This window comes from Balaenoptera musculus, chromosome 6, assembly GCF_009873245.2.
Source record: "Balaenoptera musculus isolate JJ_BM4_2016_0621 chromosome 6, mBalMus1.pri.v3, whole genome shotgun sequence".
Classification (NCBI taxonomy): Eukaryota; Metazoa; Chordata; class Mammalia; order Artiodactyla; family Balaenopteridae; genus Balaenoptera; species Balaenoptera musculus.
In genome coordinates, this window is record NC_045790.1 from 65236773 (window position 1) to 65525130 (window position 288358).

General features: G+C 41.0%; 2 protein-coding genes across 2 annotated transcripts; one reads left to right on the top strand and one right to left on the bottom strand.

Moving 5' to 3' along the window:
- Positions 1-10776: 10776 nt before the first annotated feature.
- On the top strand, positions 10777-199141 carry PGM5 (phosphoglucomutase 5). Its single transcript, XM_036855685.1, has 11 exons — positions 10777-11563; positions 35743-35905; positions 42850-42996; positions 46397-46522; positions 50559-50749; positions 51351-51505; positions 126427-126542; positions 143537-143672; positions 147295-147478; positions 163509-163643; positions 197637-199141. The coding sequence occupies exons 1-11, from the start codon at positions 11303-11305 to the stop codon at positions 197724-197726; spliced, it is 1704 nt and encodes a 567-aa protein (XP_036711580.1). The 5' UTR covers positions 10777-11302; the 3' UTR covers positions 197727-199141.
- Positions 199142-204138: 4997 nt separating this feature from the next.
- Positions 204139-210159, bottom strand: TMEM252 (transmembrane protein 252). Its single transcript, XM_036854082.1, has 2 exons — positions 209807-210159; positions 204139-206631 (listed from the first exon to the last, which is right to left on the bottom strand). Exons 1-2 carry the CDS (start codon positions 210082-210084, stop codon positions 206394-206396), a joined length of 516 nt encoding a protein of 171 aa, XP_036709977.1. The 5' UTR covers positions 210085-210159; the 3' UTR covers positions 204139-206393.
- Positions 210160-288358: the final 78199 nt, after the last annotated feature.

A 288358-nucleotide genomic window follows, 5' to 3' on the forward strand; every position in this document is an offset into this window, starting at 1 on the left:
CATTCTGTGAGGCCACCATCACCCTGATACCAAAACCAGACAAAGATACTACAAAAAAAGAAAATTACAGACCAATATCACTGATGAACATAGATGCAAAAATCCTCAACAGAATACAAGCAAACAGAATCCAACAACACATGAAAAGGATCATACACCACGATCAAGTGGGATTTATCCCAGGGATACAAGGATTCTTCAATATATGCAAATCAATCAATGTGATACACCATATTAACAAATTAAAGAATAAAAACCATATGATCATCTCAATAGATGCAGAAAAAGCTTTTGACAAAATTCAACACCCATTTATGATAACTCTCCAGAAAGTGGGCATAGAGGGAAACTGCCTCAACATATAAAGGCCATATATGACAAACCCACAGCAAACATCATTCTCAATGGTGAAAAACTGAAAGCATTTCCTCTAAGATCAGGAACAAGACAAAGATGTCCACTCTAGCCACTCTTATTCAACATAGTTTTGGAAGTCCTAGCCATGGCAATCAGAGAAGAAAAAGAAATAAAAGGAATCCAAATTGGAAAAGAGTAAGTAAAACTGTCACTGTTCACAGATGACATCATACCATATATAGATAATCCTGAAGATGCCACTAGAAAACTACTAGAGCCAATCAGTGAATTTGGTAAAGTTGCAGGGTACAAAATTAATGCACAGAAATCTCTTGCATTCCTATACACTAACAACGAAAGATCAGAAAGAGAAATTAAGGAAACAATCCCATTCACCACTGCAACAAAAAGAATAAAATACCTAGGAATAAACCTACCTAAGGAAGTAAAAGACCTGTACACAGAAAACTATAAGACACTGATGAAAGAAATCAAAGATGACACAAACAGATGGAGAGATATACCATGTTCTTGGATTGGAAGAATCAGTATTATGAAAATGACTATACTACCCAAAGCAATCTACAGATTTAATGCAATCCCTATCAAATTACCAATGGCATTTTTTACAGAACTAGAACAAAAAAATCTTAAAATTTGTATGGAGACACAAAAGACCCCGAATAGCCAAAGCAATCTTGAGGGAAAAAAATGGAGCTGGAGGAATCAGACTCCCTGTCTTCAGACTATACTACAAAGCTACAGTAATCAAGACAGTATGGTACTGGCACAAAAACAGAAATATAGATCAATGGAACAGGATAGAAAGCCCAGAGATAAACCCACGCACATATGGTCACTTTATCTTTGATAAAGGAGGCAAGAATACACAGTGGAGAAAAGACAGCCTCTTCAATAAGTGGTGCTGGGAAAACTGGACAGCTACATGTAAAAGAATGAAATTAAAACACTCACTAACACCATACACAAAAATAAACTCCAAATGGATTAAAGACCCAAATGTAAGGCAAGACACTATAAAACTCTTAGAGGAAAACATAGGCAGAATACTCTATGACATAAATCACAGCAAGATCCTTTTTGACCCACCTCCTAGAGTAATGGAAATAAAAACAAAAATAAACAAATGGGACCTAATGAATCTTAAAAGCTTCTGCATAGCAAAGGAAACTATAAACAAGACGAAAGACAGCCCTCAGAATGGGAGAAAATATTTGCAAACGGATCAACGGACAAAGGATTAATCTCCAAAATATATAAACAGCTCATGCAGCTCAGTGTAAAAAAACAGACAACCCAGTCCAAAAATGGGCAGAAGACCTAAATAGACATCTCTCCAAAGAAGACATACAGATGGGCAAGAGGCATATGAAAAGCTGCTTAACATCACTAATTATTAGAGAAAAGCAAATCAAAACTACAATGAGGTATCACCTCACACCAGTTAGAATGGGCATCATCAGAAAATCTACAAACAACAAATGCTGGAGAAGGCGTGGAGAAAAGGGAACCCTCTTGTACTGTTGGTGGGAATGTAAATATGGGGAACAGTATGGAGATTCCTCGAAAAACTTCAAATAGAATTACAACATGACCCAGCAATCCCACTACTGGGCATATACCCAGAGAAAACCATAATTCAAAAAGACACATGCACCACAATGTTCACTGCAGCACTGTTTACAATAGCCAGGTCATGGAAGCAACCTAAATGTCCATCGACAGATGAATGGATAAAGAAGATGTGGTACATATATACAATGGAATATTACTCAACCATAAAAAGGAACGAAATTGGGTCATTTGTAGAGATGTGGATGGACCTAGAGACTTTCATGCAGAATGAAGTAAGTCAGAAAGAGAAAAACAGAAAAAAAGAAAAAGAAAGAAAAACAGATATCGTTTATTAATGCATATATGTGGAACCTAGAAAAATGGTACAGATGAACCGCTTTGCAAGGCAGAAATAGAGACGCAGATGTAGAGAACAAACATATGGACACCAAGGGGGGAAAGTGGGGGGGCGGGTGGTGGTGTGATGAATTGGGAGAATGGGATTGACATATATACACTGATTTGTATAAAATAGATAACTAATAAAACTAATTTAAAAGAAAAAAAATAAAATGTCCCTAAATAACTTACCAGGAGTTTGTTTAGAATAAAGGAATGTCACCTTAACGGCGACTGTCTCTTAGTGCAGGTCACTGATGAGTGCTTCATAGAGCTGGTCTCATTGAATCCTCACAAGTGTTGTATGGGGAAGGTGCTCTAGAGGGATTCATGGCTGGGATATCAAAGCAGGGGCTTTGGCAGCTACATTCTGTATGTGTAATAAGTTTGAATTATTTTTGTTATAAAATACTTAAACCATGCAGGAAAATATGCAGAAGTATTTTTCTGTAATTATTTGAAGTGTTCTTAAAGCATGGTCAGAGCTTAGTAGCCAAACTGGGATACTCTTGAGAAAGAAGGGCCTGCTGTTGATAATTATGCTGGGTTAACAAATGTGGATTCAACAGCCTCAGGCTAACTGGGTCGTATGGGCACCTGGAAATCAAGTATTATTGTGACTGTTGAAGTCTCCCCTTGTGCCTCTTCCTGGCCCATGTTCTCCCCCATCCCCCAAGCAACCATGATCTTGATATAGATGTGCACGCTGTTGATGATTTATGTCCATACTACATATGAGTGCATCATAAACTGTACAAAGTATTCCTTTGTGTGTTTCCAAATGTTAGATAAATGGTATCTTATGTTGTCACTTTTTACTTCTTTTCCTGAAAAATTTAAGGAACTAGGGCCAAGGAATAATGATGTATTTGCTTTTGATTGAAAGCAACAGAAACTAATTCTGGCTAGCTTAAACCAGGGAGGGATTTCATAAAGATTATTGGGGCATCTTAAGTACCCCATGACTGGGAAAGAGGAGTTCAGGACAGCTCCTGGGATCTGAGCAACAGGCAGGTACAGGTTCAACCCCTCCCACAGCTGTCATCAATATCAATATCAATATGGCCACAGTGGCCCCCAGTCTTGGTATGTCTGGGTTCCAATATTTGAATTCCAGAGACAGTAAGAGAATCCAGTTGGGCCAGGTGTCCTCCCTAGGTCAACTTCTGGTATATGGTCAAGAATGCAGGGTAATGCAGAAAGGACATAACCACCGAGAACCTGTCCCATGGTATTGGGGCTATTTCCAGAGGAGGGGAAACTGTGAGTAGGGCATCTAAAGAAGTGACAACGATAGTGAGCAGAGAAAATTTGGTGATGAGAGGGAAATCTCTGTGTTTATAGTTCCTTCTGCAAAGGAATATAGAGGAAAACACTTGTCCATTTGGGAATTCCTTTCTGGCATTTCTGGGGAAATTTATATGGACTCCCAAATTCTAGATTCTGGGAAAAATCAGTTGAGAAATCCAGAAAACTGGAAGAAGTGTTATAATTCTCCTGTGAGAATTAAAGCTTAATAGTCCGTAGAGAGACCTTACTGGTGTGAAGAAATTCACTGACTTCAAGTTGAAAGCAAGAGCAGGAAATATTGATGCACGGAGACAAAGGTCAAGGTCAGCATTTTTGGGAACCGGGACATGAGCAGTGGAAGGGAAGCATCAGTGAGACTCTCTTGTGTCTGTTGCTCTAAGTGCTTCATTGCTCTGTCCACAGCTGACAGTGAATAATTCTTGCAGATAAATATTAGTAAGTTTATAGGCCTTAGGATACTTTTTACAAATCCTGTTAGTGGTGTTCTAAGAAATACCAGGTTTTGGAAGCAAAATATGTCCTTAAATTGGCTATTCTGACAATTACTTCTCTGTAGTGCTCTTCACCTTGCCAGGAGATCCAAATATTGCATTATTTGAATTCTATTAGAACAATTGATGCTTTGTGGGGTTAAAAATTTCATTTAAAGAATGAGAATCTTTAAATATTTGTGGAATTATCTTCCAGTTTAAAAATTATTTAGCATTTATTTTGTGTTAACGTTCATTTCTTTTTAATGTTTTCTATTATCCTATGTCTCTATCAGGTAGAGATCATTTTTACAGGTTATTGGATTCAACAATCTTGTCACAGTTTGTTGGTTAATTATAATAATAAACCATACATTTGGTATTATATCTTGTTAAACAAAAGACCATGAAAACTTTTCATATAATCCTATCACAGAAAAACGATTCTCTACTTATTATTATGGTCACTTGTTATTTTTCAAAAACATCTAAGTACAAGTGTTATGAAAATTACAGAATACTAACATGAATTCTGGAATTGCTGAGAATTCTCAAAAAGTCCATTTCCTCATTCTTGAATCCCAGTGATTAATATCTATCAGAAGTTTGGACACAGTAAAAGGGAATAACACCCTATGTTGGACACCTGGCAGGGTCAATGTTAAAACGTTACTATTGAGCTCTGAGCTGCTGTCATGAACGATGTCCCTGAGTCAGTCACACTTGTTGGGGGATCTCAGACGCACAAACAGAACTGTTGTTGGATACAAACCTCCAGGTTGATTTTGGCTCCTACCGAAAGTTGGAAAAAATCAATTCCATGCTGAATGAAAAGTGACTACTTTCTGGCTTCCAAGGAAACACTAGAAACAGGGGGAAGAAAAATGCCAAAACAGTGAAGGTACCCATGGGCATGGCTGTGAAGTTGGGAGCCATAGTTTAGTCTATGAAACTCCAACCACTGGCATCATTTTTGGGTTAAAACAGCATGTCCAGAAAATCCTAGGTTAAAATGCAGTGGTTGTGTGCATTGTTTCTCTATTTGCTTGAGTTACTTTTCAAATGTGTGTGTCCTCTGTAGATGTACTCTGAGGGAATGGGGGAAAGGTTGGAAGAATCTCCCGGAGAAAATTGGCCCAGCAGGGTGCATAGAATTGTTGGGGAGAGTAGTTCCTGGTTAAGTGTGTGAGTAAAACCTGAGCTGGACCTGGGCTGGGCTAGAGAGACTTGAGGATTGCATCAAACTGGCTGGGTCTGATAACACAGTATTTCACTACCAGTCATGCAAATTCACCCAGACTTCATGGTTGAAAAAAACCCATTCATAAGGCAGGAATACAGGCTTGTACGGCAAGCCATGTTATTTAGCTCCATGACATAGATGGATATAAAACAGCTTTTTAAAAAATGACTTTACATAGGAATGTTAAAATATTTATTCAGAGATTAGCCATATGTTGGGGGTCCCTTCCTAAAACCCAAACATAAAAACCACCAAAGGAAAATTCCATATAGACTATGATTGTAAATGGCTAATGCAATATAATTTAAGTAAAACATGGAAAATACATTTCCTTTTTAATAAAGATCTAAATTGTGTTCCTTTTTGAAGCCTTTAAAAACAAAATTCAGCTGTTAAAAAGTATTGAGATTCCTTTAGAAAAGTAAACTTTATTTGCCTTTTATAGAATAAAGAACTTTGATAAGACTCTAAAGTTTTAAATAATCTGTTACTGTATATCATTGATATTTCTAGATACTGTGGGGGACACATGGAAATCAAATCTTCATTCTTAGCAGATCAGAGGCCTATTATGTTTAGGTAAAACTGAATTAAAATGAAACCTTTTGCTTTCCAAAAACCACAGTTTTTACAAGTTAGTTAACATCAAGTGCTTTTCAAAGTTGACGCCAGTGCATGCAGCAGTCAGGAGACCACATCTGCATTGGTTGTGCCCATCACCTTGTGCTGGTCTCAGGAGATTTATAAACAGCATTTCAGTGTTTCTAGGCATCCTGTAATTACCTCCAAAAACAAACTCCAGAGGAACTGGAGTTTCCATGTGTGAGATGGATGGCTCTTTTTGCCCAGTTACTTATGAAGTCTTTAAGGGTCAATAAAAATAATTTTTTTCATCCTTAACACTAGTTCCCTAATTTGCATGTGATCTTATGCTAGATATTGTGCTGGAAGTTAATCAGACATAGTCCATTGATGCCTCAAAGACAATACTATTTGATACAAAGATTAAGAATTATTATAGTAATAATAATTATAGTAAGAATTATTATAGTAATGATTATAATAACAATAATAGCTATTTTAGTGATAGTAATACTAATAATCATAATAATTACAGCAAGCACTTATTAAGCTCTTAATATGTTCCAGGCCCTGTGCTAAGCAATGTTCACATATTAGATCTCTGAATATGATCATCAACCCTAGGAGGTAGGTAGCATTATGCCCATTTTACAGATGCAGAAAGTGAGCTTTAGAGAGGGTAAGCGACTTGTCCAAGGCCAACTGGGTAGTCACTGATGAAGGTGGGAAACAAAGTTTTGAAGCCTAGATGTGAGAACACAGAGACAAGTTCACAACCATTTATAAGATACACATGTGACATGCACATTTCCATCACTTGAACATTCACTTTAGTGGCCTTACACTGAAGGAAGTAGAGAAACAGAAAGTTCTGTTGGAATTGCTATATGTTATTTCATTTGTTGGAGAACAGAAGACTTAGTGGAAGGTGGCGTTTTAGGAGAAATATATAACTGACTTTCCGTACCACCAGAAGGTGTTTGGGCAGATTAGAAAGGGAACTAGCGCTTCCTTAGAGGACTGCTCCATGACATTTTCCACCTGCTTTTCTGCCTCTTGTCCTGTACTTTTGGCATTTCTTCTGCTCTTAGAGTCAGTGAGTCAACAGCATGTTTTTAGCATGCCCTGTGTGCACAGAAGTGGACTCAGAATCAGCAGGAATATAAAACTACCATGGGCCAGACCTGTGCCAGCCTTTTCTGCCAGCCAGGGGATCGGGGGCAGGGCAGTGTGGAAGAACAGAGTATAGAGAATACAATTATAGGTAAATGTATATGTGTGTGTGTGTGTGTGTGTGTGTGTATAAAATTCATTTTAAGTCTCATAATCACTCAAGGGTATTTTTTTTTAACTGGGCAATTTTACCAGTGCTTCTGCTTGCACATTCTGATAAGTTCCTAAATGGAAGCCTGATAGAAATTAATCTTTTAATGCCTCATAAGTAAAAAAAGCAAATGATAGAATGATATGGCTTGAAGGGACCCCAGAGATCTAAAAAGTGTTTCATGGAATATTAATGTCCTTGATCTCTCAATAGGTGTTTTGGAAATGGGCCCCATGGTCAAATAAAATTTGGGAATGCTGGGTTAAAGTTAAATAGGTATTTTTCCTGCGGAACTTCACGGAGTCTTTCATATGCTAATGTGCTTTGTGAATCTCCAAGAGGGTGGATAAAGTCTGAAGTGTTTCAAGACTTAGTTTACCCCAAATTCTCTTTTTGAGAAATGCTGGTCTAGGTGAGCCAGCTAGTGTAGTCTCTACACGATGATAGCAGCTGACACCTTTTTAAGAGAAAGGAAATCCCAAGGGGAAGGAAGGATATATCGGTTGCCCCTGTTTCATGCCAAGAATTCTCAGTGAGAGGCCTTTCCCTGGAGGCTCAGAGAAGGCTGGAAGGCATCTATAGGCGAACAGGGCCCACTTCTTTGTGACCCACGCTGTAGAGAAGCTCTGAACCCAGCACAGAAGGATGACCAGCCCCTTAGAATCAGGAAAATGTATTTATCCCTGACCTAGCCCACTGAGGACACATGAAGTGGGGAGGGGACTGTCCTAGCTGTAGTTCCAAAGCTAGTCTGAGTCCCTTTCCCTAAGCAAACTAGTTGTGTGAATTTAGGTTGGGAAGCACTGGTTCAAGAAGACATTAAACTGATGCCCTTTCAGAGGTGTCAGTGTGAAAATGCGCATCATGAAACTCCAAGAATGGGATAGAGCGTGCAGGATTTTAAAAAGTTACTTGACTATGAAACGCTTACGCAGCATTTGGGAGGCACTTGTGTTACAAGGAAAACCCTTTGGGAAACACTGATCTAATCCGACCTTCTCATTTTACCAGTGAGCAACTCTGGGCAGGCATTTCTTACCTGTGGGGCCCTCTCAGGTTCCTTTTCTCCATCACTGTGACACATTTGTTGGAATTAACTTGATCAAAATTGGGGGCAGCTTTGAAGAGATTTCTTTAGTTTGTAAGCCCTTTTTGTATGTTTCAAGGGCAAATTACTCTGTATACCTTGAGTTTCCATTGTCAAAAACCACAGATCAATTCAACCAAACTTTATATAATATTACCTTTGCCCAAAGATGTTTACATACAGTGGTGGTCTACAAAGATATAAAATGTAGTTCTTACTATATAAGACATTGATAATAATGACAAATACTATATAGATGGTAATAATATGAATATCTAACATTTATTGAATGCCTTTCTGTTTGTCAGGCACTGTACTAATATTTTCATCCTCCCAACAATTTAGGGGAGGTCGGGATTATAATAATCCCCATTTCACAGTGATGATACTGAGGTGAGGAGAAGGTAAGGAACTATTCCAAGGCCACATACAGCTAGAGGAGAGAAGACATATAGAAAGGTGTAGCAGCACATGAAACATTCCTCATGAGTGGTATAAAGCGCTACGTGAATTCAGAGAACAGAAAAATAATTTTCAGAAGACTTGATCAGTCAAAGTGTCAGTTATGTGGTGGACAGTTATGGTTTGTTTGCCCATCTCTCCTGCCTTTGGGGACCAGCACCCCCTGACTTTGGAGGAACTTTCTCCCTTTCACTGTGGGGTTCCTGCTTTGTGGTTGGTTGCATTGCGTCAAACCGGACCAGAGTCTTTGGGACTTTGGGGATTAGAACCAAGGGAAAAGACTTTCCTTTTGGCTGGTAAAGCTGTAAAATCTTATCTGAGATGTGCCTGACTTGTCCTCAGTCCTGGGGAAGGAGCTGGGCTGTGGTAGGAGAGAATGATGGTGATGTCAAGAGAGAGGCAGGTCTTAGAAGTGCAGAGATGGAGTCCTGGAGACCTTCTGGTTATCTCTGAGGCTTGGAGGCTGCATCCTTTTCTTCTTTTCTGGGACAGAGGACTTACCACCCTCTCTCCTTCTGGGAATGATACTGTCCTTCCTTGCAAAATGAAATGTTATTAGAAAGTGGTTTAAAAAAATCCCCCACCATAGAGATGTGCACAGGTCCTTAGAAGTGTTGACATTCTATTTGGTGCTAAGACAAGGCTCCCTCAACCATAAAGTCAGGAACTTTACAGGGGAATGGAGAGAGTAGAGGCAAAACAACAACAACAACAACACACACACACACACACACACACACACACACACACACTTCGCTGTTGAAGAGAAAAGCTGAAGAGTCTCAATAGGATTCAGCTGATGACTTCACACTTTAATGATATTAATAAAAAGGGGAAGGGCCACATAAGAATTTGTACTGAATGTAGGTGCCATCTTGGCCACTTCCTTCAACCTCACAGAAAGCCTCCTTTTTCTCATCTGTAAAACGGGAATGATATGAATGCCATTACTACTTCTTTTAGTTGTTTTGAGCCTCCAAAGAGAAAACAGATGCAAAGCCTTTTGTCAACTGCAAAACAACATATAAGTGTGAGCTGTTATTCACAGTCATCTTACTATGATCAAACACTTTATAATCCTGCAGCAAATCCAGCTTAGTCCCAGGAAGTGGACAATATTTGGAGGAGGAGAAGAAGCAGGAGATTTCAGTGACTTTAGTGGGTGCAAAAATGCTTTGAGGGTGAAAGGAGATAGAAGCAAAAATGAGAATTGTTTCTTCCCTTTTGGGGCTTTATCCTTTTTGCCTGTTGATTTTCTATGGGGAATTTCTTGATTTGGGATTTTTGGTGGGCTTTATGGAGAGAAGGCAGAACATCTCTGACCCCCCCCACCCCCAAATGCCAGAAAGCTTGTGAAAGGAGCAAGCCCAGTTCCTGGTACCCTGTCCTTCTTTAATTTGGGTTTGTTCATTCATTCCTGGTAGGACCTTACAAAGGGCTTTACCTTCCTCCTAGTGAAAGCCTTGAATCCTGGTAAGAGCTCCGCAGTGTGGACACGTACAGTGTGGGGCAACCTGTTTCTAAGCAGGAGCTGGGCCAGGGTGGGTGAAAGGGCAGGAAGAATAAGGAAGTACGCGTCCACGCATCTGTGTTGCTGCTGTTGCGACCACCACAAAAAAAAAAAAAAAAAAAAAAAAAGTTTTCTTCCTGAGAAGTGTGCTGCCTTCAGAGAGCCTGGGGAAAAGTGTGGATGGCTGGGTGGATCCTGCTGGATTGAAGGGCCTGACAGTATGTGATTCCCTGCAACAAATGGTAGTGGTGGGGTGTGTGTACACACGCAGACACACTCGCAGCGCCCAGCCTCCAATTTCAGCGCTGGCAGAAGATAACAATTCTCAGCTCGCTCTTCCAGGGTTATTTTTGGCTGGGGCTGTTCTCTGATGGCAAAAGGTTTCAGCCCCCTCCCAACTCCACCCCTGTCCTTGTTCAAAAGAGAAACTGGTGCTTGTAAACCGCTCACTCCCTGGGAGGCCGGGAGGCAGGGCTGCCGGTTGGAGGGGAGAGGGGCCGCGGGTACGGGGAGAGGACGCCCAATCCTGGTCAAGTTCTCACCACCCACTCCCCGGCTGTTTTCTAGCGGAGGGTGTGCCGGGGAAGACGCGATCACCGGGGAAGGCTCGGGCTAGGCTCGCGAGGAGGCGTCCTCGGGATCGGGGTAGCTGGCGCTGGGAAGGGGCTTTTGGGACACCCCGAAAGTGGTTCCAGCTGGGAGAAGAAGCTGCGGGCACTTCGGGCGCTCCGGCCGGAGAGGAAGTTGGGCGGGTGCGAACTTTTCTTGGAAGGTAGAGGCCAAACTCTGCCGGGGCAGCTAGGGGCCGCGCGCAGAGGGAGGAGCGGCCGGCGCGGCAGGAGGGCGCGGGGCGCGGGCCGGCCGCAGAGGGGGCCGCGGCGCGAGGCGGAGCCCGGGCGCGCCGCCAAGCTGGTGGGGGCCCCGTCGGGCTGCAGATTCCCTCCGGCTCCCGGAGCCGCGGCAGGACCGGCCAGGAGGCGCCATGGAGGGGAGCCCCATCCCGGTGCTGACGGTGCCGACGGCGCCCTACGAGGACCAGCGGCCGGCTGGCGGCGGGGGGCTGCGACGGCCCACCGGGCTCTTCGAGGGTCAGCGCAACTACCTGCCCAACTTCATCCAGAGCGTGCTGTCGTCCATCGACCTGCGCGACCGCCAGGGCTGCACCATGGTGGTGGGCAGCGACGGCAGGTACTTCAGCAGGACGGCCACGGAGATCGTGGTGCAGATGGCCGCGGCCAACGGGGTGAGTGACATGCCGCCCCTCGCGTCCGCAGTCCGCCTCCTCACCCTGCCCCCTCCGCCGGCCCGCCCCAGGCCCGGCCCAGACCCCCACCCTGCGCCCAGGCTCGGCCGCTCCCCCAGGTCCCCTCCGCCCGCGTCCCGCCACCGCAGCTCCCCGCAGCCTCCCCGGCGCACCGGGGACGCCCGGGCTGTGTCGCGCCCGCCGCTCCGAAAGGCCTTAAGTGTTCCTCGCCCTTCTTTGAGCCCAGCCGGCATCCCGACCAACCTGCCACATCGCCCTGAACTCTCTCTGGACTCTGACCATGTCCTGCACCTGCTCGCTGTTCTTGACTTTCTCTTTCCCAGCCCTTTAAAAATATTTGCTCTGACCTTTTTCACTACCCTCCCGCTACCAGTATATTGATAGTTGTCCCCCCCCCCCCCACTCCTGTATCCTATTTGCAGTCTTCTACTCCACATCTTGGCTCTGCCAAATTTAACAGTAGTGTTGGCTCCGAAGACACACACATACACACACACACACACACACACACACACACACACACACCAGTGTTGGTTACTGACATATTTAGCAAGCGTGGACCCTGAAGGTTTTTAATATCATTGGTTCGTGGAGTTATATTTCATAATTGATTTGATTAGGGAAAGGATGGGACGGGGATCAATTTGAAGCTATACAGACTGGACTCTCCGTTCCGGGGAGGCAAATCTCTAAATGGTCAGAAATGAGATTTGCAATGCTTTTCTTAAAGCAATTCCCAGCTTCTCTCCAAGATGCCCTTTGGCAGTTGACAACATTTCATGCCTCTTCTCCCCTGCAGTTTTCATCCTCATTTCCTCCCCCTTCTCGCATGACTTAAGTAGTCTTCTTTTGCAATGTGAATTCTCAGACCTTGAGTTTTTCTCTTTCTCCTTCCTTTCTCCCTATCCTACAACTAGACGCACCTTTTGAAGTATCCCCATACCCTGATTTCCTCCTTTCCAAAGCCAGCAGCGTCTCAAGAGGGATACTGACTTCAAGGGTCCCTGAATTTTCTGTGGGAAACATTGTCTAAAAGAGGAACTTAAGCCTTGTTAATGCAGTCAGATCCACACACATAGAACTTTCCTTTAAGTGAAACCTCTGCAGATGTATAAATGAGTGTGAACATTTAAAAAAGTGAAACTAAACAATTATCTGGCTTTTGAATTCCCTCCTTCCCTTCTTTCCAAACCTATCCTTTTTAATTTTCTCGTTTCTTGCTTAAAAAAACAGCTTTGAGGTTGTCCATGCTTCACATTTGTCTACTATAACTCCCCCTTCTCAGTGTCTCAGGAATAGAGAAAGAGGATTTTTTTTTACTAACCAAAAAGCAGTTGGGTGAAACAGGGCCTGGCTGGGGAGTGGGGTGGGGTGGTAGGGGTGAGGGTGAGCTGGGTGGTGGAACTGTGATCTCCAACCCCAGCAGATGATGCTGCTGGAGATATAAGACTTGTATTTCTCTCTGGCTCCTCACTTGGGATTGATGAAAGTTGGCTTGAATCAGGGATTTGGAGAGAGGTTAACAAATGGTCTTTTACTCTTGTCTGACAAAGCCGTTCCCGTGGAATGATGGAGAATAATGAGCCTTGGGAGAGCTGTGGCAGCTTTCATACTCCTTCCTGGGCCAGGTTTTCCAAGAAGTGAGAAAAACATAGCCTGTCCAGTATTTACTGTGGGTCAGGATAGTTTTGAAGTTACAGTTGTTGATTTGCATGGACACATTATTATTATGCTTTATTATTTCTTGGCATACTTTACCCTAAGGACTCTTCAATCTCTTAACTTCAGTGGGTCTGCTCTGTAAACACATTTTATTGACTTTAAGAGTGGAGTTTCTTTTAGGAGATAGTTAGCATACGTTAATATATACCTAAAATAGAGTCAAATTTAATCTACCAGTTGTTATGAAGGACAGAATGACAAACTAAAGTCCACACAGAAGCACCGTCTTTTAAATAATCTGAAAGTATTAATTCTAAGATGGACGGGCATGGGGGAAAGGGATGGTTGACTCTTATAAAGATTTCAAACAGCCAGTTTTCACCAGTCTTTTCCTCATTTTGTTCACCTTCGTGGGAGCTTTTGCTAAAGCAAAGTGAATAATCAGAAGGCTGACTTCAGGAGAGAGGCGGTTTAAAAGGGACCACCGTAAGCAAAATTGGTCTTGCATGATTGCAAATTGTTGGGGATGCACTTGCCGCCTGACTTGGCCTGCTGATTATACTCAGGAATGGGGAACTTCGATTCCAAATGCTTTGGCCTTTTTTGATTTCCCATTGGATATTCATAGTAAAAAAAAAAAAAGAAGAAAATAGTAGACGATAGAATTTATTCTCTTTGAACTGACTTGAATCTAACCAGGTGGGCTGCATTCTCTCCCTCTGAAAAACCTTGGTTTTGATTGAAAAAGTTAATTTTACAAAGCAGTTTTTCTATAAAAAATGATAGTTGCTCTTCAATTATGTAATTGCTGGAGGAAAACAGAAGTTTGGAATTTCTAAAACAGTAAACTACACTATTAATATTTTAATATCTCATAATGTTTGAAATAGATTCCTACACAAACACCTGTACAGTTTGAGATTTTAAAAAACTTTCTCATAAAGTTATGAAACTTTCAAGCTTTCAGAAAAGTACAGAGAATAGATTAACGACATCCATATGCCCTTGTCCTAGATTGTTGACATTTTTCTATGTTTGATTCATCTTTTCGAGGGGCTAAAGTATATTAAAGTATATTAAAGAACATGACATTTTACCCTAAGTTCTTCAGTATGGATCTCTAAAAAAGAAGAACATTTTCCTTGATAGTGACAGTATCATTAACATCCCAAACAACATAAAAAATTATTTCTTTACATTATTTATGACCCAGTCCACATTCAGATTTCTTCAATTATTCTGAAATATCTTTTATACCTAATTTGTTCAAACTTGTTTCTTCTAATCAAGGAACACACACTACATTTGTCTTAAGTCTCTTTTAACCTAGAAAGTACCTCCCTTTTTATTTTTATTTTGTTAACAAAATTGACTTGTTGCTGAGACTAGGTCGGTTGGTTTTTCTATAGAATGTCTCCTCCACCTCCTTTCTGGAATTTTCTGATTACTTCTTTATGGTGTCATTTAACTTTTCACTCTATTCCCTGTGTGTGTATGTGAACTAGAAATCAGTCTAAAGGCTTAATTAGAGTCAGGTTTGATATTTTTTTATAAGATTATTTCATAGGTGATGGTGTGTATTCAGTTGCATAATACAAGGAAACATAATCTCTGGTTGTTCCATCATCCGTGATGCTGAGATAATTATAGAGCTATGGTGGTATGGTCCATTATTTTCCCCTTTGGGACTAGCAGTAGGCTATGGGGTGACCTTTGTACCATGTGAATATTCAGTTCCTTATCAATTTTTACCCAATTGTTTTAGCATCCATTAATGATACTGGCTTGAGTTGATTATTTCATTAGGGGTTTCAAAATGATGATTTTCAAATTCTCTAATTCCATCTACATGTTTTAGCTGGCATTTTTCTATAAACTGGGTATTTTCCTCACTACTAGGCTATTTGATTATTCTGTAATATAGTTCCTTCTGGAAAGACAGAATATGTGTTTATTTCTCTCTCTTTTTTAATCATCAATTTTCAGAGTAAGAATTTGGTGAAATAGCCACCTCCATTGATGACACATGAATTTTGTTTTGTTTTGCTTTCACTTTTTCGAATATCCCTATGGACTCCTGGATTTTTATATAATCAATTTGAATAGATTATTGAAGAATGAAAAGAAACTACCTTTTTTTTTTAATAGTTTTTATGGGGCTATGTGAATTTATCTAAAAAACCCCAGAAGTATTTTAATCCCCCTTTAAAGATACAAACTATGTCATGCTATATAGAGCAACAAACAAACAACAAAAAACTAAGTATATGAAGTAAATAGTGTCATTTAAATGAATTGAGATCAGACTTAGTTTGAAACTAATTGATTTTTTTATCCTATTTCTATTTCCATCTGCTTTAGATCCTCCTCAGGGGTTTAGATCCTCTATGTATCAATTTATTCTAATGTCTTAAAGAATTGAAAAGCTAAATGCATCATAATGGCTACAGGAATGCCTTTGCCCTTCTCTGGGGAGATCCATTTGAGGCTAAGGGCATCTGTCTTTCTTTCTCCTCTTTGTTAAAATCTTCTTTTTTAGTCCTAAACTACCTTTAATATTGGACAGGTGACAGAACTGTGTCTGCCTGAAGATGTTTCTGACTTTTTCTAAAGTCTCCTTTTTCTGAGATGACGTTGCATATTGGCACTGTCTAACAGAACTTACTGTGATGATGGGAATGTTCTGTAATCTGCACTGTCCTAGCCAACTAGGACACTTGACTGTTGAATACTTGACATGTAGCTGATGCTGCTGAAGAACTGAATTTTACATTTCATTTAATTTTAATTAATTAAGATCGAAACTTAGGTAGCCACAAGTGGTTAGTAGGTACCATACTGGACAGCACACTTCTATAATTTAGCATTTAAAATGTGTGTGTGTGTGTGTGTGTGTGTGTGTGTGTGTGTTTAATGGAGCCAGACTGTTACAATCAAAAGCAACTATTGGTTAAATAAAAGGAGGTTGACAAATACTACAAATACATAATTGGCAAGCCCAAACCAGATTTCTTCATACGATAACCACGCTCTCTTTTGACTTTAGCCCAGGAGGCAATGAGGTATGGTAGAAAAAGCACTGTATCAGCAGCTGGAGGGCTTGCCTTATTTTCCTAGCTCTGACATACCAGTTGCAGTGCAAATGCTTTAACCTCTTGACATACCTAGAAACCACTTGTTTTCTCATCTATAAATTGGGTATGATAGCATCTCTGAATTATCCTGAGAATCAAATGAAGCACTGCATATGAAAGCATTTTGTAACATCCACAGCACTAAGAAATACAAGGGAGTATTATTATGGTCAGCTGAATACATCTCAGATAATAATGATTTGACTGCATGTATGGACTAACCTAGAGCTCTGTAACAAGTTTTAGCCAAGGGAAAATCCATTTGTCAATTAGCCATGCACTGTACTGGCCATATGATGATCAGCATTAATGATAATAATATTGGCATACAGTGCAGCTTACAGAATTCAAGAGCTCCTCAATGGCTTGTGAAATCTTTTAGAGGTAGAAAATGAAGTGAAATGATATGAGGAATGCTAGCTCAGTGAGGGGCTTGGGCGTGCCCTCTGGATAGATGCTGACACAGGTTGTATTTGATTCCAACAGGTCATAAAGAGGTGTCTGTTTCCAAAGAATGAGAATACACTTGCCTTGGCATTTATGAGAACTATCTGGGCAACAAATTTTGGTTTGGTCCCAAAGACAAGGAACATATATTTGGAAGAGAAGCAGAGTGGGATATGGTGGTGGGTGGCCAGCAGTGATGAAAGAAGAAGGAAGCAAGAGAGGGAAACATGTACTGTAACACTAAGGCTTCTTTCCTGGAATGGATGTGGAAATCTGGGCGTGGCTAGCTCCAGGTCCTATCTCTAGAAGGGAAAAGAACTGGGTGGTGATTGCTCTGTATTTTCTATGGGTGTTCACAACAGAATAGGTGAATGGAATGGGCTACTATGGCCCAGATGTTAGGAAGGGCTGGCTTGTAATACATTAGAAAACCCTAAAGAGCCTCCCATAACTTTATCGTGCTTCCCTTCCCAAATCCTCATCCCCTGAATTGTGGAAATGGAAAATCTATTATATGAGCAATAGCAAATTTTAGGGAGCCCTTGGTTCCACCCTTATCCTTGTTTGGGTCTGTTCATTCTTGACTCTTTTAGCCTCAAGTCCTCATTCATTTTTTTATGAGGAAGTAAAAGGAGTGGGAGAGGTTTTGAGAACAGCTGGGCCCTCCCAGTTGCTAGGGTGGGTTATTTTAAGCTTTGTTTAATGTGTCCAGAGACCCAGATGGCATTTTTAACTAAGCTGCTTTATTAAATCTTGTGATAAAGTGTAATGATGTTTATTGAAAAGACAGATACCCATCAGCAACATTATGTCTGAAACTTGCCCTAAGAATTTTTTATAAAACATCTGTTCCCTTTGTGAACTCTGGAAGTTTGCTAGTTTCTGTACAGCCTTGAGGAATAGCAGTTGGAACCTATTTTGGGGGAATCTAAGGAGAGGTATTGGCTTTACCAACCTTACCCTTCATCTTTTGGGCTCTGGCCACTCTTCTGTTAGACAACAGTGACATGAATGAACACTGTAATAGGATTATTTGGGAATAATAGGCAGCAGAAAAAAAAAAGTCTAAATTTCCCAGGGATTTTTAAATTGAAGGTAAAAAGCTAGGGCTGCAATGTCCTTTGTTAGCCTACAGCCTTGACAGCTAATTGCAAACACTCAAGATTTGGCCAGTATGCCTTTACTGTTTATACTTGCATAGCCAAAGGGAAAGTTTTCGGTTCTTTCATCTGACTTGACTCTCATTACTTATGAATAAGAGGATATCTGGGATATACACAAGACTTGTTAAAATCCACATTTTCTGAGTCTTTCAATACCTTTCATCTCCTGCATTGTTAGTGACGTCAAATTTTGGAGTAATGCCTGTATTTGTCTGAAGAAAAAAGATTTTTAGGAACATTGAATCCCCAAAGAAATTCTTTTTCTTGGCATAAAGTCATAGACAATTTTCTTTCCAAGTCTCTACTAATAGGTGCTTTGTACAAATAGAATAATTACTGCCTTTCTATTGTTTTCCTCTAATAAGAGTCCAGTTTGGTAGCTAGGGATATGTAGTTTTATATTTAGACATTTATAATAAAAAAGAGAAAAGAATTTGAAATCATAGGACCAGAGTTTATCCTGATTGACAAAAGACCTCACAAAATACTAGGAGGAGAGTTTTACAGGAGATGGTTAATATCTACAATATATGAAAAGCTTTCCCAAATCAATAAGAAAATTCAAACAGTTTAAAAGAAATATTGTCAACAACCACCACAAATGCATGAAAAGGTGATCAGCCTCGTTAGTAACCAAAGAAATAAAAATAAAAACAATCCATTAATTTGAAAAAAACGGAAAATACGCAGAGCTGGCATAGGTGTTGGAAAATTGTCATGTTTGTATACTGTTGTTGGAAGTTAAATTGATACAACTTTTTGGTCAGGCAATTTGGCAGTATGTATCTAAATTAATAGAGTACTTGTCCAATAATCTAAGAATCCCTTACTCTAAGAATATATCCTGTAAATTTTCTAATACAAATGTGGAAACATTTATGTACAAGAATACTCACTGCAGCATTTTGCTAAAGAAAAACTTGGAGGGACTTCCCTGGTGGTCCAGTGGTTAAGACTCCACGCTTCCAATGCAGGGGGTGTGGGTTTGATCCCTGGTCTGGGGAACTAAGATCCCACATGCTGCTCGGCTCGGGCCCCCCCCCCGCCCCCCCCCAAAAAACTTAAAAAAACAAAACAGCTTTATTAAAAAAAAAACTTGGAAACAATTTATATGTTCAGCAGTAGAGAACAGGTACATAATTTATGACACAACCACACCAGGACTGCATTAATATCCATAAATGAAGGACATGGATCTATATGTGACATGAGAAAGATGTGGATGATAGTTTGTTAAAGTGAAACAAAGCAATTAGTAGAGGGTCATGTGTAGCATGATCCCACTTTTGTGTATATAATTAGGCATAGAAAATGGGGTTGGAGGAACATAGTCCAGACAGTTAACAGTGAATATATCTGGGGTATGTGGGTGTGTTTGGTGGGGGAGGGGAATCCTTTCCCTTTCTACTCATATACTTCTCTTTATTAAGTAATTACACACGTATATATGCCTTGCTTTCATAATTAAACACATCACTAGAGAGTAGTTAAGAAAAAAGGAGAAACTCTGAATTTGAATCATTATACTATCATTTGCAACGTGTAGGACTGTGGGGAAGTCACCTAGTTTTCTGGGGTTTGTTTCCTCATTTATAAAAATAGGCACGGTCGTAATACTTGCCTTCCACATCTTCCAGGGGTTTTGGGAGGATTGAATGAGGTAATGGATTATTGTCAATTATTTTATTGATTCACATAGCACAATTATTACCAAACTATTTTTCTCTGATTAAAATAAAAGGACATGTGCATATATGCTTTTTATTCTCAGTAGCCTTACTGACAGAAGGCGCCCGTCGATGTGGTGATCACAGTTGCTTTCATAAGACTTTCGGCATTTCTGCAGGCTGCTGGCTAAGGCTTGGGTGGCGACTGCTGAACTCATGATCCTCTCCCCTCTCCCAGCGTGAACGCTCACACACACACACACACACACACACTCACTCATGCACACACAGACACACATGTACGCACACCCTGTCACGGTACTTGAGGTGGCAGCAGCTGCTCTGGCGTAGACTTTAACTCAACATAAAGGACTTCTTTTTGCATGGTCTGTGCATTATTTCCTATTATGAATCAGCTGAGTCAATGCCATGCTTTTCAATCTTAAACCTTTCTGAGGCTCAGGCTACGTTAAGAGCAGACCCACCCTTCTATACCTGCTCCACTGCCCCCACCTGAGGCCAGATCTTAATCTGCTCATTTCATGCGGATTTTCAAGCCTAATGGACTGGGCCATGTGAGGGATTACTGAGAGGAACAGACCAAGCAGAGGCTAAGAGACTCCACACTCATCTGCTGAGTAGTCTGAAAATGCACAGCTGCAAGCTCTAGCGATGCTTTAAAGCATTTTGTCAGGATGTTTGTCAGGGTGCCTGTTCCTGCAGCCCTGCTGAATGTTTGGTTAGGAGGCATAATCTTTTTTTGGACAGCATCTCCCAAATGTAAAGTGACAGATGCTAACGCGGAATATAATACAGAAGACCTAGCTTTGCTGTCATAAATAACAGTAAATTGTTTAATCTTGCTGAGTTGTAAATCTGTGATCGCCAGAGGTCTTTAGTTCACTGGAACATAGTACAACGGTTGGTGGCACTTAGCAAATGGACAGTAATTATTTCCCAACCAGACAGATATTGGTCTGATGGAATTTACTCAAAGATCCACATATATGTATTTTAATTGACTGTGACTGCTACTCAGGGAAAAACACATAGCTATAAAGAGAGACTGAGATTTTTCTGGGAAAAAATACACACATATATAGAGGAATATGTATATGAATCTATATATATATATTCTATCTATAAAAGAGCCAAAGATAGTTTTTTCTTTTGGGATTTTATATATGTGTGTGTGTGTGTGTGTGTGTGTGTGTGTGTGTATACTGTCTACTTATAAAGGTTCCAGATGGAAAGTGTTCTTAAGCATTTAGATAGTTTATCAAATAGCATATGTGTGTGCACATGTGCCCAGGACACCCCCTCCCCAAAGATACATCTTCTTCCCTGGATATATTCAAAAAGAGAGTAGAGCAGAGACCCAGATGTCAGAAATATCCGAAGACAGCATAGAGTTGAAGGAGGTGACTAAATGTTCCCAAATGACCTATGTTTCTATGATAATAAATAGAACTTGTGCTGGAGTTGGATGGACCAATAGTAAGAAATATAAGTAGTATAAATCCTGCATTCCAGGCAGGATCTTGTACGGACAGCTTTCTGCTGTGAGCTCAGTAACGTGGGTAAGTTAGCAGTCTGGCATGGGACATACCAGTGGACGGTGCAAGTCAGAGGCATAGATGGGGCAGTGAAAATAGGAAGATCCGGGCCAAGGCGAGGATACAGACATGAGGTCCTGTCACTAATCACCATGGACTTTAGCAGTTTCTTAATGAGCAGATCTGGTGGTTAAAGAAGAAAGAAGACATTGCACTTACGTAGGTGTGTTACAACTAATTTTCTATTTAATTGGTGGCAAGCTACTTTGAGTTAAATTTATTCCATAGGATGGGTTTAGTCCTCAAACATTTTTAGTTTCACATATAAAAACTTAGGTAAAAGAACGCTTTTATATTGGTCAGTAAACCATGGTACATTTAAATAATGGAAGACTATACAGCCACTAAAATCATGTTGTGGAAAAATAGTCAGTGACGGAGAAAGACTCCACAGAAGGGGTAGATATGTTAAGTGAAAGATGTAGACTACACGACAATCCCTTTTGTAAAAATATAAATATGTGAATGAGAGAGAGAGAGATATCCCAAGACACATAGACAAAGGTTAGACACTGAAATGTTTACTGTGGTCACTTTTAGGTTTACAGATGAGTTTTACTTTCTTCTTGCTTATGAGTACTTTCTAAATGTCATATATGTACTATATATACATATATTTGTCATATATATAAATGTCGTATATATATTTGTAATTAGAAAACCATTGCAGGTTAGTGAAACAACAAATGCATTCAATTACTATGAATTAGAAATTCATAATTAAGCATTAAGAAATGACACCAGCAAGGAAGGCAAGGGAAATATATCAAAGATTTACTGGGTGTCAGATGCTGAACTGGAGCTTGGCTGTGTCACTTTCTTTCACCCTCCATCTTTTAGGTAACAAAACTGAAATACAGAGGATTCAGGATCTTGTCCAAAGTCATACACAGCCGACAGGTGGCAAGTCCATTTTTGCATCATTTCCCGTTGAATGCCAAAATCTCAGCTTATCTCAGGGCACTCAGCCCTGCTTTCTTGACCCAGATGGATCCAATAGTTCTTATCCTGGTATCTGGTTGGGTTGATCACCTCATAAAATGGCAGCAGATAGAGCCCTTTCTTCTTTCACTGAGCCGAGTTCTATATCTTAAGGTAAAGATTTCAGTATCTTCCAAGCACTGAATTACCAGTAGGAACATAAGTCTCAATTTCATTGCCCCCATTTTGCACCCAAGGAAAGCTAGAGTGCCTGATCTTCTCAGTGAGACCTTGAGACTTGGTGGGCTGGTTGAGGAATAGAACTTTGGCCAAACTTCCAGATGCCCGTGACTTTTCTGCACCTGTTCAGATGTTGGGAATCAAACGTGAAATACAGCTTGGTTTGGTTCTAATGAACTCTCGTCTCACCCTCCAGCCCCTGGGTATGTGTGTCAAGGCTTCCAGGGGAACAGGCATCTGAGGATGAGCTCGGTTGCTCCCATCTGGTCTCCGTGTAACAAAGCGTATAACTGCACAATTATCCATGTGCAAATGGAGAAGTCCCTTGATGTTTGGATAACTACATCCATGTCTTGAGTTTGTTATTTCTCAAAATTCCACTTAGCCATCTCCTGCTTACTCATATGCAGCAGTGGTCAGGGGCTGGTACTCCTCTCTGACAGCAGGGACGAGAGACTGAAGCCTGGCCATCCACAGCAGCGTGGCTCTGGGTTTCCTTCATGGCTTTTGTTTTTTGTTTAACCAAGAAGATGAGAAACAGGCATCTTTGTGTTTATGGCTTTCCATGCACTTTGTAGGTGGACATGGTGGTGGCTGTGTGGTCCTGTACAGCACTCTGTCTGCAAACCATCAAGGAAGTTTCTGTTTAGTGCCCTCTTTACTCTCTCTGATTCACTTTGGGAATTACAGGGATGTGACACAGTGACCAGAGGTTATTGAAGAATGTCATGCTTACTTTTTCTTTTCTCTCTGTGGGACTTTTTTTATGACTTATTTAAAGTTAAAAGGAAACCATAAAGTGGAAATCTTATTTAAGGGATTTCACACATGAAAACAGTCCTGCTTTCTTTAGTGTTATGTTACTGGGGAAAAATCATTTGGTATCAAAATTCCACGTCTACCCTGAGATTCTAGCCTGAGGGTTTAAGTTGTATATTGCTGCTCTCCGGGACTTTAATCTGAGCTAATTAGAAACTGAACTCATACTAAATCTAGGTTAGAAGAGTAGTTATTAGTGTTCTGAAAAGAGGGAGCCATCAGAAATAAAATCATTAAAAAAATTCGTTGTATATGGCACACGTTGTAAAGTATGGATGTGCTGGGAGAAAACTCCATGAAATAAAATTTTCTCTATTTCAGGACACTGGTCTGTGGTATGTGGAAGGGCATATCGATTCCTGAGGCACTTGCTGTGCCCATTCATGGGTGGAGTAAATGGTGATGCAATCTAGGTGAGGCGTGAGAGTTGGTGGAAGACGCTGGCATCTAGTTAGAAGCATAGACTCAGAGGGATTATAAGTAACTGCCCTGAGGGAAATGATTGATGGTAATTGCACATGGCTACCTGCTACATCCTCCCTTTCCCTAGCATTTAGCAGTCATGACTGGATAAGAACAAGTTCATGCTGGGTCTGTGTATCTGGGAAAGTGTGTGCCTCACGTATGTGTCTGCAGGCGCAGGTGTGACAGTGTTCTCATGGCTACCTGTGGATCCTGGTATCTGTCTGTATCTGTGTGCCTTCTGTGTGTGTGTGTGTAAGCAACACTGGACTGGGGTCTACTTTGCCCCCCATTCCTAGTGGGAACTGAAGAACATGTTTCTCAGTAGCAGTAAAGCCCACCCAGGTTGGTGCACCGTCTGCAGGGCTGGGAGAGGTTTCCTTTCCTCCAGTCAAAGACAGACTGTATGGTATGGGTGTGGCAGTTCCTCCAGTGCCCCTTTGGGAGGGTCAGCGAGGGAGCAGCAAAGTGCCATGGCTCAGACCACCCCAGGCTGTGGTCTGGGTTTCACTCAGGAATAGAAGTCAGATGTTGCCTGCTTCAATGCTGTAAACAAAACCAAAGCCAATGATGTAAGTAGACCATCTTTTTCTTGCAAGGTAGCAGTCTGCAACATTGGCAGAGGATAGTACTTCTAAGACTTTTTCAGAAAGGGAAATGGTAGTTTAAGGGTTAATTTAAGGTCTAAAATTGAATTTTAAATGTTGGAGGAGGGGAGGGGGCTTGGGGAAGGCAATAGCATGATTTGGGTCATGTTGAATTTCATGAAGAGTTTATATAATCTCATCTTATGTGAATTTTCATGACCCTGAACCCTCTCAGCTTTGCAGATGAGCACAAGGTGCCTCAGACAAGTGATGCAATTTGCCTTAGGTCAGGGGTGGAGCAAAGACTCATATACAGATCTTTTAACTTGAAGTTGCGTTGCTTTCTCTTTATACAGCAGGGCTTCCAAAGGTTATATTTCTTTGATCAATTACTAGATCTTGAAAGTCATAGCTTTTCTGATGACATTTGCCTTGGGCTAATTAGGAGAGGGAGAATTTACAGAAGAGGAGAAAACAGGCACACAGAGAGGCTAATGTGAACACAGGGGTGGAGATTGGACGGAGGGCTGGTCTCTCCTGGGGACACATAGGGCCCTCAGCGGTGGCTGCAGCCAGGTCGGCCTTGGTGAGTGGAGGTCCATGTGCTGAGCCCACGCTTGCCCGCCCTCCCTGCAGCCGTCGGCCATCCTGTTCACGAGCCCATTGGGCAATGACAGGAGTGGCTGGGGAAAGAGGCAAACTGGTTTGACAGAGCTGGTCCTTCTAGCCACTTGATTATTTAAATCCTCCTCTGCTGAAGTCACTTTTTGGTGAGCATTCCCACGGGACACAAATATCGTCACGATTTTCCATGTCTTATCTTAGAAGCCTCATCACCCGTTCTCCTGCATCCCCTCCAGCACTTGTCTCCTCTCAGAAGTCCCTCAACTAGAGTTATATACAGTGCCCAGCATTACCTCATTTTTTTTGGTATTGGTGGGTTAATGAGCAGATCCACACAGCTAAAACTTCCAGATAACTAGAATTTAATCTCCTATTAATACTCCACTGACAACTAAAATGTTTCAGGTTGAAATTTTATTCAAGTGTATTTTCCCACTTTAATGTTAAACAGAGAAGATATTACCTTTTAAAAAAATTCAAATTTAATAAGATAAAAATGTATCTATGATCTCTCCTATTTAACAAATAAACCGTACATATTTATTTCTGTATTTTTCTAAGTGCTAGCCCCAAAGTGTACATAATTGTACATTGTTGTAATAGCTTAAAAGTTATTTCGATTTCTGCATTTTTTTTTTTTAAATTTTATTTATTTATTTATTTATTTATGGCTGTGTTGGGTCTTCGTTTCTGTGCAAGGGCTTTCTCTAGTTGCGGCGAGCGGGGGCCACTCTTCATCGCGGTGCGCGGGCCTCTCACTATCGCGGCCTCTCGTTGCGGGAGCACAGGCTCCAGATGCGCAGGCTCAGTAGTTGTGGCTCACGGGCCTAGCCGCTCTGCGGCATGTGGGATCTTCCCAGACCAGGGCTCGAACCCGTGTCCCCTGCATTAGCAGGCAGATTCTCAACCACTGCGCCACCAGGGAAGCCCTCGATTTCTGCATTTTGACTTAGCATTAAAGCATTGTCTATGTTCCTTCTCTACTACTTAAGAAAGTGTAAGTTGTTATAGCAAATAAACTTGAATGTTTAAATGTTTTAACAAAACTTAAATGTTTTGTTATAGCAAAAAAACTTGATGTTTTCTTAACATCTTTATTGGAGTATAATTGCTTTACAATGGTGTATTAGTTTCTGTTTTATATGAAAGTGAATCAGCTATACACTTACGTATATCCCCATATCTCCTCCCTCCCTCCCATCCTCCTTATCCCACCCCTCTAGGTGGTCTCAGAGCCCTGAGCTGATCTCCCTGTGTTATGCGGCTGCTTCCAACTAGCTATCTGTTTTACATTTGGTAGTGTATATATGTCCATGCCACTCTCTCACTTCATCCCAACTTACATTCCCCCTCCCCGTGTCCTCAAGTCCATTCTCTACGTCTTCTTCTTTATTCCTGTCCTGCCCCTAGGTTCTTCAGAACAATTTTTTTTGTTTGTTTTTTTTTGGTTCCATATATATGTGTTAGCATACAGTATTTGTTTTTCTCTTTCTGACTTACTTCACTCTGTATGACAGACTCTAGGTCCATCCACCTCACTACAAATAACTCAATTTCATTTCTTTTTATGGCTGAGTAATATTCCATTGTATATATGTGCCACATCTTCTTTATCCATTCATCTGTCGATGGACACTTAGGTTGCTTCCATGTCCTGGCTATTGTAAATAGTGCTGCAATGAACATTGTGGTACATGACTCTTTTTGAATTATGCTTTTCTCATGGTATATGCCCAGTAGTGGGATTGCTGGGTCGTATGGTAGTTCTGTTTTTAGTTTCTTAAGGAACCTCCATACTGTTCTCCATAGTGGCTGTATCAATTTACATTCCCACCAACAGTGCAAGAGGGTTCCCTTTTCTCCACACCCTCTCCAGCATTTATTTGTAGATTTTTTGATGATGGTGATTCTGACAGTGTGAGGTGATACCTCATTGTAATTTTGATTTGCATTTCTCTAATGATTAGCGATGTTGAGCGTCTTTTCATGTGTTTGTTGGCAATCTGTATATCTTCTTTGGAGAAATGTCTATTTAGGTCTTCTGCCCATTTTTGGATTGGGTTGTTTGTTTTTTTGATATTGGGCTGCATGAGCTGGTTATATATTTTGGAGATTAATCCTTTGTCAGTTGCTTCATTTGCAAATATTTTCTCCCATTCTGAGGGTTGTTTTTTCGTCTTGTTTATGGTTTCCTTTGCTGTGCAAAAGCTTTTAAGTTTCATTAGGTCCCATTTGTTTATTTTTGTTTTTATTTCCATTCCTCTAGGAGTTGGGTCAAAAAGGACCTTGCTGTGATTTATGTCATAGAGGGTTCTTCCTATGTTTTCCTCTAAGAGTTTCATAGTGTCTGGCCTTACATTTAGGTCTTTAATCCATTTTGAGTTTATTTTTGTGTATGGTGTTAGGGAGTGTTCTAATTTCATTCTTTTACATGTAGCTGTCCAGTTTTCCCAGCAACACTGATTGAAGAGGCTGTGTCTTCTCCACTGTATATCCTTGCCTCCTTTGTCATAGATTAGTTGACCATAGGTGCATGGGTTTATCTCTGGTCTTTCTATTCTGTTCCATTGATCTATATGTCTGTTTTTGTGCCACTACCATACTATCTTGATTACTGTAGCTTTGTAGTATAGTCTGAAGTCCGGGAGCCTGATTCCTCCAGCTCCGTTTTTCTTTCTCAAGATTGGTTTGGCTATTCGGGGTCTTTTGTGTTTCCATACAAACTGTGAAATTTTTTGTTCTAGTTCTGTGAAAAATGCCAGTGGTAGTTTGATAGGGATTGCATTGAATCTGTAGATTGCTTTGGGTAGTAGAGTCATTTTCACAATGTTGATTCCTCCAATCCAAGAACATGGTATATCTCTCCATCTGTTTGTTACATGTTTAATTTCTTTCATCAATGTCTTATAGTTTTCTGCATACAGGTCTTTTGTCTCCTTAGGTAGGTTTATTCCTAGATACTTTATTCTTTTTGTTGCAATGGTAAATGGGAGTGCTTCCTTAATTTCTCTTTCAGATTTTTCATCATTAGTGTGTAGGAATGCAAGAGATTTCTGTGCATTAATTTTGTATCCTGCTACTTTACCAAACTCATTGATTACTTCTAGTAGCACTTTTCTGGTAGCATCTTTAGGATTCTCTATGTATAGTATCATGTCATCTGCAAACAGTGACAGCTTTACTTCTTCTTTTCTGATTTGGATTCCTTTTATTTCTTTTTCTTCTCTGACTGCTGTGGCTAAAACTTCCAAAACTATGTTGAATAATAGTGGTGAGAGTGGACAACCTTGTCTTGTTCCTGATCTTAGTGGAAATAGTTTCAGTTTTTCACCATTGAGAATGATGTTGGCTGTGGGTTTGTCATATATGGCCTTTATTATGTTGAGGTAAGTTCCCTCTATTCCTACTTTCTGGAGGGTTTTTATCATAAATCGGTGTTGAATTTTGTTGAAAGCTTTTTCTGCATCTATTGAGATGATCATATGGTTTTTCTCCTTCAATTTGTTAATATGGTGTATCACATTGATTGATTTGCGTTTATTGAAAAATCCTTGCATTCCTGAGATAAACCCTACTTGATCATGGTGTATGATCCTTTTAATGTGCTGTTGGATTCAGTTTGCTAGTATTTTGTTGAGGATTTTTGCATCTATGTTCATCAGTGATATTGGCCTGTAGTTTTCTTTCCTTGTTACATCTTTGTCTGGTTTTGGTATCAGGATGATGGTGGCATCGTTGAATGATTTTGGGAGTGTTCCTCCCTCTGCTATATTTTGGAAGAGTTTGAGAAGGATAGGTGTTAGCACTTGTCTAAATGTTTGATAGAATTCGCCTGTGAAGCCATCTGGTCCTGGACTTTTGTTTGTTGGAAGATTTTTAATCACAGTTTCAATTTCAGTGCTTGTGATTGGTCTGTTTATATTTTCTATTTCTTCCTGGTTCAGTCTCGGAAGGTTGTGCTTTTCTAAGAATTTGTCCATTTCTTCCCGGTTGTCCATTTTATTGGCATAGAGTTGCTTGTAGTAATCTCTCATGATCCTTTGTATTTCTGCAGTGTCAGTTGTTAATTCTCCTTTTTCATTTCTAATTCTATTGATTTGAGTCTTCTCCCCTTTTTTCTTGATGAGTCTGGCTAATGGTTTATCAATTTTGTTTATCTTCTCAAAGAACCAGCTTTTAGTTTTACTGATCTTTGCTATTGTTTCCTTTATTTCTTTTTCATTTATTTCTGATCTGATTTTTATGATTTCTTTCCTTCTGCTAACTTCGGGGTTTTTTTTGTTCTTCTCTGTCTAATTGCTTTAGGTGTAAGGTTAGGTTGTTTGAGATGTTTCTTGTTTCTTTAGGTAGGATTGTATTGCTATAAACTTCCCTCTTAGAACTGCTTTTGCTGCATCCCATAGGTTTTGGGTCATCGTGATTTCATTGTCATTTGTTTCTAGGTATTTTTTGATTTCCTCTTTCATTTCTTCAGTGATCTCTTGGTTATTATGTAGTGTATTGTTTAGCCTCCATGTGTTTGTATTTTTTACAGTTTTTTCCTGTAATTGATATCTAGTCTCATAGCGTTGTGGTAGGAAAAGATACTTGAAATGATTTCAGTTTTCTTAAATTTATCAAGGCTTGATTTGTTATCCAGATATGATCTATCCTGGAGAATGTTCCATGAGCACTTGAGAAGAAAATGTATTCTGTTTTTTTGGATGGAATGTCCTATAAATATCAATTAAGTCCACCTTGTTTAATGTATCATTTAAAGCTTGTGTTTCCTTATTTATTTTTATTTTGGAAGGTCTGTCTGTTGGTGAAAGTGGGGTGTTAAAGTCCCCTGCTATGATTGTGTTACTGTCGATTTCCCCTTTTATGGCTGTTAGCATTTGCCTTATGTATTGAGGTGCTCCTATGTTGGGTACATAAATAATTACACTTGTTATATCTTCTTCTTAGATTGATCCCTTGATCATTATGTAGTGTCCTTCTTTGTCTCTTGTAATAGTCTTTATTTTAAAGTCTATTTTGTCTGATATGAGAATTGCTACTCTAGCTTTATTTTGATTTCCATTTGCATGGAATATCTTTTTCCAGCCCCTAATTTTCAGTCCGTATGTGTCCCTAGGTCTGAAGTGGGTCTCTTGTAGACAGCATATATACGGGTCTTGTTTTTGTATCCATTCAGCCAGTCTAGGTCTTTTGGTTGGAGCATTCAATCCATTTACATTTAAGGTAGTTATTGATATGTATGTTCCTATTACCATTTTCTTAATTGTTTTGGGTTTGTTTTTGTAGGTCTTTTCCTTCTCTTGTGTTTCCTGCCTAGAGAAGTTCCTTTAGCATTTGTTGTACAGCTGGTTTGGCGGTGCTGAATTCTCTTAGCTTTTGCTTGTGTGTAAAGGTTTTAATTTCTCCATCAAATGTGAATGAGATCCCTGCTGGGTAGAGTAATCTTGGTTGTAGGTTTTTCCCTTTTATCTCTTTAAATATGTCCTGCCACTCCCTTCTGGCTTGCAGAGTTTCTGTTGAAAGATCAGCTGCTAACCTTATGAGGATTCCCTTGTATGTTATTTGTTGTTTTTCTCTTGCTGCTTTTGATATTTTTCCTTTGTATTTAATTTTTCATAGTTTGATTAATATGTGTCTTGGTGTGTTTCTCCTTGGATTTAGCCTGTATGGGACTCTCTGCACTTCCTGGACTTGATTGACTATTTCCTTTCCCATATTAGGGAAGTTTTGAACTATAATCTCTTCAAATATTTTCTCAGTCCCTTTCTTTTTCTCTACTTCTTCTGGAACCCCTATAATTCGAATGTTGGTGCATTTAATGTTGTCCCAGAAGTCTCTGAGACTGTCCTCAATTCTTTTCATTATTTTTTCTTTATTCTGCTCTGCAGTAGTTATTTCCACTATTTTATCTTCCAGGTCACTTATCCGTTCTTCTGCCTCAGTTATTCTACTATTGATTCCTTCTAGAGAATTTTTAATTTCATTTATTGTGTTGTTCTTCATTGCTTGTTTGCTGTTTAGTTCTTCTAGGTCCTTGTTAAATGTTTCTTGTATTTTCTCCATTCTATTTCCAAGATTTTGGATCATGTTTACTATCATTACTCTGAATTCTTTTTCAGGTAGGCTGCCTATTTCCTCTTCATTTGTCTGGTCTGGTGGATTTTTACTTTGCTCCTTCATCTGCTGGGTATTTCTCTGTCTTCTCATTTTGCTTAACTTACTGTGCTTGGGGTCTCCTTTTGCAGGCTCCAGGTTCGTAGTTCCCATTGTTTTTGGTGTCTGCCCCCAGTGGCTAAGGTTGATTCAGTGGGTTGTGTAGGTTTCCTAGTCGAGGGGACTGGTGCCTGTTTTCCGGTGGATGAGGCTGGATCTTGTGTTTCAGGTGGGCAGGACCATGTCCGGTGGTCTGTTCTGGGGTGTCTGTGACCTTATTATGATTTTAGGCAGCCTCTCTGCTAATCAGTGTGGTTGTGTTCCTGTCTTGCTAATTGTTTGACTTAGGGTGTCCAGCACTGTAGCTTGCTGGTCATTGAGTGGAGCTGGGTCTTAGCGTTGAGATGGTGATCTCTGGGAGAGCTTTTGCCATTTGATATTTGTGGAGCTGGGAGGTCTCTGGTGGACCAATGTCCTGACCTCGGCTCTCCCTCCTCAGAGGCACAGGCCTGACACCCAGCTGGAGCACCAAGACCTTGTCAGCCGCACGGCTTTTGGGAAGTCAGGTCTTCTGCTAGCGTTCAGTAGGTGTTCTGTAGGAGTTGTTCCACATGTAGATGTATTTCTGATGTATTTGTGGGGAGGAAGGGGACCTCCCTGTCTTACTTCTCTGCCAGGAGACTTGAAGGTCTCCTCGGCAATTTTTATTCCCTTAAAAACAATAGAAAATTATTTCTCACTCACATAATAGTCCAATGGGGATTTTGCTGATGAACAAAGACTCTTGTCCATCCTGTGAGTTAGGGACCCAGGTTCTTTCCATTTTCTTCCTCTGGCATCTCCTAGAGCTGTGTGGTCACCTGTGTTGAGTTTGTGGAAGGGGAAATATGCAATGAGGAGAAGACGTATCTACTCCTTAACATCCTTAGCCCAGAAGGGACACACATTACTTCTGTTCTCATTCTCATAGTTTATCACTCATTGCGAGAACTGGTCATGTGGCCACACCTAGATGCAAGGGTGGTCTGGAAAATGTAGCCCCTGGCTGGGCAGCTGCTGTGCAGCAACAGTTCTGCCCTGTGAAAGGGAAGCATAACTTTTTGTGGACTGCTCACCAAGTCTGCCACAGGTGCTCGGTCTTCATAATAATCCTTTTAGATGGCTGGAGAATATTCCATAAGTTGATACATCACACTTTATTTTATAGGTTCTTCATTATTAGACATTTATAATGATTTTTAAAAAATTTTCACCTCTAATGAATACCACTGTAGGAAATGTCTACACATACATACCTTTTTCCCCTTTAAAGATTATTTCTTTAAGAATAATTCTGAAAAATGGGAGAGAGACAAAATTATGAACAAAAGTTACAAATATTTTTCAGATTCTTGAATCTGCAGGTTTACTCCTTGAGGGTAGTGATTAATTTGTATTCATTACTGTACCTGCAGGGTCTTCTACATTGCCTGTTTCATGGTAATACTCAATAAAATAAGTTGAATGACTAAATAAATTTTAACAAAAGCATGTGGAACATGATTTATCTTGGCTCTGGCTAAAATATGAGTATAATTTTTATCCTTTGTCTTTCCCATCTTAATCAATGGCACCACCATCCATCAAGTTATTAAAGGTAGAAGCTGTGAGTTGGCTCCTTTCCTCACTGCCCCTGTTTTAGTTATTTATTTCTGTGTAAGAAATTATGACAGAACTTAGTGGCTTAAAATAAACAAATATTTACTGTTACTCATAGTTTCTGTGGGACAGGAGGTAGGTTGTTCTGACTCGGTCACAGTTGCATATTGGTGGGGGCTTTGTCATATGAAGGCTTGAAGGGCTGGAGGATCTAGTGCAAGGTGGCTCACCTGCACGGCTGGCAAGTGGGTGCTGGCTGTTGGTGGGAGGCTTCAGGTCCTCTCCATTCAGGTGACTACACAGGGCTCCTTGAGTGTCCTGGTGACGTGGTGGCTGCTTCCCCCAGAGTGAACAACCCAAGAGAGCAAGGCAGAAGCAGCAACGCCATTTATTGGAAGTTACACACCATCACTTCTGCAATGTTCTACTAATCACTCAGATCTGCCTTATTCGCTGTGGGAGGGGACCGCACCGAGGCATGAATGCCAGAACGCACAGATCATTGGGGGCCATCTTAGAGGCTGGCTACTCTAGCGCCTCTCTTCCATATTTCATTCCACGCACATGTTCTGTTCATTCTCCTTCCAAAAATACATTCAAATGTAATCACTTCTCTTCATTTCTGCTGCCTCTGGTCTAGTCCAAGACGCTATCCACACTCAGCTCTGCCGTGAGAGCCTTCCATCTGATCTTTCTCCTTTTGCTCTTGTCACTCTCTAATGCATTTTTCATATTGCAGCTGCTCACTCATCATTCATTCATTTTTTCCAATTAATTAATTCAACATATATTTATTGTGTACTTAGTATATGCTGAGTTTGTTCTAGATACTCAGAGTATAGCAGTGAAAAAACCAAAGTCCTTAGAACTTATATATAGTGGGAAAATAAACAGATAAAATGGAAAATATTAAGGGGTAATATGTGTAATACAGAAGACTAAACAGGATAAAGAAAATAGAGGACAGTAGAGAAATTAGGGACTTATGGGTGCTGTACTGTATAGGGCTGTCAAGGGTGCTATCTTTGATTAGTTGACGTTGAAACAGTAACCCAAAGGATGGGGTGGGGCAGGCTTATGAATACCTGGATAAGAGTGCTCTAAGGAGAGGAAAGAGCAAATGGGAAGACGCTGAGCACACTTGATGTGTGTGAGGAGCAGCAAACCAGCCAGTGTGGCCGGAGCAGAGGGAGGGAGGGAAGTGGAGAATGGCAGGTGATGGCGGTCAGATCATGTAGGGCCTGGTAGACTATGAAGAGTTTGACTTTACCTGGGGTTGGTGGGAGACAAGGACAGTCATTGGAATGCTTTGCTGATGTGAATGACTTGCTTTTTAATATGATCTTTTGGATTGCTCAGCCCATGATCTTTAAAAAATGTAACTGATATCAGGTCACTTCCACTGCTTAAAACCTTTCTATGGATTCCCCTTGTACTTAGAATAAAATCCAAGCTCCCTTAGCTATTATTGCTATAATTGTTACTGTTATTATTAAAATTAACACCCCATTATTCTCTATCACAGAAACCTGCTGATTTTTCCCAATATGTATCCAGCTAGTAATTACTACTACCACTACTACTATTAGGCTTATTTGTTTATAATCTGCCTCATCCACTTGAAAATATGTACTCTGGGGATGTTGTGGAGTGTGGGTCTTTCTATACTAAATTATCGCAAGACTGCTTTGTTTTTGGAGCTCTTGTGTTTGCCCTTTAAAAAATTTTTTTTTCTGTATATTTTTTCATTGTCATATCTGGTCAGTGACCTACTTCCACCGATGCTATTGTTGGTGCCAGGGTAACTTTGCTGTTGAGCTGGACACAGGAGCTGGTTTTGGTTGCTGGGCTATGTTGGTACTTCTCAAACTTTAATAGACAAATGAATTATGTGGAGAAGGGGTGGGGATCTTGCTAAATACTGATTCTTATTCAGTAGGTATGGGGTAGGGCTTGAGGTTTTACATTTCTCCCAGGCTCGCAGGTAATGCCCATGCCGCTGGCCCTTTGAGTAGCGAGGGGGTTTGATCACCAAACTTGGCTGAATGCTGGAAACAACTGTGGAGCTCAGAATCCCACCCCGAGATTCCAATATAATTGGTCTGGAATGCAGTCTTAGTACCGGACTAGACTACTAGACTACTTAGTACTAGAATTCTCTAGGCTTCACTAATGATTCTGATTTGTAGCAACATTTGAGAACCACTGGATTGGATGAGGTTGGGCCCTATTTTAAAACAAAACACATGGAGTAATGCTCTGCAGGGCTATGCTGTTTTCTTTCTTTGAAAAAAAATCAGTTTTGTAGCTATAGAGAGTCTGGCCACACTGATGGATGACCTCTAGATCTCTGCCTAGCATGGCTGGATTTCTCCAATGTCCCTAGCACATTCTGCCAAAATAGGACTTCTGCCTTCAGGAGACTGGGCCTTCCAAGTGCAGTTAAAACACACTTGCAGATGATGAGGATGTAGCAAATCAGGTCCCTACTGTGTGAGCTTGTGCTGAGGCAGGGAAAGAAGGTGAAGCAGAGAAGTGCTCTGTTTTTTTTTCTTGTAATTTCCAGCATGTACACGTGCGGTTTCTAAGCCAGTAACAAACTAAGAACTTCTCGTGTGATTCAAGCTAACCCTTTGGTCATCAGAAGTGGGTGTTTTTTTTAATATATTAAAAAAATTTTTATTTCATATTGGAGTATAGGTGATTAACAACGTCATTAGTTTCAGGTGTACAGCAAAAGCACGTGTTTTAAACTACTGAAAATCGATGAGGCAGATCCCATTTACAGGTTAATAACTGACTGTGAGATGTGGGTGTCCCAAATGGTCTTGAAGACATGGGGAAGGAAAGACAACGCCTGAGCTACCCTTCCTCCCACCCCCCTACACATGCCCCCGACCTTAACCCCACTCAGTTCTTTTTGCCAAGTGATTAGTGTGTGCTAACAGAGCCTGGGACACTTTCTCATTGAAATGCACTTCAATCCCATGTAACTGGCTTGATTTTTTTTCCTTGGCTAATCTAGATTGGTCGACTGATTATTGGACAGAATGGCATCTTGTCGACACCTGCTGTTTCCTGCATTATCAGAAAGATCAAGGCAGCTGGTGGAATCATCCTGACAGCCAGCCACTGCCCTGGAGGACCGGGGGGAGAGTTTGGAGTGAAATTTAATGTTGCCAATGGAGGTATGTGGTTCAGAATATGCCTTAATTGTCATGATTTCTTTCTCCTTATATTGTCATAGTCTTACAGTGACCCACTGATGGTAGATAAGTAAGGCGGAGAGAAAATGGCTCAGAAAAATCTAGTGAGGTGCCTGTATTAGTCAGGGTTTTCCAGAGAAGCAGAACCAATAGGACACATAGATGGACTCCAACCTACGATGGTTTGATTTAGAGATTTTTTGACTTTACAATGGTGTAAAAGCAATATGCATTCAATAGAAACTACTTCATTTGAATTTTGATCTTTTCCTGGGCTAGCAATGTGTGCATGGTATGATTCTCTCTCGTGATCCTGGGCAGGGGCAGCGAATGCAGCTCCCACCCAATCACAAGGGTAAACAGCCAATACACTTACAACCGTTCTGTACTCATTCAATCATTTCTGTTTTTTAGTTTCAGTAAGTATTCAATAAATTATATGAGATATTCAACACTTTACTATAAAATAGGCTTTGTGATAGATGATTTTGTAAAAGTGTTGACTAACGTCGGTGTCCTGAGCACTCTTAAGGTAGGCTAGGCTAAGCCATGATGTTAGGTGTATTAAATGCATTTTCGACTTACAATATTTTCAATTTACAATGGGTTGATCGGACTATAACTCCACTGTAAGTTGAGGAAGATCTGTATAGAGATTTATTATAAGGAATTGGCTCATGTGATTATGGAGGCAGCGAAGTCCCAAGATCTTTGGTCAGCAAGCTGGAGGCCCAGGAGAGCCAATGGATGGTATGGTTCTGATCTGAGTCCGAAGGCCTGAGAAGCAGCAGAGTGTAAGGTCCAGTCTGAGTCCATTTCTGAAGGCAGGAGGGGCCAGTGTGTCAGCTGGAAACAGTCAGGCGGAGAGTGAATTCTCCCTTTCTCAGTTTTTTGTTCTGTCCAGTCCTTCAGTGGGTTGGATGAGGCCCAGCCACGCTGGGGAGGGCCATCTGCTTTACTCAGTCTACTGATTCAAATGTTAATCTTATCCAGAAACACCCTCACAGACATACCCAGAATAACGTTTAAATGAACATCTGGGCTGTCTGTGGCCAAAGCAAGTTGACACATAAAATTTAGCATCATGTCGCCCAGGGTGACATGACGAGGAAATGGCATAACGGGGTCTCAAACCCATTTTGGTCCTCTGTACTCCTCAGCACAGTGAAACGGTTGAATGTTGATGCTTATCTGACATGGAAGGACTCTGGATTTTAAAGTTGGCACAGACCCTCAAAATCATTTAGATCATTCCTGTCATTTTATAGGTGAACAAATCAAAGCCCTGAGAGGCTGTTTGCTCAAGATCACATGGTCAGACAGATGACTCCTTAGCATAAGTCCTACATTCTCTCTTTCCTATAGTGTTGACTTTCTCTCACTGACATGCCTAGAGTTATTTCACTTTTTCTTATATTTATAGAAATTTATAGTTTAGAAGTCCTAGTAAGGTGGGATATGTGTTTAGGGGTGAACTAAAAAATTTTTTGAACATATATAAAGGTAGGAAGGATAATAAATGGATACCATGTATCCATTACTTTGTTTTTCCATTTTGCTTATTTTTTTCCTCTGAAGAATTTTAAGGTAAATTACAGCATGAAGATATTTTGCACCTAAATATTTCTGACATCTCTTTAAAATAAAGACGTATTCCTATATAACTACATGATCACACCTAACAAAAATAATACTAATTCTCTAATATCATCTAAAACCTAATCTGTATTCAGAATTTTCCAAGTATCCCCCAGATGTTATTTACATCTGTTTTGTTCAAACCAAGATTTATCCCAGAACCATGCATTGCATTTGTTTTTTTAAATTTTAATTTTATTTATTTATTTTTTAAATTAATTTTTATTGGAGTATAGTTGCTTTACAATGTTGTGTTACTTTCTGCTGTACAGCAAGGTGAATTAGTTATACGTATACATATATCCCCTCTTTTTAAGATTTTCTTCCCATTTAGGTCACCACAGAGCACTGAGTAGAGTTACCTGTGCTATGTAGTAGGTTCTCATTAGTTACCTATTTTATACATAGTAGTGTAAATATGTCAATCTCAATCTCCCAATTCATCCCACCCCCCTGCATTTGGTTTTTAAGTCTCTTAAATCTCTTTTAATCTAGAATACTGAGTCTTCGTGTATATGTGGGTGGGAGCTGAATTTTAACCAACAACTGTTGCCATTATGAAGCATTCCTGGCCCAGGCAAAATAGCACGTCCTGAAGGAGAAGTACATGATTGCCCCCTCCTTGCAGCCATTTTGGACATTATCCAAAGAAAGAACATTACTCACATCAAGTGTTAAAAAAAACACCTTATGAAGAGCCTCATTCTTGAAAGTGTAATTCAAGAAACCCTGCTTCACTAAGAAGCACACCTAGGGCCAACATCTAGTCTTGCGGCAGCTACTAAATATTTCAGGAAAAAATATGCAATGCGTAGCTGTTCTGCACACTGATAACACAGGACATTTCATGAGCTCAGAAAATGGCAATTTATAGAGCAATGTAATATATAAGTTGCCAAACTAAATAACGTATTTAAGCATTTAAATTAATGTCTGACTTCGTATCTTGCAAGAGAATCTCAGTCATCTCTATGATAACTTGTGAGGCATAAAAGGGGAAGATATTATTTAAATAACCATTTCGTAGACCGAATTACAGGAGGTTATGAGACCTGTTCAGTCATATCCTGAATAGGGGGATGGGGTTGAACTTATCGTTTAGCCTTTAACTCTGTTGAAAGTCCTTCCTCTTACATTTAATTCTTCATGTTTACATGTCTTGGCATCATTAATGAGACTAACATTCCTGATGGCATAGAGAGATTCATTTGGCTTCTTCCCACTTAGAGTGAGTTTTACCATGTTATCCTTCATCTGAAGTTGCAGACATTCATCTCTTCTATTGGGTGTCATACAAATACATCTTATGGTGTAAGTTAAAAGCAAAGTGTCTATAGAATTAGTAGGCACATCCAGGGAAATAGGACACATCTAAAGCTATGTTGCTTTTAAATTATTTAGAGGACAGGACCTTTCTGAGCATGTTGTTAAATAGGGGAGAAAGTGCTAGAGGACAAAAGGAATCAGTAATAAAAATACTGATTTTTTTGAATAATTACAGTGTGCCAAGCTTCATTGTCAGAACTTTACATACATGTTCTCATTTAATCCTCATGGTTTAAAAAACTTGTCCAATGTCACAGAACTCATAAGCTGTGGAGCTCATTTGGAACCTAGATTCCAAGAAGTAGGTAGAACTTCTGAGTAAGAAGGCAGAGATGGGGGAAAAAAGCACTTTGAGGGTACAGAGTGGAAGTTTTGGGAAATAGTTGCCTATATCTGTTGAAAAAAAAGAAGAGGAAATGTTACTTGCTAAGATAATGGGGAAAGGATAGAGAAGGGGATAAATGGAGATGTCTTCTAAAAGGTCCTCTGGGAAATTTGTTGAGGATTCCTGAGGGGTTGTGAGGACCGAGGTGAAGTTAAGCAGTCTCATTCTTTGGGGGAGCCAGTTGGTGTAATTTCATGACTGCCTTCAGCAATGCATGGGGGGAGTATGGGAATAGCAGCAATGGAGCAGATGATGGTGATGTCCCGGGATTGGGGAATGGCAGTGTGGGCATGGCAGAGCATAAGGTGGGCTGGTAGTTGTTAAGAGTGTCTGAGCTGACATCAGACTATTAGGAGTCAAACCCAGCCTCTGTCACACGAGTGATGTGACCTTTGTTAAGGTCACCTCTTCCAATTTCAGTTTCCTTATTTGGAAAATGAGGATACTAATAATTCTTACTTCATCTGCTTTTTGTGAATGCTGAATTCCACATATGATGTGAAATGTGGTATGTGTAAGTTTCAACAAATGTTGGCTTGTCTTATTATACTAACAAAGGCAAGGCTCAAATGCTAGACCATAGGGTCCTTCTGGGATAAGAGACCAGTGAAATGAAATGGACCGATGGCCTGGGAGTAATCAAGTGATGTTGGGCATCAGTATAGGAATGAGGAACAGGTTCACAGGGGTACAAAGTAGGGTAGAAGAAAGATTAGGAATTTGTGGGATTAAGATACTCAAATTTGATATTTTTGCAAGAAGCATATCAAAAGACAATAATACTTATGGTATGACTGTACTAGGAATTGACTAAAATGAAGAGGGAAGTCACTGGAGTGGAAGATGTCAAGAACTGGGAAGATGTGAAGGGATGCAGAGGATGTTGATGAACTCAGAGGTTATCAGTGTTGCTTTTGGAAATCAGTGTGCTTTGGCAAACAAACTCAGATGGAGACTTTTAAAATGTGATGGAAACATCCCAAGAACATAGTGTGGTGCCTGGGAGGCAGAGGGATAGACATGTATCATCTGGCAAGCATAAAAAAATGCAAAAACTAAATAACACTATTTACTTTTTAAGTTTTGCAGAAGAATAAAAAATGGTAAGGAGTGAAGTTGAGAAGGGCTATGTTTACTTCTTTGTGGTCTTCACTTTTCCTATACGAGAAAATGTGGGTAAAATCTACTAGGCTCTTTTCCATCCACTGAAATGGTGCTATTGCTATTCCTTTCCCCCCCCCCCTTTATTGAGATGTAATTGATATATAAAAAACTGGCACATATTTAATGTATGCAACTTGATGAGTTTGGTCATTATTCCTTTTTATGTGTTCAGTGAACCTTTTTTGGGAGACGGTAACAGTGCTATGCTCTAAGGCAGCACTGTCCAATAGAAATATATTGTGAAGCAGCTCATGCAGCTCAACATCAAAAAAACAAACAACCCAATCCAAAAATGGGCAGAAGACCTAAATAGACATTTCTCCAAAGAAGATATACAGATTGCCAACAAACACATGAAAAGATGCTCAACATCACTAATCATTAGAGAAATGCAAATTAAAGCTACAATGAGGTATCACCTCACACTGGTCAGAATGGCCCTCATCAAAAAATCTACAAACAATAAATGCTGGAGAGGGTGTGGAGAAAAGGGAACCCTCTTGCACTGTTGGTGGGAATGTAAATTGATACAGCCACTATGGAGAACAGTATGGAGGTTCCTTAAAAATCTAAAAATAGAACTACCATAGAACCCAGCAATCCCACTACTGGGCATATACCCTGAGAAAACCATAGTTCAAAAAGAGTCATGTACCACAATGTTCATTGCAGCTCTATTTACAATAGCCAGCACATGGAAGCAACCTAAGTGTCCATCGACAGATGAATGGATAAAGAAGATGTGGCACATATATACAATGGAATATTACTCAGCCATAAAAAGAAACGAAATTGAGTTATTTGTAGTGAGGTGGATGGGCCTAGAGTCTGTCATACAGAGTGAAGTAAGTCAGAAAGAGAAAAAGAAATACCATATGCTAACACATATATACAGAATCTAAAAAAAAAAAAAAAATAAGGTTCTGAAGAACCTAGGGGCAGGACAGGAATAAAGACTCAGACATAGAGAATGGACTTGAGGACACAGGGAGGTGGAAGGGTAAGCTGGGACGAAGAGAGTGGCATGGACATATATACACTATCAAATGTAAAATAGATAGCTAGTGGGAAGCGGCCGCATAGCTCAGGGGGATCAGCTCGGTGCTTTGTGACCACATAGAGGGGTGGGATAGGGAGGGTGGGAGGGAGATGCAAGAGGGAGGAGATATGGGGATATATGTATATGTATAGTTGATTCACTTTGTTATAAAGCAGAAACTAACACACCATTGTAAAGCAATTATACTCCAATAAAGATGTTAAAAAAAAGAAAGAAATATATTGTGAGCCACATTTGTAATTAAAAATTTTCTAGTAGCTACCTAAAAAAGTAAAAAGAAGCAGGTGAAATGAATAATATATTTTATTTAACTTAATATATCCAAAATATTATCACTTCAACATGTTACTATAAAAATTATTAGTGTAATGTATTCTATTTTTCTATTAACTCTTCAAAATTTGATGTGTATTTTATAATTGCAGCAATGTCAATTTGATTAGTCACATTTCAGGTGTTCAAGAGCCACATGTGGCTAGCAGCTATTGAATTGGACAGTGTAGCTCTAAGCGCTGGGATATAAAAGAAATCAAGAAATAATTTCTGTTCAGTAGAAAGTTATAATATAGCTGGTGAGTGAGGTCAATACACAAAGTTATCAATTATTTACATTTTAGATCTTTCAATCTACTTATTTATTTGATTCCCAAACTCGTTGTAAAAAACCTGAAGTTGCTTGCATGAAGATATAAAAATTAAAAAGAAAAGAAAAATTAAAGGAGGACAACCATTGATTTCATGTTCAGTTCATTTAAAGCCTATCACTTGACCTTAACTGTCAGCTTGACCTTGTGAGGAAGTGCATCAGATATTTTAAACCTCACTTTAAAAACTTGGGAGACACTACAGAGTGTGAGTTGGGGAAAATAATGTACCCTGGTCAGCTTATGCATCAAATAGGCAGCAGATCTGGGAGTAGAAATCGTATTTTCTTTCTCTAGGTGCACTTGGGAAGCTGCAGTTAAAATCTGGAATCCCTCAGTTCTGTCAAATGCGTATCCTGTTTGTGTCTCATATCCTGAATAAAGCTGATGACATAACCAGGTCTCCCTGGCAGGTGTGCAACTATTTTTAGGGAAGACATATCATTGTTTAGAATGTCCACATTGTTTAATGTGGATTAAAACAAACAAACATGTGGGTTAGTGGCCTACATGGAACAGGTGAGGCTGGCCACGTTTCCTCCAGAGTGGAAAGATAAGAAATATCGAGGCACATCAAACTGTGAACTGTTGACTGTTGTCTAGAGCACAAATGAATCTTTCTCCTGCTTGGTGGAGGAGGAGCTAACATTCCTCTGATTGAATTTTTAAGCAGATTTATTTTTGGTGGTGCATTATTTTCGAATTTTAGGTCCTGCGCCGGATGTCGTCTCAGACAAAATCTATCAGATCAGCAAAACAATCGAGGAATACACCATATGCCCTGATTTACGAATCGACCTGTCTCGACTAGGAAGACAAGAGTTTGACCTGGAGAACAAATTCAAACCATTTAGAGGTAACAGAGAAACTGTATTTTGAAGAAATCAGAATAACTCCGTGGATGGGGGTGACTCTGGTTTTTTCTTCAGGGAAAAGCACACACGAAAGTGATGGAATTATCAATCTCGGGAGTGGCACTTGATAAGTAGATGTAATCTGAGTGTGGTGCAGAGGGAAATGAGAGCAGCCAAGATACTTAGAACTGGCAAACTTTCAAAAACGACCTTCCAAACTCTCTATCATTTTTGACATAGGGAACATTTCATGGCTGACTCTTTTACAGTGTTCCAGGAATAGGCTGTGAAGCCAAAACGTGTCTTTGCTTTTCTAAGCAATTAAGGTGAACATACCGAAATGCTTTAGATAATTAAGAAGAGACCTTAAAAGGTAGTGGGGTTATTAAAATTTCCCATGGAAGGTAGGCATTTCTTTTCCAAGCCAGAACCACGCAGTTCATGTTGATTCAATGCACAATTGTTGATCACCTGCTCTATATCACACTCCGTGTTAGGAGATTTTACAAAGGAATTTACAAAGTACCAAATGGATTTAGGAAAATGGTTCAAGAATTAAAAAACTGGGATGAAGTTGTCAAAAAATATTATCCTGTATTGTAGAATGAATAAAGCTTCTTAGTCTTCCATTATAACCTTTCAATTTGTAGATTAATATTGAACCATATAACAACATTAATGCCATGTATATGCATATCATTTTTTCACACTCTATATTATCCTATTGCTTTTTCCTAGAAGGCATATAAGTAGCAATAAAACTAACAATTTTTTACTCCTTCAATGCCCCTATAAGCTTAAATCCAGTTTGTGTTAAGATGATATCCTTATTCTACAATTAATTTAATTTAGTTGAAAAGGTGAAATACCTGGCTCATGGCCACATGGTATTTTAGGGACAGAAAAGAGCTTGAAATGGACTGTTTGGAGTCACGGTGTTGGGCCAACTCTACCACATTTGTCTTGGAAGATTTTGAGTCAATTGCTTGCTTAGCTAGTGAGCAGAAATTAATTGAAAACCATGTGATATTTATTGGAAGCAACAGTTCCTGATTTTATTAATCTAGTTGGGAGTGTGCACACATACACACACACACACGCTTGCACAATCGCTTGACAACTAAAAGCAAGGGATATTTTATTTATTTATTTATTTTCAAATTTTATGTATGTATGTATGTATGTATGTATGTATGTCTGCGTTGAGTCTTCGTTGCTGCATGCAGGCTTTCTCTAGTTGCGGCGAGCGGGGGCTACTCTTCGTTGTGGTGTGCAGGCTTCTCATTGTGGTGGCTTCTCTTGTTGCAGAGCACGGGCTCTAGGTGTGCGGGCTTCAGTAGTTGTGGCACACGGGCTCATTAGTTGTGGCTCACGGGTTCTAGAGTGCAGGCTCAGTAGTTGTGGTGCGCGGGCTTAGTTGCTCTGCGGCATGTGGGATCTTCCCGCACCAGGGCTCAAACCAGTGTCCCCTGCATTTCATTGACAGGCAGATTCTTAACCACTGCACCACCAGGGAAGTCCGAAAGGGATATTTTATGTTAAACAAATGACTTAAATGTACTTGATTACATATGTTTAGAAGGACTGGCAAATAAGATGACTAAGAAAAAGCAGGTATTACCATCAGGAAGAAATTTTATTTATTTATTTATGGTATCTTCACAATTGTATTTGTTGTCCAAGAGACCCAGATCTTTGGTGAGCTCAGATTCAGGCCCACTGCTCCAGCCACATTGCTAGCTTGATGAGTTTTCTACAATGCTACAGATACCACGAGGTAGATAAGAGACATTCCCTGGCTCCCAAGAAGAATTTGGAGATAATTATTTGAGATAATTTATGTACTGTGTTCTTGATGTTTTAAATGTTGAGCAAGGCTTGAGTTAATTGGAAACAAGTCGGTCTTTGACATTTCACCTTAAAGGATGAAGAGCATGAACTATGTGATGTGAACTTTCAGTTTTCATGGAATTCTACTTGCTTCCTTGTTTTTTACATTTCTGTTTGGTACTATGTGTTATCTGCTATAAATACCAAATGTATTTAGACAAGTGGTTCAGGAATTTCTGAAAAGAACCAGAATGAAATAATTGCCAAAAATATTATCCTAAATTGTAGAGTGAGTAAAACTTCAAACATATTCAGGCCATAACCTTTTATTTTATAGATTAATTTTTTATTGTGGTAAAATATATGTAACGTAAAGTACATCATGTTAATCATTTTTAGATGTACAGTTCATATATATTAACTTTTAATTTATTTTATAGATTAATATCCTCCAAATATCAAAAGATGATTAAAAACTATCTGTGTTCTGTAAACGGTAATTACATTATATTTGAATGGACACACATACTGCCTTGATTTAAGTGCAAGAAAAAATATTTTTAGGCATGTATTTGACTAGACGAAGGGACAGTTTCGTATTACATATAAAGTCTCATCCATCAAATATTGCACCTGGATTTACTAAAAATTATTAAAGGTGGATTGGTAATATCTTTAGTGCAGGTTTAAGTATTTCAGGATTCTAAAGTAGTATGTTTTTGAAAAATTTGAGAAACAGCATACATAAGTTTCAAAATTTAACCACGAATTTAAAAAGCAGGGCTCGTGGACAAATTTTAGTGCTTAAAATAAAATATTTATTACTTCTAGGAAAAGTACTTTCTGAGTATTAATTATGTACTGATTGCCAAGGTTGAAAAATGTGATGTATTCTGGGCTTTACGAATCTGTGAAATAAGCGAGAAAAGACTTGTTTTGGATTGCCTGGTCATTGGGTGGTGCAGGACACTGGAGAACATTTGTGTTTAATGAGGATTTCTAAATATCTGGCACTCACCCTGAAACTGGTACTAGATTGGGCATGCAGGAGACTTCACACAAACTCAGAAAAATATCCTCCATCGCCAATTCAGAACCTGGATCTGGCTGGCACCATGGCATTTGGAAAGTAGGGGTCATTGCGGAGGTCACTTCTTGATTTGTTTCAGGCCAGTTGAGTCATTCTTTGGCCATTCCCCACAGGAGAGGCAACCGGGTGTGCCAAGATGCCTCTTGGCATTGAGGTGTTGCAGTTTGGGGGAGGGAAAGAAGGTGGGAGTAGCGACAATAGGCATAGTTTTATCTTAACTACTTTATTCTTGTGGTTGATTTTTTCACTTGCAAAGAAGAGTTTGTAACTTGAGATTTTTGACACCTTTTGATCACCTGCAAACTTTGCAGCATCTTGATTGTGCTTTAATTTGTGATTTTGTCTGCAAATGGATACTTCGCGTCCCATGTAAATGTGTGGGGTTATGATGTGATTGTGATCCTAATTTCATGCTTTTTTTATGCTTCCAAGTATCCTTCATGGGTAGTCACTGGTGTCTCCTTTTGCTTCCCTATCCTTAGTGGAGATAGTGGACCCAGTGGATATCTATCTCAACCTCCTTCGGACCATCTTTGACTTTAATGCCATCAAGAGTTTGCTGACTGGGCCCAGCCAACTGAAGATCCGAATTGATGCCATGCACGGAGGTAAATGCGTGTTCTCCTACCAAGTGGTGGGCAAGAAATGGTAAAGGAGACCTCAATGTGTGTTGGGTTTCTGGGATTAAGAGGAAGGCTGGATTTATAGATATTCATACAGTGTGTGTGTGTTCAGGTATTTGGGATGCTCTGGAAAGGTTCAGGGCTCTAATTTCTCTCTTTTGATGCAAATGAAAACAAAGCTTGAACAAAAGGTTTTGAGGCTATGCCTGTTAGAGTGGAGATAGCAAAACTGTAGTTATTAAAATTGTTTTTGATACATACACAGTTTAAAAGGTCAAATAGTTCAAAGTTTATTATGAAAAAATCCATTCCCAACTCCTTCCCCCAATTTCCTACTTTTCAGAGGCTACCTTTTTTTTAAAACTCTTTCAGTGTTTTGTTTTTTTTTTTTTTTTTTTAAAGTATTGATCTTCCTGTTACTGAATACTATGAATATAATGCTCCTTGTTGATTTTTCAGTTTGCGGCATTACTGACTTCATACCATGGAAGATGAGGTTGTAGCTCTTTTTCACCCTCTCCAGTCACTAAATCCAAGCACACTTCCTTAAACTAATTATATCATCATTTTGGGAAGATCAGTATCTACTGTCTACATTATCCTAACACTGCTGAGCCAAGCAAAATACTGTAATTATATTTTCCTTACAGAACAACTTCTTCTGTGGAATTAGTAATTGTCCTGTTTTCTCACTCTTTAGGTTTTGTGAAGTGTATTTACCACTCTTAACCCTCATATTCTCCCAGTGTCTATATCTTCTCTCACTTCATTTTCCTGGAGACCTGGGATCTCCTCTGCTCTGCACTGGTTGCTCTGTGAGCTGCTGTTGTCCTTGAATCTCCACTTAACATCATCCTGTAATTTCCTTTACCCCTTTCTTATGCTGACTCTCCTATTTCTGGATCCTTTGTCTTCCACTTTCTTGATTTACTCCTACATTTTGGAACAAGTTCCAAAACTTGTTCCTGGAACAAGTTCTCCAGGAACTCTGTGAGAGAAAGCTCATGGGAGGTGAATGTTTTGAGTCATTGCATATCTGAAAATGCCTTTTTTCTGTGCTCACTCTGAATTGCTATTTATCTGGATATAGAAATCTAGGTTGGATATTATTTTTCTTCAGAAGTTTGAGGGCATTGCTCCATCGTCTTCTAGCTATTCCTACTGAACTGGAGAAATCTGATGCTGTTCTGATTTTTAATCTATGGTATGAAATCTTTCTTTGTTCTTTTCTGGAGGCTTTTAGGGCCTTTGACATATCTTCAGTGTTCCTTCTTTTCACAATGATGAGTCTTAGTGTGAGACTGTTTTCCTCTATTGTGCTGAGAACTTGGAGGATCCTCTTAATCTAGATACTTGTGTCCTTTAATTCTGGGAAATATTTTTGCATTACTTCTTGGATGATTTCCTCCATTATTTTCTCTTTCCTTTCTTTCCAGAATGGCTGTTGTTTAGATATTGGCCCTGCTTGACTGATCCTTTCATTATCCTATTCTTTCCCCCACCACCCATTTTCCTTCTCTTTGTTTTTTGCTACTTTCTGGGAGATTTCCTCAGCTTTATCTCCAAGTCCTTCCATTAAGTTTTTCATTCCACTATCATATTTTTAATTTCCCAAAACTTTTTTTTTTTGTTTTCCAAATAATCTCTTTTTAAAAATAGCTTCCTATTCATCTTTCATGAATGCCATATCTTTTTTTAATAAGTCAGGTTTACTGAGGTATATAATTTATATGTAGTAAAATTGATACCTTGTTGGTATACAGTTTCATGAGGATTGACAAACATATATAGTCATGTAACCACTCTGACAATCAAGATATACAATATTTCTCTCACTTCCACAAGTTCTTTTGCGGCCCTTTATAGTCTTACCCCTCCTCCTTCCCCTAGTCCCTGGCAATCACTCATCTGCTTTTTGTCCACCACGCCCCCCCAACTGCCCCAGTTTTGCCTTTTCCAGAAAGCCATATAAATGGAAGCATACAATATGTAGCCTTTTTCTTCAGGCTTCTTTCACTCACCATAATGTTTTAGAGATGCCTTCATGGTGTTGTATATATCAGTAGTTATTTCTTGTTACTATTAAGTAGTATTCCATAGTAAGGATGTACTACATATTGTTTATCCATTCACCAGTTGATACAATTAGGGTTATTTTTACATTTTGGCTACTATAAAACAAAGCTGCTATAAAGCTTTATGAACAAGTTCTTTATGGGGATATATGATTTCCTTTGTCTTGGATGGATAAATACTTAGGAGTGGGAATGCTGGGTCATATGATGTATATGTTTAGGTTAATAAGAAACTGCCAAACTATTTTCCAAAGTGTACCGTTTGCAATACCAGCAGAGTATGAAGGCTTCAGTTTCTCCATGTCCTCACCACTACTTGGTATTGTCAGTCTCTTCAATTTTAGCCATTCTGTCACATCTTGTTGATCTCTATTAGGATATGACTGAAATATACTTTAAAATATTTTTTCTCTCTGTGTAGTTTCTGCTTTCTCCAGGTTGCTCTTTACTCTCTCTGTTTGGGTCTCATGTTAAATGCATTCTTCAAAAGTTTGGTGGTTCTTGGCTGCCTGGCATGTTTAAGAGTGAGGCACTAAAAATTTTGTTGGGAGCTCTGAGCCCATGTGTGGAACTTATCTTCCAAGGGCTTCACTCTGAGGTCTTCTGGCTGGGCTGTTTTGCTTTTTTCCTATTGGGCTGGTTCTTTTCCCCAGAAAAGGCTCTTTCAGTTTCTTAGCTTAGCTTTACCTGGCCTAGAGGGAAGACAGCTTCTCTTTCCAAATAGTTTGAGCAATGTTTTGGATTTGAGCCTCATTGCCTAGCTTGTACTGTGTGTTCATCTCTGAATCAGTCACTCTGGTTGAGGGATGGAGGATACTGACTGGCAGACCTAGGTCACCTCCCCAGCCTCAGGGTAAGTAGGATTTAGCCACATCCTGATCACATGAACTGAGGTGGGGAAAGGATTGGTTCTGCAAAGGAAACCCAAGATGCTGCTACCGGAGGAAGGGGAAATGGGTGCTGGGCAGGAAAAATCAAAAGATGTTCACTATTTGAGGTTTGAATTGTATTAGTGGAAAATAAATGGAAAGCAGTACTTTGATATATTTCAGCCAACAGGATTATGTGCTGATCCCCAGATGTGCTTGCTGTATGTTCTACCCCAGGCTCCGTTCCCTTGCTCATAGTGTTCTTTCCATTTGGATGGCGTCCTCACTCCTGTCAAATTTATATTCTTCCAAGTCCTCCCAGAAATGCTGCCTCCTTCTTGAAGCCTTGCCTGTGGTCATTTCTTCTTTCAAGCTATTGGATCATATTATTTCATAAATATACATTGAATAGAACTAGACTTAGCATTGCAGTCACTCACCTGTAGATTTGACTCATCCCGCTGCTAGATTGAGAGCCCAGTAATGTCGGAATTGGGTGCTTTGCGTCCCTTGATGCCCTCCATTCTTCACATAGGAGTTCCGTGTTAGGCACTCCACGAATGTGTGTTGAACTGGAAAACACAACTCCTTAACATTTATTTTGTAAAATGTGCTTAGTTTTATATGCTTCAGTGTTTTACAGTGTTTAATTATACACTTGGCAGAATTAAAACAACTGTAGAGACAAAGAATGTTGCTAGAGCCTATTAGTGCTTTTGCATATATTCAGCTAAAGCTTTTCATACATAAAAAGTAACAGTCAATAAATCATTAGGTAGTTGATTTATTTCTGGCAATATTTTAGATAAGTTTTGGAGAGAAATTTCATGGAACTGGATTATTGAATACAACTTCTATATGCCTAACACAGTCACTGGCACATAGCAGATGCTCAATGAGCAGTAGTTGAAGTAAATATTATTCTGTGTTGTGTCTTGAGAAAACTTGTAGAATTTATCTTTTTTTTTCTTGTGCTATTAAGTAACCTTCTTGTTCTAAGCAGAGCAAAACACCCTTGGTTTGGGGGGTGGGCAGAGGTTCTGCAAAGATCTCATATTGCTGTGTATTTTTTTTCAGTTATGGGACCCTATGTGAGAAAAGTCCTGTGTGATGAGCTGGGGGCCCCAGCCAATTCTGCAATCAACTGTGTTCCCCTGGAAGATTTTGGAGGGCAGCATCCTGACCCCAACCTGACATATGCAACGACCCTTCTGGAAGCTATGAAAGGAGGGGAATATGGGTTTGGAGCTGCATTTGATGCTGATGGGGTAAGTAGGAAAGTTTTCTGCCTGCTGATCCTTTTGCTATGTAATGAGCCAAGCACTGGAAACCAGAGAACTATTGGATACCTCTGGGGCTGACATGTATGGGGCATATGAACCCTAACTGGCTCTGCATCTGCCCTTCTATCTAATGGCCAAGTATTGCGCTTAAATAGCCATTACTTTTCTTTTTTCAAGTAAGCTTATGTTATAAAGAGGTTATTTCTTTTTAAAAAAAATTCATGCAGTACATCTTTATTATGGCTGATTTTGTTGAAATCACCATGTTAAGAAGCGAGCTATTTTAGCAATAATCTCTGTTCTCCATTATGTTTGGGGGAAAGTGTGAATTAAGAATATAGAGGCTACTGAAGCCTGAGGAAGTCATCCACATTTCGACAGGTGGGATATATTCCTAGTCGTGTCAAGATCGTGGGCCCTATAATATTCAGAGATCTTGGTTTCCCATGCCCTCTTTGGCCTCATTCAAGTTGTTTTATGTTGTTTAAATGTGGAATGGCAGTAAAGTGGCTTGTAATGATGATGGGAATGGGCTGCTGGTGGCAGATGCCTTTGCCTGAACATTTTCACACATTCTTTCCCACAGGACCGTTATATGATCCTAGGCCAAAATGGCTTCTTCGTGAGCCCTTCAGACTCCCTGGCCATCATTGCTGCCAACCTCTCTTGCATTCCGTATTTCCGTCAGATGGGGGTCCGAGGGTTTGGGAGGAGTATGCCCACCAGCACAGCCCTGGACAGGTAAGCAAGGATGTCACCATGAAAGCCTTCATGGCAGGCCTCTGACATCAGTGTTCGCTTTGCTGGTAGCTGTCACTCATACTCCCCTACTCCACTGGGAGCTTGTTGAAAGCATGGGAACTTAGAGACATACTGTAGTATACTGGGTAGGCGTGTGAAGAATCAGGTGGCCTGAACTTGATTCTTGGTTCTGCTACTTTTTAGCTGTTGGGAACTTGGGGGACTTATTTGATTTCTGTGCCTCTGTTTTCTTATCTTTAAAACGAGGATTATAATAGTATCATCCTTACATGGATTGTTATGAGGTAGGAATGAGGTGATTCTTGTAAAACATGTAACAGAATGCCTGGTTCATAGTAAATACTTCACAAATGTTTAGTAAGAAAACTTACTAAATATGTAAGTGAGGTGGAAAGAACATGAGTCTTGAGGTCAGGTAATATTATGTTAAAATGCTCGTTTGTATCATCATTAGTTATGTAAAAACAGGGAAGATATATCATAGGTTTGTTGTGAGAATGAAATGAGATACGCATGGAAAATGCCCAATAGGAGACTCACTTAGTAGATAGAACAGTCTGAGGTTTCTTTCTCCTGGCCCTATCCATCCATCTTTTACCTTGTCTTATAAAACAGTGAATTTCAGAGACTAATATTTTCAAGCAACATATATTATTGTGGAAGCAGTATTTGTTTATGGTGGAAAGTTAGAAAACACAGAAAAATAAGAAAATGAAAACATCATATCTCTCTGCCTGACTTACTTATGTTAACTGATAAATGTATATTCCCTATTGGATCTCTTTATATACATATATAATATACATACATAGTTCTAAATCATATATAATATACACAATATAATATATAATATATAATATATATTTGCCTTTTTGTAAAAACCAAAAGGAGATCTGAAAGTACATACTGCCTTGTAACTTGTTTTTTTTCTATCAACAATCTCCCACTTTGTATTAATACATTTTTATGTCATCTAAAGCCAAGATCATATTAAAATTTCCTCCGAGTGTCCCCAGAATGTCTTTAATAGAGGGTTTGCCCGAAGCAGCATCCTGTCTAACACCATACATTGCATCTGGTTGTTACATCTCTTAAGTCTTTTATAATCTACCACAACCCCTTTATCTTTTACTTAATGACAGTAATTTTTGAAGAGACCTGACCAGTTGTCCTGCAGAATCCCACCTTCTGGATTTGTGTGGTTATCTCCGCATGGTGTTACCATTCATTCAATCATTCATTAGGTAAATTTTATATGCAGTGAAATGAATAATCTTAAGGCTACAATTCAGTGAGTTTTGAAAAATGTATACATCTGGGTAACAACCATCCAGAATAAGGTATAGAACATTCCCGTCACCCCCTATAGTTCCCCCATCCTCCTTGCAATGCCCCTTAGGCAACCATTGTTATAATTTCTTCTGCCGTATTTAGGTTTTGCCTGTTCTTGAACTTCACATAAATAGAGTCATATACTATGTACTCGTTTGTTACTGGTTTTTTCATTTAATATATATTTTTTGATTCATCCACATCCATTGCATCTGTTACTAGTTCATCCTCCTTTGTTGCAGTGTAGTATGCCAATGTGTGAATATATCACAGTTTACTTTTCCAGTCTCCTGTTGATGAACATTTGGGTTGTTTCCACTTATTAGCTACTATGAATCATGCCATTATAAGCATTCTTACACATGTCTTTTTGTGGACACATCTACATTTCTCTAGTTAATTTCTAGGAGTAGAATCCTGATTGTAGGGTAGATGCATGTTTAATTTTACAAGAAACTGCCAAACTATTTTCCATCGTGTACTCCTATTTGCAATGTGTGAGAGTTCTAGTTGCTTCATATCCTCAACAACATTTGGTGTCATCAGTCTTTTTTATTTTAACCATTCTAGTGAGTGCAAAATATGATCTTATTTTGGTTTAGATTTACATCGTTCTAGTGACGTTGAGCTCATTTTCATATGCTTATTGTCCATTTGTGAGCTCTTTTGTTATGTACCTGTTCAAAATGTATTTGCTCAATTAAAAATGCACTGTTTGTCTTTTTGTTATTGATTTATAGAAGTTCTTTATATATTCTGGATAATACGTCTTTTTTTTTTTTTTTTGGCCACACTGCCAGCTTGTGGGATCTTAGTTCCCTGACCAGGGACTGAAAGCAGGCCCTTGGCAGTGAGAGTGCAGAGTCCTAACCACTGGACCACCAGGGATTTCCCTGGATAATAAGTCTTTTGTCAAATGTATGTATTACAAACATTTTCTCCCTGTCACTTTCCTTTTCAAATTTTTTATTTTTTTTAACATCTTTATTGGAGTATAATTGCTTTACAATAGTGTGTTAGTTTCTGCTTTATAACAAAGTGAATCAGCTATACGTATACATATATCCCCATACCTCCTCCCTCTTGCGTCTCCCTCCCACCCTCCCTATCCCACCCCTCTAGGTGGTCACAAAGCACTGAGCTGATCTCCCTGTGCTATGCGGCTGCTTCCCACTAGCTATCTATTTTACATTTGGTAGTATATATAAGTCCATGCCACTCTCTCACTTCGTCCCAGCTTACCCTTCCCCCTCCCCGTGTCCTCAAGTCCATGCTCTATGTCTGTGTCTTTATTCCTGTCCTGCCCCTAGGTTCTTCAGAACCATTTTTTTTTTCTTAATGGTGTCTTTTGATGAGCATAAGTTTTAAATTTTGATGATGGCCAATTTTTTTTCTTACATAGTTATTAGTATATACTTTTTTTATCCTCTATAGGAAATCTTTGCTTACCCAAAGGTCAAAAAGATGTTTTTCCTATGTTTTCGTCTAGAATCATTGTAGTTTTAATTTTTACATTTAAGTCTATGATGATTTTGAATTAAGTTTTGAAAATTGATTAATTAATTTTTGAAAATTAATTAATTAATTTTTGGCTGCATTGGGTCTTCATTGCTGCGTGCGGGCTTTCTCTCTAGTTGTGGTGAGCAGGGGCTACTCTTTGTTGTGGTGTGCGGGCTTCTCATTGTGGTGGCTTCTCTTTGCTGTGGAGCACAGGCTCTAGGTGCACGGGCTTCAGTAGCTGTGGCACATGGGCTCAGTAGTTGTGGCTAGCGGGCTCTAGAGCACAGGCCCAGTAGTTGTGGCACACGGGCTTAGCTGCTCCGCAGCATGTTGGGTATTCCTGGACCAGGGCTTGAACCCGTGTCCCCTGCATTGGCAGGCGGATTCTTAACCACTGCACCACCAGGGAAGTCCCGATTTTGAATTAATTTTTGTGTGAGGTTCACTTTTTCCCCATATCCAGTTGTTATTGAAAACAGTTTACTTTTCCGTTGATGCATTTGTTAAAAATCAGTTGATCATATATATGTGGGTCTATTTCAAGATTCTCCCTTCTGTCCCATTAATCTGTTGTCTCTCCCTATGCCAATATTACATTGTCTTGATTATTGAAGTTTTAAAGTAGATATTTAAATCAGGTGACTCCTCCAACTCTATTTTCTTTTTCTCCATATAGACAAAGTTATGTATCTTAGGTCCTTTGCATTTCTATATACATTTTAGAATCAACTTGTCATTTTTTACCAGAGCCTGTTGAGATTTTGATTGAGATTGTGTTGAATCCATAGAGCAATTTAGGAAGAATTGCATTTTAATAATATTGAGATGTCTAGTCCGTGAATGTGATATATCTCTCAATTTATTTAGTTTTCTTTAATTTCTTTTGCATACTTTGTAGGTTAATTTCTCTTACGTACGTTTTGTAGTTTAGTGTGGAAGTCTTACACAATTTTTGTTAAATTGATTCATGAGTATTTTATGTATTTTCATGCTATTGTAAATGGAATAGTTTTATAAATTTAATTTTCCAGTTGTTTGCTGCTAGTAATTAGAAATATAACTGATTCCTGTAAATTGATGTTTTATTCTTCCATCAGTGGGGAGATGAATCACACGCCTTTTGGATGCTCCCTATTTTACTTCTATCCCTCAGGTGATATTGATATCAAGTCATGGTAATGAACCAAGCCTCAGCCTAAAATTCTTGCCTAGCAGCACCAGAAAGTAGGACGAATGATTCCATTTTTTCCCCTTTGCCTTTGTTTATATCTTTCTTTAAAAAAAAAAGAAAAGATTCAGTAAAACTGTAGAGAGCAAAGGAAAAACCAGACCATCTCTAGAAATGGAGAACCCAGAGTCATAGAGGCTTCTGAGTCCTATGTGGGGTGTTTAATATTGTGCGAGCATATTTAATAACACCTTCCACTTATACAGAATCTTATAATTTAGAAAGAACTTTCAGAAATTTGAACTCACTTGATTTTTGCAATAATTTAGTAAGGTAATTGGGTAGGCATTAACTCTCAACATATTAAAGATGTTGAACCAATTATCAGAGAGGTTAAGTGACTTGTACAAGGTTACACAGCTAATAAGACAGTGACCCAGGATTTGAAACTATTGCATCTGCCCCATAGCTACAACTTAATCAGGATGGTCCCTGAGAAACCAGTTGAAAATATTGCTCAACTCTCCTGTGGGGTAGTCAGCAGCTTTCCGAACCCTGGCCAGGAGAGGCTGGTTTTATTCTGACAACAAAAACCATTTGTCCTCTTTTCTCGTGGAAATTTCCCAGTAGTTCTCGATTTCACTTCACATCCCCCCTTCCCAATAAATCTCTGTTTCAGTCAGAAACCAGAGGCCTTGCTTAGAAATTTCACAAAGGACCTGTTCTGATATGTAAGTGACCATTTAAAAGGATTATTCATGCTTGCTGGTTGGGATTCAGAATTCTGTGGGGGCTCTGACGTGGTGATTTTGTTTTGGGTATGTGATCTCTTGTGGAGTCCCAGGTGGATTCTCATGATGGACGCTTTATAAGCTTCTTTCTTCTTAGTAAAATAAATGCACCCTCAAAATTTTATCTTGACAGTGGTTTCCCGTATAGGTTATTTTTTAAATTAATAAAATCATAGGAATGTACCCATAAATTCCAGTCCCCCGCAGAATGGCAACGGAGTGGCTGAGACACATTCAATGATGCACTTGCCCAAACTCCTGGAATTCCCGAATAAGGGGGGGCCTGCATCGTTGAAGCTGATGAATTATTCAGACAAACTTTCATTGTTCACAGATAACTGTTGTTCCCCGAGGGAAGACTTTCAGTATCTTTAATTTCTGCTCTTACAGTATCACTGAAACAAGGATTCCATTTACCCCAGAATAATACAGTTTCAGTCTTGAAAATGGCATTCTTTTGGGGCTTTGTCATTCTGAATGTGTCTGATTTGTGGTTGCCGATGAATCTGTGTTGTTGAAATCATTTTGCTTCAAATTATTTGAGAAGTAAAGCACATTCAAACTATATTTGTGGCCCAAGGTCTGTCTCCACCCCATGAGGAGGTATTAAATAATCCTCAGTGTCATCGTTTTTCCGTAATATTTATGAAGTGCCCATCTGTGTTTGGGGCTGTGCTGAATGCTGTTTTAAGCAAGGCAAACACACTCAGACTTGAAGTCTCCTCATTAGAGATATTTAGAGTCTCAAATACAGCGAGCATCCTTGTATACACTACAAGGGAGCGAGATCTGAAAAGTATGTTTTGACTACAAAGTCTGCCATATAAGGTCCACCACCCATAAACGTGATGGTGCAGGGAATTAGTGCTCTTCTACTCTCTTTTTGTATTTTGTGTCACTCCTGTTGTTCACCATTTATTCACTCAAGAAACATTCATTAAGGACCTTCTATGTCCTAGAAAACTGTCCCTTGCCCTGATGGAACTTACAGTCTAATGGAGAATTTGAGTAATAACAAGTAAAGAAGAAAATATAAGCACAAATTGTAATGCATGTTCAGGGGAAATGAACTTGGTGTAGTAATAATGGGCGGGTGTGGAACATCCTACTAAGATAAGGTAGCCAGGGAAGGACTTGCTGAGGAGGTTATGGGTAGGACCAAAGATTGGAAACGTGCAGATGGACCTGGCTTTGATGCTGAGATTAGAAATGGCCCATAACACATGTGAAAATACTTACTTTTTCAGAATGTAGTCTACAGCTATTTGTTGCCAATCCCCAATCTGAAATATGTATGCTTTATCTTAAACATATTCAGCTGGTCGTTGGAATCCAAACAGTGTTAATCCCGCAAGTATGCAAGTATCTACTGATCTACGATGACCTTGGTCCTTGCTACATCCTTTAGATCTGTGCTATTTTGTCTCCAAGATCAGTCAGGATGCACGGCAGTAAGGGGAGAGATAGTGTTGTGAGCTAATATGTAATTACTCAGTCTCCCATACATCCCTTGTGCTATAGAGTGATAGGAATTATGAGAGAAAAAACCCTTTATTGGAGTACTTATTGCCCTAAAACTCTCCATAGCTATTTAGGTCAGGGTCAAGGGAGAAAAGAGATGGCACCCTCAAAAGGGTTTGCTAAAAAGAATTTAGTAATAGTAACTTAATGACCTGGTCCACAGAGGTATGGGTGAAGATAATGAAGGAAACCAAAAAAATCAAGAAGTGATGGAGAGGTATCCCAGGACTCACAATATCAAAAAGCTATTAATTCTCCCAGGACTAAAGGGTCAAGGGAGGGATCAGGGTAACCATAGCCTGGTGAGGTTTGGAGTTGTCAGGGACTGAGCTTGTCAGGGAGGTATAAATACCCCAACTTCTCTCTTTTCTCACCCTCTGATTTCCTGCTGATACATCCTCTTGACCAAACCCAACTGGTAGACAGAGGGTAACCTGTGGAGCTCAGCCTCCTAGGGAAGTGAATAGGGCAGAGATGGACATAGAATGTAATGGGGACTCTTAAGGTGGGAGGGGGCAAACAAAGAATAAGCAGCATACCCAGCACAATGGCCAGTCTTTCTGGTAATTTCTACCTGCTTGTCTCCCAGTCTTATCCTTGTCCTAGTTTTTTGGAACTTGGGTGTAGTGAGTTGAGTTAATCATGCTCATCATTGAATACTCCTTTTGTAATTTGTCCAATGGGAGACATTTCTTATTATTAAAAAATTAATGTATTTCTCTTTTCTTTGACTACCTTTCCCCCCAGAGACAACCACAAATGTGTGTTTATTGGGTGTCCTTTTGTTTGTGTATGTTGTTTTATTTGCATGTATTTTAAATGATTGTGACTAGTACTGTATAATAAATTGTATTAGGTTTCTTTTTTCCACTAAAGACCTGTGTGCCATAGAGGAAGAGCCTTCCTCTATGGCTTCCTCTTCCTCTATGGCTCTCTTCCTCAGTGGCTCTGTGTGCGTCTAGTGTGTTGCTTCTAACTGCTGCATAGCAGTCCATCGTGTGTATCCACAGGTCACCCCTGTTCCCTCAGCTCTGAACACTCAGGATGCCTCTTACCTCCCATTACAATGAATAGCCCCTAGGGATTTATGTGAGAATTTCTTTGACATGTGTATCCAAGAGCAGAATTTTTGGGTCAGAGGCAGTGTGTATACTTAATTTGACCAAATCCTGTGTTAGATTGTACTCTAGAATGGCTTCACTAGCCTGCTTTGCCCACCAGTTCCTGCATCTTCAAGACCATGCCAATATCTTTATTGTCTAGCTTTCTAATTTTCCCCCAGTAGAATAGATAGAGAGTAATATACCATTGCTGTATTAAATTTTCATTTCTCATATTACTAATGAGCATCTGTTCAGATGCTTGAGATACTTGGGGATTTCCTTTCTATCAATTGTCTCTTCTTGTCCTTTGCCCATTTTTCTATTTAGGGTTTTCTCCCCTTTTTGATGGATTTGCATGAGTTCATTGTATATTCTGGATATTAGGCCCTTGTTAATTTTAGGCACTTCTAATTTTCATCTTTTTTCTTCAGACAGAAATGAACCCCTGTGTTCTATATCCAAATTGCTGTCAATAGACAGCTCTGCTATATACAACTCAAATTTATTATGTGTAAATGGCAATTTTTAAAAATTTTTCCCTAAAATTGTTCTTTTTTATGTTTATTATCTGAGTGACTTACCTATCATAATCCTAGATTTCTACTTCTTCCTCATTCCCAACACACCATTAGCCACTGGGTTCTGTTAGAAAAATCCCTTAAATAGTTCCTGAATCATTCTTTCCTCTCCATCCCTATTTTTTCCTTTCCTAGTTCAGGTTCTCATAATCTTTTGCTTAGACTATCGCAATAGTCAGGGAACTGGTCTCCTTGGCCCCAGACCTCCTCTTCTTTAGTCCATATTCTAGAACACCTCAAGAGCGATTGTTCTAAGGCAGAGAGCCATGCACCTCCCTCCCTTGCTTAAAACGCCTTGGTGGCTTCAAAAGCCTGCAGCATGAGATCCTATCTCCTGATTCTAAAACATGCATAATCTCTGGGTTACTTGCATCTCACTCTTGCCTACCTTTTCTATCCTGCCCTCTAGACGTGTTATGCTGCTTACAGTTTCCCAAATTTGATGGCCTCTCACACTGAGGTGCCTTTGCACATCCTGCTGTCTTTCCTTGAAATGTGTTCCCTTTGCCCCATCCCACCCCACTTTGTTCTTCCTGATCTTTCAAGACTTGAATCAGCATCACCTTCTTAGTAAGTACTCCTTTGATGTCATGTTTCTCTACCCCAAAGCAATACATGGAACTTGCTCTTTAGAGATCCTTTTATCACAATTGTCACAGACATTGAAAACATGTACTTGCCTGTTTCCTAATGTCCTGTAAACCCCCCAAAGGTGAAGGTTTTAGCCAGTGCTTGGCATAGAATAGCTTCTCAGTATGCACTTATTAAATGAATGAATGAGATTTTTTTTTCCGTTTTGGATACTTTTTATTTGGGAGAAAAAGTAACTAGAATGCCACAACTCTACGAACAAACATGCTTCTTTGGACATTTTTACAAATTAAATTTGTCGATGCTATCACCTGGTTGCACAGGAAAGTAAGTATACTGAATGATAAGAAGAAAATGAATGATGTATAATTGCACAGTCTTTTTTTGGGTCTAATAAAACTGTGCCTGACTTATGGTTTTAATTTACATTTAGGTAAGTTTGTAGTGAGTTGGATTTTAGTAATGATATGTGGGTGTTGATTATAACAATAAAAATGAGATAAAAGGAAGCAACGACACAGCAGTTATTTCCTAGTCAATAACTAAAAACCACAGCCTGAACTTAAGCTCAGGTTTCTTTATTCCTTGCCCTGCTAAGTAGGGTGAGGAGTGAGGAGCTAAGTAGGACAGTTTGAGGATGCCTAGCATTGCCTTCCTCTATGCTTTTTGTGTTCACCTATTGGAGAGGATGCTGGCAGTGATTCAGGCCTGCTTGTCAGTATTTCTGAGAGCTGGTGTCAGATGAGAAAGCAATTTCATGCCTATGTTTAGTAGAGGGCACTTATAAATTAATTAGCTAAGGTGAGAGGAATAAATTGGTAACATTTAAGACTAGAGGCTGCAAAAGCTTTGGAGATGTTGGATAAACCATCTTTTGTCAGTTGTTCAGAGCTGTCTTGGGTTTTTGCTCTCCGTGCTGGTCAGAAAAACAATTTTGGATGAGCATTAAGTGACTTGAGTTCCAAAATATATAATCATCATCACCCTTCCATGTGAACGCAGACAAACCATTTTTAGAAATCAGCTTTCTCTGGCCTGCTCTATTTGCAAGGACTCTTTGCCACTCTTTGGTTTTGTTTCTAGAAAGGCATGGTCATTGTTAATGGTGTCCAGCATCCTTTTCTCAGCCCTTCCACTGACTTGGCACTTGTTGGCATTTGACACGTAATTTTGACCATTGGTGGGTTCTGCCAGTACTGAAAGAAGTTCCTTTACACCACTCTGGGTGATTGGGGATTAAAGATCATTTTAAGCAGGGGTTTCAATGCCATTCGGTCTAGAGCTAAGTGGAATGCAGTTGGTCCCCAACGGGAATGTTGACTTCATGACCTGCTTTTATTTATTATCTCAATTTTGGTTTTTGGCGGGTGCACTTCGTTAATATCCTCCTTTCTTTTTTGTGACTTAAAATATTTATACACTTTAAAAATCAATCCCATTCGTTATTGCAAAGGGGCATGAGGTAATTTTTTGGGCTGATAAGAATGTTCTATATCATAATTATGGTGATAGTAATACAACTCTATCTATCTACCTATCTGTCAAGACTCATGGAACTATATACTCTTAACATTGGCGAATTTTATTTTATATCAATTATACCTTGATAAAAGTGATAAAAATAATCAAACCCTATTTATTTGAAAGCAAAACAAAGAACTTGTTTTGGGTCTTCCTTTATGATTGGAGTCATGGATCATGACTCTATTTGAATGACCCCAGATCCCAGCATCAAGGCTTGCTTTTACCAGACCGTCAGTAAACACTGGCTGGTTCAGGTGAGTCCAGTGGTCTTTGGAATCGCTGTACACTGTCTCCTTCTCTGTGGTGAGCCAGAACATCAGTGTACTACCTGCAGGCTTGTCTTGCAAAAGAATTCCATTTAGAGTTGAAAGTTCTAAGATTTCAAGGTCATTAGTCAAATTTCTTAGTGATGTAAATATGTAAGGAAGACAGGATAGCCCAACGTAACTCTTGCTTAGTCAGCGTAACTGTATGCTTTGTCAAGCAGCCAGAGAAGCTTGGCACTTGACAGTGCTTTTAAATGATGGAAGATAATGATAAATCATCTCAGACCTGAAGATCCTCCTGGAGTGAAAGAGCTTTTTGTACAAAAAAAATGGACGTTTTGTATTCGCTTTATATTTTGAAATGAATTTTGTAACTCTCACCAAAAGATGTTTTCTAATGGATTTTAAACCTCAACCTGTTAGGGTAGTGTTAAGCTGAACCTGTTGGAACACTGCTTAAATTGCTAAGTATCATCAATTTCACTTACCCAGCAGGCTGAGGGAAGAATAGTATCGAAAAAACATGCACAGGGGAATCAAGAAACTGCCCCAAAGTTTTGCCTGCTCAGCACAAAGAGGGAATGCATTTTTATTTACAGTGGATTCCATTACAGTATCTTGTTTGATATTCACACAAACCCTCAGAAGTATTTGTATCAAGTGCTATTATCAACATTTTATTTATAGAAAAAATATAATATTTGGAGATTAAGTAACGTGCCTACAGTTGCCCATCAAGAAGGAAGCAGTCAAGACTGGTGCCAGATTGTCTAATTCCAAGTCCCATAATTTCTTTGCTGTTCCTTATTGTTGAGAGCAGGAGAACGTTCTGATTATATCAGAATGTCATTTGTGTCTATTGGTGTGTGTGTGTCTGTGTTGGGGGACCTATGTGTGTGGTGGATGACATCAGACAAGCATAATTAATTTCAACCCCAAGATGTCTTGTAATTTGACCTTGAACATCACTACTGTTTAGTAAAGCTCTGGAAGAAGCAGTTCTTGGCTTTAATTTAAGACTTCCAGGAAAATGTTGACTGGAGTTCAAGGTAGCATTTGAATTTTATACCCTTACCTCAGGATTTGCTTGCAGTGGTAAGATCAGCAGTGGCTCTACGAAAAAACCTTTATCAGGTTTCGGCAGCCTTTCTCCATAACATTCTGTGTAAAGTGGGTGAAGCTGATATGATTCCTTCTAAGAGTTTTTAATCTTAGACAAACAACACTGATGAGCAGAAACATAAAAGATACCAATTAAGTACAATGGGATCTTTTAGTAAATAATGTGCTGGCAGTTGTATATAAGATATCGATGCTTAGAAAAGGAAAAGAAAAAGAAATGGTGTCAGCTCCTGTCTGTATGCCCTATGCAGGTGAGGATAGAATTCAGACCTGGGAGTCCACTCATCTCATCTCTGATCAGGTTTCTGCCTGAGGTTTAAGTTTGTCATTTGGAATTCCAAGTTCTTTTAGAGTCCCCGATTGCATCAGTGGTTTATATCCTAGCATGGAGGAAAATTGTTTGGTAAGTTGGTGCCTGTATTTAGGAATGCAAGTTCTCTATCCAGGACTCACCGAGAGATTGTATCAGTCAGGATCTTTGTGCTGCAAATGAGAGAAAACTAGCTGAAATGGGACCTAAACAATAAAGGGAATGTGTTGGTCCACATTAACTGAAGTAGTTTTGGCCTCAGGTGAACCTTGATCCAGCAGCTTAGTGATACCTGAATATTCCCTCCTCTCTGCTTTGCCTTAGGAGGTATTACTTTCATCCTCAGGTGTTCCCTGCCTTTGGCTCTCCAGGCTCTCCCTTTGGTGGAGCAAATGTCTGCAGGATTTCTAGGCCTCATGCTCTTACACTACCTTGTCTAAGAGGAGTTTTTAAAATTTTTTTAATTTTTAATTTTTTTTAACATCTTTATTGGAGTATAATTGCTTTACAATGGTGTGTTAGTTTCTGCTGTATAACAAAGTGAATCAGCTATCCATATACATACATCCCCATATCTCCTCCCTCTTGCGTCTCCCTCCCACCCTCCCTATCCCACCCCTCTAGGTGGTCACAAAACACCGAGCTGATCTCCCTGTGCTATGCAGCTGCTTCCCACTAGCTATCTATTTTACATTTGGTAGTATATATAAGTCCATGCCACTCTCTCACTTCGTCCTAGCTTACCCTTCCCCCTCCCCGTGTCCTCAAGTCCATGCTCTATGTCTGCGTCTTTATTCCTGTCCTGCCCTTAGGTTCTTCAGAACCATTTTTTTGTTTGGATTCCGTATATATGTGTTAGCATATGGTATTTGTTTTTCTTTCTGACTTACTTCACTCTGTATGACAGTTTCTAGGTCCATCCACCTCACTATAAGAGGAGTTATTTTAAATTGAAGTATAGTTGATTTACAATGTTGTGTTAGTTTCAGCTGTACAGCACAGTGATTCAGATATATATATATATATATATATTTATTTCAGATTCTTTTCCCTTATAGGTTATTATAAAATATTGAGTATAGTTCCCTGTGTTATACAGTAGGTCCTGTCCTTGTTGGTTATCTATTTTATGTATAGTATTGTGTATATGTTAATCCCAAACTAGGAGGATAAAACTGTGTGTGTGTGTGTGTGTGTGTGTGTGTGAGACAAAGCTTTTCTAGAAAGAAGTAACTGAGAACATGTCCTTGAGTCTTCACTTTGGTTGGGGTTTGTCTCATCTCTGATCCATTGGCTCACTGAGGCCATGAAGGGTGGGAGAGGCTGAAAGTTTTAAGCCTTTTCCCCTTATTAAGTGGAGCTGGGAGGACAGTCATTCCTTCCCATACCAAGTGACAGAGAATGGATGCAGTTTTCCTCCAAAGCAAGATCTTTTCTTTCTCTTTCCAGAAGGAGTAGTGGTAGCAATTTGGGACCCAATAGATGGCAAGGGGATGTGAGCTGGGTGAGTGCATTGGGGTGCAGTTCTGGAGGGAGAATTCAGGACCGAGTTAAGAACTCAAGAGGCCCTTCTTCTTGTTACCTCCTCATACCCCAGCCGATCCTCTGCTACTTACATAACTGACAACAGTGTTAGAATTCGAGTGGTGGTGCTTGCCCTGATCCTAGCATATGCTCAAGGATTCATCTGTCCTTCTTTCCCATCCTCTTCTCTCTACGCTTCCTTCCTTTCTGCCTCCCTTCCTCCATCTCTCTTGCTCTTTCCCTCTTTCCTTCCTTGCTTCCTTCTTTTCTCTCTCCTTTATTCCCTCCCTCTCTCCTTACCTACTTTCCACTTTGTCATTCTTCAAAAACCATTTTTAACACCTGCTGTGTGCCAGGCACACTGCTAGGTGCTGGATACACTGCTGAAATTCATCTACTCTTCCACATCCTTTCTTCCTTTGTCAAACATCACCATCAACAAAATTTATTAATATTCTCCATGGAAGGTATTCTGCTAGATTCACAAAGGCTCATGACTTCAATCTGAATGTTAATGATAGACTTAGAGAGTGTTTCCAAATCATGACGTTGTATCCTGCAGATTGCCTTACACAGATTCTCTTACACAGATTCTACTAAATTTAGGAGTGGGAGAGAAAAGAGAATATGTGTGCTAGAAAAAGAGGACATAGGTTAAGGATTGCAAACATTTCTGCCTGCCAGTGTACCCAAATGTGTTCATGCATGGAGTGGGACGTGGTACTCTTTGACCTTCATTGGCCTCTGCATTCAGACTACCTGGGTTTGAATCTTCTGCTCTCTGGCTCTGTGACTTTGGGCTGGTTCCCTAATCAGGGTCTTCCCTGCTAAATGAGATAATAACAGCGTCATTCTCATTGGGATTAAATGAGGTAATGTATGGGCAGTGCTTAGAGAAGTGCCATTCACAGTAAGAGCTCCAGGAAGGTTAGCTGTTATTATCATGATGATGGAATTTTAAAGATAACAAACTCAAGAATGGGCAGTGGATTCTAGTAACTAGTCTGCAGTTCTTCCACACTAAGGAACTGGGACTAAACTTAGAGCCCATATCCCCCATGTAGATAACAGTTGTTGAGTGGTGTTCCTTCTATGGGTCCCTCACATTTCACAGTACAACAAGCTTTTAGAAGACTGCTGTGTGACCCTCAAATATCTGCCTTTGGTAGTTTTTCAGATTACTTTGTAGGTAATGATTGTTAATTTTCTTTAGCTCTTCCCTGTGTGTAAATGGAACCTTTCAACTAGGGATCCAGGATTACACCCATTGCCATTTGATCTTTTGCCTTTTTATTAATATCCTTTAAGGTTGTTACAGATGAAAAGTTCTTTGCTCATAGAAGCACCTGGACCCTGGACTGTTGGACCCTGGAAATCCCATCTCTTTAGAAAAACTGTCTTTGTGGGAAAACATAGGGTTTCTTTTTTTCTTTTAAAACACACCTGTGTCTGTCTGTATTTTGGCCAGAACCATTAAACCCCCATACAGAGTTCAAAGTTTTTTTCCTACTGCTAATTCTGATGCTAGGATTTTGGTGTTGTGTTATGTATACATCCCATTAAAATATATAATGTGGTTTGTGTGCGTAATATAAGCACTTGCCCATTTCACAATCTGTTCAGTATTCAGCCAAAAGCTAAAAAGGTAAAATAAGAGAAACATTATGACCAAATGAATTGCTCTGTGATATACCCGTGTGTGGGGAGGAGAGGACAGAGGAGAGATTTGTGAAAGTGGCTTTCTTTGTTATTAATATACCACTAGCTACTTCCTTTCTTAACAGTTAGCATCTCAATCCCAATTTATTGTTGTAATGGTTGTTTCCTGCTTTTATAATGACTTTTAAAAAGTTTATAAGCTCCTCTGTAGTCCATTTATTTGCAGACTCATTAGCCAAGTCCTCTGGTGCACTAGAGAGAGGCTTGGGGGGTGGAAGGGTAAATATTCCTCCCCAAATGAGGTATATACGTGAATATTATCAAAGCAGGTGGGTGCCAGGAGCATGAGAAATTTGAGAATGAGAGTTGATTTGGACAAGGCTGTTTGGATTTTTGGTGGAAATTTCCATCTGAGGACCAACTCCTGAAGTAGGTCAGAGATCAGGGGCTGTGTGTGGCTCTGGGTGGGCATGACATCGAGCCAGGGTGGGGTCACTAGAGGGAACTCTCACGGAGATACGGTAGAATCAAACAGAAAAGGAGATATGTGTGTGAGCACGTTGGTACTTCTGACTTTACTACTGATTCTTATCATTTCTCAAAGCCTGGCTCTCCCTTTCTAGAAGGGAAGTAGTCAGGGCTGGTATAGTGACCCTTCTCCGCAGAGCTCCCAGGGACTCACACTCCTTTTAGCTCATTGCTCTGCCTCGTGTGGGTGTAGCTTGTGCCCTCATGTTTCAAGATTGCAGGAGCTCCCACTACCATGTCTGCATTTTATGCAGCTACCGGAGTACAGGATAAAGAAGAGCAAAAGGAAGAGCAAAGATAGATACACAATCTTTTTAAAGAGGTTCACAGCGTAGATATTTGATGCTTTTGCTTATCTCCTACTTGCCAGAACTTAATGATGTGGCAACACCTAGCTGCAAGGGAAGCTGGGACATGGAGTCTTCACTCTGAATGGCCATGTGCACAGCTCAAAATCAAAGGTTTTCTATCAAGAAGGAAGGGGAGAATAGTTATAGTGGGACAACTAGCAGTCTCTGCCATGGGTTTAATTTAGGTGATGTTCTAAACATTCTGTATAGAATTTTGTAATCTATGCAGTTATAAAATATTATTTTCTCTAATCTTTGACATGGTGAAAATCTTTTATTCTTTCTTTACTAAAGAAGTTAGGATGATGACATAAATGATGATGATATGAATGATGATGAGGAGGAAGAGGGTATGATATTCCTTATCTACCAAAGAAAAGATAAACCGAAAGGACAACTGAATGAGAAAAGTCTTATTTCCCTCATTTTATAAATAAGTAAATTGATGCTCAGAATGGAACAGACCCACTAACACTGATCCTTACCTGTGGAGTTATGATATAACAACAAAGATTGGGAAGCAAGGTTTTGGGGAAGGAAACAAGGTGAGTTTTAGTTGTAAGTAACAGACACCTGAACTCTAAATGACATAAACAGTAAGGGAAAGGTGTAGCTCACATATTAAAATGTCTAGAAGGAACTAGCTCCAAGGGGGAGGGGGCTAACTCATTGCCTTGGTCTCATCATTAAGGAGCTAGGTTCTGTCATCGTCAGGGTGTGGTCTTTGTCCTTGGTGAGCTTTCCTCATGGATCGGCTCCAGCAAGTCTAGATATTTCCCCTACATATGGTGTGGTCTTATGGAAGAAAAGAGACTGCCTTTTATTTATGTGTCTTTTGAAAGTCAAGGAAACTTTTCCGGAAACCATCCAGTGCCATATTTTTTCTTTTTTATAGTACATTCACTTTTGCTGAGGGTAAATAATAAAGTCATTGTTCTGTTAATGAGGAAATCAGTGTGAATGACTTTGGGTGGGCAACTGTCAGTAGCTGCTAATTCATTTAAAGTGTTTCCCCAGTGTCAAAAGACATTGTAGAATTATGCATGTTTCCTGAAAATGCCATTGCCTTTGATGTCACTTGCTTATTACAGTTTGTTCACTTACTTATCGATAACATTTATTGAATACCTTCTCCGGGTGAGATGGTGTTAGAAGTGAATACAATTCGTGCTTACCCTCAAAAAATTGATGACTTAGTGAGAGAGACAGATATCCTGAGTAACACTTACAATGCAACGTGAGGAATGCCGTACTAGGAGCCATGAAAGTGCTGAGAGGAAACCATGTACGCTGGCCTGGACCAGGATCAAGACTTGTGGCTGTAATGGAACTTTCTTCTCTTAGGTTATGAATGTCTCTCGTGGGAAGCCCTTGAATGAGCTCCTTGAGAACAGGGACCACATTTTATTCTTTACATTTCTTTTTAAATCTGAGTATAATGCTTTGACCATAGTAGTTGCTCATGGTGGTAAGCAGGGATGAGTCAGATCTGGAAAACAGAAAATATTCTGGAGCAAACCATCCACTGTGAGCAAAAAAGGTGTTACAGTGTGGCTATAAAGAGTAAGAGCTTTAGTTTCACAGAGACCTGAATTCAAGTGTGAGAGATCTACCGTGACTTAGCTGTGTAAATGTAGGGAAGTTACCTAACCTCTCTGTGCTTGTTTTCTCATCTGTTAAATGAAAATTAGAGTACTGGGACTTCCCTGGCGGTCCAGGGGTTAAGACTCCGCACTTCCACTGCAAGGTGCGCCGGTTCAATCCCTGGTCAGGGAACTGAAAAAAAAAAAAGAAAACGAAAAGTAGAGTACTTAACCTTGTTAGGTTGTTGTGCAACTCAGATGGCATAATACCTGTAAAGTGATCAGCAGAGAATAAGCACTCAGTGGATATTGCTGTTATTATTACTTAGTAACATAGTCTACCTTATTTCTACCTTATTTTTCCTCCCTCATCTAAATCTTCAGTTTTACTGATTTGTTTGTTGAAGAAAATTCTTTCCCTCAATCAGAATGTTTCTGGCAACTGAAAGTGAGCCTTACGCACATTATGCTTCCTGATACTTTAGTTGAGAGTCATAGAGGTAACAGACATTTATAGTGTGATTCTGACAAATATCACATGCTAGTATTTCCTACGTTCTGTTTATTCAGTGTTCTCTATTTCCTAAAATAGGAAAGGGTGCACTGCTGAAGAGTTGACAAATTTTCTCCACAAGTGGCTGGGTTTTCCTTAATCGATGAAATCACACATTGTTGATTGGACCCATTTCCACAGGAATTTCTAGATCTCAGGGCTCATGCTCTGGGTGCCCCCTCCATCCCCTAAAGGTGTTAGGTATTTTTAAGCCAAGCGTGTCAACTAGTCACGGCAGCTGCATGTCAAAGACTATATTTCCTCTAATTGGCTCTGGGGGCCATTCTGTTAATAGTTTCTCCCTTTTATAAAACTTGGTGCCGTGTTCCATTATGAGAAGAACACAGAATTCCAGAGCATGTTGTTTAGGGATAACTGATCTAGCAAATGGAACAGTGAGGTTAAGGAGAAATCCAGTTGCATGGGGGCCCCTGGTCTTATGTGTGGCTTGAAGAGATGGAAGACACTGATGTGTTCTTTGGGGAGAGATGCACAGTTTGACAGGAAACATCTGCCTTCATCTGCTCCAACATCAACATGAGTGATGTGGTAGGAAACCTGTCGTGACTGTGTGGCTTCCATTTCTCAAGCCAAGGCTGGGCCTGAGATCAGGACTGTTTGGTCAGGCAACACAACGTGGCTCCATTTGTCAAAATATGGACGTAACAAACAACATTATTTGAGAGAATGCTGGGGCTATTTCTTATTTAAAGCAAACCATTTCTAACCTGTCTGGCTCTCTCTTCATGTCGCTCTCTTTTTTTTTTTTATGTTTTCTCTCCCTAATCACATTTCTATTCTGGGTTTCAGTGATGAGTGTACACTTTTCAACCTTCATTCTACACCACATTCTCTCTCAGGAGTAAGAATGGCTCCCTGTGGAGGAGGATTCTCCCCAAACGTATCAAAATATCTCAGAAACAAGAATGCAAACACACAGACTCACATCCACTCACACTCACAAAATTTTAGAGATTGTCATCTACCCCTTAAGATATATCTGCCTCCACTCCCCACCTTCAGGATTACTACCTAGAATTAATTAAAGATGCTGTTACTGTAGCATTCGAATTGGTTTGCAGAGAAAACTGCCTCATTTTTCAATATCCAAAAGAGTAAAGTTGGTATCTGACACTGTTCAAAAATAACTGACATTATTCAAAAGAGTAGAGTTGGTGTTTGTCTCTGGAGAGTTCAAAGAGAGTGGAATTGCCATCAGGTCTGAAATAAATTGTGCATGCTTCTGGGAAGATGTAAGATCTGAGGAATTCCTTCTACAAATGCTCTGCCTATCTGATTATTGGTTAGCCAATGACTTTGCGCCATCTTCCAAAAACACCACACTGAAATAGTAAGAAAAAATTAAATATTAGGTGAAGTACTTTGAGTCCAAGGGAGTCCACACAAGGAGTTATGGATGGCTCTGTTGGGATTGCTGCACGAGTGCCCGAAGAGAGTTGGTGTATAAATACCCCAGCTCCCCTGCCCCTCAGCAGGATCCTGAGGCATGTGTTTTCACAGGTTCCTAGAGCATCTTTGCAGGATTAAGTTTCAGTCACCTACTGTGATCACTGGCTTGAGAACCCAACCTTTATTAGCTTTCTTCCCTCCTGTGTCTTACTTCCCTTCTCCCGACCTGTGCTCTCTCCACTTCCCTCCTTCCCCCACAGATCAATGTGTGCACTTGAATCCTTGCTTCAGGATTCGAGCCTGCTCCTGGGGAACCCAAACTAGGACATCAGGAATATTTATTCTCTTTCTTCTCATTTGGTATTGATATATTTTAAAGCCCTAAATTTTCCCCGAATATGCAGATCCAATTATTTGTGCCTGGCTTATGAAAAGCAGGTAATGAAAAAATTAAGGCACACAGAGAAACCTTACACAGTTACGGTGAGATAACTCAGAAATGTGCCCAGCTCTAGAACTTTATCTCAGGCCCCTCTAAGCAGGAAATCTCAAAGGGGGGTGCTTCTAGCTTTCATGATTATGTGTGATTTTGTTATTTTATGAAATCTACTGCTGTGCGACTCTGTTGAGGAAGGACACTAGATAAAGCTAGAAAAATATACATCTGCCACAAAGGGAATTTTATCTCAAAAATGCTATTTCCTCCTCAGCTCTGAATGTTGACAGATTCTTTCTTTCCTCACGGGGTTCAACAGGTTGGCTGGAAAGCCAGGATCAAATACCAACGGGAGGTGTGAAGACTGGGCAAGCTCGGTTCCCATGAGTAGCCATCCTCTTGCTAGGTCCTCCATCCTGATAAGATAACCACCCTCTTGATGGGATACAGGCCTGCTGGTGTCTTTATAGTGTCTGCTGCAAAGATGGATAAAGTAGATACAACTTTTAAATTAGGTTTAGCAGAAGGTTCCCGTGAAATAGGATTTCCTTGTCAAAAAACGGTGAGACATAGTGACAGACTATATTTGGAGTCCCTTCTTTGACAGTGGGTTATGGCTTTAGCTTTCAGGCTACTTCTGCTGAGAAGCACATGTGATAGCTCTTCACTCACTCCAAGATTTCTGCCAAACCTGGGGGACCTCTGGGAAGAAGCAGTGAGAGTCAAAGAACGAGGGAGTGTACTCTCCTGGGCCCTGGTGGGAGAGTGAAATGCTTTTGCTGCATCTCCATTTGTGGAGGACTTTGATCAAGTACCTGGATGACTTTTTTCATGGACCGTTGGGTCACACATCCTGTCATTTCCATCATTCAGGGCAATATCCAAAATAGAGGATAGGCATTTTTAACCACAAAGGTGTATTGAGAAATGAAATGAATGCTGGCAAAGGTACATTATTTGCCTAATCAGTCAAGAAGAGGCCGAAAGCATATAGATGCTGCTAAATTCAGGGTCAAAACCTGTCTTCAAAACCTGTTGACTTCAGCTGTAGCCACTGAGGCCTGCCTTCTTTTCCTGGCCATCAAGAAAGATTTTTCTTCAGTGTTGACATCCACATTTCCCGGGATCTGATGGTGTCTGCCAGACTTTGGAGGAAGCCAGGGGAAGCCTCTTAGCTCTGCCTCAGTTGAACCATGTCTCTCCACTGCCCCTGGCTTCTCAGGGACTTGAATTTCGCTTTCTGTGTTATGGAACCTCCAGCAGTAACTGCTCCCTGCCTGTTTTACACTTCATTTTTTAAAACTTAATTTTCATTGGAGTCTGGTTTCTTGACAATGTTGCGTTAGCCTCCACTGCACAACAAAATGAATCAGCCCTACACATACAGATATCCCCTCCCTTTTGGACTTCCCTCCCATTTAGGTTAAGTAGAGTTCCCTGTGCTATACAGTATGTTCCCACCGGTTGTCTATTTTATACATAGTATCAATAATGTATATGTGTCAATCCCAGTCTCCGAATTCCTCCCACCCCACCCCCTTCCCCCTTGGTATCCATGCATTTGTTCTTTACGTCTCTGTCTCTATTTCTGCTTTGCAAACAGGTTCCTCTGTACCATTTTTCTAGATTCCACACATATGCGTTATTATGTGATATTTGCTTTTCTCTTTCTGACTTACTTCACTCTGTATGACACTCTCTAGGTCCATCCACGTCTCTACAGATGACCCAATTTCATTCCTTTTTATGGCTGAGTAATATTCCACTGTATATATGTACCACATCTTGTTTATCCATTCGTCTGTCGATGGGCATTCAGGTTGCTTCCATGACCTGGCTATTGTAAATAGTGCTGCAGTGAATTATGGTTTTCTCTGGGTATATGCCCAGTAGTGGGATTTTACACTTCATTTGAGACAGTTACCAAAGCCCTCTCTGACACCACTGGAGAGAGGGAATTAATTCTCCCGTCTTTGATCTCTCCTTTTTTGCTCTGTTTCTGTCCTGACAAGAGCCAGAGCTGTTTTTCTTAGGGTCACGGAGGGCCCCTCTCTCTGCTTTGTTCTTCTCTCTGTCATGTTCCTGGATTATGGTCTTCTCACATTCACCTGCTTGCAGGGTCCCACGTTTTGTTTGCTGAGTTTGACCAAAGGCATCTCAGGCTTGTATGAACTCCAGAGGTCAGATCTGCCTGCCAAACCCCAGTGCCCCATTCCACTGGGCAAACCTACTGGAAGGCTTTTATATTTACCTCTGTGAGCTCAGAGGAAGGAGTCCCCTGAGAATTTGCCCCATGAGGTTTCTGCCGCCTCCCACTCTGCCTCAGCTTAGACAAAGGCCTCCTAGGCTCTGAACCCACTCGGCCCTGTGCTCGACTTGACAGACAAGTGGTCTTATTTTTAGCTCACAGACCTTTTAGTTGGCGTCCTGTCGCATCGAGGGTGTGAGAGAGAAGCGCTTTGGAAATCAGACCCTGTCACTGATAGCTTGTCCTGAACTGAAAGGGCGATGAAAGAAAGGACACCTTGTGTTCAGGAAGGAAGAGAACTGGGCCCTGCGTGGTCACTACAGGCTGCTTCTGTTTCTCTCGCCTTTTGCCGCCGCTCTGTGTCCAGGTGACTCCCTGCTCCTGACGCGCCTGCCCTGCGAGGTGCCGTGCCTTGGACGGCATCGCACCTGATCCCGTCTGAGCCCAGGGGAGTCGGTTTTATCAATTGGCTGGTGGGAGTGGGGCATGGCTGGCACCCCTGTCAGGGTCCTCTTCTCTTTGCCTTCAGGACCCGTCCCTCCAGGTCATGTGCCTGGACCCCTCCTGCCAGCCCACAGCCTCTTGATTTGGGTGTCAGAGTCCGAGGGAGGAAGGAGGTGTGGGGAGATGGAAGTTCAGAAGGGAGGTTGATACAGCCCGAGGAACCGGGCTTATGTGACCTTAGAGTCTTGATTTGGGTGTCAGAGTCCGAGGGAGGAAGGAGGTGTGGGGAGATGGAAGTTCAGAAGGGAGGTTGATACAGCCCGAGGAACCGGGCTTATGTGACCTTAGAGTCTTGATTTGGGTGTCAGAGTCCGAGGGAGGAAGGAGGTGTGGGGAGATGGACGTTCAGAAGGGAGGTTGATACAGCCCGAGGAACCGGGCTTATGTGACCCTAGAGTCGACTGAAAAAAGAAAATGTGGTAAGGATTTGGTGACCTGTTTTAAAATGGCTGTAACTTTTACTTAATACTTTACCAGGTGCCTCCCCCCCCCACCTCCCACGGTGTATGTAGAAATAAACCTCTGCTTTGGGATTTTGACAGAAAAGAATCAGATTAAAGAAGTCTTATGAAATTAATATGATTTAATATCACACGCAATTGATCTCAGTTCCATAGCATATTATAATTTCTTTAATTAGGAGGGAGATACAGGCACTGTGACGTGTACTTTCAATTGAGAGAGAAGAAGATGAACAGAAGATAATGTCTTGAGGGCTTTTGTTAAAGTTTTAAAGCTTTGTGGCTGCTCATAGTTTTCCGTAAATATGTGGAGCACCCATCACTGGACATTTTATGGGCAAAACAGCAAAATACACATAGATTTTTTTTTTTTTACTTAATTAGTATATTTTAATTTTTAAATTAGATTTATCTTTAAATTTTATTTTATTTTTTATTGAAGTATAGTTGATTTATAATGTTGTGTTAGTTTCGGGGGTACAGCAAAGTGATTCACATACATATACATATATCTATGCTTTTTCAGATTCTTTTCCCTTATAGGTTATTACAGAATATTGAGTAGAGTTCCCTGTACTCTACAGTAGGTCCCTGTTGCTTATCTATTTTATATACAGTAGTGTGTAGAGTTCCCTGTGCTCTACAGTAGCTCCCTGTTGCTTATCTGTTTTATATACAGTAGTGTGTATAGTTCCCTGTGCTCTACAGTAGGTCCCTGTTGCTTATCTATTTTATATACAGTAGTGTGTAGAGTTCCCTGTGCTCTACAGTAGCTCCCTGTTGCTTATCTGTTTTATATACAGTAGTGTGTATAGTTCCCTGTGCTCTACAGTAGGTCCCTGTTGCTTATCTATTTTATATACAGTAGTGTGTAGAGTTCCCTGTGCTCTACAGTAGCTCCCTGTTGCTTATCTGTTTTATATACAGTAGTGTGTATAGTTCCCTGTGCTCTACAGCAGGTCCCTGTTGCTTATCTGTTTTCTATACAGTAGTGCGTAGAGTTCCCTGTGCTATACAGTAGGTCCTTGTTGGTTATCTATTTTATATACAGCAGTGTGTGTATGTTAATCCCGAACTCCTAATTTACCCCTCGCCTCCACCCACCTTTGGTAACCGTAAGTTTGTTTTCTGTGTCTGAGAACACACGTAGATTTAATGATCAGCTCTCAGACCTCAGCTCTGTTCCTCCTCCTCCATTTCTGCCACCAGCCAGGCGTCCAGACAGAGGAGGGCACCCTGCTTGGGAAGAGTGGTTGTAGGTGGAGCCCTGCCTGGGGTGATTTGGCCTCCGCCAGGGCCAGAGTGGGTATTGCTTCTGACCCAGCTGGGCATTGTGAAGCTGAGGTGGACGAAGCTATACTTGAGAGGATCTGGGAGAGGACGCAGGACCTGGGAGGCTCCCACAGCTCCTCCGCAAATCATCTTCTCCTCCAACGCTTAGCTTTATTTAGAAGCATTTCTTGGGAACCAGTACCCACTGCTCTTTTTACATAGCATTTAAATGCTCCCAGTCTGGAAATGTCAGTCACCCATAGGGAACCATACCCTCTGCATATTCTCAGAGCCCAAACAGAACACTTTCATGGTAGAAATGAGAGAATTTTTGGTGTCACAACTAGGGTAGGCTTTGTGTCTTTTTTGAGATGGCCCTTTCCCCTCTTGGGAGAATTCTGTCAGGGTCTGACATTGTCTGGAAATCCTTGTTCTGCTGAGTGCTAGCCATGCTGTTACAATCAGATTCCAATCAGGTTGCGATGCTCGGTACTGAACGGTGCGGCTGCTTTTCATCTGTAGTCCCGGCTAAGGATAGTTGCCAAATGCATGGAAAGTGCCTTGATTCCAGTATTTGGAGCTGTCAGTCCTTGCAGACTCGATCAAGTTACCATCCAGCACTTTGTGCAAAGGTACACCAGGAGGAATCCCAGCTATCTAATGGGATTGGCCATTCCTGCCTGACTGGTGGCAGGCAGAGCCCAGCCCTCACTCCGGGACTCTGAAGACCCTGAGACTCTGTTACTCCCAGAAGCAAACCTCTGAGGTGTGGTGTGTTCCAAACAGAGACAGAGCTGCTTTGTTGTCTGTGATTTTGTGGGTCAGGGAAATAGTTAGACATAGGTCACATCTGAAGAAAAGTCCTCTAACTGTGATTTTGAGCACAAATGAAGGAAATGGATCCCTTTGAATTCATGCAATAGGTCACAAGATTCATATTATCTATGAGGAAAAAAAAACAACCTCACTGACCTTGAGCTTATTCACTTACAATGCCTGCAGATTAGATATGGGTTAGGTACCATGATGCATTTCAGGAATATTATTATATCACATGGGGAAATGGGGAGCACTTTGTAAGCAGTCATGCACTATACAAATTATTGCCATGATGAATTTTTCTTAAAATGGGTAACTTGAAGCATAAAGTTGATTAAGAGAGGCTATTGCCTGTGATTAACTTAATATAGCCTCGTTTATTAGTGTGTGGCCAGATGTGGTGACTTAAAGCCTAGAGATTTTACTTTGCTCACCTGTGACCTTCAGGCACTCATCAGTAGGCAGAAGATAAAGAACCTGGTCTTGGTGCCTGGAGAATCCAGGACCTAGATCTAACTCTGCAGTGTACTAGTTAGATACCTTAATCTCTCTAAATTTCCTCATTTGTAAAATGAGGCTGTTAATACATGAATTGCCTCATGTGGTGGTTGTGAAAACTAAAATAAAAATGCATGGATGGTTTTGAATGTGCTATGAAACAGTGGAGTGTTATAGAAGTGTAAGGTATTATTATGATCATAGAAGCTTTGAAAGAAGTTATATTAACTTGGGATTCATGCTTTGGTCATGGATGGTTTCTTATCTGGAAGGCAAAGCTGAGGAAAGATAGATGAATGAATAATGTGGGGTGTGTGTGTGTGTGTGCATACATGTACACATGTGGGTGCCTGTGTCCTGGTCATCTTCACTTTTGCATTAAGATCCATTCACTGCTTTTCCCCTCCTTGGCCCTACACCTCAGGCAGCTACGTTTCCCTAGGTCTCTGACTACTGCCAGCTTCCTCCCTCACCTCAGAGGTGAGGAGCTAGTTCCTTTTGAATGGCTGCAGCATCTGGGCTCCTCTTGTTGCCCCTGTAGCCCTGAAGGTTGTGACCATTTCCTGATATTGCAAATCTCTGGTGGTCTCACTCTCTTCTGTTTGGCTGCTTACTCCTCCATCTCCTGGGTAGCTGATTCTCCATATTAAATTCCTACTGCTTGAAATACCTAGAGTTGATTCTGCTTTCCTGATTGGACCCTGGCTGATACAAGATATTTGCTTCATAGGTGGATATTAGATTAAGACATGGGTACCAGCAATTTGTAGTGAAGAAAGATTATATAGAATTTTAAATGAATATTTAGCAAACTTATAGGTCTGTAAATTTGGTTACCCTATTTTAAAACAGGGTACTGTGTTGAGTGTACCCTGAATCTGCTTGAAGACTTGTTTAAAATAAGCAGTTTAGCAAAGTTTGGTATCTAATATTCTGGAGCAGATTTTTTGAAAGTTTGGTTAACAAAAGTTTTTTCCCTTAAAATCCTTTTTTAAAACTTAGAGTAATCAACCAGATATTTTATGGTGCCTGAGTTTGCCAGATCTCAGCTTGGGTCTATAAGATGGGATAAGAGCTATATCATCATGTAATAAACATGAATGAAATAAAAACTCAAGCTTGGTTTTACAGAAACCATGCTGAGAGAGGTTATAATCTAAATCTGGGTTCATCAATATTGCATTTACATACGATTAATTCTGAGTTCCGCTTATATGTTATCTTATATATTTGAGTCATTGTGTCTGTATAAAATTAAGGATAGGATATAATTTCCCAAGTTCTTAGTCATGGAGGGATTGGGGATGATTTTAAATGACTGTGTTGTACTATGTGATTAATGGGCTCTCCAATTTCAAAAGGCAGTTGAAGCAGCATGTAAAGAATTCTTTGAATATTAGAAAGTTAGACAGTTCTACATTTGTTTTTTTGTCCCTCAGATCTTAACATTTCAGTTACATCTGGGAAAAGACTTAAACATCTGTATTGAGGTTCAGAACAAGTATGAGAGTCAAGTGATGAGTTACATTATCCATACTAAGAATGAAAATGAGCAATTAAAGGCTGTTGATTAAATGATCAAAACACCAAACTTTTAAAGTATAAGTGTGTAAAAGAAATTACTCCTAACCTTATTTTAAAACATTGCACACTGATTATAATTTTTTTGAAGTTTAAAACAGGTTGTCCAGTACCTTCATACTCTAAGTACTCAACAAATATGTGTTGAGTGAATAAACCACAAATAGAATTAAGAATGGGATATACTCCTGCCAAATCACTGAAGAAAATATAAAGCAGTAAAATTGAGTCACTATAGCAGTGGACAGAATTAGCAAACCAGTATAAAGTACAGAAAGTACAGAGCAAGATGACAGAAGGAAGTCCCTAATTTGTGTCCATGTATGGATTATAAATGTAAATGAATTAATATATCTTTTAAAAGGACAAAGACTCTCAGAATGGAGTTTAAATGGTTAAAAGTAAATTATTAGGCAAAGATATATAAAAAATTAGGAGAAAAAAAGAAAGAAAAGCAAAAAGCAAGGTAAGAAAACGTTCAAGTAATGAAGATCATTTTTATTGTTTTAAAATAGCTTTCATAAATATTTATGTATTAAATATCAGCATCAAAATATATAAATATTCTTAAATATGCAATAATTTTTTAAGAAACGCTATAGAAGTGAGAAAACTTACTGTAATTCTTCTAAGTTTTGACAGAACAAGTAAGAGGAAAAATCCCCAACAACAATAAAATAATGATTTGATGACTTGACAAGGTATTTAATAACATCAATTGGTTCCAATATGTCTGTATAGGAGGGTTTTAGTCATCATAATCTTTTCGGAAGGGGTCTAGAGGAATTGTCTTGAAACTCCATTTGCACAACAAGGACTCAGTTTTTGTTCATGTTTAGTTAAATTATTGGGAGGGATTGAAGGAGATAATGAGGGTGGGGCAAAATCCCCCCACCCCCTCTCTTGGTAGCACACTGATCCTCAAGATTCTCTGTATGCCCTGTTGCTCCCTCTTCCCCATTTAGGAGAGTAGAGAAGGTAAACATGTAGATGCGATAATTAAAGGAAATAAAATAAATTAGCATACTAATAGGACAATCAATAATAGGATAAAAGCATTCTGCAAAGGTAAAAATATTTCAAAAACATGCACAATAATTTGAATTTAAGAGTAGCAAAGCTCTTAGGGTGGCAAAGCTCCTTTGAAGGGAGAAGGCTCTAAGGAGCAGGACTGCAAAGCTTTGCACAGTCACGATTTGAATCAGGAATAATATGGGAATTGTAACAGTTTCAGGCAGGCCATTTCTCTCACTCTCCCTTTTCTTCGGGGGCTGAGGTCCTTGGAGATCCGTTAGCATTCCATGAATAATTATTAATTCTACACTACACTTGGAGCGGGCAAAGTATGGTGTGCAGATACATAATCCTACCTCCTTCTTCTCTTTCTTCTCTCCTTGCCATGGGAGGAGCAGAAAGTGGATAGGGAAACAAGACAGCACTGGGGAGACAGAATTAGCCCAGATGGGGAAGATGGGGCTGAATTAGAGGAGGCTGAGTTTTATTTTCAAACTCGTCCAGATATCACTGCCGCCATGTCCCTTGACAAAATTAGAAGGAGATGCAGTTTGTGGCCATTTCTCTCCTAACATCATTTCAGAACTCCTCACTCCTCCCTCCCCAGATCTGCCCTTCAGGCACCGCTGACCTCATGGTGAACAAGGAGGGTGAAGTGTCTGAAATTTTTCCCGTGTGGAGCTCTTGACAAAACTGGAGATGTTTAGCAAAGACAAGACTCAGCTTTGTAATTCCCACAGTGTTTCTCAACAACACTGCTCGTGAGAAGTGTTAATGGGTGTTCCAAAACAAGGCAGAGGTGTTCCATAGACAAAATAAGTTTGAAAAGGGAGGAAATAAAGATAGAGTTTTTTGTTTGTTTTTAAAAAAACTTTTCACAGCCTTTAACAGGTTGCTGTGATTCTCCGGTAGAGGGGTAGAGAATGCAGTCTTTCTCAAACTTATTTGAGAAAAGAACCCCCAACCCAGGTGTACCTATTAACATCTCTTAGGAACTAGAGTTCCTTGGGAACCACTTGGGAGAAATGTTAACCTAAGCCACTAAGTGGAAAAGCAATGGGTTTGTTCTGTATTTAATCAGAGGGGAGATGCTGGTAGAAGTTTTAGGGAGAGACAAAATTTAACTCAATATAAGAGAAACTTTAATTATTAATTCTGCTCTGCAAAGGAATTAAATGGACATGCTTGAAATGGAAGCTCTGAAACCCACAGAAGCTAGTCAGCTCCATTGTCATAGATTTTACAGGAGGGAGGTTGAAATATTTGATTTTAAAGATCCCTTCCAAAATCTGACACTCTGATTTCAAGTTGCCCTCCCTACTCAGACACGTCTTCTGATGTCCTTCTTCCCACTTTATCTGAAATTGACCTTCTTCCCTCTTTATCTGAAATTAATGTTATTATGTGATTAAACATATTTCTAGCAAGGCAAATTTGATATAAATCTCATTTCATTTGCTGTTCATTAAAAAAATGAAGCTTCTTATTCCAAATAAATAATTAAATTTTAATGAGAGATCTGTTTTTGAGGATTTTTCTGTATGCTGATTGTAGTCAAGGTCACCTCATCCTGTTTTCTGCCCTTGGCAGGCAAAGGGACAAGCTTAGGAACAATCCAGAGTATCAGAACTTCTACAGCAGTGAGGGAAAAAAAAGAGCAAGAGGAAGGCAAGAGAGGCAACTCCCTTGATGACATGGTAGAAACATCCAAATAGCTACACTGTTTTCAAAAGATGACAGGCAAGGCTCATGGTGACAGTGTCCTATATGGTTAATGATGTCATAACAATCCAATCCACCATGAAAGGGGGAGAGGTGAAGTGTAGAGTAATGCAGGTTCCAAGGTACTTTGCTGGTAACAGGAGTTGTGGAAGCTTTCAATTGTGTGTGTATCTTAGAGGGAAGTGGGCTTGGAATTTTGCAAATGTGTATTTGATATTACACTCCTTAATATACATAATGGAGAGAGAAAATCAAGAGCATACTCTCAGAGAATGTTGGGGTTGAATCAAATCCTATCCTAAGCATTGTCCTACTTTGCAGTTAAGATACCTAAATTCCAGAAATATTTTTAATAGAGTTCAGCTCAGTGCTGGACATTCAGGTTAAAAGATTGTCTGCTTGGCATGTGGGAGGGAAACCATCTTGAAGCAATTGTATTCCTTGGTCAAACAGTAAGATAACACCTTAGCAACTTTTATTGACGTATAAATTAAAGCAAAGTTTTAACTTTCACTGCAGTAAAACCAGGACACAAAAAATGACAAGGGATGCCCAAAGTGGCTTTCTACAACTGGGATCAAGATGAACTGTATTGAAAGAAGACTAGGATTCTCATTTTCCTGATTTTCAGTTTTAGATAAAAAAAGAAACACCTCCTGGTTCTCAGCAAAGTTGTTTATTGCTGTTATTTGGTGTGTGAGACCCCGCTATGCTACTCTAGATATATTTTAAAAATTAAATTTACTACTGAAAGCACTTTAAATTATTTAAAGATGTATATTGGTAATTAAAAACTAGCACATATTTCATCTATACTAGCCCAACAATGATTTGCATTTTCCAGAAACAGAGTAATATAATGGAAAGAAGGACTTTGAGAGCGGATGTCTTTCTAGTGTTTAAGTTTTCTATTCTGACCTTGGACAAGTCACTTATCCTCCGGATCTCCATTCCTTAGGCATTAAAAAAAAGTGGCTTCATAATCATACTACTTATTTCCCAGGGTTGTTGGGAGTATCCAGTAAGAGAATATGTAAAAGCAGCTTGCAATTTTCAGGTTCCTTACACATCTGTGTAATCACTTTTAGTTCCTTTCTGGTCTTTGTTTATGTGTAAATGGTTCCAATCACAGTACCTTATACAAATTTGTGTTCTACTTTTTACATCTAACATTATGTTGTGCTGTAATTTACTAGCTTTTCTTCTAGTGATGGACATTTAAATGGTTTACAGTTGTTCCCTATTATAATAATACGGTGAAAAACATCTTTGTACATTTAAGCTTTTTTTTTGACCAATTGCTCTGGGACTAGTTCCAGAGGAGGGATTATGGAGTCAAAGTGAATGAACGTTTTTTTATCTATCCTGTCTTTTGAGCTTTTCCCTTCATCCAAATACCCCTCCCTTTGGTAACTTTCCTAGAATGTCAGAATGCTTAAATGCCCTCTTGAAAGCAGCCAGCAGGATTCAGAATCTGCATTTGGTGGCCGTATTTCCATATTTAAACTCTATCAAAACGATTCAACTATAAGACCTCCCCCTAGACTACTTGGTCCTCCGGGGCAGGACTGTGCCTTAATCATCTTTGCATCCTGGCGTGGCCTGGCCTGTCATAAGGTCTCAATGAGTGATTGTTCAGTGGAAATAAACTGAGCAGATGGCTAATGCAAGATAGGCTCCTTACAGTCACCTGACTTGCCAAAACATTCATTCATCAAAGAGTTGTTAAAAATGCCAGACACTGGTGCTAGAAACTGGAGCTAGAGAGGCAAATGTAGCACAGGTGGCCTTATTGCCCTAAGGGCAGAATTCCCAGCGGGAGTGGAAGACTTTGGTCTTCAGTCTGTGAATTCCCCAAGAAGGGGTTAAAGAGTGGAGCTGGCCTGACCCATGTAACATGATTTCAGGGAAGGCTCTTGCTCTGGTCAAATATTTTAATCATCTCCCCCTAATATCGCTCATTCTGTAAGCAAGATCTTGTTACAGAGGTTGAGATGACAGAAGGGGCCTCTGCTGTGTTGCTTGATAACCATATCTTGTGTCCGAGAACTCCAGACTGTGCTGTAAGGGCCAGGATGTGAAAACAGAGTTCCTTGACACAGCAGGGCTAGGGAGGGTTTCCAAATCCCCTCTGGAGCAGAAAATCCCTGTTTGATCCTACTGAGCATCATACGGCCACCTGCTGTGGGCATGGATGCTGGGGGTCTCTGGCCAATTCAGGGAAGATCAGAGTGTGGAGCTTTTGACTTGTATATGAATAAGTCCATGTCTAAATATCATGTGTATGCCACTTGCCTATTGCTGGAGAACTTTGATAAGGGGAGTAGAAATTGATAAACAGTTCGGAAAAGTTTGCCTTGGCCTCAGACTCTGGGTTGTTTTGCAACTGATTCCTCCGGAGTCTCTGTAATGTATTGAAGGCTGGCTGAAAGCCAATCTTGGGCCTACTCTGAAGCCCCTTGTAGTGTTGGCTCAGCTTGAATTCTGAGGGCAGAGATTGTCAAAGACAGCAGCTCTGCTCCAGAATTCTAATTACTGTTGTTTTCTGTGGAAACCCTCAGGGAACTCTGATATGGTTTTCAGACCCCAGATTGTTTCATGTTGGACATCGCACTATTGAGCAATGACTTGGAGTTCTCTTTATGAGATAGAACATTGGGGCTTTCCTTTTACAATATTCTGTTAAAGAGCTCCCCAAATTTGGCTAAAAATTATACACTTTATTATGCTTTGTAGTACAGTCATCTGTAGAGTTTAGTAAAAATAAATGCACTGGACCTCACATACAGATGAAACTCAATTTGACAATATTTATTAATGTTCTGATTTGACCAGGAAGATGTTATTTGCCCAAGATTGTCACTTACCCAATTGGGACTAAACAGTTTTTCTATGTTTCAGACAGAGTATTAACGATCTGCAAGTTTTAAATGTCAAAAGCGAGATGGATCTAGCACAGTTGTCTTGAGTGGGGTATGGGTAGCAATTTCATACACGCAGATGTAGTTAGACGTTTGGTAGGTGTTTGATTTACTTTTGACCACCCATAGATGATTTCTTTATCCCAAATTTATATTAATGAGCAAATGCTTTCAAACTTTTTGATTTCAGCTCCTATTTCAAAAGTACCTGTGCGTATTCTTTGCTTTGCCTCTGTTGACTGGCTTTCAGGCAGGCGTGCTAATTCCTGTTTCCCCTGAGCCAGGATCACATCTTGTGTTTCGGCTGCAAGCTAACAACCTGTCAGGAGTATGGAAATATAGATCTGGAGTTTGTGATTCTGCGTGGATTTCCAGGAGTGTCTGTTAGAGGAAACTCTGCTCTGTGCTTCTCATTTCTTAATGCTGGCTCTTAATGTTAATTCAAAGCAGCTGCCAGAGACCCAGTTTCTCTTGGAGGTTGCTGCTGTCTCTGTCTTTCACATTCTGCAACCTTACATGCACAGAAATCCGATGCAACTGGTGGAATTTCTCTGAGTATTTGTGTTTTGGAGAATGATCCCCACAATTCAGATTTCCTGCATAGACTCATTGTCACATAACTGGGGAGGTGGAATCCATGGTGCAGGGCTGGGTTCAAATGCCAACTCCATTGCTTACCAGGTGGGTAGTCTTGGACAAATCTTCTAACCGTTCTGTCCTTTGCTTTCCTCATCTGCAAAATGAAGATGAACATTGTCTTGGTTTAGGTTTTTCCAGTGGTTCAAGGTATATGGATAAAACGCTCTAGGGTCTGCTTCAGTAATTGTTCTGTTGTAAAGATTATACCAGTCTTGCTGCAAGTATTATATGAAATGATAATCTAAAACACTTAGTGTCAGAAGAGCCAGGTACGAGGCCTCTGCACATAGCCCCCTATGAGCAAGAGAAACCCGACTAAGCACAAAGGAAAAAAGAAAGCCATCTCAGATCGGTGACTATTTTCAAGGCTACTGTTTTTCTCTGTGGAACCCTGCCTTTGTGGCAAAACAAGGAAGAAGCAGGTGATTCTAATGTGCAGCGCAGAAGGACAGCCACTGCAGGGCAGCTTCTCCAACTCTGAAGGCACTCCAGCCGTGTGGCTGACAGGGTCTTGGTGCACCGGCCGGGTGTCAGGCCTGAGCCTCTTAGGTGGGAGAGCCGAATTCAAGACATTGGACCACCTGGCCCCACATAATATCAATCGGCGAGAGTTCTCCCAGAGATCTCCATCTCAATGCTAAGACCCAGCTCCACTCAATGATCAGCAAGCTCCAGTGCTGGACACCGCATGCCAAACGACTAGCAAGACAGGAACACAACCCCACGCATTAGCAGAGAGGCTGCCTAAAATCATAATAAGGTCACAGACACCCCAAAACACACCAACAGGCGTGGTCCTGTCCACCAGAGAGACAAGATCCAGCTTCATCCACCACAACACAGGCACCAGTCCCCTCCACCAGGAAACCTACACAACCCACTGAACCAACCTTAGCCACTGGGGGCAGACACCAAAAACAATGGGAACTACGAACCTGCAGCCTGCAAAAAGGAGACCCCAAACACAGTAAGTTAAGCAAAATGAGAAGACAGAGAAATATGCAGCAGATGAAGGAGAAAGGTAAAAACCCACCAGACCAAACAAATGAAGAGGAAATAGGCAGTCTACCTGAAAAAGAATTCAGAGTAATGATAGTAAAGATGATCCAAAATCTTGGAAATAGAATGGAGAAAATACAAGAAACGTTTAACAAGGACCGAGAAGAACTAAAGAGCAAACAAACAATGATGAACAACACAATAAATGAAATTAAAAATTCTCTAGAAGGAATCAATAGCAGAATAACAGAGGCAGAAAAACGAATAAGGGACCTGGAAGATAAAACAGTAGAAATAACTACCACAGAGGAGAATAAAGAAATAAGAATGAAAACAATTGAGGATGGTCTCAGAGACCTCTGGGACAACACTAAACGTACCAACATTCGAATTATAGGGGTCCCAGAAGAAGAAGAGAAAAAGAAAGGGACTGAGAAAATATTTGAAGAGATTATAGTTGAAAACTTCCCTAATATGGGAAAGGAAATAGTTAATCAAGTCCAGGAAGCACAGAGAGTCCCATACAGGATAAATCCAAGGAGAAACATGCCAAGACATATATTAATCAAAATATCAAAAATTAAATACAAAGAAAAAATATTAAAACCAGCAAGGGAAAAGCAACAAATAACATACAAGGGAATCCCCCTAAGGTTAACAGCTGATGTTTCAACAGAAACTCTGCAAGCCAGAAGGGAGTGGCAGGACATATTTAAAGTGATGAAAGGGAAAAACCTACAACCAAGATTACTCTACCCAGCAGGGATCTCACTCAGATTCGATGGAGAAATTAAAACCTTTACAGACAAGCAAAAGCTAAGAGAATTCAGCACCACCAAACCAGCTTTACCACAAATGCTAAAGGAACTTCTCTAGGCAGGAAACACAGGAGAAGGAAAAGCCCTATAATAACAAACCCAAAACAATTAAGAAAATGGTAATAGGAACATACATATCAGTAACTACCTTAAATGTAAATGGATTAAATGCTCCAACCAAAAGACCTAGACTGGATGAATGGATACAAAAACAAGACCCGTATATATGCTGTCTACAAGAGACCCACTTCAGACCTAGGGACACATACGGACTGAAAATGAGAGGATGGAGAAAGATATTCCATGCAAATTGAAATCAGAAGAAAGCTAGGCCCGCGCACCACGATGAAGAGCGGTCCCCGCACCGCGATGAAGAGTGGCCCCCACTTGCCACAACTGGAGAAAGCCCTCGCACAAACCGAAGACCCAACACAGTCAAAAAAAAAAAAAAAAAAAAAAGAAAGCTAGAGTAACAATTCTCATATCAGACAAAATAGACTTTAAAATAAAGACTATTACAAGAGACAAAGAAGGACACTACATAAGGATCAAGGGATCAATCCAAGAAGAAGATATAACAATTGTAAATATTTATGCACCCAACATAGGAGCTCCTCAATACATAAGGCAAATGCTAACAGCCATAAAAGGGGAAACCGACAGTAACACAATCATAGTAGGGGACTTTAACACCCCACTTTCATCAATGGACAGATCATCCAAAATGAAAATAAATAAGGAAACACAAGCTTTAAATGACACATAAACAAGATGGACTTAATTGATAGTTATAGGACATTCTATCCAAAAACAACAGAATACACTTTCTTCTCAAGTGCTCAAGGAAGATTCTCCAGGATAGATCATATCTTGGGTCACAAATCAAGCCTTGGTAAAATTTAAGAAAATTGAAATCGTATCAAGTATCTTTTCCGACCACAATGCTATGAGACTAGATATCAATTGCAGGAAAAAAAAACTGTAAAAAATACAAACACATGGAGGCTAAACAACACGCTACTAAATAACCAAGAGATCACTGAAGAAATCAAGAAGAAATCAAGAAGAAATCAAAAAATACCTAGAAACAAATGACAATGAAAGCACAACGACCTGAAACCTATGGGATGCAGCATAAGCAGTTCTAAGAGGGAAGTTCATAGCAATACAGTCCTACCTCAAGAAACAAGAAAAATCTCAAATAAACTACCTAAAGCAATTAGAGAAAGAAGAACAAAAAACCCCCAAAGTTAGCAGAAAAAAGAAATCATAAAGATCAGATCAGAAATAAATGTAAAAGAAATGTAGGAAACGAGAGCAAAGATCAGTAAAACTAACAGCCGGTTCTTTGAGAAGATAAACAAAATTGACAGTGTTTATCTTATTAGCCAGACTCATCAAGAAAAAAAGGGAGAAGACTCAAATCAATAGAATTAGAAATGAAAAAGGAGAAGTAACAACTGACACTGCAGGTATACAAAGGATCATGAAAGATTACTACAAGCAACTATACGCCAATTAAATGGACAACCTGGAAGAAATGGACAATTTCTTAGAAAAGCACAAACTTCCAAGACTGACCAGGAAGAAATAGAAAATATAAACAGTCCAATCACAAGCACTGAAATTGAAACTGTGATTAAAAATCTTCCAACAAACAAAAACCCAGGACCAGGTAGCTTCACAGGCAACTTTTTTAAAACATTTAGAGAAGAGCTAACACATATCCTTCTCAAACTCTTCCAAAGTATAGCAGAAGGAGGAACACTCCCAAACTCATTCTACGAGGCCACCATTACCCTGATACCAAAACCAGACAAAGATGTTACAAAAAAAAGAAAACTACAGGCCAATATCACTGATAAACATAGATGCAAAAATCCTCAACAAAATACTACCAAACAGAATCCAGCAGCACATTAGAAGGATCATACACCATGATCAAGTGGGGTTTATCCCAGGAATGCAAGGGTTCTTCAGTATACGCAAATCAATCAATGTGATACACCATATTAAGAAACTGAAGGAGAAAAACCATATGATCATCTCAGTAGATGCAGAAAAAGCTTTTGACAAAATTCAACACCCATTTATGATAAAAACTCTCCAGAGAGTAGGCATAGAGGGAACTTACCTCAACATAATAAAGGCCATATATGACAAACCCACAGCCAACATCGTTCTCAATGGTGAAAAACTGAAACCATTTCCACTAAGATCAGGAACAAGACAAGGTTGCCCACTCTCACCACTATTATTCAATATAGTTTTGGAAGTTTTAGCCACAACAATCAGAGATGAAAAAGAAATAAAAGGAATCCAAATTGGAAAAGAAGTAACACTGTCATTGTTTACAGATGATATGATACTATACATAGAGAGTCCTAAAGATGCTACCAGAAAACTACTAGAACTAATCAATGAATTTGGTAAAGTAGCGGGATACAAAATTAATGCACAGAAATCTCTTGCATTCCTATACACTAATGACGAAAAATCTGCAAGAGAAATTAAGGAAGCACTCCCATTTACCATTGCAACAAAAAGAATAAAATACCTAGGGATAAACCTACCTAAGGAGAAAAAAGATCTATATGCAGAAAACTATAAGACACTGATGAAAGAAATTAAAGATAATACAAACAGATGGAGAGATATACTATGTTCTTGGATTGGAAGAATCAACACTGTGAAAATGACTGTAGTACCCAAAGAAATCTATATATTCAATGCAATCCCTATCAAACTACCAGTGGCATTTTTCTCAGAACTAAAACAAAAAATTTCGCAATTTGTATGGAAACACAAAAGACCCCGAATAGCCAAAGCAATCTTGAGAACGAAAAATGGAGCTGGAGGAATCAGGCTCCCAGACTTCTGACTATACTACAAAGCTACAGTAATCAAGAGAGTATGGTACTGGCACAAAAACAGAAATATAGATCAATGGAACAGGATAGAAAGCCCAGAGATAAACCCACGCACATATGGTCACCTTATCTTTGATAAAGGAGGCAAGCATATACAGTGGAGAAAAGACGGCCTCTTCAGTAAGCGGTGCTAGGAAAACTGAATAGCTACATGTAAAGGAATGAAATTAGAAGACTCTCTAACACCATACACAAAAATGAGCTCAAAATGGGTTAAAGACCTAACTGTAAGGCCAGACACTATGAAACTCTTAGAGGAAAACGTAGGCAGACACTCTATGACATAAAGCACAGCAGGATCTTTTTTGACCCACCTCCTAGAGAAATGGAAATAAAAACAAAAATAAACAAATGGGACCTAATGAAACTTAAAAGCTTTTGCACAGCCAAGGAAACTATAAGCAAGATGAAAAGACAACCCTCAGAATGGGAGAAAATGTTTGCAAATGAAGCAACTGACAAAGGATTAATCTCCAAAATATACCAGCAGGTCATGCAGCTCAATATCAAAAAAAACAAACAACCCAATCCAAAAATGGACAGAAGACCTAAATAGACATTTCTCCAAGGAAGATATACAGAGTGCCAACGAACACATGAAAGGATGCTCAACATCACTAATCGTTAGAGAAATGCAAATCAGAACTACAATGAGGTATCACCTCACACCAGTCAGGATGGCCATCATCAAAAAATCTGCAAACAATAAACGCTGGAGAGGGTGTGGAGAAAAGGGAACCCTCTTGCACTGTTGGTGGGAATGTAAATTGATACAGCCACTGTGGAGAACAGTATGGAGGTTCCTTAAGAAACTAAAAATGGAACTACTATATGACCCAGCAATCCCACTACTGGGCATATACCCTGCGAAAACCATAATTCAAAAAGAGTCATGTACCACAATGTTCATTGCAACACTATTTACAATAGCCAGGACATGGAAGCAACCTAAGTGTCCATCAACAGATGAATGGATAAAGAAGATGTGGCACATATATACAATGGAATATTACTCAGCCATAAAAAGAAATGAAATTGAGTTATTTGTAGTGAGGTGGATGGGCCTAGACTCTGTCATACAGCGTGAAGTAAGTCAGAAAGAAGAAAACAAATACCCTATGCTAACACATATATATGGAATCAAAAAAAAAAAAAAAAAAGGTTCTGGAGAACCTAGCGGCAGAACAGGAATAAAGACACAGACATAGAGAATGCACTTGAGGACACGGGGAGGGGGAAGGGTAGGCTGAGACAAAGTGAGAGAGTGGCCTTGACATATATAAACTACCAAATGTAAAATAGATAGCTAGTGGGAAGCAGCTGCTTCGCATGGGGAGATCAGCTCGGTGCTTTGTGACCACCTAGAGGGGTGGGAGAGGGAGGGTGGGAGGGAGACGCAAGAGGGAGGGGATATGGGGATATATGTATACATACAGCTGATTCACTTTGTTATATAGCAGAAACTAACACAACATTGTAAAGCATTATACTCCAATAACGATGTTTAAAAAAAATCATTTAGAATAGTTCCTAGCACATGATCGGCTTTTAGTATGCATTAGTTTCTATTGTCACCTTAAGGGTCTCAAGAAAACATAATGCTCTGCCTCTGAAATGAGACAGAACTCTAATTAAACTAAATGCATGCCTGCTGTGGGGAGTTTACATTTTCTTAATTTCTGCAAGAGTAAATACAATCAATTGTTAAAAATAATCAACCAACCATCTAACTAGCTAACAAACCAACCGACAAAACCAATCAATCAACCAATAAAACCAATCAATTCAGATTTTAAAGCAGTAGAGTGACACTTAACTGCACTTCCTGCTAAGTTTCTTAAAACACAATCTTACCTCAAAGAGTTAATCCAAATTGCCAGTTAATACTCTGCCTTCAAGAAGTATTTGTTGCTCTTATATCCCACAAAAGACAAAGCTCACTGCCTGACAGTGTTCATTGTCAGTGTTTTTGGAAGTTAAATGAAGCAAGTATATTTTGGAATGAAATAGTATAAAATATATTTGGAATGAAGTGTGGTGAAAAAATTCCCCCAAATACAACTTTTCATTGCTTCCTAGGAATTACACAGTCTTGGATTAAAGAGCACTCATCCTATTTGTCCCAGCGTCTGGAGAGGAACAGGCCACAGTTTTACTCAGGCCTCCATCCCAGAGTTTAATGGCTATCACAGTTCTGAATTCTTTCTGAGAGATAATCTATGTTGTTGCAATTGAAGACAGTTTCTTTTTATCCTCTCTTCCACACTCATCCTTTGAACAACAGCCAGGGATGGACTTGAACGTCATGATCCTGTTACACAGGGAAGAATGCCAGTGATCTAGAATAGGACTCAGTGTTGTTATTGCTGGGAGGAGGAGCAGTATCTGGGTACCTGAGGTTGGTTATTATTTGCTTTATTCTCTTAACACCCTTCGGCTTTATTTGAAAGGCAAAACCCAATTGAAAAACTTCTGTTGTTATCTTGAGATATATCATTTGAAATGTAGAAATACTCTGCAAAATAAGCATATATTATTGAAATAGCTCTCAAAAATTAATACTTTTGGAAATATACAGTTTCCTTTTGTCTTCTCTACAGTTTTGAAATTTAACCTTGAGATATTTGTCATTGTTCTACAGGTTGAATTTTCCAGCCCAGGTTAGAGTGGCTGTTACAGTTTTGTTTCATATTCCAGTTCTTGTGCTTGCCGTGGATGTGCATGAGCAATAGCCCTGAGCTGGGCCTGCACTGCTGCATGTCTCATGGATAATCAAATTAATACATTTCATGCTTTTCCTTTCCAAAATGTTTACTCTATTAAAATAAATTCTACTTACAGATATTTTCATTGTTTTTAATCTCTTCTAGCATATCATTAACATAAGAGGCAAATAATTTAGAGCAAAATTAGGAGAGCATTTATATACTTTCCTCAGTGACCTTCACATATTCTTATTTCCTTATTTAGTCCTGATTTTCTCAAGACCCAATGACGTTAAATTCATCCATCAACTTCTCAGGAATCAAATTTCCTTGGATGTTATTTCTAATTTGAGGACTTTTTAGCCCTTGTTTCCAGGTATAAAAATGGCTTCAACTTTCTCATTTTAAGGGAAATCTCAGATTTCCTTTCCCATACCTGTATGTGTATATACTTGAGTTCTCCATATCTTGTCTCTTTTATGGTCAGAAATAAAGACAGCCAGAAAGTTTGAAAACTTCTAGGTGATTGTTCTTTTCTAATTAGAATATTATTTTCTCACTTAATTCTTTCCTTGAATTCAAGTCCTTTGTCTTTTGAAATTAGGATAATCAATCATAATATGCACATAAGCATCAGATATTTAAATTTTCTCAGTAAATAGTTTTTGCAATGAATTTTACTCCATGGCTCTTTTTTTTCCCCCTCCAGCTTTATAGAGATATAATTGACATATAACATTGTGTAAGTTTAAGGTGCACAATGTGATGATTTGATAGACAGATATATTGAGAAATAATTACCAAAATAAGGTTAGTTAACACATCCATCACCACATGTAGTTACCTTTTTTTTATGCTGAGAACTTGTAAGATCTATTCTCTTAGCAACTTATAAGTCTACAACACAGTATTGTTAACTATAGTCACCATGCTGTACGTTACATCCTTGGAACTTATTTATCTTATAACTGGATGTTTGTACCCTTTGATTATCTTCACCCATTTCCCTCAACCCTCTACGCACCCCTGGCAACCACCAATCTACTCTCTCTTTCGATGATTTCTTTTTTTAAGATTTGACAAATAAGGATGTTTTTTCTTTTTGATGCTATTGTAAATAGGATTGTTTTCTTTATTTTTTTTCAGATAATTTATTGTTAGTGTTTAGAAACACAATTGATTTTTGTTTGTTGATTTTGTATCCTGCAACTTTATTGAATTCATTGATTAGTTCATACAGTTTTTTGGTGGAATCTTTAGATTTCCTATATTTAAGATAATGTCATCTGCAAACAGAGACAATTTTACTTCTTCCTTTCTAATTTGGATGCCTTTTATTTCTTTTTTTTTGTCCAACTGCTCTGGTTAAGACTTCAACTACTCTGCTGAATTAGAGTGGTGAGAATGGACACCCTTGTCTTGTTCCTCAGCTTAGAGGAAAAGCTTTCAACCTTTCACTGTTGAGTATGATGTTAATTGTGGGCTTTGCATATGTGACCTTTATTACGTTGAGGTGCGTTTCTTCTGTACCCAATTTGTTAAGAGTTTTTGTTATGAATGGATGCTGAATTTTGTCAAATGCTTTTTCTGCATCTATCTGAGATGTTGTATTATTTTTGTCTTTCATTGTATTAATGGATGTATCACGTTGATTTGCATATGTTGAACTATCCTTGTGTCCCAGGGATGAATCCCACTTGATCAAGTGCATGATCCTTTTAATGTGCTGTTGAATTTGATTTGCTACTATTTTGTTGAGAATTTTTGCATCTGTATTCATCAGGGATATTGGCTTGTGGTTTTCTTTTCTTGTAGTGTCCTTATCTGACTTTGATGTCAGAGTAATGCTGGTCTCAAAAAATGAGTTTGGAAGTGTTCCCTTCTCTTCAACTTTTTGAAAGAATGTGAAAAGGATTGACATTAATTCTTTAAATGTTTGGTGGAATTCACCAGTGAAACCATCTGGTCCTGGGCTTTTCTTTGTTGGGAGGTTTTCGATTACTGATTTAATCTCCTTACTCATTGGTCTGTTCAGGTTTTCAGTTTCTTCATGATTTAGTCTCAGTAGTTTGTATGCTTCTAGGAATTTATCGATTTCTTCTAATTTGTCCAATTTGCTGGCAAATAATTGTTTCTAGTAGTCTCTTATGATCCTTTGTATTTCTGTGGTATCAGCTGATAATGTCTCCTCTTTCATTTATAATTTTATTTATTTGATTCCTCTCTCTTTTTTCTTGGTGAGTCTAGCTAAAGGTTTATCAATTTTGTTGATCTTTTCAAAGAATCAACTCTTAGTTTTGTTAATCTTTTCTATTGTTTTCCTTTTCTCTATTTCATTTATTTCTGCTCTAATCTTTATCATTTCCCTCCTTCTGCTACCTTTGGGCTGCTTTTTTTTTTTTTCTAATTCCTTGGAGTATAGTGTTAGGTTGTTTATTTGAGAACTTTCTTTTTTCTTAGTGTATGCATTTATAAACTTTCCTCTTAAAAATGCTTTTTCTGCTTCCATTTTCATTGTCTCAAGATAATTTTTTATTTCCCTTTTCATTTCTTCTTGGATTTAGTGTTTGTCAGAAGTGTATTGTTTAATTTCCATGGATTTGTGAATTTTTCAGCTTTCCTCCTGTTATTGATTTCTAATTTCATACCATTGTGGTCAGAAAAGATACTTGATGTAATGTCTGTCTTCTTAAATTTGTTTAGGCTTGTTTTGTGGCCTAACATATGACCTCTCCTGGAAAATGTTCCATGTGCACTTGGGTAGAACGTGTATTCTGCTGATGTTGGATGGAATGTTCTATATATGTCTGTTAAGTGCATTTGCTCTATAGTATTGTTTCAATCCACTATTTCCTTATTGGTTCTCGCCATGGTTCTTTTAAATACAGTTCTATGAATATCATACCTACCTGTTCCCCTGGAATGTATTATATCCTGAATAAATTCTGGCCTTATGTGACTAAGTCTCAGAGCAGTGTGACATTCAAAGAAACAACCGAAAGCAAATGAACGGTGGTTCTAAATTTTGCTTGCAGTTCTCAGAACATGGTAAAGGGGATCCAATGTACAGATCTTGCCTAAGATTCTCATAACCCTGTTCTTCCATTTCCTTATTGTTGGAGACCCCCTGGAGCCTTCTTCTCCACTTTCTCTTTTCTATGACTCCCCAGTGCTCTCCACTCTTTTTTTTTAACCTCTTGGATTCTGTCTTTCTAGTCCTACCTCTTTCTTCCCATTCTTCTTATTCTGTGTCATAGGAACCCAGCAATTAAGTTGGCAAGATAAGAAAAAAATCTCTTTAGAGGCTAGGCAAAGAGGAGACACTAAGCAGGCAGAGACAATATTATCTTTACTGGGGAGCAGAGGCCTCCAGGGTTCAGAGTGAGGCTAGGCATACTCACATAATAATAAATTTCGTCTCTGTCTCAAAAGCATTTTAAAAAAGGTCACAGGGATTTAATATAGCTATTAAAGCTCTTGCTTTACTTAGCTTAGGTTAAGCTTTCCATAACAGGCAACTTGTCCACAGTTCTGAAGCCCGTGGCAATGGAATGTGTGCTCAGAGAAACCCTTGATAATGCATTTACAGTCTTCTTCTAGAACAGTAACAGGTACGGGGGCAAAATGCACTATTAAGAGTCTGAGTCTATTCCATCTCATAAGGAGGGTGGATTTTCTAGGACTCTATGCTGTGGTTTTCCAGAATTTCCCTCTAGGAATAGGTAAAGGAGGCAGCTGGTTGGAAGGCGAGTGCTGGGGAGAATGAAACTTAGTTTTGAAAAGCACCTTATACAAGATGGAGAGAACGTCATTTTTCACATCAAAGAATGCAGGGGTGGTGGTGGCTACTGAAGATCAATGCAGTGCCAGAGCTGCGCCCCCCCACGTCCCACCGCCTGCCATCCAGTCCACCCCTAGGAGTTCCCACTGCTCATGTGTGAGCTGTTTGCAGCCCAGGAGTCTTTCCTGAATGCAGTATGCCTCAGGTTACTAACATATTCTCAGATTATTCTGTTATTCTTGTTGGATCCTTTGTGTTGTGTTGCTTTTTGTTTTTTAAAATTCCTCTCTCTCTATATAACCACTTTAAACTGTGGTGTGTGGCTTTCCAGACATTGTACACACACGCGCGCACACACACACACACACACACACACACAAACGCACATATGCACATACAGTTTTAATTTGTTTTATAAACAAACAAAAAAATGAGGTCATACTTGCTCTTTGATCTGAAAATTGCCTTTTCACTTTACAGTTTTTCACGAATATCCATGGCAGAACATTTAAATATACTGTACAGTTTTTAATAGCTGTTTTATTCCATTGCATTATAATGGAATCTTATACTCAATAATTCACCCATTGTTGGACATGTAGGTTGTTTTCAGTTTTTCATTCTACAAACAATGGTGCAGTGGATATCCTGGTATATATATATTGCACATTTTACTAGTATTTCTATACTATTGGCTCCTAAAAGTGTCATTTCTAGGTCAAAGAGAGTATGCTTTCAAAATTGTACTTGCTGCTGCAGAATTAACACCCCTCTCCAAAGAAAAAACTTACCCCAAAGGCATGGGTTCTAATCTGAATTCTGCTGTTCCCTAGTCGTGCACTTTGAGCAAGTTGCTTCTTCCCTCCTCTGTGTTGGCTTCCTCTCAGTGAAATGAGGGAAGAGGAGCAGATGACGATCTCTGCGTTCCAGTAGCCCATGAACCTTTACATTTGTAAATTGATGTTCCCCAATTTCAGAGGGTTATTTAGGACAGTCCCAAACCAATATGAAAACCTCCTCTTTAAAAGATTGCCGAGAGCAAAGGTAATTTAAGTTCCTTCTGATTTAGCTTTGATTAGCAAACAAATCCATTAACCCGCTGGAGGATTCTTTTGAGACATTCAAGCTGTGAATTTTTCTTTCAGGGCTTTTTGAAAGCTGAGAGACAGTACTGAAAAAACTCCCATTTAGGCCAGATTTTGTTTATTTTGTCCAATTCAAATCAGTTTGATGGCTGTGTGTTTATGTGTGCTCTTAAACATTCCCCAGTACTTGGACCGGGCACATTTGACCTGTTGGTCGATGAACAGATTTGGTTTTAATCAAGTTCCAAGTCAGATATAGCACTCATGTGATGGTAATCTCTCGTTTAAAGGCCATGTTTTGCTCGCTGAACCTTGTAAAAATCAAATACATAAATAAAATGAAGAGGTTGGGAAAAATGTTATTTTGGTTTCTTTTAACATTCTGCTTTTTGAGGGCTCAGAGCCAAAAGAAGGGGAAAGGTAGAACGATGGGGATTTTACTCTTTATTTACTTAACTGAACAAGCCTGCAGATGTTTGGAACCATCTTTTGTAGAATATATTACTCACCAGTTCTTAGGAGTCCCTCAAGGAAACAGTCCTGGTTTAATACCGCAGATATCAAAGTGGATTTGAAATCTGTTCAAACCAACACAGGTATGGGTTAGAATTTGCATTGGTGGGATACATTTATACCTACTCTGCGAGAGAGTGTTTGTAGTAATCTGTGTGCTAGTTAGCCAAAGGTCTGAAACCTAGTGTTAGAATTTTTGATTTCTCTGTGATGTTGGAACCTAACCAGGGTGAGTGAGCATCACAAATTTTGCCAAAGAGCGGTATGCCTTTGATTTTTAAATGAATTTGAGCCATAACAGATTAGGCCAAGGATGGCTGATCAGCTCAAATGTGGCCTGTTCACAGATTGGTCAGTGTCCTTTGAAATAGAGAAAAAGGTCTTCATAAACAGGAAATTAAAACACGATCAGATTCTTTTTTTTAGTAATCTGGAATTTAGTCGTGTGAATGTGACTAAACCAGGTAGGAATCCTCCTTAAGCAGGAGCAGAAGCTTTTAGGTCATAAGGTAGAGGAATCTGGTGGGGCTATGACAGTCATGAGTGAGTGGAAGTTAGAGGTAAGCCAGACCCAGAGTAATGAGAAAACAGAACCTAGAAGATAAAGTAAAACAAAAAACATATAGAATGGAAGATGATGCTGCCAGTGAGAAGGAATAGCTGGGCCAGGGTGGTGACAAGCCAAATGACAAGCCATATCTCCTCCTTGGCTTTTGAACAATGTATGTTTGTGAAGCCTGGTTTTTCAGTGTTTCCTGGATTTCTTTTAAAGCTTGGTCTCATGGTCAAAATATCTGTGTTCTCATTCTGCAATGTATATAAACTACTTCATCTCATAGAATCCTACCCCATTATTTGAGGTTAACTTGAATTGAGACTTTGTTCCTTGAAACCAGAAAAGCGAGTTAAAAACTTTCATTATTAACTGCATTTTGCAGATGAAGAAACCAAGGCTCAAGGTCATATTCTAGTAGGTTAAGGGGCTGGAATTTAGATTCTGTTTTATTTGACTCCAAGGCCCAATCTTTTTACTCCACACTGTGTACTCAGATATATTTCCTGACATTCAGGTGTTTAACTTCAGTTTGGATAGCAATATGCTTTCACCAGTTAAGTGAACCAGCTTGGAACTAAGTGTAAAGTCATCTTTATTAATGAATTTCTTCACTAAAATTAAATATGGTATCATATTTATGCATAACTAACTCCTGATTTTCTAGTAGTGACAATAACTGAGAACTGGTTTGTATACAAAAATGTTTGTAGCATACATTTCACTTCATTATCTCTGTCAGGTCACATCACTTTGAAATTAAAATCAATTGAGACATGTCACATACTCTTCAGTAACTTGCAAATTAAAAATTCTTGGCAACATAAATTCAATAATTTTTGAGATTTTTCTCTTTTACTAATTTCCTCCCCTTGCTTCATTTCCTCCAGGTTCTTGTTGAAAGAAGAGGCTTTGCTAAAAAATATTCTTAATGGGGGAAAAGGAAGCTTGGCAAGTTCCATTAAATGATATGCCTTAAAGAAAAAGGAATTCTTAGTAATACCCCAGAGAGCCCAGTTCATGGGCAACAGTCTATAAATTGGTAAATATCTCTTTCCAAAGGGTGTTATACTTTACACATGTTGCTGCACCACAAAGTTTCCAAACAATGAATAGCTTGGCTACATGTAGGGGATCTCCAGGTATTCAAGGACAAAGATCAAATTTTTCAAAGGAATACACACACACACACACACACACACACGCACACACGCATATACTATATAATGCACAACTAAGTTACTTTATAGAAATGCTACCAGTTTCTCTCTAGACCAAAAAGAGCAAATTGATGCCCTGAAGTTACGTTTTTGAATTATTTTGCTATCATTTAAAAATTGGTAGATTTTGTATAAAAATCCAGATTGTTATTATTTTATTGAATAATTGCAGTTCTGGTGCTACTGGGCCTGCATTCCCCCATAAGAGTAGTTGTTTGGAGCTTACTGGAGGCTACCCCTAGCAGACATGGACTTTCTAGTTCACCACGGTCCCCATAATTGTCTGGTGTCATAGGTCCAACTGGTTGCTTAACCTGTGTGGCCTGTGGAGGCATTTGAGTTTGCAATCTTTGATTAAAGACCCAGAGTTCTTAAACTTTAGCCATTATCAGAGTGATCTTGAGTAGAATCTGAGCAGCTGCAGGTTATCTGTAGCTGGTTGACCGTATTCTGAGAAATGGCTCTCCACAGCAGTTGTGCATCAACATCTCCTGTGGAGGTTTCTAAAAATCTACATTTTGTCCCCCACTTCCCAGTTCCCCTTTAAGAGCCTGTAGGTCTGGTGTGAAGCCAGGGAATCTGAAGGTTTAAAAAGCTTTCCTCTTGTTTCTGATTTTAAGTAAGATGGAGTAAGCACATTTTATACACACTGTCTTCCTCGGAAAGCAGCTTATAAAATCTGGACAGGAGTATGGAATGGCTGTTTGAGGACTCGGAAAAGTAAATAGTAGCAGACAGACTGGGGAAGACCAGAACTTAAAGTACCACCAAACTGGTAATGAGTTTACTTTTTGTGTGTATCTAGTATCCTCCAGCTTGAACTCATTGCAGTCTAAAACCTGGAAGTGAACATCAGCACAGACAGAACTCCAGGATAAGTCCTCTTCTTCTGGCTCAAGGAGCCTAACACGCAGAGAGTTTGTGTGAGGAATTTCCCCATTTTTCTTTTTTTCCTCTCTTTTTTCCATTCTCTCATGCCATAGCTCCCAAGAAGTTCAGGGGTAGCAGTAGCAATAGTAGTAAGGTGGCCAGCAGGAGCCTAGAACTTAGGGGGAAGGAAACATTCCTCTCACTAGGAGAAGTAGTTCCAAGAGAGTAGAGAGAAACACCATTGCTTTATTTTTCTTCTCTGTCTTCCCACTGCTTGACTCTCCCTACCCCCAGAAACAGGGGCAGACGTGGGAAGTGTGTAGCAGAATGGAGTAAATAAAGTGCCAACTTTCTGGTCAGAATACCAAAAAGAGCTCCAGGAAAGCTGGAAAGTATCAGGGAGATCAAAAAGAGGGTGGAGTCAGGAAAAATGACCCTCAAGTTATGTGTATGAACTACTGGGTTCACTTCTGAGCTGAGCATGCATGGATCTGACCCTAAACCGTACACATTGGCTTTGAGAACTCAACAGTACTGCAGAGTCTTTGAAAACTGAAATTATGTTAGACCAATTTACTAAAAAGACATAATAATCCTAAGTGTATATACTCCTGTAACAGAACTTCAAAATATGTGAAGCAAAAATGGACAGAACAAGAAGGGGAAATAGAGAAATTCAAAATTCTAGTTGGAGAAATCAACAATTTTCTCCCAGAAACTGATAGGACAGACAAAACCAGATAGATTAGACAGAAAATCCGCAAGGGTATGGAAATACTGTACAATGCTATCCATCAACCATGTGCTATTGACATTTATAGAACACTCTTACCGTCAGCAGAATATGTATTCTTCTCAAGTGCATGGAACATTCACCAAGGTAGACCATATCCTGGGCCATTAAAACAAACAAAAATAACAAAATGTAAAAGAATTGTGTGTTCCCTGACCGTCAAGGAATTAGACTAAAAATTGGTAACAGAATGGTAAAAGGAAAATCTGTAAATATTTGGAATTTAAACAATATGCTTCTAAATAATCTGTGGATCAAAGAGAAAGTTTCAAGGAAAATTTAAAGCATTGTGAACTAAATGAAAATAAACACAACACAGAAAATTTTGTGGGATGCAGATAAAGCATTACAGAAGGGGGATATTATAACATTGAATGGTTATATTAAAAAATAAGACAGTTTTCAAATCAATAATCTATGCTTTCACCTTAAGAATCTGGGAAAAAAGGGAGCAAAATAAATACAAATCAAATAAAAGACAGGAAATCATATAGGTAAGAGCTGAAATCAATGATATTGAAAACAGTAAAACAATTTAAAAAATCAACATCCAAAAGCTGGTTCTTTGAAAAGATGAATAAAATTGATAATCTTCAATCTAGTAAATTTCTTCAATCTAATAAAGGGCATCTACAATATAACCTACAGCTAAAACTATAGTTAATGGTGAAAAACTGAATGCTTCCCCCCTCAAGATCAGGAACAAGACACAGTTGTCCATCCTCACTACTACTAATCAACATTGTACTGGAAGTCCTAGACAATGTGATAAGACATGAAAAGGAATTAAAAGGCATATAGAGAGTGGAAATGAAGAAATAAGGCTATTCCTATTCACAGGTGACATGATTGTCTACATAGAAAATCCCAAGGAAGCCACAAAAAAGTCCCAGAACTAATAAAGGAAGATTGTAGGATGCAAAGTCAATGCTCAAAAATCAGTTGTATTTCCTTATACTATCAATGTTCAGTTGGAAACTGAAATGAAAAAAAGCAGTACTATTTACAATGCTCAGAACATAAAATACCTAGCTACAAACTTAATAAAGCACATAAGGATCTATATGCCAAAAACTACAACACATTGGTGAAAAAATACCTAAATTGGAGGGACATACCATGTCCATGGATTGGAAAACTCAACACAGCAAAGGTGTTGTTTATTTTCAAATTAATATCTAGATTTAATGCAATTCCAATAAATGTTCCCATAGGATTTTGGTAGATATAGACAGATCAATTCTAAAATTTATATTGAAAGGCAAAGTAACTAAAATAAGCAAAACAATTTTGAAAAAGAAGAATGAAGCTGGAGGAATCACATTTTCTAATTAGCATAAAGCAACATGGCATTGGCAAAGGGACAGACATATAGATCAATGAGACATGATAGAGAGTCCAGAAAGAGACCCTAATAAATATGGCCAGTTGATTTTTGACCAAAGTGCTAAAGCAATTCATAGAAGAAAGTATAATTTTTAAAACACATTGGAAGGATTAAAATGTCAGTCCAATTAAAAATGGGCAAAAAATTTGATCCACAGAGAATGTATAGATGCCAAATAAGCACATTAAAAGATATTCAACATCATTAGCCTTTAGGAGATACAAATTAAAACCAGGGTGAGATACCACTACATAATGATTAAAAAGGCTAAAATAAAAAGTCCTGCTAATACTAAGTGCTGATGAGGATGCACATCTGGAGCTCTCATACAGTGTTGGTAGGAATGCAAAATGGGACATACAGCTACTCTGGAAAACAGTTTGTCAGTTGCTTATAAAGTTAAACAGATGATTATCGTATGACTGTAATCTTACTGCTGTGTATTTATTCTAGGGAATTGAAACTTTAGGTTCACACAAAAACCTGGACACAAATATTTATAGCAGCTCTATTCATAATATTCTCCAAGTGGAAATAACCCAAAGTCCTTCAACAGGTGAATGGATAAATAAATTGTGATATATCCATACAGTGGAATACCACTTGGCAATAAAATGGAACTACTGGTACACACAACTTGGATGACTGTCAGGTGATTATGCTGAGTAAAAGGAGCCTGATTCAAAATGTCATATACTGTGTGAATCCATTTATATGGTACTCAAAAAGACAAAACGAAACAGATGAACCCAGAGCAGTGGTTACCAGGGGCCAGGGTGGGTGATAGGTGTGGCTGTATGAGGGTGTTTCTTGAAGGTGATGGAAATGTTTTGTCTCCTGATTGTGGTGCCAGTTACATGAATCTATACACATGTCAAAAGTCAAAACACACCAAAAAGTCCGTTTTATTGTGGGTTAATTAAAAAAATTAAAATACATTAAAAAATCTTTCCTCCTAATGCTAAGTTGCTGTCTGGGTTGAACAGTACTACTCTGGAGCAACTACCCAATGATGGGCCTCTTAAACAACAGTTTTGGAACTCTCCTTCAAAACTTAGAACTCATTTTAGAGAATCCCAGTAAATAGTAAATAACCTGCAAAAGGAGACAAGAAGACATTTCAACGCAAGAGCAGTAAAGAATCTGAAAGTTTGCCTTGCTGCCAAGTCAAAAGGAAAACACAAATATTTGTATAGCTTTGTAACCAAAGAGCCATATGGATTTTGGCAGAAAGACCTCTAAATGGCACTTACAGCTTTAAAATAACAAGCCTTGCTCCTATTATGTGGAAATTGCACGCAGATGTACTGCATGTCAGGGACCATAGTGCTGCCCTGGGGAGAGGACATTAAAGATAAAACCCAGACTGACAAGGAGGAGAATCTGTCTACTTGTGTAGATGCGGTGAGCCCAATAACTTCTTGGCACTGGATCTTGAGATTGAGTGCACTACTTAGCAGGGTCATTTGGATCACTTTGCAGTTGTGGGTTCATGACTATTTCTATTTTCAGCTGTACAGATAGTATCTTAAGCCCTTTAGTTTAGATGGAGTGTTTGGGGATCAAAGGCAAAAGACTAGGCTTTTTTGAAAGAGTAGAGTGGTGGGTATTGATGGAGACAGGGGTTTTCAGTATTGCATCCCCACTCATCTAACTGCAAAGTCTCATCCTTTCTGTTTCCAACAAAGAGATATTTAACGCCAACTTTCCTTTCCATAGAATTGAATCAAATGCTTGCCCATTTATGGTTTTGGGTTAAGGAAGCAAGGGTCAAGTAGGGTTCTTGGAATATTAGTGACAGACCAACTTAAAAGGAATGCAATGGAAGAATAAGGGGTAACTCTCAGAATCAAAGGAAAAGCTTGTCTCAAAAATAATAGGAACCTGAGGTCAGAATGGCCATCATTACAAAGTCTACAAATAATAAATGCTGGAGAGAGTATGGAGAAAAGGGAACCCTTTGGTGGGAATGTAAATTGGTGTAGCCACTATGGAAAACAGTATGAAGTTTCCTTAAAAAAACTAGGAATAAAGTTGCCGTATGATCCAGCAGTCCCACACCTGGGCATATATCTGGAAAGACAAAAGCTCTAATTTGAAAAGATACATGCACCCCAATGTTCATAGCAGCACTGTTTACAATAGCCAAGATGTGGAAGCAACCTAAGTGTCCATCAAGAGATGAAAGGATAGAGAAGTTGTGGTACATATATACAATGGAATACTACTCAGTTATAAAACAGAATGAAATAATGCCATTTGCAGCAACATGAATGGACCTAGAGATTATCATACTAAATGAAGTCAGACAGAGAGACAAATATCATATGATATCACTTATATGTGGAATCTAAAAAACAATACAAATGAACTTATTTGCAAAACAGAAACAGACTCACAGACATAGAAAACAAATTTATAGTTACCGAAGGGGAAGGGGGAAGGGATAAATTGGGAGTATGGGATTAACAGGTGCACACTACCATATATAAAATAAACAACAAGGATTTACTGTATAGCATAGGGAATTATATTCAATATCTTATAATAAACTATGATGGAAAAGAAAAAATCTACAGATTAAAGAACAACAACAACAGCAAAAAATAATAGGAACCTGGGTGCCAGGAATTATATATGGACAATCTTGTTAGAGAATTGCCTTCCAGATCAAGGAAGAAACTTTATACATTTTCCCCATTTCACTTCACTCAGAGCTCAGTCTAGGTTGAGTCACATGCTTGCTCTTTGGCCAGGGAAGAGGGGGTCACCTTGAGTGACATGCAGTGGGGAAGGGGGTAGGTCTACCAAAGGTGTTTCCTTGAGAAGGAGTTGGATATTGGACAGACAGAAACAACAGTTTCCAGATCACCATGGTGGGGTATTCTACATTTTTAAAAATTAATTTTTATTGGAGTACGGGCATTCTACATTTTAAACTAAACAGCTCTGGAGAGTGTGTGACTGAGTGTGGGTATGGTGCAGGTAGGAGTGGGGAAGGTGTTGGGTGTTCCGGCAGAACAAGCAGCAGTCTAGGAACTGGACCAGGACCAGAACTCCCAAAGGACTCTGCCGTAAGGTGGCAATAAGACGCCATGGCAAGTTAGTTACTCTTCCTGGACCTCTGCTTTCCTTATTTAAAGAATGAAGAGGTTGGATTTGCTGTTCCCTAAGATCTCTTTTTGCTACAAATATTAAGAGAGGTATATTTTGGGACCAGGGCCATGACTGTATTCCTTAGCTGGGTATAAGACTGTGTTAAATTCAACAGGATTTTTTGAGTGCTTATAGCAGTGGTTCTTAAATGTTAGCATGCATAAGAATCTTTGTGGAGGTTGGGTGGGTGGAGATGTCCTTATTCAGACGCATATTCCAAAGCCCTGTCCCCAGAGATTTGGATTCAGCCATGCTGAGTGGAGGCCAGGCATCTACATTTTAAACGAAATGGTCAGGTAGCTCTGATGCAGGTGATCAAGCCTGCAGACTTGCATACCTACTGGTTGGTTTTCAATGAAACAAAAGGGAATCTTCTCAGTTGGAGCTGCAGGTATTACAAAATATTCAAAGTAGGGCAACGGGCATGGCCATGAAAGCTCCCTCGTTAGGCCCCCTAGATAGTGTGAAGGTGCTGGGAAGACAGTGGACATCAGGGTAGCCAGGGACTCTATTGTTTTTGCATTGGGGCACAAGAGTCGCAACCACCCAGGGCTCCTGCATTTTGTCCTCAGGCCTCTCACTCCAGTGTAGCCATGTAATAAAGCTGTGGGGTAGAGAGTTGGCCATGAGTACCTTGAGAGTTTTCCTTATTGTACCAATCTTACGAGGCTCTTAAATAGACCTTTCTAGGTGAGGACATGTGTTTGGGGTCAGCAGAGTCTGATTTCTAAATTTCTGTTTTCAGAAGTTGAACCTCCAGGCTACACTTTCACGTTAAACACATCTCATGTGGGGAGTTATGTTGAAGGATGCACAGTCCATTGTTTTCTTGAGTCTTATAATTTGAACTGCACCCTCTGTCTGGGGATCTTCAAGTGCTTTTTAAGAGTATTTCACTCAAGGTGCTCCATGCATACATGTCTTTGTAAATGGTGAAGGAATATGCTTTATGTGTATAAAATGCCTGAATCCTTCTCTACTAGCTTGTACAGTGTGCCATTAAATCCTATAGTGGACATCCAAGGGTTTCTTGGCTTTTTGAGGCAGAAGAATTTGGTCATGTGGACCAGACTGTACTCCAAATAGATTCAGAGTCCTGGCCAAATGAAAGTGAAGTATAGCCAAGGTGAAAGTAGTTTAAGTTGTGATATAAGTTATACTTGGCTATATCCAGGAAACCTACTTGTGTATTATATAATACACAAAATAATAGTGATTTAAAAATAACAATGCTATGAGGACATTAACACAGTATTTAACTGTGGATATCATATGATTTATGATGTACAAAGCACTTTCCCATACATTCCCACTTGATACACCCTCTTGTCTTCATTGTTTCCTATCTTAGGACAGAGATTGGACGGGAAAACTTGGTCTGTAACTTCTAACAAAATGGCTAAGGCCCTTTATAGATAAGAACTCTCTGTATTTGCAGCTGACTGTTCCTAAATAGGACTGTGTCCCATTTCTGTGTTATGTTTCAAATGAAATTGTTCTTTCTTTTCAGATACTTGATTGGTTGTGTATATGCTGTGTGTGTGTGTGTGTGTGTGTATGTTTGTGTGTGTGTGTGTGTTGCATGGAGAAACAGAGGCTAGGGCTGGAGGGGGTATATGCATGAAGGATACACTCTACAAGTTTTAATTCTTGCTTTATTTTTCTCTTTATCTGATTCTGAGGGGAGTTCAGCATATTCTTTGGCTTCAAGAAATGATATTTGAAAGAGGAATGAAAGTGTTTATTCTTCAGAGCTAAAAAAAAAAAAAAAAACCTCAGCAAGTATGCATTCTGTTCCACTTGGTCTTGGAAGTCCTTTGCCAGCGAGATGAGCTTTATATCTTCTCTCTGGTGAAACTTCCCCACGTCTCCTGATCGACATTCCTCCACTTGTGCGCTTCATAAATTAGGAGGGAGGGTGCTATTGTCATACTTGACCATATAAGGGAAAGAGAGGCCCCATGTTATTTGGTTCTGCCCTCATGTCAGAACTGTATATACACTCAAGGCCTTTTAAGGGAACATGGTGCGTGCAGGGAAAACATCCCCAGGCAGTCCATCCATTTTCCTCGCTACTGCAGGGCTGGTGCCTGCAAGCTCTGTGTCACTTGGAAGCATAAATCACAGGGGGCTGCTGGCGCTGAGCTCAGGGGAGGAAAACCTCGGAGGACTACGCTTGCTGCCTAGTGCTGCTGGCCTCTTCATTTTTACTAAAAGCCTGTCTCACTACTTGGCCTTCTGACTTGTAGTGAGAACTTCACAACTTATACGTCCTGATGTGCATTTGGACACCCCTCACCCTGCTCCCTGTTACGAATTATTATGATGGCTGCAGTGACGTGACCACGGCTTCCTTAAGATTTCAGATGAGTCTTGTCTGCACTGTAGCATTTGTCTCCGTGTAGCATGAGGTCTCGACTTCAGAGAGGCTGGCCTTGAGCCACAGAGCTTCCTCTTCCTAGCTCTGAGAACTCGGACATGTTACATAACCTCTCTGATGCCCAACGTCCTTATCTAAAAATGGGGAAGATAAAGGCGGTAAAATCCATTTTAAAGTGTTTAGCGCAGTGCCTGGTGCATAGTAAGTAAACGCTTGATACCTGTTAGCCGTTACTATTATTACTGTTGCTGCCAGAAGAGAGCTATGGTTCTGCTCTTGGCAGCAAGAATTTCCTATAGCTCTCACTGCTCGGATCCAGCACTCTTTTTACCAACATTTTCTTTGAATTCAAAACACATCCAGAAGTCTTCTTAGCAGCCCTGAAGAATGTCTTGGCACAATTCACTGTACAGAGAATAGGCTCTGGAATCAGGCAGGCCAGGGCCTGAATCCCTGCCCAGCCACTTATCTGTTACAGCATTGGACAAACGACTTAATCTCTTGGTACCTCAGTTTTGTGGTCTGTAGTCTGGTGGTAATGGTTGTTTAAATCCAGGTATTTTGGTTGCCACGGGCAGAAATGAATCAAGTATAGAACCAGGACAAAGAGGGTTGATAGCAATCCTATAGAGATTTCACGGAAATAAATTGCAGTTCGGAGGGCTCTTCAGTGCTGATAGTAAGCAAGGTGGACGGACTTCCCTGGCGGTCCAGTGGTTAAGGTGCTGTGTTTCCAATGCAGGGGGCACGGGTTCGAGCCCTGGTCAGAGAACTAAGATCCCACATGCCGCACGGCCAAAAAAAAAAAAGAGCCAACAGTGAGCGAGGTGGAGACCCTTCTGCTCCGTCAGGTCTCGTCTGGCTCTGTCCACCTGGTGGACACCCGGTTCAGCCTTGGTCCCATCATCTCAGATCACCCCGGCCGCAGGGCCTCTGGGCTGGGGCACTTTCTCTGGAAGAGGCAGCAAGTAATAAAGCACAAGGAGGAGGATAATAATGCCTCGTGGGATTGCTGGGAGGAGTCAGTGCATTACCGTAGGGAAGCACCCAGCATGGTGCCTGGTACTAGTCAGTGCTCGCTAAGTGTTCGCTCTGTCCCACCGCATCCCTAACTCCCTTCCCCAAGAGTAGACACTCCACTCCTAGAGCCATAGTACCAAAGATGGGGAGAGGAAAGAGAGCACTGATGTCACTTCTGGGTTAGAATTCAAAGGGAAAGAGATAGCTAAGTTTGGGGAAGAGAAAGAGAGGCCTTGAGAGGAGGGGAAGCTTCCACTTGGAGGTACATAGATTGTCTCCTCCGGTGCAGCTAATCACACTCACTTCCTTCTTTGAATTCCACCCGCTTGAGCTACATTTCACAGAAAACAGAGTCCTGCAGGATAGGTCAAAAGGACAGTAACACGACTGTGGGTCTCCTTCAAACTCCTGCCCCTCTGTTCAGGCAGGTCCAGCATCAGCCACGCTGCCAGGGCAACCAGGTAGCTACATCATCCAGGCCAGGGGGATGTTGGGGAGAAGACTTAAGGAAGCGTGCACGGGACGTCCCTTGATGCCCCCGAACCTTCAAGGCAGAGCCCTGGTCCCATCCAGAGGCTTCTATCCAGTACCCCAGGGGTCCCTGCTAATTTCATTAACAAACCTCCCTTCTCTTCTCGGGTTAGGTCAGAGGTTCTCACACTGCTTTTCTGTTCACAGGCGTAACCCGCTCCCATCAGGAGCACCTGTTGCTCCCTGTAGCGATTCTCAAGCAGGTGGAGCTCTGCCTAGTAGAATCTCCCCACCTCTGAGTTTCTGATAATCCCTCCTGACCCTGTTAGAATGTAGCTCAGAGGTTGTTTTTCCATCAGTAAACATCCCTCAAGCACCTGTTCAGTACCTGGCCCTGTGCTAGGAGTTGGTCTTCAGAGAAGGACACAGCCCTTGTCCTCCTGAAGCTGCTGGAGGAGATGGACCAGCACGATGATGTTTTGCACGAGGCTGTGGGAGAGCAGAAGAGACACCTGTGATGGGGTGATCTTGCTGCCTTCAGGGAACCTCTGCGGCTCTGGAGGTTCTTCCCAGAAACTGAGACTTAAAGGACATTTAAGAGTTAGCTAGCTGAAGTGAGGGAAGCTGTATTCCTGAGTCCTGAGGGACAGAAAGCATGGCTTATCTGGAAATTGCAAGCTTTTGGAGTCCCTGGAAGGTAAAACTGGAGAGTATTTCTTCAAGGGAGGACAGACTCTTTCCCTTGATGCCAAGCTTGGCTGTGAGTGCCCTGGGGCCCCCAAGGTCATAGCCCTTTTAGTTCCCATGCAGCACCTTCCCAGGAAACACTCTGTGCCAGTCCACAGTGGAGGGAAGTGGGGTGGTGGCAGGTCCCGATCCCACACAGCCATCTCTCAGGTTCAAACCCCTCTGGCAACCCCTGTTTCCTTGCAGGCTATCGCCAATGGATGGGTCACTTTTCTTTGAAACCTTCAAAAGACCCACTTACCCCAAGGAGGGTGAGGATTTCTGCCTGTTAAATTGTGCTGCTTTTCTGGTATGTTTAGTGTGTCACGACCACCCCCATCTCTTCCTTTGAGGACACTGAGACTCACAGAAATGCAGCGACTTACCAACAAAAGTTAGTGAAAGATGGAATCAGGATTTTAACCCAGGTTGGTCCGCCCAAGAAGCCCAAGCTTGTTCCACTCTGCTGCCCAGTCTCCCTAGAGCAGGGGTCCCCAACCTCCGGGGTCTAATGCCTGATGATCTGAGGCATTTCTGTAATAATAGAAATAAAGTGCACAACAAACATAATGAGCTTGAATCACCCCAAGACCATCACCCCACCCCTGGTCCATGGAAAAATTGTCTTCCAAAAAACCGGTCCCTGGTGCCAAAAAGGTTGGGGACCGCTGCTAGAGCACTACTGGAGAAGTGAGTGGGGAAGTAAACCCACCCCTCTCAGTAGCAGGTATTGTTATTATTCCAGTTTCTTGGATGTGAACCGCAAATAAAAGAGGATAAGTGGCCTATGAGGGTCACAGGATGAAAAGTATAAGAGCTGCACTTTGAACCCAGGCTCGTTAGATTTCAAAGACAGTGCGGTACTTACAGGCTAGGGGGCTGGTTGTCCTGCTCACGTTTGCGGAAAGTGCCATGGTGCGGCGAGAGCTGAACCTCAGCCTGCCAGCGTTTGATTGCCATCTTCCGTATTCTCTTGAGGCAGACTCACATCTAGGCTAACCCTGATGTTCAATGCCAATCTGAGTCTGGACTCCCAATCAAATAATATCCTCTGAGGACTTCTTAAACATTGTGCAATATGTACATCAAAATTTGGTTATTAGCATTTTGAATACACACACATATATATATGTATATATATCATATATATATTTGTCATATTTAATCCAAATTCTTTACTCTGTATATATCTTTAAAGTAATAGAATGTTTGTAAATAAAGGTTTTTATCTTGCCCAAAGTCTATATATATATACATATATATATATATATGTATATATATATATATATGGTTGCATTGCTTAATTGATCACCATCATTTGCATATAGTTTGTCTTCACTCACAGCTTTTTATAAACCCTCCTAGAATAAGAATCTTCTAGAAATAAAAAACACTACTTGTTGTAAGTATAGACACCAAGACCTACTAATTCAAGATATTCTTGTGGAGGGGTCTAGCAATCTGTATCTTTAATAAGCACCCCAGGTGATTGTTATTATCAAGAAAGTGTGGGAAGCACTGGCTTCTTCTGTGAAACTGAGTGATTAAAGCACCACCAGCTAGACAAAAGAAGAGGGAAACTCATCCAAGCCGTGTGCCAGGTGAGGCCTTTAAAAACACTATCTGGGTACCCCATAGATGTCATCTTACTCTAAGTTTATAAAAGTTTACATCACAGGAAGTCATTTTGCTACTTTTATTTGAGTTGAATATGCACATTTGGTTTCACGAGGGGAAAAAAACCCCAACTGTCATATTTCATCCAGCTAGAAAGTCTGTTACAAGTGAATGACCATATTTTTTTTCTGACCTTTGGAGCATTGCCTTGAGATTTTTTCCAAGAAACTCCGTCAGTAGCCTAGTGCCAAGTTAGTGTGCTGGGGTTGCATGCATCCAGATGGGCATTATTAACTGCATTGGATATTGGCAGAGAAAGTGGGAGCTGGCTGAGAGAATTCTGGGATGGAATGTTCAGAAATAAATTTGTAGGACCTGCTGAAAATAAATATAGTATATGCAGAATGTGGTGGGGATAAAGTGAAGGAGAAGATGAAGCATTCTCCCTGAAACCTTATTGTGCAAGAAACTACCTAAGATTCTGACAAGAGTTACACCACTTTCCCTTGCCCCCAACACACACACACACACACACACACACACACACACACACACACTCTCATACACACAATACACATGCATACACATGCCCACCCCCACCCCCACATGTCCACACACACACAAGCATACACATACACTCACATGCCCACATGCACTTGGGTCATTTTATCCCTCATTGGCATCCTCAGCTTCTTGCCTAGGGCCTTTGATATTCATAGCCTTAAAAGTAGAGACCTGAAAACAATTACAGTTGATCCTTGAGCAACACAGGTTTCAACTAAACGGGTCCACTTATATACAGATTTCTTTCACTAAATACCTACTACAGTAATACATGATCTGACATGGTTTGAATCTGCAGGTGCAGAACCATGGATACAGAGGCCCAACTGTAAAGTTATATGCGGATTTTCAGCTGCACAGGTGGTAGGTGGCCCTGACCCCTGTATTGTCCAAGGGTCAACTGTATTAACTCCAAAATGAAGAAAGCTGCAACATCGACATGAGTAACTGCTTAGTTTAATGTAAAAATGTAACATTCTGTCACTTTATTATTAAATTCAGTATCCAAGTAGTCAACACTTGAAAATAATTTGTAGTATGTATTTTCTCATTTTGAAAGGATTCCCAAGTGTGCATGATAGATGAGAAATCTTGTCAATAGTTAAGTGAGTGACTTGTAGCCTCATTTCAAAACCAAAATTATAAAAATCCTTTCAAGTTTCTTTTAAAGCAAGAAGTCAGTTTTTATGTGAGATGTAGATGTATTTTAATATGGTTGGTATGATATGGGTTGAGGCCTCACCCACACACGCACACTCACAGAGTTCACCACTTCTGAATGCTATTGGGTAGGGCATACGGTTGGAGAAAAAGAAAATGTGCTGTTTAAAGCTGTGTCTTCAACAGTCCAAAGACTGCAAAAGGCTTTAGGGTCCACCCATAGTCATAGGACCATTGGGGAGGGTGTGATCCACCCCTTGCTACACCAGGAATGTGTTTAAGGGACTTGAGAGCCATAGCTTCTGCTCTGGCTACATGCAGGTGAAACTGATGGAGAGCTTCTGCATCCAGTTGCACAGGTTGTGCATTGCGTAAGGGCCCCGCATTCCAAGGGGGCAATGTTCACACTGAGGACACTTACATTTAAATATTTATTATGACAGTGTTTTCACAGGTGGCATTAAAGTGCTCTCTTCTGAGAAAAGCAGTGTGCTACCACACTTTTTTGAAAGCTGGAAATTATTGGGTCTCAAAGATGATGTTAGTACCTTTAGCACCAGGGCACTGCTTGGGCTGCAGCCTGGGCCGATGGAAAAGGCAGTGCTCCTACCTCGCCGCTCATCTGTATCATCCCTTCCCTGTAGGAAGTGGTGTCTTGACCTGAAGAGAATTGTTCCTCTCACAGGAGACTGTGCCCCTGCAGTGGTTCTCAATGCCCAGAAGCCATCGTGTCCTCTGCTGACCCTGTCCCTCCTCTGTGTGTCCCCAATTAGGCCCAGCAATCGGCTGAAAACATGGAATGGATCCACACAGAGAAACATTTCTGTGCCTCAGTCTCTGTAAAGGGGGAAAGAACAGTTGAGAGGCATTCTGATTCCCCACGGAGACTCTTACTTCTTCAATTAATTTCAGGAACTGTGTGTTCTCACCAACCTATTTTGGTCCCCGTCCTCCAGAGACCACTAGGCCCTCTGAGAGAGAGTCTATCCCACTGCATGGGTCACCCTGAATGCAAACAGCTGCTTTCCCCATCTCCTTCCTCTTCCCCTGCTGCCTCCCTAGGGACTGAACCCCAGGACCAGATTTAGATAGCGAAGAGCCCTGCTGTCAATCACCCTCACTGGCCCTGCCCCCGGGCTGCCTCTCTCTGTTGAGCCCAGAGCTTCCTGCAGTCCAGGACCTGGAGGAGGGTATCCGCTTCCCGGAGATGCCCTTCCAGTTAACTCGTCTCTCAAGCCTCTTTGGAAAGGCATCCTCCTGAGAATCCTTGATGTGACTCCAGACTATTTGACATGTTCCTTCTCCCTTGCTCTTCAAAAGTGTTCCGTGGGAGTAAAGTCCTTTGAAGCGCACCCCTGCTATAGTCATATAAGGGATATATTTCTTGGTTTATCTTAACCAGTGTTTTCCAGCATGTGCTGCATGAAACGTCAGCCCCACGAGGTGCTACTTATAAACATGAGAAATATGCTCCCTCCCCTCTCTTTAAAGTTTTACAGTGAAATGAGCATTTAGTTCTGAGAAATCCTGCAAAGGTAAAGAGAGACCAGTTTTACCATAATCTCCTACCTTTTCACGATAAACTTACAGCAGTGGACTTCGTAAACTAACATACACTTATTTAGAAGTAAGGTTATCAATCTTTTCAGCCAACTCTTTGTACGTAATTCCACGTGGAAGTTCGTCCACCGTAACTTAATTTTATCCTGAGCTTTCAATGGTCTCATGTACTTGCTCCCTCTGGTATTTGAAGGACTTAGTTCTGGAATCTAAGTGACGTTGGTACCCATGTAGGAGAAGTCTGTGTTCCGATAGTCTGTGTTCCACAATGTTTGCATGGAATTAACAAATGTCATTAAGTACTTGCTCTGTGCCAGTCAGAGCCCTTGCCCTCCGGGGGCTCACAGATTAGAGGCAGTCAGCTGCCCCAACATCTAATGCAATAACCTGTGCTGAGTGTGTAATTGGTAGGGTTTCCTGTGGCAGCACAAAGAAGGGACTGGACACATTGACCTGGATAGTTGAAATAGCCTGAGTGTAGGGGGCTGGATGACGAGAGTGCTGGATATCTTCCATTTGCCCCCGGATGCCTCTCCTCTCTCTCCCTACACTCTGTCCCGCAGGCTGACCTCTGTGGACTGTATCAACGGCTCATCTTCCCTCCTGATTTCAGTTGGGTTTGGACAATTGGGAGCACTACAGATATCAGACAGCTGGAGGAGAATGGGGTCAGGAGTTGGTTTCTCTCCTTGATGGGTTTCTGTGGGCTGGCAACATGTCTCCTCTGAAGGTCGTGGCTCCTGCCAGGCAGCCCTCTCCACCCAGCGCTGTCTCTGGTTCCAGGAATGAGTCTGGGGGTGGGGTAATGCTCGGCCTGATGTCACTTGCCCTGGGGTACTGTACTGTCCATTGTGCTCCCCTTCTCCACTGCCCACACCTGCCTAAATAGCACCTGTGTTTTGTTGTTTTGGTTTTTAAATTTTATTTATTTATTTATTTATGGCTGTGTTGGGTCTTCGTTGCTGTGCGCGGGCTTTCTCTAGTTGCGGCGAGCGGGGGCTACTCTTGGTTGCGGTGTGCGGGCTTCTAATTGAGGTGGCTTCTCTTGTTGTGGAGCATGGGCTCTAGGTGCACGGGTTTCAGTAGTTGTGGATCGCGGGCTCTAGAGCGCAGGGTCAGTAGTTGTGGCGCACGGGCTTAGTGGCTCCGCAGCATGTGGGATCTTCCTGAACCAGGGATCGAACCTGTGTCCCCTGTATTGGCATATGGACTCTTAACCACTGTGCCACCGGGAAAGCCCAGCACCTGTGTTAAACGCTCCTCAAATTACTCAGTTTGAGTGTGTCATCTATTCCTGTTGGGACCCTAACTGATATGAAGAGTATCCCCATCTATGTGAACTATGTGTGCCAGGATCTGAAGCTGCATGGTGCTTTAAGGAGGCTCTACCAAAATAGCAGTGTGCTCTGGCAGGAGGAGAGAGGGAAATGCAGGAAGCAGCAGCTGGAGAGGTAACAATGCTAACAGCTATTGCTGCTGTCTGTGCACTTCTCTGAATGTTTGGGGCTTCCCAAGGATCACCCCATTTAGTCCTCCCTGAATAAGGAGATTCACTGTTATTACATTTCACAGGTGAAAGAGCTGGGCTTATTGAGTTTAAGTAACTTGGCCAAGGTCACTCAGCCAAGAATGGGTGGAGCTGGGTGGGGACTCAGGCAGTCAGAATTCAGAGTCCATCCTCTTGTCCACGTAAAGGTGTTTGGACTTGATTCCACGGCAGTGCACATCTGCCTGCCTTTCCTGTCCACTCAGCTTTACCTTGTGCTGTAAACATCATTTCCCACAAAAGGACATCAACTTCTCCAATAAGTTCTTCTCTTTCCACATAACTATGTCTTATTAAATCAAAACTTTTTAAAAAGATAAATTAATGTGACATGAGCTTTCTTTATACTTATCAGCAAAATTAAACCCAATCCTGAGTAAGGATGGACATCCTGGAAGGGTAAGTGCGGCCTTGAATATGTGATGCTTTTCAGTTGGGGTGGGTGCTTCTGTGTCCCGTGATAAATACTCATTTTCTCAGAGCCCATTTAGGGATGGCTGCCTGATGACTTGACCTGACATCTCAGGAAACAGCGAACTGGGTCATACATTAAGCCACAGATCTCTGAGAAAACTGATAATGACATGATATTTTAATGTTTACCTCTGCTCATGGTATACCCATAGAATGGTGATGCAGCATTACACAAATACTTCTTTTCTCTGGGTTTTGTTTTTCCTTTAAAACAAGTATCATTTTACAGCCGCTGTATATTTATTTAATGTTCCATGCCCAGATGTCCCATTTCTCCTGTTTTATGACATAGGAGCAATAAGATTTTTTAATACCATCCAGGAAAAGATGCTGATTGAATCCAGAAGAGGAAACACAGAAGGTTTTAAGAAAGAGAAGCTTTGTTTAGTGAGATGTTTTATCTCCTGGGTTAGAGCTGTCACATCAGTTAGTATTTACTACTTTTTGTCTATAGTTGTAAAAGAATTGATTCTAAATCTTCCAAGGGTATTATATAGGCTTTTTAAAAAGCTTCAGTAAGGTGTCAACATACTTTAAAATTCAAAGCAAAACAAAAAGACAAGAAGATGCTTCACTTTTTGCTCTTCAGGGAGCAATCTCACGGGAATCTGAAGGACAGCTGACAGTCAGTCTTCTCTTTATCTCTCAGCTTAACTGGAACACTCAGGGCTTAATATTTGCCAGCCCTAGCCCCTCAACAGTTTTTCTTCTTTGAAAATAATTAGAACCAGGAACAATTTACATCAAAGTTCTCAAGCATCAAGATGGTAAACATAGACACTTGTTGATTCCCAGACATAGGGTTCCCGATTATTTGCTAGCTTAAGAGAGTGAACCTGTGATTCTTTCAATTTTACGTATTTTTCTCTTGGATCTTTGGTCCAAGTCCAAAGCCAAATTTTTTCTTTTAAGTGAACATCCTCAGAAATATGCCTGCCTTATGTTTCCTAACAAAACTTAAAATCTAATTGGGAAGGATCCTATTTTCCTCTGTAACACTTACCTAAAATGAAAGTACAGAAGCTTTTAGATAAAGCAGCAAAAGCCCCTGGGTTTGGGGTCCACCTTTGTTTTACCATTGCCTCAAATCTAGAATTTTTTAGGGAGCATGAAACATACAGTTATATTTTGCTTTTTTTTTTTAAATAAATATTCTTTAAATATGTCCATTTCCCTTTGGATTAAGTGAAAGTTCCAATACGCAGAACAGTAATAGTGTTGTAATACTGTAGGACATTTCACAGTTGTTAGAGCACTTTCTTTTCTTTCTATACCATTTCATTTGATCCTTATGACTTCCCTGATAAGACAGGCAAGGGAGGTGTTATTTAGTATGTGAGTTTTGAGGTTTAGACCAGGCTGAGATACTACAGGCCCCAGGAACAAGCAGCTCGCTGCTAAAGTTGACATATATTAATATTTATATATATGGTTGAAAAACTTTTGTGGTCATCTTATTGTGACAGCCTCATGTTTTATATTTATTTTACCTGAAAGTGTGAGTTGCTCCATTCAAAGGATGAGGAAAGAGTGAACTTTGAGATTGGTATTAGAAAACAAGGCCTAGTTGAACTCTGCTTAATTCTTATTGGTGAGCTGAGTAGGCTGCCTTAGAAATGCTTTTAAAGTGCAAACTCACATAAGCCTTTTACCTCAGAGCAGCTCCAGCCAGCAGTGCCAGATATCAAAGAAGGGATCTGGGAGTGAACTCATCCATGTGAAAATACTAGGGGACAAACTTGCAGGCAGTTTTGTTCCATGTCTACCAGACATTAACCAGCATGTCCAGAATGCTATTAAACTCCATCTTCAGTAGTTTATTTCTTGGAATGATGTAAATAAGGCTAATTTAAACATGTACTCAGTCATAAATACTACAGGGGGTTTTTCTTTTAAATAAAACAGCTTATGGAGCTCGATATCAAAAAAAGAAACAATCCAGTTAAAAAATGGGCGGAAGACCTAAATAGACATTTCACCAAGGAAGACATAGATGGCCAAGAGGCACATGAAAAGATGCTCAACATCACTAATTATTAGAGAAATACAAATCAAAACTACAATGAAGTATCATCTCATGCTGGTCAGAATGGCCATTATCAAAAAATCTAGAAACAATAAATGCTGGAAAGGGTGTGGTGAAAAGGGAACCCTCCTGCACTGTTGGTGGGAATGTAAATTTATACAACCACTATGGAAAACAGTATGGAGGTTCCTTAAAAAACTAAAAATAGAACTACCATATGACCCAGCAATCCCACTACTGGGCATATACCCTGAGAAAACCATAATTCAAAAAGAGTCATGTACCACAATGTTCATTGCAGAACTATTGACAATAGCCAGGACATAGAACCAACCTAAATGTCCATTGACAGATGAATGGATAAAGAAGATGTGGCACATATATACAATGGAATATTATTCAGCCATAAAAAGAAACAAAATTGAGTTATTTGTAGTGAGGTGGATGGACCTAGAGTCTGTCCTACAGAGTGAAGTAAGTCAGAAAGAGAAAAACAAATACCGTATGCTAATGAATATATATGGAAAAAAAAAAAAAAAAAAAATGGTACTGATGAACCTAGTTGCAGGACAGGAATAAAGAGGTAGATATAGAGAATGGACTTGAGGACATGGGGTGGGAGGGCGAAGCTGGGGCGAAGTGAGAGTAGTAACGTCGACATATATACTCTACCGAATGTAAAATAGATCGCTGGTGGGAAGCAGCCGCATAGCACAGGGAGATCGGCTCGGTGCTTTGCAATGACCTAGAGGGGTGGGATAGGGAGGATGGGAGGGAGGCTCAAGAGGGAGGAGATATGTGGACATGTGTATGCATGTGGCTGATTCGCTTTGTTGTGCAACAGAAACTAACACAGTATTGTGAAGCAATTATACTCCAATAAAGGTCTATTTAAAAATAAATAAATGTTAAATGAAGCATAATGTATATTTAACAAGGCACATCTCATGCGTAGCTCAAGGACTTTTTACAAAGTGCACACACCCATGTAACTACCATTGTAGATCAAGAAACAGAACAGCCCACCCTCCCGGGAGGGAGATGCAAGAGGGAAGAGATATGGGAACATATGTATATGTATAACTGATTCACTTTGTTATAAAGCAGAAACTAACACACCATTGTAAAGCAATTATACTCCAATAAAGATGTTAAAAAAAAAAAAAGAAACAGAACAGCATTCCTGAAGCTCCCTGGATCCCCATTCCAATCACTACCTCCCCCTCCTCCCCAGAGATAACCTCTATCCTGACTTCTGTCACCAATGACTAGCTTTTTTGGTTATTTTTTTTCCAGTTTTATTGAGATATAATTGACAGATAAAACTATAATATATTTAAAATATACAACGTGATGATTTAATACTGATAGACATTGTGAAATGATTATCACAATCAAGTTAATTAACTTGTTCATCACCTCACATAGTTTTTTTAGTGCGAATTCTGCTTTCAGCAAATTTCAAGTACACAGTACATGTTAATAACTATAGTCACTGTGCTGTACATTAGACTTTCAGAACTTATTTATCTTTTAATTTTTTATTGAAGAATAGTTGATTTACAATGCTGTGCCAATCTCTGCTGTACAGCAAAGTGACTCAGTTATACACATACAGACATCTTTAGAACTTGTTTTTCTTATAAATGGAAATTTGTACCCTTTGACCACCATCTCCCCATTCTACCTCCCCACCCCAGTCCCTGGCAACCACCAATCTACTCTTCATTTCTATGAGTTCAGCTTTATTTTTTTTTTAGACTCCACATTTAAGTGATACCTTACAGTATTTGGTTTTCTCTGTCTGGCTTATTTCACTTAGCAGAATGCCCTCCAGTTTCATTCATGTTGTTGCAAATAGCAGAATTTCCTTCTTTTTTTTATGGCTGAGTAATATTCATTGTATGTATATACCACATCTTCTTTATCCATTTATCTGTCATTGGACACGTAAGTTGTTTCTGTATCTTGGCTATTGTGTATAATGATGCAATGAACATAGGAGTACAGATATCCTTTCGAGATCCTGTTTTCATTTCCTTTGGATAAATATCTAGAAGTGTGATTACTGGATCATATGATAGTTCTTTTTTAATTTTTTGAGGAGAGGACCTCCATGTTATTTTCCATAGTGACTGTACCAGTGTACATTCCCACCAACAGTGCACAAGTGTTCCCTTTTCTCCACATCCACACTGGCTCTCTTATCTCTTATCTTTTGGATAATAGCCGTTCTGTCAGGTTGGCTAAAAACCCAATAATAGGTGTGAGGTGATATCTCATTGTGGTTTTGATTTGCACTTCTCTGATGATTGGTGATGTTGAGCATCTTTTCATGTATCTCTTGGTCATTTGTGTGTCTTCTTCAGAAAAATTTATTTTCCTATTTAGACCCTTTGCCCATTTAAAAAAAATTAGATTGTTTGTTTTCTTGCTATTGAGTTGTAATCATTCCTTATATATTTTGGATATTAACCCCTTATTGGATATAGGGTTTGCAAATATTTTTTCCCATTCCATAGGTTGTCTTTTCATTTTGTGGGTTGTGAATATCCTCTTTCGTAAAGTGCCTAATCAAGATTTTTGCCCATGTTTTATGCCCTTTTTTATTGATTTGTAGGAGTTTTTACATATAAGCTACGCATAAGTCTTTTGTTGGATATATGTGATGCAGATATCTCCTAATCAATGTAGATGGAGGCTTTTTAAAAAGGGACTGAGAGTTCCGTATGTAGAAAATAGAACCAAGAAGTGTGCTCAGCTCTTAGGAAAGTGGATGTTTGAAGATAAATTGAAGGAAGAGGGACCTGGATCTTGTCCTTTTAAAATCTATTGGAACTTTCTTAAAGTAGAATTACAAGAGTAGCCGATGCTGCCTCATGTACTCGATATAATTAGTCATTTTTTATTTGGCTGTTCTCTCGCAAGGTAAAAGAGAGTCATTAGTAACCGTTGGTATTCCAGTAGAATATTGTCACATACAATGATGTAGTACTGTATAATTAAGTTAATAGATATTTTAATACCTACTGTGGGCATGCACGGCACTGGATGCGGGGGGTGCAAAGGTGGGTGTGCTAGCACCTCTACATGTAGTGAGCTTTTAGGGATCTTTCAGGATGCTTTTGTATCTGTCATCTTGTTTGAGCACATGAGGGTAAGGCGACCACCAGACTGGTAAAATAGAAATAATGTGTCCTTCTGCTTCTCAGACTTTTGACTCTCATATATTCCTGCCCTAATTCTATAAAATCTTTATTTTCAAGAAATGCCTTTGTCTTATCCTGATAGCCCCACCAATTAATACCTGGAGAAATTCTCTTTGCTCAAAATGACTAATTTAAATAAAACATGCAGAAATTACTTAATTATTTCTTAATATAATATAAGGAACCTACAATGAGAAAAGACCATAAAATAGAGATACTTTTCCCCTTGCTATTCAACAATACTCCTTAAATAATAGATATTAATCAACTGAAATCATACAGAATTTATTGAGGGCAAGTCTGACAAGGTATTATGTTATCCTAGACATTGAAGAGCTATAAAGGTATATAAGATGCAGCCCCTGCCCTCAAAGAACTAACACACTGGTGGTTGTAGTGGTAGTATCTGTGTGTGGAGGGAGAGTGTTAAGAAGGTAACAACATGTACAATGACAATGTGAACATAAAAACCCCCTACCAAGAGAGGAAGCCTAGGACAGGAAGAGTTACTTTGGATTGATAACGGCAATGAAAAAAGAATTGTATTTGTTACGATAATGGAGCTGGTGCTACAGAACTAATCCCAAAGTGTACAATGGCTCAAACATGGCAAGAGGTTATTTCTCAGTCATTAGAAGTTAAAAACAAGTGTTCCTGATTGGTGACTAATTCTGCTCCAAATGGTGATTCAGAGATCCAGATCCTTCCAACTTGTAGGTCCACCATCTTCAACATGTGGCTTCTAGGATTGCTGGGCTTGTCCACATTAGACTGGCAGAAGGAGAAAGAACATGGAGGATGGGAAATTTTAATAACCAGATTTGAAAAGAGTGTGCATTGTCTCCACTGGAGTTCCGTTGGCTAGAACTCAGCATGTGGCCACAGTGAACCTCATGGGAGGTTGGGAAGTGTAGTCCAGCTGTGTGTCCAGGAAAAGATACTTTTGTTGACCACTAGCAGCCTTTGCCACAGGATTCATGATGGCAGGGCATTTAAGAGAGGTTTTGAAGCAAAGTGAAGTATTTTGAGAGAGATTGGAAAGGAGGATTAATCCAGGTAATATGAAAAGCATAAAGAAGGACTCAAAAAAACAACAACAAAAATGCAAGAGCATATTTAGAAAATAAGAGATGGTTCAGTTTTTAGGCGCATATGGGGAGTATCATGGGAGAAAGTATTGGCAAAATAGGTTGAGGCTATTTCCAACCTGAAGCCACATTTTTAGAGGTTTTAAAATCCACACTAAGAGGCTTATATCCACCATGGTTTGTTTTGTTTTGTTTTGTTTTGGCTACCAAGGCTCACTCCCATTTGCAGGAAAATTGTGGCCCAGATTCATTTTCTTTCTTTCCCTTCATATGCTGGTCTTCCCTAGAAAGTGAGTTTTGTTTGTCTCTGACACATGGTGGTGGTAGTCAGGGAGAGGGGAGCAGACCCTCAGCATGAGCAGCTTCATTTTTAGCTTTTGTACCAGAGACTCCACTGGGACCTCCTGCCAAAAAGCAGTCTAGAGCCTGGTATCTGCTGAATGCTATGGTTGGGATGGATCCCAAGTTCAGTAGAAGGAGAAGGGAGGGGCATTCCTTTCTGACTCTAGGACACATCAACTCATGTTCCGGATCCTGGAATTTAATTACCCATATTGTTATCTTAGCTTGTACAGCTGCAAATGTGGCTCATAGTTATAGAAGTATCCGGTCCTTTAAAATCCAGCCTCAGCCTTCAGCCCAATGACCTCCTGACAGTGATCAGCTGAGAAGGGTGGAGCTGGGGAAATCCTCTCCACTCCTTTCAGTTCTGCCAACTTGGCTTTGAACCAACAAGAATGTTTTGGCCAGAGAATATATATCCCCACACCCTCTAGCCTCTCTCTTACCCTCACCTCTGCCCCATGTTGCATATTCTATTTCGTAATCTTATGCATTCATTTTAGCTAAATTAATTTTGACCCAGGCTTTATTATGCGCTGCCCTAGAAAGCTTCTATGTGAATGATTTCTCCTTCCTTGAGCTTCTGACCATAAATTAATGGCTGTGAAAGCTTACCTTTGCTCTCCAGCTTGGAGAGGATTTGTTTCATTATTCCTACCAGGACGTAAACATGATTGTATATCTTTCTTAGACTACTGAGGAAAAGAGAACCTTTGACGTAACACCCAAGCATCCAAAAGGTGCTTGTTTTCAAAGCAAACTTTTTTTTTTAACACTTTTTTTTTTTTTAAGTTGAACCTTTATTTATTTATTTATTTATTGGCTGCGTTGTGTCTTCATTGCTGCGCGTGGGCTTTCTCTAGTTGCGGCGAGCAGGGGCTACTCTTTGTTGCGGTGCACGGGCTTCTCATTGCAGTGGCTTCTCTTGTTGTGGGCTCTGTGGGCTCTAGGTGTGCGGGCTTCAGTAGCTGCAGCTCGCGGGCTCAGTAGTTGTGGCTCACGGGCTCTAGAGCGCAGGCTCAGTAGTTGTGGCATATGGGCTTAGTTGCTCCACGGCATGTGGGATCTTCCCGGACCAGGGATGGAACCCGTGTCCCCTGCATTGGCAGGCGGATTCTTAACCACTGCACCACAAGGGAAGTCCCTCAAAGCAAACTTGAAAGAGACTTGGCACACAGTTTTTTCAAGATTGTGAGCACATTAATTACATTTGGGTTCAATGGAAAGAGAAGTGTTATGTTCCTCTGGCAAGAGTTCTAGATATTTTTTCCTCTAGGTGGCCACAAAACAAACCTAAAGAAATCACTGTTACGTCGTGTCCTTTGTCCTATGTGTATTTTTCTTCCTCTTCTTCACCGAAATACCCTCACTGGTTCCTCTCCATGGTCACCTTCTGCATGTACAGTCATCAAAGGACTAAACCTTGCTGGTGGCAGGCATTTGGTGTTTTTCTCTTTGGGTTGCTTCCATGTGGGGCCGATGAAACTCTTCAGGCCAGTGTCTGTGGCAGCAGCTCATTCCCCAGCCAACTTTGAGGTTTGTATATGTCTTGAAGCACTAAAGCACTTGGGGAGACAGCATGGTGTAGTGGAATGGAACATGGACAGAAATTAAGCAGACTTGGGTCCAGAATCTAGCTTTGCCTCTTATCTCTGTGAGATCTTGAACAAAATACTTGAACTTCTGGGTCCTCTGAGCATGAATTTTGACAGTAGAGCTTAGTTTTAGCTGTTTTTAAATTTTATCTAAATGGAACTGTATAGTGTATATTCCTTTGATACTGGTTTCTTTCACGTGATATTATGTTTGTGAGGTTCATTCAAGTTGTTGCATGTAGCACTAGTTTGTTCAACGAAATTTATGTTATTGCATTATATATTGTAAATCATTTGTCCCTTCTACTTTGATGGACTTTTGTTTCAGTTATTACCAATTGTGATTCTATGATCATTTTTAAAAAAATCTTGTGTACATACTCTGTTGAGTAATGTCACTTGCTGGGTTCCCCAGGAAGCAGCTCTGAGAGAGATTCGCTTGCAGGAACTTTATTCCTTTCTGCCATCAAGATCAAAGTTTCCTTCAAGAGCAATACCTATGGGGGAGTGAGGAAGGAGGATCAGATGGAGAAGTTGGAGCTGAAATGGCCCTACAGAGTTGTGCCAAATAGGGGCAAGAAGCCTAGATCTTTATACATCTCTCATTTGCCAGGCATTGGATGTGGATTGACCCAAGGAAGGGAGCATGATTTTGAGTGAGACATCTCTCTTTAGCAGAGAGTGGGGGCCACATCTGTGAGCTGTCACCATTCCTAGAAGCCATAAACATTCCTAGAAGCTGGTAGAGTGAGTGTTCCAGTCCTAAAAGTCCTAAAATGTGTGTGTGTGTGTGTTTGCGTGTTGGGGGTGAAGCTGAGCAGTGCACCACAGTGTCTACTACATCGTTAGTATTAATTTCTAGGAGTTGAATTGCTGGTTCATAGGATATGTGTATTTCATCTTTAGTAGATACTGTCAAACAATATTCCAAAGTGTTTGCACTCAAATACCACGTTAATTTAGATTCCAAGATTCCCCAACTGGGATCTTACCACCAAGATAAAGGAATATATATAGAAGTGAAACGTAAATGTGAGAATATGCTATACATTAACTGAACATCTTCTATATTATGGGGAAAGCAAAATTGAGTACCATTGGAATAAGCTATTTATCATCCTCTACCTATGGCTTGACATCTTGAAAACTGTCCACGTTGTTCAGGATGTTCTAAAATCTAGTTATGGCATTAACAGATCTTAAAGACTTCCTTATGTTCTGAGGAAAAAAAAAAAAGGAAAGGAAAAATATGAATTAACTGTTGCCTCGAATTTCATTTTTCAGAGTGGCCAAATCAATGAAGGTCCCTGTGTATGAGACCCCAGCTGGATGGAGATTCTTCTCAAATTTGATGGACTCAGGCCGGTGCTCTCTGTGTGGAGAAGAGAGCTTTGGCACTGGTAAGCTTTTTTGGGTTGGTGTTACTGGAGAGGGTAGCTGCAGAACTCTGTGACCCCAGTTTGGGGACCTGTGAGTCCACTGTGAATCAAAGGCTGGCAAAAGAGTTAGAGGAAAAAAAAAAAAAAAAAAAATCAGAGAAACCTAGTGGGATATGTGCTATGACACCTTCACGTCTTCTGCCCATTTCTTCTTCTTTTTAGAGAGAGAGAGACAGGAAATATATCAAATTCCCATGTGTTCATCATGTAATTTCAACCATCATCAACTCCTGGTCAATCTTACTTTATCTCTACCCTCATCCACAAGAGGAGCCCTCCCCTCTGATTACTGTGAAGCAATCCTTAGTGTGAATCTTTAAGTATAAGGGGTACTGAGGGAAAAAATATATATATATATATATTATATATATATATAATATATATATATAACCATAGTACCATTATCACATCAAAAATGTTAAAAAATAATTTCTTCTTTCACTATTTTAAAGATGTCACACCATTGTCTTCTGGCTTGCATAGTTTCCAAGAAGTCGGCTCTAATTCTTACCACCATTGCTCTGTATTTAAATTTCGCCTACTTCCCACCTCTGGCTGGCTTCAACATTTTCTTTTTATCTTTTGTTTTTAACAGTTCAATTATAATATGTATAGGTACATGTATTTTTTTTTTTTAACCCTGCTTAGGGTTCTTTGGGATTCTTGGATCTGTTGTTTGTTGTTTTTTTATTAATTTTAGAAAGTTCTCTGCCATTATTTCTTTGAATATCTCTCTTTCCCTATTCTCTCCTCTCCTCTGAGACTCTAATTACATAATGTTAGATAATTTGTGACCATGTGTTGTCTCAGAGCTCTTACGTGTACTATTTGGTTTTGTTTACTCTTTATTCTTTTTGTGTTTCAGTCAAGATAATCTCTATTGGCATATCATGAATTCTTTCCTGAGCTGTGTCCAGTCTTTTGCTGAGCACAGTGAAGGATTTCTTCATCTCTGATATTGTAGTTTTTATTTCTAGTATTTCTCTTTGACTCTTTTAAAATAATTTTCATCTCTTTGATGAAATTCCTGATCTGTTTATGTCTGTTGTTTATCTTTTCCATTAGATCATTTAACATATTAAACATAGTTATTGTAAACTTTCTGTCTGATAGTTCCAATAACTGGTTATTTTCTAACTCTAGTTCTGTTGATTGCTTTGTCTCTTGATAAAGCAATGGTTTACTCTTTCTTGATTTTTGCATGTCATAATTTTTCATTGAATGCTGGACTGTATGTATATAAGAACAGTAGAGACTCAGGTAAATAATATTTATACACAGAAATGGGCATACCTCTTCTTCTCTCAGGGCATTAGTGTGCAAGGTTACATTAAATATAGTCAGGAGTTGAGCTGGGTTTGGATTTTATTGTTTCTGTTATAATCTTTAGTATATCAATGTATCACAGGCTTCAAATTCTTCCAGTAGTGGCATATTTTTACTATGTACTGAAAGTAAGGATGGGGAGATGGAGGAGATTTTTCAGTGTTTCTGTTGCATTCACAGGTTTCAGCAGTTACTGCATGTCTGTGAGACAAAATAGACCTCTATTATTAGGTACTTGACCCTTTTCTAGTGGCAGCAGGTGTCTGTTAATATTGGTGTAGGATTCTGGGCCCAAGGTTTCCTACTCTTTGTCCAGGAACAGAGAGTTTTTACTTCAACCCCTATTTCAGAAGCAGTGGACCTCTGCCTGGATCCAAGGGATGAGAAGGTTTGCAGCTCATTCATCCAGGAGCTTAAGGCTTTTGTTTCCTATGAAAGAAATGTTTGGGGAACCAAAAGAGTTTCAGGCTTATCTCTTGGCAGGAGTTGATCATTTCCTGCATGTCAGCACCACCAAGTCTCTCTCTCTCTTTTTCCAGTCTTTCTTGTGAGTGCCCAGTGGAGCCTATGGGAAATAACTTGGAATGTGCCCTTCATATCTGGGACTCCAAGCAATTTAAAACTATCATAATAGGCTATACTTGGCCTTTAAGAATGTTTAAAACTCTTATGACTTCTTATTATTCACTTGTATGGAAGCATCCTCTTTCTCCTGTGCTCTGCTAAAGGTGAGGTGGTTTGTGTCCTGTCTTGCCTTGAGACTCTTTGGAATTCACTTTATCTCCTGTGACCTCAGATTTTTTTTTTTTTAAGTTATTTTGTAGTTTTCTGGCCTTTTCTTATTACTGGGATGGGAGTGACATTCTCTTATAGATTTCCACATCCTAAACAGAAGTGCAGAAGTGGAACTCCAAAAGTAATTTCTTAATAATTTCTCCTATTCTCAACATTCCCCTCCTTGATAAATTTTTACAGTTAGGATCCAAAAGATCTTATATCATAACTTGTTGTGAGTTATAAGTCTCTTTTAATCTGCATTTCTCTCCTCTACATTTTCTCTTTCTAATTTATTCATTGAAGAAACTGGGTCATATGTCCTATAGAGCTTTTAACAGCTTTGATTTTAATGTTAATATCTTCATTTTCCTTTCTAATTTGTTTACATAACATATAAACATATAACAGATAAAGAAAAGCTATTGATTAATATGCCTTTTCTCTGGTTCACAACCACCTTAACAGATTCTATCATTAATTATGACATTTTCTTTTCTAAAAAGTCTACATTTTTAGGTATACAGTCATATAATTTATGACTAAAGATTTTTTGTGTTTTCTAATATTTAGATCTTTTATTTCATATTCTTATGGCACTAGCTGCAATCTTCAAAATAATATTAAATAACAATTGTGATAGTTCATGATTTTAATGAAAATCAATTCAGTATTTTACCATCTATTTTGATGATTGCTTTTTAATATTGGTAAAATTCCTATCATGCTTATGTAGTTTTTTTTCCTATTCTAATATTTCTTAGAATCATATTATAAATGGCTGATGGAAGGTGCCCTTTCAGAATCAAGTGATATATTAATGTTTTTTCTCCTTTATTATGTTAATGTAATAAAATATGATTGATTTGCTGATACCAAACCATCCTTGAATTCCTAAGAATAAGTCTTATTTGGTCATGCCTAAACAGATTGCAGTAAAACCACTCTAACTAGTGATAATGACAGCATTTCAGGCTATGTCAGGGTTCCTGAAGGAATTTTCTCCTGGGAAATTTTCTCCTTTTACCAAAATCAGCTAGACTCTAATAGCATTGATGGTACAGAAGGGTTGGCAGGCACCTTTTTCTCCTTGGAAAAAGAGAGATCATATCAAGCTCTCTCAATTACTACTGTTTGATCTCAGAACTTATGGATGGCAGGTCTGCTTGGGATAGTTGAAACTGTTATACTTTTTCTCTGCTGAGGCCCTAAAAATAGGTGTTCTGTGTATCCTTTTTGGTGTTCTGTGTGTCTAAACCAGTGACTGTGACTCAAAAAATCAGGGATTGTATATTGTATATAATAATTCTGCCTGCTGGTTATTAAAATAACACAAATCTAGCAACTGGAATGGAAACTGATAAGTCCAGGTTATCTCTCTCTCTCTCTCTCTCTCTCTGTCTTTATAAACATTTGTTGAGTGCTTACAATAGACCATAAATTTATAGTCTTTAAAATTAAAGGATAAAATATTATATGTATAAACCATATTATACCATTAATAACAAATGTTTGCTGACTTCAATTTAATAAACATTTATTCAGTACTTACAGAGTACAAGGCACTGTATTGGATGGTATGTAGAATACAAAAAAGACCATACCCTTAAGAAATTCAAGATCTTTAGGGTACATAGTTAGAAAGATGCACAGGTGAGTTTTCTACAAAGCAGAAACTTTAAAGTTCCACAATAGAGGAACAGAAAAAGTGCTGTGGGAGATGAGAAAAGGAGAAAGTGGTTTGGAACTGGAGGCTCAAAGCAGACTTCCTGGAAGAGATGGAATTTGGGTAGTTCTTAAAGAATGGGAAGGATTTGCACACGTAAAGATGAAAGGACAGAGTCTTGCCAGATGGGGACAGCAATGTCAAGAAAGGAATAGAAGTGGGAGAGTAGGGGCCATGTGTCGTAAGCAGCCAGCTGTTCAGTTTGTCTAGAGAAGTATTTTCCAAATATGAATCAAGACTAATTTGGGGTCATGAGGTTGGTATAGTCGTGAACAGCTTTTTAAGAAAATATAATAGACTAGAAACTATCAGAATGCATTGTATTTAGGAAAGGTAAATGTTATTTTGAGAAATATTTATATATAAATATGTGCACAGGTACCTACGTATTTGCTAGATCTCACAGTAAAATGTTTTTATTGTGGGTCATGGCCAAAAGACTGAAAAAGGCTGGTGTATATCAGGGGTTGGCAAACTTCTTCTGTAAAGGGCCAGATAGTAAATATTTTAGGCTTTGTGAACTGAGAGGCTATGTACGGTCTCTTCCACAATTACTCAACTCAGTAATTGTAACGCAAAAGCAGCCATAGACAATACATAAATGAGTATGGCTGTGTGCCAATAAAAGTTTACTTACAAAAATAGGCCTAAGTCCAAATTTGGCCATGGGCTGTAGTTCACTAACCTCTGACGCATAGCGTAGGGTGGAGAAGGGAGTATCAAGAAACAGTCTTGGAAATACCAGTGGGGCGGGGCTCATTTCTGAAGCCCTTTGCCTGCCTAGCTTAGACATTGAGACTTGACTCAGCTGGAAATAGGAAACCATGGTCTTCACAGGGGGGAGGTCTGCTTGCAACCACTTTCCAGCAAGCTTTGCTTTCAGACTGTTATGCTGATTGCAACATGTAGGCTGGACTAGAAGGAACTTTTAAAAGCCTCTCACTGTTATATTTGCTTGCCATTTTCCTTTCAAGGAGCACAAGAGATTTTTCAATGTGTGGATCTCTAAAGGTATTGCCCACCCCCGCCATTCTTCAAGTTCTGGTGACATTGGCCTGATTTGCCAGATGAAGCTCCTGAACCCAAGAAGTAGTTAAGTGACTCACCCAGGGCCCCAGAGCCTGGAAAAGGCCTCCACTTGAATTAAATTACAGTTGAACTAAAAGACAGGTCTCCTGCCCTACGGTGTATGCTGCTTTCCACTGTGCTGATCAGTCTTTCCAATGAAAGCAATGGCTAATTCCATCTCTCCAGCACCTGACAGTAAATGACTGTTAGAAGGCCTGGGGAACTGGACCACTCAGTCTTGGAAGGAAAAAGTGGATTCATGCTGTTCCTTATTAATGCCGGTTCTTGGAGAGGCACTGAGCTGAATGTGTAAGAATCACCTGGGAAGCTTGCTGAAAATATAGATTTTTCTATCCTACCCTTGCTCGGAATCCCTGGCAAGGTGGAGCCTGAGAGTCTGCATTTTAAATAAGTATCCTCATGTAATCCTGATGTGCAGTCAGGAGTAGGAAACATTGCTCTAGTGAAAACCAGTATTTGTTTTTCATCAGGAGTGGTAGAAAGAGTGTGTCTGAGATGCCACACCAAGTTCGGTTCAGGAAGTCGAGAGGCCTGGAATGTGAGGTTGATGGTTACGTTCAAGACCCTCACCTGCCACCTACAGACAAGCCACATGGTCTCTCTGACCCCTTATAATTCCAGCCTGTAAAAAGCTGATCACAGGAGCTCCCCATCTACCTTGGGATATAGTCCTCAAAATCAGGTGAGCTAATTAAGGAAGGAGAAAGCAGAGAGATGGAAAGATTTTAGACCTGAGACTAGGGAGACACTTCTAAAACTTATCAAAGCTTTCTCTAGTGGAGGCCTTTTTCAGTGCCCCTGGGGCATGGAGCTGTGTACCAACTAGGAAAGCATAGTTTAGTGCCAAGAAACCTTGAAAATATGGATCTGCCTCAGGCTCAGGAATGCCAGGCTTTTTACCCAAGAGAAGAAGGATATACCCTGAGTGGAAATTTCTCTTGCAAGCATCTTGAGCTCCCAGAACTTTCCAAGGTAACAAGCTGGTGATAGGATCAGAGTTCAGGCTTCTCTCCTGTGGAAAGGTGCAGGTCCTGGACAATAGGAAGCCTATGTTTATTGCTCTGTCAAAGAACCAAGGTCATTTCAGAAGCCAAATCATCTTTTGTGCTAGAACCAGATATTCATCCACTTCCTGGGAAGGGCTTTGGAAAACTCTTTTCCGAGAGAAAGGAGAACATTTTACAAATCCTTAGATTTAAACAGAAGAAAACTGTTCATCTAAATGGCATTCTGGCTAATTTTCTCAAGTTCCAAATTGGAAGGAATCTGGACTTGTTCCCATACACAAAAGGGGATGTACTAAAATACTAAAACTAAGACCTAAAAAACCAAAAACTTTGAGGTTTGGGGGCAATTTGTTGACGATGCTCTATTGGTTGCCATCGTTGTCATCAGTTTTGTAAGAAGTCATACCATCTGGGGAGTGTATGAATTATCACGCCAAAGCTTGTCCCTTTACAGGTAACATAAAGAATTGCTCTGTTTGTGAATGCCTGGAAGACCTCCAAGCTGACCACCATCTTGAGTATTACTATTACTTTTGTTATGTATTTTTAAAAAGTTAATGTCAATAGCCATACAAATTTGCCAAGTAAAATCAGGCAATACAACGTTTACTCTTTCCAAGAAAGTGCTCTCTGTTGAGTTCTTCACAATAATAACAATTATGTTTTTTAAATGAGCACTTAGTATGTGCTGGGGGCATTGCTGAGCCTTTTGTATACATCCATATCTTTCTGGAAATTTGGAATTGAATCCAGGTCTCCTGGCACCAGCATGGCTTGTCCCTCATTGTCACACCAACTTCTTTCACTGTGAACTCTGGAGTACAGTCTGGTGCTCTTGACATTGGCTATTTTTGTATCTCTCCAGTCTCTAGCACAAAAGGAAGAGGCCCAGAGTATGTATGTGTTTCATTCACAGGAAATCTCGAGTATCTTTCCAGTCTTTTGAGATTTTTCCGGATCCCTCTGCTTTCCATGCAACCATAAATGCCCTGCGGACAGGGGCCATGTCTCTCTTGCTCAGCTCTATTTCTTTTATATATGATAGGCTTTGAGTGATTGTGGGATGGATGGAAGGAAAGAAGGAAGGAAGGAAGGAAGGAAGGGAGGGAGGGAGGGAGGAAGGGAGGAAGGCTGGAAAGATGGATGGAAGGTAGATGGATGGAAGGAAAGAAGGGAGGAAGAAACAAAGATTTTCCATTTTGGTATTTCTTCTTTGCATTGTTAGTAGTTATATTTTTATCATTCTTGAGTGGTTGTATTTCTGGAAATCTGGGCATTAGGGTATCCCAAGATTTGGGAGGATTCATAAAAACAAAACCACATAAATATAGACCAGTTGGGAGGCGGTGAGGAAGGATTTTATGAATGATATTAAAATTGGAATTATGTAAAATTTTGAAATAAAGTTTTGGTACTTTCAATTATCACATCATTATTAGCACAAATTAATAGCTAACAAAGTGCTTCTAGGAAAACTCATTCCCAAGACCTGTGTTAATGAACAGATTTAAAAATTTAAATCCTGTTAAGTATTTATAATTCATTTTATTAACGTATTTATTTCCTGGGGTGGGGGGAGTAGGGGCTGCTGACAATTACCTGTAAATAGCCGTGTTCAATAGCAGCTAGGTTCTAGCTTTAGTGATCTTTTGTATATAAAGATCTTCTTACAGCCTTTAGCAGAGACATTCTCTGCTCTATTGTCTTATGGTTTATATTACTGACTTACTCTCCGGTTGCTCTGTGAATGGACATTTTATTTTCCCTAACAGTTAAACAGTATATAACGCTTTGAAGTTCCACACCTGCTTCTTCATCTGTATTTCACACATGAACTATGTACATCCTAACTCAAGACTGGGTTCACAGGAGTGCTGTTGAACAAATATTGAATAGGTTTAACTGTCTCTTATTTATACAGTTATTTTTATTTAATACCAGATTTTTTAAGGTACAATAAAGGAAAGCTTTAGTTCATTCCCTATTTAGATAATCATTAACTCTACGTTTGGCAGTTTTCACATCTGTCCAGTCTCTAGGCCAGAGAAGGAGGCCCATATATCTGTGAATTTCAGATTATTGCGGTTCTACCACATTTCTTTCTCTTATTTCTGGGCAATTTGTGTAAATTTGGCTGGGTAGCAGATGTGACGTGAGGAAGCTGTGATGACAGCATTAGCAGCACTAGGAGAGCAATTCCTCTGCTGGGCAAGTTGAAACAGGCTGTGTGCACATGTGCAATTCAATCTAGGCTGGGCCAGAGCACAGAGGTGCTGTGATTGACACTCCCCAAGAGCCTCCTTGTAAACTCTGAAAACTGAAACTCTCTTCTGGACCCTCTACAAACTCTCAACCCCTGTGCTGGGAAAGAGAGCTTCCACCTGGAGTGGAAAGAATGTCTCCATCAAAAACAAAACAAAACAAAACCTTTCCTTGGGGTCGCCACAGTTCCAGTTCCACTGACCCTTTCAATGATGAAAAGTGGCAAGAGGGGGTGTTGTGTGACACCAAAGTGTGGAGCAGAAAGAAAGGAATGGGGCCTCCCTCTGAGGCTGTGTCCACACTTACCAGTGCATCCTGGGACTGGGAATCCTGGGAAATCATTCTTCAATCTTCACGGGTTGAAGAATTCCAAACAGACCAAGGGTTTCCTTTCACAGTGTCTACTAGGGGACTTTCAACAAGGGGGCCCATCCCTTGGTATTTAAGATGCAGTCCCTAAAGTTGTGCTTTGAGGCTCCCCCTGCTGCTCTCTCCCAGGGCCCAGGTAGCCCCACTGAGAACAAAGTCCAATGCCTAAAGAGTGACAGGTCCTCAACCCTGTGGTGCAGGCTTTAAACCTGCTGGAGAGATTTCTGGTTCAGCTTATGACCAAGCAAGGAACAATTCTTAGAGAGTTGTGTTGTTCCCATCAGCACTGGAGACAAAGAAATGGGATGGGACATACGAGTCAGGAGGTCCCACTGTCCCGTACCTTGGCTTGCTCGTGTGAGGGACGAGCGTCAGCTGGCCAGCCCTGACGTAGTTAACGCTTTCTCCTCCTCTGGGGCAGATGGGATAGATGGCCTGGCTGCTGTAGGGCCTGTGTTAATGAAACAGTGCTAATACTTGTTATTTATTGAGCATCTCTTGAGTGATAAGTACATTCTTAGGGCCTCCTATATGTCATTTCACTGAGACTTCTTGACTCTAAAATGAACTAGGGACCATAATGACCACAGATAAGGTAATTGAGGCTTAGAGAGGAAAGTCGAGCCGCTGGCCAAGTTCACATGGCAGAGCCAGGATTCAAACCCAGTCTTACTGTGCTGCTGCTGTTTAAGGACATGCCAAAGGTGTCCTTTTCTCCCATCTGGTTAATTCTTTTAGATGGGGATGGGATGCATGCCGGGGACGTGGAAGAATGGTGTCATGTAAGCAGCACAGCACCAGGAGATGACAGTCCCAGTGAGACCCAGTTAGACCTTGACTCCCCCTCTCTGTCATTGAACTTCCTTACACAGATCACTTCTCTGGGCCTCAGTTTCCTCATTTATAAGCTGAATCTGTTCAACGGGATGATCTATAAAGTTTTTTCCCCTATATCTTTTCAGGTTGCTTCTAGCTTTTAGTGAGGGGTGAATCTGATGAATCACACTACGTACTAGAGTTTCACCTAATCATGCATTTCCTCATTCAATGCAGGTTTACTGTGCACCTTCTATGAGCCAGGGCCAGGATAGAATGATGAGTCATTTCAGATACGGGTCCTTCCCTCATGGAGTTTACAGGGTGTTGCAATGGTCAGGATATTAGCCAAGAGCCCTGCTGCATTATTGTGTCAAACGCTATTATTATTATTATTATCATCATCATCATCAAATTTATTGTTACATAGCATTGGGAGCCAGGATGCCCACATCACAGCGTGAGCTACACTGTCGGTTACTGCCATCCTACCTTTCTGAGCTGACAGCTGGCTCTGACCCGCTTACATGCAGGACAGCTTTGTTTTCCAATTGTAAACATTTTAGAGCATTAATTTTTTAAGAAGCATTTCTTTTTAAGCATGGAAAAGTGACAATTTTTCCATGAGCCCTGCTTTTTGGCCAGATTTAAAGAGCTGAACATGAGCGGTTTGAGACACGGAAAAAAAAACAACAAAAACAACAACCTGTCACAGTTCAATAGCATGTTCTCAAATCTCAGATTCCCTGCAAGGGGTGCCTCCCAGTGTTCCCTCATAACTTCACAATTTTGAAAAGACAAATCCTTGAATGGATAAAAAGAGGATGGGAAGAATTTCACTGCAAATTAATGAAAACTTCATTTGTAAATGAAAAGGGTAAATCGATAGGAGAGGAGAAGTAAAGGGAAATTTGGCAACTTTTCCTGAATGTCTAGTGTGAGGAGGAAAAAATACCAATCCATCACCCAGATCTTCAGAAGGGTTGCCTCAGGTCTAACCACCTGGGGCATTTTATCTGCCTCATTGCAGCTCCTGAGGACCACTGGTATTACCGGGCATTTCCAGCAGTGATTATGTCCACAGGCGTTGGAGCCAAACTGCCCAGGTGTGAATCTTCTTTTCACCCCTTAGTGGCCATGTGACTTCATACAAATGACCTAACCTCAATCTCTTACCTGTAAAGTTAAGCTATCAAATTGTCAAAATTAGATAATAGACGTATAAAGTACTGAGTGAAGTGCCTGGTGCCTTGCTGTTATTCTTCCAAAAATGGAATTGTCTTGCTGTGTAATTCTGCATCAAGAGCAAGTATATAGATATATTTCCTATCGTTTCTGGCTCTAGGAAATACGTGTGCTTAGGTATGTGCTGTGTATGCACACATCCTGAAAACCGTCAGGAACCTCTTTGAGCAAGTGGCCTTCCTTATCAGCTGGCCAACCACCTTGGTATGCATGGGATGGAGAGGTTTCCTGGGAGATTGTTCATTTCCTGCTAAAATGGGGAAAGTCCCAGGCACACCAGGATGAGTTGGTTACTCCAAATTTGGCAAGGCCCTCACAAGATTTCCAGACAAAAGGGGTGGGGGAAAACCATGATACTGAAGCTGGCTCCAGTGAGAGGGCCCCCCCGACTAGGGCCAGGGGCATCCATCGAACTAGAGACCAATGACCACTTTCCTTTAGTGCCAAATTTGAGCAAGTAGAGGAAGAGGCCTAATTGACTACCCCTAGGTAATCTGCCCCCGATATGGGACTGTTTTGAGTAGGCTTCTCTTAAAACAGTGGTTCTCAACTCTGACTGCTCATAAAAATTACCCAAGGAATTAAAAATATATATATTCTGGTGCCTGGGTCCCATTGCCAAAAATTCTGATTTTATTGGTCCGGGGTGGGGCCTGAGCATTGGTATTTACAATAAGTTCTTTAGGAGATTCTAATGGGCAGCCCAGGTTGAGAACCACTAACTTATTTCTAGCTTGGAGTTGGCAACAGGTGCATAATGATTTATATTTTCCCAAATGACAAATTCAGACTTTCCTGATCTGAGTTTCAGCTGAGATGACTTGATCTTTTAGTAACATGTGTGGTGTTTCATTGAGTTGATTTGCCCGTGCTGGCATTTCCATTTGAGGAAAATTCCTTTGAGATTGAGTACTCTCTTTTTTTCCCCCATTTCTTTTATGTCAGTATACTTACTGGTGTACTGCCTAGCTCAAAGTAATATGGTTTTAAAGCTTGAGAAAATTCAAAGTCTAGTTTTGGGGAATAGAAGAGTAGGGATGTTTCTGATAACAAAAAAATAGACTTGTTTTTGGTGTCAGTTTTTCCTGGAGTTGTGGCAGGGAGAGCTGAGCCCCTTCCTTCTGGTATCTGGGTGGGGATGACTGCTTTTCCAGGCTGGTCAAAGCAAGTCTGAGTGGGCTTCGGGCTGGGCTAGCCTGGATAGAGGAAGGACAGTTGAGTGGTACTTACAGGCTTTGGAAATATGGGTTAAAGCTTCTCGCAATGTTCTGAACCAGGTGGCAAGCTCTGGCTGCACCACCAGCCAGAAATCCAGAGGAAGCAAACTTCAAAAATTGTACTGTATTATTCAGTGCTAAGGAGAAATGAGCTATTAAGACATGAAAAGACATGGAGGAACCTTAAATGCATATTACTAAGTGAAAGAAGCCAAACTAAAAAGTCCAATTATATGATAATCTGGAAAAGGCAAAACAATAAAGATAATAAAAGGATTAGTGGTTGCCAGGGGCTACGAGGGAGGGAAGGATGAATAGTCAGAACACAGAGGAGTTTTAGGGCAGTGAAACTGTTCTGTATGATACTATAATGGTGGGTATATGTTTGTCAAAACCCATAGAATGTACAACACCATCAGTGAACCCTAACGTGAACTATGGACTTTGGGTGATGATGTGTCAGTGTAGGTTCATCATTTGTAACAAACATCCCACTCTGGTGCAGGATATTGATGGTGGGGAGATTGTGTTTGTGTGAAGACAGGGACTCTTATGGGAACTCTCCGTTCTTTTCATTCAATTTTGCTATGAAGCTAAAACTGCTCTAAAAAATAAAATCTATTAAAAATTGTACAGGCAACAGCATGCATGTATAAATATTAGTGTCGAAGAATTTTTTTCTGGAATCTCATGTTCTAAAGATGGAGCAGCTGGGAATATATGAAATGAGGAAGTAAAAGAGCTCTTTTATTTGTTTTTTCCCAAACAACTGTTTAACTGTTCACAGAGTGTAGAGATTTTGCCTGGGAAGATAGGGGGTGAAACACAGGCTGAGTGAGCCCCTCTTCGTGCCCGGTCAGCACTAGTAGAAATGCCCTAGGGGCTATTGGGATGAATCTGAAGCTTTGTCCTTGCTAGTGGAGTCTCCCTGTGAGGTGAACGAAACACATCCCCTAAGCCCAGCTTCCCCCAAGGCTAATGTTGACAGTTCAGCAGTGCACTGCCTTCCCTGTTCTCATTTTCTGTCAAGTCCTAAAGCCTTACAGGACATCCTGATCCTAATCCCAAAACCTGTGAGCCTCACGAGGGAGTCATATTCAGTCTCTATGCTCTAAATAGCTATTACTCAATCTAAGAAATGGAATGAGCAATAGGTTCAAAATTCATCACTTGTTCATCAGCAGTGTTGATCCCTTTAATATCCCAGTTAACCCTTGGTAGACGGGATTTCATGTTTTCAAATGTGAATTTGTACACACCGTTGACAACTTTAAAATTTTTATTTTTTTCTTATAATGAAAATAATATACATTTATTGTGGAAATACTGCAAAGGAAAAAGAAGCAAAACATCTGCAGTTCTCCTGCTTCAGAGATAACACTGTTAACGGCTGGGTGTGTATCCTGTTGATAACCTGTGCACACACATAAATACATATCTAAATGTGTTTTTCTACAAAAAAAATACTGAATACTCTTTTTTGGTAACCTGATTTTTTAACATTTATTAAAATTGGATGAACATCATTCCATGTGTTACCAAAGATTCTTATTCAATATTTTATCTACACAAGTTTTTGTATGGATTTTCCACAATTTCCTATTCTTTAACAATTAGTATTCATTTTTCAACTTTCCCTCTTCTTTTAAAAACAATTTTTTTCCCTTTTTATTATTTCTTCAACTTTCCCTCTTCTTTAAGCTGCTTTAGTGAATGTCCTTTTGACTAAAATTTAAGAAATAGAATAGCTGGGTCCAAAGCTGTTTGCTATTTTAAGGCTGTTGATTATTATTGCCAAATTATTCCACCAAACTGTACACATTTACACTGGTACTTTGCTAGTACTAGGTGTTCCCCTGCCCCTAATGAACGCTTGCTAATTTGAAAGTCCCCAAATGGGATTCCATTTTATGGACGTTTCTTTGACTGAGGTGAGATTGAACATTTTTTCAAATGTTTTTGACTGTTAATATTTTTCTCTTGAAAATTGCTCATTTGTGCCTATCCACCCAGTTATCTATTGGGGTTCCTCTTTTTCTGATTAACTTATAAAAACATTTTTTATATAAAGTCTATTAGTCCTGTCATGTATGGTGTCAGCATTTCTCGCATCCATTTTCACTCTGTTTATAGTGGGGTTTTAGGAAACCATTTGATGGCTTTGTATTTTCTGCATTTCCTGTTGAATTTATCTGTCACGGATATGACATTATAGTTCACTTGCCTTAAAGTTATTAAAAGGAGAGTTGTTTCCCCAAAGCCCCCTCTAAAGCGCATTATGAGAGTTCAGTGGAATCATGTGTGTGTAATTGCAAGTCATCAGTGTCTCCATCCCCACCTCAAACAGCTGTAAAGAGCACAGTTAATTTTACTTGATCATTGGCCCCTTATGAATCTGGGCAATGTTTAACTTGTAGGTGAGAATATCCAAGCCAGTTCACAATTTACTATGTGGTGTGGCGACAAGCGGTTGAGGTGGGTTTGTGTGGGTTTTTTTTTTTTTTTTTGATTCTGCTAAAATAACTTTATGTCTCTCTCCCCTAAATTATGACATCTTATCAGATGTCAGACTTAGCATCTAATGGGTCTATCTCTAGGTAATGTAATCCAGCTGGAGATTCAAGGTATGCGAAGCCCATGTTTTAAAACAAAAAGGTATTTCTCTCTAGCCAGTAAATAAAAGTGATTTTTTTCAGCTGTAAAAGGACAAAGGATTTTGAAATTATCCCACGGGGCAGGGCTTCCTAGACTTGTTTTCTTGCACTAGGCCGTGGAGCTAACCCAGCATCTTCCAAATTTCTTCCATTTTTATAGCAGTGTGCAGAGTTCCTTGGATGGGACTAGAGTCACTCCATGCTGTGATGATTAAAAGCCCAGGGTCTTCTCAGACTAGAGACAGCCACAACCAGACATCTAAATGTGTCATCAGCAGACCATTGATCAGTGTATGGAGGAGCCAAAGAGTTGATCATTTCTCCTTTTAAGTATCTTCACTGCCCTCTCAAGGTTGTGTGTTTTCCTTTTTGAGCAAAAGCATTTAACATTTAACACTGCAAATGTACCAAGAAGTATAAATGGTCCATAGCTTTGGTGAGAAGTTCTCAAAGTTGCCTAACTTAACTAAGGTATTGTTTCAGTCCATTTTCAAAGTTTAAACAGCTCTGTGTCATTGGGTCTTCCTTTCTGAGTTTCTATGTTTCGTAGCCCTGAAACCCAAGTACTGTTGTCCATTCTTATTGCTCTATTGCAAGAAGAAATGATCCAACTCCTGGTCCCAGTCTCCTGGTCTTAAGACATTGCTGTAGCTAGAGTCAGAGGATAAAATTAAATGAATGACTGAGAACAATTTGCCTCAAAGTACGTATTGAGGAATCAGCACCAGGTTGGTACTTTATGTGAATTACCAATAAGATCAACAACAAGACAACCACTTGTGACATCCCAGTCATTGATCTAAACACCTGGGCATATTTAGTTACTTCATCATGATAGTAACCCATGAGGTAGGGGCTATTATTTCCCTATGTTACAGATGAGGACAACAAGTCACACTAAGGTCAGTGGCTGAGCCAGAATTTGAATGTGAACAGTCTGACTCCAGAGCCTACCCACTGAGTGTGATTAAATTCATGTGACAACCCAGCAAGATGGGTGATGGTGTCCCCATTTTACAGATGAGAAGCTGAGACTCAGAAAGGTTAACAACTTTGCGATAACTTCTCACATTCCGGGGAAGTAGAAGAGTTTAGTTTTAAACCCTAATTCCAAAGCCTTCCCCATGCTTTTTCCATTATATCACCTTTCTTACACTACAACACATTCCTTTGTATTCAGGACAGAGCTTACAATTGGCCAATAGACAGATGCTTAAATGAGCCTCCAACATATTCCTCTGGGTTCTTTTTGCACAGGAAGCTACCTGTTTAGCCTGCACACTTTACTGTGTGAATACCACAATATGAGCTGCCTCTCTTTCTATGTAAATAGCTAGAGGAATAAGCTTCCCAGTTCCTTCCTGCCTCAGGGACTTTGTGCTTTGTCCCCAGATCTCTGCATGGCTGACTCCTTCTTCTCAGGTATCAGCTCACATATCATCACTTCAGTGGGGCTGACTCTGACTACCTGTATTCGTTTCCTAATGCTGCCATAACAAATTACCAAGAACTGGGTGGCTTAAAACAACAGAAATTAATTTTCTTCTAGTTGTGGAGGCCAGAAGTCTAAAATCAAGGTGTTGACAGAGCCATGCTTCCTCTGAAGTCTTTAGGGGAGAATCTTTCCTTGCCTCTTTCAATTTCTGGTGTCTCCCTGCCTTCCTTGGCTTGTGGCAGCTTAATTCTGATCTCCACTTCTGTCTTCACATAACTTGCTCCTTTGGATTTCTCCTCTCTGTGTCTTCTCTTCTCAGAATACTTGTCATTGGATTTTGGGCCCACCTGGATAATCCAGGCTGATCTCATCCCAACATCCTTAACTTAATTATATCTGCAGGACTATTTCCCCAGATAAGGTCACATTCACAGGTTCTGGGTGGCCATATCTTCGGCAGGTGGAGTGGGGTTGGGGAGTACCATTCAACCCCACTGTAGGTAAGCTGCGCTGCTCTAGTAAAGAAGTCTTTGCTGATATCGTGCTCTGTGACATTATCACCCAGTTTAATTTTTTTCATAGCTCTTGTCCTTGTTTGACGCATGTTGTTCTTTCATCTACTTTTCTGTTGCCTGTCCCCGCCTACTTGAATTCAAACTTGATGAATAAAGAGCTATCTTGTTCACTGCCGTATCTCTAGTACCTAGACCAATGCTTGGTGTACCGTAAGGATCACCAAATACTTACTGAATGAATGATACCATTAGTCACATGTGATGTCACCTTGGCTCTTGGATCCTTTCAACAACTTCCAGGATTTTATTTTACTTTTTGATACTGTTTTATGTTATTTGAATTTCGGCTGCATATTTTTAGAAATGCAAGTTTATTATGGGACATGTTTTTAACACAATAGATAAATATATTCTGCCATTTCAATGTAACACTCAAGTGCTAACTGGTCTTCATAGTTCATTTAGCTTTAACTTTTCCCCCGTGAACAAATCTTCAGCAGACTATTCCTTTCTCCCATAGGCTCTGATCACCTCCGGGAGAAAGATGGCCTCTGGGCTGTCTTGGTCTGGCTCTCCATTATCGCTGCCCGGAAGCAGAGTGTGGAGGAAATTGTCCGAGATCACTGGGCCAAATTTGGCCGCCACTACTACTGCAGGTGAGAAGGGCAAGGGTCTCCATATGGACCCTAGGGAACTGCTCTTAGAGAAGGTTTTTTAAAAAAAAGTGGGCTAGAACCTTAGGAGGCAGGCATCTTTCAGGAAGATCTGAGGAGCACAGACGCTAGAGCCAGATAACCCTGAGAGGTGGTAGGAGTGGTGTCAAGGAGTACCCCTCCCCTGGTGACACCCCTCTGTCATCTTTTCATCCTGCTTGTGCGGTGGGCAGCCATCCCCAGAGGGAATCTGAACTGCAGAACCTTGAAAGGTCCTTTGGTGGCCATGAAAGTTGTACAGTCAGACCGGGGGCTTTCCTTGTTGGCTTTCCACCCATAATTATCAAGGAAAGGGAGGCAAAGACAGAAGCTCCCCCTGATGGTCCAAACCGTGACCAAGATGCCTGAGCTGGCATCCTCTGAAGGGACCACATGGCTCAGGAGCCCCAGATTTTGCTCAAGTTTTGTCCCCATGAAATGAGTTACAGAAAAAAGAAATATTACCGTGGGAAGGAGGGAGGGGAAAGGTCAGTGGCAAAGAGCTTAGGGTTGGGGGTATCTACCACTTTCCTGTTGTTGAAGCAAGCGATGGGGGCAGAGTCTTCTGGCTGTGTTGCTGCCTGCTAGGTATGCTAGTACCACGCCATGGTTTAGGGGGAGCCGTGGTCGGAAAGGATGTTAACTGTGGAGAACGTGGGATTAGGGCAGGGAATCCTTGGGTAGTCTCAGCGGCTCTCTGTGTATTAAAAACAGAGACGGTGCCTCCTTTGCTTTGCTTATGAATAGTTAACTACTTTGGATGTTTGGTTGCGTTTCAAGAGCTTAAGGGACAGAAAGAAAGCTTTAGACTTCCCTTATAAGGTGATTGCTTCTTCTCTTAAGCGGTCATTTACTTAGATAAATATCAGAGAATAAGGAAGCCTATGATAGTTTTCAGTAAAATCAAAGAGACTGCAGTGCTCTGGGAAATGTAGACAGCGCCATCATATTCTTGGTTCCTGTTTAGTTAAGAAGGCCGAGGATGTGACAGCCGGGAAATCACCTCAAATTATTCGTTGTGTTATAAAATAAGGACTCTCAAAGCAGGCGGGAACTTGTTTTATTCATTAGTATTTCTAACAAGTGCCAAAAATCCTGATTCTTGTGGGCTTTTTTGGCATACCAAAGGGACCAATTGGCACAGCAAATCCTTTTATTGCCTGAAGCTGCTCCAAAAAATCCAACCTGATAAAATATATTATGACTGCCAATCTCTGGCTTAGTGAGATCGCTTTGAGTCAGGGATGTGTTCCTCATAATTTGTGGAATGATTATCTAGCTTTCTGCCAGCATTTTGAAGACATGGTATTATGATAAGTGTATTTATAATATAGTTCATTTTTTTGTGGCCAAGAGGTTACATGACAATTACTTTTGTCATAACAAATACCATATTAGAGAATATAATGCAGTGGAGATATAAATTCTTGTAGGACTCTGAATTATGTTTCAGATTTCTGTACAAGGAGATCACAGAGATAAAGAAAAAGGGAGGAGGGAATAGGTAGAACAAAAGTAAACATTTCTTTCAGCCTCTGGGAAAGGTAGGTTGAAAGTGCTTGTGAAAGAAAATGATTTCTAGCCTGACTGTTTTCTTGGTGGGGAGGAGATAATTAAACAATTTTGGTTTAACTGATACTGAGCCTGAAGTTGTATCTGAGAACCCAGATGATTTTCCTTGTATGAGTGGACCCCAGAAGGAATTCTCCATTTTGAAATTTCTTTCCTCGAAAGTGTGTTGGTGGTGGTGATGGTCAGAGGGGGTTTTTTGAGGTAGTGAGGGGAAAGTAGTGCTAGAACCTGCATGTGTGTGAAGATGAGCATTTGGGCAGCTGGTCTGATGACCTCAGCCATAGACTGGATGTGACCTGTCACATTAGTGTGTTTTCTCAACTTCTAAATCTCTTTCAGTGCCTCTCTGTCTCCTACTACACCCTCTTATCCCAACCTCCTGCCCCTTTCTGCTTGGCTGGGTTTTACCTTCCCAAAAAGTTATCTTTAAAGAGAATCTAGGATTAGAACACATACACTACTGAGAAGGAATGTTCTGAGAGAGTTCCCTGTTGTTTTGTTTCTGAGGCTGGGAGGACACACCTTGTGTAAGAGAGAGAGAACAGAAAAGAGGGGGGATGAAGGTGCAGGGGACCCATTGTTAGCCATGGTATCATTCCTTTTGGCTAATACCCTGTTGTCTGCTGAAGTCACAAAAGATCTTGAGTGGAAAAAAGTAGTAACAACTATTCAGATCTTCCTTCTTTAGTTCACTCTGAGAACTCACCTTCTTTCCTGTTTACAGAGAGCCCAATGTGAGATCCCACCACAGCTGCTTGAGCACAGCTGCCCCACCTAGGGCTTCCTTCTTAAACAGAGCCCCCTGGGTGTGCCATAAGGACTTGGTCAAAACCATCTGACATCGGGAAAGACCCTACAGTTTCCTTATGGTAGTGACTAAGAATAAAAGTAATTAATAGTTTTAAGCACTGGTGTCGGGCATTGTGCCAACTACTTGGTATGCATTATCATATTTAAACTCCACAACGACAAATGAGATAAGGGTTATTTTTAGTCTTTTTTTTTTCCCTAATCACCTCCCAGCCCCATTGTTATATTTGATGTTCTTGGCTAGGGGGACCTTCTTTTTAATGGAACAATTGTGATATTTCTTCCAAGTTTCCAAGAGAGTTTTATGGTACATTGAATTCCCTTCTTCCTTCTCTTTTCCCCTGCCTTGATTCCTCTCTCTCCTTCCTTTCTTCCTTCACTTCCTCCCATCTTTCATTCCATTACTTACAAAAAACACTACTTGTCAGAAGCAACAGAGAACAAAACAGGTAAGATCTCTGCCCTCCTGGAGCGTACAGTACTCAGGGGCAAAGACAAGAAATAAGGAAACAAATATATAAACAAAATAAATACAGATTGGGATAACTACCAAAAGAAGAAATAAAGGATGATAAGAGGCGGGGAGAGATAGAGGGAAGCTACCTTAGATGACTGGTCAGAGAAGGTCACTTTCTAGAGGTAACACTAAATGAAAAATGAAAGCTGAAGGAAGGGAATGTGTCAGCTATTTGAGTAGCCTGGGGAAGATTGTACCAGGGAAGGAAACAGATAGCAAGAGCAAAGGCCCAACGAAGGGAAAGAGCAAAGTGTCTCCCAGGACTGGAGAGGGGGCCCATGTGGCTGGGGCATAGTGAACAAGAGCGAGAGTGGGACAAAGTCAAATCAAGGACGTGGGCAGGTCAGATCCCACAGTGCCTTATAGGCTGTGGTTAGGGTTTTGACTCTTGCTCTCAACATGACAGGCATTTTTGGAGGGATTTAAAGGAAAGGATTGGCACGATTTGATGTTTACAAGATGATGCTGGCTGCTGTGTGGGGAATGAATGGAGGGCTGGGAGGGGGAAGAGGAGAGACCAGCTGCAGATGCTTCTCTGTGCTGTTCTTCCATGTTTCTTCCGTGTTCTTCCATGTGCTGTTCTTCTTTAAACAAAACCAATGATTAAATGACCTTGAGAGGCCCACCCAGCTGCTGGTTCTCTGATTAGATGTGTGTTTATCCTGTGTCCTGCTCCTCCCTCACCAGGTTTGATTATGAGGGGTTAGAGCCCAAGACGACCTATTACATCATGAGGGACCTGGAGGCCTTGGTCACAGACAAGTCCTTCATCGGCCAGCAGTTTGCTGTGGGGAGCCACGTCTACAGTGTGGCGAAGACAGACAGCTTTGAATACGTGGACCCCGTGGATGGCACTGTGACCAAGAAACAGGTACTTGCTATGAAATCGCAAGAACAGGTTATCAAGCAGAGGAGGGGTGGTGTGCGGTGGGGATGCAAAAATATCCTACAACTGCAGAGATCTTCAGCGATGATCTACTCTGAGCCCTTCATTTTACAGATGAGAGCCCTGTGGCCAGGAGAGAGGAAAGCCCTCGGTGAAGGTTACCTACTTACTTAATGGCAGAGAGTGGAATAGAATACAGGGCCCTGGCTCTCTGTCCAGTATTCTTTCCACTTGGTAACTGATGGGCCAACACCACAAATAGATTTAGACCCAACATTTCTTTCTGAAATGTTTGCAGCCTGCAGTCCCTCTATATAGTGGCCATGACTGGTGACAGATTCAGAAAAGTTTCCAAGAGCAAGGGATCCCTTTCCTTGGGACCCCCAGGTACAGGGATGTTTCACCTTTTATTACCTTATGTCATTACCTTATGTCAATGATAGGAGCTTAGCCAGATGGGTTTGTTACTCCTGGTAGGGGAAGAAACAATTGGAAATTTTGCCCCACAAACCCAAAAGCAAGATTTATGGTTGAGAATTATATTAAATGAAAGATAAGTGGCAAAATCAACCACAACTTTTATTATGATCTCATCTCTGTCAATTGTATAAGAGATGTTGAAAGCTATTACCATTAGTTTTCTTCTCGATTTTGTTTATTTATTGGCTATGGCAATGCTGGCCACTCTGGGAGCACATTTTAACATTTATAGTCTAAATAAGACACTCTGAGTAATGTTAAGAGAAGTTCCATTCTAAAATCCCCAAATTCTTATCTTCTTATCTTCTTATACGTGCTTCACCAAGTACAGACAACAAAATAAATCAGAAGCTGTAGGCTTTAGGGGACTAGATGTAATGGTAGATATTGCTATTTTTATTTTGACTAGTGTTTCATACATAGTCCTTGCCCTAGGGTCCCCTGACTTGCCGATGTTCCAAAGCCCAGTACCCTCCTGTTACTCTTGCAATATTCTCCCTCTGGTCTGCTTAGTTTGGTAGTGATCTTTCATCTCTATCAAAATGTCAGTCTTTCATTCTAGAAGGCCTTCCATGGCTGGACAAATTCATTACAGTCTTACTTTGGAAAGGTGTAGGGTAGTGGAGAAAATAGTGGTTAAGAAGTTTGAAGACACAGAATTGAATCCTATCCCTGCCACTTATTAGTTGGGAAGGTTGTTGGATTTCTTTGAGCCACAGTTTCTTCCTCATCTGTGAAACATCTATCTCACAGAGTTGTTTTAGAAATAGAACGAAATAGCATATATAAAAACTCCTAGTCTTTACGCAAGGCTTTGTAGTTGTGATTTGTTTTGCACAAGGATGCTTTCTTGTAGACTGGATTGAATCCTCCCCAAAATAATACCAGTGAATCCCTGGAGATGTGAAGCCAGCACACAGCACATGTGCATCTTTGAGCCTCCATGTCTCAGATAATCTATTCCAGTTTGGTACCATATTTTCACTTCTGTTTCACACAGGGTCCTCAGAACAAACTTCCCTAATCCAAGACTTATTTTGTTGTTGTTACTGTAGAATTTAAGAGTCGTAAAATACATGCTTTCTAAAGTATCCCTGAGAGGTTTTTTGTTCCCTGAGAGGAAGGCTTGAAAACTATTCCTTGAAGGTAATGTCTAGTCATTGGTAGGTTCTGGACCATATCAACTCATGCAGAGCTTGTTTGTTGAGCTCATTTGTTTTGCTGTTAAATCTACTAATACTCTACCTTGTTTCTTCTTCAATGCACTCAGCATTTGGGTGCTTTTTTTTCTTGGCTTTTCTTTAATCATTCACACCAGGCTAATTCCTCAACTGGATCTCAAGTTTGGACTTTGATTTATTCTGTGTTCCTCCCCTTCAACCCTGAATATTGGTTTCTATTTTTACTCTGGAATTTATTGATATTTTCCCCATACTCTTTTATCTGTCCTCAAAGGTGACCATAAATAGATAAGTGCTACCAGGACCTGCTCTTGGGAGTTTCTCAAGTAACAAAGGAAGGGTAGTTGTTCATCTTCCTGGATTCCAGGACCCAAGTGATACCTTCATTAGCTGGTGGCCCCGAGTCACACTAGAGATTCTTGCTGGTCTGGGTTTGGCTCAGTGAGGGTTTTGGGAGATCAGTTAACACTCAGCGGCATCCCTATTGTCAGCAAGCCACAGATGGTTCTTTCACCACAGTTGGTCCTGTTGGAACAGAGGGGAAATTCCTCCACAGGTGTGGCCATTGCTAAACTTTCACCACTGAGGACCACGTTTCAGCACTCGTGGGATGTCAGTATTATCAGCATTCACCTCCGGGGCCAGTTGAGTCTGGGGCATAGTTTATGCAACGTTGTTGCAAAATAAACTATCCATTCCTAAAAGACATATTTGAATTTAAATAAACTAGTATTATTTTTAAATAGTCATAAAGTGCTTTGGTGCATTCATTCAATAGGTATTTCTTGAGAGCCTATCAAATGCATAATATTGGTTTTTTTCATGGTGCAGTTTTTTAATATAAATATATAACTGCTCTATTGAGATATAATTCACATAACATACCGTTCACCTATTTAAAGTGTACCATTCAATGGTTTGTAGTACATAGAGAAGGTTGTGCAATTGTTACCACAATCAATTTTAGCACATTTTTATCAACCTTCCCCAAAATAAACCATCTACTCTTTAGCTATCATCTCCCTTCTAACCCCTGGAAACCAATGATCTACTTTCTGTCTCTATAGGTCTTCCTATTCTGGACATTTCACATAAGTGGAATCATATAATATGTGGTCCTTTGTGACTGGCTGCTTTCACCTAGCACAATGTCTTCAGGGTATATCCGTGCTATACCATATATCACTACTTCATTCATTTTTATTGCCGAATAATAATTCCACTGTGTAGATAAACTACATTTTGTTTATCCACTCAGTTGATGGACATGTGAGATGTTTCTACTTTTTTACTATTATGAATAATGCTGCTGTGAATATTCATGTAAGTTTTTGTGTAGATGTAGGTTTTCAATTCTCTTGGGTACATACCTAGGAGTGGAATTACTGGATCAAATGGTTAACGCTATGTTTAACCTTTAAAGAAGCTGCCAGATAGTCTCCAAACACAATTGTACTATTTTACACTCCTACTGGCAGTGTATGAGGGTTCCAATTTCTGCACACTTTCACCAACCCTTGTTATTATGTTTTTTCAATGATAGAATACTGTAACTTAAAAATAGTCTACTATATTATGGGTTATTTCAAAATTAAGATACAAGGAGACTTAACCTCCACAAGGAGAAACAGGAGTATGCTTCACCTAGCAAAGCCGAAAGGAAACATAATAATGTAACATCTCTGTTTGCTGTCAGAGGCCAATTGCTATGGTTTCTCCAGTGTTCTGTCATGTTGGAGTCAGACAGACATAGGTTTGAAGGCTGGCTTTGTCGCTGCCTAGATTTGTGACTTTGGCCATGTTACTTAACTTCTTTGAACCTCTACACAGTGAAGGGGAGGGGGAGGGCATGCTGATAATTACCATATAGGGTTATGGAGAAGGTTTTAGGAGAAAGACTTATAAAGCCCCCAGGCGCAGTAGCTAGTACTCATTTGATGCTCAAGAAATGTCAGTTCCTTCCCCCTTATCAGAATCCTTAACTTGACTGCATATCAGTCTGAGGAAAGGGCATGAGTGGCATTTAAGTGTATAGTCTTAAAGTCAGATTGTCTTGGATTTGAGCTTCGGCTCCGCCACCTCCTGGCTGGGTGATCTTAGGCAAGTTACTCAACCTCCCTATGCCTTTCTCTCCTGGCTGTGGAAATAGGAATAGTAATTGTGGCTAACTCATATGGCCATTGGGAGAATTCAATCAGATAATATATATAAAGTCCTAGTACCTAATAAACATTAATAACTGGTTAACTAAAATAAGTTATGTTAAAAGAGCATCCTTGGGAAAGAAAGATTTTGGCATTTAATGAACCATAAATGATAAGCAAAGCAGTGGGGAAGAGCATACAACAACAACTTTGCAGGGTGTCACGCGAAGATACGGGAAGGCCCCGTCAGTTTCTGAGCTATCTGTGAATTGATTCAAACTCACATTTCTCTGCCTCCCCCCACGGTCCCCCACCCTCCATCACACATACATTTTGCTTCAGAAAGAAAAAGGTTTTTTTAAGGCAGCTCTGTCCCCTTTTTGTCCTTGATTTGAGGTCAGAGTCAGGAAACAGACCGTGGGAAGAAAAAAAGCTGTTTTACATGTATCTCTAGAGATAAAGAAGAAATGCTTCTCCATCCAAAATGAAATGAAAATCCTGTTCTGGTGATAAGCCATCCCTCCCCCCCCCCCCCCCCCACCCCACCATCCACTCCACTCCTGTGGAAATGTTCAGCAAAATCTATCCTGCCTGTGAGATCCTGTGGAGGTCATTCAAAGAGCAAGAAGGAACCCCCTGAAGTACTCATCCCCTGATGTGAATTCCCAGGGACCTCACTGGCCTCACTGTGGCCTGTCGGGTCTCATGGAACTTACTATGGCTGCCTCCAAGTGTCTGATATTTTTGTGACCTTGGATGCCAGGAGAAAAGTTGATGTGTGCCTTCCATTAAACAGAACCCAAGAGAGGCTCTGATTTAGAAATAGCAATTGAGAGGCGTGGCTCAACAATTGCAGCTCGTCCTTCTGTGGTCCCATGAGGATATGTCACTTGTTATTTTCTGGTCAAATCTAGTCACATGAATGAATGATGATGGTTTCTTCAAATACGAGTGGGAAAAATAGCCAGTAGCTACTGCGAGAGTAGGGGAGCAGTTGGATCAAGCTGCTGACTAATTTAAGAGGTTCTTGATTTATGCCTTATAAAGAGATGGGAGAGATGAGGAAAGGTTAGACGGCTCCTTAAGGCATGAAGGGTGGCCCAGTCTTTCCTCAAGGATGGATTCACTGTGCAAATATCAAGATTTTCCATGGTGCTTGGCGCGCTCTCTCTTCCCTCAACTGTCACTTTCCCAGGGAACATTATCGATACCCAGGTTATCTCTTAGTGTTGTCCTCCCCATCTCATCCTTCTAGCCCTGACTATGAGACTCTCCCGGCTTTGGGAGAAGGGATGCTCCAGTACCGGTGCTGTGAAAGAAAGACAGCTTCACAAATGGTACCAGCACTGAGTGATGGCGTATTGCCACCAGGGTGGGTATCAGTCCAGAACTATGACCTGTATTTTGAAAATTAGCTTTGAAATGAGAAACCTTGATACTTCAGGAGCAATATTTAACCAAACAAGTCTCTCTTTATGTCTCATCCAACTCCTTTATTTCTATTTAACAAGATCAAAAATCATTAAATTCTATGAGTGCTGAAGTCATTTGCAAGTAAAAGTTCAGCTGATATTAAAAAAAAAAAACTGATGTAAATAAATGCATACCAGTTAGCTGATGTGGAAAACCAAATCCAATTTGATTATGTCAGACTGACTTTGAGCTTATTAATACCTCTTCAAGTTATGCAGGCTGTGTGGAAACATTTTGATGTTGTCCTTAACCTGGAAAAGAGAACCATTTGAAATTAGTTCAGAGAAAAAGCACACTTTGAAGACTGATTCTGAAGTCAGTTTGCTTTTAGTGTTGTTATTTTAATATACAAGAAGGTGTTTGTACCTCTTAATTTTGGTATTTAGAAATAATAAAGAAAGTGAATTGGCAATCTTGAAATCACATTTCAGTCTGACATGTGGTGTTTCAATATATACTGTGGTGTTGCCAACTCCTGGTCAACAGATATAGAGAAGTTTACTGAGGCCTCGTCTCTGGTGGCCTCACGTGAAGGCAACTGAACAGTCTTAGCTGGAAAATCTGGGGCCCCAGAGGGGCTCTCTACTCAGAGTTAACTGGCCATCCTTTAACTTCAAGCTTCAACTTTTATTACATACCAATCAATGAACCAACTGAGAGACTGTCATATTAACAATCCTTGTCCTATAATATGCCATTTGCTAGAGTGTGCTTTGGGCATCTAGAAGTAGAATTTAAGAAATCACTTCAGTCAGACTGGTTATCCCACCTACGGAATTTAGCTAAATCTGAATGTTAGTACCTATTAACAGTCCTCCTGTGTTGAGTAACAGAAATGTTTAGGGAGTGAGGTGTAATCGTTAAATGTATACTGTGATCAAACCTGGGTTAAAAAATCCTTTTTACGTTGCAAGTTGTGATGTCTAAAAAAATTTCCCTTAATAAATACACCTTCCTTTCCCACCTTAGTACAACATGGTGAAGGTAGTAGAAATTTGATTCATTCATGTCTGCATCCATTTAGTGACTATTTTCCAAACACCTACCACATGCAGTCAGCTTCCTGGGCATTGAGGATAAAACAGCACACCGGACAGGCTAGCAGGGAAGGCAGACTGACATTAAACTTGTAATGACTACAGAGTTTGTTTAACAATATTACAGAGAAATCACTTATTTGGAAGTGCGTAGCAGAAGGAACAAACCTAGACTAGGGCTCTGGAAAGCTCTCCATGGGGAGATGATACGTAAGCTGGGTCCTGAAGAGTGGTTGGAAGCTGGCTTCGGCGAAACTGTCTTATCAGACTACATGCTTTTCTTCCATCATATGTACTTATACAGTTGTTTAGCTTTCCAGAGAAAGAGCTGGGTTTCCTATGGGCAATCACGTTCCCCATGGGATGTTACAATAGCTGTGTTTATGATTCTCAACTCCAGTGCTCATTCTACAACACTGTAGTTGTGGGAAATAGAGACAGTTGGGCCTCTTAGTAGGATACCTTGAAAACTATGGATTAAAAAAATTTTTCCTAATGGCTACTTTTCCTATGATTTTGCCTATTTGCCTTCCAAGGACCAAACATATTTTCAGTGCTTTGTAATGACCCGTTGGCTGATTTGGAAACAGAGAGAGGTAGACACTGTTTTTGGTTAGTTGGGAAGTTCTGACTCCCCTGCTTCTGATTTGTTGGAGTTTTGCTATAATGGATTACCTTCTCCTGACATAACTGATTGCTTTAGGGCTATCTTCTAAAATGTTGGCAGTAGAATCCTGCTAAGATGTGTGGTAAGAATCTAAGCATTCTGGAATGGCATCCCAGTTACTTCCTACTGAAATACTAATGTCTGTGTAGTTAGGAGGGCAGCCATCACCAGGAAACATAAATGTTAAAGGAAAAAGCTGCAAACTATCACAGGAACTGAGGGAGGAAACTACGCCTGTTGTCTGGGTAAAGTATGTCTGAATCCAAAATATCCCAGAACCGGGCCTGGTGTTGAGTGAACAGGCATCAGCAGCCATTTTGGCCAAAGACACAGGGAAATGGAACATGTGTGATCTAGTTCCATTGTTCCAGACTTGATAGTTGGAATCTGGATGAGGACTAGTTTATGTCTGCACTTCCCACTTCACTTCTCATCACCTAATGTGGTTTTTTTGCTGAATGTGTGTTGTAAAAGTGCACTTAAGAAGCCATTTGACCTTGATTTCCCCAGATAATTATCTGCAATTGTTGGGTCCCAAGAGTGCTGGTTGGTTGTAAAAAAGGCTAGATGAGAATTGCTCCCGAGGGTAGGGCAGCTGGGTGTGGCTGTGTAGTCAGTGCACTGCATAAAGGCACGGGCCTAATGCTGGAGGAGAAGCTGAAATCCAGACCAGCCAAGAGGAAAGATGCTCTTCTGTAATTTGTCCACCCAGAGAGGGCATTGCTTGTAATTTATGTGAGGGCATGGTACGGACTAGGCAGCTCGGCCACTTGTGAACTCATGCTCACAGCTAACTCTATGACTTCAACAAAGAAAAATGGGGTAATTCTAGGTGATTTTTTTCGTGGCAAGAAATGTCTGTCCAATCCAAATCTTCTGCTTTATAAGCTGCATGCTTTCTTCTACAAAATATGGTTCAGATGTTACACAGCGATATTTTCACCTTGAAGCGTTCCAGATAAATCGTTGGGATTTCCTGTGGGAGATAACATCTGAGTTAATCTCACAGAGTCTCTCTCTTCCAAGCCTGTCCTGTCTCCAGGTTCATATGCCTGGGGTGGCCAACTGACTGTATATGCGACATTGTACCAGATTTCAGGGGGCCATATGCTGTTTTCCCCTGGAACTCTTCCTAAGTCGGTATTCAACTAGGTCAGATGCTGCCAAATAACTGTTGGTAATGTACAGTTCCTCCTTCCCCGCCTGGCTGCAACATGTCCTATAGTCTCCAAACTCACATCTGGCAGCTCTGCTTGTACTTAGCAACTTGCAGATTTCCCTGCGTTGATTTACACAAGGGCTTAAAAAAAAAAAAAGAAAAAAAAAAAAACAACCCAAGATTCATTTATCAAACATTTATCAGATACCTACTCTACAAAAGGCTCTGTGCCAGTTTGCAGGACCATACACAACATATGAGATATTGTTCAAATATTTCACATGAGAAGCAGTGTATGGCTATCAGAGGTTTCATATGGTTCAACCTAAAATTATAAGCCTGCAGTGAGAAGACGTAGGCTGAAACCCTGGCTCCTCCATTTACTGGTTGTGTTACCTTGAGCAGGTTTTCTGACTTCCGTGTTCTTTTCAGTAAAAGGAGGAGATGGCCTGGCTGACCCTAAGGTCCTCCTTTCAAGACCTTAAGGTTGGGCTTCCCTGGTGGCGCAGTGCTTGAGAGTCCGCCTGCCAATGCAGGGGACACGGGTTCGAGCCCTGGTCTGGGAAGATCCCACATGCCGCGGAGCGACTGGGCCCGTGAGCCACAACTACTGAGCCTGCGCGTCTGGAGCCTGTGCTCTGCAACAAGAGAGGCCATGATAGTGAGAGGCCCGCGCACCGCGATGAAGAGTGGCCCCCACTTGCCGCAACTAGAGAAAGCCCTCGCACAGAAACGAAGACCCAACACAGCCATAAATAAATAAATTAATTAATTAATTAAAAAAAAAAAAAAAAAAAAAAGACCTTAAGGTTGTAAATTGACCAGCCAGGAAAGAGAATTTTATTGCCAGGAAGCCAGTTCAGTGGGAGATATGGAGAAGATAAATGGTAACAGATCTTTGTGTTTAGTAGTGATTTCAGAGGACATGGCAAAGTTTTAAAAATAAAATTAATCTTAATTCTGCCTAATTTAAAAATACGTATGTAGCGTTGCACCACAGACCATCGCCATTTAGGCTTTATATAGCAATCTTTTGCAAAATCTGGAAAGTTAGACAAGTTAGAGCATAGCACCATTTTCACTAAAAGCTTTAACATAAGAAAAATAATTCCATTTATATAGTGATTTATAATTTTCAGAGCACTTTTCACGTACATTTTCTGATCTGATGCTCACAACAACCCAGTAAGCCAGGGTGTATTATTTTTCATCCGCTTTTTAGGAAACTAAGGCTTAGAGAGCTTAAATGACTTACTCAAGACCGCCAGCTAACAAGCCAAGCCAGAATTTTAGCCCAGTTCTCTAGTTATTCCTATATCGTTTCCAAACTCCACAAACGGCAAACCAAAGAGGGGGCAAATCTGGGGAGGAAAAGAAATGCTACAGAGACAACTGGAAGCAGATTGCAGGATTTTTGTGTGGAGCAGTTCTGTGACAATTCTTTCTCATCGGGACAGAGCTAAGGTGGGCAAAACCCCACCCTGGTCACTGAGGCATACAACCATGGCCACTCAAAGGGTTTCCCCTGGGCTGGAAGTGCAGTGCCCTTTGTATACCCCACCCCATACTTAACATTATCTTCTAATGGAGAAGGGCATCTTTTTCCCTTCTTTGAGCTTGGGGCTGTTGTGTCATCCTGGAAATTCCCGCTCCTATAGCTGCTATGGTTACAGTGGTATCATGGATTCCTTCACTGTTGCTTCAGGAATTCCTTAGGAGATTGTGCTAGAAGCAATTAATGTCAGATGCTCAAGAGGAGATGCTTCTAGTGGTTCTGCTGCTGACAGGGCGCTAGGAGGAGGCTTTCAGGACTCAGCAGCAACATGATGTTTTATTAGGCCCCTGTGTTATGGCCTCCTAAGATCCCAGTCTGATGGTGGTATATGCAAGAAACCTCAGATCTTAAAGGTATCTTCCTTGAGACTGACATGTGGTATAGTCAGTCACTCGGTACATGAGGGAGATGACCTAGAAAAAAAAGGCTACGACAGTGCTGTCCGCATTTGGCTACACATCAGAATCACCTGGAGAGCTTTTACAATCCCAGTGCCCAAGTCACACCCCATACAAATTAAATCACAATGTCTGGAGTGAGAGCCAGGTACCACAGTTTTTTTAAAGACCCCTAGCTGATTTCAGTGTGCAGTAAATTTTGCAATTAATAGGCTAGCTAATGATTTGTCCAAGATCACACAGCTGGGGACAGGGACTTACCATGGTTCAACTCCACTGTTTTTAGCTAAAACCGACCCTTGCCCTAAAAATGAAGGATGAGTAGACATAGTATCTTTCACAATTACCCTTCAAGGTGAATATGTAGCCCCAGTTCATTAGTGAAGAATATGAGTGTGTTTCCATTTGGCCTTGTTGTATGTGGAAGGAGACCTTCCAGTGATACTCACACCAGCTGTTGGACATGTAATGACATTCATTCAACAAGTGTCTATGGAGGGCCTACTGTGTACCAGGATTGTCCTGGGCTGTATCAATAAATGGTGAACAAGGAACGTAAGAGTTTTCCCTCCCAGAGCTTATCAGCTAATGAAGGACCCAACGACATAATTCAGTGATTCCAACACTTTAGGGTTAAGAGTGTAAAGGCAACTTATTTTATTCATTTGCACTGGGCCTTGTTTCTTCAAGAGGATTGTGGCAGCAAACACACATAATGAAGTTGTTAGAATGTAAATAAGAAACAGAAATCAAGACTAGGGAAAATATAAATAAGAGTAGAGAGTCAAGAACAGAAGAAGAAAAATTTTAAATTATGCAAGTCATAAGGATCCACTTGGGCTGAACCTCAAATTTGGCATTAAGTGTCCTGGCAGCCATATTAAAAAGGAAACTATGGTTAGTTATAAAGTTCTTGTTGTCAGAAAGAAAAAAAAAATACCAGTTCCTCAGGGAAGGAGAAGCTTTCCTAACAACTTGGCTCTTGAGATGTCTAATGTGGAGCTTCATACAGTCTCCTATAGTGACTGCAAAAAATGGATTTTATAACAGTGCCTTGCAGACCCTGCAATAAAAGTGAGGATATAAAACTAAAATGCGATTTAATAAATCTATTTCTGTCATGAGTAGGTGATCAGAAGTAGGTTGATTTGGGCCAAATATATGTCCAGATGAACCTATGACTGGAAGGTGCAGAGCCTGGGGGACACCCTTATAGTTTCATAGTTTCTCTCTACTGGGATTTCCATAGGCATATGGTTATATTTTTCATTTTCTGGGGTAGAGTTGAAGGGTAAGTGTTCCATGTTGTGGATAATGGAATAGTTTTTACGAGGGGTCAGCAAACATTTTCTGAAAAGGGCCAGATAGTAAATATTTTAGCCCTTGTGGGCCAGACGATCTCTGTCATAACAATTCAGTGCTGCAGTTGTAACACAAAAGCAGCCACAGACAACACATACGTGAACGGGCATGCCTGTGTTCCAGTAAAACCTGATTTATAAAAACAGGTGGCAGGTCAAACTTGGCTGACAAACTATATTGCCAACCCCTGGTTTAACCTAAAAAATTTTCTAAAGCCAAGTATATTATTGGTATTCTTTTGTTGGAATTATGGAACATTTCAAAACTTGGCAAGTCTTGGTCAGTGGTGACTTTGGCCTTATTATTTAGTTGATAGCAGGTGATGATACATGCTGGAGAGAACGTGGTTCATGTTGAGGTTACAAATTCATTAAGCTCATTGGAACAACATGCAGACCCCAAAGCAATCCAGTACAACTATTCACACATCCAAGTGACGCTCAGCAGACATGGAACTAGGGTCGTTGCAGCACAGAGCTGGGCTGGGTCTAAACATTTTTTGTTCCATGTGGAGAAGGAGAATTGTTATGCTCTTCACTGGGAGGTCTCACAAAGCAACATGGATTCTCTATTAAGATCTCATGGTTCCTTAGGAAAGAGAGAAGACACTGGATTATTTCCAGCAGGCTGATGTGTGCTATTCACTCCCTTATCATCTTTTCAAGTGCAAAATCTATTCCAGGCTACCCGATACAGATTCTAACCAACCTTCCATGAGTACAGCCAAAGATACGGCTACACTTAGTGAAAAAACAAAACAAAACAAAACATGATTTCACTGTAAAAGGGGCTTAGCTATGAGCAGATAATACATGTTGAGGGTTTATCATGGCCTGAATTCTTAAGTACCCCCCACTGGCCGTAAACTAATCTGGGAAGTTAATCGTGTAATGGAGCTACTTTAAAGGGTTAAGTCTGGGAAGTCCTCAGAAGAGGTGGCTTCAAGTGATTTAGTATCTGCAACAACAGGTGCTTTAGGGCTTCGGCCTTGAAGTCTGTAAAAACATGGCTGTAAATACAATGGTGGAACCAACCTTTGGGGCTTCATTGTCAGTCTAAACAGAATTTGGTATACCATACTTTCTGGATAGCAGGGAATTGGTTTGTTTGCTCTATTGGGAATTTCCTAACTATTCACTTCTCCAGCAGCATAAGGTGGTTAAGAAAATAATTTTGCTCATTGTGATAGAATATTTCAGGCTTATGGAGAGCAAATACTGTCTTTATCTTCATATACCCAGGGCTTAGCCCCATACCAGATCCCTAAGGGTTGCTGTAAAATGTGTGCCTAATGAATGAATCCCAGACAAAATCAACCTGTTTGCATAGCTAGTGTCACAGAGTGATGGGCTGCCAGGAAAGGACATGGCTCCTTTTTATTACACAAATTGTGGCAGACATTGAACCCTCCAAAAGAGACTAAGCTTTTTGTTTGGGGATTGGAACAAACTATGCCTACACAACTTAAAAAGCAGAAAACCACACAGATGGAATCGTAGTGTTTCCCAGCAGATATCACCAGATGGGGGAGGGGATAAGAGATTAGCAATCAAGTTCACATGGCATGTATGAATATTTTTAATAATGCTATTCTTAACAAGCAGGATTTGAGGCCAGAGACATTTCCAGGGTAAATTTCTTAGGCAAAATGACTGGTATCAAAGTTGCCTGAGACTTCTACTTTTTCAGAAGTAACAAGTGACCAGACATATTATTTTGTTCCCGGCTCTCTTTCTTCTGGCCCCTGCCAGTATGCTTATTTATAACAATAACTTTAACAGTTGCCTTAAGAAAACCAATTTCCTTCAACAGAAGTCACAACATGACCTTACAGTCATACTTTTTAAAATGTCACTGCCACTAATGAGAAGAGATGCATAGAGAATAGTGATGTTCCGAGCCAAAAATCAAATCCTGGACAACAGTGTGAGGTGCTGCCACAGCTCTGTCCCGACCCCACCTTGGTGGCCAGGTCTTACCAGTAGGAAGGAAGGAGAGAACCAAGAGCCCACCCTGGTGGCCAGGTCTTACCAGTAGGAAGGAAGGAGAGAACCAAGAGGATGAGGACGTACACAGAAACCCTCAGAACCCAGCAGATGCTCCAGTCTTGAGCATTTCATTGTAGGCTTCCATGGCTACCAGAGCAATGTGGGAATGAGGACAGAAACAGAGAGGAACTTAAAGCAAAGTCTAACGTCACGTGGGGGTAGCTTTAACACGGGTAATTTGTCATACTGTCATAGATAAATTGCCTACCTGACTGCATCCAGCAGGTTCATAAGGGACAAAATTTGGCCCCAGGGACATTTATTTTATTTATTTTTTTAACATCTTTATTGGAGTATAATTGCTTTACAATGTTGTGTTAGTTTCTGCTGTATAACAAAGTGAATCAGCTGTATGCACATGTATATCCCCATATCCCTTCCCTCTTACATCTCCCTCCCACCCTCCCTATCCCACCCCTCTAGGTGGTTGCAAAGCACCGAGCTGATCTCCCTGTGCTATGCTGCTGCTTCCCACTAGCTTTCTATTTTACATTTGGTAGTGTATATATGTCCATGCCACTCTCTCACTTCCTCCCAGCTTACCCTTCTCCCTCCCCGTGTCCTAAAGTCCATTCTCTACATCTGTGTCTTTATTCCTTTCCTGCCCCTAGGTTCATCAGAACCAATTTTTTTTTTGAGATTCCATATATATGTGTTAGTATATGGTATTTGTTTTTCTCCTTCTGACTTACTTCACTCCATATGACAGACTCTAGGCCCATCCAGCTCACTACAAATAACTCAATTTCGTTTCTTTTTATGGCTGAGTAATATTCCATTGTATATATGTGCCACATCTTCTTTATCCATTCGTCTGTCGATGGACACTTAGGTTGCTGCCATGTCCTGGCTATCGTAAAGAGTGCTGCAATGAACATTGTGGTACATGACTCTTTTTGAATTATGGTTTTGTCAGGGTATATGCCCAGTAGTGGGATTGCTGGGTCATATGGTAGTTCTATTTTTAGTTTTTTAGGGAACCTCCATACTGTCTCCATAGCGGCTCTATGAATTTACATTCCCACCAACAGTGCAAGAGGGTTCCCTTTTCTCCACACCCTCTCCAGCATTTATTTTTTGTAGATTTTTTGATGATGGCCATTCTGACTGGTGTGAGGTGATACCTCATTGTAGGTTTGATTTGCATTTCTCTAATGATTAGTGATGTTGAGCATCCTTTCATGTGTTTTTTGGCAATCTGTATATCTTCTTTGGAGAAATGTCTGTTTAGGTCTTCTGCCCATTTCTGGATTGGGTTGTTTGTTTTTTGCTATTGAGCTGCATGAGCTGCTTGTATATTTTGGAGATTAATCCTTTGTCAGCTGCTTCATTTGCAAATATTTTCTTCCATTCTGAGGGTTGTCTTTTCGTCTTGTTTATGGTTTCCTTAGCTGTGCAAAAGCTTTTAAGTTTCATTAAGTCCCATTTGTTTAGTTTTGTTTTTATTTCCATTTCTCTAGGAGGTGGGTCAAAAAGGATCTTGCTGTGATTTATGTCATAGAGTATTCTGCCTATGTTTTCCTCTAAGAGTTTTATAGTGTCTGGCCTTACATTTAGGTCTTTAATCCATTCTGAGTTTATTTTTGTGTATGGTGTTAGGGAGTGTTCTAATTTCATTCTTTTACATGTAGCTGTCCAGTTTTCCCAGCACCACTGATTGAAGAGGCTGTCTTTTCTCCATTGTATATTCTTGCCTCCTTTGTCAAAGATAAGGTGACCGTATGTGTGTGGGTTTATCTCTGGGCTTTCTATCCTGTTCCATTGATCTATATTTCTGTTTTTGTGCCAGTACCACACTGTCTTGATTACTGTGGCTTTGTAGTATAGTTTGAAGTCCGGGAGCCTGATTCCTCCAGCTCCGTTTTTCTTTCTCAAGATTGGTTTGGCTATTCGGGGTCTTTTGTGTTTCCATACAAATTGTGAAACTTTTTGTTCTAGTTCTGTGAAAAATGCCAGTGGTAGTTTGATAGGGATTGCATTGAATTTGTAGATTGCTTTGGGTAGTATAGTCATTTTCACAATGTTGATTCTTCTAATCCAAGAGCATAGTATATCTCTCCATCTGTTTGTATCATCTTTCATTTCTTTCATCATTGTCTTACAGTTTTCTGCATACAGGTCTTTTGTCTCCTTATGTAGGTTTATTCCTAGGTATTACCCCAGGGACATTTATTAAATATCACCCCATCCTTGTTACCTTTACTGCTTCCTAATTTCCACATCACCAGACCAAGGGAACTTGAGCATCTGTTCATAGTTTTGCTCCTAACCCTCCCCCAACATGAACCAGAAGGCAACAGAAATAGAATAGAGACAAATAGATAACCTTAAGTAGCTTCTGGGTTTACCTCACTGTCCTGTTTGGTGAGTGTAGAGAGCCAATTATAAATTGTCACAATGCTGAGCATCTTTGGATGATAAGAATACGCTAATCTCCAAGGTTGGTATTTGTCATTTTTAGCTGTGTATTCATTTGTTCACTGATCCATCCTTTGATATTCTTGCTCTTAGGGCCTGAGGATCATTTTCTCAGATGCATCTCGGCTCATCTTCCGGCTCAGTTCCTCCAGTGGTGTGCGGGCCACCATCAGACTGTATGCAGAAAGCTATGAGAGGGATCCCAGTGGTCATGACCAGGAGCCCCAGGTACCTGAACGGAGCTGTGCTCTCAGCACTGTGTGTCTTACTGCTCCTGGAAAACTTAAGGAGCTTTAGTGGGGGTGATTTTACTTTCTAGAGAGGTGTATTGATAGCTCCAGCTATCAAGGACAAAGTGCGAGTGACTCTAAGCAGATTTAACTCATTTATTGCAGTGTTTGAAACAGAAAAATTGCTCTCAAGCATCTATGAGTTTAGACCAGCATTTTCGAAACCACTTGCCTCTCTTGACTGTTCTGCAGTTAGTTGATTGTGGTAACCTCAAGAGAGGCACCTTGTATAGTCCAGTTAAGGAAATTTTGAGTGAGAGTCAAGCGGGTCAAACTCTTCAGAGCCTTGTCCATACTCATGTAAATGATGGGTTCCCAAGTGTTCGGGAAACTCTGGGTTGGACCATGTCCGTGAGGTGCCACTATAGATGCTACCCTGGGCTTCCTCTCTGAGGTTGCTGCATGGCCCACTGTGAGAGGAGGGGCCACAGCTGGTCTGAATTTAAAGTGAAGGGAGGACACTGACACAGCTGGGCTGGCCTGGGTATGGCAGAGCCCCCTCAAGTTGTCAGCACAGAGCTAATTAAAAACTCACTTAAAAAAAAAACTCACTTAGAAAAGCAACAGCACAACCATATCCTCACCCCCGTATTTGTTAAAGCTCCAGGCAACATTATTTAATACCAGAAAGTACCCATTATAATGTTGGGCACTTCCATCTACACTGCTAGCTGCCCCTCCCTGCCTTGGTCTCTAGTTCAGCCTGGGTTTTGAAGCAGAGTCCTTGAGGAAATGGTTCCTTGAGATGAAACCATTGGTTACATCTGCAATGCTTCTTTTTTGGAGAAGTAGAGAAGCAAAGAAAAACTCACTGCTTCTCAGTGTAGAGTTGCTCAGAATTTTCAGGTATAATTTGCCAAAGTTGCGCCATGGATGGAATAAGATACCAGGGAGAGTTATCTTTCTTTGTAAGTAATTTAGTGGTGTTTGTTTTTGTTTTTAATGGTATCTTTCTTTGGAGGGTCTCAAAGAACTTGATGAACATGGTACCATAGAATCTTACACCTGACTCTGTAACCAGTGGATCTATCTGGAGTAAAATTACCCCAGATGGGGAAGGAGAGGCCTGTTGTCAGGGTCACTGAGAGTGTGAAGGGGCAGAGCACAAAGCCAGCATCGAGACTTGGGCCTTTCCTTCTCAGGATCCCAGGCTCTCCATGCAGGGATGTGCCACGTTCTGCCAACATAATTTGTTACTGAGTACATTTCACCCAAGATAGTACCAAATCATGCAAGAATTGGAGGCTAACACTGTCTTTCCATATAAAACTCTTCTACATCTCATGTTGGGAAGTGAGATTAAAGCAAGGGCCTGAAAGTCCAGAGCTACGTACAGGGTGAGGAATGATATTCCTGGCCTCACCAACTCTGACTCACTCTGATTCGAGGCTATTTTTTCCTCAACATTCCTTTCCCTATTTGCACGGGGTAAGTGGTTATGATGTTTGCTTATTTTTATTTACCTTTGCACTAACTGCAGAAGTATGATGTCCAGGCCATTAGACACATGTAAAAATACCCTATACACATATGAGTCTCTCTCTGAGGTGGTCCCCAAAGGCCAAGTGGTACCACTTTTTTTTAAGATTTACTTTGAAGTTGAAAACCACCACAGGCCTGCTGCTAGAAGGTTGTGTGGTAAGTATATACTTCAAAAAAAACCATAAGTAATGCTGGTTATAGTTGCCATTGCTGTGTATTTCCCATCCTGTTGGTTTAAAAAGTTTGCCACTTTGTATGGTTGGGAAATCCCTTCATTGATAGGGCTCTTCTTCTGATTGCTGACATTCCTTCCCTTTGTAATCCTAAGTGAGGGTTTTGCCGGACCTAGCTAGGTGGGCCTCAGAATATTTAGCTTATGATCTAGCTAAAAATTTTAGATTAAAATAGAACTCCGTGTTCAAAGACCAGACATCATTGACTCATCATCTTAAGCCGTACTGTGTAATATATTTCAGTCAAGATATAATTTAGACTAAGATTTTAAAAGGCATCTAAACCCCTAAGGAAAAGGAAGCAGCATCTCTCAACAGGCCCACCTGTCTCAATTACTGCTGAACTGTCCGTAGGCATCTAAGTTTAACCACTGGGGGGCCTCTTTCCAGCACTGCTTTCCAGGACCGCCTGCTTCTGCCTTCCAAGAGCCCTGGAAGGAAAAGCCTGCGGTTAACTGTTAACAGAGATCAAAGATAAGGTCTTCTGCTCAAGCTGCTAATATTATTATTGGTCCAGGGCCTGGCAAGGCAACACCAGCTTGTGGTGCTTTCTCAGCTACAGAGACCTCTTCCACCTTTTTATTATTTTTTTAAATTAATTAATTAACTTATATTTGGCTGCGTTGGGTCTTCATTGCTGTGCGTGGGCTTTCTCTAGTTGCTGCGAGCGGGGGCTATTCTTTGTTGCGGTGCACAGGCTTCTCATTGCGGTGGCTTCTCTTGTTGCGGAGCACGGGCTCTAGGCATGCAGGCTCAGTGGTTGTGGCTCATGGGCTCTGGAGCGCAGGCTCAGTAGTTGTGGCGCATGGGCTTAGTTGCTCTGCGGCATGTGGCATCTTCCCGGACCAGGGCTTGAACCCGTGTCCCCTGCATTGGCAGGCGGATTCTTAACCACTGCGCCACCAGGGAAGTCCCTCTTCCACCTTTTTAGCTTGTTCTGACTTAGAGCCCAGAAAGCAGAGAACAGATCGCCCCCCACACACACTCCCACTTGCACTCAGAAGCCCATAAAAGTACCTCTCTGGCCTATAGAGATTTCATTGATAATCTTATTCTAATTCAACAGGTATTTTTGGATGTTTTACCCACCCTAACAAGCTATTTAACAAGAAGACTCCCTTATTACTGTTATTTAACAGGAATTCCCTTTAACTAGCTTATCAGCATCTGGCTCTTCTACTTTGCACATGGATAGTTTCTTTTCCAGACATTTTAGGCACATGTGAACGGAACATGTTTTAAACATTTATACTGTGGTTGCCTTGTGGAAGTATTCATAACTATCCTAGTGATGCAACTAGGAAAACTTGTGATACAATCTATATGCACATAAGTCTCTACTCCTGCGTGTAGATTTTCCATTTAGGTCCTTCTGTCTGACAGTGATTATGCTATTTGTCTTAAGCTGATGTAAAATAATTTCTTATCTACATCAGAAAGTATTTTTTTAAAAATTCTATTCACGTGCACCTAAGAATTGGTGGTGAGGGGAGGAAGGGGGTGGGGAGGGCTCTGATGAGATGCAGAGGTGCTTGCCTTGCCCTCACCCTGTGTCCTTGGTAAATTAGGAAGGAAAGCTTCCAAGGCCTATTTCTGGGAGATTACTTAGTTTTCAAAATACAAGATTACTTTAATTTTACTGGCAATCAGTAGGCCTTCAATGAGCCCTCACACCAGCTGGGAATAATTTGGAAAAGGGATGAGCCAAAAGAATTTAAATTCACAGGTAACCAGAAACAGTCCAGTTATTTCCATTTTCTTTCCCACCAAGCTTATTAGCAGGACTGCTAAGTTCACTTTTTCTTCACCTTCTTTCCTTGTCCCTTTGAGCCTGAGGGTGGAATAGCTAATAAACAATAAAAGCTCCAAAAGGAAAGGGAAGGAGAAGTTTTGCTAAGGCCTGGGATAATCACAGGCTGATAATCAGTTCCCTGCTAATCAGCAGTTGGCTTTGGAACTTTAATTGCAGATTGTAACCGTGCTCACCCCATCCAGCCCCTGGAAGGAGACTGATTTTCTCTAACCCTCCTTACAAATTGAGGGTATTTATGTATGTATTTCTGATAAGCTGTACATAGAACACCTTAAAAACTAATATCTAAGGGCCAGAAGTCTCTCTACACTGGATTCATCTGTGAAACCAAAGGCCATCTGGTGTTTTGTCCTAGCTGTTCTTATTATGACTTTATAATCCAGAAATATAAAGCCCAGAGCCCTTTTGTATTATGCTGGGAGAACATATAATTTATCTTCTAAACCACGATACTTCTGAGAGTGAAAGGGGGCACTGATCCCAGATAAATAGATGGTTACTCTAGCTACGCACCTTCTTGCTCTCTGAGGTCTGCACACCTCTTTGGAGATGGGTTTCTAAGAGCATCAGCAGTATAAAGCCAGTAGTACAGAGAGAGCAGGCCAGGAAGGGAAGAGTTAGATCAGTGGTTCTAACCCAGACTGCACGTCAGAACCATTTGGGGGCCTTGGTGAGGACACCACTCCTGGGCCCACTCTCAGAGATTGACTTTAATTATTCTGCCTGGACCTATAGTTTTTAAAAGATCCCCAGGTGATTCTAATTAGACGAGTGGTCTCAGACTTTAAGGTGTATATGAATCACCTGGAGATCTTATCAAGCTGAAGATTCTGACTCAGGTTTGGGGAAGCCTGGAGAGTCTGCATTTCTGACAAGTCCCAAGGTATATTGTGCCGCTGGTCCAGGGGCCACGCTTTGAACAGCAAAGAGTTAGATGAACTGTGAAGCCCTAAAAACAGGACCTTGAAAAAAAAATTGTAAGGGGGAAATTTGATTTTTATTTAAATATTTTTTCCATTTTCAGAATTAAACTTTTTTTAAAAAAATTAAAGTATATTTGATCGACCTTGAAATCTTTAAAATGGTAGAAGGGGCAACACCTGTTTTTAGTGCCCTTGCAGGCATGGGCCGCTGTCCTCTAGACTTCCCAGTTGCCCACTGGACTCCATGTGAATGTCTTCTAGGGCTCTCCAACCTGATGCCTGCCAGCGCTCTGCTCCCCTCCCCCACCAAACCCTGCTTCTTTCAGTGCCTTCTTCATCTCAGTAAATGGCAGTTTCATCCTTCCAGTAGGTTCGGCCAGAAATCTAAGATTCATCCTTGACTCCTTTCTTTCTCTCCTACCCCACATCCAAGAGCAAATCCTATCAACTTGACCTTCAAAACACAACCAGACTCTAACCCCGTCTTACCATCCCCACCATTGCTACCCTGGGCCAAACTACTGTCCTCTCTAGGTGATTGCAGTGCTCTCCTCACTGGCCTCCTTCCTTCCACTCTTGCCCACTCCCTTGCCCACACCCTAGTCTCAGCACAGCAACCAGAAGACTTTTTTAAAAAACATGTTAGATCACCTCATGACTCTAAAATCCTCCAGTGGCTCCCCAGCTCACTCAGAGAAGAGCCGAAACCCTTACTGTGGTCTCAAACACACCTGGAAATGGCCCCTTTTCTCCCTCTGACTTCATCTCCTACCTCTCATCCTGTTTCTCTCTCCACTCCAGCCATTGTTTGGTGAACATGCCAAGAATACTCTGCCTCATGGCACTTAACAGTGGCTGTTCCCTCTGCCTGGAATGCTTTTCCCTCTGATATCTGCATGGCCTTCCCCCTCACTTCTCAATGAGGGTTACCCTGGCCACTCTACATAAAATAGCCCTCATACCCGAGTGCGACTTAGCTCCCTTGCCCTGCTTTACTTTTCTCCATGGTACATAGTCCCATCACATATATATTTACTTGTTTATTTGTTTTATTGTCTGTCTCCACCCAGTAGAATAAAACACCAGGAGGCCAGTGCTTAGTTTTTATTCACTGTATCCCTAATGCACAGAATACCACCAGGCATACAGTAAATGTCCAGTACAATTTTGCCAAATGAACGAAATGCAAACAGTCCCCGACTTATCATGGTTCAACTTGATTTTTCTACTTTTTGATGGTGCGAAAGTAATAAGCATTCAGTAGAAACCGTACTTCTCATTTTGATCTTTTCCTGGGCTAGCGATATGTGGTCCCACACTCTCTGGTGATGCTGGGCAGCAGCACTGAACCGCGGCTCCCAGTCAGCCACACAACCTCCAAGGAGAACAACCAATGGATACACTTACAGCCACTCTGTATCCCTACAACCGTTCTGATTTTCACTTCAGTACAGTATTCAATAAATTACATGAGCCCTTCAACACTTTATTATAAAATAGTCTTTGTGTTAGATGAATTTGCCCCACTGTAAGCTAATGTAAGTGTTCTGAGCACGTTTAAGGTAGGCTAGGCTAAGCTAAGGTGTTCCGTATGTTAGGTGTGTTAAATGCATTTCTGACTTTTGGTATTTTCAGCTTAAGATGGGTTTATCAGGAGGTTATCCATCGTAAATCAAGGAAGATCTGTATTCAGTGTTAATTACTTTGGAATATCTCACACTGATTATATCACACAGGAAACTGTACTCAGTATGAACCTTGGTGCTACCATCAGGTTTTCTTCTGTGATTGAGGGTTTGAATAAAACCAGTTGTCATTTTTAAGGTCTACAATGTGCCAGGCACCATTCTACATATTGGGTTGGCCAAAAGGTGTGTTCTACATATTGGGTTGGCCAAAAGGGCAAAACATTGTATGGAAAAACCCGGACACACTTTTTGGCCAACCCAATATTTTAGATATATCCATTATTTTATTAATGGTTCTAGTGGACCCCAGAGTAGAATTAGCATCCCGCTTTTGCAAGTGAGTAAACTGAGTCAGGGAACATTCATCCCCACGGGTCAGGTAAGGTCTGGATTGGAGATTCATAGTAGGTCTTAACAAAACCCATGGTTTCCATGGTAACGCTTGAGGTCCTGAGGAGGTCCCGAGGAGAGAGAATTTCTTCTTACCTGTGCTTGAATCCAAGGTTGCACCTGGAGCCTCGGTTCAGTGTTACTTATTGAGAGACTTTTTTCTCACACCAACAACCAATTCTCCGATTCTTAGACACCAACTAGGTGTCCAACAATTCAATTCAGTTGAGACTAACTACGCTGAGTTACCCAGACCCACAGGTTAAGGGCTCAGTCCCACCAGACTGCCCCCACCTCAGACACTAGCTGCAAATAGGCACCCAGGCTCCCCACATTTCCGCCCATTTGACTACAAATTCAGGGGTTCCCATGATACCCCCCTTAGGAGGGAATCATGATAATTTGCTAGGATAATTTGCTTGTCTCACAGAACCCAGACAAGCACTTTACTTACTATTAGTGACTTTTTATAAAGGATGCAACTCGAGGACAGCCAAATGGAAGAGACAGGGCAAGGTACACGGGGAAGGGTGTTCAGAGTTCCACGCCTTCTTCTGGCATGCTGCTGCTGGAGAGCCCTGAGGTCTTCGCCAGCTCAGAAGCTCTTTGAACCCTGTTGTTTAGGAGTTTTTGGAGGTTTCATTACCTAGGCACAATTGATTAAATCACTGAGTGTTCCTGATTGAACTCAATATCCAGCCCCTCCCCCTTCCTGGGACATGGGGGTTGGGTGGAGGGTTCCAATCCTCTCATCACCTGGTTGGTTCCTTGGGCTACAGTCCTCATCCTGATGCTGTCTGGGGGCTCACCAAGAGTCATCTCCTTAACATAAACCCAGGTACGGTTGAAACGGGCTTATTATGATTGACCCTCCTGTCACTCAGGAAATTCAAAGGACTTTGGAAGTTCTGTGCCAGGGACAAAGACCAAATATATTCTTTATTATACTGCACTTATAAATGTTGATAACGGTGAGTGCTTTGAAAACAACCAGTGTTCTCCTCCTTAATTTGAATTAGTGATGAATAGGTTATTAAAAATTATTAAAAGAATAATGTTATAAATACATACCGGTTATGTTTTATAGCTAATAGGGATCTAAAGTAAGAGGTTAAAAAGTTGGAGAATAAAGTTAGATATTGAAATAATGGGCGTGATGTGGAAAACTTGGAAATAGAATGGAATTCAGAAGTGACATAAATGGACATTCACTTTGGCATTCAATTTTCTTAACAAGATGAAAAAATATATATGTATATTATGTATACATATGTGTGTGTTTATGTATGTATGTGTTTGTATATTTATATACATATACGCACATATATACACATAGTTTGGGAATCATACTACACAAATATATATAAAAAACAGTATGTCGTGCCGCGGAGCAACTAAGCCCATGCGCCGTAACTACTGAACCTGAGCTCTAGACCCCGAGAGCCACAACTACTGAGCCTGAGTGCCTCAACTACTGAAGCCCGCACACCTAAAGCCTGTGTTCCGCGACAAGAGAAGCCACTGCAATAAGAAGCCCGTGCACCGCAACGAAGAGTAGACCCCGCTCAGCGCAACAAGAGAAAGCCCGTGTGCAGCAACGAAGACCCAATGCAGCCAAAAATAAATAAATAAATAAATTTATTAAAAAAAACCAGTATGTCGTATTCAAAAAGAAAACCAGCACACAGATGTATTAATAGCCATACATGCAAGGAAAACCATGAAATACCTCATTTTTCTCCTCGGAGTTCAGTCTGTATTGCTGTAGTTTGGAGGTATGGGGGAGGATGGAGTGATGTAGAGAGAGTTGAGAAGAACAGCACGTGGTTAAAGGGCTGGGATGTAAACTCTGTGGCCAAGTTGAAGAGCTGGCTCATTTTGCTTGAAAGAGAGGCGTGACCTGGAGGTCTTCAAGAATTTAAAGAATAATGTGATGCAGAGAAAGATGACCAGCTGTTCTCCATAACTGATGAATATGTAATTTGAGGAAATAAATTCAAGCTGAACTGGAAGTGATTCAGATTGCCTGTTAGAACAATTTCCCAACTTAAGATGGCTGGTTTGTGCTTTTCTAGAAGTCTCCATGACCACAAAGATTCAAATAATTTTTAAATATGGGCAAGGGTGGAAGGGACAGAGAAACATAACATTTCAACGTATTCTTCAGCCTAAAAATTTTGGTTCTGTGATTATTACTTTTAAAAAAAGAAAGAAAAGAGACAAATTCTGGTGAGGTGGGTTAGATTTCCCTCTAGTGGCCTAGAAAGGAATTTAGTACAACTGTTTTCACAAATCAGAGTCACTTGGAGCTGAATTAAAATTGAGAAAGAAGCAAACATGTATGGGTTTTCTTTATTTCTACTCATTTAGGTGAATTGCCCCTTAAAAAAAAAGACAGGGCAAACAGTCCTTATTTTTCTCACTTGGATATTGAAATCTGGACTCACGCTCTGCTATTACTGTGGATTGTTTTCCCTGGAACTGAGAACCTTTCCTGGGATGGTCATCTGATGGTGTGTGATAAACTCCCTTGGGCTGGGAATTTGGCAGGTGTTTCGAAGGGGCTAGTGACTGTTGCAGCCTGGGGCTGTTTAGGGTTTTGATGACAATGGGCCTTTCCCTCGGCCTCTGCTGGGATCACAACTCCCTTTAAGGTACCGAGTGTGTGCTGGCTTGGGACAGAGACTCAACCTGTCCACCCACACTGTGGACATTCTAGGACTTGTGGGAAAGCGTGTGCCTTGATGACAGCTGGCTGTCACTCATGTCAATCCCACAAATAGGGCCCATCTTAAATCCTCCTTTTTTTGCAGTATATGCAAAAAAAGACCCTTGCTCCAAATCTTGTCAGACTGTCTTGATATTGCTAATTTATCCCAAGAACCTAGTGGTCTTAGAAGTAGAACAGCTAAAAGTCGTGCCTTGATCCTGGCTCTGGGTCAATTTTGAATTAAGGTTTACAGACCCAAAGCTCTGAAAAAAAATTATATTTCCTCTCCCCACATCCCCGCGTGTCATTCAAAATAAAAACAAAATCAGCTTTACAAATAAAAGTAAGGAAATCTAACAAAATTTTGGTATTTTTTTTCCTTACAAGGCTATTTATTTTGGTGCTTCTGCTTTATTGTGCCCAAAGCACATACTTAACTAGCTATTGGTTAACCTAGAGTCTTGCTGGATCTTGTTTACTCAGCCTGAAAAGGGAGCATGAATGAATTTGCCTTGGTCACACAAGTACAGAGGGTCACTGGCCATAACTCCTCTCGCCAGATGAATGGGCTTGACAAGCTGTGGCCAGCACAATCTGGCTTTCCCAGCATCCTCTTTGTTCCAGCCCAGACGCACAGCACAACCAAGTTTCCATGCCTTTCAGCAGAAAGCTACTGAAGGCTCATAGGCTGGCGGTGATTCAGGCTTTCTTTGAATCAGTGCCCTTCTTTGGTGGATAGTAAATCCTTTGCTTTACTCATAAGTTAAGAGTGTACCTTGGCAAATAAACACTGATGGTGAATCTTGAGATTGCCTGTGACATTCAGAAGAAGGCTTAGGATGAGACCATGCACTGAAGCAGCCTGAGGAGGAGGAGGCATTGCCTGGGTTCCCCAGCACGGTCACACTTTTTTCCCATGATGAACGCAGGATCTGGGCAGTTAAGGTGAGGAATGTGGCTCTTTTTAGCTCTCCTATCTGCTCTTGGCTGATTTTAAGTTTGATGCCCTAATCCCCAAAAGAGAAACCCTATTCAAGATGCAGGTGGGGGAGTTCCGCATCCTTTGTTTTTGCTTCCCAGGTTAAGTTGGGAGGTATGACACAAACTTCAGGAGAGCGGCATATCAATACCAGAATGCTTCAGCCTTAGGCAGGAGGAAAAACAATGAAGGGTTTATGAAACTCTTGTTTTACTGTTTTTTGTTTTTGTTTTTTTAGGGGAGGAGGGGGTGGTTGGTTGGTTGGTTTCATTTCCAAGCATTTTTGTCGGTAGAAGTCATCATGTAAGGCATTGTTTGGTAGGTATTCGAAACTTAATTATAGGGGCACGGGAGGTAGATGAGGCTATAAGAGTGTTTTAAAATGTAGGTTTTATTATTATTTGGGTGTGGTGAGGCCAATAGGTGGGGAGAGGATTGTCATTGAACAGGTAGCTTGTTACTCACCATTCCCAAGAGTTGGGACAAGTCATTCCATGCAGTGCCACGGGGGGCAGAACCAGGGTTGGTTATGAGGCAGAAGGAATAGGGGAAAATGTAGGTAAGAGCTTTTATTGTGGTTTCCATGGAAAGGAAGAAGGGAGGCAGGGTTCGTAGGCTTAGGATTAGCTAGTTTGAATAATTTCAGCGGGCTCTGGGGCATAGGGGCTTCCTATGTTCCTAGTTGTCTGGTACCTGGCTCTGGGGTGATTAGGGCTGGTGGATAGTGGTCTGAGTGTGAGAGCCCAACAAAGGAGGTGCTTGGGGAGTGGGCTCTGGATTCGTTGATCTAATTATAAAAGGGGGGGCTCCCAGGAGAGCTATTTGCTATCTCTAGAAATTAGCTAATCCTGAAGGAGCGGTCCCTTCCAGTGTCAGCAAGGTCCCAAATGTCAAAGCATCAAAATGGAAGACATGCTTAATACAAAGAGGAAGAAAACACAGTGACTTTTTCAGGTGAATAAAACTGTGGGGGCACCAAGATTTTGCTCTTTCCATATACCGTTGAGGCCATGTGGCCCACATTGAAAGGTTGGGCTTTGGAATCCTACATCCTTGGTCTTGAGCCCTGGGTCTGCTATTTTCCAGTTCTGTAATCTTGGGCAACTTAATTTCTGTAAACTTCAGTTACTTTATCAGTCACATGAGGATAAAAATACTTTTTATTTCATAGGGTTATTGTGATGATTACATGAAATAATTCAGTTAAAGTGTTTTGGACAATGCCTGGTACATAAAAAATGCTCACTAAATGCTTCTTGTCATTAATAATTTTGTTCTTGCCATTATTTTTATTAATAGCAATGTAGACCAGAGTTTTGATCATATGAGGATCAAAAAGTCCCAAACTAACTAGCAATTTGTTTTATAATGGAATTAACCTGTCTTGTCTTATCATCTTCCATTAAATTCTCTGAGGGCCAACTGGATCTATGGGAGATATCCCAAGAGAACTGGCAGCTTTTAAAGATGTTGGTCTTATAAGAGGGTGCCGGGGCCCTGTGACACGATGTTTTAGTTACATAATACTGTATTGAAAGGTTCAAAAATGAATTTGAAATTCTCTTCCTGTCTCTGCATTCTCCTTTCCTTTTCTCACTCCACCCGTTATTTAAAATTCTTACATCCATGGAGCTAGTGGAACAAATTTGCTGCCCTCCTGGCTTGAAGCAAGAGGTACTGAGTTGGGGTTGTTCAATAATTCTGTTTTATCCAAGATAATGTGCCATTGGTTGGTTGTTCCCAACTCATTTGCCAGAGAAAAAGTATTTAAAGACTAGGGTAGGTGTGAGATAGAGAGAGGAGTTCTGGAGTCTCTGTTGCTTGTTATGAGGCATGTGCTTGCTGGCTTCAAAGCATTAAATGCAAAAAATTAGTCCCATGAGTTGGAAGATTGGGATTGACATATACTATTTTATACTATATATAAAATAGATAACTAATAAGGACCTACTGTATAGCACAGGGAACTCTACTTCATACTCTGTAATGGCCAATATGGGAAAGAATATAAGAAAGAGTGGATATATGTATTGATATAGTATAACTGATTCACTTTGCTGTACACCTGAAACTAACACAACATTGTAAATCATCTATCCTCCAATAAAAATTTTTTAAAAATTAGTCCCATGGAGTAGGTGTTAGCAAGCTTTTTCTGTAAAAGCCAGATAGTAAATACTTTAAGTTTTGCTCGCTGTATTAGTTTGCTAGGGCTGCTGTAACAGTCCGACAGACTGGGTGCTTCAACAACAGAAATGTATTGTCTCACAGTTCTGGAGACTAGAAGTTCAAGATCAAGGTGTTGGCAGAGTTGGTTCCTTCTAAGAGCTGTGAGGGAAGGATGTGTTCCAGGCCTCTCTCCCTGGTTTGTAAATAGCTGTCTTCTCCCTCTGTCTCTTTATATCATCTTCCCTCTGTGTGTACCTGTGTCCAAATTTCCCCCCTTGTAAGCAGACCAGGCATATTGGAGTAACGCCCACCCTCATGACCTCATTTTAACTAGATTGCCTCTTTCAAGACCTTATCTCCAAAGGTTACATTCTGAGGTACTGGGGATTAGGACTGGAACAGCTGAATGTGGGAGTGGGGGACACGAGTCAACCCATAACACTAGTCATATCATCCGTGTTGCAACTTCTCAACTGCCACTGTAGCATAAAAGCAGCCACAGACAATACATAAATGAATAAGTAAATTTATTTATGGGTATTAAACTTTGAATTTCATGTAACTTTCACATGTCACAAAATATTCTTCTGATTTTTTTTTCAATGATTTAAAAACGTAAAGGTAAGTCTTAGTTCACAGGCTATCCAAAAACCAGGTGGTAGACCAGACTTAGCCCGAGGATTCTAGTTTGCTGACCGTGGCCTTTTCGAACATTATGCAAAATTTCTGATTACATTCAGGGAAGCATACATCCGAATGAGTTTGGCTCAACAATACATTTTGTAAAAGGTACAATTACATTCGTATTCACATGTGTGTTTATACAGAGAGATGAATTTTAACGTTTTCAAAACAAGTATCAAATATCCCTGGAAATCTCCAAAATTGGCCTTCTGAGATTGAATCCCCAGCTTTTGATGGCAAGAAAACCTGAAAGGAAAATGTCTTCGAGCGTGTTTGTTTCATGAAATCGAATTCCTTTTTCAGGTGTTTGGTTTCTTATAGGAAGGATTCCTTCTTTTTTCTATTTAAAGCAATTGCTTACAGATGATTTTCAGATGAGCAGCACTAGAGCTATGTTGGAAGACAAAGGAGAACTATTCAGGAGGAACTCGTGGATAAATGGTATGAAAAAAGAAAGGTACGAGAGAGAGTCCTGGACAGTACTTAGAACGCGTGGGCAGCAAGTGTGGGCCATTTCTACTTGTGCAAAGCCAGGGGTGCCCTGACATTGTGTTCTCGTGTGAATGGGGCTCCCAGGAGTGGCTAACAAGGCATGATTGCATTTCAGATGCTTTCTCAGTGACCCTCAAACCCACCGCCCACAGAAGCCCCACATCCCTTAGGAAACCAAGTCTATTGTTGCCTTTTGTTCTTGGTTTGCTTTCAGTTACAGCCTCAGGTATTACAATGAGGATGGGCAGTATGGTATTCAACAAAAGCTAAGATACTTTGATAACTGACTAAGATTTTCCAGCTGTACATTTTGTACTGTCTTTAACCACCTGGGCGTTTCTCTATTGGTGAATCCAACTGCTGACCCTGACTTACATCAACATAGGGTATTTCATTTTGCTACTGCTCAGAATTTGCAGTCCTGTTGAATTCACCGTCCATGTAACGAATACGATTCACTAAGCAGTTTAAAAGCAGATATAATTTATACTGTTTCTATCAGTACCTGAAACTCTTGCTCCCCAAGGACTAGTCCTTGGTTCAGTAGCATCAGCATCACCTGGTTGCTTCTGAGATGCAGAATCTCAGGCCCCACCCCAGACCTGCCAAATCAGATTTTGCATTTTAAGAAGCTCCCCAGGGGATCTGTGTCAACATTCAAGTCTGAGCGTTCCTGCTATGGTAACCGTCAGCATCCTTATTTCCACCTCTGTTTGGCAGGATTGACTTTCCCTCCAGACCAGATAAATCCCTCTAAAGCCAAACCGCTAGGAGGCATTTATAGGGGTAACTGGCCTCTGCTATTCTCTCCTCCTGGAAAATTACAAAAAGTGCAGAAGATAACCCAGACAAATGTCCCAAGACCTTTGAAGACCTGTTTCCACTGCTCAGAAACTTAACAAAACAAGAAACAAGAAAATCAGTTTTACTTTGCATCCCCATAGAAACCCTACCTCAGTATCAACTCCATAGTGTTAGACTGTGTTTCCTTCACACAGTGACACTAGTCAAACTGAGAGATTCAAAATAACCTGGGGATGAAGAAAGTTCTGATCTGATTTTACAAAGATAGGAAGCCTTGCCAAAATTGTGGGTAGACAGTCTAGCACCACTTCGATCAAAAGGCCCACAACATACTTCAAGGACTTAAGGGCAATCTGGCAGCCGCGTCACAGAGGCAAAGTCCATGGAAGAACATATTCTTTTGTCAAAAGTGGAAGAAACTTTCAGTGACTGCACAAATCAAATGTATATTCACCGTGCATAAATTCCACCCGCGGTCTTGATGTCGCAGGGAAGACTGGGTAGAGGGCTCACTGCTGTCACCTTAGAGCCCGGCGTTGAGGATTCCGCTGCACCGCCTCCGCTCAGGCAGCCTCACGGCACAAGTTCTCTCTCTCCCTGTCGCTTCTGCTTCTCGTACTCCCTGGGGTGGTCCTTGCTAACTTACTGCTTTAGACACAGACACACCTGAAGGAATGTGTTCTGAGTATAGACACGTCTGTTCCGCCTGTTTTCAGCTTTGTCTTGTCCACTTGCCATCTGACTTTGTTCCCTCTGGCTGGATAGAGGGGCCCCTGGTGCACACAAACAAAAAAGGCAGGGATTTCCTGGGGCCCAGAGCCTCTGACTGATACAGAGAGATCTTAGTTCTGACCAGAGTGACTTTAGGTGTCTTTCATTCAAAGAGCTGAGAACACTGGTGATATTCTTAATCTTTTTTTATCTGATCTTCCATCAGAAAAGATCATATGAACTTCATTTTATGGCAGAGGAGTTGTTGTCTGTCTATCAAAGGTCAACATGCTGGGGCTAGAATGCTGGTCTACTCACTTCCGCCCCCTGCGGTTCTAGCAAGCCAGGCTTCCTGCTTCAAGAATAACAACAACAACAACAACAGTAATATATCCATTAGCTTGTGTTAGATGCCTGCCTGTATTGGGTTAGGGTAGAATGCTAAGTGTTCTGTGTGAGTTACATCTGATTCTCACCACAGTCCAACGGGATACGTACTCATCCATTCTTGTCATGCAAATGATAAAACTTTGGCCCTGAGGATTTGAATAACCTACTATTTCTAAATGATATAGCTGGTATTTGAACCTAGGCTCTGGCCCCAGAGCCCATGGTCTTAGCTAGGGTGCTGTGCTATGTGGTATCAAAAAATATAGAGATGTGCAGCCAGCTATGAAAAAATAGAGTAATCAGGGTGCCCGTCTTCAGTCTGGTATATCACTGATGCGCCCAACCCGTCCTCTAAGAGTATTCTCAGGTGCAACCCCTGAGCCCCACAATTCCAGAGCAGTGGGAAGTCTAGTTTCTCCTTTAGACTTCCTACCCCCTGTTTATGTCCTCAAATCCTTTCCAAAGAACTAGTCCTCTCTTAGAAGGCTGTACCTTCTAGAGGCTAGAGAATGTCACAATGCTACCTGTGACCAGTTACATCAAGTGGGCTGGGGGGTGGCAGTTATGGGACATGCAAAGAGACTGTTAACTTTTCCCCTGGAGAAGTAGTGTCACCACCCCAGTGTGGGCTCCCCAATGGTGGGCCTGAAAGGAGCTGGTGGGCTAGGCCACTGAAGATCCCCCTAGGCCTCGGTGGTTTCTCAAGGTGGGAGAGGAAAAGAGCCCACGTTCTCAGAACTGCGCTCAGCCAGGAGTTCTCCCTGCCAAAGTGGACCTAGAGTCTCCTCATCTCTCTCCGTGGCTTCCTTTGCACGCTGCTTTGCCAGCCTCGGGAGTGCCGCTGGGAGGGCTGGGTTGAGAGGAGACAGCTCCTGGATTACAGTCCTGTGTCTCAGTCATGATCAGCTCAGCCCATGTGGAGAATCTGAATCTCAGAGACTGTGGGTTGGGGACGACCTCAGCCCCTTCATTCCCCAAAAGTGTTCTGGGGTCCTCGTGCAAATCTGCCGGCCCTCACTCACCGTCTTCAAGCTCCTCACAGTGAGACTGCCTGTTTCAGAAAAAGAAAACATGTAAATTAGAATGTCCTAGATTCCTGGATATAGAACTATCCCGGTAAGATGCATCCTCATTAATATTGAAATCATCTAATTGCTTCTATTTCATTATTGCTTATTCAGTGATAGCCAGTTCAGATGCCTGTCAAGACAGGCAGCAAATTCTAGACTGGGGCTAGTTTAAGACCATAGAGCACAGTGGGAACTCTGGTGACACTCAGCTCTCTCCAGTTATTGCCTTGTTAATCTATGAGCCCAGGGTTGCCAGATCCCCCGAATTTTCAGAAATCTAGATTTCATATGAAATTTAATATTGGCAGGAAAATTATTATCAAAACAAAAACAAAACCCTGTCTGTGTGAAGGACTTCTAGTATGGGTGGGCTAGATGATTCAAACTAACCTTCCCTCTGAAAAGAGCAAAGCTGAAAGAAATCTATAAAAGTATCTTTGGAAAAGCATCAATGACCAATGACCTAATAAGATAGCAACATGAATAGGAGGGAGGTTGGGGCTCAGGGAAATGAGCCAGAGCTCTTTCTATCCCGGGGCATCTGCCTACCCAGGCGAAGGGCTAAGAAGAGCAGCTTTTGGCAAATTACACAAGGTGTAGGTGACAGGCATCAGGTCCAATGCAGAACCTGGTCCATTTCCACCTGCCTCTGCCACCCAAAAGACGAACCAAAGGAGGCGAAGAGGCAGACCTGTGTGGCACATTCCTGTGGCTGAAGGAAAAATAGTTAGAGCTAAGAACTCACCAAAGGCAGAGATCTTGGTACAGTAACCCCTGTTCTAGATTGTAAATTTGAAGGGAATCATTCCAAAGGTAGACTACAGACTGTAATCCAGGGGTTATAAAGCCACGGCTCTGAACTACTAGTGCCCTCAGGCATCTCACAGGAGGCGATGAAGGACGCTAGTAATATCCTAGGTCTCAAGTTATTTCTATAATAATTTTTTCAAACAAAATGGCCAGCAAACAGTAAAAGGTTACAAAGCACCTGAAGAGACAAAGCAGTGTGCACCAGAATCAATAGACAATATAGAATAGAGGGTAAGACACGTGGAGGATACATTGAGGTCTAGCATAATTTAATTGGAGTCTCAAAAGGAGAGGAGAGAGACTGGCTTATAGGTAAAACTTGAAAAGATAATAGCTGAGGATTTCCCAGAACCAATGAAGGAAAGCAATCCACTGGTGCTAGAAGCCTGAGCAGAGTAAATAAAAATAAATGCACATCTAGACACATCAGACTAAAACTACAGAAGATCAAAGACAAGTTGCTTGATTGACAACTAATTTTTCAACAGCAACATTGAAAACCAGAAGGCTGACATAAAATAACTGACAGTCTAGAAACGATCTTTCTAAAATGAAAGCAAAATGAAGACGTTTTTAGACAGACAAAAACTGAGAGAATGGGCTATCAGCAGCCCCATACAGAAAGAATTCTCCAAGATATTCTTCAGTTAGGAGGAAAATTATCCCCCATGGAACCTCAGAGATGCATCAAGGAATAAAAAGCAAAGAAAAATTAAAAATAGGGGTTGGTTTATGTGAACATTAGCTGTATAAAACATAGTAATGTCTTATGATGCTGAAAATTTTTATCATATTAATATTATAAAGAACTAAAATGTACAACCATAATAGCTCTAAGAACTGTGAGAGTAATCATACGTAAGATGTACTAAGATCCTTGCATATTTTGGAAGAAAGTAAATTTATGGATCATTATTAGACTTTGATACGTCAAGGATTCATGTTGTAGTTTCTAGGTGACCATCACAGACACACACACAAAAATAGAAAGAATATAACTTCCAATCTAAGAGAGGAAAACAGAAAATAACTTAAAAAAATCAATCCAAGAGAAGAAAGAAAAACAAGTTGGTCAAATAAAAAGCATGTAAGATGGTAGATTTAAACACAAATGTATTTGTTATTACTTTAAATATAGATGAACTAAGTGCTCCAGGGAAAAGACAAAGTTTGGATTTTTTTAAAAAGACAAATATAAGCTCATTATAAGAGACACATTTTATATAAAAATACAGAAAATTTGAAAGTTAAAAAATGGAAAAATATATACAAATAACAACCAAAAATCTGACTAGTTAGTTTCAGATAAAGATCAAAAGTATTGCTTAATATAAAGAGGGACTCTTCAAAATGATCAAAACTTTAACTCCCCCCCAGGAAGACCTAATAATTTTAAATTTATAAAGCAAAAAATTGGTAAAACTATAAGAAGAAATAGAGAAACTGACAATAGCCCTGGAATATTTTAACAGCCCTCTCAGGAATTATTAGAACAAGGAGATAGAAAAATTAATAAGGCTGTAGAATATTTGAACAACATTGTTAACATGCCTTATTTAATGGACTTATATAGATACTACAGCAAACAATATCAACATATAAATTGTTTTCATGACACAGGCAACATGTATAAAAATTCACTATAAAAATTAACTATGTATAAAAATTAACTAGGCAATGAAACAATGCAGAGTATTATCACAAGGGCAATTAAGTTAGAAAGTATCAATAATAACAAAACGGATACAGAAAAGCATTTGATAAAATGCTTTCCTAAATCATCTATTCATGATAAAAACTCTGCAGATAGAAATCAAAAGGAAGTCCTTTAATCTCATAAAGAACATTGCTAAAGAAAACTCTTGGACGTGGGCTATATGTGCTGACAGTATGTCATGCTAACTAGGGAAAAAATTTGATGAGTTCATGTAGAACTCAAATGCTCAAGGGCCGCAGAAGCACAAGCATCAGCTTTACATGTAATTCAAGTATGTAACTTCTATGCACTTCCCTGTGATTGCTGCATTTCACAGTTCTTAAAAAGGTAGTTTTCAAATAGCGTACCTGAAACAGAGAAACCTTTTGCAGTGAAGGCATGAAGACAAATATTTTAAATATTCAGAAAACGGAAACTTTTCCCTCAGTAGAAGGGCAATCTAGGGTAGTGAGATACAGCCCAGCTTTGCTGTTAAAATAATGGCACCAACTGGGTTCAGAGCTCAGCTCTGCCACTTACCAGCTGTGTGTCTTTGAGCAAGTGATGTAACGCCTCTGAGCCTCCGTTTTCTCATCTGTAAAATGGGGATAATATTACCTACCTCACCTGATAGATATATCTGTTACAGATTACATAAAATATAACCATCTATTATAAAGGTTAACTCAACGCATGAATTTGGAATAGTGCTTGGCACATGGTACATATTCAGTATCAGCTATTAAAAACTGCTGAAGAAGAATTAAAACTTCAGAACCCGAGGCACAAACTATAGATGAGAGCAAGGAAAGGAATTTCCTTTTCCCAAGACTTTTGCAAGCCAGTAAATCAATTCTCTGTCTTCTTGTGTAGCCAATTCTATTGCCTGTGACCTAAACCCAGCCAGGAAACATAACATCTTCTGGCTTCCAAGACTGCTTAGGCAAGAGCGGGAATTATCTGATGTTCATATGTGCAAGCTGCATATTTAGCAGGGTGAGGCCTCCTGGCAGCCTTCAGTGACAGAGTCACAAGTGCAGGGCTGGGAATGCCGCTGAGGGCCATGCTGTATCTCATTTCATGTTTATCACCTTATGGAGCAGGAACAATTATGAGCATCCCAATTTCAAAATTGATGCACAGTAAAATACAATGATGCACAGAGAGATTAAGAACCTTATCTAGTGAGTGCTGGAGGTGGAATTAAGCCCAAGCCTAATGGATCCATGCATTCAACCAACATACTATAAGTTCTGTCACTGTACTTAAGCCTTAACTTCTTTCTCTACCTCATGAACGGTCAAGCAATGTATCAGCCTAAAGTTCTGTTTAGACGGCTCACCTTTCACTCTGGTTGCCTATTGTTGCTTCACAAATCACCTTAACACTTGGTGGCACCCTACAACAATGATTTCTGCCCGCTCATGGACCCTGTAGGCTAGGAATTTGGACGTGGTACAGTGGGATAGCTTGCCTCTGCTCCCTGATGTCTGGGGTCTCTGATGGGAAAACTAGAAAAACTGAGAGTGACTCAGATGGCTGGGAGCTGGAGTCTTCTGGAGGCCTCTTTACCTTTTTGGCCTCGAGATAGTAAGTCTTCTTGCATATAACATTGCTGAGGGCAATATGGGGAAGCTGCCGGGCTACGTGACCCAGGCTCACGAGTCACAGAACAGCACTTCTGTCAAACTGTATTGGTTGAATAAGGCTGCCAAGTTTCAAGGGAAGAGGGACTAGACCCACCTCTTAATGGAAAGAATCCCAAAGAATTTGCATCCATGTTTCAAAACTATTACATCATTCTTATCCTTTTAATTGGCTTCAGAATATCCAATATAATAAAGATGGCCTAATACCTAAAGGCAAACGATAGTTCAGCAGTATAGAGTTTCCAAGACATATTCTCTTTCTTCACACCTTCTGATTTGGAAAATGTTTTTGAAATGGCATTTCCCACTTCGTTTTAGTGAATAATATTTTCATTCGTCCAGATGGGCTAGACCAGTGCCATGGTAACCAACAACCCCAAAATCTCACTGGCTTAAAACCACCACTGAAAATAAGGTTTACTTCTAATTCCTATTATATATTCACCACAGCTTGGCTGGGTGCTTGCCTCTGTGTTCTTACTCCAGGGTCCAAGTGTACAGAACAGGTGTCTAGAACATCGCTGTGTTAGGGAGGGAGAAATTGTCCTCTACCCTCTAGGTTCTTCTGTCTGGTCTAACTGACGTGAGACAGATTAACAGGAGAAAATCAAACAAAATTTTAATAACATGTCTACAATTGGGGAGACCCAGAAAAACTGAGTAACTCGCCCAAATGGCTGAAACCTTCACCTTAAATACCATCTTCAGCTAGAGATAAAAGAAGCTGTTGTAAGGGCTTGGGACTTCAAAAGGGAGGCAGGCAGTTGACCTGGAGATGGAAAAGCAAATGTTTGGTAAATAAATGTTTTCTGGGCTGTGCAGAAACAATGGGACTTAGAGTGGATGCATCTCTAGGCCCTGTTTCTCCCCCGACACCAAGCCCATATTCTTTGCAGATGTCTCTGGTGAAAGCTCTATTCTGGGAACAGGCCCTCTATCTAATTTATTTTTTAGGCAGTTAGGGGGAAAGTCAAAATTTCTTCCTGAGTCTTTTGGGCCTTCATTGTTTTCAGCTCGAAATAACCTACGTGCTAAAGAGGCACTTTGGAGTGGCAGATTTGCTCCCCAACAGCTGGTTACCGTAAGGAGAGGAAGAGCTTTGGCTGAAAGTGACCACATCTCCTCTGCTCTTAACCCACTGCCTGGAAATTGTCAAAGGGCCCCGCCTGACCATGAGAAGGCCTGGAAGCTCAGCCTTCTGTGGCAGGGAGGAGAGAAACACTAGGTATCGGTGTGTGACACTGATGACACCACAGTGATCCAGTAATGCCATGAAAGAAAGGAAGCTTAAATGTAGTATTTGGAATAGTCTTTCTGAGCCTAGACCTATGAGGGCTTTGGAACCAAATATTTGTAACTGGTCTTTGGAAGTGTGGAAAGGTGAGTTAGTTTGGATGAATATGAACAGTGTGCAAACGTGTTCAATTTCTGTTAAATGAACCAAATTCAAAAGTCCAGTGGACACTGCAGACTGAGGAAGATACAGGGAAGCTGGCTGAGGTTCCAAGCTTGGTTTCATGATCCTAAAGTGCACCTTGAGGAAAAACCTATGACCACCTATGTCTAAGAATCACACGTCTCCAGGGATGCCCTATAGTCCTGATAGACGTTCCATATTGGGCCTCAAGTTGTACAGCCACTAAACCCAGGTTGGCTGCAGGTGCTCTTCCAGGGTGGAGAGGGTGTAAGATCTGGGGTCAGGACACCTTGAAACTCAGTCAGGAGCTTTTTGGTACTGTATCCATAGGTCTCTTCTTTCCCACATGAAGCCACAACTCAGGAGCAAAAGCCGCACTCAGGAGCAGCCCTGGGGGCGTACACCACCCTCTCACCAACACACCCACCACCCACATCGCTGACAGCAGCCAGCTTCCTGTGACAGGCATGGGTGACTACAGGGTATGCACCCCGTGGCAAACCCTGGGGTCGGAAATTCAAATGACCGGCAGATAACTCACCAATGTGAACAGGGCAGCAGGGCATAGAACAGTAGGAAGTTGTTAGTTAGAACTGGCATGCCATCTAAAGGCATTCAGTTCATATTTTTTAAAATACATATTAATTTTGTGCCAGCAAAAATAAGAGATGGTTGAGTGGATCTGGTGGCCATGGATCTCCAGTTTGCATGTCCCAGTCTAGCCCCATCACAGTAGGTAAGTGTTCCCTATTTCATGGAAAGAGAATGAAGGTTCAGGGAGGTTAAGGCACGTGCCCAAGCTTGCACAGCTCATAAGGGGTAGAGCCAGGCAGTTTGGCTTCAGAGTCCATGCTTATAACCACCATTCTTCACTGCAGATTCTAGAATAAGTGTACTTTCAAGACCTGGGTATGCACCAGAATCACTGTGGGAGCTTGTAGAGCTACACATTCCCTTCCTGGTCCCTAAATTCACTGAAACAGCATCTCCATGACGGGAGCCCACAACAGCATCCCCAGGTGATTCTTACCTCGTCCTCAGGTAGCAGTCTGCTGACCAATCTTTGGGAGACTTCTGTTGATGCTTTTAATCCACCTCTAAGGAGCCAGGCTTTCTGGGATCTATACGCAGAAAGCCAAGCTGAATCACATTATTGTTCCAACCCTAGGAACCTAGTTTTTAAAAAATGACGACTACTAATAACCTAGACCTTGGCTTCAAAAGAGGAGGCAAATGGCTACAAGGAGAGTCCTTTGAGAACTTGAACTGGAGAGTGGTTCTTTTTTTTTAAAACCTCTGCTTTCAGTCTTGCAGTTATATTTCTGGTAACAGTTTTGCAAGTGGCGGTAGGGAGGTGGGCACCTCTAGGTTCCCTCTAAACTGGAAAGTGCATTCTACATCAGGGAAACCTTTGAAGTCTGCTGTGGAGTCGAAACGTGAAGACACGGTAGGGACATTGGAGGAGGAAGGCAGAAATTGTGGCGATCTGAACCAGTTAGTCATTTCCCACCTTTTTGCAATGTTTTTCGTGGCAGATGAGGGGATAGAAAGAGAGAAGAGAGGAAAGAGGAAAAGGGAAAGAGTGACCAGGGGAGCGGTTCTATAAAATGGAAGCTCTGAACTCTTGCAGTTTGGTCTGTGTTTGCACGACAGGACAATGAAAGGCCACCAAGATTCTGCTTAGTGCCTTGTGGCCGTGCCCCCAAATGCTGGCCAGCATGTTTGTTTTCTCTCCTTCTCCAGCCCAACACAGTACTTCTGAGTAGGGACCGGAAGCAGCTCCAATTTATAGGAATAAAGAGGAAAAATGGCTTCATGACTCCTCTGATTTATTTTGGATTTGCAACCTAAGCACTGCCTTTTGCTTCCTAAAGTCCCAAGTCAGTTGCAAAGGTGGGGAGGGCTGTGGAGAAGGAGGCCCAACTGGCCTGGTCAGTGTGGTTTCTGTTAGGCTCGTCACTGCATTCCCAAAACGCTAGCTTAGTTTTTGCTTTGATTGAACTTCTTTGGGAGTATCTCATCGCTTATATCCTGGAATGGCTTTCTCCCCCTCAGAAGAGAGCTTTTATGGAGGCCTGTTTTCTGACGTTCACAAAATAGATGGGTTCCCTCAGGGTTGGGCTCGGAATTCAGATTTATCTATAGTCATTTTTCATATTCTCTATTTTGGTTAATTTTAGGTCCATTTTGGATCAAGATGGATAGATAGATTTATTACATGAAAAGGGGATTAAATTTAGGACCATGGTTGTATGTATTATATTAAAGAGCAAAATGTTTGCAGTGTTTAGCATTTGCACTTAACTTTTTGTTTTTTTAAGGACCAATCTTTTTTTAAAATTTATTTATTTTATTTATTTTTATTTTTGGCTGCATTGGGTCTTTGTTGCTGAGTGTGGGCCTTCTCTAGTTGCAGCCAGAGGGGGCTACTCTTTGTTGTGGTGCGCGGACTTCTCATTGCCATACTTCTCTTGTTGCAGAGCACGGGCTCTAGGCGTGCGGGCTTCAGTAGTTGTGGTGCATGGGCCCAGTAGTTGTGGCTCGCAGGCTCTAGAGCGCAGGCTCAGTAGTTGTGGCTCAAGGATTTAGTTGCTCCACGGCGTGTGGGATCTTCCCGGACGAGGGTTTGAACCTGTGTCCCCTGCATTGGCAGGCAGATTCTTAACCACTGTGCCACCAGGGAAGCCCTCACTTAACTTTTATTAGCAACAAATGTATTTGATTTTTTTTTGTTACAATTTCTCTTCTAGACACTTCTCAGGTGGATTTGAAATAGCTAGTCATCTTTGTTACCCAAAATCTGGGCTTCTGTAAACAGGACAGCATCTCGCCTCTAGGGCCCCTTTGTGCAAATTAGAAAAAGGCTCTCTCAACGGGAATGCACAGGGTGGTGAGGCTAGGGGATGGCATCTTTGTGAAAAGACAAAGGCACCCTTCCTCTGGGAAAATGCAGCCCCTTGCCAGGATGCCTGGCTTGCTGAGAGAAGCTGGCATAGGTTTCCACCCCTGCTTACGTCTTTGGGCAGGGCCCTTATAAATTTGCCCTGACAGTTAGTTACAGATTCCTATACTTGGCTCTCTCTGTTACATTGTGTAAGTGTTCAGGATTTGAAGGGCAATGTAATCAGAAACTTTCTCCCTACTGTATAGCACAGAGAACTATACTCAGTATTTTGTAATAACTTATAAGGGAAAAGAATCTGTAAAAGAATATATATTTATATATATAAATAACTGAATTATATATGTATAACTGAATATATAACTGAATCACTTTGCTGTAGACCTGAAACTAACACAACATTGTACATCAACTATACTTCAATTAAAAAAAGACTTCAGGGGGCTTCCTTGGTGGCGCAGTGGTTGAGAGTCTGCCTGCCAATGCAGGGGACACGGGTTCGGGCCCTGGTCTGGGAGGATCCCACATGCCGCGGAGCAACTGGGCCCCGTGAGCCACAGCTGCTGAGCCTGCGCGTCTGGAGCCTGTGCTCCGCAACAAGAGAGGCCGCGATAGTGAGAGGCCCGCGCACCGCGATGAGGAGTGGCCCCCGCTTGCCGCAACTAGAGAAAGCCCTCGCACAGAAACGAAGACCCACCACAGCCAAAAATAAATAAATAAATAAATAAAAGACTTCAGAAAAAAAAAAGAAAGAAACTTTCTCCAGTGCTGAGACGCATTGGAAACAAAGCCAGAGGATGCCTCCAAGTTTATAATTACAGCAGGTATGGATTTTTCCACGACTCCTGTGATGCAAGAAATGTCACATTTCTGTATTGTATGGATCTCTAACTCCCGTCTGAGTTGGCAAGAAGGTCAGCAGTAGCCATCTGGGCTCCTTCCCTTTTCCAGATCATATAAAACAGCTCAGAGGGGATGGAGCAGGGAGAGGGCACACGCCATCCTGGGGGAGAGTGCAGGTCTCTGTGGTTGCCTTCACCTCTGCTGTTGTCCTGTCCTCTGTCTGGGGCACTGCTCTGGGCAGGGGCACAGGGTCTTTTCCCTAATAGTCCTCTCCACTGCCACAGGCCATCCTTTTCTCAGAGTTCTTTTCCCTTTCCTGCTTTCTCGGATTGGACAGCTTTCCTTTTCTTTGAACTCTGGGTTGTGAAGGTTTCATTCAGCCCTTTCTCCACATTAGCAGTTAGTGCTAATTAGAACCACCCAAGCACCTGCTAACCCTTCACAGTCAGAGCAGTTCCTGGCTTCCCCTTGGGCTGAGGAAGAGGCAGGAGGGGAGACTGGATGGACGGTCTCATCTCGTCCGGGTGAATCTTCCTGATGAAGGGGGTGCAAAGCACAAGTGAGTTTCTCACTATACTGCCCACTGCACTAAACACTCGAAACAATATCCCAAGCCCACCATTTCTTTCAGCATCTCTTATGGGCAAGACACATAGTATTGGGAGGGAAACAGACACATTTAAGAAAAATTTTGCCTTCTAGTAACTTAGAGTTTAGTTGAAATGTGACAGAGGAAAGAAAAGAAAACCCCTACAAATTCCTGTAAATCAAGATAAGAAGGAATCATCAGAGAAGCAAGTGAAGGGGTCAGAGAATGGAGAGATCCTTCCTGGGACTATCAGAGAGATTTCCTGAAAAAGGCCTTGAGGGATGGGTGAGATTTCAGCATCGGTCCAAAATGAAAGAACAACACGTGTAAAAGTGGAGAAGAGCGTGGCCTGAGAGGGCACCGTTCAAGGGGCGCAGTGGGGTAAGACAAGGAGCAGGCAGAAGACTGGGGAGGAATTGTGGAAAGGAGGGGTGTATTCATTTCCTTTGGCTGCTGTGTAACAAATCACCACAAACTGGGTTACTTAAAACAATAGAAATGTACTCCCTCAGAGTTCAAGAGGCCAGAATTCTGAAATCAAGGTGTCGGCAGGCACACACTCCCTTGGGAGCCTCTGGGAGAGGATCTTTTCCTCGCTCTTCCATCTTCTGGTGGCTGCAGGCATTCTTTGGCTGGTGACCACCATCTCTGTCCCCATTGCCACATCACTTTCTCCTCTGTGTGTGCATATGATCTCCCTCTGACCCTCTCCTATAAGGACTCTTGTGATTGCATTTAGGGCCCAGCTGGAAAATCCAGGATAATCTTGTCATCTCGGAATCTTTCACTTAACCACATCTGCAAAGACCCTTTTTCCAAATAAGGTCACGTTCACAGATTGCAGGGGACAGGAATGATATCTTTGGGGGTTGAGGCATAGTATTCTGCCTACGAGAGAGGGTAAGACCCAACTGTCAAGAAGCTGACAGCCATACTGCGAGGGCAGACCTTAGGCTTAGGAAACCATCCAGGACTTTTACATTAGGGTTCCTAAAAGCGCACTCTGGTGAGCCTGGGAAGAGTCAGCAGACTCCTGCAAGCCAGGGGTAGTAGGGGACTGTGTTAAAGGAAGGAGCCATGGGATGAGAAGGAGTGGGTGACTGCTTAGATGTGGGGAAAAGAGAGAAAGACTCACCAAAGTGCACTTCCAGCCCAGCTGATGGAGAGATTGGTGGGATCTGCTAGTAGCGGAAAGGGGAAGGTGGTGCCATGAGCTGATTTGGTGAGGAAGGTAATTTCAATTTGCAAGACGTTTAGTTTTACGAGGAAAAAAAGCTTTTTCTCACTGGTGGTAGAAAGCTGGATAATGATGGTTCCTCAAAATGATCCAAGAAAAACATACTCGGGGTTTGTTTATTAGTGTGATTTTGTTTTAATTTGTTTTAAAATTTTGATTTATTTTAGTGCACAAACAGACCAAAGGTAACTCAGGAAATCCAAGAGTAGGGCCAGGTCTCGGACACTAGACCTCGAGCAAGTTATTGATTCAGGCCCGCCTGGCAAGAGTTAGTGGATCTTTACTTTCGAGATTATTGCGACGTACGCCATCCTTTTCTCTCTACCAACTCTTTATTCATTTCCCTCTGCTCTGTTTAATTTTTATTTCTCCAAGATCTTTTCTAAATTTCTTAGAATTTTTCATATTTCTCAGAATCTCTGCTTTCTCGTAATCCTGGATTACCCTGGCGCCTTATGCCCTTGTGATTAGTGAATTATAACCTCGTGGTTAATTTAGCTCCCACTGCTGGCTGGCTTATTCTTTCATTACTTACCAACTTAAAAAAATTGATCAGAAAAAATCTGATCAGCTGGTTCAGGTTTTGCCTCAGGCTATTGCTCAGTCACTGGCCAGCCTTTGGATCAGCTGCCTGTAGGTCAGGGACCTACTCCTGGTCCAGTCAGCTATGGCCAAGGAGTGGGATCATGTGAACAAACCAGGCAACCTAGCCTCCAGCTGGAGCAAGGAATTTGACAGGCACACTCATGGGCGTACCTTAGGACAGAGGTTCTCAAAGTGTGGTTCCAGGACCAGCAGCATCAGCATTGCCTGGGATTTGTTAGACATGCAGATTCTTGGGCCCCAACCCAGATGTCCTAAATCAGCAACCCCAGGGGAGGAGTCCAGCAATCTGCATTTTATCAGGCCCTCCAGGTGATCCTGATACACACTCAAGTTTGAGAACCACTGCCTTAGACTAAGCAGACTGCACACGGACTAAAAATGAATGTTTGAATGAAATCATGAGAGAAAGGTGGTTCATCTTTAACCCAAGAAGGAGTGTTGATGCAAGTTGCCTCTAAGCATCAGGCGAACGTGGCATTTGTTGTAAATCCCTGTTTTATGGATGTCGGAATGTCAGTGTTTTATGTTGTTGAATGATCTGCATTCTCCAGGTTTTATTACCTGCCTCAAACCATGAACTAGGATAAGTACTGTCTTCCGCATGCGCTCCTTCCCACATGGATACTTCTCTGACTCTCCTCATGCACAGTCCTCATTGGGACCAGCCAAGCCCTGGGCTCCCTCCACAGATTCGGACAAATTTTACTTAATAAGTGATTGTGTTTCTGGTTAGCATTTGTTTTTCTCCAAAAAAATCAGTTAACTATTTACTTTGAGTCTTGTGACATTCAGATCATTTACACCTCTCCTTGTCTATTGCCGGTCAGGGTAAGAAGTTCATTTGTTAGGGGCTTGTTTTTATGGCTCCAATTTACATGAATGTGAATCAAAACAACAACAATATAGAACAAGAGAGAAGATGAAAAAGAAAGGGAAAGAAGAAAGCTTCTCTTTCCTTCCGCGGGTTGTGAACAGGTTAAAGCCTAACACAGGGCTAGGATGAGGCTGAGGTTAGCAGGGTGTAGAATTTAAGGGGGTGCCAAAAAATTCAGTACTCAAGACAAATATTGTAATGCAATACTTTAAAAAATCAAAACCAATGCAAAAAAATCCATGATGAACAAAGTATCAGAATTTTAAATAGAGACAGATTCCATTTCCCTCTCTAGGCTTATTAACTTGAGGTGACAGCAAAAGCCACCCAAACCTCCAAGGCTGAATGGAGCCGCGGTGTGAGTACCCTCGAATGGAGGCATTGCCGATGCCGTTTGCTGCAGGATGAGCTCTCACTGTGTCCTACTCTTGAGTGTAGAAAAGCTATGTCAAGCACTCTGAGAAGCACTGGAATTAGAAAAAAGATGCTATATTTCTAATAGATTATAGTCTCTATTAGTTTATTTCCTTCATTCACCAAGAGTCACCTTGGAACGTCTAATACATTCACAAAACCGGAAATGCTCTTCTCCCCACTGTCTATCTGTTCTTGGTCAGTGGGGATGGCTAATCGGTCCTATCTGAGCCCCCATCTGATGTGGGACTGGTCTAGTACAGTGGGATGATGATCCTACCTTTTCTTTATCTCTCCTCTTAGGCTCATCTTGTCCGCTCATTTTTCCTTGTCATTCATGGGTCTCGTGTTCAGAATTGTGTCATGGAAAGAGCAGTAGAGGAAGAATCACTATGTCCTTATCCCAGCTCAGCCACCAAACAGACGTGTGACCCTGGGCCAATCACATCTCCTCTCTGGGCTCAGTTTCCTTATCTGTCACGTGAAAGAATCAAATTAGATCATCCCATGCTCCTCTCTGTTTTTTAAGCTCTGTGTCCAGCTCCTCCTCAGAAATTTCACATCTGCAGGCTTCTAAGTTTTCACCCCTCTTCTCACTCCCCAGTCTGAGGGCCTTTCCAATTGCTTCAGAAAAATGAATCTCCCTCTCTCCCTTTTCCATGATGAATGGTTGATCAAATGAGAAAAGTATCTGGGAGTCACACGTACCAAAGCTGTGATTTCTAAAGAAAAACATGACAGTAAAAATTCGGTACTACTGACCCTCCGGCTCACCCAGAGTGCCCTTCATGAATGGCCACAGAAGTCTCTATCAGCCTCATCATTTTCTTTTCATCAAACTGATATAGCATCCTTTTATTCCACCAATATTTATTCAATGCCTCCTAAGTAGCAGCACTTTTCTAGTCCTAAATTAGACAAAGCTCCTGCTCTCATGATGTGACCATTCATTCTAGACCATGCATTCTGTGTACACACACACATTCACATGCACACTCAAGCAAGAAAAAAAAATACTTTATGATCCTTAAATTATGACTTGAAGCTCCCATTTCACAAGGCTGGCAAAAAACTCAAACTTGGGCACTTTTAGGGACCTCTCCCAGAATTCCCTAGGATCCTACAAGCATCTAAAGACTTTCTGGGTTTCTGAAAAATGTGTGAAAGGAACTCAGTAGTATTCAGTCCATGGTGATCATCACTGATGTTTTTCTTCCGAAACCCTCACGGTCTCTTGAGGGCAGATTGTTCCACAGCTTCTGTGTCAGGCTGGCCTGGAACTCTTTGCTCAGGGTGGGAGTTCCCATGTTCAAGGTCTTCCTCATAGAGAATTTCCAAAAATGTGTTTCCTTCCTTTCAATTTGCATAATTACATTGGAAGCCTTCTTCTCTGACATGGTCAGGATAAGGAACAAGTACTTAATTCACTACTCCAAAAAGAGAGTTAAAAGGGGTAATTAAATGTATACATATCTTGACCATTCTATTTTCAGCACAAAACATAATAAATGTATGTTTTTTGCCAATCTTTTAATTTTGGTCCAACACCTTTTCTTTGAATATGAGCATACTCTTTGGTGTTGTGATTATCTTTCTTCAAAAGATTCCCACTCATAATTCATCATCTGTAATGTTCACCTTTAATTTCTTTATTGTCAGTGGGAACTTAAGGCCACTTGTGAGGCAATCTGAAAAAAGAACTTTCTATACTTTAAAAAATTCTCCCCAGTACTTTACAGCATCTCACTCACATCTAATTGGACAGGCATGGCTAATCACCATTATCTAATTCTTTCCAAAACATTCAACTTAATTTTCATAGAAAGAACTCTTCCTATTTATTCTCACATTTCCCTGGTTTACATATAATTTAGTAAATTCATAGTTTCAATAACAAGTACAACAGGCATTAACATATTTAGGAACAAACGTAACTGACTCCTAATAAGCACATAACTGCTAGAGGCAGAAGTAGGTGAGCATGTTAGAGAGTCATCTGTTGGTCACAGACATCCAGTGTGCAGTGGACCTCAGTCAGGATGGTTTACAGAAGAAATGGGCAGCATAGGTTCATCTGTAGAGTTCAGCAGAGATCAGTTAAGAGAACACCTGCAGTGTTTACAGTATCGGTTACAACTGTGCTCCCTTACCCTCTTGCCAATAGGTACCACCACTTAAAGGTAAGGAGTAGAAAATCCTTAATCTTGAAACTCACAATGCTGTCAAACAAAATATGTCTTAATTTTCAGTTCAAAAAAAAGTGAGGGTTAGGGTTAGGGTTTCAAATTCAGTTTCACTGCATTTTCTTAAATTGATAGGATATTTTAGCTTTATTCATCCTCCAGGACCTCAAAGTGATTGATTTTAGCTTTATTCTCTTTCTCTGTCCTCACTTTACCTCTCTTATAGGTGTTATGTAGAGTTAGATAGCCGAAAAGGGGGGAAGAAGGAAAGAGGGGAGAAAAGACAGGAAGAGGAGGAAAGCTAATAATCTGACATCTACACGAAGTGGGTGCTTGGCTCTTAAAAAATCCAGATGCTGCCCTATGGGCATCCTGTGGAACAGGGCCTGGCAAAATGTGCCAGTGGAAAATTTTTCTGGGTACCAGTTGGGTTATTAAAAGGAAAAGAAATGCTTCTGTTTTTGTGTATCAAGTTTATGGACGTGGAACCAGAAGGAAGCAGCACTTGCTTGTGTAGTTGTGAAAAGGCTCTAGATTTTCATCTCTCTTCTGGCTTCCAAGATTACATCTGTGCTGCTTCATCTCTTCATCTTTATAGAGTGAGATAATGTAATACATTTAGCCATAAATGTATTAAACTATGAGACTTGCTGCTAGAGCATTCTTTCCAAAGCACAGCTCTGATAGTGTCACCTTTTAGCTCAGAAACCTCCAACATCTCCCCTTACCTAATGAATTAAAACCTTACACTTGGCCCAGGTGGTTAGGTCTCTCCAAACAAGTCTTGCTCACTTATGGCTCAGGAACGCCCTGTGTCCACACTCCACTCAGGACAACTGGGCTACCTGTGCTTCTGGTGCCCTGGGTGTTTGCTTGGGCTCTTGCTGTCTGATTAGAATGCATGCATTCCCTCCGTCCCTCTATCTGTTAGGAATACATGAAGGTTGCAAGTAATAGAATCTTTCTCTCCCCTCCAAAAATACTGGTTTTATTTTCCTCAATATGCTGTCTTTTTTCCCCTTATGCCAGTATTTCCCAAACTTCTTTTCTGCCAGTACCCCTATATTAGTATTCGTCTTTAAATGGACTTAACTTTGTTTTCACTTAAATCTATTTTTTTATTATAGAAAGCTTACATCAGTGCTCTCCATGGAAAAAAACAGTATCCCTAGGTAAACTCCCTTGATAAATAAAACAGTATCCCTTGATAAATAAAATTCATCCTAAAAAATAAATGCAGTAAAAACATACAATGATATTACCTTCTATCTAGGTAACTCTTGCCTGAGGCATGCTCTGTCCTGGTAAAAGTGTTAAAGATTGGCAGCAAATAGATTTCCTCTTTGATGAAATTAGGAGGATTGAAGAAGAATGGAAAATAGACTGACTTTCTCAGTGTTCTGGTGCCATGCCCGTGCACCATCTAAAATAATCTCCTGCACCACCTAAAATCATCTTGAGTGGTGTGTGCTCCTCCCTTTGGAAAACACTGCCTGAGTCTCATGAAATGATGCACAGCTAAAGGGCAAGACGTGATTCCCACTCCCTTTCATGTCCTTCACCTTTCCAGGAATCTCTTCCCTAGGCCTCTAAACCTCCCCACCTCCTTCTAGGGGACGCTGAGGTGCCCCATGAGCCACTGTGTCATATGATGGGAAGAAATGAGCAGTTATTTTCTGCAGCACTAGCTGATGGATTGGTCTGTCTTCTCCAAAACATCAGGAGAGTAGGTTCATCAGGTCCATGGACTTAGGATGGAGAACGAGTGTTTTTCCTCAAGTTCACGCACGTGTGTGTGGCGGGGGGGGGGCGGGTATGTGTTGGGGAGGGAATGTAGCAGAGGAAGACTGTGGGGTTTTCTGAACTTCCTCGATTCACAGCGCTCTGTTCCTGAAATGCTTCAATACTCTCGTAGTTGGGTTGTGCAAGTTCCCATCTTAGAGCAATGTTTTTGGGAGCCAGGTAAGACTTTGGAGATCAACTGCTCCCTCTCCTCCCCCTAACCCCCCGCCCACTCAGTCTCCTCTTACGGAAGAGGAAACCAGGGACCAGAGAACAGGTGTCCGGATCTGCAAATCAGAACTGAATCCAGATGCTTGGAATAGAAACCCATCCCTACGGCCCTCCTGTGACTGACTCGAGTTGTTCACAGACTTTCTTCCTCCTTTTCCAGGCAGTGCTGAGCCCTCTCATAGCCATCGCGCTGAAAATATCCCAGATTCACGAGAGAACCGGCCGGAGGGGCCCCACTGTCATCACCTGAACGGAGGACAGATCACTCACCACGGCCAAAAGAACGCGCTCGGCGGGGGACGCTTCACTCATGCCTTCTTGCTACCTGTTTGTGCCTCTTACGACTTTGAAAAAAAACAAAGGATGATTTGGTGGTGGGCGGGGTAGGTGGGGAAAGAAAAAAAAGTCTGTTTTGTTTGGGTTTTAGTCAGTTTCTGCAAATGCAACAGGGTCTTCCGTGGTCTCTGAAAGCTGCACTTTCATCTGATATCTGTGCTTTATCACACAAGGGAACCTGCCCTTTTGAGAGAGAATCAGTGGGCTGGGAATAGTCAGGGCATCTGTGCATCATTGGTGTCAGGTGAGAGAAGGTTCTGGAATAACGGAGGAGAGTGCAGTGCCAGAGGTCAGCTGACCCTAAGCCCCAGGTTCTCCCGGACAGACCTAAGAAAGCTCTCCTCAGCAGGGGGAGGATTTAACTTTTCATCCCAGGTCAGGTCTCCCATGGGTGAAAGTTGTAGAACTCCTAATAGCCCACCTCATGCCCACCAACCACCTGATGGCCACTCACCCTCCTTCCCATCTCCAAAGTCCCCATGCCACCCCCTTCACATCTTCAAGAGCTTTCTACAAACCACAATGACACACTTTCAACAAAACATATCAAAGGGTGTTTTTCTCTCTTATTTTGTAAATAATATCAATACTAGCTATTAAGCAGGCTGCATTCCTTCAAATTCAGCCATTCATTACACAGGTGGGAGATCATTTCCTAGCAGGACTCTGAGAATGAACGCTGAACATTTTCGGGCCCTGCCTTGATTATATCACGTGGGTTGGTACATGAGTTGATACTGATTCCTGCTGAGAAGGCAAAATACCACCATGTCGGCTGTCTCTCTGACTTTCTCACTCTGCTAACTTATCTCCCAATAAGGGCCTGTTTTCATGCACTTGTTTGGACACAGTTCAGATCTTACTTGTCATGGCTGTAAAAGGAGACAGTGAAATGCTGTAGAAGTAGGAGATGAAGTGGATGCTGGAAGAGAACCTTGCTGGTGGCACAGTGATGGGCCTGATGAGATGGCAGGGAGGGTGGGGTCCCCTGCTGGAAAGCAGAGGGTCACAGCTGGCTTTATTTGCCCAGAAAAAAGATACTGTGGCCCTGGCAGCCTCCGTCAGTCCTCAGCCAGAACCCTGGGTGCACAGGACCTGTTTGCATATGTTTTGCTTCCTTGGGAACGCACCCACTTATCATGTCATTGGCACAGATAACATGGTGCGCTTTGACCGTTCAGCAATGCGTTATTGCTGTAGTCAAGATTAGGGCAAGCAGGGAGACATTCCCAGCAAGGTATTTGTTTCCATTTTCTATCTATGCTTCTGTCAGAAACTTGCTAGGACCTTTAGTAGCTAATAAAAAAGAAATTTCTGATTTCAACCTTACACAAGAATTGTGGATTTTTGCTTATTTGTTTGTCTTGCCATTTGAGAAACTCCAGTAGTGGTCACTCTTCTGATAAGTCTGCCTTGCAGAACACTTGCAAGGGCTGGTTTTCATCATTATGATCTTGGGAATTTAGTAAATAAATGGAACAGAGAAGACAAAGTTCTCAAAACTGCCTTTGGGCGTCAGAAGAAACGAACATGGCATCTAATCTTTCATCACAAGTGTCTTCATTTCGAAATAATAGTAGGGTGGCTTTGAGCTGAGTTTCTAAGGAACTAGTTATGAAGTTTATCAGCAATGGAATACAACTTGCCTTGTGGCTTTGGTTCTCATCATCTTTTTTTTTAATTAATTAATTAATTTATTTATGGCTGTGTTGGGTCTTCGTTTCTGTGCAAGGTCTTTCTTCTAGTTGTGGCAAGCGGGGGCCACTCCTCATCGCGGTGCGCGGGCCTCTCACCATCGCGACCTCTCTTGTTGCGGAGCACAGGCTCAGTAATTGTGGCTCACGGGCCCAGTTGCTCCGCGGCACGCGGGATCCTCCCAGACCAAGGCCCGAACCCGCGTCCCCCGCACCGGCAGACAGATTCCCAACCACTGCGCCACCAGGGAAGCCCCTGGTTCTCATCATCTTTAAAGTGGAGGTCCATGGGACTTCCCTGGTGGCGCAGTGGTTAAGAATCTGCCTGCCAGTGCGGATTCAAGCCCTGTCCGGGAAGATCCCACGTACTGCGGAGCAACTAAACCCGTGCGCCACAACTACTAAGCCCGTGTGCCACAACTACTGAAGCCCACACACCTAGAGCCCGTGCTCTGCAACAAGAGAAGCCACCGCAATGAGAAGCCTGCACACCACAACAAAGAGTAGCCCCCTCTCGCCGCAACTAGAGAAAGCCTGCACTCAGTAACGAAGACCCAACCCAGCCAAAAATAAATAAACAAATTTATTTAAAAAAGAAAGAAAGAAAGAAAAAAAAAAGTGGAGGTTGATGACAGCACAACTAGATACACTCAGGCTTAGACAGCTAAGTCTATTTTTCAATATTTTTTCTCAAGTTGCTGAACTTTTCATCATGTCGAACTTTGAAGTTCAAATGTAAATTAATCCTTTTAAAATCTTGTTTCTTTATTTCAGTATGGAGTCATGTGTGTCCAGCAACACAAATATAATTCGTTCATTCATTCAGCAAACACCAGTTGAACAACTACTCTATGCAGAGTCCTGGGTTTTTTTGGTGCAGCAAACGGATGCATAAAATATTATTCCTGCTCCTGTGAGTTTGTAGTTTGGGAACAGGAGGCTATGGCAAACATGCACAACGAATCAGGTAGACGTGATGGTTACAGCAGCGGCACAAGCAACCGGCTGTGGGAATACACAGAGAGACTGACTCAGAGATGAAAGGCACTAGCACCTAAGGGATTTCCCAAAGAGTGGAGTTTCCTGGGCCTGGTAACCATTTATATAATTTCACCACGGGTGAATGTAGCAAGAGCAAAGACTAGAAGTGGAGGGGTAGGATGGCTGGAGAAGAGGCTTGCTTTGGGTCCAGTGAGAGTTTGGCTTGCATGAGTGGGGCTGAAGCAGACACAATGTTGCAAATATCAGAGGAAGCAAATTCTTGGGCCCAGCTACGGAAAGAAGCAGCTGCACAGCCACCTATTTTTACGGAGCTTTTTCTCAGCGAGGTTGCAAAAGGGAAGGAAGGTCCTCTAGTGGCTCAGGACACAGCCTGCCTCTGGAACCTGCTTCAGATCACACTGCCAAGGTATGAATTCTGCTTTACATAAAATTCCGGCTTCTCTTGCTGAGCTATACATGCACATCCTCTTGCCCTACCCTCAGGAGAAGTGAAAGACTGGAAGTCACCCTTCTGCACGTAATGTTCTTTGGTTCTTAAAGACAGAGCTTCAGCCACCAGTCTCTCTTAGGAGTAGGTGACTGGAGAGGTCCACGAATGTTGTGGGGACCACAGGAGAGAATCGTGGAAGGGACTGTGGATAGGGTACGGCAGCTGTCAGGCCACTCCTGTGATCGGCTAGGATTGAGGTGTCCACTCACTGCACCACGTGCTTCCAGAGCAATGACAAGCACCAGTGTATATAATGCAGTGATTCCCAGAGAGGGCAGTGCCACTACCCTCCCAGGGAGTGTTGGGAAATGTGTGTGTATGTGTGCCAGGGAGGCGCTTACTGGGAGGGGACCTAGCATGTGAAATATGCCGCTGTGTGAGCCAGTCCCCTAGATCAAAATGTTGTGTTGCCTCATCTATGATTCTTGAGTTTATTGACTGACCTTGGAAATGGATAGACAGCCATTACTAAAATGAGATCCTTTATCAATCTTACTGATCCAAGGTGCAGCCTACATCTACCGTATTCTTGGCGCAAATAGTGCTGCGTGACATTGCAGGCTGAAGGGCTTGCACAGGACATGAAGGCTTTCTGCACAGGAAGCTTCAGATTGATGACCAATCCCATGGTGGCACAATGGGCTGACAGTTGGCCACACTGAGCCAGTGTTCTCTGCAGGTAATACAGGCAATGACAGGGTTAATGGCATGTTGACTTCTGATTGGCCAGCGTGGCCAGTGTAAGGCACAGGATTTACCTCGGCAACATGTCCATCAGCCGTGGCCTGTAGCCGGTGTGGGGAATTTGAAATGCACCTGCGGGAACTGGTAGTGATATAACAGGTGACTCCATTTTATTGCTTGATTACCCACCGGCTACTCGCCAAACACGTGGACCCTGATATCCCAGACACCTGCGTTGAAGAGATTTCCATTCCTGAGTGGTGAAAGGGCTGAGAAATCACGCGCCTTTGGAAATGAGGTAACTCCCAGTAAATCAGTCTTTGGCCCTTCAGAAGTTACAAACAGCAAGAGATTATCAGAGGCGGCAGAGCTTAGCGGAATGCCTGCTCCACTCCGACCAGCTGGAGACGTCATCAGTGGATGGTTCCTGCGGCTGACGACCCACTTGGTATGCGCATCAGCCTAAGTTGTCATGTCATGGAGCATAGAATATGGTGAAGGGATGCGGTATAAACCCATGTCTTTATCATCTTCCCATGTCTTTTAGCACCTAGTATGTGCCTTACAAAATAGGTGGACTGGGGAGATACCTCACCAAAGACAGTGTGCTTAAGTAGAATCTTAAAGGATGGATAGGAGTGTGAGTTTTTGAGTGGAGGGGCCAAAACTATACACTCTACATTTCAGATGTGCAAAAGATGCAGCACAGTGTATTCTATAACTGACCTTGTCATGCTTATCTTCTGGGGGGTGGAGGTGGCTCCTTAGACGTGATAAGATTAAAACACTGGAGAGTCATCACCTCTGAGAATTTCCCTTCCCTTGTTGACACATGAGCCCCCCCCAACCCCGCCGTTCACATTTCAGAGGAGGTAACGGTAAAGACTGCACTTTCTCATAGTCTAAGTGCCCTGCCTGCCATTCACAGAATCATGGTTCTCAATTCATCACCATTAATTTTATCATAAACTTCAGGAGGAAGAGGGGATACAACGTCTGCTTCCCCTGAGTGAATCTTCCAGGGGTGGCCAATGAATTCTCATTAATCACAACAGGACACTTTTTTTTTTTTTACTTTTCATTTTATATTGTATAGCCAATTAACAATGTCGTGATAGTTTCAGGTGCACAGCAAAGCGACTCCACCATACATATACATGTATCCATTCTCCCCCAGACTCCCCTCCCATCCAGGCTGCCACATAACATTGAGCAGAGTTCCCTGTGCTATATAGTAAGTCTTTGTTGGTTATCCTTTTTAAATATAGCAGTGTGTACATGTCAATCCCAAACTCCCTAACTATCCCTCCCCTCCACCCTTCCCCCCTGGTAACTATAACTTTATTCTCTAAGTCTGTGAGTCCGTTTCTTTTTGTAAATATGTTCATTTGTATCACTTCTTTTTAGATTCCGCATGTAAACGATATCATACGATACTTCTCTTTCTCTGTCAGACTTACTTCACTCAGTATGACATCTCTAGGTCCATCCATGTTGCTGCAAATGGCATTATTTCATTCTTTTTTATGGCCGAGTAATATTTGATTGTATATATGTACCACTTCTTCTTTATCCATTCCTTTGTCGATGGACAATTAGGTGGCTTCCATGTCTTGGCTGTTGTAAACAGTGCTGCAGTGAACGTTGGGGTGCATGTATCCTTTCGCACCATGTTTTTCTCTGGATATATGCCCAAGAGTGGGATTGCAGGGTCATATGGTAGTTCTATTTTTAATTTTTTAAGGAACCTCCATACTGTTCTCCATAGTGGCTGTACCAATTTACATTCCCACCAACAGTGTAAGAGGGTTCCCTTTTCTCCACACCCTCTCCAGCATTTATCGTTTGTGGATTTTCTGATGATGGCCATTTTGACTTGTGTGAGGTGATATCTCATTGTAGTTTTGATTTACATTTCTCTAATCCTTAGCGATGTTGAACACCTTTTCATGTGCCTCTTGGCCATCCATATGTCTTCCTTGGAAAAATGTCTATTTAGGTCTTCTCCCCATTTTTTGACTGGGTTGTTTGTTTTGATGATATTAAGCCACATGAGCTGTTTGTAGATTTTGGAGACTAATCCCTTGTCGGTCACATCATTTGCCAGTATTTTCTCCCAATCTGTGGGCAACAGGACTCTTTTGTCTGACTCGCCCAGTGGGTTTTAATTGGTAGGCCTCTCAAAGGCAGGATTTGTTGTGGGTAATAACCATGTTTCTGATGCTTGCTTCAGAGTACATTTGTTTTTAAAAGAAAAAAAAAAGGCAATAAATGCCTATGAGTTGTATTTCTTTATGAAAGGCACATGGCTCATTTTCTGACTCAGTAGTTGATGTTCAATGATGTTAGGCTTTGCAAAAAGATTAACTCATCTGGTTGCTGTGTTCCACATGGAGAATAAAATTTTGACTTACGCTCTATTGATTTTTTTTCTGATACAAAACAGCAAAAAAGGGGAAAGTTTAAGTACAAAATTTATTGCAGGAAAGAGATTAAAACAAATTTCTTATGTAAACCAAAATTACATTTGTCTCACATGACTACCAGTAGTTGGAAAAACCATCTATTACAAATTCAAACTCTGGACGATAGCCCAGTTATAGAGCTTGTTCAGGTCAGTGAATGTGCTCAGACCCCGAAGAAAATTTCAGCATAACCATCTCAGTAGAGGGATAGAAAGAGATGACAAGAGAGAAATAATAAATTGCCTTGCTAATAAATGACCGCCTTCCTGTTGGACAACCATGAGTGAGTGACCTTCATGTCCAGTTATGTTCTTGATGTCAAGGATTCAAATCACAGATGCCCAAAGTCCTGCTTTGTGTAAAGGAACCAGGATTTCCTTTTTTGGCTTCCTGTGTATTTGTCAGGACATGCTTCATCTGAGCACTCAGCAATAACAGGGAAGAGGAGGCTACGGAGGCCCCATCCCATCTCTACAACCCTTATCCTCTTGAAAGCTCTCCATCCTTCCCACCGCTGTCCAAAGCCCTCCTGTGCCCGTTCACCAAGGCTGTCTGTTATCATTAGGAACCATCTTTCATCATCAGTATAAGAATCAGATGAAAGGAAATTACACCAGGAGGTGAGGGCCAAGCTCCTAGGCAGAAAACCGAGGGCTTATTTACATTTTAAAAGAGAAGCCAGACTGTTAACCCTAAAGCAACCTTTGCTGCCTCTCTTTAAGATAATGCTGCAACCCTGGGGCTCCACTTCCTGTTAGGGCCAACTTCCTCAAGTGGGAGACAAGTCCAAACTGTTTCCTGGGAGGAGGAAGTAGGACAGGATTAACACAACCTAGCACAAAAGTGTGAAGTCAATATGTCTTCCCATGCCCCTCTAGGAACCTTTCTTCACCCTCCTGGAAATAACTGTATGTTGTTGGAAAGGTTTCTTAACTTCTCAAAGTCTCGATTTATGCATCTGTAAAATGGGAATAACCATAGCACTTATCTCTGAAGGCTATAATGAGGGCTAAATAAAAAGCGTAAAAAGTTCGTAACAGTTCCTGCGATATAAAAGGCATTCCCCGATTGTTAGATATTAATCCCAACATAAAGTCCTCACTTGATCGGGGAGGAAACTGAGGCCCAGAGAGATGAAGGTTCTTGCTCAAGCTCTAAAGCATCAGGCTGCATCTCCTCCCACCATTCTGCCACCTGATTTGTCCTCTTGTATTAAAACTTATAATAAGATATAGTGAAGCTGAAGAGGAATCACTGGGCTTTAAAATAAATGTCCTAAGTCTAAAAAGTGCCTGGATCTGTATCTTGAGACACAAAGAATTTTCTGTTAATGATTAAGATACTACAATATAGTCTTCCTTTCTTTCAAATCCTAGAGATTTACAGGGGGGTTCACTGAAATATATGTGTATTTTAAAACTTTTCAAGATTTATGTCCAGTTCTGTATTAATACAACCTATGGCTAGTACAGATTCTTTTTTTCCTGAATCTTGTGTATTATGAATTTTTAAGTATTCTCTTTACTCAGCTTGAGTCTCTAAGAAATCTTATCATATACGCTTGTACAACCATCCCGTTCTTAAAAATACTCATTTAAGATTTTGTACTTGAACCATTTTGAAAGCAAATATTGAAGTCACTTTCCTTTCACATAGAAATAAAGTACACATACTTAAAATAAAGTCATTCAAAATAACATTCATGGGTTCCAGAGGCAAATCTCTTACAGTGTGAATTCCTGTGTCACTCTGGTAATATAGTAAATGAGGATAACTTCAAAGCCAGCCAGCAGAACCCACAATTTAAACGATAGTGACCCTTCATTGCCAGCATGCTTTCCCTTTGTGATTATTGGTAATGCAGTGCATGAAGGCACGTGGTGTCCAAGCAGCACCTGTTCCTCCCTTTTGGGGGTCTAGGTGATGGGAGAGGAGTTGAGAGAGAGCAGAAAAGCTCTCTGTGGAGCAGAGCTCTCACAACACTTTTGCAGTCCAAAAGTTCACCTGGGTTGGGATCCTTTGAAACATTTGCCTGGTGCCGACCACACCCTTCCGGGGCTCCACTCTGCCCTTGCAGGCCAAGCACATGTGCAGAATTGCACTGCTGTCACACGCAGCATCCCCTCTGCAAACTCTCATGTGGGATCACTGATGTGGCTTTTCCTCCCACAGTCCCTGCCTGCGTTTATTATTAGCAGCTGCATCCCATGAGGGTGCGTCATGAGGGCTGGAGAGCTTCCCCTGCTTCAGCACTCTTGGTTTTGCCTTTGAGCATCCTGCAGTGGCGTTGCTGCCTCCACCGTGTCTGCTACAGACTCGTCATAGGATGGTGGGGCCTCTGGGTGGGCATCGCCTTCATCCGCAAATTCGAGGCCCATCTCTGTATACGGAGGTGGAGGAACACCCGAGCTCTCTTGCTCTGCAGGACAGGCTTGCTTTTCAGCATCAAGACTCTCTTCATAAGCAGGAGGGTAAAAATCTGGCCTGGGGGACAAAATGCCACAAACATACATGTGTTATTTAAGTGGTTCATGCCAAAGAGGCATATGTCTGCCTCTCTCAGATCACATTGTGTGAAGTTAAACTGTTAAGAAACATTGATTTTGAAACAGATGTTCTTCTTCCCTGGCATCACCAGTTTTTTAAAAATGTGCTGCTCTTCCAGCAAAACCCTCTTTATCAGCCGTTGGATGTGTGCCTCTATACTCATATTTTTCCCATTGGGTTATTCCAAACTATTCCCTCTCTCTTACTCGTTGGAACCAGGGACTTTCAGTGTGAGATCCTTATCAGGGGTAGGGGACATGGGGGCCTTGACTGTGGAGCATCTCTCTATCCAGTTATTTAGTTCATTCACGTCTTTGTCCCCATTCACACACATCATCTTCTACTCGATTGCACTCACTGTCTCAGATCCTCACAACCAACAAAATGGTGAATGAAAACCAGCTCCATGAAGATTCCTGAACTCTAGCAGATGCTTCTCTCTTTCCTATCACTCTTTCAATCAGCTAGTCCGCCCCTCCTCCCGCCGCCATACTTATTTCTCAAACTATTTCAACGGACAACTTTATGTAGATTTCAGTAGTGGCCCTTTCCATGCCAACAGGCCAATGGCTAAAGGAGCCATTCATGCCAGAGCTCATGTACTCATTAGTAATCTTGCCCAGTGTTGCTAATTGCTAAATCCTCTGGCTTCTCCGTCGTGAATGGGATTGGGGGTGGCGTGGAGGTGAAGAAGAGAGAGGGTGAGCTTGATTTAGTCGTGTATTTATAGAGTGAATCGTTCCACTGCCTACAGGGAGTGTGTGTGGTATGTAACCACAACAGAACGGGGACTGCCATTTGTAGCCACAGCTCCATTCCAACGTTACCAGGCCCAAAACCAAAGAGCTGAAGGAGCTATCTACTGTACAGCATACATCTCAGCCTTCACTCAGAATAGCCAAGGCTGTGCCATGGGGCACATGTGTAAAGGCACTGAAGACAGAAAGTTGAGCTGTTCCCTGGAGTGATTTGAGAGGCTCCAGGATGACTGCTGCCTGCCCCCATGTCCCATCCACTTCTCCCAACCCCCAGCCCCCCCACACTGCTTCACATTCACAGGGTCCTGAATTCCACCATTGCAGACCCCTTGGGGTACCCATTTAGAATGCAAATACTTCTGAGAAACGTAACTTACCATTTACTGACTTACTAGCCATTCTGAGTGGGCTGGGCATCTATTAGATGCAGCAGAAAGAGGCAGTAAAAGGGAGGTGTCGTGATACCATAGTTTAAAGTATTTCAGCACAGACAGTACAATATTATGCATGTGTTAGTAAATTCAGCTACATCCTAAAGGCAATCAGTTACTCTTATCAGGAATTCACACTCTGGAGGCAATCATCTAACATTTATACCAAAAAAAAAAAAAGAAAGAAAACCATCACTCTAGAAGCATCTTCTACAATCACTTCAGTTATCTTTAATTTTTTATCAAACCCAGAGACCTTGCAGTTAGTATAATAAACATTGGAAATGGGTTTTGGTCATTGTAATTAGTATCTTATTAATTAGCATAATCATGTCAAAAATCAACTGTCATGGATAAAAATCACTTATATTCAAGGTACATGGAGTAGCTAAAATATTGTTTGGCCAAAAAGTTCGTTCGGGGTTTTCCATAAGATGTTACAGAAAAACCTGAACAAACTTTTTGGCCGGCCCAATATCTTAGATGAAGAGAACAAAAGAATTTATGGAGTCTTGCAGACTGTACCTTAAGGATGATGCCTGAGGTTTTATCCCTAAATGATTCTGTGTTCAGCCAAAAATTAGGAGATTTTTGGTTGTCCGATACTTACCATAAGGTTAACTGAAATTTTTTTATTGTGGTAAAGTACATATAACATAAAATTTACCACTTTAGCAATTTTAAGTGTACAGTTCAATGGTATTAAATACACTCACATTGTTTTGCAGCCATCACCATTATCCATCTTCAGAACTTTTTCATCATTCCAGACTGAAACTCTGTACTCATTAAACAGTAACTCTCCATTCCCGCCTCCCCCGGCACCTGGTAACCACTGCTGTACATTCTGTCTATGAATCTGACTGCTCTAGGTACCTCATATAAGTGGAATCATATAATATTTGTCTTTTGGGCTTATTTCTGGCCTATTTCACTTAGCGTAATGTCTTCAAGTTTCTTTCATGTTATAGCTGCATCAGTATTTCCTTTCTTTTTAAGGACGAATAATATTCCATCTTTTGTACGTACCATATTTTGTTTATCCATTCATCCACTGATGGATCTATGGGTTGTTTCCACCTTTTGGCTATTGTGAAGAATGCTGCTATGAACATTGGTGTACAAATATCTGTTCAAGTCCCTGCTTTCAATGATTTTGTCTATATACCCAGAAGTGAAATTGCTAGATCAAGTGGTAATTCTATATTTAATGTTTTGAGGATCCTCCATACCACAGAGCAGCTGCACTATTTTGTATTCCCACCAGCAGTGCACAGGTTTTCCAGTTTTTCTACATCCTTGCTAACCTTGTTGTTTTCTGCTTATTTGATAATAGCCATCCTAATGGGTATGAGGTAGTAAGGTTAACCAATTATTACCTCTGGAATATGAGTGCCTTGTCTCAGGGAAATCTTTCATGCAATGTGTGATCAGAACACCTAAGAGTACAGAAAGCTGGGACTTCACTGAGTTCCTGAAGAGATTATAGAGCTGATTTTATGCTTGCTTGCTCATTTGTTGTGTGACAGAATTTGGTCTGGGACTTGCTTTCCTTACAACCTGGTAGCCAGGTTATGAGGAATAACTAACCATCACCTGCCTCTAAGGACAGCTCCCATGATACAACAAAAGAAAATGAGTTTGGCCTCTTAAATTGGCTTTGGTGGGTTTTTCAGTGGTGATGGGAGAAGGGTGGTTATTCTCTGGCATAAATTCCCTCTACTTCATAGTTTTCCCCAGAGGCAGCACCATTCTTCCTAATGTCTAATCCCAGAGTAATTCCCTGACAATAAAGCTTCAGTTGTAGACACATAGCCCCATGGGATGTGTAAGTTGCTCCCCAGTGGATTAGAAGTCATTGACCTTTTCCAGAACTCAGCCCCACCTCCGTGCTCCCCAGTCCTCTGGCTTCTCAGCACGTACCTGTCCACTGTGGCCAGGGGCAGGGCCCCCTGAGCACCGTACTGTCTGAACACACGGCTGAACACCCCTTTGCTTTCACTGGCCTGGTGGTAGGTGCTCCAGAAAATTCCACTCAGGAGGATCACAAACCCCAGAGGCAGAAGCAGATAGGCCAGGATCAGGTTCCCCTGGCAGTTGAACAGGGAGCCTGAGGAAATGAAGAAGGCCCCCAGGCAGATCATCAGGAAGCCCGTCAGGAGGGCAAAGGCACAGAGAACTAGACAGGTTCTGTTCTGCATCCCTGCTCCTTTGGAACCCAGCTCCCTGACCCTGCCACTCCCCTGCTTCCCCTGCTCAGAGAGAATGCTCTCATTAGCCAGCTCTCAGCTTTATATGCTCTGGGACCAACTGGCCTTTGGACAATTAAATGAAGCAGGCACTTAGAAGCTATTCATTAACCATTGAAAGTAACTGTAATATCCTTGGATGATTAACCTAAAAACACAGCATTGTGTACTGCAGGAAGGAGTGGCATAGCTCTCTTGCTCTTCTGAGCTGAATGGGACCCTAGGCTGACCCCAGTTATCTGAGGGAAGGTCTCCCTTCCTTTGATTAAAAAGGTCTCTTGATTCCCATCGCAGGTGATTCCAAACTAATGCTAGAGAAATTAGCATTCCTTGCTGAACTCTTTTCTTTGTGGTTTGGCAGGGAGTCCTTTCCTAATTGCTTCTTCCTTTTTCTGTCCTAAAAAGATAATTTTTAAGGCTTTTACCATATTTGTCTTGCTTCTCTCAGTGAATCTCCCTTTATTGCCCTCACATTATAATGTTGGAAAGATTCCAAGAAAAAAGCCCCGGGGGTGAACTCCCTGATTCAAAGAGGAGTGTCAGCAGGAGGGGGAAGAAAGTGCTATCAAGAAGGATTGTAATTGACAGATCTTCAGGAATGTGAGGGGATTTCGGAGGATGGTTGTAAATGGCAATCATCTGGTGACTTCTGCTCTGAGTCTGATTTTGTATCTTTCCCATTGTCGGGGCCCGAATGTTGAAATAATCCTAGGGTCATTTCTTGTTCATACATAGGTGTTAGATAAATTTTTTTGCTTATTTGCTCAACCACTGGCCACCATACTTGGCTCAGTAGAAGTATTTAAACCAGATCTCACCGTTCCTGCTCTCAAAAAGGCCACAGGTATTTGATAAAAGAGCATTCCCTAAACATGTGTAGCATGTTTCCACCTCCATGAAAAACAAATACGTATGAGAAGTGCTGCCTGTTCAATCCTTACCCTCCCCCCAACATATCTTAGGGTTTCACAGAGTGCACTAAAATATTGAAGGCTCTGAAAAGTCCTACAATTTTTTCCCTCACAAAATACATATTAAATGAAATTTGTTTTGGTAGATGCTGCTAAAAATTTTTCCCTGTCCTCTCCTCTGAACCATTGCTCTATGTAGCACTGCCTTAAAAAATCTTTCCAGAACCAGCCTTCTGTTTTCTGTTTGGAATTCGTTTCTTCCATCTTGTCTGTCTTTGGTTTAGACACCCTACTCCAGAGCAGGTTCATGCCCTGATTCCTTCCTTTTTTATTTGATGCTTTGACACGTCCCTGCCAAAAGTCTCCTCCCAGAGGGACTCTGGATCACTTTTGTCCAGAAAGGTTATCTTCAGTTCCTCTTTGATACTCCACTACTCCACTACTGCATTACTATTCTTTTCCATTTACTATCCCAATGGAAAAAGCAGTTCTTTGTGCCGTGCCCTAGTAGAAGTTCCATGTACACCCTTTAGCCTCATACCCACCACCTCCTCAGCTCTACTTTCATGTTATGGGCTAGGAGAAAGTCACAGGATAAAAAATAATATACAGTCCTTCCTCATTTCACCTCGTAACCTCTATATTAGCTTCAATCCTTATCCTCACCTACTTTCATCTTCTAATCTTGATATTATCCTTGTAGCCTTAAAGCAACCCCTTCTCCCTTTTTCTCCAATTGTTTCTTTTTTTTGCCATATTCAAAATTTTAATCAAATGTATGTTTACTTCCAGTATCTAACATGCCAATTTATATATATGTTTATTTTTTAATTTTTTAATAGATCTTTATTGGAGTATAATTGCTTCACAATACTGTGTTAGTTTCTGTTGTACAACAAAGTGAACCAGCCATATGCACACATATGTCCCCATATCCCCTCCCTCTTGAGCCTCCCTCCCATCCTCCCTATCCCACCCCTCTAGGTCATCGCAAAGCACCGAGCCGATCTCCCTGTGCTATGCAGCTGCTTCCCACTAGCTAACTATTTTACATTTGGTATAGTGTATACATGTCGATGCTACTCTGACTTCGCCCCAGCTTCTCCCTCGCACTCCGTGTCCTCAAGTCCATCCTCTATGTCTACATCTTAATTCCTGCCCTGCCACTAGGTTCATCAGTACCATTTTTTTTTTTTTTTTAGATTCCATATATATGCGTTAGCATATGGTATTTGTTTTTCTCTTTCTGACTTACTTCACTCTGTAGGACAGACTCTAGGTCCATCCACCTCACTACAAATAACTCAATTTCGTTTCTTTTTATGGCTGAGTAATATTCCATTGTACATATGTGCCACATCTTTATCCATTCATCTGTTGATGGACATTTAGGTTGGTTCTGTGTCCTGGCTATTGTAAATAGTGCTGCAATGAACACTGTGGTACATGTCCCTTTTTGAATTATGGTCTTCTCAGGGTATATGCCCAGTAGTGGGATTGCTGGGTCATATGGTAGTTCTATTTTTAGTTTTCTAAGGAACCTCCATATTGTTTTCCATAGTGGCTGTATCAATTTATGTTCCCAGCAGCAATGCAGCAGGGTTGCCTTTTCACCACACCCTTTTCAGGATTTATTGTTTCTAGTTTTTTTGATAATGGCCATTCTGACCGGTATGAGGTGTTACCTCATTGTAGTTTTGATTTGCATTTCTCTAATAATTAGTGATGTTGAGTATCTTTTCATGTGCCTCTTGGCCATCTGTATATCTTCCTTGGTGAAATGTCTATTTAGGCCTTCTGCCCATTTTTTAACTGGATTGGTTGTCTTTTTGATATTGAGCTCCATGTGCTGTTTGTATATTTTGGAGATTAATCCTTTGTCCAATATATTTATTATTAGCATAAAGAATGTTGTACATCCCTCAATGTGCAATTCTTTGAGCACTTTCAGTTAAACTTACAGAGGAGTTCTTGGATCCAATTGGTCTTGAGGTTGACAGATTTCTAAAATGACCCCTGGAGATCCCTCCCTCCTGCTATCCATGTCCTCTTGAGTGTGGGCTGGACATAATGACCTGACTCCAACCAATAGAATATGGCAAAGGTGATGGGATGGTACTTCTGTGATTAGGTTACAAAAGACTGTGACCTCTGTCTTGCTACCAGACTCTCTCTATTGCCCTCATGGCTTGCGCTCTTTGAAGAAGGAAGCCACCATATTGGAGAAGCCCACGTGACAAGGTAGCTACTGGCCGACAGTCAGTAAAGAACTGAGGCTCTTAGTCCCCAAGCCAGTGAGGAACTGCATCCTGCCAATGACATGAAAGCCTTGCCCAGGTGAGCCTTGAAATGACCAGACCCTAAGCAACACCTTGATTGAGAGAACTTGAAACCGAGGACCCAGCTAAGTCATGGCCAAATTCCAGACCCACAGAAACTGTGAGATGATAAGTGTGTGCTGTTTTAAGCTGCTAAGTTTTGGGGCAATTTGTTAGGCAACAATGGGTAACTAAAACAGTTCTTTAGGACTTGGAAACCAGAGGAGACAATCGGTTTTATGTGTTTACCCAGTACTGAGCACATAGAAAGTGCCCTATCAAAGTCAGCTATAATCATCCTCACCATTATTATTACTATCATCACTGCTGTAAATCCAAAAAGCTGGAAAAGACCCAGGATTTCCAACTGAAAGGTCTGCACTAGAACTTGGGTCCCAAGAACAGGTAAATGGTAGAGCCCCCGAGCTACAATTAAGTATTAGAGTAAGGAGGGATAACATTCTCATTGAGAACTGCCCGCGCATAGGGTTGGGCTTCTTTGTTTTAAACCAAAACTTGAGGATTAGTCAGGCTGGGCATTATGACAGGTCAGGCCTAGTTCCTGTGATCACATGAATATCTGAGTAAGGAAGTATCTCTATGTTTTCTCTCCTCCAGTTCCAATAAAGGGTAACTAGTGCCTTATAGTTTGTCAGATAGGTTCTTCCTCTCCAACACCCTTTAAGGAGGTGTGTGTCATTCCAGAGCAGTGTATTTTGTTGTGGTGGTTGGTTTTTTGCTTCTTTGTTTTGGTGAGAAATTGAATAGGAAAGAGCAAGATCCAGGAAGTGGCAGAAGGGTGGAAGATCTTAGTTATTTTATATAAAATTTATATAAAATAAAGAGTGAGTCCCTGGGCTCAGAGTATTTAAGGAGTTTATCTGGGATGAGATGGGGCCCCAAGGAGGAAGTATAGGAGAATCTGTAGTATATGAAGAAAGTAGATGAGAAAGGGGGGGTGAGGCAAAAATCAGTATAGAAATATGAAGTATTAGGACTTCCCTGGTGGCGCAGTGGTTACGAATCTGCCTGCCAATGCAGGGGACATGAGTTCGATCCCTAGTCTGGGAAGATCCCACATGCCGCAGAGCAACTGAGCTTGTGAGCCACAAGTACTGAGCCCGCGTGCCACAACTACTGAAGCCCACGCACCTAGAGCCTGTGCTCCACAACAAGAGAAGCCACCGCAATGAGAAGCCTGCGCACCTCTACAAAGAGTAGCCCCTGCTCGCCGCAACTAGAGAAAGCCCACAAGTAGCAACAAAAACCCAATGCAGCCAAAAATAAATAAACTAATTAACTTTTAAAAAAAAGAAAGAAAGAAATATGAAATATTTCTGAGAACTGTGTGTCTCCTTCATGGTTCTTGAGACATACTAGTGAAGGATTTATGTGGAAGTTATTTTTGCATGATTGTGTTTATTATTATAATTAAATATACAAATTATTAAATTTTTTTTTTTAACTGTGATTCTGCTTCAGTTCTGAACCACATGCATCACTGCTCTATGAGCATTATTCCCCTTTGATACCTCAAAAATGACCAAGGATAACTAAAACCAGTGATTTGTAGTTTTAAACAATCCTAATTACTTGTGGTTTCCCTGTTTCTTTGTGCTGTGGTATGCCCTCTTTCCCCACAATCACTAGCAGTGGAAACATTTTTGAAAAGTGAAAAATGAAAGGTGTGTGCTTGCTTGTGTGATAATAAAGTAGCACAAACATTGAGAGGAAGCCTCCTGGTCTTCATCAGTCTTGAAGGGGCAGAAACCCCAGCAGAAGAGCAGCGGTAATGACAGAGAGGAAAAAAAGCAGGCCAGATCCTCAGAACTGGGGAAAAATTAAAAGAGTCCAATAAAGAGCCAGTCAAACACCAAAAATATCACCTTATAGGGAGGGTGGGAGGGAGGGAGACGCAAGAGGGAAGAGATATGGGAACATATGTATATGTATAACTGATTCACTTTGTTATAAAGCAGAAACTAACACACCATTGTAAAGCAATTATACTCCAATAAAGATGTTAAAAAAAAAAAATCACCTTAAAGAGTCAGTTTCAGGAGACCTTTGGGCCTCTGGCTGGCCTTCCTTAGGCTGGGCCCTGTCTTCCGGCTCTGCCTTCACTCCTAGGCCTCCTTTCCTGTGCTCGCCCACCTTGCCACTTAGCCAGCACTGAGTGTGAGGGGAAGAGGCAAATGATACTGACTCCATTTCAGGCAGAGAAACTGCAAGAGGGAGAGATGGATGACTCATCTAAGTTAATATGGTCATCATGAGATTGATGAGAAAATGGATACTCCGGGAGGAGTATGGACAGAGGCCCACCTTCTATAAAGAAACGTTCTGGGACCCAGTGGAAGCCAAGATCCCCCCATCCCAATTCCCATCCCCTCCACAAGAGATTCACCTAAGAAATGATGTCTTCCTTCTAAACCAGTTTATTTATTATTATCATTCATTAAAATTCACCAATCAACAGTAGTGCCTGACTTGGCAGTAGACAGTAACATGTTATTTGGTTGACAGCCAAACTATCTTAAAACGTAATCACTCTTTCAACACTCTGTTCCTTTGAGCATGACTGACCCACCAGTGCTGTTCTGAACATTGAGTGCAGCTGAGTTCCAAGCACTGTTCTGCCTTCTATGTCCGAGCCTCCAAAACCTCACCCTTTTTTCAAACTCTCCAGCGTAAGATGTGTCTTGGAACTTCAAACAGCCCTCTGCACTCCCGTCTTTGTTTACTGAGCACACGGGCCAGCACCCTTCTCTTGAAAGCCGGAAAAGCATGTTGCCCTGGATGAGAAGTAGATGGGGACTTTGGAAAGAAGCTAATGGTGTGTAAAGGGTGTTGCGTAGGAGGGGCATGGGGTCAAGAGCTGGGACAGAGTGGCCAGATTTCAGAAGGTCGCTTGGGTTTAGGAAGTGAGGCTCTGTGGGAGGTGGGGAAGGTGAGCATCTGCTCAGTGAGCGATGTCACCTGGTCTGATTTCATGGTGGTGATTACTGAGTGATTTCTGGATTAGCCTTTCACACGTGTGGGTTCACTGGGCACTGGCCACTTCCTCCTCTTGCTCCTTGTTTTCTTTGCTTCTGACCCTTTCCCCCACCTCTCTTTTCTCCCCTCACTCACTCAGGAAGATTTAAATGAAGGCATTTTTAGGTTAGCAGAGGACAAACAGCTTCAGAGAAAAAGTGCGGTGTTGTGAGGTAAGGAGATATTAGACCAGCACGCAGGACTCACGCTCCCCCTGCAATGAACCTAGTGAGTCTCTAGGACAGAGGACTCTGAGCAAGGCCAGAACAGGGTGAGGCCCATGAGGCACTCAACTAGAGTACAGAATTCTGGGGGCACCAAAAAACTTAGTACTCAAGATAAATCAAAATTTCAAACAATGTTTAAAAAATCAAATTGGCAAATATGGCTTATGAGCTGCCCCCTGTTTCTGTAAGTCAAGTTTTGGTGAGGAAATTGGGTCACGTCTTTGGACCAAACAAGACAAATTCTGCTCTAGGGAGAGCTCAGCTTCGAATTTAATCCAGAAACAAGCCAGAAGAGATTTAATTTCTTTATGGATCCTTGGAAAACTGAAAGGAGGCCATACTTCTGTGGCCACTTTGGATCAGAGCAGAAGCCTCAAGCCAGGGCAGCTTTGACTGCCTAGGTTACACCAGTTGGTGTGATGGCCAGTGACTTGTAAATATGAAGTGGGCTCTGTATCCCACCTCATGAAATTTTCTTTAATATTGATCTTCTATTTCCTACCTCCCTGGTTTTTAATACTCTTGGATAACTTAAATGATAGCATAATTATATGTTCCTCAAAGATTTGGTAGAACTCATTCATAAAACCACAGGATCCAAGACCTTTTTTTTTCTCACTTTTTATATCTTACAGTTTGTTTGTTTTTTTTAATTGAATGCCAGATGCTATGCATATGATAGTAGAGTCTAAGATAAGTAGTATTTATGCCATAACTGGAAATGGGAACACCTCCTTCTGTGCTCATTTATCAGTGGACTGGGTCGAGTGAATCTACTCAAGATTTGAACTGAGTTTGGGTTTCATTGTCACTATGGTTACCTTCAGTGCACTACTGGTTTCCAATTCCTTGTGTGTTAACTGGTGCTTGGGGTGAGGGTTGGGTTGCTGGAGGGTTGTTTTTCAATGTTCCTCCTCTGCTCTCAACTGTAGAGCTTCACTGTGTGCCCACAAGGGGTCTTCACACTCACCTATTCCCTCAGCAGTAGACTGCTGTTGCTTGAGACTGGTGCTTGCTAGCTGGGTGGTGGGGTCAGGGGCTTTCTCTGTTATCCTGTCCACCTCAGTCTTAGGCAGGCTCTGTGGTCCTGGGTCTTGGAGTTGAGGGCTTTCTCAGTGGTCCCACAATTTCTCCAACATTAGTCTCCTCTAAAGGTCTGGCCTCAGGATGGTTCCCTGACCCTCCTCTTGAGGTAGAGGGTTTTTTTCCTTTTCTCTGACCCCAACTACATGGGTTTCAGCTCTGTCCTGGGGGAAGAGGTTCTGCTGCCCTTCTCTCCCCAAGCTGCAGCTTAACAAAGTCAGGTGAGGTTTTGACATTCATGTAGCAGCTTGGTGAAGGTCCACGGAAAAGAACCTAGAAAAGTAGGTGCAAACTCCCCTTGTGCCTGCAGTTCCCAGTGGTTCTGTTCTCTCAAGTTAGCCCACATTTGACATTTAACAATTCACTAAAAATGTTAACTGGATTCTTCTTACCGGCTTGTGTGACACTCCGTGTCTCTTCTTCTTCCTGTGTCCTACCACAAGTGAGCCAGGGCTCATGTCCCAGCTTCCCTTGGAGGCTCCTGTCTTTCCTTGGTCTTCAGGCTGTTTTCCCTCTAACTTCAGCTCTTTGATGGATTCAAGAAAAATTATGGTTTTGTAGGTTATCAGACATTTTCTTGTTGGGAGAGTGAGAACAAAGCTCTTTCCAGCTTTCTACATTGTAGGCAGAAGCAGACCATCCTTGGCACAATCTTTTTAAATAGGTCAATTTTAGTTACTTTTTCAAAGTTTCCTAGGGATTAATATAGGGTTATCTCCTTTTCTTGAATCAGTTTTTGCAATGTACAGTTTCCTAGAAAACACGCATATAATATATATATATATATATATATATATATATATATATATATATATATTTCACTCATAATTTTAAAATCTCCTCTGATTATGTAGGTATATCACCTTTCCATTTCTTTAACATTGCTATTTGTGTCTTTACACTTTTTCCTTGATGAGACAAGAAACCTATTTTACTAGTTTTTTTCAAAGATACTTGTTCATGTACTGATCTTTTCCAAGAGTCAGCACATTTGGTTTTATTATTCAGGCCTTTTTAAAAAGGACTTTGTTTTGTAAGTTTTATATTTCATTATTTTCTGCTTTTATCATTAATAAGATCTTTAGTATACTTTTAAAGAGTTCTTTGTCATTCTTTTGTCTTCAGTAAATCAGTTCTTTACTTTTTTATCATTTATCATATTAGTTTCATATTTCATCAATTTCTGCTCTTTATCTTTAGTAAGTTAGTCTACTTTGAATGAATGTTTTTGCCATTCTTTTTGTAGTATCTTCCATAGAATGCTTAGTTAATTTCTTTACCTTTTTAATTGTTTTCTAATCAATGTAATAAGGCTACACATTTTCTCCTGTGAGTCACTTTGGCCTAAATCCCACAAGTTTTTATATGCCATGCTCATATTGTTACTCATTTCCAAATAAAAAGTAATTTAACCTAATATAAAAATGAGCAAAATATATAAACATATAAATGATAGAAAAAGAAATGAAAATAGCCCTTAAATAATGAAAAAATATTCAACCTTACTTGTAATAGGAAAAACAGTAAAATACAATTTCTCACCTATCAGATTGGTAAATCTCAAAGTCTGACAACACATTCTGTTGGTAAGACTTAGGAAAAGGCACTCACTCTCATATGTTACTCGTGGGAACACAAAATCTAGCAAAATTACGCTTTTATTTTTCTTCTGACCCAGAAATCACACTTCTGGAAATTCGTTCCAAAGATACACTGGCAAAAACCCAAAAGTATAAATGCATACATCCACTCATTACAACAGCACTGTTTATAATTACATAAGACTGGAAACACCCAAATGGCTATGAATAATGGGTCAGAAAAAAAAACTAAGGTACATCCACATAATACAGTGTTATACAGTTGTAAAGGAATGAGTAATATTTTTACATTACTATAGAATGATATCCAGGATATATTGATAAGATAAAAAGTCAAAGTAAACAACAGAGTTTAGAGTATAAAAAAAGGAGTAGTTGATAAAACAATGGTAGATACATGCCAGTATAAATTTGTCCAAACGCATAGAATGTACAACATCAAGACTGAATCCTAATATAAACTATGGGCTCTAGGTGATAATAATCTATCACTATAGGTTCATCAGTTGTGGGGTTTGATAATGGAGGAGGCTATGCATGTGAGTGTGGCATGGGATATATGGGAAATCGCTGCACTTCTGTTCAATCTTGCTGTGAACCTAAGATTGTTCTAAAAAATAAAGTCTATTAAATAAAGTAATTTTTATAAAAGAATGGGATAAAAAATATATATGCATCAATGCCTGCATATTTTCAAAAAGAACCAGTGAAAGTATCAAACAAAATTAATTTTTAAAAAAATGATTACCTTTAGGAAGAGGGAGGTAAAAGTGTAGGAGGGACAAGATTGGAAAACAGACTTGTCTGAATGTGCCTTTTAAAAATAGTTTTGACATTGGAACTGTATACATGCTTTATATAATTAAAACAAAATTAAATTAAAACTGAAAGACAGGGCAATCGCTAAATATTTTCTTTTTTAAATGAAGGACTTAGGGTTTCTGGTTCTGATGTAAGGAACTTGGAAGTTGCCGCATCATCCTAACAAGTAAGGAGCTAAATAGACTGAAAAATCAACAATTTTCTTGGATCCAGGAGAGTAGGGAGGACACAAGGCAAAGCACTGCCTCCAAGATTAGAAAGACTGACAGGTGAATAAAGGGAGTCGTGGCTTCCTGGAGCCCCTCGAGACCAGGAACCATGGTAAGGATTAGTGCCAGTGCAGGAAGACACGACTGTAGTTGAAAATTGCTGGGGACTCCCTGTGGACAGCTCTGAGAGTTAAAAACTCCAGAGGGGCCCCGTCAGAGCTGGACCTCTGCACAATATTGTGAGATTTACTTCTAGGAGCTCAACCAAGTTCCCACAGGAAATACTGGGGAGAAACCCCCTCACGCTTCTGGCGGAGGGAGGGGAAAAGGAGCCATTCTGAAATATCCCTGAGCGCTCTGCTCTTCCGAATGAGGCCTGCCCTCAGGAGAAACTAGTTAAGAGGAGCCTAGCCAACGTGGGAGAATGGAAGTACCCAACTCCAGCTGGCTCTAGCCTTTGATATGGAGGAAGATAAATACCCAAATTCATCCCGTCAGGCCATCCTGTCCCACTTAAGGGGGGAGAAACGAAACAAAACAAAACAAAACAGAACTGAGAACACTTGTGAAGTTCACAGTCCAGAGGGCACAAGCTCACTAAAAACCTGAGACACAACCATTCTCATTCCATAGCGCTACAGAACACTTCTCCTCCCTACCACCTCTCCACCACATTACTAAGGGCCTATTTACTGCTATTCCTCTTACCTGGTACATCATGTCCAGCTGTCAACAAACAAACGAACAACCAAGCAAAAACAAGGCCTACCAAAGGGCAAAAGACAGCATTTGAAACATTAGAACCAGACATTGTAGGGATGTTGGAATTATCAGACCAGGAATTTAAAACAACTATGATTAGTATGCTAAGGGCTCTGATGGATAAAGCAGACAGCGTGCAAGAACAGTCGACAATATAAGCAGGTAGAAATCCTAAGAAATAACAAACAAGTAATGCTAGAGATAAGAAACACTGCAGTAGAAATGAAGAATGACTTTGATGGCTTGTGTAGACTAGACACAGCTGAAGAAAGACTCTCTGAGCTAGAGAATCTATCAATAGAATCCTCAAAATAAAAAAGTAAAGAGAACAAAAGACTGGAAAAAAAAACAAAAAACAAAAAACAGAAGAGACGATCCAACGACTGTGGGACAACTACAAAAGGTGTGGTATGTGTAATGGGAATACCAGAAGGAGAAGAGAGAAAGGAACAGAAGGAATATTTGAAACAATAAGGACTGAGAATTTCTCCAAATGTCAGACACCAAATCAGAGATCCAGGAAGCTCAGAGAACACCAAGCAGGAAAATGCCAACAAACAAATAAACAAATACATCTGGGCATTTTTTTTTTTTTTTTAAGAGAGAAGTAGTTTGGTTTTGCTCAAGCAGAGTTTTATTTATTTATTTATTTATTTATTTATTTATTTATTTATTTATTTATTTTTGGCAGTGCTGGGTCTTCGTTTCTGTGCGAGGGCTTTCTCTAGTTGTGGCAAGTGGGGGCCACTCTTCATCGGGGTGCGCGGGCCTCTCATTATCGCGGCCTCTCTTGTTGCGGAGCACAGGCTCCAGATGCGCAGGCTCAGTAGCTGTGGCTCATGGGCCCAGTTGCTCCGCGGCATGTGGGATCTTCCCAGACCAGGGCCCGAACCCGTGTCCCCTGCATTGGCAGGCAGACTCTCAACCACTGTGCCACCAGGGAAGCCCTGGGCATATTTTCTAGCTACAAAAAAAAAAAAGAAATAGGAAGCAAATAAACCTAACTCCTGATCAGGTTGATAACAAACCATAATGAAAATAATTATTTTAAGTAAATTTAAAATGCAGTATTTTCACTTAGTGGAAAAGACTTTCATGAAAAACAAAACAAAAGCAAAACCTAGGAATAAATCCTAATATGTATTAAGTAGTCTTATTGTTAGTAAGAATATAAAGTATTATTTTCAATTTTTTTTTTTTAAATAGTAATCTTTATTTATTTATTTATTTTATTTTTATATTTATTTTTTGGCTGTGTTGGGTCTTTGTTTCTGTGCGAGGGCTTTCTCTAGTTGCGGCAAGCGGGGGCCACTCTTCATCGGGGTGCGCGGGCCTCTTCACTATCGCGGCCTCTCTTGTTGCGGAGCACAGGCTCCAGACGCGCAGGCTCAGTAGCCATGGCTCACGGGCCCAGCCGCTCCGCGGCATGTGGGATCTTCCCAGACCAGGGCTCGAACCCATGTCCCCTGCACTGGCAGGCAGACTCTCAACCACTGAGCCACCAGGGAAGCCCTATTTTCAAATTTTTATATGTGTATGTTAGGATAAGCCAAACAGGTTAATGTCAGTATGGACAAAAATTTCAGCATAAGATGCACATAAAAATCAAAGTTAAATAAGATCTGCATAGTCTTAAATTTTACCTTGAAAAAGCACTTATGAGTTCATGATTTATTTTGCTATTTATGAAAATTGCTTATAATCTAGCACTGAAAAGGCTTTTAGAAGCAATGACAACCCAACAGCAAAGAGCATCCATAGCACTCAGATTGTGGTCTCTCACCAAAACAAACAAACAAAACAAAACGAAACAAAAAAAAAACCATCTTTTTTTTTTTTAAGGGAACGCTATTTATTTATTATTATTATTATTTTTTTGGCTGTGTTGGGTCTTCGTTTTCTTTCTGTGTGAGGCCTTTCTCCAGTTGTGGCGAGCGGGGGCCACTCCTCATCGCGGTGCGCGGGCCTCTCACTGTTGCTGCCTCTCCGGTTGCGGAGCACAAGCTCCAGACGCGCAGGCTCAGTAGTTGTGGCACACGAGCCCAGCTGCTCCGCGGCACGTGGGATCCCCCCAGACCAGGGCTCGAACCCGTGTCCCCTGCACTGGCAGGCAGACTCGCAACCACCATGCCACCAGGGAAGCCCCAACCATCTTTGTAAAAAAATGGTTGATTCTAGGTCTCGGGCAGAAGACCTAGGAGATATAATAGTGACCCCCAAAACAAGGAAACTAACAAAAACTCCAGGAGTTATGCTTAAGAGGTGTAGGAGCAAACCTGAAGGGGCCCTTACTAGCCTGAGGTTTCTTGTCCTCTGCACTACATATTGACATTTTGAACCAAATAATCCTTTGCAGTGGGGGCTTACCTGTGCCCTGTTGTACACGGTTTAATAGCCCTGACCTCTATCCACTAGATACTCAGTCATGGCAATCAAAAATGTCTCCAGGCATTGGTGAATGTCTCCTGGGGGTCAAAATTGTCCCTAGTTGAGAACCACTGCACTAGCCCAAGATGGGGCAAACTGGAACCCAAAGTTTCAAAAACTGAAATGAATAGAAACAAATAAATTACATAAAAACCCATGACTTCATAATATTTCTTCAGCTCTGAAAAATAGTCCTCTCTGACTTTTGAATGCCCTTCCATCTAATGCCTTTGTTCCCTCTATTACAAAACTCTCTAGACAGATGTAGTAGCTTCTGGAAATATCTTTATATCTTTGCACTGTTTTGAAAGAGCTCGTCGGCCCAATGTTGCAGCTCATTAAAATAATATTCGTCTGTGCCCATGTATGGTCAGGCGACCCAAGGTGGCTGTTCTCTTGGTCTCTGTACATCCCCTGCCTGACCAGTGCCAGCTTCACCTACACGCTGCTCACCTGACTGACCTCCTTTTTACATACTCGCCCCAGGCCCCAGCTGATGATTGTTCTTATCAAGAGGGCAGTGAGGGGCGTGCCCTCTGCCGGTTTCCCTGGTAACCAGTGAGCGCACCTGCTGTCAGTCCCTCTATAACTGGCGATCTCCCCTCCCCCAGGCGCGAAGCCTGCCATGCTGTCCTGCCCGCCTTTGGCCGCACACAGTGGGGTGTCACTCCAGGACCTTGCTTCAGACAAGTAAGCTCCCCCATCGGTTAAACCACTGATGTCTCTGTCGCTGACCCCGGGCTCTTTCTTCGGTCTTGAAGCTGGGCGAGTACAGGCCTTGTAGGCCTGCGGGGTGCCGCTCAACAGCCCGTTTGAATATTCAGCCCAATTTTAAGTAATGGTGATTCTATTTTCAGTAATCCAGAAGTCTGTGTATTTCTTTCACAAGGCTGCTTTTCTATTTTATGGCTGCAATAATCATCCCAGTGAATGAAGGTTCTGACTAAAGAGCCAGCTTCTAGGGTGTGTAGAGTAGAATGTTGCAGATATGCAGGTAGATTATCTTCGTGTGGGAGATGCCTCTCCCCAGCGTACGAGGTCTGGGAACGTCTTATATCAGAAGCATCTTGTGGTTTCTTTTTCTTGTCACCTCTTCCCACTCTAATTCTTGTTGTTATACGGGTAGAGTTATCAAGTTCTGCCCTACTTCTCTGTCCAGAGTCAGCCCTTCCGATAGGAGACCACCCAGCTTCACTGGTTGAAGCAGTTGCTGAGGCTTTAACATAGGAGCAGACGTCATTCGTGCCAGAACTTCAGCATATGATGCACATGTGTGGATCATGATAAGCCCCTCAGTTCATAATACAATCTTTTAGTTTATTTACCAGATAATTATTGACAAGGCCCCTCCCTACACTGTACTGTTAACCCTGAGCTTGAAGTTCCTCTAGAAAGTGCACAAAATAGCTGTTACCTTCACAGTGTCCTTTTGCTGGCTTTTTTCCCCCTGCTTTTATTGCTCATTCAATCCAATTCTATCTTTGCTCTGTTTTCCAGGATAATATCTTCACATTATCTGATCTTTGATTGTAACTTTTCTTGTTTGGTATTTCAGTGGAATTTAGTGGGGAAGGAAAAGCAGACAGGTGTGCTGAGCCTGCCAATTTGATTCCCATATTTTTTCTGAGTGTATGAGTAGAACAACATATGTTTTCAAAAACATTATTATTATCTTTTGTTGTTGTTAATTTTATTTATTTATTTTTATATTTATTTTTGGCTGTGTTGGGTCTTCATTTCTGCGCGAGGGCTTTCTCCAGTTGCGGCAAGCGGGGGCCACTCTTCATCGCGGTGCGCGGGCCTCTCACCGTCGCGGCCTCTCTTGTTGCGGAGCACAGGCTCCAGACGCGCAGGCTCAGTAGTTGTGGCTCATGGGCCTAGTTGCTCCGTGGCACATGGGATCCTCCCAGACCAGGGCTCGAACCCATGTACCCTGCATTGGCAGGCAGACTCTCAACCACTGTGCCACCAGGGAAGCCCTCGAAAACATTATTTTTAATGAATGAGCCTTCATAGTTCATCATACTGGAGTATATATACTAATTTTCTTCTCTTTCTTCACCACTAAATCATAAGGTCCTTGAGGAGAGAGAAAAATGTCAGCTTTGTAGATCCTTAAGACTAATTGAAATGTCTGGCATGTAGCAGTTCATAAGCATTCCTGATTCAGTCTGATTTTTTTTTTTCCAGTTGAACAGGTGAGAACAAATGTAGAGACTTGGGGTAGCAGGTGGAGAGAGAAAGCAGGGAGGAAGGTTGATCTGGGAACAGAGAACAGTAAATGTGTGCGTTCCTGTGTTTTTATTTGATTCCCCCTCTCCTACATTTCTGTGCTATTGCAGAAGTTGATCCTTGTGCAGCCACTATGGAAAATAGTATTCCTCAGAAAATTAAAAATAGAACAATCATATCATCCAGCTATTCCACTTCTGGGAATATATCCAAAGGGAAAAAACCCCCCACTAATTTGAAAGAATACATGCACTCCTAGGATCATTGTAGCATTAATTACTGTAGCTAAGATATGGAAGCAACCTAAGCGTCCACTGATGGATGAATGAATAAAGAGTATGTGAGATACACACATATATATATACACACACACATACACGCAATGGAATACTACTCAGCCACAAAAAGAAGGAAATCTTGCGACAACATGGATGGACCTTGAGGGTATTATGCTAAGTGAAATAAGTCAGGCAGTGAAAGATAAATACTGTGTGATTTCACTTGCATGTGGAATCTAAAAAACAAAACAAAACAAACACCCAGATACAGAAAACAGGTTGGTAGTTATCAGAGGGGGGGAAGTGGGTAGGTAAGGAGTGGGTAAAGTTGGTGAAGGGTGTCACTTGAATAGTGATGAATGGCAACTAGACTTATGTGTTGATCACTTTGTAGTATATACAGAGATCGAATTATTATGCTGTACACCTGAAACTAACAAAATGTTATACACCAATTTTACCTCAATAAAAAAAAAAAGAAGTTGATCCTTAGTTGGACTGGGAAATATGGATGTTGAGATTTTCCTCTCTCTTTCTAAAGCCCTAGAAATAAGAACTTATCTTTGGAGCACAATGTTTCTTTCAGCACATGTCACAATATGTATAAAATACTCCAGAATGAATGTGTTTCTAAGTTACAGGTGTAGTAAGAAGTATAAAGATGGTGTTGTTCTACCCAAGTTGCTATTTACTGCCTCAGAAGGATGAGTCATTCTGTTTATGTTGAGAGACTGAAGTCACGTCTCCTCACAGCCAGGAGTGTAATCAAGTCGTGAAAATGCCATGATAGGAACCGTAAACTCTCATGGGATTGTGACATTCAGATTGTTAGAAACCTTTATGGAAGCGTATTGGGATGAATAGTTCACTACACTTGAACAAGTATTGGAAATCAAACCAAGAAGGGATAAGACAACATTATACTCGCATATCATCAAACCTAGAATTATTTTTTCAAATTTTATAAATAGAACTGGGAGCCTCAAAAGCTGATGATTCCCATTTTCTATCCACAGAAACTGAAAAACAAATCCAGTCTTATTTTTTTTCTCTTTCACCCCCTGCCCTTTTTTTTTGGGGGGGGCATGCCACGAGGCATGTGGGATCTTAGTTCCCTGACCAGGGATCGAACGTGCCCCCTGCAATGGAAGTGTGGAGTCTTAACCACTGGACTGCCAGGGAAGTCCCTCTTTCCCTTTTTTCAATGCATCTATTTATTTACTATGAGTCACTGGTGTCTAGCAAGCATAAAGTTGAATAATTTATTAAAATGTTCCTTTCTCTAAATGAGAAGTGATGTTTATACGTAAATTGTCATCTCTTCACATATAATAGTTTCATAGATTTTAAAAATCAATAGGGGCCCACATTTATTTCTTTTTTGAAAGATGAGTGAAAGAAGATTGGTGAGGACAACTTGCTGCTGATGAATAGGAAAGAGTTAGCAGTGAATACCTTGGTTTAAGTTGAAATATTTATAGTTTCTCACATCTCATGGTCCAACGTGGAAAACACCTAAAACAATTGTGATAACAATTTGAGTACCACCATGTTGAGTACCACCATGTACCAGGTACCACTCATTTACTATTTCTAACTCTTGCAACAATACCACAAGGTAAATATCATAAGCTCCATTCGAGATCGGAGGATGCTGAGTTCTGAGAGAATCAGTTACCGAGGTCATTTAGGGCCTGTCTGCAAACCTTAATGGACTCTATATCCTACACTCTTCATTGTATATCAGTGCCTCTCTTGACAGCTCTGCTTAAGTCTGGTGATTTTACTTGATTAATTTACAAGTGATAGACATTGATTGCTGCTTCTAATGGATTTTGTAAAAATTCTAGACTCACAGTATTACCATTTACTAGTGTATCAATCAGGAAGGGGTAGGCTTTGCTTTGTGGCAAGCTCCAGATCTCAGTGACTTTCAATAACAAAAGTTTATTTCTTGTTCACTCACCATGGCCATCATAGATCAGCTGAGGCTCTGTTATAAGTTGACATTATCCCAGCTGAGGGAGGAACTATTCTCTAGAGCATGAACAGTCACAACAGCCAAGAAGAAAGATGACCTAAAGGGTCTTGCATTGGTGATTAAATTTTGTCCCAGATGTGTCACACATCACTTTACTTACAACTCATTGGTGCTAATTGGCCACATGTCCCCAACCAACCATAGGGGACCAAGAAGTGAAAACCTGCTATAGACCCAGAAGACTCTAATAGCCAGAAATATTTGGTGAGTGGCATTAACTCTTACCAGGTTTGCACCTTGGTGCTGGGGGGAGCACAGAGAGTAAGGCATGATCTTTGTCCTTAGAAAACTTAGTGTGAGACATGCAAAAAAGCAACCATAAGGCAAAGGAAAATAAGTTCCAAACTAGTATAAGCATCGCATTAGAGGAACATAGAGGGAAGAATGATTAATTTTAAATGGTGAGGCTACAGAAGCCTTTGCAGAGAAGAATACAGATGAGCTTTAAAAGCTTGAAGGATTTCAAAGCATTGAAGGATTTTTTAGACCCTCTTTTCTTCTCATCATGTGTTCTCTAAATTAAAGTATTCAAACCGTGGGTAGTAACCCATTGTAAGGCCATTAAATCAACATAGAAGTTTTGACCAGCACAGGGAAAAAGAACAGACAATCACCGGACATCACACGTGGCGGAGGTGAGACTTGTTCAGGGTAATTTGTTTCTGGAGGGTGTGTGTGTGTGATGTAAAATACATTTCTTATTGTAGATCCTCATCAAAAAAGTTTGAGAGCCACAGGTGTATATGGTCTCATTTATTTCTTTGACTCCCAAACCTCTGTCTTTACTTGTCTATCTATATCAATTCCAAACCCATATCTTCAACTGCCTGCTTAACATGTCCCCTCAGAAAGCACAGAGCAATTCACAGTCAAAGCTCCTTTTGCCATCATCCCTTCCAGGCCTGCTCCCATCCCCACCTGACTGCCAGCTCCAAACCTCCTTTATTTCTTTCATCAGCCATCTACCCATCTTTCATGGCCATCTACCCACTAGGCAAACTGGAACCCTGGGAGTCATTCTTGGCCCTTCACACACTACATTCTCTGTCTCTAAATTTTATTTCATGCCTATATACCTTTCAAAAAGGTATTTTTGCAATAACTTTCACCCCTCTCCCTTACGTGCTACCATCCTGATGCAAACTACTGTCATCTCCCTTCTGGACAAGGGCATTTGCTTCCGAACTCGCCTCTCCACAGCGTCTCTTGGCCCTTTCCAACGCATTCTTCACTCTGCAGACAGAGGGATCTATTAACCATGGCATTGCCCTACTAAAATCGAAGGGTAAAGCCACAAATCAATCTGACTTGAAAGGTGCTCCGTAACTGGTCCCTGACCATCTCCCCTGTCTCTCCCTCATGGCTTCCCATCTGGGGCTGCTCTCAGCCTTTCATACGTACCCTACCATCTCATGTTTGGGTCTCTGGAGATGCTTTTCTTTCCAGGAGCCCTCTTCTCCCCTCATCTCTTAATGTATCCAATCTTCCCTTATTCCTTGAAGTCCCAGAAGGCTGTCACCTCCTTAGGGAGGCCTTCCTTGGCTCCTGAGTAAGTAGGAGGTCCTTCCAACATAACACATAGCACAATTGTATTTATTTACTTGTTCTAAGGTCTATATTCCCCATGAGGCTCTAAGCTCCTTCAAGGCCAAGAATGCATCTGCTGTGCCTCTTCGCCTTGGAACCACAGTGCCATGCCCAGGGTCTGGTATACAGTAGTGGCTCAATCATTCTTTTTGAATAGATTGAAGAAGACTGTGTTTAAGACATTTCTTTAAATAATTATGGTGGCCAGTTGTGATGTTACATCCTCAAAAGAACACCTGATTGCCTGAAAGTGGAACGTTGCCATGTGACCTGTTCTGGGAGGTTTGGACTTCTTTGATATTCCGGATAAGGGCTATCAACTCCAGCTGAACTTCATCTGTCTAGCAGAAGCGTGTGTTCACCAGGAGTCTGGCTGTGCTACTCATCTGATAGTAAGTTGCCGGCTAATCACATCCCTACAATGAAATGGTTCATCCCCATCGGACTTCTCTGTCTCTCTAATGATCAGAACACACCTTCAGAGATCTGACTTAGTGACACCTGAAGTGGCGTGATTCTCTCTCTGCCTTCTACTGCCTATCATTCTTTTTCTGTCTCTTCTGCTCCCCTGCCAACCTCAGGCCTACAGACAGAGAGGAGGCAGCAAGGCCACTGACTCCTGATAATGGAGGCCTCACTTATTTTACTTTTCATGCCCTTCAACATGTTATTCCTCAGCCTGTCCCCAGGGGATACTACAATCATCCCCTTGGTCTTGGCCTCTCTTTGAAGTTGAAAATTAAAGTGAGTTTTCTCCAGTTGCTTTAAGTAATATAGTTAAATATTACAGCGTGGTTGACCCCTGCCTCCCGACATGTCCCCTTTGACGTGATTCCAACCAGCCTGCTGATCAGACAAACATGGGTGAGCTACAGAAGGGAGTTAGCAGGGGAAGGGACATGTTATACTTTAATTAAAAAAAAAAAACAACAGCCACTTCACGTTCCCAAGAAAGTTACCTTGGGACAGGCCACGGAGGCGCACATACTGCATCCTGTAGAAACTACAAAGGCCAGGCCTCACTCAGGGTCCGTCTTCCCTTCTGCACCAACCAGTGCAGGAGATGTGAAAGGGGAGGCTCCTTCCTGCTGCTGGCGAAGAGCCTGCACACCTGCGGGGACTCTGCCGGTGTCTCCATCCCTTGGAGCCCCAGCTCTGCTCAACAAAGAGGAAGCACAGGCCTTTCCCTACCTTTCCAAGCCACTGGCCAGATGCAGGACACCCACTTGTTCCCCCATTAGGCCATGGGGAGACCTCTGCTGTTGGAGCGAGTTCAAACTGTGTTTAAATAAAGTCCCTGGCAGTGTTTCCCCTCCTCTGTCCATTCAGAGACAGAAAAGGCTGAGGTGGCTGCTGTGTCTTCTTGGCTTTGGGGAAGGATGTCTGCTGTGGTTCCCAAAGAAGCTCCAGGGAAGCCACCACGCTCTCAATGACCATTCTGCCTCTGGGGACTATTCACCTTGTCTTCACTCATGTGAGAGTCCACATCTTATTTTATGTGGACTCTTCTAATTATTTTCTCTGTCTACTTTGCCCTCTTTTCCAGTGGAATATGTCTTGGTGAATTAATTGTTTTTCTTTCTTCACATGCTTCCTGTGTGAGTGCGATGCTCTGTACACCAAACTAATGCAGCCTTGGCTTAGTTTGGGTTCCATGGAAATAGGCTCTGTGATAGACAGCTGCATGCATGTTCATTAGGGAGTGCTCTGGGGGCTGTACAAGTAAGGATGTGAAAAAGGCAGAATTGGGCAAGGGGAAAAGCTGTCTCATGATGGGGCTGCAACCCAAAGGCCTTAGCCAGTCCTGCAGGGATCTCTGCAGCTGGATGGCCCTCCAGAGGTGTCCCAAAAGGAAGCTAGGGGCCAGGCCTTTGTTTCCCTATATCAGCCGGTCACTGGCCACAGGCTGTCCTTGGGAAGGGGGTTATTCTTGGACCAGGTTAGGTAGTTCCCTTCAGCGGAGGGCAGTTCCTGGGGATGGGGAGAGCAGTGAGCTGCCCATAGCTGATAATCCCAGCAACTGGCAAGGGACGCGGCAGCCCTCATCTCAGGGTATACCGCTGCATTGGCTCCAAGGCTGAATTTGGTCTTCAGATACATGTTTTTCTTTCCACAGTATTTTTAAAAATGAGTGATTCCATAAAATAATCTACTTAGCTTCTCCTAAAGTCAAAAGAACTGGTGAATCAGTCAGAGTCCAGTCAGGCAAACAAAACCCACACTGGGTATTTCAACAGAGATTGAATGTAGTGGGGTCATTAAACAAGTGTAGGGGAGGCTGAAAAGTAAAAATGGGGGACATCGTGGTAACCACATGTAGTAACCGCAGGAAGGAGCCACGGCTCCTGGTGTTGGCGGAATGAAGGGAATAAACAGGGGTTATCAAAACCCAGGGGCTCAGAGAAGTGCGGTCTGTGGAGCTGGGGAGGAGGAGGAGGAGCCCCCTGTAAGGAGGTAGGAGCCCCTGGGGCAGCTGCTGGTTCCTTTGTGGGGACACAGTCAGGCTGATTCTGGGAGTGGGAAAGAAAGCTGGCATCTGAAACCAGATGTTGCTGCTGGCGTGAAGGTGACTGCCGGGGTGAGGCTGGCGGTTCCAACAAGCAAACAGGCACAAGGGACTTGCTCCCTCCTGTCTCCTGCCATCCAGCCTCCCTCTAGTGCCCTCTGCTGGCAGAACCTACCAGGAAGGTAGCTGACAAAAGAGAAAGGCCCCAGAATCGCTAAACTGAGTGTAGAAGAATAGATAACAGCTTAATAACTGACACATCACGGCGATTCTGCATCCATGGTCCTGCATGATAACAATCAAGGAGCTGCACCTCAGCTGCCTTTTTTAAAAAACTGAAGTATAGTTGATTTAAAATGTTGTGTTTCCAATATACAGCAAAGTGATTCCTTTATACATATATATTTTTTCATATTCTTTTTCATTATGGCTTACTACAAAATATTGAATATAGTTCCCTGTGCTATACAGTAGGACCTTGCTGTTTCTCTATTTTATATATAGTCGTTTGTATCTGCTAATCCCAAACTCCTAATTTATCCCTCCTCGCCACCTTTCCCCTTTGATAACCATGCGTTTGTTTTCTATGTCTGTGAGTCTGTTTCTATTTTGTATATAAGTTCATTTGTATCACATATTAGATTCCTTCTAAAGAAGGTTACTTCACTTAGTATGATTATTTCTAGGTCCATCCATGTTGCTGCAAATGACATTATTTCATTCTTTTTTTTATGTCTGAGTAATATTCCATTGTGTATGTGTGTGTATATATATATATGTACCACATCTTCTTTATCCATTCATCTGTCAATGGACGTTTAGGTTGCTTCCATGCCCTGGCTATTGTGAATAATGCCCTCCGCTGCTATTTTAAAGAGACAGGTGAGGTGCCCTCCAGTTCCCTGATCCCACCTGGCTAGTGTCTCACTCATTTATCTTGCCAGCCGGGCCCTTGTGGGCTTCTGTTTGCTACCCCTGTATGAAAAAACTATTGCCCCCAAAGGATCCACATCTTCTTGAGGAGTTCCAGGAATGAGTATGGACATGAGATTTAATGCTCCATGCATAAATCACAGCCAGTAGCACTACATGATGTTTTTCCTGGGCCTAAATTCTCCTCCTCCGTCTTCTCCCCGAGTCCATAGGCACCCGCACCCAGCCCCTCTGGCTGAGAGAAGGTTGGGGACTTCCCATTCCTGATTTTTCTGGAACCTGGTTGTACCACTCAGCGCTGAGTTTGTAACCTGTCTGTCCCTCACCCTCCTCTTTTGTTTGCCCTCACTGTCTTTCTCCATTGAAGAGGGAGCTGTAAGGCCAGGCTGTTTTTCACAGCATGTGACTCAGCAAATGCTGTCTTGAGGGAATCAGAATTGTCTTGAGACAGACCAAAGCCCCAAGTGGAACTATTTCCCCTTGATATGGATTTGTTTTGTTTTTTTCAAAAATTGACGTGATCAGGAATTGGCAAAAAAGTCACATTTTTCTGGCTTTCTAAGAGAGGCTACAAACGTTTTAGCAAATTAGTAGACAGCATTGGAGCCAATGACCATTTTGGAAATTAAGACCCCGCGACCCAGACTATGGAAATATGGGTCATAGGTCTTCAGAGCCTTCCAGCTTTCAGAGCCTGGAGCCACCGACTGGTTCAGGAGCAGGAGGCCGATGGGGCATCAGGTGGGAAGAGCACAGTGTCTGGAAGGGCCTAGGTCTGGCTGCCCCTCACTGCTTAGGGTCCATAGGCAGGGTCCTGCAACCCAAAGGCTCAGTGTCCTGACCCATGACCCGAAGGGGAAGTGGATTCTGTGATCTCCCTTGTTTTCCAACAGTTTTAAGATATTCAAAATTGAACTTTCCCATCTCTCCTTCCCATCTGCTCCTCAGGACCCCTAGCAGATAAGCAGATTCCTCAGATCAGTAGCCCTCCAAGCATCTTTACCCTGCCTCTGCTGAATGTGAGTTGTCACACCCACCCGACGCTTAGCCCACCCCTGCTCTCCTGAAGCAAGGACAAGTGAGATCCCACACCTGTGCTTTATTTCAAGCACAGAACTATAGTCTTTTTAAGAAGTGACCATTGATCATAGTGACTTATTGAGTGCCTACTGTGTGCCTGGCTTTGTGTATATGTGATGTCTGCACCTCTGAGGTTGTTCTCATTTTCAGATAGAAACCTGAGGCTCAGGGCAGTCAGATGACACAGGGCAAGGAAGGGACAAAATCAGATTTGGAATCCAGAGCATATAGTAATAAAATGATGTTTGAGAGTCTTTTATTCATTATAATTATGTTAAGGAGAAAGTCAAGTTAAGTTTTATTATGGCATTAATGCATACTTTAAATTTTACTTTTTGTTATTTGTTTTGTCTTGTGTTTTGGTTTTAATATATTTTTAACACCCGCTTCTCTCCACTCCCCTGCTCCTTCTTAACACAGAGAAAGCAAATCTCTGATCTTGGCAGGCAAGAGAATCAAGCTAGAAGTTAGTAACATTGTTTTGCATGAATTCTATCCGTTTTCATAGTTACCTCCTATTTATGGCAAGTGATACTGATTTTCCATCTACAGTTAGAGACATGAAGTTTCCTTTTGAAATAAACTTAAGTTTTAAAAAAACTTTATCAACTTAAAAAAAAAATTCAGTACCTAATAGCTGAGGTGTACTGGCCGTAGCAAATATCATGCGGGAATGACCTTGCATAATGTTTCTGACCATCTCTGTGCCTCAGTTTCACCAGGATATGAATAACACCTACCTCCCAAGGCTGTTGTGAGGATTAAATGTGTTAACCTATGTCAAGGGCATAAAGCAGCACCTGGGATACAGGAAGCTCTACATAAGTGATAGCCAGTGTTATTATAATGCAAATGTGTAACATTTAGAGACGATTTTCATTTGGTTCTTGTGTGTCTCCTGAGGAAACGCAGGCTGATAAAGCAATGACAACCAGGGGCATCCAACTTTTAAACACAGATTTATTGGTAAAAGCCATACCTAGTTCCACACTTTTCTATAAATTTTGCAGAGTGTGGGGGAAATTTTACTGTAATTTATTGTAATCAGCATGCAATTTACCTTTTAAAAATTCATACTGTTGTTATGACTATAAGGAACTGACAGCTTTCAGAGCGCTTTATTTTTAACATGCTCCCCCTGCCACCCCCCTTATCCACACACCCACAAAAAATTGAGAACAACAGTCAAGCTGTGGAGATTGCCTCAGTAATCATTTACCAAGTACTAAGCTTATTAAGAAAAGTCCAGGGAATTTTAGCACGTATTTCACTCACATGGGGCATCATTATGATGAGGTAAAACTTTGGCGTCTTCTCAAACAACCAAATATCTGGAAATACAAAGTGGAATCTGTGTGTAGAGGTGAACTTTTAAAAGAGCTCGTGGGGCATATTTTAGTGTTACCACGGAGTTTCAGCAGGAATTAGCTTTCGACAACCCGCCGTGTAATTTTGGAGATTAAAGGCTGGTGTGAGGTGTTGGTCATGGGAGACTGAAATGAAGGTCACCTGGGCTCTCAGGTGTGCGGTATTTAGTAGTCAGCAACAAGTAGGTCCTCGGGATTGAGAGTAAAGGAGCATACTCCGTGATATTTAAGGTACAAGGATGCTAAAGGAATACACTGTCGACTGAAGAAAAATTCTCAACCTAAAGGACGTAAGTTAAGTTTTATTTGGGGACCTTACTGAGGACTATAGCCTGGGAGACAGCCTCTCAGATAACTCCAAGGAACTGCTCCAAAGAGGTTAGGGAGGAACCAGGATATATAGGAGTTTTTTGCTTGGAGAAAAAAACAGAAACAAAAACTGAAGACAACTCATAGAGTTGAACATCAAAAGATGACTGCTAATCACAAAAATAGACATCTCAAGTTAATGATTTCAGAGCTTGTCTGTGTATGGGAGGATGCAAGAGTCTGGGGTCGTTGAAGTTATTCCTTAGATATGCATCTTAACTATCTAGGGCCAGTATCCTGTTTTTCTCCACGGTGAATCCTCCAAGGTGCACCCAGTTAGGGGCAGCTGCAATAGATGATGGCTTGATGGCGGGCAACATTCTTTGTTTACCGAAGCGGCAGCCGACATTCTTTTGTCCGCACTTGCTTTGGAGAGGGTGTTGCAGAGAGGCCAGAGCTGGACGCCTCCTCAGTTTAGCCATGGTTCTCACCCTTCGTGAATCTGCAGCCTGTTCGTTAGATGAAACTCGCCCTGTCTCTTTGCACCTCTGGGTCTCAATAAAATAAAAAGGACAAAGAGCATGGTGATTTTAGCTTAATCCCACAAAGGCAAGGGGACCTGCCTTTCTCATTCACCAGTGTCTCTAGGGCCTGGAACACTGCCTGCTGCGTAGGTGATAAACATTTGAAAAAAATCAGTGAGGCTGGCGGTAGTTTGTTATCACGATGAAAGATGGGGCAGGGTTTTCTCCCTTAGACAACCAGGCAGGAAAGAGCCAAAGGGTGACACTCCTTATGGAGTAACTTGGTCAGTCCAAAGAAATCAGGGTAAGTGTGAAAGTCCAAAGGAAGGAACAGGGATGAAAACTGGAGAGAGTCAGTGGTCAGGAGGTGGGCAGAACTGAACTTAAATGGGATCAAGGGAAGGAAATGAGGTAAGGATAGTCCTGGTATCCATCAACTGCCTGGTACATGAGTAGGTTAGGTTGGCTTAAAGTTATGTTAACTAATATTCAACAAGTATTAAGTCCCTACTATGTGCCAGGTACTAGTCTAAGAGGCACTTGTGATTTTGCAGTAAACAAAAATTCCTGCAATCATGGAGCAGATAGCAACTGGCTCTGGAGGGAACATTAATAATAGCTACTTAATGATTTGATAATAGCAATTAATGATTGCTTACCATGTGTCAGGCATTGTCCCCTGCTAGCTCACTTAGCCCTCGTAAATGGCTGATGAAGTAATTTCTATGCTTATTCTAAGTCTTACTTTTCCAAGGGTCAGCCTTCTTTAGACCAGCACCTTGTGGGACACAGCCTTAGGAGTAAGTGAGGTCAGAACTTACGGCCTGGAATGTTGCATTTCAACTCGGTTACTAACATGGAGGCAGGCAAGTCACTTCACCTCACGTCACTGGTTACGAAAGACCAGTGGTAACATGGTTGCATTTAATGGATAATAGGAGGCTTTGGTGGTATGTTTATATGAATCATAAGTAAAGGAAATGTTTTAAAACAATGAGCATCAAATGTTTTCATCCCATGGCATATTGTCAGAAGAACATTAATAATGAACTCTTCTATAAATTCTGTCAACAATGATTTTATTAAAAAAATAATACTGCCCAATTGATAGGAGTTTGGTTAAAAATTCCAGCCAGATGGTGATTACTTGAAAAAAAAATCCTGATAAGTTAAACGTACACACATTACGCTCTCGTGTAAAAATTTTCAATATGAAAAACTAGATAGAGATACCAGCCCAAAGTGCCTGTAGGACAAATAGTACTCCTGGATATCAAGTAAGTTTTTCAGAAATTTTCAGCTTTATCAAGGGGTTCTCATTGTTTATCTCATACCTTCTACACATGGAGTTTGCTTATGTTAAACTAACTTCATTTATTTATTTAACTGACAAATGATTATGAAGCATCTACACTGTCCTCGGTGTAACAAGACAGACGAGGCAATTACCATCCAGTGGGAAGAAAGATCCTGGACAAGTAAAGCTCGGGTGTTGAGCGTTGTTACAAGAGGGAAACCCAGGATACTACTGTGGACTTTTGCTGGGTCCGGGGAGACAGATTGGCTTCACATGAGTCTTGTGGCTGTTCAGTGTCCACCAGGCAGAGGGGAAGAGACTGGCTGGGAGAAATGAAGGCATCGAATAGGGTGTAATGGACTCCATATGGGGTCAAGGCTGGGTCCCGGGCTTCTGGCCGTGCAGACACCTTTTTACGGCTTTTTCAGTTGCTTCTTTGTTTCCCTCATAAGACTGTGAGAACGTCTTGAGGGCAGGGACCAAATCTTGCTTGTTTATTTATGTCTGGCATCCATCACAACATCTGACGTATCTGCACAGAAACTTCAGAACGTGAGCGAGGCATATAGCCTGCATGTCCTAATCATACCAGAACATGAAACCCCTTTGACTCACAGATGTCCCACCCCCACCTTGCTTCCTAGCAGGGGACCTAGACTTTTGACATATATACTTCTCCGCGCATTTCTGGGAATGCACCTGGTGAATGCTTGTGTGTGTGAGAGAAGAAAGTATAGCGTTTAAGGGCCCAGCCTCAGTAGCCAAGCCCCTTAGGTTCAATTCCTGGCACTGCCACTTACTAGCTGTCTGATCATTAGGCAAGTTATTTAACTTCTCCATGTCTCATTTTCTCCGTCTGTAAGATGGGATGGTAATAGTACATCAGGGGGTGATTAGGAGGCTTGAGTGTGTTCATAAAGATAAAGTGTTTAGCGTGGAGGGTGTGTGTGGAACGCACTGATAGTATAATTCTCTTTTGCAAATCTGCCGGGCTGTCCTTGGCCCATTCAGCAGACCCTAGACTGCCCTTTCCTCTGAAGGTCTCCGTCTTCCATCCAGATCCTCTTCCTTCACATTGCTGCTGCTGTCTCTTCCACCCAGTATCACCCGTAATTCCCCACAGCCCAGAAGAACCGAGCAATACCATTACTATAGGTAAAAAAGAGAGAGGGCACAGAGGGAATGTTCCCTCTCCGGCAGAGGCCCATAAGCATCTTAGTGTTGATTCCTGAGCTGGCTCAGGGCTTAGTCCTGGCCTTTTCCATGTGACCAGAGACAGTTCTGCGCAACGACCCACTCCAGGCTTCCCCACACCTTAGAATTTGCCCCCAGAAAATAGAATCATGTTTTCCCCTCCCCCTAGTCTAAGGTCCACCGCCGGAGCGTCCTGCCCCTGGATCAACCCCTCTCTAGGATGGCTGAGACTCGGAGCATCCCTTCCCTTCAGGGTAAGCCCCACCCCACCCACAGGGATGTGAGACAGCCCTGAGTCCCCAAAAGACAATCCCATCAGGGTTTGATTTAGAGAGTCTCAAGAAGTGCGGCCATAATTGCATACGGGCCCCCTGCCCGCCACACTGTGCTGTTCAGCTCCCATTCAGCCAGTTCCTCCAAATCAAGATCCCAGAAGCCTTAGGGTCCGGTCTCACCCGGGGTTGCCTTGACCTGGGAGAGCTTGGGGTTCTGAGAGGCCCACATGCCTAGGATTCAGAGTTCCCTGCTCTATCAAGGACTATTTTAGTTATATTATAGTTTAGGAAGAATTTGAGCATCCCTCTGGAGACTTAACTCTATTTTTAACATTGTTTCTATGGGAAAAGTGTTCCAAGTGACAACTTAAAACAGAATTCTTAGAATACAGCCTTTTCGTTGCTGGAGACTGCAAGTAATTGTTTTTTCACATGTAGCGATGATGTTGAAGCTTTCTTTTAAAAAATGCATCTAGTGTAAACAAATAGAACAAGGAAAAACAGGTGTTGCTTCTTGCATTTTTTGGCAAGTTTTAAAAATTGAGGGTTTTTTTTTTTTTTAAAAAGAAACTTTTAATTTCAAAAAGTAACATTTATTGAGTATTTATTGTTTCCCGGACACTGAGTTAAAGGCTGTTTGTGTATAATCTCATTTAATCCTCACAACAACACTCTAAGGTGGTATAATAAAGAATCTGACCCCATTTTTGTTGCTTAGCTGCTGACAGCGGTCAAGCCCCCCCAGGCCCCTTGCCCTTCTCCCCCACATCTTGGCAAGTTTATTTAAAAAACCCTCAAGTGCTCCCTACTTTGGTGCTATTGGGAAATTCGAACCATTTAAACCCTAGCTGCAAGGGGGAGCCTTCACTCCAGCCCCACCCCCTCATTATAGAACCTCAAATCCAGTGTCCTTTCCTTGTTTCCCTAAACCGTTCTTGCACCTGCTTGGGAACCCACCTTACTCTCCCCAGAAAGCCTCCTTACGTGAGTTATAAACCTTTTCAGACCCTCTTGGCATCAGTGTGGCATAAATTTTGGGTGAGGGATCCATTTCATTTCTGCAAGGCGACCACAACAGGTGACTACAGCATTCTCTGTTTTACAGATGAGGAAAATGAGGCTCAGGGACATTAAGTTGTTTGCCAAAGGTCATAGAGCCAGTTAATAGTATCATCTTAACCACTCTACTCTTTCCCTACTTCAGGCCAGATGAGCTTGGCCTAAAAATGAGTGAATACATTTGCAAATTAGTGAATACATTTGCATTGAGGGCTTATACCTCTTGCTAATATTTAACATGTATGGAACACCTACCTTGTTCCAAGCCCTTTTTGTGCGTTAACTCATGGTATCCTCTTAACAACTCTTTGAGTTACATACCGTTATTATTCCTATTTTTATAGATGAGGAAACTGAGAAACAGCAAACTTAAATAACTTATGGAGGGTCAACCAACTAAGAAACAGCAGTGCTTGGATATGAACGCAGGCAGTCTGGCTCAGAACCCAGACTCTGAGTCACAGGGCTACAAGGCCTCATACATGGTGCACAAATAAAGAAGCTGCTGTTAACCCAGTTTACGAGGATTGTATTCTTGCCACTGCTTAAGTGGACAACACCTGTTTAAAGAAAACCTTATATTAATGACAAATTCACTGATTTCATTAGTGCTCTTATATTATCCATACATATGTCACTCAATATTGTATACTTCTAAAGGGAAAAGCCAATAATGTGTTGTCTTTGACATTCCTCTCTCTTCCCCCAACAACTAGGAGATTGCTTTTGAGACAACAGGGGCTCAACAAATGCCCTTTGAATAGCTTAAAGTCCGTGGGTGTTGCAGAATGAATCCCTGTGATTTTACCTTCACCCTAGATACTGCACAACACATCACTGCAAATAGGCCACGGCTCTTCTGCAATTGCCATGGAAACTCTCTAGAATTCTTGTTCTCTGTCTTGTGCCATCTGTCTGACTAAAGGTATAACAAGGAAAATAATGATCTGTAATTTCTTATAGGAAAGCACCCCAAATTCACCAGGAAAGATTCTTTTTTTTTTTTTAAACCATCTGCTTTCCCTCTAGGCTTTCCAGAAACTTCTCTGCAGCCTAATAAATAAAACTGTTTGAGATTTTTCATGGCCGGTTCACCATACATGGCTACTGGCTCTAGAAAGCCAGTTATTTGGAAGATTAGGATTAAACAAAAAAGTCTGAATCAGAAAATCAGCATGAATTACGGCACTAATAGTTGGAACAATTGTTAAAGCTAGTCTCTTTTTCAGTCTGGGTACCAGAGGCAAGGCTTGCTGCTTTTAAATCTTGGCCCTGACCTTGTCTCCCTCAAAACCCTTGGGCAAATAAGATTTATAATTTGCCCATGAACAAAGCTAGCTAAATAATGGCTTCCATGCAGAGCTGTTAGAAGATAAAGGAGGCTATGAAGGATTATGAGGAATAAAAATGTACATAATTAAGTGTCAAATATAGTCATTCCTCTGAGGAAATAGATCAAAGCTGGAGAGTGAAGTGTTTGAGTTGGAAGGCACTTAGTTCAGTGGTTTTCAATCTGTGTTCCAAGGAACCCCTGGATTGTCTCTGAGTTCCCTCCGGAGCTGCCAGAGTTAAGAAGTAAGTGTAGTCATCTCTCGACTCACCTACCAAACTTCCCCAAAGCAACTCTACATTTACTTGATTTTCATTGAGGATTCTCATAAAATTGATCTTAACAAACAGTTAGTTTGAGAAACCCCTGATATAATCCAGCTCCCTCATTTTATAGATGAGGACACAGAACTAGCTAGGACTAGAGCAGTTCTCGTGATTCCCCAATCTGCTCGTCTCTCCATGGTCTTTTGGCTGGAAATATAACACTAGTGCACAGCTGCCACTCAGAGACAGCTCTGAACCATTCTTCCCCACCTCCGTCCTGAACTTCATTCTCTTGTCTACTAACTTCTTGCTTCTCTAATTTTATTTTCATCTGGCCAATGGGGTTTGCTGCCTGGCATAGCTTTTTCCAGCAATAACCTATTTGCTCTTCAGGTAGATAACTAAGTAAATGTTTATTTCCTAAAAATTCTCAGTGCACTCTGTCTTGGGAAAAATAAACCCTGCAGAGGTATATCAGCAAGGTGCTGGGTCTTGATATCTTTAAGAAATGGTACTACAAGTGACCCACTTCAAAGAAAACACTATTTTTATTCATAGAGTGGGAAAATCATAAACTTCTCTGACATAAGTAAAATAACTAAAATTATGGCTTTTCATCAGGTGTCCCAGGTGAAAAAACTAATAAACAAGGAGAAAAGTCTATGTTTTCTTTGTTGCATGGAACTGTCTCTAGACCACAGCATTGGTACTACTAGACAGGACCATGGAGATCATTTCTCCTTCTGGAGAATCCATGCTTTCCAATATCGATCATTATTATCATCTTTAATTCTGCTACCATTTTTTTGAGCACTTCCTATGGACCAGGCAACTGTGCTAAACCCTTCACATGTATTGTCATTTAATCTCCATAACTACTCTGGGTGTTACTATTCTCCCCATTCTTCAGATATGGAAACTGAGGTTCAGAATACTTGCATTGAGGCACTACTACAGAGAGCATCATCCACTTTTTTTCTATGTAAATGGCGCCTCCTGGGGAACAATGCAGCAGCCCTGGTTAAAACGACTCCCAGCTTCACAGAGCTAGTAAATGGCAGATTTGGGAATCACTCCAGGACTGTTGGGATCCAAAGTCCATGTTCTAACCACTCACACAAGCTTTTTTTTTTTACTTCAGAAATCCTTCTGTGTGCTCAGACTCTGTGAGTCTTGTTTTGGATAATTATTATTATTGGTAATGTATTGATAATAATGAATCAAGAAGGAAGTAAGTTGGCTCTTATATATTGAGCATGACTCAAACCCACAACAAGTGCCCAAGGAGACTTTATTCATACTTTTCTTTTTCCCAGATAGCAAATAGTTTTAGTTTCATGGTATAATTTTTAATTTTTAATTTTTAATTTTGAAAGAATTTCAAACTTAAGGGAAAAGTTGCATTAAGGGTAAAGAATTCATGAATACTTGTTACCCAGATTCACCAATTAACACTTTGCTACATTTGCTTTATCAGTTTCTCTCTCTCTCTATATATATATATATAAATATGCTATCACATATGTATCATATAATGTATACATATATATACATGTACATACACACACACATATACTTTTTAGTTCTTAAAGTGTGGTCCCTGGGAACAAGCATCACCTGGGTAGTTGGTAGAAATGCAAATTCCTGGGCCCAACCCAGAACTACTAAATCAGAAATTCTGGGGGTGGCACCCAGCTCTCCAGGCGATGCTGAGGTTACCTGGATTTGAGAACCACTGTCCTATGGAAGAACACTTGGGAAATTGTTCTAAGCACTTGCTATTTTTCTCATAAAAGGAGAGAAGTTGGGAAGTGTATGTTAGTTTTTCTAGGGTTGACTGTGACATAAAAGAATCATTGTTGAATTTTTCTCCAGTCTGCTGCATTGATTCACATAAAGGGACTTCATAGGCTAAGGTAAATTCTAGGGCTTAGTGATCTAATTAAGGTTCAAATATGACTTTCCAAAGTATTGCCTGGAATGAATTCACTTCTGTGTACTTAATCTCTCTAAAATTGTTCTAACTTTATTGCTCACACTCATACCAAAAAAATCTTACAGAAAAACAATCTTTTTGTTTTTAGTCATTAACAAAGAAGCTTAATGACTATATATATTAGTGTTCACCAAAGTGGCTTATTATAATTTTCAGAGGATGAGAGTTCAAATTGAATCTACCCTTTCTAGAAAGCAGTTTAATAAGATTGTCAAACATTGAGGTAATCAATGAAATCATCAACTACATAAAATTTCATTCATCCTTACAATTACAAAGTCACATTTCTCCCTCTAAACAAATGATTTAGGGTTTTACAACCTGCAAAGTGAAGATTCCCAGCTTGAAAGCGTATGTGTGTGTGTGTGTATTTGAAAATGGAGCCTGAGTCTTACAACAGGTTGACATTGTTACCAATAATTGTTTCTGTAGCCTGGTTCAATTACCAGCAATCATAAAATAGGCTGATCATGATTGTATATATAGAATAAGGAATAAATTTCTAAAGAAGGAACACTGGAAAACATTTATGTGGGCTATTAAAGTCTGGGTACATCTCTGTGGCGTAGTCCTTTCAGGGAGGTTCCTTCATAGTTAATATGACAATTAAGTCAAATTATAATAAATAGCTTAAATTTCAAAGCCTAGATTGTGATACATTTATTTCAGAGAGAAAGCGGTAAAGAAGAGGAGGAGGGGAAGGAGGGGGAGGAGCGGGAAGAGGAGGAGGAGGAATAATCATCATCATCATCATCATCATTATCATCATCAGGGACTGTTTCTTAGAGTGTTTTAAAATGAAATCCTTCCTGTATTTAGGATTTTTGTGTCAAGAGGGGAAGTAGGTTTAACATTCGTTCCCTGGGGTTTATAAGCTATAGGACTTTGATAGTATTTGTGTATGTTTATTCTAAAACTTCAAAGAGCCCCATCTCACAACATCTCAGATAAGGAAGACGGGAGAACAGATGAACAAAGGACACGACCTAATATATTTTGGGATTTTTTAACTCCTTTCCTACAGGCAAATCAATCTTTTGGAAACTGACCATTTTCAATAATCTCCTTGTAATTTTGATGGTATATCTGCCAACAATCCTAGCCATCATTTATATTTAAAAGTCTTCCAACATCCTGCTCATACCACCCCCTGCGCCATTTGGTTCTCTCTCCTTAGGATTCACTTTGACAACGGGCAACTCTTTCCTCTGTCCTAACTTCAAACCCAAGATGTAGCATGTGAAGCCCTGCCCCATATCAGATCACATTTCTGATAAGTGATCCATGAAAAATTAACAATACAGGTTTTCTGGCAATGTAACCATAAGAGCTCTGAATTTGGGATCCAGACACCTAAATTTGAGTCTGGCTGCTAATTAGTTTGTAACCTTGGCCTCATGCTAAAGCTCCTTGTCCTCATCTGTCAAATGAGGTAATTGGAGTAGGTGAACTAGAAAATACCCTTGACCGTTCAACTTCTGATACCTTTTCTCCCCCAGTTTTATTGAGATATAATTGACATATAGCACTGTATAAGTTTAAGGTAAACAGCATGACTTACCTATATTGTGAAAAAATTACCACAAGTTTAGTTAACATCCATCATTTCATACAGATACAAAAAACAGGAAAAAAAAAGGAAAAAAAAATGTGTTTTCCTTGTGGTGAGAATTATTAGGATCTATCCTCTCAACAACTTTCAGATATACCATACAGCAGTGTTAACTATAGTCATCATGTTGTACATTACATCCCTAGTACTTACTTATCTTACAACTGGAAGTTTGAAACTTTTAATCACCTTCATCCATTTCCTTCATCCCCTATCATCTGCCTCTGTTAACTACAAATCTGATCTCCTTTTTGATCAGTTTGGTTTCCTTCTTCTTCTTCTTCCTCTTCCTCTTCCCCTTCTTCTCCTTCTTCTCCTTCTCCCCCCCTTCCTCCTCCTCCTCCCCCTCCTCCTCCCCCTTCCCCTTCTCCTCCCCCTTCTTCTTCTTCTTCTTCTTCTCCTTCTCCTTCTTATTCTTCTCCTTCTCCTTCTTCTCTCCACATGTAAGTGAGATCATTCAGTGTTTGTCTTTCTCTGTCTGACTTATTTCACTTAGCATAATACCCATCCATGTTGTCACAAATGGCAGGATTTCCTTCTTTTCATGGCTGAGTAATATTCTAGTGTGTGTGTATATGTATGTGTGTTTGCATATATATGTGTACATATATATATGTATATACATATATATACATACATATATATATGTATATACATATATATACATACATATATATGTATATGTGTGTATATATATATATATATATATATATATATATATATATATATAAAATCACGAGTTCTTTATTCATCCATTGATGGACACTGCAGTTTCCATGTCTTCGGTATTATAGATATCATGCTTCTATGAGCATGGCGGTGCAGATATCTCTTTGATATAGTGTTTTTGTTTCCTTTGTATATATTCCCAGAAGTGTAATTGCTGGATCATATGGTAATGCTATTTTTAATTTTTGAGGCATTTCCATACTGTTTTCCATAGTGACTTTAGCAATTTACAGTCCCACCAACACTGCACAAGGGTTCCCTTTTCTCTACATCCTTGTCAACAATTATCTTTTTGATAACAGCTATTCTAATAGATGTGAGGTGATATCTCATTATGGTTTTGATTTGTATTTCCCTGATGATTAGTGACATAGAGCGCCTTTTCATTTGTGTATCTTTTCTGGAAAAATGTTTATTCAGGTTGTTTGCCCATTTTAAAAATTGGATTATTTGGGTTTTTTCTATTGAGTTATATGAGTTCCTTATACAGTTTGGATATTAACCCCTTGTCAGATATATAGTTTGCAAATATGTTTCCCATTCCATAGGCTGCCTTTCCATTTTGTTGATCATTCCTTTTGCCGTGCAGAAGCTTTTCAGTCTGATGTAGTCCCACTTGTTTATTTTTGAATTTGTTGCTTGTACTATAGTTGTCATATCAAAAAAATCATTGCCTAGACCCATATTAAGGCGATTTTTTCCTATGTTTTCTTGTGGGAGTTTAATGGTTTCCAGTCTTACCTTTAAATCTCTAATCCATTTCAATTTATTTTTTTCAAGTGTTTGTAAGATAGGGGTCTAGTTTCATTCTTTTGCATGTGAATATCCAATTTTTCCAGCACCATTTATTGAAGAGACTGCCTTTTCCCCACTGAGTAGTGTTGGCAAGTGTTAGTTGACCATATATGCATAGATTTATTTCTGGACTCTTAATTCTGTTCCATTGGCCTATGTGTCTGTTTTTATGCCAGCACCATGCCATTTTGATTACTATGGCTTTATAATATAGGTTGAAATCAGGATGTGTGATGCCTCCCCCTCTGTTGTTCTTTTTCAGGATTATTTTGGCTCTTCAGGGTTTTGGGGGTTCTATATAAAACTGGGGATTGTTTTTCTTCTTTTGAAAAAAAAAGGCCACTGGAATCTTGATAGGAATTACTTTGAATCTATAGGTGGCTTTGAGTAGTATGGACATTTTAACTATTAATTCTTCCAATCCATGAACACAGGATACCTTTCCATTTATTTGTGTCTTCTTTGATTCATTGATGTCATATAGTTTTCAGTGGAGAGAGCTTTTACCTCCTTGGTTAAATTTATTCCTAAGTATTTTATTGTTTTCAATGCTATTGTAAATGGGATCATTTTCTTTATTTCCTTTTTTTTGTTTTTTTCTCATAATCCAAACTCAGATAATCTGTTTCTAGGGTCTATGTTCTTTTTTTTAAAAAAATTAATTAATTAATTATTTAATTTTTGGCTGTGTTGGGTCTTCATTCCTGTGCGAGGGCTTTCTCTAGTTGTGGCAAGCGGGGGCCACTCTTCATCACGGTGCGCGGGCCTCTCATTATCGTGGCCTCTCTTGTTGCGGAGCACAGGCTCCAGACGCGCAGGCTCAGTAACTGTGGCTCACGGGCCTAGTCGCTCCGCAGCATGTGGGATCTTCCCAGACCAGGGTTCGAACCCGTGTCCCCTGCATTGGCAAGCAGATTCTCAACCACTGCGCCACCAGGGAAGCCCTCTTTATTTCCTTTTCATATAATTCATTATTAGTGTATAGAAATGCTGTTGAATTTTTGTATGTTAATTTTATATCCTGCAAATTTACTGAATTTGTTCATTCTAACAGGTTTTTTGCTGGATTCCTTAGGATTATTTAGGATTTTGCTGGATTTTTAAGGATTATTTCTTTATAATCATGTCATCTGCAAATAGAGAATCTGACCTCTTTCTTTTTCATCCTGATACTTTTTATGTCTTATTCTTGCCTGACTGCTCTAGCTAGGACTTCCAGTACTATGCTGAATAGGAGTGGTGAGCGTGGGCACTCTTGTCTTGCTCTTCATCTTAGAGGAAAAGCTTTCCACGTTTCACCTTTGAGTATGATGTTAGCTATGAGCTTGTCATATATGTTGTTTATTATGTTGAGGCATGTTTCTTCTATACCAAATGTTTTATGAGTTTTTATCATGAATGGATGTTGAATTTTGTCAAATGTTTTTTCTGCATCTATTGAGATGCTTGTATAATTTTTTTCTTTCATTCTATTAATGTGATGGATCACATTGATTTGCATACTTTGAAACATTCTTACCTCCCAGGGATAAATCCCACTAGATCATGGTGAATAATTCTTTCAGTGTGCTGCTATATTTGGTTTGCTAGTATTTTGTTGAGAATTTTTGCAATCATATTCATCAGGAATATTGGTCTATAGTTTTCTTTTCTTGTAGTGTCCTTATCTGGCTTTGGAATCAGGGTGTGCTGGACTCATAAAGTGAACTGGGGAGTATTCCTTCCTCTTCAATTTTTTTGAAGAATAAGCAAAGGATTGGCATTAATTCTTTTTTAAATGTTTGGTTAAATTCACCAGTGAAACCATCGGTCCTGAGCTTTTCTTTGTTGGGAGATTTTTGATTACGTGTTTCAGTCTCCTTACGCGTAATTGGTCTGTTCAGATTTCCTATTCTTCCAGTCTTGGAACGTTATATGTTTCTATGATATCTTTGTCACGTTATGTCCCAAGAGCTGCAAATATAAGTTTTAAAAAGCATAAGAAATAGGAATTTAAAAGGAAATGAACATTTTAAAAGCACAATGTACTAGAAACTGTGCTGAGTATATTTCTATGGATCAACTAATGTAATCTTTACAGCTGTGCAAGATGTTTGCTTTTATCTCCATTTTATAGATAGAAAATTTAATTTCATAGGAGGCAAATAATTACCCAAGATTACATGGTTTAACAGTGCCAAACCTGTCATTTGAACTACTTGGGTTTTAGAGCAAAGAGGTTTGAATCTGTATTTACATTTTTTTTAACAGAATAGAACTTCTACAAGTAACCATGTGTGTTTGTTTTTGAATATGTATTTCTATGTACATATATTACTTAAGGACAATTTAAAGAGTAGGGTCAGACATCACAACCATTTTATTTAAAAAATTTTTTATTTATTTTGAATGAGGTAAAGATTTATAATACTATAGTAGTTTTAGGTATACAGCATAGTGATTCAAAGTTTTTATAGATTATACTCCAGTTAAAGTTAGTATAAAATATTGACTCTATTCCCTGGGCTGTGCAATATATCCTTGTAGCTTATTTATTTTATTTTTTAAATTTATTTTTTATTGAAATATAGTTGATTTACAATGTTGTGTTAGTTTCAGGTGTATAGCAAAGTGATTCAGTTTTGTATATTTATAAGTATATATATTCTTTTTCAGATTCTTTTCCCATATGGGTTATTACAAAATATTGAGTATAGTTCCCTGTGCTATACAGTAGGTCCTTGTTTATCTATTTTATATATAGTACTGTGTATATGTTAATCCCAAATTCCTAATTTATCCCTCACCTCCCTTTCTCCTTTGGTAACCATAAGTTTGTTTTCTGTGTCTCTGAGTCTGTTTCTGTTTTGTAAATAAGTTCATTTGTATCATTTTTTTTAGATTCCACATGTAAGTGATATCATATAATATTTGTCTTTCTCTGTCTGACTTACTTCACTCAGTATGGTAATCTCTAGGTCCATCCATGTTGCTGCAAATGACACCGTTTCATTCTTTTTTATGGCTGAGTAATATTCCATTGTATATATATATACACCACATCTTCTTTATCCATTCCTCTCTTGATGGACATTTAGGTTGCTTCCATATCTTGGCTATTGTAAATAGTGCTGCAATGAACATTGGGGTGCATGCATCTTTTTGAAGCATGGTTTTCTCCAGATATATGCCCAGGAGTGGGATTGCAGGATCATATGGTAGCTCTATTTTTAGTTTTTTAGGGAACCTCCATTCTGTTCTCCATAGTGGCTATACCATTTACATTCCCACCAACAGTGTAGGAGGGTTCCCTTTTCTCCACACCCTCTCCAACATTTATTATTTGTAGACTGTTTGATGATGGCCTTTCTGACTGGTGTGAGGTGATACCTCATTGTAGTTTTGATTTGCCTTTCTCTAATAATTAGCGATGTTGAGCATCTTTTCATGTGCCTTTTGGCCATCTGTCTGTCTTCTTTGGAGAAATGTTTATTAAGATCAGCCCATTTTTTGATTGGATTGCTTGTTTTTTGTTTTTTGTTTTTAATTGAGCTGCATGAATTGTTTGTATATTTTGGAGATTAACCCCTTGTCGGTTGCATCATTTGCAAATATTTTCTCCCATTCTGTAGGTTGTTTTTTTGTTTTGTTTGTAGTTTCCTTTCCTGTGCAAAAGTGTTTAAGTTTAATTAGGTCCTATTTGTTTATTTTTGTTTTTATTGTATTTTCATTACTCTAAGAGTTGGATCCAAAAAGATATTGCTGCAATTTATGTCAAAGAGTGTCCTGCTTATGTTTTCCTCTAGGAGTTTTATAGTATGCGGTCTTACATTTATGTCTTTAATCCATTTTGAGCTTATTTTTTGTGTGTGGTGTTAGGGAGTGTTCTAATTTCATTCTTTTACATGTGGCTGTCCAATTTTCCCAGCACCACTTATTGAAGAGACTGTCTATTCTCCATTGTATATTCTTGCTTCCTTTGTCGAAGATTAATTGACCATAGATGTGTGGGTTTATTTCTGGGCTTTCCATTGATCTATATTTCTGTTTTTGTGCCAGTACCATACTGTTTTGATTATAAAATATTGACTATATTCCCTGTGCTGTATAATATATCCTTGTAGCTTAGTTATTTTATAGATAGTAGTTTGTACCTCTTAATCCCCTACCCCTATCTTGCCCCTCCCCCCTTTCCTCTCCCTACTGGTAACCACTAGTTTGTTCACTATATCAGTGAATCTGTTTCTGTTTTGTTATATTCATTCATTTGTTTTACTTTTTAGATTACACATATAAGTAATAAGATACAGTCTTTGTTTTTCTCTGTCTGACTTATTTCACTAAGTGTAATACCCTCCAGGTCCATCCATGTTGTTACAAATGACAAAGTTTTATTCTTTTTCATGGCTGAGTATATTCCAGTGTGTGTGTGTGTGTGTATTTATATATAATATATATATATTATATATATCACATATTCTTCATCCATTCATCTGTTGATGCACACTTAGGTTGTATCCATATCTTGGCTATTGTATTGATAAATAATGCTGCTGTGAACACTGGGGTGCATGTATCTTTTTGAATTAATGTTTTTGTTTTCTTCAGATATATACCCAGGAGTGGAATTGCTAGATCATATGGTAGTTCTATTTTTAGTTTTCTGAGGAACCTCCATACTGTTTTCTATAGTGGATACACCAATTTATATTCCCACCAACAATGTACTAGTGTTCCCTTTTCTCCACAACCTTGCCAACAGCTGTTATTTGTGGTCTTTTTGATGATAGTTGTGAGGTGATATCTCATTGTGGTTTTGATTTGCATTTCTCTGATGATTAGCGATGTTGAGCATCTTTTCATGTGCCTGTTGGCCACCTGAACGTTTTCTTTGGAAAAATGTCTATTCAGGTCTTCTGCCCATTTTTAATCAGGTTTTTTTGATATTGAGTTGTATGAGCTGTTTATATGTTTTGAATATTAATCCCCTGCTAGTCATATAATTTGCTAATATTTTCTCCCACTCAGTAGGTTGTCTTTTCACTTTATCAATGGTTTCCTTTGCTGTGCAAAAGCTTTTAACTTTAAGTAGGTTCCATTTGTTTATTTTTGTTTTTGTTTCCTTTACCTTAGGGACAGATTAAAAAAATATTGCTATGATTTATGTCAAAGAGTATTCTGCCTATGTTCTCTTCTAAGAGTTTTATATTTTCCAGTCTTACATTTATGTCCTTAATCCATTTTGAGTTTATTTTTGTATATAGTATGAGAAAATGTTCTAATTTCATTCTTTTACATGTAACTCTTCAGTTTTTCCAGTACCACTTATTGAAGAGACTGTCTTTTACCTACTTTATATTATTGCCTCCTTTGTCACAGATGAGTTGACTCTAAGTGTGTGGGTTTATTTCTGGGCTCTCTATTCTGTTCCATTGATCTATGTATCTGTTTTTGTGCCAGTACCATACTGTTTTGATTACTGTAGCTTTGTAGTATTGTCTGATGTCCACGAGCATGATACCTCCAGCCTTGTTCTTCTTTCGCAAGATTGCTTTGGCTATTTGGGGTCTTTTGTGTTTCCATACAAACTTTGGAATTATTTGTTCTAGTTTTGTGAAAAATGCCATTGGGGAGCTTCCCTGGTGGCGCAGTGGTTGAGAGTCTGCCTGCCAATGCAGGGGACGCGGGCTTGAGCCCTGGTCTGGGAAGATCCCACATGCCGCGGAGCAACTGGGCCCGTGAGCCACAGCTACTGAGCCTGCGCGTCTGGAGCCTGTGCTCCGCAACAAGAGAGGCCGCGATAGTGAGAGGCCCATGCACCACGATGAAGAGTGGCCCCCGCTTGCCGCAACTAGAGAAAGCCCTTGCACAGAAACGAAGATCCAACACAGCTAAAAATAAATAAATAAATAAATAATTTTTTTAAAAAAAGGAATTCCTTAAAAAAAAAATGCCATTAGTATTTTGATAGGGATTGCATTGAATCTGTAGATTTCCTTGAGTAATATGGTCATTTAAGAAATGTTAATTCTTCCAATCTATGAAAACAGTATATCTTTCCATCTGTTTGTCATTTTCAATTTCTCTCATCAGTGTCTTATAGTTTTCCGAGTACAGGTCTTTTACCTTCTTAGTTAGATTTATTCCTAGATATTTCATTCTTTTTGAGGTGATGGTAAATGGGATTTTTTAAAAATTTCTCTTTCTGATTGTTTGTTGTTAATGTATAGAAGTGCTACAGATTTCAGTATATTAATTTTGTATCCTGCAACTTTACTAAATTCACTGAGCTCTAGTAGTTTTTTTGGTGGTACCTTTAGGATTTTCTATGAATAGTATCATGTCATCTGTAAACAGTAACAGTTTTACTTCTTCTTTTCCAGTTTGGTTTCCTTCTATTTCTTTTCCTTTTCTGATTATTATGGCATTATAACCATTATAGAGAATGAGAAACTTGACACAGAAGAAATACGTAACTCACTCAAGGATTAATTTTCTGGTGGTAGAACTGGAAAGGAAGGGATTTTTCATGGGGTTCTTCTGTAGTTTTAGAAGTCAAAGATTCCACAGTGGACATTATGCAAACTATGTAGCCATAAGCAGTCTTCCAGGGAGGATGACAAATTGTACCCTCTGAATTAACTTTTTTAAAATTCAAGAAGCTATTTAATAAGTTGCAAATGTTTGTTTGGTGTCATATGAGAGATACCCCTTGAGGGATGTACAGATGGCATCACCTGCCTGAGAGCCCTAACAGCCATGCATAAGCCCTGGGCTGCATGGTTTGGATAATTTACTCAAATGGAAAGGCTGACTTGTTCCTTTAGGAAAACAGACCATTCATTTAAAGGAAGTGAAAATCTTTTTTTTTTTCCTAAGATGGGCAAAAAATGTTGTGTAAATTCCATTCCACAGAAGGTGTCACCAGACAAAAAAAGATAGTGTCAAAGGAAGTACTTCTAATGGAAGAATACTGGCCAATAAAATGTAGCTGCCCATTTTCCTTAGACCCCTGACATATGACTCCAAGGAAGTCTCTTTTCAGGACCGTCGTTTGGTGCAGTGAGTTGAGTCTGGACAGGGCTCCAAAAAGATAGTTGCTGCAGGCTTCCACTAGCAGCATTTACTGGCAAGGGGAAGTATTCCCCAAGGTCAGGGGCAGGGACATTGCTTACATGCAGATAATCAGAAGGCACAGGATGGACTCAAACATTTGTGGCTTTCTCACCCCCTTCAGTATTTCTCAATATGTAGAAAATCTCTTTCTAGAAACTACTAACACCTTTTATCCCAAATTGTCAACACTAATAGTGGTACCAACCCATTTTTTCTACCACAGGCATTGACTCATTTTCTTGGGACCAGAGATTCCATCATACATTTTTCAATCTGCTGCCCCTGCTCCCACACCACCCTTCCCAGCTGCAGAGCAAGGCATACCATGGGTGTCAATGAATGGTTAATGGATTTAGTTCATTCCCAGTTCCATTTTTTTAATACTTACAGGTTGGGCTATAAAAGTCTCACAATTCCCTTGGCGATTGCACATTACTACTAGTAGTGAAAGCTCAGAAGTAATCATAATTACTCAGCCATAAAAAAGAATGAAATAATGCCATTTGCAGGAACATGGATGGACCTAGAGATTATCATACTAAGTGAAGTAAGTCAGACAGAGAAAGACAAATATTATATGATATCACTTATATGTGGAATCTAAAATATGACACAAATGAATCTATATACAAAACAGAAACAGACTTACAGACATAGAAAACAAACTTATGGTTACCAAAGGGGAGAGGGAAAGGGGAGTGATACATTAGGAGTACAGGACTAACAGATACAAACTACTATACATAAAATAGATAAGCAACAAGGATTTACCGTATAGCACAGGGTACTATATTCAATATCTTGTAATAACCTATAGTGGAAAATAACTCGAATATATATCTCTATGTATATTCAGTTATATATATATAACAAAGTGATTCCGTTATATATATATATTTCTAAACTATAGTTATAAACTATATATATATAAAAAACTGAATCACTTTGCTGTACACTTGAAACTAACATAATACTATAAATCAACTATACTTAAATTTTTAAAAAAAGAAGTAATCATAGTGGAGATTAGCTGTACATTTCTGAACTGCAAAAGCCACCCCAAGTTTGTGGTCAGGGCTTCTATTTCTGCTTCCTTGAAAAGTTGTTACAAGGGTCAGGTCAGTTCTTGTCTTAATCCTTTAAATCAATGTGTACCTGTCCACAGTGAAAAGGGTACGTGAAGCAGACCGACCTTCTGGATCCAAATATGGTGGAAAGGAAAGGGCCTGGGTTCCCTTCTGCAGGATCAGATACTGTCGCCCCTCACCCTTCTAGACTCACTATCCTGTACCTTCAACTGCTAGAAATATATTTGAGAATCAGAATGTACTATTTTTTTGTTCCCGTGTTTGTTTCTAAGACTCTGAAACACACAATACTTATGTAACAAAGTCTGTATACCAGGATCTTATTTTGGGTATGATTTCTATGGCAATTTCTGCCCAGTCTTCTCGACTGGACAGCCCAGGTGAGATATGCACCGATCCCTCAAATTCACTGCACATTCCTACTACAGTGCCACCCATGTTGGGGGTCCTTTAATGCAGACATAAGAAAGGAAAGTATCTTTATTTGAACATAACCACCTCACTATAGGCAAACAAAATTTCTACTAAATAACTTGACACATTTCAACTAAAAAAAACTTCATGAATGGAGGTCTGGTTTTAATCTTTACTCCTTCTTCTGGAATAGTGGGTAAGGCTGTAGTTCTCTGCCCATGAGTAGCTAGGACAGAGCCACCATCTTATTTATGAGGTTTTCACATGTCTGTATATGCTCTTCATCATTATGCAAGATATTTATGACCACAAAAAGCATCTCCTAGACCGTTTGTTGCCGCTCCTCACAGGGATATTTACATTGGTCTCTTCTTTCTCCGTCCTCATGTTATATTCATGATCACCTTCTTATGCTGCCCTGGGGATGGACTTCCAGGGTCTCGTTTATTCTTTGGTCATCCACTTAGGGACAGGCCTGGGGTCATGTCAGATCCCATCCTGTCCATTTTAATTCCAGGTGTAAGACTCCACTGGTCACATCTTTCTCGAGGGCACTCTTGTCGTGCACTGGTGACTCCAGTTCTTTAGAAGGTCTGACTCTGGCAACTGACTCAGTCCTGCGCTCTCAGTCTTGGGAGGGTCTCTTCCCTAACCACAGTGTCCTGGATAAGGAAAAATTAGCTCTCTGGATGAGCAATGTTTCTTTACCAAAATCTAATCCATAGAATACTAGGTAATGGAGATCTAAATACATGTAACATAAAGCAAAAAATGATACCCCGTGTGTCCATATGGAGGGATTTGGGGGCCTTTACTCATTCATTGATTCACTCATTTACCATGTCCTTAGTGAAAGTTCTAGAGGACACCACTGATATCCTTCCCAGGTCCCCAGCTTTTCTGTGCCACACAGCTAGCTGCTCACAGCTTCACCTTTCTTCTAACTTTTGACTGTGACTGCTGAAGTCACCATGTCCACTTAGAGAGTCTGGGAGTTGATGACCCACTGTGCCCTCATGGCCTCTGCTGCTTAATGACTGACCTTACTGTGGAGGAAGCATTTGACATACCACCCTCCTTTCCTCCCAAAGGGACAAACTCTGAGGTGCAACTGATGCTCCAGAGCTCCCCTGGGACCCAGAGACCGGAACTTTCTCCTGGCATCACGCCATTGCTTGACTTCGTCCTCTTTTCTCTCTTGCCTCCGTGATCCCTTAGCAACTTCTCCCAGGAACACGTCCTTAATAAATCACATGCACTCATATTTTTTTTTTAAGATTTATTTTATTGATTGATTGATTGATTGCTATGTTGGGTCTTCGTTTCTGTTCTAGGGCTTTCTCTAGTTGCGGCAAGCGGGGGCCACTCTTCATCGCGATGCGCGGGCCTCTCACTATCGTGGCCTCTCTTGTTGCGGAGCACAGGCTCCAGACGCGCAGGCTCAGTAGTTGTGGCTCACGGGTCTAGTTGCTCCACGGCATGTGGGATCTTCCCAGACCAGGGTGCGAACCCATGTCCCCTGCATTAGCAGGCAGATTCTCAACGACTGTGCCACCAGGGAAGCCCCACTCATATGTTTTTTAATTAAAAAAAAATTTTTTTTAATTTATTTTTAACTTTTTATTTTATATTGGAGTATAGTTGATTAACAATGTTGTGATAGTTTCAGGTGTACAGCAAAGTGATTCTGTTATACATACACATGTATCTATTCTTTTTCCAATTCTTTTCCCATTTAGGTCATTACATAATATTGAGCAGAGTTCCCTGTGCTATATAGTAGGTCCTTGTTGGTTATCCATTTTAAATATGGCAGTTTGTACATGTCAATCCCCAACTCCCTAACCATCCCTTTCTCCCACCCTTCCCACCTGGTAACCGTAAGTTCAGTTCTCTAAGTCTGTGAGTTTGTTTCTGTTTTGCAAATAAGTTCATTTGTATCATTTTTTAAAGATTCCCCATATAAGTAATATCATATGATATTTTTCTGTCTCTGTCTGACTTACTTCACTCAGTATGACAATCTCTAGGTCCATCCATGTTGCTGCCAATGGCATTATTTCATTCTTTTTAATGGCTGAGTAACATTCCATTGTATATGTGTACCACATCTTCTTTATCCATTCCTCTGTCCATGGACATTTAAGTTGCTTCCATGTCTTGGCTATTGTAAACAGTGCTGCAATGAACATGGGGGTGCATGCATTCTTTTGGACCATGTTTTTCTCTGGATATATGCCCAGGAGTGGGATTGCTGGATCATATGACAGTTCTATTTTTGGTTTTTTAAAGAACCTCCGTACTGTTCTCCATAGTGGCTGTACCAACTTACATTCCCACCAGCAGTGTAGGAGGGTCCCCTTCTCTCCACACCCTCTCCAGCATTTATTATTTATGGATTTTTTGATGATAGCCATTTTGACTGTTGTGAGATGATATTTCATTATAGTTCTGATTTGCATTTCTCTAATAATTAGCAATGTTGAACATCTTTTCATGTGCCTCTTGGCCATTTGTATGTCTTCTTTGGAGAAATGTCTATGTAGGTCTTCTCTCCATTTTTTGATTGGGTTGTTTGTTTTGATGATATTAAGGTGCATGAACTGTTTGTAAATTTTGGAGACTAATCCCTTGTCGATCACATCATTTGCAAATATTTTCTCCCAATCTGTGAGTTGTCTTTTCATTTTGTTTATGGTTTCCTTTGCTGTGCAAAATCTTTTGAGCTTATGTCCCATTTGTTTATTTTTGTCTTTATTTCCATTACTCTGGGAGACAGATCGAAAAATATCTTGCTGTGATTTATGTCAGAGAGTGTTCCGCTTATGTTTTCCTCTAAGAGTTTTATAGTGTCCGGTCTCACATTTAGGTCTTTAATCCATTTTGAGCTTATTTTTGTGTATGGTGTTAAAGAATTTTCTAATTTCGTTTTTTTTACATGTAGCTGTCCAGCTTTCCCAGCACCATTTGTTGAAGAGACTGTCTATTCTCCCTTGTATAGTCTTGCCTCTGTTGTCTTAGATTAATTGACCATAGGTGTGTGGGTTTATTTCTGGGCTTTCTATCCTGTTTCATTGACCTATTTTTCTATTTTTGTGCCAGTACCATACTGTTTTGATGACTATAGCTTTGTAGTATAGTCTGAAGTCAGGGAGCCTGATTCCTCCAGCTCCATTTTACTTTCTCAAGATTGCTTTGGCTTGCACTTATAGTTTTGGTTCAGGGTCTGCTTCTGAGAAAACACCATCTAAGATAAGCACCTTCTACATGCCAGACAATGTGATTATGTTCTAGTGTAAGAGACCATAGTGGAGAAATTAAAAAATGAAATAAATGGGTTTTAAAATGTCATTAAGCATCGTGGATCTCTAATGAAATACATGGTCTATGAGTCAGGATCATGAAAGAAAAGAGATGGTATACTCACCTTACCTGTGGGTGAAGGATCCATACTCAGAAAACTATAAGACACAGGTGAAAGAAATTGAAGATGACACAAACAGATGGAAAGATATACCATGTTCTTGGATTGGAAGAATGAATATTGTTAAAATGACCATACTACCCAAGGCAATCTACAGATTCAGTGCAGTCCCTCTCAAAATACCAATAGCATTTTTCATAGAACAAGAACAAATAATTTAAAAATTTGTACGGAAACACAAAAGACCCTGAATAGCCAAAACAATCTTGAGAAAGAAGAACAGAGCTGGAGGAATCATGCTCCCTGACCTCAGATTATACTACAAAGCTACAGACACCACATCTCCACCTCTTACCTTGTTATTTGTACTCTCAGTCATAGATCCACCTTGCCTCTCCTCACTGTGATCTTTGCTCCCATCTTAACTCTGGTTCAGATTCTCCTCCAGTTATGCTCCACTGGGTGATATCTGCTTGCCCTCCTCTTATCACTACCTGCAGGATCCTTTTCTGTGAGGCAGCAGCCTCTGGCAGCACCCTGCCCTCCTAACCACTAGAGGGCAGTGCTTCCAGCCTAGGGAGCAGAACCCAGCTCTCCTTCCCCACCCCTATCCCCCCAACAAGGAGACAAAAATCAAAAGAGGGCTGCCTCAAGAGCTCTCAGCTCGCATGATCAGCTGCCCATCCTAAGAAAAGTCTTTTAACACTTCCTTTTTTAAATTTTTGCTCTTTCCTACTCCCTGGGTATGGATTCCATAGGCACTAAAAGGCATACGTGTATTCAGATAGGAGATTATGTGTTTTGCAAAGAGGGGAAGAGTTCAGATGTTCCCGCTAGAGTCTGTTTAACCTACTGCATAAAACAGAATTCTAATCAGCTCTGTTACCTCGTTTCTGACTCCACAGTGGATTCGAAAGAAGGGTGGAGTCAGCAGTGGTGTTAGAAATGGGAGCGAGATAGTGAGGGAACAGGTGAAAATGGAAATAGAAACAAGAACTCAGAATGCAGTGCAGGCAGTTCACGTGCAGATGACCAGCTTTGTAGTAGAAAAAAGTAGAACTGTACTCAGACCTCAGCCACTTCTTAGCACTTTATTGCTCTTATTTATGGGCACAGAGTCATTTTTTACAAGGAAGAATATGAGCCTCCTAGAAAATGGTTAATGTCGGTCATTGCACTTTGTTTAAAAAGTCAGTGAAGAATGCAATGCACCTTTTAAAAAATGTTCGTCTTCTGGTTAAATAGTAATAGTTAACATTTGCTAAGTACGATGAGCTAGGCACTGTGCTAATATATTTATTACATTCTTTAATTGTCATAACTCTGCAAGGTAGGAACTATCATCATCCTCATTTTATAGGTAAGGAAGGTGAGGTTTTGAAAAGTTAAGTCAGGTGCCTGCCTGCCACCCAGTTAGCAGAACCAGCGCTGGAATTAGGCATGACAGCCCACGCCTTTAATCGCTATCTTCTATCTGCAAAACCTGACAAACGTTATAGTGGTTCAAAGGCTACACCATCAGCTCTCTGGAGCATTCCCTTCATCCATAAACCATGTCTGATAAATGGGGCAAAATCGTACTACTGAAACTGGGTAATTCCAAGAGGATGCTCAAAGTAATGGAATAAACAGAACAATAACAAAAGGTATTGAATAAAAAAGACATACAATTCAATCATCCTAAAAGAATGAGAATCGATTTGATTCAGCTTTTAATAAATCTCTGAGGGGGGAAAACATACACAAGCTCTGGCGGAGGTGACTCAGTGTTTACCAATCCGTCAGGTCAAGTTTGTCTTTGTCAATCCACCGGTTTCTCTGTAGCCTTGGTCTCTGCCATCTCAGAAATGTGGATGTCTTCTCCTGCCCTCCACAAGAGGGCGCTGAGTTTCCCAGCACGGGACCCACCTCATGCCAAGAGACCCGCTGAAACAGGATAGAACCACTAGGGGGAAGCAGTGAGGTCCTTATGCTTCATTCTTCCCTGAGATTTCAAATTTGTACTCTTGGTTTTTGATGTCATCATTTTAAAGATGCTCTCATCTGAGAGACATATTTCATCGTGCGTGGATGGTGCCAGAGAAAACCAGGCTCTGCAAATCACGGGGGCACACTTCAGCTCAGCGTTTCCATCTCATCAGGGCGAGTCTGATATCAGCAGTTAATTTTGCAGGAGGCCCCAGGTAAACAGCTTACCTAGTAGAAAAGGCATTTTCTTCTGCTCAGTCTACTCATAACATTTTGCAGGACATATTAAATCCATTAAACTTTTCCCTGTTTCAAGAATGCATCATCAATCACAAACAACTGCAAAATATCTGATTCTTGTCATTTCTTTTTTGAGGGAGTTGGAGTGAATACAGAAATACAAAGACAATAGGAGGGGTCAAGTCCGGAGAGAAGTAGCCCACGCACTCTTCAAATGAGTCGTTTGGGTTCTGAAGGAACTGTGCCACCTAACAGCACCACCTGAAGACTCTTCTGGAAGACTACAGAATGCTACATCAGGTATGCACTGAAAAGAGCTCTGAAGTGATTAACTTAATGACGATGATTATTCTGGGTTTGATTTTTCAAGTGCCCTCTTCTGTACATGTGGCTAAGAACACATCGCTTGAATGGATACAGTTAAGATTTTAACACAAATAGAAGTGGGAGATTGGAGACGGTTCAGGATGTTCTTCAACATGGACTAATAAATGGCCATTTAAAATGATGCCGAGGAGTATACGTATTGATACGGAAAGATAGTCACAAGATATTGAGTTTTCTAAAGTAAGTTCTAAAGCAGTATGAGCCCATTTATGTAATACAGATTTATATCCATGCATTCAAAAAAGTCTGAAAGGCATATTTATTATCTCTGGATGGTAGAATTATAAGTGATATTTCTTGTTTCCCCTTCCTTTTGCTTATCTGTGGCTTCAAAATTTTCTCCCCAAACCATGTATTGCATATACGATTTTAAGTTCACCAAAATATGCACTTTGTATCATTTGCTGTGCAAGGGTTTGTTTAGGTAGAGCCTTCTGATCTTTTTACACAGGATGTTCTCAGAATCACACAACTTTCATCCCTCTGTGCTTACCCTGGATCCACAAGGTTGAATTAAGAATGAGCCAGGAACAATTGCTGCTCTTATGTGATGTCGGATTTGCCGTCTTGCTTTCAGAGGGCAGTGCCACGTCTCCCAACTGTCCCCGCTCAAGGCTCTGGTCCCCAACGCCACCCCAACCATCTGATGTGTCCTGTCTTATTCTATTTCCCAAGCTCTGTGATTACATAGACCTCTTCCTCTTCCTTGATCATCCCCTGCACTTGCAGGGCCCCAGGCCTTTGGTCAGTTTACCCACCACCTGGTAAACCTTTTCCCCTGGCCTCACCTTCTCCATCCTTCACGGCCCATCTCAAGTGTCTCTTCACTTGGAGCCTTTCCTGAATTCCCAGAGGCTGTGAGCAATCCAGTGTTGCGAGGGTGGGAGTGGGAGAATGATGAAGCCAGACGGTGCTCCTGTGGTCTCTGCTTTTCATGGGTGCTTCTCAGGAACAGTAACCACATCCGCGAACAACCAGCAACCTTCGCCCCCGAGCCACCGGTACCACGGGCGTTTATAAAGTGAAGTGACATATCTTAACCAAAAATACACGCAACAGACAAGAATTGGACTCTTACTAAAATGTTCCATTGGAATTCACAGGTTGTTTAGGAGAATTTCAAGAGCATATCTGAACACACCTTTCCCTCCTGAGTCACAGCGAAGGTTTTCGCAGAAATGACTTTGGTGGCCGCTGCTAGTATAAGACGGCGGAAAAAGATGCTCTGGGTACACACAGGGCCGCGAGGAGCAAGTCCACCCTACACGCCCCGGGAGAAGTGGCACACCAGTCCCACCCCGGCCTCTGCTGTCCTGGCCGATGGGCATGGGCTCCGCGGGGCAGCTGGAAGGCAGCTCCTGCTCGGTCCCTGCACCCTCCCCACCTGAGAAGTCCAGGAGGCCCTGAAGGCCCTCCCATCCTGTTTCCTGGTGCTGTCCTGGTCCCCCAGTGATATCGCCATTTTCCCCACTTTCCAAGCTCCTCCCCGTCCACCTCTCCCGGGCCTGCCGTCAGCCAGGCAGTGGACGTCTCACTGGATATAAGTGGCCGCTAAGGACAATCGCAGCCCTCCCGGGTTGGAGGGAGGCAGGTCCTGACCCAGCTGGGCTCAGCTACTCCTGGGTCCTCAAACACCCCACGTGCTTCCCTCCTGTTTCCCACAGGGCATATGCCTAGACCCCTGCCTGGAACTTTCTATCTTAATTCCATTCCAACTCCCATCCAACCTCCAAGGCCAGCTGAGGTCTCTCTCCCCTAGGGCTCTTCTTGACCGTCCCCACCCCCAGAGCATCTGTCCCCTCGTCCTCACAGCACTGGCCTTGCTGTCATTCATTTAGTCCTGAGCACATGCAGGCTTTGCAGTCAGGCTACCGGCTCCCAGGCTGGGCCCGGCCACTTGCTGGCTGTGTGACTCTGGGCAAGTTACTTACCTGCGGCTTCCTCAGTTTCCTTCCCTGTAAAATGGGAATAATCGTAGTACCTACCTCATAACGTTGTTGTAAGAATTAAATGAACTAAGCCAGCGATTCCTGCTACACAGTAAGAACTTCATAAGTGTTCATTTTCCTCTGGAGAGCACATCTTTCTCAATTCAGTACATTCTTATTTAACTTTCTATAATTTACATCTTGTCTTCCTAACAAGGTTACAGCTCCTTTTAGTGCTACGACTGAGCCATTTATCTACAGGGCTTTTTTGTAGTCTTCACAGCACCTACCCCGTAACCTACACACAGTAGATGCTTAATAATTACTTACTGCTCAACTTACAAAATGGCAATAGGAGTGTCTTGTCATCTGCAAAATAGACCAAACCAAACTGCCAGTCATAGGTCAGTGTTCCTGACTCTGCAAAACAAATCACCCTGTAACATGGTCACCTAAAGATCCTTATGACTCCTTATTTCTCATGATTCTGTGGATTGACTGAGGAGTTCTGTTGGTTGACAGCATTCAGCCAGAGGGTCAATGGGGCCGGAAAGTCCGAGATGGCCTGACTTACGTCTAGCCATTGGTACTGGCTGTTGGCCAGGTTTCTTTTTTTTTTTTTTTTTTTTTAATTTGTTTATTTTTGGCTGTGTTGGGTCTTCGTTTCTGTGCGAAGGCTTTCTCTAGTTGCGGCAAGCGGGGGCCACTCTTCATCGCGGTGCGCGGGCCTCTCACTATCGTGGCCTCTCTTGTTGCGGAGCACAGGCTCCAGACGCGCAGGCTCAGTAATTGTGGCTCACGGGCCTAGTTGCTCCGCGGCATGTGGGATCTTCCCAGACCAGGGCTTGAACCCGTGTGCCCTGCATTAGCAGGCAGATTCCCAACCACTGCGCCACCAGAGAAGCCCCAGGTTTCTTGATTCTTCTTGACTTAACTTCACATCCTCCAATAAGCTAGACTGGGCTTTCCAGCCTGGTGGGGGGGTCTTGGGAATCTAGGGTGTTACAGTGAAAGACACATTACCCTGGAGGTCTAGGCTCTGGAACTTGCTGTGTCACTTTCATCATATTCTATTGATCACAGCAGGTCCCAAGGCCAGCCCGGAGCTGAGGAGTTGAGAAATAGGCACCACCATTTGATGGGAGGAGTGGCAGAGTCATATTGCAAAAGGGGTGTAGACAGAGGGAGGCCTGATCCACTGGGGGCCGTTACTGGAAGCATTTTCCACACATCCTTGGTAAGAGGTTTGGTCAACTTGTGAGATGACAACCTCAGTAACCTTTCTCTCCTGTGCTTGGTGGTTTAACAAAGAGTTTCACAAGCATTTGCTGTTTTGACCTTCACAACAACGCCAATTCCTCTGAGGCAGAGAGAAGAGGTATTAACCCTCTTTACAATGTAGAATAGAAAGCTGAAGTTAGACACGTGCCCTGACTCTCATGGCGATTATTAACAGAATTGTACTAGTGTGACAGTTTCCTTTTTTATGAGTTATGAAATATTTGTCTTACAGAAAGTGTAGAGAGTAATACAAACACCCACCCATGTGACATCACCTTGCTTAAAGGCTAGACTGTGAGCAACTCGTTGGGAGCCCCCATGCCCCGGTCCCCATCACATGCCCTCCATTTCCACATCAGCATTCTCTCTATGGTGATAGCAGCCATCTTGAATTTGGTGTTTATCATTTCCATGAATAGTTTTTACATTTTTATTCATAAATAATACCTACCATATTGCATCATTTCTAAGGCACACATCTTTTTTTAATTTTACATTATAGTTTATTTCAAGATACTGAATTTAGCTCCCTGTGCTATACAGTAGGTCCTTGTTGTTTATCTATTTTATATATATAGTAGTTTGTATCTGCTAATCCCAAACTCCTAATTTATCCCTGCCCCCCCTTTCCACTTTGGTAACCATAAGTTTGTTTTCTATGTCTGTGAGTCTGTTTCTGTTTTGTAAATAAGTTCATTTGTGTCGCTTTTAAAGATTCCCCATATAAGTGATATCAAAATGTTGGTTTCATTACAAAGCTGGATTGGAAGATGTGGCATGGCTGTGAAGTCGAGTGGGTTTGCTAATACTCTCCTATTTTGAACTTACCCTCCAAAATGTAAAGCACACATCTTTTTTCACATTTGAATATCTCAGAAATCAGGATGCTCTTATACCTGATGACACCTTACAATAGCTGCCAGCCAGGTGGCAGTCGTGCTATACTGCCTGCACATCCTCCAACATCAAAAGTAGCAGGACTAAACTTGCAGAAAATTGTGGAGACAATAGTGGGGCACTCTTTTTCCCTTCAGGAACCAAGTGGTTGTGAGGGGATCGTGGGTACGGAGGTAAATCAGAAATGTCCAGCAGTGTTCCAGAAGGAGGACTCTAAAGAAGTGTAGCTATACCTAACTGTAAAAATAGCTTAAGAACCCAGTGCCAACAACCGTGAGTTCTCTCAGGGATTACTTTCAGGAATGGCTTATCACCAACCCTCTAGTTGGATGGAGGATTTATTGTGTGGGAAACACAGACATCAGTGACTTTAAGTCAAAAGAATTTAGAAGAGTCAGAATTTACATGTGGAAAAGTTGATTTATTTCACTTCTATTTATTTCACTTCTATTTTACTTTTTTATGCACACACATAAAAAAGTAATATATGGTAAAAAAAAGTGTCTAATCAAGTATAGAGTATCAAATAATAAGTGACAAGAAAGCATTTTGTCAGAGTTTAATTCTCAGCCTTTTTTCTGTTTTAAGGGTACATAAAGTAATGATAGACCTTATAAACTTTAAGTACAGGATGTCAAGTTGTACCTGTATTTCTGCAAACCATGGCTGTTTGTTCAACATTATGCTTTTGAAATTTTTTCAGTCTGATAAATCCAACCCCAGTTCATTCATCTTAACTACTGCATAAAAATTCATTGTATAAATATAGCATGTTTTATGTATTGCATTTTATCCATTCTCCTATTAATGGGCATTTAAATTGCTTCCAATTTTTAATTTCAAGGAATACAGTTATGAGCATCTTACTCATAACTTCTTGTGAACAGAATTCCTGGGTCACAGGGCACACGTATCTTTGACTTTACTAGACATTCCCAAACTGTTCTCCAAAGTGTTTGTCTAATTTACACACCCACTAGCAGTGGTATGAGAGGCCCCAGTGCAAGAACCCCTTGACGGGATTCCCAATCTCCTTTCTCATTCCCTCCAACTCACTCCCCTTACATAGCCCAAGTGATCACAAAAACACACAGCAGGTCAAATCACATCTCAGCTTTACCCCTTCCCTGGCTTCCCACTGAGCTTCCCTGGCCCTAACTGAGCTCTACAGCCTCTTTCTTGCCTTGCTAACCCTCTGTCACAGCAGACCCACCCCTGACATTACAATCCAGCAACTTCAGAATCCTGCTACTTCCTAGCATGACACACACCCCTTCTCTCTCCTCAACCTCTGCATCTGCCATTTCCTCTCTCAGGAAGGCTCTTCCCAACTAAACCACCCTGCTGCACCTGACACCCATCCAACTCATCCTTCATGGGTTAGAACAAACTTATCCCTCTCTTCCTCCTCAGAGTCTCCTTTGACCTCCCCTACACACACACCACTGCCACTGGAGTAAGTGCCTCTCCGTACCCTCCACAGTGTATCTCAGACACGCCCCATCCACACCTCCTCACACGGTGCTGAAGTGGCCTCTTTGCTTGTTTGGATCTCGCATTAGACTTTAAGCTCCCAAAGTGGGGGTGGAGGGGAGCAGTGTTGACCTTGCTCCCTGCCGTCTTCTCACCCAGTAGCTCGTCCACATGGTCGTCAGTAAGTTCTGTATTTGTTGAGTGAACAAGGGCATGAGTCAAGTCAGCACCGGAACCTAGTCATTCCGGTCCCAGTTCCTTGAACTTCCTACTACAGGTTCCCACGCCACCCAAGGCAGCTCTTCTTCCTAAACCTACAAATTATCAGCAGAGGGCCGGGTGGGCTACAGAAGCCACCATGAGGGGGAAATACCAGGGGAGAAATTGGGAATTTGGGTGTCAAACTACAGAAATTCCTTTCAGCTCATTGCAACTGAAAGCCTTTAAGTTGGCCCTTGGGTGTTTTGTTTTTTAATTAATTTTTATTGCAGTATAGTTGCTTTACAATGTTGTCTTAGTTTCTGCTGTTCAGAAAAGTGAATCAGTTATACGTATACATATATCCCCTCGTTTTTAGATTTCCTTCCCATTTAGGTCACCACAGATCATTGAGTAGAGTTCCCTGTGTAGGTTCTCATTAGTTATCTATTTTATGCATAGTAGTGTATATATGTCAAGCCCAATCTTCCAGGTCGTCCCATCCCCTCTTCCCCCCTTGGCAACCGTAAGTTTATTTTCTACATCTGTGACTCTATTTCTGCTTTTTGTTTGTCTGTTTAAAGTATTTTTTTTTAAATTACTTTATTTATTTTTGGCTGCATTGGGTCTTCGTTGCGGTGCACCGGCTTCTCATTGCGGTGGCTTCTCTTGTTGCAGAGCACGGGCTCCAGGCGCACGGGCTTCAGTAGTTGTGGCTCATGGGCTCTAGAGCACAGACTCAGTAGTTGTGGTGCACACGCTTAGTTGCTCCACGGCATGTGAGATCTTCCTGGATCAGGGCTCAAACCCGTGTCCCCTGCACTGGCAGGTGGATTCTTAACCACTGTGCCACCAGGGAAGGCCCTCTATTTGTGCTTTGCAAATAAGTTCATATATACAATTTTTTTCTAGATTCCACGTATAAGTGATATTATACGATATTTTTTTTTCTCTTTCTGACTTATTCACTCTGTGTGACAGTCTCTAGGTCCATCCATGTCATACAGAGTGGATGGCCCTTGGGTGTTTAAAGGACGAATCTATTCTGTGTAATGAGGGAGCCAAGGAAGGAGCTGGCTGGGCTGGTCCTGTTTGCAGCCACCTACCGTGTACAGCTTGGGTAACAGAAGGCACATCTGGAGGTGTTCGAGAAGAAACTAGCCATTCTCTAAATAGGATGGAAACAAAATGGAAAAGGTTGAGTTAACGTTAAGAGATTACAAATAGTCTGAGATTATTTTGAAAGAATGTGTCTAGATATTCGATTTGTTTTTTAAGACAAGGAGTGAATTTGGCGAATCCTGACAGCCTTCTCCGACAACTCAAGAAAAAGGCAAAACCATTTTTGCCTTCGAAACGTCTATACTGACTCGGGGTTTTGGGCAGAATAACAAAATCCTGAATTTAGGAACCTAATAACTTCCTTCTATGTCAAAGAGCGTAGGCTGACACCTCCTAAATCAGAAGTTCTTAAACGCTAGGATGCCTTCAAGTAACCAAAAGGGCTTGTGAAAACACCAGTTGCTGGACCCCACCCTCAGAGTTTCTGATACACTAGGTCTGGGTGAGGCAGGAAATTTGCATTTCTAAAAAGTTCTTAGAACCGTAGAAAGGAATGAAGTGCTAACACATGCTACAACCTGGATGAACCTCAAGAACGTTATGCTAAGTGAAAGAAGCCAGACACAAAACGTCACGTATTGTATGACTCCATTTCTATGAAATGTCCAGAATAGGCAAATCCGTAGAAACAGAAAGTGATTAGCGGTTGCCAGGGGCTGGGGGAGGGGAAGTAAGGAGTAACTGCTTAATGGGGACAGGCTTTCCTTTTGGAATGATGAAAATGTTTTGGAACTAGGTAGAGGGGGATAGTTGCACAACACTGAGAACGTACTACATGAGGATGAACTGTACACTTTAAAATGGTTAATTTGATGTAATGTAAATTTGACCTCAATTGAAAAAGAGATTCCTAAGTAGTGCTGATACTGCTGGTCAGGGACTACACTTTGAGGGCCACTGGCCTGAGTTACAGCACAGAGAGGGGAAGAGACTGAAGGGAGGTCGACTTCCAAAGTGAATGGAAGCTTCTCTGTAATCCACCAAGCTGGTCTATGACTGAGAATTCTGAAAGTCTGAAACAGGTTGTTATATTGAACCTTAGTTCTCAATTTGGGCTGAGACCCAACAGCTGGCAGCAACTTCCACGTTTCAGATCTAAGCCCTGGACCACCTAAACACAGGTGTTTGAGGTGGCTGAGAACGAGTTTTGCTCTTCTCAGCTGATCATTCACCTCTAGCAGCTTATTCTTTATAAGCTTTACTGGTTTTACAGGATGAGGGGAAGTTGCCAAATAGAGAGAGAATTTCTTTGGATGTAGTCATTGGTGTTCCTTGAGTCTGACCACATGTACTGGGGAAAGCATGAGGATTCTTCCCTTTCACCTCATCAACCCTGTCTCCAAACACTATTTGCTATCCTAGGACCATGTATCTTTGTAAAGAACTTGAGAAGGTGGAGACGATTTAATCCCCACTATAATATGTAAAGAGAGGGCTGAACCTGAAGCCAGAAGAACTAGGCACTTTTGAGCACCTTGACCAATTGTTTCCTTTCTCTGTGCTGGTTCCTCATCTGGAAAATGGAATAAGAACAGCCCCTTCATAGGGCTCTTGCCAGAACCAAACCAGATAACTTGTAATTATCACAGTTACTTCCCACAGTTACAGTGTTGCTCTACTCTTGTCTTCATGGATCCAATCCCTGTGTCTCACATCCTCTGACTGACGCCTCTCCTTACATGGAGGGGCAGTTCTTGATCTTTGTTTCTATGGCGACGCATGAAAGATGGTATTTATGTGTGTCACAGCATAATATGCATTTGTGCATTATTTAAGAAAAATCACTGCTGCTTCAGAAGACAAGAAATACAAATGGGAAGTGTGGATAGGTAGGTTGGTGACTCAGGGGACATGATAGGGCATATGGAGCATGTAAATGCTGAACAGAGAGAGGAAAGAATGGAGGGACCAAGAGGCACTTAAAATTCGTGATGTAGTCAGTATTCATAAGGCCATAAATTGACCCCAATGATGATGGCCATTCTGGTCCCAAGAAACACAGTTGAAGACCACAGCTGCTCGTCAGGCTAAGGGGTAAACTACAGCTTTGGCCAAGTGTGCCTGCTCCTGGGATCCTTCATAGGAGCAAATGTGTGTTGTTGACTGTCCGCCAATCTCCCTTGTTCAGACATCCGCTCTGGTCTGTGTACTCATGCTACGGGGAGGGGTAGGATCCGTGGTTGCCAGGAGCTAGTGGTTGGGGATGGGAGGATTGACAACAAAGGGGTGTAGGAGAATTTGGAAGAGGGGGTAGAATTGATCTATATCATGACTGTGGTGGTAGTTTCATGAGTGTATACACACTGGCCCAAATTCACAAAACCATACACTAAAAAGCATGAATTTTATTGCATGTAAATTATAGCTTAATGAAAAAATAAAAATAAATATGGTTTATTTAGCTCCCTCCAATTATACTTCATTTGTTCTGGGGTAGAACCAAGAGATTGTTTTACAGAAACTCCCCAGGTGGGAAATATCTTCTTCTGTCTAAGATGTAGTAACAGGGCGTGGATTTTCCTTCCTACCTGAGACAACTAAAAAAACAGACAAAATATGTGAAACAGTCATTTCCAAGTAAGTGGTTGCCAGGCAACACCAAGGACAGTGAGCCTTGCAATTTGGAGGTGATAAATATGTTTATTATCTTGATTTTGGTGACGGTTTCATGGATGTATACGTATGTTGAAGCTTATCAAATTGCTCACTATATGTACAGTATATTGTACATCAGCTATATCTCTATAGAGACTTTGGTTTTATTTAAAGGTCCCCAGGTGATCCCAAGTGTATAGCCAGAGTTGAGCACCGTCAGCCCAACCTTACTTGGCTCTGGGATCTACCCTCATATAATTCTAATAATTTGAATTTAATGTAATGTTGAAGAATAGAAAGTATTAATGTTTATTAGAAGACATACTTTGCATAAATGGAACTCATTTTGGAAAATAAGTCTGCACTTGCAGGAATAATGTGTATTGATAAGGATTCTTTTGATAGCTCACTGTAAAGAAAGAGAAAATAGACCTTCCATGGAGAATTTTAATTGTTAGTACAAAACATGTCAATAGGGGCTCCTAGGCAATTTGGAATATGTATTAAAAGTCTCAAAATTGTTCATAACATTTAACCCAGAATTTAAACTAAGGAAGTAAGAAATGAATGCAAGGGTACCACTGCAACAATGCTGGATATTTTTTGAAGAGCAAAGGAACTTCTCCCAGAAGCTCCCTACAGACTTCCTTCCTGTCTCTTTGGCCAAAATAATGTCACATGTTTATTCCCAAGCCAGTCACTGGCAAGACGAGTAGAATTATCCAGAATGACCTAGACCAATTAAGTTGCATTACTTCAGGCTGGAGAAGGTCCCAGCCTTCCCTCAGGCACATGGCTGTCCTCTATTTGGACAAAATCAGGGTCTACTGGCAAAGGAGAAAGCAGAGAAGTGGCTGTTAGGTGACGTGGTGAATGTGATATGATTGCATTTTTAGAAATAAAAGTGAACATAGATAGGCAACCCCCCAAAAATGAATGAAATGCAATATATTCTTAAATATTATCTCCAGTTGGTGGGATTACAGTGAATATTTATTTTTCTTATTTCTGCTTTGCTTTTTTTCTTTCCTAAATTTTCTGTAATGCATATATAATACTTGACCAAAAAAATTACCCAAGAAATGTCATTTTAAAATAAGACATGTTTAGCCCTCACCAGAGCTTTTTAAAAAGTAAGTTATAAGAGTAATTACGTAAGATCCAAGCCAGGGCATTCAGTGGCGATTGGAATCTGTCTGATGTAGCTTCCAAGGCAGGGCCTCTGCATCTATATGACTCACGAGGACCCAGAGGCCCCGCAGAGATTTCAGCAGCTCTGTTTTGAGCGGCTACCCCTGCTGCCTGGGAGACCGTGCCAGTTAGTTCTTTTTCCAACCCAGAGGGTTGAGCAGCAGATTCTAAGCCAGTCCTTAGAACATGGGGGCCGAGAAGGTAATGTAGACCAGACTAGGGAACAGAGTTACACAGAGACCCTTGCCCCTCCCCACCCCCTACAAGCAGGAAGACAGAGATGGAGGAATGGAAATGAAAGGCATGAAAAAGAGGATAATGAAAGAGCAGCAAGGCCACTCTGTGTCCCCAGACCACATGTCCAATAACTTGTGCTTGACCCTTAAGCACATTGACGTTGTGGCCAAGTCAGAGTGGAATTCTGGTGTGTCCCAAGTGTCACCTATGGCCACTTCTCAGTCCATACCTGGGATTCAAAGGGATGAAGGAGACCCAGAATGGCCAAAGTTGACCAAAACTGAGGGAAGACATTCAACAGCCGAGACATTTCACGGCAATCTACATTGTCACTAAACCTCTGAGCTGCTCTCAAGCCCAGCCAAACCTGGCCCCTGCATCCAGCCCAGTCTCCACCTCCAGCCTGGTCTTGGGAGCACAGGGAAGGCAGTGCCATTAGGGAGACGGAGAGGCAGCCTACGGGGAAAAGAGACCGGCTTTAGGGTAACACAGACCTCAGTTCATATCTGCCTCCACCAACTCCTGGTTGTGCAAATTTGGGCGAGCTGCTTCCCCTCCCTCTGCCTCAGTTTCTTTACCTGTAAAATGGGGATAAATCTGTTTAAGGCACTCAGTGAGCTGGTGTATGCAGGGTGTGACAAACCTCACCTCCACATGATCCAGTGGAGAAGCTGGGAGAGGAGCAGTTGCCTGTGAATGCACCCCTGACACTTGCCCAGGAAATCCTTCTCTCCCTCACCTTGGACTTGGAGCACAGAAATTAATCGAGTGCCCTGAGGCCAGGAGTCTGGGGCTGTCATTTTTACTTCTCTGAATCGAAGTTTTGTTTTTTTTGGTTTTTTAAAATAAACTTATTTATTTAATTTATTTATTTTTGGCTGTGTTGGGTCTTGGTTGCTGCGCGCAGGCTTTCTCTAGTTGCGGCGAGCAGGGGCTACTCTTCGTTGCAGTGCGTGGGCTTCTCAATGCAGTGGCTTCTCTTGTTGCAGAGCACGGGCTCTAGGCGCGTGGGCTTCAGTAGTTGTGGCGCGTGGGCTCAGTCGTGGCCCGTGGGCTCTAGAACGCAGGCTCAGTAGTTGTGGCACACGGGCTTAGTTGCTCCGCGGCATGTGGGATCTTCCTGGACCAGGGCTCGAACCCGTGTCCCCTGCACTGGCAGGCGGATTCTTAACCACTGCGCCATCAGGGAAGCCCTGAATCAAAGTTTTGATGGAGGCAGATGACAGGTGCTTACTCTTGCCAAAAATAAACAAATAAATAAATGGTTTTTGGGAAATGACACCTGGCTCACTTCACCTGTTCACAGCCGGACCACCCGGTGCTGGGACAGCGAGCTCTGTCTGACTCTGGAGAAGAACAAATCGTGCCTGAGAGACCAAGGGAGATCACCAGAACCTCACTCTCTGCGAAGGATGGTTTGGGCGGTAGGAAGGAGGAGCAGAGAGGGAAGAAAGAAAAAGCAGCAGGAGGTGGACACTGGGGTGAATCCTCTGGGAGTAGCTGTGACTTTGATTTATCTTTCCTCTGGAAATGTTGAGCTCTTTGCTGGTTTAGCACAGTGAGGGAACTGGTTCATGGGAACTTGAGGGGAGGTGGTGAAGAAATTCTCTCCAGTGAAAATTTCTGAACTATCTGCTTCATTAGTTCTACATAGGACATCTTATGCCTGCAAGGAACACACAGGGATCTCTCCAGGGGGAAGATTATTCTTGGTGGCTTATCTGGACACCAAATTCTGGTTCAAGAACTATTGAAACTGTCCTGAGGTTTGGGGTGGGGGGAATGGGGCATGTGAAAATGAGATCACTCAAGGTCATATTTATTTATTTATCCACATTGCATAGACTGAAAATGGATCTCTTACAAAGCTTGCCAGGCTATTAAAAATGATACATGACAAAACATGGCCAGTATGTCAGAGTTTTTGTACTCCTTTCTTTCTTTTTTTTAACCTAAAGTGTTTTGATGTGTTTTAGTATTTTATCTATGAAAAAGAATTGCGCTTGTGAAAATAAGGAGTTGTCTTTTTACAAGTGTTACAAGGTATTTTACAAGTTTGTGTTTTGGTAATAGCGCATTTGAGATTTCAGAGATCATAGATAATAAATTCAAACCTCCCACCTATAGATGGGGAAGCAGACTCAGAGGTGCAAGGACTTACCTGAGTCCTTGCTGGTGTGGTTGACTCAGGACTGGAACTCGGGGCTTCACGTAAATATTAAGAATATTTATTAGTATTTACACAGTAACTAATCCTTAAAATATGGACACATATTGCTCTGAAATAAAGAGTGAAACTGCACTACCCAATTTGTAACTGGAAACATAAACCATAGAATCAACATAGAGATGTTACTGGTTCAAGGGATTCACTCATGTCAAGTTGAAAGCAAGACCAAGAAATGCTGATGTGCAGAATCAAAGGTTAAGGTTGACTTTTCCAGAAACCGGGACAAGGACACCCCAGAGGCCAAAACTGTCTAATCAGGCAGCCTTGCTAGCAGCTGTTGCCATAAGTGGTCTCCATCCCTGAATGCATCTTCTCAGAAGTAACCACGTCCAAATCTATTGTGTGGCTCTTCTGGCACATGCCTCTATGTTTTTAAATAATCTACTCGTAGTGATTTCTTGATTTACCTACTTTATGCATCATCTATTGATTTCCTAATTTGCAAGATGAACATTTAGTACGTCCCCAATTTCTCCTCCTGTCCCACCTATATTTGGCAGTTATTATAAAATTTCTGATTAGATCAATAATCAGCAAAAAAATTAGTACAACCATGTAAATATTCTTGCCTGCCAAGTCAAGTAATAATTATGATATCCTTTTTCAACATTTTCTTGTTCTTAGAGTTAACAATTGCCTTATATTTTTAGATGCCCTCAGTTATCCAGGTACTGTCATTAATTCTTCCCAATAAAATGTACTCTCCCTCTCGTACTATTTTCCACATACATCAAGTTTCCCACCAGTTTAATATTGTTCCTGGTTAGGGCTCCCCTGCAGACCCATCCTCCTTCTCCAAGCTGGCCAATGCTCTCAAGGCTCTGCCCAGACATCAAGCTGGGGATGCCCTTCAATGGTTTCCCTCAATCTTGGGTTGGATTCCTCTGTCTCCTAATCCTGTGTATTCTTCTTGGATGAATATCTTACTCATTGCGGTGGAATACTTTCTGAGGAAGGGTGCATAGGCTATAAAATATTTTGTGAAAATGGCTGTATTTGACCCTCATCCTTACTTGATAGTTTGGCTGGGTAAAGACTTTCCTTTCATAGTTTTGAAGGTGTTGCTCCTTTGACATCTCTAGTTTCCAGTGTTGCATTTGGGAAGTCTGATGCCACTCTGACTTCCAATTTTTTTCTATGATCATTTTCTAAAGTATTCTCTTTGTCCCTTTGCACGGGAAGCATGTACTGAGCATCAACTATATATTAGACATTGTATTAGAGGCTTTCCATGTGCTTCTCTTGTTTAGTCCTTACCAAAAACAAAAATAAAATCCTGAAATAGAAACTTCTCTTTTTAAATAAGGGAACTGAGACACAGAGAGGGTAAGTAATTTACCCAACATATGAGAGACCGTCACTGTAGGTTTTGCTTATGCTATAGTGACGACCCCAAAATCTCACCAAAGTTTCTCATGGATATAACAAGTTGTCAGTGGGCTCTGCTTATCACAGTCACTCAGGGACCCTGGTTCTGGAGGTTCTAATTCAACATGTGCTTCTAGGATTAGTGCAGCAGAAGGAACGTGGCAAATCTCATCACAGTTGTCACAGTTTCCACCTGGAAGTAACATGTTCCATTGGTCAAAGCCCGCCACATGTTGCACCTCACTTGTAAAGGCCACGGTGCTATTTCCATGAGTAAATGCCTTCTTGGCATTTTTCTAGAAATGTGTATGTTTTTCCAAATCCCAAGTCAAGTCCCAATACAATTCAGTCAAGAAATTGGGAAAACAGGAAAAAGTTGCGATTCTCCTAAAAGAATTAAACCATAAAGAAGCAACATAGAGATGTTACTGGTTCAAGGGATTCACTCATGTCAAGTTGAAAGCAAGACCAAGAAACACTGATGCGCAGAATAGAAGGTTAAGGTTGACTTTTCCAGGAACGGGGACAGGAACAAATCCTTTTTAGGACAAATCCCTAAAAGCCAAGACCATCTAATCAGGCAGTCTTGCCAGCAGCTGTTGCCATGTTTTAAGTGTGTGTTCATGGCCATGTCTGCTGGGTGAGACATTCTTTAAAATAAATATCAATAAATTTCTATGCTTCATATATACCTCATCCAAATCCCTTGAGTGATGTTCTAAGAAATAAGTTTTGGAAACATTCAACACATGCTCCCATTTAGTGCTATTAACTTTGCTAGTAGATCTGAATGTTATGTTATTTGAACACAACCCAGTAACGTTCACTGGTGTTTTCCAGTGTTTGAATATTCCCTCTAGGCTACAGTTCTTTGTAAATTCTTTAGCTGAAAGAAATGCAAAGAGCTGATGATGGGAAAATTGTTGTGGAACACTTTGACAGGAAATCAGAAACTGAACAGAAATCTGAATTAGCAAAAGCAATATCAATTTCAACAGCAAAATCAAAACCAGGGCAAGAAGAAAAGAAAAATATTTTTAATTTTCATCATTAGAAAAGGAAATGAACTTATATGAAGCAGTATGTACTCTAACACTTGACTTGAAGTTGCTTTTGGATGTACTGCTAACAGCTGAATGAATGTCGAGGCAAAAAAGAAAATTGGTTAGGCAATTAATGTTTTGTGTGTTTTAAATTTTCATTTTAATAACAATACCTTATTGAAATATTTGTGTTACATTCCATTTTTATAATAATTTTCTTGAGTGTTTATCTTGTGTCTCTCTCCTTCTTTTAATATTTTTATTATCAAATGTCTCCATAAGGAAGAGATTATTTGTACATGTTGTTGAAATATATAATCTTGTCACAAGAAATTGATTCATAACTATAATAAACCATGCATTTATTATTATATCATTTTTACAGAAAACCTCTGGCAGTATAACCCTATCACAGAAAAATGATTCAATGTTCATTATTATGGTTACCCATTATTATTTAAATATAGGTAAATAAAATGTCGTGAAAAATACAGAATAATTTATGATTTCAGAATTCCTGAGAATTCCTGGGAATTCTGATCTCTTATTCCCAAATTCCAAAGACTGGTGCCTTTTGGGAATTTGGAAACACTAAGCAATGCAAGAGAGAATTACCAAGTGCCTGAAATGACTGTGGCCAGAAATATTTGGTGAATACTTAGTACTTAAGGACCACCCAAATGATAGAGCCAGAATCCAAATCTTTTTTATTCCAAAACTCATATTCTGTCCTCTACCTGAAACTTCCTCTATTGTCACTAACTATGTTTTAGTGTTCATTCATCCATCCATTATCCAACAAGTATTTACTGAGCCCCATGTGTGGGAACCATATTGGTCTAGCACAGAGAAGTTCAACAGTATTTGTTGACTGCCTGACTACGAGGCCCAAAAAGTACTTGAGCATGAATCAGTGGTCCTGAAGGAATGAGACACAGGACAATCCACTTTTGATTGGGGGTAGAAGATACGGTCTAGGAAACAGTGGGGCAGCTTGGATCTAGAGTATGGTAGATGTCTGCTGGAGTTACACCTAGTATTGTTAAGTGTACTCATGGCAGGAAAAGAGGAAAGAAGGAAGGTCCTGAAATGGAGATGGTAGGCTTTTAGGAGAAAGATGAGAGGTCTCCAAGATGCAGAACTCACTGAGTAGGAACATGGACTTTGACATCTGATAGTCTTGTGTTCAAATCCCAATTTTGTGATCTTAGACAAGTTACTGAAGTGCTCTGAGGCTCAGTTTTCTCATTTGCAAAATAGGAACAATAATACTTTAAAGCTTATTCTGTGAGTTACAGACATTTATATTTACTTATAATGCATATCAAACTCTTAGCATAGTATCTGGAACATAGTAAATACTCAATAAGAGGTAGCTATTAATCATATTTTATTGTCATTTTTCCTGATCCTAAATACTGGAAATTGAGAAATTTCCAGTATTTATGAATAATGTGCCATGAAGAGTTTTAGACATTTCTTTAATGAATCAAGAGTTCTTTCCTAAGGGAACCCTCTTGCACTGTTGGTGGGAATGTAAATTGATACAGCCACTATGGAAAACAGTATGGAGGTTCCTTAAAAAACTAAAAATAGAACTACCATACGACCCAACAATCCCACTACTGGGCATATACCCTGAGAAAACCATAATTCAAAAAGAGTCATGTACCAAAATGTTCATTGCAGCTCTATTTACAATAGCCAGGACATGGAAGCAACCGAAGTGTCCATCAACAGATGAATGGATAAAGAAGATGGGGCACACATATACAATGGAACATTACTCAGCCATAAAAAGAAACGAAATTGAGTTATTTATAGTGAGGTGGATGGACCTAGAGTCTGTCATACAGAGTGAAGTAAGTCAGAAAGAGAAAAACAAATACAGTATACTAACACATATATATGGAATCAAAAAAAAAAAAAGGTCATGAAGAACCTAGGGGCAGGACAGGAATAAAGATGCAGACCTACTAGAGAATGGACTTGAGGACACGGGGAGGGGGAAGGGTAAGCTGTGACAAAGTGAGAGAGTGACATGGACATATATACGCTACCAAACGTAAAATAGATAGCTAGTGGGAAGCAGCCGCATAGCACAGGGAGATCAGCTCGGTGCTTTGTGACCACCTAGAGGGGTGGGATAGGGAGAGTGGGAGGGAGGGAGACGCAAGTGGGAAGAGATATGGGGATATATGTATATGTATAACTGATTCACTTTGTTATAAAGCAGAAACTAACACACCATTGTAAAGCAATTATACTCCAATAAAGATGTTAAATAAATAAATAAATAAAGAGTTCTTTCCTAAGGGGAGACTATTTAAAATGTAGTCTAACTTTTGGAGGAAGAAAATAGTCCAAGCTTTCATATTTCCTTTTCTATTCAGTGATGGGAAAGGTTTTTCTTAGCATGTTTGTCCTGAAACCATGGATACGGCACAAAAATAAAAGAACGTGGCTGCCCTGGGATTTGGGATGCATGTGTTAGTCAGAAAGCCTAAATAAATATACCTAATATGTTTCCAATATCTTTTCTTTCAAGATAAATGTGGAACCCATCCGTCCTCAAGCCTGTTGTGGTGTCACGGAGCGCCCTCTGGTGGCCCATTTTTCAATGGCTTCATCGGCCCTGATGCGCAAACTTAAGGAACCCTCTCCTGGTGAGTGCTTCTCTCTTCCACTATGGAGGAGGATCCACAGGCGGGGGACAGCTTTCTAAAGTCAGAGTCCTGTAAATGGCCAGGTCAGAGCTGCTTCCGTGATTTCCCTAGGAGAAATTGCTTTATGTGTGCACACTGAGGAGTTGCATATTTTTTTTTCAAGAACACATTTCGTATACAGTATGTTACCTCGTTCCTGTCTTGGTCTGTCTGGCCAGAAGTGAGGCCCGTAAGTAAGAGGTGGTTCCAGGATGCAACATATCACTGGTGAAGTGGGCCAACTCGAGGCTGTGGGCCTTGTATGCCACGTTAGGGAGTTGAGACTTATCACTTTAGCCAAATGATCCTTAATGGAATGGGGAGCTACCAAAGGGTTTATTGTGGTGGTGGGGACATGACCAGATTTATACTGCAGAAAGGTCACTCTGAATGAAGTGAGAGGAATGGATTGTAGTTCACAAAATCTTGGAGGCAGGGGGACAGTCAGGAGGCTGCTGCAGAAGGGCAGGTGAGAGATGCTGGTAGCCTGGACCAGGTGGTGCCATAGGGCTGGAAATAAGAGGATGAATTCTTGGAGATGTTTGGAAGGTATCCTCACACAGGATGGTTGGTAATTAGATGTGGAGAGTCAGGAAGAGTTGGGACTAGAGAATGCTGCCCAGATGTTTGGCTTGTGCAACTGGGTAGATAGTGGTGACGTTCACTGAAATTAGAACTCTGAGGGAGGCACAGGTTTGAGGGTGTGATCTCCTCAAAGGAGTTCAGTTTAGGATGTGTTCATTTAGAGGAACCCGTGGAACCTCCAAGTGGAGATGCCAGGTCATTGCTCACCTGACGCTCAGTCTCAGGCTCTTGATGCTTCACCATGGCTGCCTCATCCTCCAGGCATAGCTCAAACTTTGGAATGGTGGGGAGAAGGTGCTGTCAGGGACCTTTAGTCATTTTGGCCCAAATGGTTTGCCTGGGGCATCCCTTTTCCTGTTAGAAGAGGAATAATGGGGAAAGGCTGCAGGGAAGAAACCTCAGTATTACAATATTCCCTTTTCCAAAAGCATCTATGCACCATAGTAATATTGTAATTGATTCAGGCAAGGGTTGTCAATGGATGCTAAAGCCAGTTTCCTTGTACACAAGCTATCTACACAGTCTAAAAATATCTCTCCATAGATTATTTATTACAACAAAGGGAAAGAATTACCTTTAGAGTGAAGAAATCTGGGTGACAATACCAATGTCTACTCACTGATTATTTACTGATTATGAAAAGGGCAAGTATCCCGTAAAGTGGAGAAATCATCTGGGTACCACTTTCACCACATGATCAAAGTCAATGTCACCAATAATGGGACAAATTGACAACAGGTGCCTCTTACTGCGATGTGCTGAGAAGGACACAGCATGTACATAATTTGAATCTTGTCCAAAGGAAACACCAAACAAACCCAAATCAAAAAATCTGCTAGAAAACCACTGGCCTGTACTCTTCAAGAATATCAGTATTGTGAAAGACAAAGGCTCAGGCACCATTCTGAAATAAAAGAGACTAAAGAAACATGACAACTAAGTGTAAATATGCAATCCTAGATTGGGAGAACATGTTATAAAGGACAATATCAGAAATATGGCAAAATCTGAATATGATTGTGTTCAGTAATAGTATTACATCATTGTTAAGTGTCCTAAATTGGATCATTATACTGTGCCCTCATTCTTAGGAGACACTTGCCCATATGTTTAGGAGGAAAGAATCACGATGTCTATAACTTACCTCGAACATTGGTATTTCCTGCCTTAGTCCATATGGGTTGCTATCACAAAATACAACAGACTGGGTGACTTATAAACAACAGAATCATATTTCTCACAGTTCTAGAGCCTAGAAGTCCAAGGTCATTGTGCACATTTGAGTGAGGGCCCTCTTCTAGGTTGTTGACTTCTCCTTGTATCCTCAAATTGGGGGAAGGGTCAAGGGAGCTCTGTGGGGTCTCTTTTTTCTTTAATTTTTTTTGTGAATACTTTAAATTTTTTTTAAATTTTATATTGGAGTATAGTTGATTAACAATATTGTGTTAGTTTCAGGTGTACAGCAAAGTGATTCAGTTATACATATACATGTACCTATTCTTTTTCAAGTTCTTTTCCCATTTAGGTTATTACAGAATATTGAACAGAGTCCCCTGTGCTGTACAGTAGGTCCTTGTTGGTTACCTATTTTAAATATAGCAGTGTATATATGTCAGTCTCAATCTCTTGATCTATCCCTCTCCCTCACACTTCCCCCTGGTAACCATAAGTTCCTTCTCTAAGTCTGTGACTCTGTTTCTGTTTTGTAAATAAGTTCATTTGTATCAGTTTTTTTAGATCCCACATATAATCGGTATCATATGCTATTTGTCTTTGTCTGACTTACTTCACTTAGTATGATAATCTCCAGGTCCATCCACATTGCTGCAAATGGCACAATTTCATTCCTTTTTATGACTGAGTAGTATTCCATTATATATGTATGTACCACATCTTCTTTATCCATTCATCTGTTGGTGGACACTTAGGTTGCTTCCATGTCTTGGCTATTGTAAATAGTGCTGCTATGAACATTGGGGTGCATGTATCTTTTCAAATTTGAGCTTTCCTCTTTGCCGATATACGCCCAGGAGTGGGATTGCTGGATCATACAGCAACTCTATTTTTAGTTCTTTAAGGAACCTCCACACTGTTCTCTGTAGTGGTTGTACCAATTTACATTCCCACCAACAGTGTAGGAGGGTTCCCTTTTCTCCACACCCTCTCCAGCATTTATTTGTAGACTTTTTGATGATGACCATTCTGACTGGTGTGAGGTGATACCTCATTGTAGCTCTGATTTGCATTTCTCTAATAATTAACGATGTTGAGCATCTTTTCATGTGCCTCTTAGCCATCTGTATGTCTTCTTTGGAGAAATGTCTATTTAGGTCTTCTTATAAGGGCACTACTCCTAATCATGAGGGCTCTGCCTTCATGACCTAATCACCTCCCAAAGGTCCCACCCCAATACCATCACATTGGGGGTTAGAATTTCAACATATTGGGTTGACCAAAAAGTTCGTTTGGATTTTTGGTAACATCTTATGGAAAACTGAACGAGCTCTTTGGCCAACCCAATATGAATTGGGGGAGAGGGAGGCATAAACATTCAGCCTATAGCAGTTGCTGACAATAATATTAATATGTATATTTGTATACAGAGAGATAAAGCAAATACGATAAAATGTTAACAATTGGTGAATGTAGGTAAGAGTGTATAGATGTTCAATGTACTCTTTTTGCAGTGTTCCTGGGGGGTATTTTTTTCAAGGTAGAAAGAAAAGAAGTACATCTATCCGACCCATATACAAATAGAGGGGATTCTGAACACTGAAAATTCTAACCAGGGTCTCTTTTTTAAGGTCAACTATAATATTATCTTTCAAAGCCACTAAATTCCATCTTGATGAAATATCAAAATAGCAAACAGGTGAAGGAGCAATTTCCTGTCCTGCCAGGCTCTTAAGAATGTACAGTATTTGCTGTCAATTTAGAACCTGCAGTGTTTAGAGAGGAATTTGTTTTCTTTTAAATCAAGGTACCTAAGCTGAAAGTGCCCAAGGTCCAAAGAGCAGCTGGAACAATCATGGCTGCCCGCAGGCGTTCTTGTGCACCAGCCACGTGTCAGTGGGCGGCCTCCGGAACCAGCCAGGCTGTGTAGGCGCCGGCTGTTCCTGCTGGGGGTGGGAGTAGGGGGCCAGGGCCATTTGGATGCTCCTGTTTACAGAGCTCCTCTTGGATCTTTCTCACTGCCTGCTGAGCATGCGCAGCAAGTCAGGGACTCCGAGCGCTGAGATGGATCTTGGAAGGCGCTCAGTCCAGCTCTCCCCGCCTTCCCATCTGTGGCTTTAACCTCCTCTACAATGTCCCAGCCAAGTGGTCATCCACCCACCCACTGCTTAAACGTAGCCAGTGGCCAAAACTCCTAGACAGCCCCTCCATTTTCAAACGTCTTAAATCATTTGAACATTTTTCCTCTTGCGAACATGTATCAGAGCAAAATATCTACTATTTTTCAAGGCACCTAGTAAAAAACTTTTAATGAAAAAAATGTCAGAAAAGGTTAACTAAAATTGTGGAACACTTCAGATACTTACAGTCAATAGTTAAAGTCATATTTGACTGTTTCCAATCCTTTAGCAAGGCATCTCTGTGTCACATCATTCAGAAATAATAGAAATTTACGTTGGAAGGCCCTTCTTAATCACCTCCTGAGGTACGCCAATTTTATGGCTATATTTTTAAGAATAAAACAAAAATAGAGCAAAATTATTTGTAAACATAGAGAATGCATGTGTATATGTGCAGATAGTGCGTTTGCATGTGCTCAGATAGAGATGCAGGAGGATAAAGATCTAGGATACTCCTGGGGAGTGGGATTAGGTAGGGGAAGTGGGAGCAGGAGGGAAGAGGAAGGCTTTTTTACTTTTTACCCTATATGTTTTGTTATTGTTTGAATTTTTTTCCCCAAAGAGCACGTGCTGTTTTTATTATTAAAACATTTCTCTCAAAATTTAAGCAACAACAACACCAAAAGACAAGTCACTTAAATTGAGCCAAAATCTGATTGCCTGGAGTTTCCATTTTGTACCACACTCTGGGCAACTCAAAATAAGCCTATTCCTTGTTGCACATGGCGGCGAGCCAGCCATCTGATGCCACCTCTGGGGGCCCCCATGTTTTCCTTATCCAAGCTATATGTTCCCATTTTCTTCAGCTGTTGTTCAGTTGACAGGGTTTCAAGTCTCCTTGACATCCTGTCACCCTCCACTGAACTAGAGCATATCAAGTGAGCTCAGAAAAAGTCCATTTGGATGTTCAGGTGGCAGTTGGTCATCTGTTGAAAATTAGCAAGTCCATGTGTTCGTCCACTAACTTGGCCTAACTTTGTGGGTTCTCAAGTGCTCTATTAAGTGATTGTATTAGTGATGGACAAAGCGGGTCTGCAGGGCCCCCATGCAGTTTTTATCTCACAGCGCTTATAAAACCTGGCTGACTTATCAATGCCAACCCAGGACAAGAACAGAAAGGGTGTCACATGATATCCTAGTTGGGCTTATTGAGAATAAAACCTTTGTCATAGCTTGAAGATGCTAATTCTGGATGGAAGGTTAAATTAGGAGAATGGGATTAACAGATACACACATGCACACACACACACACACACACACACACACAAGATGCTAGTTCCACTTTCATTTATCATTAGAGTGACAATACCTTCTGTTTGCCAAGTTGAGTCTTGGTTTAATGCCGATTTGTCCTTGCATAATTATTAATAATGCCACCTTTACTCTTAAAAGTACTGCAATTTGGATGATTAGCTATATACATGGTCACCCCACTTACCACATACCAATAATAATATCTCCCTCACATAGAGAAATTTTCTTAACATTGGAAAAGGACCTTATCCCTGGCTTCAGCTAAATCCAAAACATTTCTGAACATTTTAGATCTATAGATGCTGAAATTCAGTGGATGAGGCCGCTGCTAACATGGTTTGTCCTCTCTGGAGTTACATAACCATTTGAAATGGGAGCCCCCAAACTTCATATTGGGAAGCCAAGAACCAGATTCCTTGAGACAACTGATTTCAACGAAGTCTAAGGTTAACAGAGTGGCCATGGTACATTTTTTCTTTCCCCTCTTCCTGAGCAATATGCATTCCCTTGAAACTCCATCCCACCTCTCCCACCCAGGAAAATTTATTCCCCCAGGAATCAAGAGAATCAGCCAATAGGTGCAAATTACATCAGCACATATCAAAGATGAAAGCACAAAGCACGTAGTCCAGAGTATTGAGTCTGCCGCTTACTTGGTCAGGTTTCTTAACCACTCCGTGCCTCAGTTTCCCCATCTGTAAAATGGGGATGATAGTGGTCCCTACCTCATACAGTTAACAGGAGACTTAAATGAGTTATTATTTTAAAACAGTGCCTGGCACGTGACATGTGCTACATGGATATTTGGTAAACAAAAAATAAATGAGGTAACTTGACCTTGATTCCATGATTCCAAGACTGGAATGGTCAGAGGAAAGAATATAAACAAGAGGTATGTGAGTGGATCTGCTTGACAAATTTGAGAATTAAACTGGGCTCTGTTAGGAAACATCACTGGAGAATAGAGTTCTATCAGCTGAAGTATCCCACCCGGTGCAAACACAGGGGAAATTGTCCTTTCATAGATTGGTGCTCTGGACACCTGCCTGCCTGCCATTTCTTCCTTGTCAATAAAGTCTAAAATAGACCAACCTCATTAGTACCAGGAGGACAGGAACAAATTAAATGGTGGCTACACTGAATCCTGTTCAAAGGAACAATGACTGAGGGGGAAACAACTGCCATTCCTTCGTTTACATGAAGCCTCAATGAGTTTTGCGGGGGGCACACAATTGAAGCTCTATAATTTCTCCCATAATGTACCATCATTGTTTGTACGCAAGGCAGATTGGATGTTCAAGGAACTAGGGTTCTCACTATGCTGAACATATCAACAAAATACAAGTTATCCTTGAACCAGGTCTTTCCTAATTCTGAGTTCTTCCCCTATTGTCTTCGGCTTACCCTCACTTCAGCTGGTACCTCCCCGCCAGGCATTGCCAAGAACTTGCTCTTCAAATCTGTCTCTCCCATGCTCGGAAGTTAATTACCCCCTTTCATATCATAACTTCCTTTCATGTCTTTGCTAATGTCACAAGTTTTCCTGCAGTCACATGGCTGTCCTGGGAAGTTTTGAGGAGATTGAGTCGATTTCATTAATTCAACTCTCAGAGTTGAAGTATAGACCTTGTTTCCCTTTTTTAGGTTCTGGGGAGACATCTCACTTGACCTTCCATGCTGCCTTTGGTTGATTATAGATTTTGCTTGTTTTTAAAAAAAGTACATCTGTGTGTGTGTGTGTGTGTGTGTGTGTGTGTGTGTATACTATATATATAGAACTTTAGTGAAAGAAAAATAAAAACAAGAAAAGAATTACTTTTTCCCTGAATTTAGAACCAGACTCTAATTCCTGTTCCAGACTGTCATGACCACAGGAAATGAGGAATATCCTCCCATAAAATGTTTTCCCTCATGATTTCTTTCAGATGCTTCGAAACAGAAGTTTTAGGTCTTTGCCCAAAGTCTGGTTCAGGTTGTGTATTTTTTCTGTGCCTGAGGGTGGCATGGTTTAGGAGGAACAAATAACATTGGAAATCTCTTCTAACTAGAGTTGCCAGATTTAGCAAATGATAATTGAATTTCAGATAAAAATGAATACAAACATAACATAAATCTGTCCCATTCAAATTGGTAGTATCTGCAATATATGGGACATACTTATACTAGCAAGTTATTTCTTGTGTATCTGAAACTCACATTTAATTGAATGTCCTGAGGGTTTTGTTTGTTTTGGGGTTTTTAAAAAAATTTGTTTATTTTATTTTTGGCTGTGTTGGGTCTTCGTTGCTGCACGTGGGCTTTTCTCTAGCTGTGGCAAGCGGAGGCTACTCTTTGTTGCAGTACATGGGCTTCTCATTGCGGTGGCTTCTCTTGTTGCAGAGCACGGGCTCTAGGCGCGTGGGCTTCAGTAGTTGTGGCACATGGGCTCAGTAGTTGTGGTTTGCAGGCTCCAAAGCTCAGGCTCAGCAGTTGTGGCGCATGGGCTTAGTTGCTTCACGGCACGTGGGATCCTCCTGGACCAGGGCTTGAACCTGTGTCCCCTGCGTTGGCAGGTGGATCCTTAACCACTGTGCCACCAGGGAAGCCCATTGTGTTTGTTTGTTTGTTTGTTTTGTTTTGTTCTTTGGCTACCCTAATTCCAACCCAGAAGGTCAAAACCACTTGTAAGTGGCCCCTATAAGCATATACTAAGAGAGAATTCTTCCTCTCTCTCCTTCTCTTTCTCATTAATGTCTGGGTGCTGTAGAGGGTGAGGAGGGATATTTTCTGCAGGGACTGATTTCTGATATGTAAAGCCTGAGTCTGAAGCCTTCCCCAGGGATGGAGTAGCACCTGTGAGATCTCTATGATCTTCCAGCTGACTGTCATATTCACATCTGGTGATGGGGACCAAAGAGGGGTATGCTGAAGAAAACCTTTCTCTCTCATGTGCTTTTAGAACAGGTTTGAGTTTTTAGAGCTAAAATATAGTATACTGGGACAAAGAGAAAGTGTTCAAACAACATATAAAATAATTTAGCTGGTAAATTAGAATTATGTATGCATCCATTATTCATAAGTGGAAATGACTTTGGAGACTATCTCTCCTTCTGTCATTTTACAGATGAGAAGACAGAGACCCAAAGCAGTTTCCTTTTGGAATGAGATGGAAGGGATGTGTGTCTGTGTGTGTACACATGTGCATAGGAGGAGGAGGGGGGAGGAGGAGGGGGAGGAGAAGGAAGAGGAGACCTGAGGCAAAAATACCTGAAGTCCAAGTACCTTCCTACTATACCTGTCCTGCCACTGCCACAAGTTTGTGTTTCTATAACTTTTTTATAATGTAAAAAATTCCCTAACTAATA

Bases quoted from the DNA above. Each gene is read 5' to 3' on its own strand.
- PGM5 (XM_036855685.1), top strand. From the start codon at position 11,303: ATGGAGGGGAGCCCCATCCCGGTGCTGACGGTGCCGACGGCGCCCTAC. The intron at 50,750-51,350 runs GTAAGTAGGAAA...TCTTTCCCACAG, and splicing joins CTGCATTTGATGCTGATGGG to GACCGTTATATGATCCTAGG. The intron at 126,543-143,536 runs GTAAGCTTTTTT...TTTCTCCCATAG, and splicing joins AGAAGAGAGCTTTGGCACTG to GCTCTGATCACCTCCGGGAG.
- TMEM252 (XM_036854082.1), bottom strand. From the start codon at position 210,084: ATGCAGAACAGAACCTGTCTAGTTCTCTGTGCCTTTGCCCTCCTGACG. The intron at 206,632-209,806 runs GTACGTGCTGAG...TTTGTCCCCCAG, and splicing joins CCCCTGGCCACAGTGGACAG to GCCAGATTTTTACCCTCCTG.